General features: G+C 44.7%; 7 protein-coding genes, 1 long non-coding RNA gene, 1 other non-coding gene and 1 pseudogene across 23 annotated transcripts; 3 read left to right on the top strand and 7 right to left on the bottom strand.

Annotated features, from left to right (window-relative positions):
- Window positions 1–10,363: 10,363 nt before the first annotated feature.
- Window positions 10,364–23,539, bottom strand: PGF (placental growth factor). 2 transcript variants are annotated; one of them, XM_032180297.2, is made up of 7 exons: window positions 22,945–23,372; window positions 21,684–21,726; window positions 17,097–17,293; window positions 16,247–16,323; window positions 14,115–14,144; window positions 13,949–14,011; window positions 10,374–10,476 (listed from the first exon to the last, which is right to left on the bottom strand). In XM_032180297.2, the coding sequence occupies exons 1-7, from the start codon at window positions 23,017–23,019 to the stop codon at window positions 10,449–10,451; spliced, it is 513 nt and encodes a 170-aa protein (XP_032036188.1). In that variant the 5' UTR covers window positions 23,020–23,372; the 3' UTR covers window positions 10,374–10,448. The 2 variants fall into 2 exon arrangements, with proteins under 2 accessions (XP_032036189.1, XP_032036188.1); XM_032180298.2 differs by lacking the exon at window positions 13,949–14,011 and having other exon boundaries at window positions 10,364–10,476; window positions 22,945–23,539.
- A 44,981-nt stretch (window positions 23,540–68,520) lies between these two features.
- On the bottom strand, window positions 68,521–69,080 carry LOC131381540 (uncharacterized). The gene is made up of 2 exons (XR_009210357.1): window positions 68,905–69,080; window positions 68,521–68,709 (listed from the first exon to the last, which is right to left on the bottom strand). It is a non-coding gene; the product is annotated as an uncharacterized LOC131381540 (long non-coding RNA).
- Window positions 69,081–69,219: 139 nt separating this feature from the next.
- On the top strand, window positions 69,220–75,905 carry EIF2B2 (eukaryotic translation initiation factor 2B subunit beta). Its single transcript, XM_032179826.2, has 8 exons — window positions 69,220–69,452; window positions 69,574–69,694; window positions 69,853–70,001; window positions 71,041–71,204; window positions 72,183–72,278; window positions 72,893–73,030; window positions 74,039–74,105; window positions 75,346–75,905. The coding sequence occupies exons 1-8, from the start codon at window positions 69,290–69,292 to the stop codon at window positions 75,501–75,503; spliced, it is 1,056 nt and encodes a 351-aa protein (XP_032035717.1). The 5' UTR covers window positions 69,220–69,289; the 3' UTR covers window positions 75,504–75,905.
- A 7,197-nt stretch (window positions 75,906–83,102) lies between these two features.
- MLH3 (mutL homolog 3) lies at window positions 83,103–118,224 on the bottom strand. Of its 6 annotated transcripts, none has more exons than XM_032179819.2 (13): window positions 117,959–118,224; window positions 112,916–116,258; window positions 108,564–108,662; window positions 107,799–107,884; window positions 106,125–106,229; window positions 104,593–104,665; window positions 99,652–99,723; window positions 98,291–98,402; window positions 96,764–96,923; window positions 89,288–89,311; window positions 89,107–89,185; window positions 85,152–85,303; window positions 83,103–83,518 (listed from the first exon to the last, which is right to left on the bottom strand). In XM_032179819.2, exons 2-13 carry the CDS (start codon window positions 116,193–116,195, stop codon window positions 83,399–83,401), a joined length of 4,362 nt encoding a protein of 1,453 aa, XP_032035710.1. In that variant the 5' UTR covers window positions 116,196–116,258; window positions 117,959–118,224; the 3' UTR covers window positions 83,103–83,398. The 6 variants fall into 6 exon arrangements, with proteins under 6 accessions (XP_032035710.1, XP_032035712.1, XP_032035713.1 ...); XM_032179821.2 differs by having other exon boundaries at window positions 117,994–118,224; XM_032179822.2 differs by lacking the exon at window positions 99,652–99,723.
- On the top strand, window positions 87,058–87,164 carry LOC116456373 (U6 spliceosomal RNA). The gene has a single exon (XR_004244615.1). It is a non-coding gene; the product is annotated as a U6 spliceosomal RNA (small nuclear RNA).
- A 1,858-nt stretch (window positions 118,225–120,082) lies between the features above and the next one.
- ACYP1 (acylphosphatase 1) lies at window positions 120,083–137,990 on the bottom strand. 6 transcript variants are annotated; one of them, XM_058429879.1, is made up of 3 exons: window positions 137,888–137,990; window positions 131,007–131,098; window positions 120,083–120,516 (listed from the first exon to the last, which is right to left on the bottom strand). In XM_058429879.1, exons 2-3 carry the CDS (start codon window positions 131,088–131,090, stop codon window positions 120,301–120,303), a joined length of 300 nt encoding a protein of 99 aa, XP_058285862.1. In that variant the 5' UTR covers window positions 131,091–131,098; window positions 137,888–137,990; the 3' UTR covers window positions 120,083–120,300. The 6 variants fall into 6 exon arrangements, with proteins under 6 accessions (XP_058285862.1, XP_032035709.1, XP_032035708.1 ...); XM_032179818.2 differs by lacking the exon at window positions 137,888–137,990 and adding an exon at window positions 136,708–136,892; XM_032179817.2 differs by lacking the exon at window positions 137,888–137,990 and adding an exon at window positions 131,551–131,591.
- On the top strand, window positions 136,938–145,791 carry ZC2HC1C (zinc finger C2HC-type containing 1C). Its single transcript, XM_058429877.1, is given in 5 exon segments — window positions 136,938–137,187; window positions 138,049–138,872; window positions 138,875–139,392; window positions 145,227–145,310; window positions 145,416–145,791. Coding segments are annotated over 4 exon segments (1,482 nt in total). The 5' UTR covers window positions 136,938–137,187; window positions 138,049–138,067; the 3' UTR covers window positions 145,491–145,791.
- Window positions 145,792–149,810: 4,019 nt separating this feature from the next.
- Window positions 149,811–195,473, bottom strand: NEK9 (NIMA related kinase 9). Of its 4 annotated transcripts, none has more exons than XM_032179810.2 (22): window positions 195,102–195,473; window positions 192,461–192,638; window positions 189,555–189,610; window positions 188,948–189,018; window positions 186,995–187,100; window positions 185,355–185,486; window positions 182,411–182,521; window positions 181,252–181,316; window positions 178,222–178,272; window positions 177,586–177,778; window positions 175,284–175,428; window positions 174,413–174,649; window positions 173,917–173,963; window positions 171,802–171,957; window positions 169,624–169,732; window positions 168,966–169,127; window positions 165,033–165,203; window positions 163,345–163,404; window positions 159,243–159,451; window positions 156,144–156,305; window positions 154,688–154,900; window positions 149,811–152,379 (listed from the first exon to the last, which is right to left on the bottom strand). In XM_032179810.2, the coding sequence occupies exons 1-22, from the start codon at window positions 195,318–195,320 to the stop codon at window positions 152,257–152,259; spliced, it is 2,976 nt and encodes a 991-aa protein (XP_032035701.1). In that variant the 5' UTR covers window positions 195,321–195,473; the 3' UTR covers window positions 149,811–152,256. The 4 variants fall into 4 exon arrangements, with proteins under 4 accessions (XP_032035701.1, XP_032035702.1, XP_032035703.1 ...); XM_032179811.2 differs by having other exon boundaries at window positions 174,449–174,649; XM_032179812.2 differs by lacking the exons at window positions 163,345–163,404; window positions 165,033–165,203.
- A 4,375-nt stretch (window positions 195,474–199,848) lies between these two features.
- On the bottom strand, window positions 199,849–245,517 carry TMED10 (transmembrane p24 trafficking protein 10). The gene is made up of 5 exons (XM_032179809.3): window positions 245,246–245,517; window positions 220,776–220,887; window positions 216,388–216,461; window positions 204,181–204,307; window positions 199,849–203,379 (listed from the first exon to the last, which is right to left on the bottom strand). The coding sequence occupies exons 1-5, from the start codon at window positions 245,468–245,470 to the stop codon at window positions 203,258–203,260; spliced, it is 660 nt and encodes a 219-aa protein (XP_032035700.1). The 5' UTR covers window positions 245,471–245,517; the 3' UTR covers window positions 199,849–203,257.
- A 19,924-nt stretch (window positions 245,518–265,441) lies between these two features.
- On the bottom strand, window positions 265,442–265,604 carry LOC116456479 (U4atac minor spliceosomal RNA; annotated as a pseudogene).
- Between the last annotated feature and the right edge of the window lie 16,154 nt (window positions 265,605–281,758).

Here is a 281,758-nt window from a genome sequence, read left to right as displayed (position 1 = left end):
TGATCCACCCGCCTCAGCCTCCGAAAGTACTGGGTTTACAGGTGTGAGCCACAGCGCCCAGCCTGTAAAACCTTGTTTTCTTTAAAAAAAAAAAAAATTATTGAATATATTTTTGGGATTATATACTTATTTTTCATAACATGTGAGGAGAGCTGTAAGGGAGTAGACAGAGTTTCCTAAGTCTCTAGTGGTGGACCAGACCCAGCGTGATGCGATGCGGAGGAGTGTTTGGGAGGATTTCCTGAGGAAGCACCTTTTAGCTGAGTTACAGATGATGTGTATCTGTTAGTCAACAGAGTTGAGGGATTGGCTGTGGGAGGGAGAAGGGATTTCCGGGTAGAGGAAACAGTGTGAGCAAAGGTCCTGAGGGGCACTACAGATTCCAGAAACTGAGAAATAGACAAGTGTGTTGGCCCTTAGAGAAAGAGGGGGCATGGCAAGAGACAGGGCTGCAAAGGAGGACAGGGATCAGACTTCATGGAATCTTCCAGGCTGAGGAAAGGACTGGGAGCGTATTCTAAGAGCCACATGTGCTGCTGAGTAAGATGAAAATGGAAAACGCTGATCGGCACCAGGGAGGGTCCCTAGAGTCACTTTAGCAGGGGCTGTGTTACAGTAGTGAGTGGAACTGCCAAGAAAGAGACTGAAAGTGTACACATCTCTTTCAAAACGTGTTGCTCTAAAGCACAAGACCGGGATAGAGAGGCAACTGGAGGGAGAATGGGTTTGATTTTTTTTGCTGCCATTCCTATTTCTGTGATGGGAAAAGCCTCTTCACACAGAGACACATCCACAAGGATGTTTATCACAGTATTATTTATTAAAACAACACCAAAAAAAGAGGACCTACATATCCAACAATAGACCCTTTAATCAAATTATGGGATCTCCAAATGATGCAATACAACTCAAGACTTAAAAATCATATTTTAGTAGAAGGGAAATACAACTCCGTATGAGACAGAGTTTTGCTCTTCTTGCCCAGGCTGGAGTGCAGTGGCGCGATTTCAGCTCACTGCAACCTCCGCCTCCCAGGTTCAAGCGATTCTCCTGCCTCAGCCTCCTGAGTAGCTGGGATTACAGGCACCTGTCACCACGCCCGGCTAATTTTTCTTTTTTTTTTTTTTTTTTTTTTTTTAGTAGAGATGGGGTCTCACCATGTTGGCCAGGCTGGTCTTGAACTCCTGACCTCAGGTGATCCACCCACCTCGGCCTCTCAAAGTGCTGGGATTACAGGCATGAGCCATCACAGCCGGCCAGTGTATCATATATTAAGTTTAGAAAGCAAGTTATAAAATAACAAATCTATTATGACCTCATTTTGGTATGGGGAGTTGAGTATATGTGACAGGGTGTCTCCTTCATCTCTTCCTTTCTTCCCTGTCTTCATCCCTGGTGGTAATGGTGGTAGTGGGGTCTTTGGATATAATGCACCATAATAAAAATTATGCCAAGAGATGTGATCCACTTTATCAAAAGGGAAATGTATTTGTTTTGTAGGTGCTCCACGTGGGGACACACGAGGGTCCACCACAATCTCCCAGGAGGGAGCTGGGTCCTGGGAGGAGGGCAGAGGGATCAGAGAGAGGGAGACCAGGGGGAGGAGTTTCTGGCCCCAATTTTGTACCAAAGCTGGAAAAAAACAAAGTGTTGCTTATTCTTTGGATTTTGGAAAATTTGTGATAGATTATAAGAAAGATTTTTTGGGGGGGTATTGAAGAAAGGTGTAACCACTCATTATCTGAAACAAGAGGCTGAATTTATTGCATGCTTAAGCAAGGGACAGCTGTACTTGCAAGGCACAGCGTCTCTAAGCAAAGCAGAGAGTTAATCCCATATAGGTTTTGGGAAGTGTGGGGTTCAAGGATGGGTCAACGTGTGCTGGTTGATCTTTGGCACAGTCACTGGCATGCGGCTGTTGCCGACTGGTTATTTTCAGAAGCGCGGGGCTAGTCCTGATTGAGTGCATAGTTTCAGCAGCACAGTTACTGAAACACATGGCCATATAAACCAGGTTTATAATTGGTTCTAAGAGTCACTTGATATCATAGCTACATACCAATTAGTCTTTTCCTAAGAGGGTGGGCATGTTTTATTCTAGGGGGAAGAAGAGGAAGGGCAGATAGCTCTACACACACACAAAGAGGAAGGTCTCAGTAAAGCAGCCTGTGTGTCTTCTCCGCTGCTGCAGCTCATCTTGACTGGCCAGGGCTGGTTCCTAAGAAGGATCCCAGGCACCCAGAGCCTCCTGGGTTTGGATGTGAGAGGAAAATCCTGTGACCTCCTTTGCCTCTCCCATGTCTGGAGAGAAGCTGTATTTCCAGCTAATCCAGGAGCGACAGCTCCAGGGTGCACCCCAGGTTCTGACATGGGGACCTGCAGGACCCCCCGGGTTGGACCCTGATGTGCCTGGCACCCCTTGTGAACCCAAAACCTCAACTTTAGCTTCTCTGCACAGCAGCCGTGGCCAGCTGTCAGCCGCCACCTCCTCCGAGAGGCTGGAATTCCTCGGGCAGATTTCTCACCCTCCCAGGACTTCCAGCGTGTCTGGCAAGTGAGACGGCTTCTCAGGCCCCAGGAGAGGCTTGTGGCAGAGAGGGCTTTGAAAGGGAGAGGAGGAGAGAGGGTATCGCTATTCCAGCCTAAGCCTCAGGCCCCCGCTGTGGACGTCAGGTGGCCCATGTCTGGAAACACCCAGCGCTGTGGCCCACGTGGTGACTCTTGGGTGGCCCAGGCTGGGTGTGCGGGGGCAGGGCCTCAGAGAAGAGAGAAGGAGAAGGGGAAGACCGAGGGCTGGGGGTGGCAGTGGAGAGGCCACTGAGGACAGGGAGTGGAACAACCTTGCAGAGAGTGGTGCAGGGAGAAGTTACTAGAATGGCAGCACCCTCTCCCGCCACCCAGGCGACACCTCTCTGGTGGGAACCCACCTCTGCGAGGGAGCCCTCAACTTCCTCCCCGCCTGACCTGCCTGCTTGAGGGTTTCCACGGTCACAAAGTTACCTCAGGGACTAGAAAAGAACCATCTTTTCGGCCTGGAGCCTCTGAGGTGGGGCCTCCTCGGCCTCACTCACAGCCAAGGTCAGGGGGAAGGAGAGCGCCCCAGGCTTCCCTCAGGAAAAGGAAGGGTCCGGCTTCTTTAGGGAAACAGCTGCTGGGATCTGGTGCTGACAGACGGCCATCTTTCCATACCAAGGCTCTGGCCTGTCACCACCCTGTCTGGAGCCTCGAGTTCCCACCAGAGTTTTCAGAGGGGCCTCTTCTGCCGACCCACCCAATCCACCTGCAGATGGTCTGGCCTGCCTCTCAGACTGGGAGCGGACCCAGCTCACTTCCCTACCGCCCCACTCCCCTTCTCGCTCTCCATCCTCAGGAGGAGGTGAGATGGTGAGGGGCAGTGAGCACAGGCTTCGGATTCAATTCCATGTCAGTCACTTATGGTACAGTTTTAAATTCTGACTCACTTAACTTACATGGCTTTGGACCAGCCTGGGCCTCAGCTCCTTCATTTATAAGATGAGGAGGTGGAAATGGATTATTTGTAAACTTTCTTTCAGCCCTAAATTCCATGATCATATCATATTATTGTTTAATTTCTAATTTTTTTTTTAGAGACAGGGTCTCACTCTGTTGCCCAGGCTGGAGTGCAGTGACATGATCATAGCTCTCTGCAGCCTCAAACTCCTGGGATCAAGCAATCCTCCTGCCTCAGTCTCCCAAGTAGCTGGGACTACAGGTGTGCACCACCATACCTGGCTAATTTTTTTTTTTAATTTTAATTTAAGATGGCATCTCACTCTGTCACCCAAGCCGGAGTGTAGTGGCGCGATCTCAGCTCAGTGCAACCTCCACCTCCCAGGCTCAAGAGATTCTCCAGCCTCAGCCTCCTGAGGAGCTGGGACTACAGGCCTGCGCCACCACACCCGGCTAATTTTTGTATTTCTTGTAGAGACGGGATTTCACCATATTGCCCAGGCCGGTCTCAAACACCTGGGCTCAAGTGATTCACCTGCCTCAGCCTCCCAAAGTGCGGGGATTACAGGTGTGAGCCACCCTGCTCAGCCATAATTTTAAATTTTTTTGTGAAGACCTCAATTGATTGCCAAAGCAATCCTCTCGCTTTGGCCTCCCAAAGTGTTGAGATTACAGGCGTGAGCCACTGTGCCCGGCCACATTATTGTTTAAAAAACATGCCTCTTGCAGCCTAGCACACCCCTAACTCCCCAACATGGCACCCGGGGCCCAGCCTGCCTCCCAGCCTTAGCCATCATCCTCTGCTTTACCTGCCTTAAGCATCAGCCAAACTGAACCGCTGGAGAGTCCCTGTACAGGTAGGGGTTTTGCCAGCTCTGGGGTCTTTGTTAACAGGTTGTCTCCACCTAGAATGGCTTCCCCAGACCCAAATCTTGCTTACTCTTCAAGTCACAGCTCAAATGCCACCAGCTTTGCAAAGCCAGTTCTGATTTTCCCCAGCTGCAGGTCATCTCAGGTGTCTTTAGCAGTGCTTCAGCTGCATTCGTTTAGCTACATGGCCTGCTTTCCTTCTATTCTAATCACCTGTGTATATCCAATTCTGCTGACGAACTTTTTAAGGTCAGCGACAATGTCTTATTTCTCTCTGCGTAACCCTAGCTAATCGAGGTGCTCCCCTGGGTTCAGTCTCTGCCTAGTGTCTCACTGAGTGGGCATCTCTCAAAGAACATTCGGGCCTGCAATGTTAGGGAGCATGACAGTGCTTCCTCAAAGCCCTTCTTCCACTCCCCAAACTGTCTTATATCAATAGAGACTCCACAGCAAAACCCCAAACTCCTTCTCTAGTCCCAGCCCCGAGGCCTTTTCTTTCCCTCTGCCTCCCTGCTTGCTTTCTCTTTCCTAGCTGTTAGGTAGACCAGCTTAGCCTCTCCAGCTATGATCTCTCTCCTTATTCTCCTTATTTATTGCAGAATAGAATTTTCTTTAGTAGATAGGGAAGATTTTTGCTTGCTAATATACTTTGCCTTGTCATACATGTATCTACTACAAAATACCTAGGCCTTGTAGACTCAAAAAATGCTCATGAGTGAATAAATGATCAGGGTTACCAGCCCACATGCATAATTAAGACCAAACAATCTACTTCTCTCTGTCCTCGTTACTTCTCCCTAGACCAAACCACCATAACTGGTTGCCTGGCTTCTCCACGGCCTTCAAAGTGGTATTTGTACTCTGAGTTTTACACTCCTAGAGACCATTTTCCACATAGTGGGCAGAGTGATTGTTCAAAAATGTACCTAATGGCCAGGTGTGGTGGCTCATACCTATAATCCCAACACTTTGGGAGGCTGAGGTGGGCGGATCACTTGAGGTCAGGAGTTCGAGATCAGCCTGGCCAACATGGCAAAACCCTGACTCTAATAAAAATACAAAAATTAGCTGGGTGTGGTGGTGTGCATCTGTAGTCCTAGCTACTCAGGAGGCTGAGGCATGAGAATCGCTTGAACCCAGCAGGTGGAGGTTGCAGCGAGCGGAGATTGTGCCACTGCACTCTAGCGTGGGTGACAGTGAGACCCTGTCTCAAAAAGAAAAAAATGTATCTAATGTCATTTAATTCCCCTGTTTGAAACTCTGTAGTGGTTTATCTCATATTATAATAACATTTGAACTCCTTACCCTGACTTGCAAAGCCCTTTATGTTCTGGCTCCTGGCTACTTCCAACATCACATCCCATATCCCCCCTCCCTGCCCATCATGCTCCAGCCACACTGGGGTTCCTTCCAGCACTTTCCACCAGCTGTGCCCTCTGGAGTGCTCTTATCCCTGATCTTTACATGACCAACTCCTTCTTGTCCTTCAAACTTTGCCATCAATGTCATCTCCACAGAGATACCATCCACGACCTCCTGGCCTAGAGTACCTTCCCCCCAACGCTGTCTCTTCACCTTTCCTTATTTTTGGTTCTGGTTTCCTATTGCTGAATAACAAACTACCTCAAAACAATTTGTTATTATAGTACTTTATGATTCTGTGTGTCAAGGAAATCAAATGGCACAGTGGATACAGCTTGTATTTGCTCTGTAAGATCTGGGGCATCTGCTAAGATAACTGTAATGGCTGGGGGTTGGAATAGCTTGGGGTTGGCTGAGTCTCTCTCTTTCTCTCTCTTTTTTTCCACATCTCTATATGGCCAGCTTGAGCTTCCTTCCAACATGGTGACTTCATGATAGCACAGGGTTCCAACAGACCAAGGTAGAAGCTGCCAGTCCTCTTGAAAGCTAGACTTGAAACAAGTATAGGGTGTGTTCTGCTATAGTCTACTGATCAACGCAGACCCAGGCCAATTCAGATTCAAAGAGAGGGAAGACACTTCACCTCCTAAGAGGAGGAATGTAAAATAATTCAAGAGTATCTCTAATATGAGAGAACACATTTTGGCAGCAAGACATTTTCTTATTAATGTATTTGTTTATATGGGTAACTTGCTTATTGAGCAAGTCTTTTTCCCCCTTCCATCATTGCTTCTAGATGAACTATGTTGGTTCTCCTTTTTCTGTCCCATAACAGTATCTTGGGCAGATCTTCTAGTGTTCCTGCTGCTTTAGCTTATTAAAGGCCCAGCCCCATCTAGGCTGGTCCATCTAACCAAGACTAACCATTTCCCTTCCCCAGGCAGGGTCTGGATTTGGCCCAGGGGAGTGGGGGAGGGGTGTAGTTTGCCCCTGTACCCCCACTCCTCTCTCTCTCTCCTCCTCCTTTTCTCTCCCCTTTTCTCTTCTTTCACACAGAGGGGGAGGGAGAGCTTTCAGGAAAGTCCCTGTCAGCTGTGGCCATTTCTTCTCTGGCTATGAATGTTCCTGGCATGATGGCATTCAGATGCTAACTCTCTTGTGGGTTCACCACAGGGCCACCCTGCACCACTGTTCCCTGATGTGAGAGGTCTCTTCAGCTCTGTATCTCTCACCCCACCATTCAGCCACTGCCCCAACCTCCACCCAACAGCCTACCAACTGTGGGTCTGCACAGCTGCAGGCCTCCCTCTTGGGGGGACATGGACAAGACAGCTCAAGGACATGCACCTTCCGCCATGTCCACCTGACCCATGGGCAACGACTGCTGGGTGCCCCAAGGAGTCCCTGCCCTCTCTGTCTCTGCCTCTTCAATCCTGCCCTCCCCCAACCTCCCTGTCCGGACAGCGCGTGGGCTGATCTCAACAGCAAATCCAGATCCAGGGAGAGGAGGGGAGGGAGTCAGCACCCCAGGACTCCAGTGACCCCAGTCTCCCTCTCTCTTCCTTCCCCTTTCCCGGTCTTCTGCTTATGGAGACTGAGGAAGGGGTGCTGGGAGATTTGGGGGCATAGCAGAATTGCTTTAACCATCTCTTAATAAATCCTGTAGGCAAATGGGCCTAGTCCCAAATGGTTCCTTTGTTTTAGAATATGGGGTACTCAAGGCCCTTTTTCCTTAGCTCTGAGTCCAGCCACCAATTCGAGCAGCAGAAAAGGCCCACCCAGTACCCTCTGGCACTAGAGCATGGGCTGTCTCTCCCCTCGCAGGTGTGGTCCATGAGAGCAGGGTCCTGTGTGTCTGTCCCCACTGGATCCTCAATGCCTAGTCAGTGTCTAGGACATAGAGTGCTCCACAAATAGATGACAAGCAAATCCCTCTAAGACCTAAGTGGCTGGAACGGCTGCCAATATAGTCAAGTGGGCCAGCTGGCTCCTTCCTACCCATTCCTGCTGCGAGGCTCCTGCTCACGGATGTGGAGTTTTGCTTCCAGCTTCCAGGAGCTTTTCTGGTTTCTGTCTTGCTCTCTACAGGGGTCATTGGCCTGGGTTGGGAGGCTGCCCGCCATGTGGGTGACCTTATAGAGCCAAAAGCCTTGAAGATGCTACCAGGCCTGGGTTGGGGTCCTCAGGGCTGAGCTAGAGGCCTGGCCAGTGGGAGGGGATGGGTGCTCTTCTCAGCTCACAGTGGGTCAAAGGCAATAGCTCAGAACAGCTGCAGCTAAAGAGAGGAGAGGCAGGAGAGGAAGTGCATTTCTTTGGCGAAGTATTGTCTCCTGAGGCTGACTCACACCCGTCTATGACCACAGCCAGAAGCACATTCTGACCAGCATGTCCTGCAGGGTCCCCAGGCCTCAGTGAACAGGGCACCAAGGACAGCTGCCTCAGCAGGGCCACCCCACTCCGCTGGACATCCCCAGCTCCCCTCAAAGCCCCAGGCAGGCCCTTGTCCCCCTGGGTCCCTGTGGGTTTCTCTTCAGCAGCCTCAAATGAGGAAGTGAGGCTGAGGAGAGAATGGGGGAACTTCTCTTCCCCCAATACATATAACAACATATAACATCAAAGATACACACACACACACACACACACACACACACACACCCCTTGCAGGTCAGAAGCAGAGGGGAGTTTGATAGTAAGTGGTTTGGATTAAAAAAAATAGGCCTGGCATGGTGGCTCATGCCTGTCATCCCAGCACTTTGGGAGGCTGAGGTGGGTGGATCACTTGAGGTCAGGAGTTCAAGACTAGCTTGGTCAACATGGTGAAACCCTGTCTCTACTAAAAATACAAAAATTAGCCGGGTGTGGTGGCGCACGCCTGTAATCCCAGCTACTCAGAAGGCTGAGGCAGGAGAATCGCTTGAACCTGGGAGGTGGAGGTTGCAGTGAGCCGAGATTGTGGCACTGCACTCCAGCCTGGGTGACAGAAGGTGACTCCGTCTCAAAAAAAAAACATAAAACAATAAAATAAAGATTTATTTTTTTCCTGCCAAAGCACTGAGGAGGAAGACAGAAGGAACTAGGGGGTAAAAGGCAGATAAATCTGGGCAGCATCTGCTGGTCCCTGCATCTGTCTGGCAGCCCGAGCAGGCTGTAGGTGCTGCCATTCAGTGCCTTGAGACCCAGCCCAGGAAGTCTCTCGGGAGGGCCGGAGGAGTTTGGGGGTCCTTGCGGCACAGGGCTGGGGCAGCCCTAAGCCCTGGGAGAGGAGGAGATTGTGCTCTTGATGCTGTTAAAAAGTGGCTGGGACCAGCCTCTCCTCAACTTTGGAACCAAAACTACATCTTGGGAGCTCCTCGTTAGGGGAGGAGCAACCCCAGGGTGCTGTAGGAGCAGGCTGGGCGACCTCCGGGGCAGCCTTGAAGTGGCCTCCATAGGAACAGTCTCCAGTGACCACCCAGGGCCACTGAGACTTGAGCCTGGGCCCCAGTAGAAATGTGTCAAAGCCAGAAGAGCCATCTAGCCAGGCCCCTCAGGTCAGAGATGAAACGTGAAGGCAGAGGGAAGCCCAGTGCCACTTGGTGAGTTAGAGACAAAGCCAGGCCTCTGACCCCCACTTCAGTGCTCTCGACTCTCCATCAGCCATTTCACCTTCTTGGGCCTAAGTGTCCTCAGCTGTCAAAAGGAGGAAGGAAGGAGCAAGCTAACATGTTGTCGTGAGCTGTGACATGCCCTCTCGTTGCCTGAGCGAGGTCTTTGAGATAAGGAAACTGAGGCTCGGAGAAGGTGCTGTGCTGTTCCTGTTACACCCCCATCCCTGGGTCTGTCTGGCTTCCGTTTCCAGCTGACGCTCACTGCCCCGGCAGACACACCCCCTAGATCAGCGTTTCCACACTAGAATACTTTATTCAAGAGAATCTGGCTTGGCAGTCAGATGGCCCTGCAGGGACAGCTTGTGGGGGTGCCAGGGCCCTCGGGGAACCTGCTCCCCTGCCATTGCCTTCAGCTGGGACACACAGGCTCCTCCCCTGGTGACCTCATCCCCACTGGCTGAGCTGTTTCTCATCCAGACAGCTGTTTGTCCAGCCCGGGGCCCACTCTGTGTGTCTCTTAGAGGGGGCAGGGTGGGGGTACCTTGGCCGGAAATAACAATGTCCCAGCACAAGCAGATGGCAAAGTGTGAGGGGAGATCACGGGGGACAAGGAGTGGCAAAAGCCCCCAGGCAACCACTGTTCTCCAGAGCTGAACGTTCTGATCTTCAGAAGAAGGTGGGGAAGTGGCTGGATCCCCTCCGCCGGCTGCCAGCCTTCCCACCAGCCAGGCCGTGGTGGCCCCAGCAGGATCCTCATCCCTACTTTGGACAGGAGCTCCGAAAGCGAGGGCTGCTTGTGTGTGCAGAGCCTGAGGCCCAAGAACAGGTAGCAGGGCCCCCTTCTTTCCTTCTCCAGGCCCCTGGAGACCTCCAGGGCCTCTGGGGCCTAGCTTGCCCCTCACGAGGCCACGTGTCTTGCTTCTTCCAAAGCGGAAGCTTCCAGGAGTCTGGCTGGCTTCTCTCTTTCTCTCACGTTGTTGAAGGCACTGAATTCCTGAGGGTCCTGTCCTTCCCTGCCCCTCGTCTTGGAGGGAGAGAGGCATTCAGCAGGGAAACAGTTCGCTAATAAATAGAGGGCAGGTACCAGCAGGAGTCACTGAGTGTGACGGTAATAAATACACGAGCCGGGTGCGGGGTCTCTCTCCTCCAAGGGGCTGGTTACCTCCGGGGAACAGGATCGCCGCACCTGCCAGAGACCAAGCACAGATGGGGCGGGTATCAGCACACTGTGGAGGGTGTGGTCTCCTCCTATGGAGGAGGGGGCAGGCCCAGAGGAGCTTGGGCAGGGAGCATGGGGAGGGCGCAGCGCTCCTGGGTCCCTGCTTGCCTCAAGCTGAGGAGAAGCTGGGAGCTACCCTTCACCAAACACTTACCCAGATGCCCAGCCCTGTGCCAAGCACTGTCTTCTTAACCCTCAACAACCTTCCATGAGGAAGGCACCCTGATTATTCTTGTGAAGATTAGGAAACTGAGGCCCAGAGAGGTGAAGAAGCTTGCCTGTGGTCACACGGCCAGTTGGTGACAGAGCCACATTTGAACTTAATCACACTCCATGCAATCATGCCTCTGATTACCCTAAGACAGCAGTCTCCAAACAGGGGAATGGGTACCGCTAGACGCACGTGAGGACTGAGTACCGATGGTTTTAAAGAAATCCATTTTCAGCCTCCAGGTCTACATTGCCTTAAAATTATTTTTGTGAGGCAGTGGCTGAGATCTGCTTCTCTGGCCACAACACATCTTGCTCATTCTAAATCCTCATAAAGTGCTTTGCTGCCAGGTAGAAGTATTCTGAGGACATGAAAAAAAGAACAATTTGAGATATTGATGTAGGTCTTGAGAAAGAAAATATGGCTAATGACTGGGTAACAAAGGCTTTCAACAAAACCGAAGAACAGCTTAACCAAATTGTCAGCCAGGATATCATGAGAAGTAATTTGTTCTTAGCAGAGCACCTTGAGATTTCTGGCAAATAACTTGGAAGGAAGGAGTTCAAGTAATTGAGTGACATCTAGTCTCATTTACTTATTTATGTGAACATGGTTTCTCAACCTTCTCATCAATAAAAAAATGATAAACAGGAATTAAATTAATGCAGAATCCTGTCTCAGTCTGGCAGGAAGTAACATTCATTAATGGATTCATTCACTAACTGAAACGAGGTAGCCACATCCATCTCGTTGAGATGCATTCTCAATCAAATTGATTGTATTTTTATATTGAACATTTATTAAAATAGGACGTATTTGTGCTGTTTTGACCAAATGGTGCTACTAAGAATTATTTTGATAATTTATTCCAGGAGAAAATTTAAATTAGGTTTATGCTCACAGGAAATTTAAAATAATTCAAACTCATATATCATTTTTTTGTGGCAGATAAATATGACAAGGTAATCAATAAAAGACTTCTGAAAATTAAAAGCCTAGTGTATAGGCTGAAATTCTTGGGGGTGGGGAGTGAAATGGAAATACAAGTTCCAAGAAAAAAGAAACAATGTAAATATATAATTATGAAAGGAAGTGTTCGTGTATTTTTTTTTTTTGCTTGTTAATTTTCTTTTCTTTTCTGTTTTTTTTTTTTTTTTTTTTTTTGAGATGGAGTCTTGCTCTGTCGCCCAGGCTGGAGTGCAGTGGCGCAATCTCGGCTCACTGCAAGCTCCACCTCCCGGGTTCATGCCATTCTCCTGCCTCAGCCTCCCGAGTAGCTGGGACTATAGGCACCCACCACCATGCCTGGCTAATTTTTTGTATTTTTAGTAGAGATGGGGTTTCACCATGTTAGCCAGGATGGTCTCGATCTCCTAACCTTGTGATCCGCCCGCCTAGGCCTCCGAAAGTGCTGGGATTACAGGCGTGAGCCACTGTGCCTGGCCTGCTTGTTCGTTTTCCTAAAAGTGGATGATGGTGAGTATAACATTAAAATGGCCTATTTAATAGGATACACCTGGAGAGTGTTCTGTAATAGCTTTGTATTAAAATATTAATAATATGTCAGAAATTGTATCCTTTGTAATGACTTACACTTTTTTTTTCTGAGACAGGTTCTTACTCTGTCACCCAGGCTGAAGTGCAGTGGATCTATCTCGGCTCACTGCAGCCTTGACCTCCCAGGCTCAGGTGATCATTCCACCTCAGCCTCCTGAGTAGTTGGGATTACAGGCACATGGCACCACGTCCAGCGAGTTTTTGTATGTTTTTTGTAGAGACAAGGTTTCACCATGTTGCCCAGGCTGGTCTTGAACTCCTGGCCTCAAGCAATCCACTTGCCTCGGCCTCCCAAAGTGCTAGAATTATAGGCATGAGGTACTGAGCCTGGCTTGACTCATAATTCTGATGAAAATGTTCAATGTCAACTTAAAAATGGGCAAGGGAGCACATGGGCTTTTGGAATTTTTTTTTTTTTTTTTTGACTGTCACCCAGGCTGGAGTGCAGTGGCATGATCTCGGCTCACTGCAACCTCCACCTCCCGGGTTCAAGCGATAGTCTTGCCTCAGCCTCTCAAGTAGCTGAGATTACAGGCATGCGCCAAGACGCCCAGCTAATTTTGTATTTTTAGTAGAGATGTGGTTTCACTGTGTTGGTCAGGCTGGTCTTGAACTCCTGACCTCAAGTGATCCACCCACCTCGGCCTCCCAAAGTGCTGGGATTACAGGCGTGAGCCACCGCGCCCGGCCACTTTTGAAATTCTTCAGGAGATTCCCGAGTGAAATGTCTGAAGACTGCTGCCTTGGGAACGGGAGCCACGGGACACTTTCTGCCTTGGGCTGCAGGCGGGTAATGCGGGCCTGGATGGACTTCCCTGCCAGCTTGTTCCCCAAATTGCCACGCGGGCCCAGAAAAGAGATGAGAGCATAAACCCCTAGGGGGCGCAGTCCCCAGGATCCCTGTCTTCATGGAGTGGGGCTCATGGGGTCAGGACTTGGGTCAACTCCACTCCACAGCACGAAATGACTTCCTGGAGTCATGTGCGTGGGGGAGGCTTAGCCCTTGAAGGAGAGCCACCTCTTCAGTGACTGACTGTGCATGTGAAATATTTTTTTTCTATTTACTCTCACAGATTTGGGTTTTCCCTTCTCTCATCCTTCTCTCCCAGCCACACTCAGGCCTGGGGCTCCATTCTGCTGCCCACCAGGTACGAAGTGGGTTAGAAGAAGCAAGGGGACCCACAGGCAAAAATACTCCTGGGAGCCAGTGGAGAGGGGCATATGTTCCCTGGGGCTACTAGGAAGTGGCCCCAGGTAACGTCTCAGCTGATGACAGACTTTTAATCACTAAAAGGTAAACACTAACGTGCAGCAATCCTGTTTGTTTGCTCACAGATGTACTTGACACACAGTAAGTGCTCAGTAAATGTTTGTAGAGTGACTGAATGTTTGCTGGACATCCTGCCCTTCATTCTACACAGAGAAAAGCTAGGCTGACAAAGGTGAAATGATTTGTTCAAGGTCAATGGAAACCTAGGGCTAAGCCGGGACAAAAATCAAGGTCCACTGATGTTTCCTGGGCCCTACAGTCTTGAGGAGGTGCGGCTCCCTGTTCTGCCCCCAAAACTGGCCTCAGTCCTGCCTCTCCCCCTCCCCAACCTAACCCTAGCGGCAGGGCGGGGCACCCCTCGGCCCAGCCTCCTCGCCATCCCTGGGACCCCGCACACTCACAGGTGGCAGTCTGTGGGTTTCTGCTTCTCTCTCCTCCTCTTCCCCCTGCCCTTGGGTCTCCTCCTGCAATAAGCCAAGCGTCAGGACAAGGTGGCTGGGGACCCCCATGCTAGGACAGAGGCTGGCAGGCCCGAGAATAGCCCCGAGCCCCAGCCAAACCACTTACCTTTCCGGCTTCATCTTCTCCCGCAGAGGCCTAGGGAAACAGACGGAGAGAGGGGCTGAGGAACGTTAGGAACGCAATAAGTGGGGCTCCCTGCCACCCGGACAGGTCCCCTCCGACATCCCCAGTCCTGGTCCTGCAGCCGACACTGAGGCCACTAGGGGGTAGCATGGAGCTGGCAAGGGAGAGGTGGCCAGAGCCTCAAGGCTTTGCTCCCACTCCAGGCTCCAGTGACCCCACCACGAGAGGGACAAATCAACCTCCTGGGGACCCCTGCCACCCGCTTCTGCACTTCTCAGCCTCTTGGCATCAAATCTGGCGTCGTTTCTGTCTGTTCTCTGCTGCTTTTTCTTTCTCACTTTCTTTGCTGCTTTTTTCCCTTCCTTCCAAGGTGAATTCTGGGAATTTCCTCAGGGACAGGAGATGATGGCCAGACAGTGGACTGACTGCCTGTCAGGGCACAGCCCCCACTCCATCCGGAACAACATGGGGAGTGAATGACGGGGTGGGAGGAAGGAAGGGAGCATCAGCCCTGAAGTCACCAGGCATGTCTGGGCTCTGCCTCCCAGGCTGTGGCTGTTGGCCCAGAAGCAAGAAGAAAGGTGTCCCTGTTGCCTGGCCCCTGGCAGGGGACAGGGCCTCAGTCTTCCCTGGGAACAGTGGGTAGAGACATGGGCCAGCATGGTAGCAGTCAGCTTTGGGGCCAGGACATGCTACCCTCAGCCGGTTCCTCCCTTGGGAGCCAGGGCAAGGTACCAGGGCATCTTGGGACTGTCTGGTTGTACCTCTCCATATTGGGCAAGTGACAGACACTCTTGGAATCTCAGTCTCTTCATCTGCCTGCCCCAAAAGAGTGGCTGTCAGGGCAAAGGGGATGTAGAAGATGACTCTGGGTCACCACCCAGCATTGCACCCAGGAGGGTTCATTACCGAGCTCTTGTTATATGGCTAAGCTCTGGCTTGGAGGGATGGGTGGAAACAAGTTGAGGCAGGGCCTCCAACACTCCAACTAAAGGGGCAACCATAGCCCTGCCCAGGAGGCAAGGCTAAGCCTGGGGGCTATTAGAAAAGTGGTCATGGCCGTGAGAGGTAGCCTGAAAAACAAAGGCTTACGAGTTAGGTCAGGGCTCAGAATCCCTCCTCCCACACTCACTAGCTGTGATAAATCATGAAACTGTATTGAGCCTTGATTTTCTCATCTGTAAAATGGGGATGACAATAGGGTCTACCTCCCAGGGTTGTTATGAGAGCAGGAAACTTGCTCACCACTGCATCCCATCTAGGACAATGCCTGGCATGCGGTAGGTGCTCAATAAATGTATGTGACTAAATGAGAAACATTCAAGTGCCTCCTGCGTGGCTAGGCACAGAATAGGCACACAATAAGTGGTAGTCTTCCCTCCTCCCGCCCCTGGCTAGGGCTCTGGACTTCTAGTCTGGTGCCTTCATCCATGGCCCAGTGGTACCAGGAGCAGCAGCTCAGCCCATTTCTCTCTTCCCTGAACCTGGTTGGCAGTGCCAGGCCTGTTGCTCCTGCTAACCAATGTTCCAAGTGCCCCCGGCACAGGCATCAAGACTGGTGGTGGTCAGAGGCTCTGCGGATTGGGAGGGGCTATAGCGGGGTGCTGCAACATCAAGGAAGCCACGGTGTCACTCTTCTTCTGCCCCTTTTCTCCTACCCGAGCTTGTCCTTCTTGCTGCTTCTCAGCCCGATTTGCCCGCTCCTGTGGGCGCGCAGCTTGGCCCAGAACGAAGTTCAGACTTGCAATGTCTTTGCCTCCAGGCACCTCTTTCAGAGGCCCGTGGCAGCTGCCTCCCATCCCAGAGAAGGGGAACGACACGCACCGAACCCCTGCGAGGCTGGGAGGGACCCACCCTCTCTCTTCCCTTGCGGTATCTCAACAGCTGTACCCCAGCTGCTGGGACCAGCTCCCTCGGCAAAACTGGCTCGTGGGGGGACAAAATGAATGGTAGCCACCCCTGGTCCTGCCCTCTTGGTCTCCCTCAGTCTGGAAAAAAGTGCAGCCCACAGCAGGGATGAGCAGCCTTTGCCTCTGCCCTGGGATCCATCTTTGCTGAGAATGCTAAGAGGACGGGGGCCTTTCCCTGCTACCCACCCCACCCTGGAGACCTACCGGCACTCGCAGAGAACGTGCTGAGAGAATGTCATCTCCACGTAGGAGGGCGGGTCCCCAGAGCGGATCTTTAGGAGCTGAAGGAAGAAAGAGGTGATGCCTGGATTGGGGAGTGGCCCATGAGTTTCCGGCACTCTTCTCTCTCTCCTTGTAAGGAGAACCCAACTCTGTTTCCTGCTAGCCTGTGGACTACAGGCCCTCACTCCACTCTGAAGGTGGGGCAAACAGCTCTCTCAGCTGCATGGGGATCTGAGGGATCCCCTGTCCCTCCCTACCCAGGGAGCACTAGCACAGCAATAGCGCAGGAAGAGGGCTCATGTTCTGGAGTCAGAGAGACCCCTGTTCAGATCTTGACTCTTTTAACTGCTGAACAAGTGAAATAACATCTCTGAACCTCGAGTTCCCCATCTGTGAAATGGGAATGACGCCAGCCTTGAAGGATTGAATGACACACCACTTGTGGCACGCCTAGGACAGTGCTTGGCATCACTCAGTAAGTGCTCAGTAAACCACTGCGTGTGTGACATGTAAGCTGCACTTGCTTGAAAAGGCACCAAATGCTTCTGGTGTCAACAGGGACTTTATACAAGCAGATTTCTTTCCAGCTTTAACTAGACACCCTGAGTCTTGGGATAGGACTCAGCGTGAGGCTAAGAAAGCTGGTGGGGGTGGAGATGAGTGGGCTCAGAGCCATCGGAGGGCTCAGGAAGGAGGGGCCCTGGGCTGGGGTGGTAGGAGCACTGGCCTGGGAGTCAGGCTCCAGCCCTGGGACCTGGGCCTATCTTCTTCCCTCTCCAGGTCTCTTCTAGTGGGCAGATTCGGTGGCCCCCTGGGCAGGGTGTGGACCTACCTGCATGGTGACATTGGCCGTCTCCACCGGCACACAGTGCAGGTTCTCATCGCCGCAGCAGCCGGTGCAGCGCGGCAGGGAGACACAGGATGGGCTGAATATGTGCTCTACCTCGCTGGGGTACTCGGACACGACGTCCACCAGCCTCTCCAGCGCCCGGCAGTAGCTGCGGCCCCACACTTCCTGGAAGGGCACCACTGCGAGGAGGCAAGGGGGCTGGGTCAGGCCAGCAGAGACCTGCCCCTTGAAGCCCTAAACCTGGCTCCCAAGGCCCTGCTGGCCTTCCAGGTTCAGCCCCCAGCCCCATCCGAGCTCCCTCAACTCTGAACTCCTAATGTGATCCCTCCGAAATGCCTGTGGGCCCCTTAGCTCATCTGCTGGATGGAAATCCCCATGGAACAGAATCTCTTGGGGTCCCAAGCTTTGCTCTGTCCTCAACTCAGGCAACCACGTCTGCCTTAGCTCCCTGGAGCTTTGAGGATTGTAGCCCAGGCAGCTGCCCGGGCCCTCTGGATCTTTCTCAAGCCTGACCCGGTGCTTCCTCCATCTTGGAGAACTTGCAGAAAACAGTCATTTCTGGAGTCATGCAGGGAGGGTGGGCCTTCCCTTATTCCTCTGCTCAAACACCTTCCACGGCTCCCTTATTTCCTGCCCCACTCTGTGCCAGCTCCTCTGCCTGGCAACCAAGACCACATCCAGCAATGTGGCCCGACCCTCCTCTCCGTTGAGTCCAACCAGCGCTCACACTGAGCCACGGCAGCACCACATTCACTCCCAGCTCTGGCTTGTGCACTCTGCAGCCCGTACAGCTGCTCTTCTTCCCCCTCCTCTCATTTCTATCCAAATAAAGCCCACCCACCATTTTCCATGACCTGCCTCCCCATCTCCTCTTTGAAGCCTTCCCCAGCAATTCCAGTGCACACAGATGAGCCTCCCTTGAGCACTGCTTGGCCTCTGGCCTCAAGGGGTTGCCTTATCTCCGGCACTGGTGGCTCTTATCTCCTTTACAACCAACCAACTCGAGGCTCCATGAGGGCAGAGATGGATGTACCCGTAAACACAGGCTAAGTCATTCCTGGTTGATTAGATGACATTTCACTGAGGGTCATCCGGGACATCCCTGACCCCACGATGTCCTGGCGATCGTGAATGGGATGTTTTGGGGGCTGATCTGGAATCCCTCAAAAGATGCTGCTCTTTCAGGGGAAGGCCTGGGACCAGGCCCCAGATAGAGGCTCACAGGGAGAGTGGCTAGAGTCAGACACCTGGCTTCCAGTCCCGGCCCTACACTGGCTGTGTGACCTTGGGGAGATCACTTAACCTTTCCGGGTAGATCAGTTTCCTCGGGTGGGAAAAAAGAAGGTTGGGAATAAATGGTTGCTAAGGTCTTTCCCTCTCTGACCAACCGCCTGTGAATCAGTGCCTGCAACCCAGCCCAGCCCAGAGACCATGGACAGAGAAACACCCCCAGGCCTGGGTCATCCTGCTCTGCATCTGATAGTCATCGTCAGCTAGTGGGGAAGAATGGGGAGCTGGGGGCCCTGCAGCCTCTGTCATGGAACAATGGCCTCTCCCAGCAGCCCCTCATTTCTTCCATGTCTCTGCCTAGGAGGCAGAAGGGGCCAAAGTCCATTCCACCGAGCCTATGAGGACATGAGCCTCCTGGTAATCTCGGAAGAAAAATAAACTTCAGTCCTAGCAGAGGCCCTCGGGAAAGGCTGCAAACTGGTGGAAAATACCCAGAGGCGGTATGTCCATGTGGAGCTGGCTAGGCAGTCATAGAGGCAATAAACAGTGTTATCTGCTTGTTTGCTGCTCCATTCTGCCATGCTCTGCTTAGAGGGCACTAGGGCTGGGCTAGGGGCTGGTGGTGGGGGGAATCCATAGGCCTACCCTGACTACCACTCCACGCCACTGGATACTGCCCTGGAACCCAGTGGGAAACAAGGCTTCTCTCTCCAAAGGCGCCCAAAGTGCAGGGAAGCCTGCCTTTGCAATCCAGGGTCAGAGAGCACCTCCCTATCACCAGCTCCTTGAGCTGTGTGTTCAGTTTAAAATCTTCATGAGCACTACGTGACTCTGAACGTTTAATCTCCACCTTGGAAAACATAAATAACAGCAGAGGAATAATGAGCTGCCAAAGCACCGCAGAAGATTCAGGTTCCTGCCCTGGGACCAGCTGTCAGCGAGGGGACAGCAACAGAGAAGGGGCACCCCAGCCCCCTCCCATCCTGCAAACAGACACCCACCCAGCTGGGCTGCGGGGCCATGGCCACCTTTGGCAGAACTGGCTGGTCCTCAGTGGCAGAAGAAGGGATTTCCTTTCCTCACCCCACATCCCACCATGCAGACTCCGGGTCCCTGAAACCCTGGAATCTGCCACTTTCCCGGCCCTGTGGCCGAACCACATTGGGGGAGGGCTGAGAAGGAGGTAGGCTGGAGCCTGGTGTACCTGGCAGCCACCAGGAAAGAGGGCAATTCATCCCTGAAGGCCCCGGAATGGGTGTGTGGGAGAAACAAAAGGGGCTGGGTGAGGGGCCGGGCTGAGGGAGTACAGTGACCGCTCCCAGATGTGGGCTGTGTCCCTCAGGAAAGACCTCTGCTCAGCTGTCCCCGAGAGCACTTCCACTGGCCCCAGACCTGCTCCAGGAGGGGGTGGAGGTGAGAGAAATGGGAAGCTGTGGCCCTCTCGGGCACTGCCAGGGCTGGGTGGTCCCCAGGGCTGCTCCTGAGGCCGAGAGTGGGCCCTCAGCTCTCTCGCCAGCCCTGTGAGTGAGCCTCCCACCTGCCTACCTACCACCTGGGATGGGGGAGACCCCAGGAGAGAAATGCTTAATCCTGAGAGCAAATTTCTGTGGAGGGCACTGGGGACGGGCCACAGGGCTAGGCAGAGCCACTGGCCACCAGCCCAAGCCCTCAAGTGTCCTCTCCATGGTCACTGGCAGGGCACACAGACAGCCTGCCACAAGGGACACCCTGCTCATGCCCACTCAGCCACGGAGCTATTGGGAGCACTCGGTTCTGCCAGATCCATGAGGAGTGTCAGAGGCTTGGGGCAACCCCCAGAGCCTCTCTGAGCCTCAGGGCCTGCATCCGTAAAAATGGAGTACAACACCTTCCTACTTCACAGCCTGTGGTCAAAGCAGAATGACAGAAAATGCCTAACACTGTTACCGTGAATAGTAATAGTAAAAATCAACGCCCATGGCTGGCCATGCTGTCTCTTGCTCTGGTGTTAACAGGTGGGGATGCCATTTTCAGATTTTGAGAGCTGGGGTGCAAAGCTCATTGTACTTCTCCTGGTCAGACTGCAGACTCCCTGATTGATAAGTGTGACAGGAGAGCTGACCTAATGAATCTACACTTCCAGGCCTCCCCACCTCAAATCCTGGGTGATATGTACACCCATTTCTCCTCCCTGGAGTCAGAGGACAAGTCCCTTTTTCAATCTCGGAAAAAGAAGAAACCATAGACATCACGTAGTCTAAGGCTCCCATTTTACAGATGAGAAAACTGAGGCTAAGGCATCTTTGGTAACTGTGGCCTGTGGCATCTTTGGTACCTGTGGCCTGTGGCATCTTTGGTACCTTTGGTACCTTTTACCTACACTAAAAGCACCAAAAAAGGCATAGTGTGGAGGTAGGGGATGGGTCCTTCCCCAAATCCCAAGGAGCATAATGTTGTGCTGGTTCCAAAGGCACAGCAAGGGAGGCATCCATGAAGTCAAGGGTAGCTACCTCCTCTACCTGCTCAGGGGTCTAGGGGCCTAAGCCTTAGGTGTCAGAGTATAGCCAGGCCTGGGAGAGGCGGGCTGCCAGGCAGGCAGGCCAGCAGAGGGTGTTCCCAGCATACAGATGGCTATCACGCGTGTGCGTGTGCATGTCCCTACATGCCCACTCTCCCATGGCGCAGGGGAAACCTCAGCGGTGGTGTGTGGCCACTTTGCACGTCTTGGAGAGGCAGGGAGGGAGGAGCGAGGTAGGGGGCCTGGCATGGGCCTCCTGCCTCTGCACGTATGTCTCTTTGGCAAATGTCTCGTTGCCCTTTGAAGATTCCCTCTCGATGCAACCAGGGCGGGGAGTGGAGGGGCCAGGGAGGGCACGACTCATGTTCTGTCTGTTTATAGTCAATGGAAAGGCATGGCCAGATCTCGGCAGTTCCACCAGGGCTGGGCTGCTGGGGAAGGCCCCTCACCCATTCCTGATCCTCTTGACTGCCCACTGCATTCAGCTCCCAGACCCCCATTCTGGCCCCTGGCACTCACTCCCCACCCTGTCCTCCAAGACCCCATCCATACCCTTAAATCATGCTGGGGAAGGGCTCTGAGCCAGATGGATGAACCCTGGCTATACTGGCCCCAGCCCCACTCTCCATGTGCTGGTGACTCCAGCCCACACCTCTCTAGTCTCTGGGTCACCATGAAGGGATCTCTTAGGCCCTGTCAAAGTCATCAGCCAGCATGTCTAGCTTGTTGGCTCTCCCCAACTTTTATCAACCTGCACCCACGCTTCATGCCACGCCTGGGCTTGAGAGAAAAGGAAGAGAGGGGCTTGGGGAGCATGCATACCCCCAGCCTGCCCAGCTTACCTTCCACCTCTGACGAGCCGTTCCCAGCAGACAAGGCCCACTGCTGTGGACAGAAAAGTGCAGAGATGAGTCGGGGATACCTTGGAGCTCTGCACTCTTGAGCCAAGTGTGATGGCAAGAAGGTAAGGGCCCCTCTGGGCTCCTTCCCACTTGCTGCACACACTCTGCCCTGTCTCAGAGCAGCCTGAGTACAACTAAAAACTCACCGGACCCTGGGTAGGTTAGGTCCCACCCCTCTCTGGCCTCAGTTTTCCTCATTTGGAAAAGGATGGGAGGCTAGAAACTTTTGGAGACCCTTGGCCTGCTGCATCCCAAAGATCTTCCAATCCTGCGGGTCTGCCTTCTACCCAGCCCCCAGGCCAACCCTGCTGGGCCCTGCACAGCCCGCCTTGGCTGGGTGCCAGAGCCCGGGGGAGGTGATCAGCTGGTGGGAGCTGAGGGGCTGAAGCGGGTGGCGCCATGAGCTGGTGCAGCCGGTAACGTTACACCTCTGGCCAGCCCTGCAGCAGGCAGGCGGGTGGCTGGGCTGCTCGGACTCCTCAGGGACTGCCCAGCCCACTCCTACTCTTGGGCTGGGGTTGGGGACTCCCAGGGCAGCGGGACAACGCAGTGGGAAGGCAGTTCATTGGCTTTGTCAGGATTTCACTGCCCAAGCTGGCTCCCAGCCAGACTCACCCGGCTCCTGGGAAAAGGGCCCTGCTCACTTCCCCAGGCCCTGCACTCAGGACCTCCGGCCACCCACCCAGGAGAAAAGGCACAGCAAGACCCCTTGTCTCGTCCCCAGCCCACCCAGGAGCCCATGGCTCAGTCCTGAGCCCTGGTGGGGGCAGGGCCCAGCCTCCCCACCATCAACTTCTTCAGCTGGCTCCTCCGCCACCCCCACCAGGCCAGGTCAGAGGTCCTGGGGACGCCTGGTTGGCCATGGGGCCTCGACCCTGACCACAGGGCCAGGGACCCGCCTGGAATTAGTGGACAGATGCTTTTAGCAAAGCCACCAGGGCTCCAGGGGCCAGACAGGAAACCTCCCTCCCTCCCTCCCTGTGGCTTCCCTGCCCCCCACCAAGACAGCCCCCAGGACGTGGGGGACAGCCAGCCTGAGGTCTCTTCCCAAACGAAAGAAGTCCAGCCTGGCCTTTAGGAAGTGTGTGGACATCCTTGGAGTTGCTGTTCCCTGGAGTGGGTCTGTGATTTCAGAGTCCCATGCTTCCAGTGCTGGGATGGGGAGGTCAGGGGAGCCGGGCTAGATGGGGGTAGCTCTTACCTGGGAGGGCACAGCAGGCAGCACCAGCCCGGCCAGGAGCTGCAGGAAGCAAGGGAACAGCCTCATGGCCCGCATCTTCTCAGACGTCCCGAGCCAGGGGGCTCTGAGGGAAAACCACCATGCTCATCCCCCGGGGAGCCCCTGGCACAGGAGGAGAAGAGCTGAGTTGGGGGCTGGACGCCCCCCTCACTGCTGCCCCGAGGCCCCGGCCGGTGGTTCGAGCATCTTCTGGAAGCCGTGCGGAGTCAGGAGCCCGTAGGTAAGGCTGTGGCTGGGGAACCCGACGAGGAGCGGCCCGGCGGGGAGGGCGCCGAGGGGCAGGCGGGTCCCGGGATGGTCCGTCGGGCGCCCAGTGCCACCCTAGGTCCTCCCGTAGCTGGGCGGCCGTCCGTCGATGCAGTTTCCTCCGCAGACAGCAGCTCCCTTCTGGGACTGCAGCCGGTCCGCGCCTGGGTTTCAGGGACTGAGCCGGGGCGGGGCTCCAGGCCGGCCCCGCCCACCGCAGACGAGGTTCCCGAGCCGAGTTCCCGGAGCGCCCGGCCAGCCCGCAGCGCCCGGCCAGCCCGCAGCGCTGGAGCCCGCAGTGCGTGCAAGGCGCGCTCGGCAGGTCCGGACGCCTCGCAGAGCCCAGCCCGCAGCTCCCCGGGCCGCGCCGCGCCCGCCCACAGGGCCCACAGCCCTGCTCCGGCTCTCGGGGCCGTCACCTGGGATGGGGGCATCCAGGAGTCCAGCGTCAGCCGTCAAGGCTCATGACCTAGCCGCCTCTGCAGGAAGGGCCGTCCCGGATCCCTGGGAAGGCAGCCATGCCCACACCCCTAGGGGGCCAAGGGATTCCTAGCCAGGTTGTATAGATGAAGAAACCGAGGCTCCGAGAGCACCCCTGCCTGTATATGTCGAATGGACATAGGCATTCTTGGAAAGTGTGTGTGTGTTGTGTGTGCGCGCATCTGTGTGTCCGAGGAACTGGCAGAGACAAAACCCAAGCCTACGTGACTCCAGAACTGTCTCTCACCCGACCTACCACCCTCTTAGCCAGGCACGGACACAGTGGGCCTCCCACAGGAAACCTCTCAGGGCACCTGGCTGGAGGATCAGGCCTGTTGCCTCCTTGGGAAGCAGTCTTCCCAGGCCCTCCTTGCGGGGCCAGCCCCCTGGGGTAGAGAGTGGCCTCACCCAGGCATCTCCTCCTGGTCCCTGGCCGAGGAGGAACCGTACGCTGCGCGGGGGTCTGTGTGCATCTGCGCGTGTGCATGGGCATTTCCGAGTCTGTGAATATCCACGTGTGCTGTGTGTCCGAGCCTCTGTGTGGTCTGACTACGTGTGACTACTGTACATCCAAATACGACTCTGTGTGGGGGTCAGGTCTCTCTGTATCTCTGTATGCTTGTGTGATTTGTTCGTGTCCGCTGTGTATCTGGGTGTGTTTGGAAGTGTCTGAATGTGTATCAGTGGGACTGTGAGTCTGCACGCCTGCCTGTCTCTGCTTGTGTATGTCTGTCTCTGTGGGTGAAGACTATGCCTCTCTCTGTGCATTTGTGTGTGCCCTCCCTTGGTTCTGGATCTTTCTTTACCACCACCCCTCTCACTGCCTTCTGTGTCCAGCTCCCAGGCTGCAGGAACCTGGCAGGATTGGGAGTCACGAGTTGGCTGGGCCTGGGGCTGGTGGGTGGCTGTGGGGGAGGAGCGAGGCCTGGGAAGTGGCCCCTACAGCTCACATTCCAGCCAGGAGCAGGGAGGCCAGGGCAGCCCCAGCTCTCACCCCAGTGACCTCTGCATCCACTGCCTGCCTGCCTGCCCACCCACGAGGGGCTGCCAGAGATGCAGCCTGCCTGCCTGGCCAGCCCTCAGCCTGGAGGTTCAGGAGGCGGGGGCCAGTCACCAGCCAGCTAAGCGGGGTCTGCAAGGAACATCCTGACAAGCTTCAAAGAAGCTTGGGGTTCTTGGGGTAGACAAACTCCTTCCTGGGCCCAGAGTCATTGTGGAGGGTCACTGTGCATGTGTGTGAGGGTGAGTAGGTGTGTGTTTGTGCATATCTGTATTGTATATGTTGCCCATAACATCTTTGCATACATACACGTGTGTTTGTGTGTGTCTTTAGTTTGGGTATGGGTTTGTGTATGTGGGCACAGGTGTGTATTGTGCACAAGTGTGTGTGCGTGTGCTTGAGTATCTTCATTGTATATGCTTATCTATAACTGAGTGTTTCTAGCACTTATGCATGGGATGTGTCTATTGTATATGAGTTTGTATTTTTTTTTTTTTCTGAGACAGAGTCTTGTTCTGTCACCTAGGCTGGTAGACAGTGGAGCAATCTCCGCTCACTGCAACATCTGCCTCATGGGTTCAAGTGATTCTTGTGCCTCAGCCTCCCAAGTAGCTGGGATTACAGGTGTACACCACCATGCCTGGCTAATTTTTGTATTTTTAGTAAAGACGGGTTTTTGTCATGTTGGCCAGACTGGTCGAGAACTCCTGGTCTCAAGTGATCCACCCACCTCAGCCTCCCAAAGTGCTGGGATTACAGGTGTGAGCCACCGCGCCCAGCCTGTATTCATTAATTTGTTTTTTTATTTGACACGTATTGCCTGAGCCCTACCATGCTCCAGGCACTGCTCTAGGTGCTAGGGATATGATATGGAGGGTCTCTCTAAGTTTACGTTCATGGAGTGGGGGGATGCCGATGGCTGGGGATGCCGAAGTTCTCTTTCCTGAGTGAACTCAACACCTTCGGCGAAGTCTGTGGTTCCCACAAGTGCACCTCAGTCCTTCATCACTAAATTGGGGACCATACCCTTCTAAACCCAGCTTCCTGGGTTGTGAGATGAATTAGCCTAGGGTAGGCTCAGTGGCAGAGACCAAGGAGACTCTAACATTTCCACGGATTGAATCGAAATTTGTTCTTGCTCACATCCAGTCCAGAGCAGCTGTGCTAGTAATTCTGCTCCCTTGGGTTTTTTTTAAATTTTTTAAATTTAAATTTTAATTTTCAGAAACGAGGCCTTGCTCTCTCTCCCAGGCTACAGTGCACTGGTGTGATCATAGCTCACTGCAGCCTCCAACTCCTGGGCTCAAGGGATCCTCCCGCCTCAGCCTCCAGAATAACTGGGACTACAGATGTGCGCTACCATGCCCAGTTAATTTAAAAACTTTTTTTTTTTTTTGGTAAAGACAGGTTCTTGCCATCTTGCTCAGGCTATGCTCCTTTGTACAGTGGCCCCACTATTGACCAGCCACATCGCCTCAAGTAGCTTCCTTTGTTTTCAGAGCCCCAGCTTCCTCCATCTGTAAGAGTGGGAATGATAACTGTACTTACCTCATAGGGTTGTGCGAGGACTGAGAAAGCACCTGTGGTGCAAAAAATGGTAGCAATTGAGCACGATTTCTAATTTAATTTTTGACTTGTATTAGAGAAATAAAAATACTACAGTTAGACCGGGTGCAGTGGCTCACTCCTGTAATCCCAGCACTTTGGGAGGCCAAGAAGGACAGATCACTTGAGGTTAGGAGTTTGAGACCAGCCTGGCAAACATGGTAAAACCCTGTCTCTAGTTAAAATACAAAAATTAACTGGACGTGGTGGGCGGCGCCTGTAATCCCAGCTACTTGGGAGGCTGAGGCAGGAGAATCGCTTGAACTCAGGAGGCAGAGGTTTCAGTGAGCCAAGATTGTGCCACTGCACTCCAGTCTGGGCGACAGAGTAGGACTCTGTCTCAAAAAAACAAACCAAAACAAACTAAAGTTACAGAGCAGAGTCCTGTAGCATGGACATGAGATAGAAAATAAAGAATCTTATGCTTCTGCCTGTGGCAGTGGAGAAAGAAAATGGAGTGATTTGCATAGGTGCACACAAACACTAATTCTCACCATCACAGTGCAGGCTCTCAATCCTCAACTGTCATTGAGGCCCTTGAAGTAGACCCAGGTGCTTAGGGGGTGGCAGTCAGTGCCCAGAACTCAACACTTAACTGTTTATCACCACAATCCCTTGCTGTTGTTTCAGGGAGAGAAGTAATATTTATTGAACATCTATTATATGCCAAACAGTGTGCTTGGTGCTCTAACCACCTTGACTCATTGAATTCTGATCACAATCTTGTAGTGGTAGGTTTTAATTATTTCCATTTTGAAGATGGAAAGATGGAGGCCCAGGGAGTTTATGTAATTTTCCAATAGTCGTTTAGCTACTTAAAAAGGAACAGTGATGGGGATTGAGCCGAGATCTTTCTCCAAAGGTCTTTCTTTTTTTTTTTTTTTTTTCAGAGTCACATTCTTTATTAGAAGTCCCCTCGAAGAACACTGGAAGACAATATATGATACAAAATAGTTTTTCAGGTAGAATACTATCCATCACCGACTATAGTAATTGCAAGAGATTTTATAAAGGTCCAAGGTGGAAATAAAGCACATGTTTTTCTGTAAATATATCAGCAACAGTCAACAAATATGATCCAGCATGCAAATTATAAAATGAAACTTCTCTCAACTCGTGGTCTGGAGAAAGGCCAATCTGCTCACGTGGGGCTACATCCCATATCCTCCAACGATTACTCCATTGCTGGAATTACCATCTTTTTCTTGGGGATGGTACTGTACGAGCATCTCTGGGGAAAGAGGCTTTACACACTTCTGTGTAAAGAAGAACCCCACACTGAAGGACCACACACCTGTGCCTCTTACTCCTACCTGCCAGTATTAAACCTCTCAGGAGCCACAACTGTGTAAGAACTAAATGGTTTGATATTATGAGCAAAGTTTGGTTTCCCTATCTCAAATTTCACACTTTTTCTATTTTTCATGCTAATAAATTTAGGGTAGGCAGTTTTAGGACCTACTGTCACATCTGACTCAAGCACGCTGCTCACTTTTTGCAGACCTGAATGCTGGAGAGGGACACTGAAAATCTCATTGTTTGATTCGTGTGACAACACTGTAAGGGTTTTCAGGTTTTCATGCTTATTATGGACACTTTCAAAACTTGTCAGTAACCCCAGGTCCGCCTGCAAATACTACTGTGTTATTTCACAAAGCAGATTTTTCTTTTTTTTTTTTTTTTAATTATACTTTAGGGTTTTAGGGTACATGTGCACAATGTGCAGGTTTGTTACATATGTATCCATGTGCCATGTTGATTTCCTGCACCCATTAACTCGCCATTTAGCATTAGGTGTATCTCCTAATGCTGTCCCTCCCCCCTCCCCCCACCCCACAACAGTCCCCGGAGTGTGATGTTCCACTTCCTGTGTCCATGAGTTCTCATTGTTCAATTCCCACCTATGAGTGAGAACATGCGGTGTTTGGTTTTTTGTCCTTGCGATAGTTTACTGAGAATGATGGTTTCCAGTTTCATCCATGTCCCTACAAAGGACATGAACTCATCCTTTTTTATGGCTGCATAGTATTCCATGGTGTATATGTGCCACATTTTCTTAATCCAGTCTATCGTTGTTGGACATTTGGGTTGGTTCCAACTCTTTGCTATTGTGAATAGTGCTGCAATAAACATACGTGTGCATGTGTCTTTATAGCAGCATGATTTATAGTCCTACCAACGGTCTTTCCAATGAACCTAAGCGCTAGCTCCCAACCTTACTGCAAGGATGTTGAAGGTGAGGGCTGATGTCTTGAGCCTTTTCTGGGTCTTCCCCGTGCTGGAGCAGAATGAATGCTTGACAAACTTGGGATGGTTGATGTGTGGAAGGAAGGAGCCCTGATCTCAGGAGCTGACTCTTACGTGGGGCGTCGGGCAGATACAGATAAACATGAGGGGCTGGCTGTAGAAACACTGGGCCACGACAACGAGTGGACCCTGAGCAGTCATTGCTTCCAGTCTGCAGGCCAGCCCCTGGCCCCCAAGGCATCCTGCAAACACAGTTTCCCATACTATTAGTCATGGTGTTAGCCTGAAACACCTGCCCCAACCCATCCCAGCTTGTAGGCTTTCAGCTTCCTGACTCATTTCCCCATTTTCTAGCCATTTTCCCATTTTCTAGCCTCTTTGTCGTCTTGGCCCTATGAACTTTTCCCCAGTGATGACTTGTCCTCTCTTAACGACAATTCAGCACCTGCCTCTGGAGAGGTGTCTCAAGTGGTCCTGGGTAAACACCCTCTGCTTCTGACCTCGTTCCTGAGTCCTGGACTTGGGTTTCTGAGAAGTGTAGCATCCAGGGATTAAAATCTTCCCCTTCCTGGCTGGTAGAAAGGGAAATAGTGGGCAGCTCTGGGCCAAGGGCCTTTTCACTTTATAGACTGAACCTGCATTATAGCCAGCAGCTACTCAAAGCTGCTAGCAAGCAGATGCTTGGTTGGCCTCCTCTGCCTTCTCGCCCTGCCTCCTGGGCTGCGATTTCCTGTGGACCCACCCCAGCCTCCATCCTGAGCTCTTCTTCTCTTTATGCACTTGTTCTAGGCAGGAGTCCATGGCTTCCCTGGCAACCAGCACTGGGTAAGACATCCCTGGTCCAGGTTCCCACAGTACCTTGAATTCCCCTCCGTCATGGCACCTGGCCTTCAGTATCACAATTGCCCAGTTGCTTATCTGTCTTGCCTAAAAGATGGTAAGATCTAAGAGGGCAGGTACTGTGTCTCTTGTTTACCCTTGTAGCCTCCACACCTTGCCCAGTGCCTGGGACATAGTAGGCCTTAATTGATATGTTTTGAGTTGGATCAATCCTCAGAGACTAGTCCTTCCCCAGATCTAAGAGGGCAGGTACTATGTCTCTTGTTCACCCTTGTAGCCTCCACACCTTGCTCAGTGCCTGGGACATAGTAGGCCTTAACTGATATGTTTTGAGTTGGATCAATCCTCAGAGACTAGTCCTTTCCCCAACTAGTCCTTGGGGAAAATGTCCCAAGTCTGGCCCTCCCTTACTCACGTGCCCTTCAGCTGTTCAGAGGTGCCCCCTCCTAGGCCCCATACTCAAGAACTTTCAACTTGGGTGGGCCCCTCTGATGGTGAGGGATGGGGAGTGTGGGAGAACCACCTCTTGTTACTGTGTAATCATGTGCTGGGTTGGTCACCACAGCCCCACCAGCCACCAGGGGACACGGCTTATGTCTCAGGCCAGAGCCCAGAACCCAGTGGGAGGCCTGGGGTGGGGCCCTGTTGGAAGGGGGCGGGGAGAAGAGCCCATGGGTGTCCAAGTGTTTCCAGGGGTGGGAAAGAAGATGGCATCTGCCACAAGAGCTGGGAACGAGGGAAGCCAGGCGAGGTGCCCACGGCCTTGTCCCAGGCTTCTGGGGCGACGTGTCATCACCAAAGGAATGGAAACCTGTACTTTGGGAACTTGGCAGCCAGGGCTGGGTTTTTCGTATTTTCTGTAATTATTTCCCTTTTGTTCTCCCTTAGTATTTAGTAAAGCCCTTTGTGAAAATGCCAGCTGGTCTCAGCTGTGCTAAGAGCGGTGACAAAGGGGGACTCTGTGCATGCTTGGCCCTAAGCTTTAGGGACCTGGCTTAATGGTGGCAGCAAAGTCAAGGACCATCAAGGACATAAGGAGGCTCTGGGAGCCACGTCCTACACTCATGTCCAGACAGCCTCCCGAACACTGAGTCTCCTCCCAGGCTCCTCCAGGACCCAGCTTCAATAGCCTGGGCTTTATTGAAACCTGGGGGGAGTTTGAGACCAGTCTGGACAACATAGTGAGACCCCATCTCTATGAGAAAAAAATAGCCAGGCATGGTGGCATATTCTTGTGGTCCCAGCTACTCAAGAGACTGAGGTAGGAGGATTGCCTGAGCCCAGGAGGTTGAGGCTGCGGTGAGCTGTGATAACACAACAACACTGCTCTCCAGCCTGGGCGACAGAGCGAGATCCTGTCTCCGGAAAACAAAAAACAAAAAGGAAAAAGAAAGAAAAAAAGAAAACTGGAGGACTGGAGTGCCAGCCATGGCTGATTTGAGAGAGGGTGTTTGTATCCCAGTGGTGTAGAAAGCTCTCCTGAAATCCAGAGGCTGGGCACCTGCTGTGTTCCAGGTACCCCATAGGGTGGCAATCACTCCCCAGCTGGGGATGGCTTGGTGAGCTGCTGTTCAGGAGTGAGGCCTCTGAGCTATCTTCGTTTTCTGCTCTTACAACACAGGGCCCTTTCTAAGCCTTGGACCCCTACCTGTCTGTTGCCCACCAGGGGTGGACACTCAGCCAGTCCCTTCCCACCTGCCTGGGACCCACCACATCCTTAGTTCCCGGGACTGTGCCCCTCTTCTCCTAAGCCCCTTTCCCATCCCCATTGCAGCTCTCAGCCGCTCTGGCGAGAGGGGCCCAGGGAGACCTTCTTCCTCAGGAACAATCACCCCTTTCTGTCTGTTGTGTAAGTGATATACGAGGAGAGGAAGCTATTTGTAACTAATTGGCTGTGATGAGGAATGGAGCCTTTGGAGAAATGGAGAGCCTGCGATCGCTCGGGGCGGTCCGGCTTCGGGTTGACAGCTGGGTGGTTCTCCTCAGACGGGGCAGTAGGTCACCCCTTCCTCTGCCCCCACTCCACTGGGGAGGCCTGGGAGATGCTGGCAGGTGGTAGCTCCTGCCGTTTGCACCTACTGTGTGCAGGCTCCCTGCTTAACATGCTCAATACTTGGAAATTTCTCAACCACCTTCAAGGGAAGTATTATTGTGCCCACATTTCAGCTGAGCAAATGGAGGTCGAGAGAGGTGAAGTCACTCATGCGAGGTCCTGGGTCCCGCAGCCCGCTAGTAACAGAAGCAAGAGAAATGGACAAGAATCAGCTGAGGCTGACCTAGGAGACAGTGTCGGGGAGGGATTAAGATCCTGCTTCTTACTGGCCGTGTGACTTTGGGCAAGTCTTTGCAGCTTCCTAACCCATCTCAGGGGCGGGCTGTGTGGCTTAAATAAGAAAGAGGAAGCCAATCATGCAGCATAGTACGTTGTAAATGCTTAACAACTCCAGTGATCTTATTTCCGGGAGAAAATGCATTTCCTCCAAGCTTCTAGCAGACCTCACCCTGGTCACCTGTCAGGAAAGCCATCCCAGAGCAGGAGAGTCTCTGGGTTATTTCTCGGCCCTCCAAGGGGAGGAGCCAACCTCCAAGACCCTCTTCTCCATAGAGAAGGATCTGGGGATAAGATGAGAGAGAAGAGGGCGCCCATGTCCGTGGGGCCTGTTCTCTGTGCCAGGCACATAAGGAGACAGAGGTGGTCCTAGTTCCTAGAAAACCACAGATAATTATGAATCAGCCTCTGATGAACACAACCAAGATACAAAGTGCTAAGGGAGCATAAACGGTGGGGAAGGTGATGCTAGGCTGCGTGTGCGCATGTGTGTATAAAGGTGGGGGATCAAAATAAATATTGGATCTCCCTGGCCTGGGAATCCTGACCATCCCTTCCCTTAGGGAAGGCATCCAAGCCCTGCTAGAAGATTCTGTGAAAAGGGAGAGGAGATGGGCCCCAGGACCAGGGCCTGAGGCTTCTTGGAGAAGGAGGTCTTAATGCCCCAGCATGTCTTCAAGGTGGCAGTGTGACTAAAGTCTTCTTCAGGGGACTTCCCCAAACAGGGGCGGGGGGTGGGGGAGGGAAGCAATGCCTGCTTTCTGGATGGTAACTGAAGGACTTCCCTGAGCGACTGTGGGAGGGGCTTGGGGTCCTCCCATGTCTCAGAGGCAGAGGAAGTGGCCCCTCACCCTCCGCATACTGTGTCCAAAGGCTGCAGAGTCGGGAGGCAGCCAGTCTGGCCCCGAAGGCTGTCACTCGGCATCCCGGAGCTGGCACTGGGGCGAAGGTCTGGAGTCTCCGCTTGGCAGGAGATTCAGTGCTCATCTTGATCCGGGGAGCCTGGGGGATGGCAAGGGGCTAATGTGCTTGTTGGGAGTGACACTGTTTCTGCTAGGGAGCAGGAGGTCAGTGGGGACAGTAGGGACTAAACTCATAATTGGAGCAGCATGGATCTGGGTGAGGACGCTGGGAGAGCTGGATCTGTTCCATTTTACTGTCATCCCTTGGAGCGTTACAGCTTGGTCAGTTGTCCTCTGTGCTTCAGAGAGAGGGAGGCCAGGGTGGGTGATTCCACAGGACCAGAGCACCTGCGTGGCAGGCTCTGATTTTATCCCTGACAAAGAGCAGAAGCTCCTGGCAGGGGTGGCCTGAGCTAAGGAGGAAGGAGACAAGAAACTGAGTGTTCTATGGGTTCTTCCTGCATTCAACCCTGTACGGTGCCAGCTCTGGCTCAGTGCTGGGGACACCAAGACAGTGACGGCTCTCGAGCAGCTTCCAGTCCAGGAGGAACAGCTTAACATTGGTTTAATACCAAGTCTGTGCAAAAAAGAGCTTCCAGGGACTCTGACGCAGACTTGTGGTTGCAGGCAGCTGAGCAGGTCTGCACGTTCCGGGTGGCCTGTCCTCTGCAGCACATTCAGGCGTGTGGAAGACAAGAGTGTTCGGGAGACTTCTGAGGAGGCCAACAGTGGGAGCAGGAAAGGGGTCAAGAGAGATGTGACCTGGAGAAAGTAATGCTTGTGTAGCATCTTACAGGACAGATTGAAGCTTATGAGGAATAGAAGGGCAGAAAGGGCATTATAGTCAAGGAGTGAAGCTGGACACAGTATGGGTTATTTGAGGAACATCTAGGAATCTGTTGGGGCTAGACTGTGTGCAGGGGAGGGGAAGGGCTATGCCTGGAGGTGAGGCTGGCTGGAGTCAGGTTGTGTAGAGCTTTGAAGACCAGACTGAGAGTTCACAGTTTATTCCAAGGGCTCCAGGGAGCCATCACAGGTTCTTGAGCAGGGGAGTGATATAGCCAGATGTGTGTTTTGGAGAAACAACTGAGGACAGGTGAAGGGTTTGTCCCAGAGGCAGGTTTGTACCAGAGGTTTGTACCCAGAGGCAGGTTAATCACTGCAAGATCTGTGGTTACTGCAGAGCTGAGTGGCCTGAATCAGGACAGTGACCGTGGGAGGAGAGGGATGGGACCCAGTGTCATCCTGATAAAATAATTTGTTTCTCAGCCTTCTTTGGAGCTGGCTGTGGCCTTGGAACTAAGTTTTGGCCAATCCCTGACCCCTTAGGGGTCTGGGTGTAAGCGAAAGTGTTAGGCTTGACTTTTGGGAAGTATCTTTAAAGGAAGGAGCGTGTTTCACTGCTTCCCTATCTGCCAGACATTGCCTGGAATTCAAACCTGATGGTAGGAGCTCTTGCAGTCATCCTGGGCCATGATAATTAGTTGCAAGGAAATTGGTGCCCTGAAAACTGTGTGGAACTGCCATACTGGCCCTGACCTGCTTACATCCAGAATTATTATGTGATGGAGAAATAAGCTTCTATCTTGTTTAAACTACTATTATTTTGGAGTTTTCTATTAAAATGTGCTGTTTCCCATTTTTGCCTTCTAAAGGTGAGAAAATTAGTCTCATGGTTCTATATGAGTGTCATAGAGAAAAGATTGCATTCTTCCATGGCTCCTCCTGGGAAGTGAGTCACATCATTTTCCTGGGAAGAACTGGGGCTCTCCCGTTCCCTCCCAGTGTGAAGCAGGAACGAGGAGGCCACAGCTAAGGATACAGATGTTGTGGTCCAGCTGAGCTAGACCAGCCTCCCCAGATGCATCCCTCCCTTCCAGCTCTCATCTCCCATGGAGCATAGGAAGGAAACTGTGTTGGGGGCAAGGGGTGCAGAGGGGAGCCAGATTAATTCCTCTTATGGTTGGCTCTCCAGGGGTGGAGGAGACAGAAAGTCTAGCAGAGATTTCAGCAGACAGACAGTGGACCTCCAGCTGGCCCCTCGGGCCTTGGACTCTTCTATGAGTCAAAGAACACTTGGCTGCTTCTCCAAAGATCCTCCTCTGCCTCCAGCTTCCTTCATCTGAAAGAGCAAGGCCTCGAGTCTATAGCCCAAGAGATCCTAAGGGGCAGTATTGGGCCCTACTTTGGGTGTAATGAGGTGGGGGTGGGAGGGCGTGGGGTGAGAATGGAGGTGGAGTTGGAAACTGACATCTGCGATTTTACTCTCTTACTTTCCAGCTCCAGCTTCAGGTCAGGAAAGCTCTGGGGAGTCCAGTTCTCCCAGATGATGAATTCAATGCTCCAGATGACATCATGCACCTGAATCATTTCCGTATCTTTCTTCCAGGAGCCTGCAGAATTCCCTGGAACCCATATTCACCAAGCACTTACTACGTGTCAGGGCTCGTGTATACATGTGTGATCTTATTCATTTCTCACAACGGGCTTGAGAGGTTGGCATTGGTCCCACTTTAGTGATGAGAATCATGAGCACAGAGAGGTTGGGTAACTTACCTCAGGTCACCCAGCCAATAGGTGGCTGAGCTGGAACTTGAACACTAGTTATATGATGCCAGACCATGCTTTTTGTATTAGACATTGCCGGGGTCCCGTGTTGGGGACCGCCTATGCTGAGGTCACAGGGGGCAGTATATTAGTCCATTTTCACACTGCTCTGAAGAAATATCCGAGACTGGGTAATTTATAAAGAAAAAGAGGTTTAATGGACTCAAGAGTTCCACATGGCTGGGGAGGCCTCACAATCATGGCAGAAGGGGAAGGAGGAGCAAAGTCACGTCTTACGTGGCAGCAGGCAAGAGAGCATGTGCAGGGGAATTGCCCCTTATAAAACCATCAGATACCGTGAGACTTACTCACTATCACGAGAACAGCACGGGAAAAACCCACCCCCATGATTCAATGACCTCTCACTGGGTCCCTCCCACAACACGTGGGGCTTATGGGGGCTACAATTCAAGATGAGATTTGGGTGGAGATATAGCCAAACCATATCAGGCAGTTTGCAGGTGATCCCACACTCAGATCAGATTGTAAAGGAGGGGCCCAATTCCCCCTTTCCAGGCCTCCTGCCTCTCATTTCCTCTCAGCACCTCCCTTTTTTCCTCATTTTTACTTCTGGTTGTCTGCACTGGAAAGATTTTCAGTGACAATAGATTTGTGATTCAACCAATAATAGTATTAATAATCCCTTATAAAGACGTATGATTTCAGACTCCTTTCATATACTTTGTGCTGGAAACACCACTGTGAGGCACATGATTGAGGAGATGGAGACTCAGAGAAGCTGAAGAACTTGTCCAGGCCCACACAGCTAGCAAGGTTAGGGGTCAGAACCAGAACTCAGGCTCCTGGTTCCTTATGCTGCATGGAGTCTGACTTCTGACCTCAGGCCTCTTAGCATTTTTTTTTTTTTTTTTGAGACAGAGTCTTGCTCTGTCACCCAGGCTGGAGTGCAGTGGCATGAGCTCAGCTCATTGCAGCCTCAAAATCCTGGGCTCAAGGAATCCTCCTGCCTCAGCCTCTCAAGTAGCCGAGACCACAGGGGTGCACCACCATGCCTGGCTAATTTTTTTATTTGTAGAGCTGAAGTCTTACCATGCTCCCCAGTCTGATCTTAAGCTCCTGGGCTCAAGCAATCTTCCTGATTCAGCTTCCCAGAGTCTTGGGATTACAGGTGTGAACCACCTTGCTCGGCCACTTAGCGCTTTTTGAATAACATCTACCTTGTTCTAGGCCCTGTGCTGGGTACTGGGAGAGATTCTGAGGCTTAAGACACACTCTCAGCTTTTGAGGAGCTGAAAATTCAGCAGTAAAAGAAAGAAAAGCCAAGGAATCACACAGAGACAGTAAAGCAGCAATTGGCAGAGGGCTCAGAAGAGTCCATTGGAGGTATCACTCCTCCTAGGGATGTCTGCGTCTCGCTGGAGACCAAAATTATCAATAATCATGTGCCACATTCATGCTGCTTGCCATATCCAAATACCATCTCTATTAGTCTGTTCTTGTGCTGCTGATAAAGACATACCCGAGACTAGGTCATTTATTAAGGAAAGAGGTTTAATGGACTCAGAGTTCCACATGGCTGGGGAGGTGTCACAATCATGATGGAAAACGAAGGAAGAGCAAAGGGACATCTTACATGACGGCAGGCAAGAGAAAGCTTGTGTAGGGGATCTCCCCTTTATAAAACCGTCAGTTCTCGTGAGATTCACTATCACGAGAACAGCATAGGAAAGATCTGTCCCCATGATTCGATTACTTCCCACTGAGTCCCTCCCATGACACGTGGGAATTACCAGAGCTACAATTCAAGATGAGATTTGGGTGGGGGCACAGCTGAACCGTATCACCATCTGTAGTATTACTTATTTACAGTAGTCCCCCTTATTTACCGAGGACATGTTCCAAGACCCCCCGTGGATGCCTGAAATCATGGATAGTACCAAACCCTATATAGTCTGTTTTTTTCCATAACTACATACCTGTGATAAAGTTTAATTTATAAATTAGGCACAGTAAGAGACTAACAACAATAAGTAATAATAAAATAGAACAGACCAGGCGCAGTGGTTCATGCCTGTAATCTCAGCACTTTGAGAGACTGAAGTGGGAGGATTGCTTGAGGCCAGGAGTTTGAGACCAGCCTGGGCAACATAGCAAGACCCCGTCTCTCTAAAAAAAAAAAAAAAAAAAAAAAGGGAAAAAAAAAAGACCAGGCGAGGTGGCTCAAGCCTGTAATCCCAGCACTTTGGGAGGCCAAGGTGGGTGGATCATCTAAGGTCAGGAGTTCGAGACCAGCCTGGCCAACCCAGGCCGACAGCCCTGTCTCTACTAAAAATACAAAAATTAGCAGAGTATGGTGGCGCACACCTGTAATTCCAGCTAGTCAGGAGGCTGAGGCAGGAGAATTGCTTAAACCCAGGAGGCAGAGGTTTCAGTGAGCCGAGATAGCACCACTGCACTCCAGCCTGGGCGACAGACAGAAACTCCATCTCAAAAAAAAAAAAAAAAAATAGAACAAGGATAACAATATATTGTAATGAAAGTTATGTGAATGTGGTCCATCTCTCTATTTCTCTTTCAAGATGTCTTACTGTACTGTACTACAGGTAATGGAAACCATGGAAAGTAAAACTGGATAAGGGGGACTACTGTATTTGTTGCTAATTGACTCTTTTTTACTTAAAAATATTTTTAAAGGAAACTTTGTATCACTACCTTAAATAGAAAGGTAACTATAAAAATCAATTAAATTATAGCTGGATTTGCTGGCAGAGAATCTAAGCCCAAGGCCCACTTTCTTTTTGTTTAAAAGGAAAATTAGCAAGTGTTAGTGAGGTGTTATAGACATATTACCTCCTAACCAAGGTTTTCTTTTGGCTCATTAAAAGTTTGGAAAGAGAACTGGAAATGGGACAGCTTTCTCACTCCATGATTCAATGTTATTAAAGGCTGTGTTTGAGTCCAGCTAAATTCATCTTAAACACGCCCCCAAAACATCTCATATGTTCATGCTTGAGATGAACCAGTGACATAGAAAAATAAACATTTTAAGCTCACGGTCTGGGTAGGGGTGACGTCTAGGGGAGCAGAACCTCAGCTGGTAAGCCACCGAGGGCAATAGGAAGGTTCCTGCCATCTCTCTGAAAAAGAACAAGAAGGATAGGGAGATTTTCAGCCTTGGCACATCCTTTTACAAGGTGCAGAGATTTTTTTTTTTTTTTTTTGGCAAAGTCTTGCTCTATCACCCAGGCTGGAGTGCAATGGCACAATCTTGGCTCACTGCAACCTCCGCCTCCTAGGTTCAAGCGATTCTCATGCCTCAGCTTCCCGAGTAGTTGGGATTACAGGTGCGTGCCACCACGCCTGGCTAATTTTTACATTTTTAGTAGAGACGGGGTTTTACCATGTTGGTCAGGCTGGTCTCGATCTCCTAACCTCATGATCCACCCTCCTCTGCCTCCCAAAGTGCTGGGGTTCCAAGACCCCCCGTGGATGCCTGAAATCATGGACAGTACCAAACCCTATATAGTCTGTGAGCCATACAGGCGTGAGCCACCGCGCCTGGGTGATTCTTTTTTTTTTTTTTTTCAGACAGGGTCTCACTCTACCACCCAGGCTGGAGTGCAGTGATATGATCTCGGCTGATTGCAGCCTCCGCCTCCCAGGTTCAAGTGATTCTCCTTCCTCAGCCTTCTGAGTAGCTGGGACTACAGATGTGTGCTACCATGCCCAGCTAATTTCTATATTTTTAGTAGAAACAGGGTTTCACTAAGTTGGCCAGACTGGTCTTGAACTCCTGACCTCAAGTGATCCGCCAGCCTCGGCTTCCCAAAGTGTTGGGATTACAGGCATGAGCCACTGCTTCTGGCCACATGCAGAAATTAAAAAAAAAAAATTGAGGCCAGGTGCGGTGGCTCACGCCTGTAATCCCAGCACTTCGGGAGGCTGAAGCAAGCGGATCACTTGAGGTCAGGAGTTTAAGATCAACCTGGGCAACATAGGGAGACCCCATCACTACCAAAAATACAAAAAATTAGCCGGGTGTGGTGGCGCGTGCCTGTGGTCCCAGCTACTCAGGAGGCTCAGTGAGAGGATAGCTTGAGCCCAGGAGGCGGAGGTTGCAGTGAGCTGAGATCACACCACTGCCCTACAGCCTGGGTGACAGAGTGAGACCCTGTCTCAAAAAAACCCCAACCAACCAACCAAACAAACAAACAAAAAGGCCATTTGAAGCTCACAGCCCTATGAAGCACACAAAATAGTACTTTCTGTTATGGCTGAGAAAGCTCAGCTGGTGAGGTTTTCAGGGACCACCCAAGGTCATCCAGCAGGTTATCCCACAAAATACTGAGCAAATGCTTGATGCCCCTCTCTGAAATCACATCATCCTCGAGCAGGAGCATGTAGTATCCACTTTGTAAGAGAAACCTGTCCCCCATTGAAGCAAAATCTGGACTTTTAGAGGTTGGTCCTAGAGAAGAACTTCTGCAGGAGCCATCCTGGGAATCTGATCTCTGCCATCAAAACCAGATTCACCTTCCCTTGGGGGGGTCTCTCTCTTTCTGACTCCTGCTGCTACCACCTCATTGGTCCCAGTGTTTACTCAAGGTAGGCAAGATCAGAGGGGAAACAAACGCCAAGGGGTTGGGAATGGGTCGGCATCTGGAGCCTGAGACAGCTGCCCTCCTGCGTCAAGGGCTGGGGGCCTCAGTTTCCATCCTGTGCCAGCCTCCATGTGGACAGCTCGGCTTATTGTCCACCACCTGGAAATTCCTCGAAGCTTCATGGTCCAGGTCAAGAGAATCCTGTTCCCAGACCTCTGCCCAGCCAGACCTTCCCAGCTCAGGGCTGACTCCTGCACCAAGTGACGCACTTTTCATAACTGGTCCACCAATGCCTCCCCTTCAAGTGAGAACTACCCTTTACATTCAGGAGTGTGGCCCCACAGTAAAAACACACTAACTTTGTCTTAATTAAATAATTAATATATATTCATTGTAGAAAATACAAATTAGCATAAATAATAAAACAAACATTATCCAATCTTATTACTCAGAGAAAACCCTTATTAATATTTTGTTATATCCTTGTGGATATTTTCTGTGCATGCATATATTTTTTTCCTTATAAAAATGGCATCATGGCAGGTGTGGTAGCTCACACCCGTAATCCCAGTACTTTAGGAAGTCAAAGTGGGAGGATTGCTTGAGGCTAGGAGTTCAAGACCAGTCTGGGCAACATAGCGAGACCCTCATCTCTACAAAAAAATTTAAAAATTAGTTAGTCATGGCAGTGCATGCCTGTTGTCCCAGCTACTAGGGAGGCTGAGGTAGGATGACCACTTAAGCCCAGGAGTTTGAGGCTGCAGTGAGCTTTGATCTCACCACTGCACTTCAGTCTGGGTGACAGAGTGAGACTCTGTCTCAAATAAATAAATAAATAAATAAACAAATAAAATGACATCTGTTTTGCAGCATGCTTTTCTTCATTTTATCATATTTTGGGAAGGCCTTTTCATATCAATGGTGAAAATTCTACAGCTTTGCTGCTCAAACTGTGGTCTGGGGACTAGCAGCATTGGCATCACCTGGGAGCTTGTTGAAATGCAGAACTTTAGGTCTCATCACAGAGCTATTGAATCAGAATCTGCATTTTAACAAGATTCCCAGGGAATTATTGTGCACATTGAAGTTTGAGAGTGCACTGTTTGGCATTCTTCTTAACACTTACGTATTGTTAAATACTTACCACTTCCCCAGGGGATACTTAAAACTGAATGGCTAAATTTTTTTTCTTTTCTTTCTTTCTCTCTTTCTTTCTTCTTTCTTTCTTTTGTTCTTTCCTTTCTTTCTTTTTTTTGAGACAGAGTCTGCTGCTGTCACCCAGGCTGGAGTGCAGTGCCACAATCTCGGCTCACTGCAACCTCCACCTCCCAGCTTCAAGCGATTCTCCTGCCTCAGCCTCCCGAGTAGCTGGGATTACAGGCACCTGCCACCACGCCCAGCTAATTTTTGCATTTTTAGTAGAGACAGGGTTTCACCATGTTGGCCAGGCTGGTCTCGAACTCCTGACCTCAAATGATCCACCTGCCTTGGCCTCCCAAAGTGCTGGGATTACAGGTGTGAGCCACTGCGCCTGGCTAAATTTTTCTTTTCAAACTCACCTATAATTGGGCATTTAGGGTTTACCTAATGTTTATCTCCATTATTAACAATGCTGTGATGGACATCTCTATATGTAGTTGCTGCTCATGTCCTTTAAATTCCTAGAAGTAGAATTTCTGGGTCAAAGGCTTTCGATACTTATTGTCAACTTGCTCTACAAAAAGATCATCCTAGTGTGCAGTCCTTCCTGCAACATCTAAGAGTAATGAGATCCCTACACCCTGACAGTCCCTGGTACTATCATTCTTTGACGTCTTTGCCCATGAGTTCCATGGAAGTCATGCCTCAGGGTTGGCTTTGGACATATTTCCTTTGCTATTGGCTGGTCCAGTTGAACATTTCTCTGTGTCAGTGTTGGCCATTTGCATTTCTTCTGGCTGTGTGCCTGCTGGGGTCTTTAATGCCTGAAGCCCACCAAGATAGTGGGAGATGTTGCCAGGGAGGGCTGCAGGGAGTGTGGCCCAAGCCCAGCCCTGACGCAGAGTCCTGCACATAGTGGTCGCTCATGTTGCTGCCTGGCTGAAGGTACAGCCAACTTGGGCCAAAACTCAGACCCAGCCTGACGGCTCTCTTGCGGTCCCAGCCTTGTGCTGTGTCCAGACCCCAGAGCAAGTGCCCAGCCAAGGTCTCGCCTCCTGGCCTGTGAGGCCTGGATGCCGGCTGCCACCCAGGATGGTGCTTGCAGGCTGGGCCAGGCACCCCATGATTCCCCAGGCAGCAGGCGGGTGGCCAGGTGTGCTGGGAGGAGCCAGCGGTGAGGACAATTCAGGGAAGTGACCCTGCCCAGTCCCCGAGCTCCTACCGCAGCAAGCATTGTGAGCCTCCCGCTGGCCACGGTGGCTGAAGCTGCTGACAGTGGCGGCAGGAAGTGGGGCGCTTACTCAGCCCAGGCTGCACGTGGCTGGGCCTGCTGCCTCCTTCCACCCAGCCTTCCTCCCAGACACAGCCTGCGCAGCCAGCAGCTGGCGGAAGGAAACAGGAGGGACCGCCCCCCACATCCCCTGCAAGGCTGTACCTGTGCCCTGCCGGCTCTGCCACCTGTTACTGACTGGGCATGAGGCCTGCCCCAGGGCCTCTGCGGCAGAGCGAGGAGTGGGGATGGGGTGTGGGGTGGGCAGGTGGGCTTGAGGTAGGATCTGCACTGACATCTACTGAACGTACCACCCTGAGGGTCTCACTCCACCCAATCCCCACAGCCCCGGGACTAAAAGTATTATTCACCTCCCTTTCACTAACAAGGAAATTAAGGCTCAGAAAACAGGAGTAATGATAGCTTAACCTAGAATTACTTCCAGGTGCCAGGAACTCTGCTGCACACTTCATATGTGTTCGGTTATTTAAGCCTCACAAGAAGAGTGGGTGCAATAGGAGCCCCTTTTTCCAGATGCAGAAAGCCAGGCATAGAGAGGTGGCAGCACACAGCCTATTAGGGGCAGACCTTAGTGTCTGGCCCCAAAGCTCACACCCTTAACTGCCTCCCGCACTAGCAGGTGACCTACAGCCTCAGGCCTGGATGACAGTGGCAGTGAGGAAGGGGAGGGGGCCAGCCCACTGCCCTCATTAGATTGTCTTGGCGCTGGCCACCTGTCCCCCACAGGAGCACCCAGGTTTCACCCCACTGTGTCGCCCAACCCTCGGCCTCTGTCTCCAGTCCTCTCCTGTGTCTCCTGCCCTCTGACCAGGCAGCCTTTGGGGACTGTCTCTCAGGTGCTTGTCTCGCTCCTCCTCTGGCTGTCCCTGTCCTGCTCTTTGACCCCTGACCCTGGGTTTCTCTGGCTCTTCTTTTTAGTAGGCAAAAGGGGGAAAGAAGGAATTTGCATGGAATGTGGCAAACATCCCGTCAGAGGGCATTTCTGGAGGTGCCTCTAATTATGGCCCCCAGTTGCTATGGGAAGCAGAAAAGCGTGTCCCAGCTGGGAGCGGTGTGGATAAAGGATAAAGCTGAGGGGAAGGGAGAGAGGAGCCTCTTCAGGAGCTGGAGGCCTGTGGGACTGGGGTCTGGAGGATGAGCGCTGCCTGCTGCCCAGAACAGGGAGGGTGGAGCAGCCCTGGGCCCCACACGCCTGGCCTCCTTCCACCTCCCACTGTGATGGTGGTGGCCCCAGGCTGCCCCTGGGCCTGTAGCAGCTGTTGCTGCTGATGCAAGCTGTTGGCTGCAGGAGGTGGGAGGGTGATGAGGAAGGAGGGAGTTGTTCTCAGGGTGAGGGTCTCTGCGTAAGCCTGTTGACAAGCTTTCAAGTCTGCAGGACAGGGCTCCCGGTTTCCAACCAGATTCACTTCTGCCCCAAGGCCAGGCCTCCGGAAGCCTTTTGCGATCAGGGTGGAGTCCAACCACCAGCTGTTATGGCAACCTGTATCTCTTCAGGGCTGCAGGGAGAGGCCTGGAGCCCACAGCCCAAGGGACCAGGGGCTCAGAAGTGAATGGCAATGGGCAAACCCATGGGTATGCCAGGAGGAACCCTACTGGGTAAGCCCCAGAGAGGGGCCCGTCTCTGGCCCAGCCGCTTCCTTCCAGTCCTTGCCTCTTCCCGGCAGTGTCTCCTGGGTCTGGCCTAACTAAGCTGGGCTTCGGCCAAGCTGGCTGGCCTCCAGGTGGATTTGGGACAGACAGCTGGGATGTGGTGTTTCCCGCTCTGAAGAGATAGAGGCTGGAGGGGGCCGTGATGGGGCTGGAGCCTGGAGTGCTGGGCCCTTGGCCACTTGACCACAGCAGGATGGTGGGGGTAGGGTGGGTGGGCTGGTGGGAATGTCTTTGGTGGAGGTTTCCCAGGGAGGGGAGGTGTCAAAGGAGTAGGGCCAGGTAGCTTCCCATACCTCCACATGTTCTCTATCTGGGTGGGGAAAAAAATGGCTGTTACCCCTGAGACCTAAGTGGGTCTCTCTGGTGGGTCAGCCAGCTGGCCTTGGCACCTGTCTTGTGTCCTCCCTAATGGCTCTCACTCACTCAGCTCCTCTCCTCCCTGGGTCAGGTCAGCCTGGCCCAGGGTAGCATCAGGCAATGTTCACTTGCTTTTTTTCACATGTCCTGGGGGACCGTCATAGCTGCCTGGACTCCTTGATTCTGGCACAGACACTGTGTTCAGCTCCTCAGGACAACCTGTGCTTGGCTCTACGGGGCACACATGAATGAAGACCACAGCCCTCCTTCCCACCACACATACACACAGCTGCCGGGTTCCATCGCCAGCTTTGGTCATCCTTCCTGTCCTTCCTTGTCTGGATGACTCCAATCCATCCTTTGAGGCCCATGTCAAATGGGGAGCTGTTCCTGCCCTTCCCACCTGCTCCAGGCAGAATCATCCATCTCCCCTCTGTGCTCCCTTAGACAAAGCACATAGGAGGCACTGAGTGAATGAAGCTTCCCAAAGGACCATTCGGATCCTTCCAGTCTCCTGCTTAGAAACGTTCCCTGGCCCCCATTGCAAAAAGCCCTTTTGCACTCTGGCTTCATCATCCCCTAGGCTGAGCCAGACAACCCTCTGCTCCAATAAAGTGGTCTCCTAGCTTTCCACCAAATTTGGCCTGAACCTTCCCCACTCCATCCCTTGCTCAGGCCACCCCTTGTCCTGGAATGCACTACCACCATGCTCACCTCTTGAAACTCCACTCTGCAAGGCCTGGTGTCTCTTGGTGTCCTGGGAGGCCAGTGGCTCCCAAAGGGCATGGGAGAGACCCCCACTTAGGGGCCTGGTGTTCTTCTTCCTTTCCTTCCCCTTGCTCCTCCTCTCTACGGACTTTTGAACAACTTCCAGGATACATTCCATAAATTTGAAGGAAGCAGTAACTAACAGCCTCCCATTAATGTTCCCGTGTGCGCACACATGGAGTGTGCCATTGTGTGTGGATGAATATATGTTCATATGAAGATATGAGCAAGCATGTACATGGAGATAGGACCTATGTGCAAAATGAGCATGCCTGTGCGTGTGTGAAAGTGGGCACGTGCATGTGCATGTGAACATTTTTGTGCAGGTGAGCCTGTGCAGACATGCCAAAATGTGTGCATGCATCGATGTGCATTGCGGGTGTATGCTTGTACATGCTGGTGAATCTCTATGTGCATGTGGGGTGTATGTGTTCTAGTGAGCTTCCTTTTGCCCAGCCCAGGGGTACTGGGGAAGGCCAAGGCCAGTCTGCCTTCCACACCTCGCCACCCTCAACCTCCAGGGAAGTGAGGAAGGCTTCACATTGCATCCTGACTTTTGACAGAGATAAATGAAATTCCTGTGAGGTTGCCAGGCTGCAGCAAAGAGCAGCTGTGAGTAGCAGGGGTCCAGCCCCAGAGTGGCCTGGCCCTTGGCCTCCAGCCCTTAGCACGCCGTGTCCCCCATCGAAGTGGTACCCAGGATGAGGAGGACTCAGGACAGGTTCAGCAAAGGGTAATGGCTCTGCCCTGGTCCCAAGGCAACAGGCTCCGTTTCTGGGCCTGCAAGTTTGTGCCTGGCGGTGGGGATGGTGGTGGGGCCAGAGTGCCTAGGAGCTGCCAGATTGAATGGTGCTCTGTCCTCTGGGGAGTGAACTTTGGAGGAACAAAGCAATAGGTTAATGGTGCAGGAGGATCCATTTATGTGAACCCACTTTAGATGGAACAAGGAAATACAGGTTTAAAGTGCAGCAAGGAAGGTTTAGCTAGACTTAAGGAAGGAGTCCTTCAGTGGCAAAGGCCACAAAATCTGTGTCCACAAAGATCCAGACAATCCTGTCCATATCCACCCATGGGACTGGTGGAGGTGGTCGGAGGCGGGAGACTGGCTGGGATGACCTTTAGAAGTGCTCCCTACCCACACAGTCCTGGCTCTGTCTCGGGGTCTCTGCAGCTCCGTGGGGACCCAGAGGGGAGTCTGGCGGGGAGGATTGGCCAGGCACACTTCTGGGCACTGCTCCCAAGCTCCTTCCCTTCTCTGCTTCCTCCAGAACCTTCTTATCCTCCATTTCCTGCTGCCCTCCTCTCACCTCCAAGTGGCTGCCCCAGCCGTGCCCCCAAAGTGGCTTCCTCACTCCCTCCCTGCGCTCCAGAGTTTGGGAAAGAAGCCACAAATTCCCCCAGCGGACCACCCCCAAAGGCCCAGCCCCGTCCCACCCACGAGAGGTGCTTAGAGGCCCAAATCGGGTGCGGCTGCGGGGAGGCGGGAGCCAGGGGCCTCGGTAGGCATCGTCCCTCCACCAGGGTGGTCTCGAGGAGACAAGGCCAACTGAACAGAGAGAGTGCGCCCTGCGGGCAGGGTCACAGGAGCCCTGAGGCCTCCCTCTGTCCGGGGCCTCCCTCTCTGGGGGGCTTTGGGGCCTCTGCTTACCCTCTCTGGTGGCTTCCTCTTGCTCTCTAGGGAGTGGCCTGTGGGGAGGACATGCAGAGGTGCTTGGGGAGGATGTGGAGGGAGAGAGGGTGCCCCCTGCACCCCTTGCTCCCCTCCTCCTCCTCCTCCAGGAGCCCCTGTGCCTTCCCTGGGAGGTCTGACCCAGGCGAGCCCAGGGATGAGGGGAGGCAGTCATTAATCACCGTTATTTATTATTTCTTATGTAACAGGGTGTTATGAAACATGCAACCCTGTACCAAGCACGACTGGGAATATGGGAAAGACAGTCCTTACCAGTAAGAGCTTCCTATGGGATGACCAGGTAGGTCCAGGAGCCACTGAGCAACCTGTGGACCAGCCTGGAATGTGGGGGGCAGGCCAGGCTGGGCTCTGGCTGGAGGTGGGATGGTCCTGCTGCAGCTGAAAAAAAGGAAAAAGGAGGGGAGTGGGCAGCGGCAACCTCAAGGTGGGAAGGGAGCTGGGTTTCCACCCCCACCACCCCCCCGCACCTCGCCAGGCCAGGCCCAGACCAGCTCTGGCTCTGGGGTGGCCTGGGTCACAGCTGGAGTTGTCACAATATTGACCCAGGAGGAGATAACATCCAAAGGGCTTGGAGTCCCAGTCGGACAAGGAGGGGGATGTCGCCGGAAAAGATCCCTGGCCCCCAGGGGGATCAAACTAAATGGGGCTTTAATAGGTCTCTTCCAGCTCAGATTTCATGGATAATTGGAAGCAGGTCTCCAGCCGGGCAGAGTGGGCGGCCCTAGTGGCCTGCCGGGCGGCCACCGCAGCCAGGAGACAAGCAGGGACAAGGCGAGGTGGGGGTGCCGCCTCCATGCCACCCCACTGTGGCCCAGTGGGCCTCTGGCCTCGCTGGGGCTTCTGGGCTCCCTTCTGTCTGTTCCAGCAGTGCTGCTGCTTTAACCCCCTCAGGGAAGGAGGTGGACGAGTGAGGAGACCTGAGTCAGTTAGCTCCGGGGAAGGAGAGCAGCCTGTCCCAGCTACACATGCCCGAGGCTCCTTCTGTCATTCAAATACACACAGTTAAAGCTGGGAACAACTCTGAAAAATAATGTCTTTATTTTTTTTCTTATCACAAAAGGGGTACATACTTGCTGAAACAAAATTCAAGGTTTTTAAGTAAAAAGTGAAAATTCTCTCCCCACCACACACCCATTACTCCTCTGTCCCTCTCTCACCACCCCAGACTCTGCGGGTAGCCTCTGACTGCAATTTATTGACTATCTTTCCAGAGAATCTCCAATGCCTTCTGAATTACATCCTGCTGCTTTCGCTCAGCAATGCATCATTGATATCCTTCCAAGACCAGTAATTAGGGTGTGGACATTCGTCACTCCCATTTTAAAGATGAGGAAACCGAGGCTCAGAGAAGTTTCGTGGCTGTCCTGGGCTGCACAGCCAGGCCTCGTGCTCATCCTACCACAGCTTTCAGCCTCTTCCCTGGGGGCGGGAGGATGTGCAGAGCAGAGGGCTAGAAAAGCCCTGAGGCGGGGGTGGTGGGTTGGGATGGGGGAGAGGGGCCGAAGAATAAGAAGGAAGCAGCAGCAGGCGAGGGAGGGTGTGAGGTCTCCTTGGAATGCGGGGTGCCCCTCCTCCCTGAAGGATCCAGGTTTTCCTCAGGCAGCGGAGCCTGGGTCCCTGGAGGCCTGGGCTGGGCAGAGCTGGGCAGCTGGCAGTGGAGGGGTTTTCAAGGCAAACCTGGCAAGAAGGCAAGACAGATTGCATTTCAGCCTGAACGTGCCTGGGATATGCACGTCTCCCCAGGCCTTAGGGGCATTTCTTGCCTAACACCACCAGTGGGAGCTGGCTCTGCCCCTGCCTACTGAGGCTGACAGCTGGGCCTGTGTGCTCCCTCCGCGGCTGCTGCCGTCTCTAGCGCCCTGGCCTCCAGCACATCCAGCAGTGGAGGGGATGCCCCTTATTCCAGCCACAGCCCAGAGCAGCCAAGAGCCAGCTCTTACTCACAGAGAGCCTGGGGCACTCCCTCAGGGAAGAGCCTGAGGGAAAAGCAGGTGGGGGGCCAATGTGGCCTGGGCCTCGGCCTGAAGTGTAAACAAGGAAGGCTCTGGAAAGCTCGTGACCCAGAGGCCTTCACGCCAGACACCTAGCCTTCCTCCTTCCTGCCTAGGACCTCCAAAGGAGGGACCCCGGGAAGCCAAGAGGACACGGAGGATGCGTGGGGAAGAAAATAGCCAGTATCCCTCCTGGGCGGACGTAAGCACACATCCCCAGGTGCATGCATGCACACACATGCTCATGCACACACATGCTCATGCACACAGGCACGAATGCAGGGGGGAGAACTCAGAAGTGTGGAACAGCTGCCCAGCAGAGAGGGCTGGAGGGATGCTCTTGGAGGGGCAGGGCCAGGGACCTGGTGGTCTTTGGAGAGCTCTTCACTCCTGAGATTGTAAAAAAATGCTCCCACAGGTACCACCCAGACCTTAGAGGGGGTCACAGAGATTCTCCCACAAGGCACTTAGGCCAATCAGGGAAGAGGACATCCATCCATTCTGTTTGCCAATATCCTTAGTAAACTTACTCTGTGCCAGGCTCCATGCTGGGAGTACAGAGGCCACCCGCAAGGCTTGACTAGTGCCAGGCACCAGTGGGAATGTGGGAAAGACGGTCCCTACTGGAAAAGCTCATCCTCCACATGGAGCTGGCTGGGCAGTTGCGGAGGGACTGCAGAGCAGGCTTTGGCCAAGCTTAGTCCTGGATGAAGACCCTGCACCCCCACCCCAGCTAGTGGCCAGCTTAAAAGGAGCCTGGAAAGGCTGATGTCTGCTCTCTGCCCACAACCCACCCCCATCCCCACAGTCCTGGCCTTGGCTGGGGCCCCAGGAAGGAAATCACTAAGGAGGATTGAGTGTCAATTCACAACCTAATCCCATCAGCGCACACAGCTACAGCACGGGCCGCCCCCTCCCCTACTCTGCAGACCCTGCCGGCTGCCGGCTGTCAGGCCCGGCCCCTGCCTGGCTGCGAGGCCAATTACTGCGGCCTTAATCACCACGGTGGCGGCGGCGGCGCGGCGTTAACAACTGTCTGCTCATCAGTCTCCTTCCTGGGGCGTCGTGGAGGGGATGACCCCATGCAGCTCTCCTCTAAGGAGCTTGAAACTGGATCCCAACAACAGCCCGATGGCCGCCGTCCAGGGAAACGCCTGGCTCCCTCCTGCTGCCTGCTGGTCTCCTGTGCGTTTGCCCAGCTCCTCCTGTCCTGGGGCTGAGAGCCTACGAGGACATGCCCGGGGACCCCGCATCCCCTGAGCGAGCACTAAAGCCATGTTTCCCTCTGGCCAGCACTGCCAACAACTGAGCCCGGGAAGGCCGACGCTCCCTGCCGGCCAGAGCAAATTGGGTGCCCGGATGTTGAGGTCTGGTTGGCATTTCCTGTGTTGGCTTTGGCTGGTGAGGCCAGGCCAGTGGGCTGCCCTCTTGACCTGAGCGGAGTCAGGCAGGCACGTCCCAGACTCTTGAGCCCACTGAGTTCTGCCCTGCACCCCACAGGGAGTCTTGTTCTGGAAAAAAGGTCTCCCTCCCCGCCTGGGTTCATGCTGAGCAGCCTTCCCTGCCTTGTAGGGTGCTCTGACAGCCTGAGGCCTGGCCGGCCCCCAACGTGGCTGCCTCCGCGCCTGCTCCTTGGGCTCAGGCGAATCTTGGTGCTTCCTGGATGTGGTGAGGCCCCTCTGCACATGGCCCTCAAGGCTGTGGTCCGGGAGAGGACTCCGAGCTCCTCGATCTGCTCCCACCTGTATGTGGAATAATTTCCCCAGCTCAAGGCCTGGATCTCTAGGAGCCTTCAGCACCGGGTTCCAGCTTGGAAGCCTGCAGGAACTCCCATTCCCCACCCCTGAAGGGCCAGCTTCACCTGAAGGCTTCAACGGTGCTGGCTCCAGTTTCTCAGCCTCCCCCCCGCCCCCCCCCCTTTTTTTTTTTTTTTGGCATTGGGTCTCTGGGACATCAGATTGTCCAAAACAAGACAACTTCATGATACTTGTTTTTCCAAAGAGCACAGTCTGTACACAATCAGGCTTTCTGTGTGCAGCGTGGATCCCGCTGCCCCTGCCCTAGTCGCCCCATTCCTGCCCTAGCCAGGTCCCTCTGGGACATGGAGTGTTCCTCATTCCCTGTGGCTAGAGGTCTCTGGCCTAGGGCTGAGCAAGGCTGGGCAGAGAGGGCAGAGCCGATCCCACCCCACAGACCATCACTGGCCCCCAGCGCTTCCTTTTCTTCTCCCAGACTTGGGATGCCAGGAGAGCCCCTGGGAGAAGCAGCAGGACGTGGGAACCACCTAGAGCACAAGCTCTGGAGTTAGACCTGATTATGAATCCCAGCTCTACTGCACACCAGCTGTGTGCCTTAAACACAGTACCAAATGGAACCCGGTCCCTTGCTCAGCAAAACGGAGATAATAAAGGTACTTGTAGCACAGGGTTTGTGTGAGGGGTCAGTGGGCCCGGCCTATAGTAAACCCTCAACAGCTGTCATTTACATAGCTACTCCTCTGCATGGGGCTGGCTGGGCAGCCACTCAGGGGTCTGCAGAGTGGACCTGGGCCAGCCTTAAGCCACACCTGGGATAGAGATGCTGTACCCCCACCCTACAAGTTGCTTCCTTGCCCCAGGCTGGCTCTCTCCTGAGCCACTCGGCTCCATGGCCATCAAGGATTTAAGACAGGGAGCTGCAGGGGGCACTGGAAGGAGATGGTTGGGTCCCTGAACCCCTGTTTGTAGAGCACTCCACCTTTCTCCAGGGAGAAATGAGGCACAGCATAGCACCCGAGGGCCAGGCCCATGGATGCTCAGAAATTTGCTGAATGTGTGGTGAGCAAAGGAAAAGGCTCCGGATTTCCTACCCTGCTCATGGAGGAGCAGTGGGCATGATTTTTCTGGAAAGTTTGGGGGGATATTTATCAAGAGACTGAGGAGTGTTTATCACTTTGATGAGCAATTTTCCTCCTGGGGTTCTCCCTTGGGAAATCACCTGAGCTGTCAGAAGTCAGGCAGAGCCACAGGAGGGCCCCCCAAAAATTTCTACCAAGATGTTTTTCTCGGGGCCATTTATAATAGCAAACAAACAAACCAAGCAGACAAAGAAAGTATCTCAGTATTTAAGAGTAGGATACTGGTGAAATATGTGCTATTCCATCTACGAGGAATGAAAAGGCAGCCCTAAAAATCATGTTTAGGGCCAGGCATGGTGGCTCACACCTGTAGACCCAGAACTTTGGGAGGCTAAAGAGGGTAGATCACTTAAGTCCAGGAGTTTGAGACCAGCCTGGGCAATGTGGCAAAACCCCGTCTCTATGAGAAATACAAAAAATTAGCTGGGTGCGGTGGCATGTACCTGTAGTCTCAGTTACCTGGGAGGCTGAGGTGGGAGGATCACCTGAGCTTGGGACGTCAAGGTTGCAGTAAGCTGTGATTATGCCACAATCATCCCAGCCTGGGTGATACCCTGTCTTAAAAAAAAAAAAAAAGAATCATGTTGAGAAAAAAATTTTAATGACATGGCAACAGCTGAGTTAAAAAAAAAATCAAGGTATTTAACATCTGACAAAGTATAATCTTGAAAAACAGGTTATGAATGGATAAACAAAATGTGACACACAACAGAATATTACTCAGCCTTTAAAAGGAAGGAAATTCTGACACATGCTGCAACATAGATGCACCTTGAAGCTAATATGCTCAGTGAAAGAAGCCAGACAGGAAAGGACAAATACTGTATGATCCACTCAGGCAAGGTACCTAGAGTTGCCAAATTTGGAGAGACGGAAAGTAGAAAAGTGGTTGCCAGGGGCTGGGGGGAGGTGGGAATGGGGAGTTAGTATTTCATGGGTACAGAGTTTGGGAAGATGAAAAGACCAGGAGCTGGCTGGTGATGATGGTTGTAAAACAGTGTGAATGTACGAATGCCACTGTACACACAATAATGGTTAAAATGGTAAATTTTAGGGCCGGGTGCGGTGGCTCATGCCTGTATTCCCAGCACTTTGGGAGGCCGAGGTGGGCAGATCAGAAGGTCAGGAGTTCGAGACCAGTCTGGCCAATATGGTGACACCCCATGTCTACTAAAAATACAAAGAAAATTAGCCGGGTGTGGTGGCACATGCCTGTAATCCCAGCTACTCGGGAGGCTGAGGCAAGAGAACTGCTTGAATCCGGGAGGTGGAGGTTGCAGTGAGCTGAGATCGCACCTCTGCCCTCCAGCCTGGGCAACTGAGCGAGATTCTGTCTCAAAAAAAAAAATAAATAAATAAAATTTTTAAAAAGGTACATTTTATGTTATGTCTATTTTACCACAACTTTAAAAATAGCCTATGGGGAAATATGTCAAGATGTTCATAATGAATATTTTTGAGTGAAGGGACTAGGGGTGATCTTGGTTTTATTCTTTTTAGTTTCCAGCGTTTTCCCCTTAGTAAATGAGATGTTTTGTTGTGTTTGTTGTTGGTTTTAAGGAAGCTTTCTCCAGCATCTCCCAGATGTGTGCGGGGGCTGGGCGAGCGGGGAGAGGCTGGGTCCAGCTGCAGTTAGAAACGAGGGAAGCCACAGTCATTTGGGGAGGGGTGGCTCAGACAGGGCTTGGGGCTCCTAGGCTCCCCTAAACTCTCTCAGCCCTACTGGCTGGCCTCCTTCTCTGCCTGCCCTCTACGCTTGGGCCTCACCCATGGGCCTCTCTCCCCAGGAACAGCTCCGTCACTAGCCTGAAGGGGCTGCCCCGGGCCTAGTGGGAATGTGGGCTCGGGGCTTTCTCAGACGGTCAGTGCCCGAGACGCCTTCCCGCTGCTGCTCCGCCCCATCCCAGCTGCAAAAACAACAGCCCATACCCAAAGCCCTGTTATTGCAGCCGAGAGTGGAGCCTCAGTGGACAGCGGAAGGAGTGGGGATGGGGCCGGCCAGCCCTAAATGGACCTGGGGCAGGGGCTCCTTGGGGAGGGATAGAGTCCCCTCCTGCTCCTCCTGGGGAAGCCTGGCTCTGAGGTGTGTGGGGGAAGGGGCTTGCAGGGGCCTGTGGGACTCGGGGACTGCGGGTCAACTCTGCCAGTGGCCTCCCTGTCTCCCTGGGGACTGTGGGAGGTGGGGGCAAGAGGGGGGAGGAAGTAAAGCCACTTGGGAACCCGCTGAGCCAAGCCGTGGGCAGGAGGCGGCACCAGCGTGGCTCCCGGGGGGGCCAGGGCCAAGGCTTTCCCACGGAGTGTGACTGGCCACCGGGCTCTGCAGAGCTGTCCACACCAGGCTGGGGCCTATGAGCCTTGGGAAGTTTCTGTGCTCTCTTCCCTTAGGGGATAGGGACTGGCGGCCCCATGTTCAGAACCCAGCAGGACTCTTCCTCTCCACTCCCCGGTGCCCTCAGGTGTGTGCCAGGCATCTTATCAAGGCTGGGACTCGGCTCTCAGAAGCCTGACGCCCAGCTTCCTCGGCACCCATTCCAGTTTCATCTGTCAGCTTCATACTCGGGGGCAGGGAGAGGGATGCAGAGCTTCTATCACCAAGGTCCTGAAGGCATCAGAGGCTGGTGGGAGCCTGGCCCCTGTCTGACCCCTCAAGGCCATTCCTCCCATTCTAACAAGAAGGATGTGGCCGTGGTGGAATTAGGAGGCACTTGGGCAGTCTCTGGAGACAGACACCCTGGGTTAGAACCTACACTTGGTCCCCATCAGTTGTGTGGGCACGCCACTCAACTTGAGCCTCAGCTTCCTCTGCTGTAAAATGAAGATGTTAACATTTACCGTACAGAGCCCTGGGAGGCTTCGAGGTGATTATAAAAAGTCTCTGGCACAATGCAGGTGCTTCATCAGTGCAGGCCACTGTGATTCTTCTTCCTCAAGCCCCAAGAAGGGAAATTAGCTGAGATTGGAAAGAATTTTCTGACCTCAGTTATCCCCACCTCCACATTCTGTGCAATGGAGAGAGCAGCTTCAGAAGTTTTGCCTTCTTGCCCGAAAATCCTGCTCAGAAACCAGTTAATCAACCTACCCTCTGAGGTTAGACAATGACTGTCTGTTAGGATATTCCTGGCCACGGCCATCAAACCAGGGACAGAAACTATTCCTGGGACAGAGTGGAGTCAGATGGGAGTGAGGGAGTGTTGAGCCTCTGGGGTCCGCTGCCTGCAGGTTGGTCGCCGAGGGCCATGTCTGCTCCAAGAGTGGCCGGAATCTGCTGGGACCTAGGACACAGGCATCTGGACTGGGCTGCACCACCATGCAAGGAGTCCTTGAAAGGGACGTTCTAAGGTAGTTAAAATAACTGGGGAGTCCTTGAAAGAGACGCGTTATCAAAATAAAAGTCGATATTATTTTTCTCTGAATTGTCCAGTCTGAAATTACAACCAGGTATACCGGAATCACCTTTTACGGAGAGTTCTAAAAATTCTCTCATGTAATGGGTATCCAGACCTGCTGCTTTAAAGATCAGTAGTAGGTCAGGTGCTGTGGCTCAGCCTGTAATCCCAGCACTTTGGGAGGCCAAGGCCAGTGGACCACCTGAGGCCGGGTGTTCAAGACCAGCCTGGCCAACATGGTGAAACCCCATCTCTACTAAAAATACAAAAATTAGCCAGGTGTGGTGGCCCACGCCTGTAATCCCAGCTACCCAGGAGGCTGAGGCACGAGAATCACTTGAACCCAGGAGGCAGAAGTTGCAGGGAGACAAGATCACGCCTCTGCACTCCAGCCTAGGTGACAGAATAAGATTCTGTTTCAAAAAAAAAAAAAAAGGCCAGTAGTAGTACATGTCTCTAAATGTTTGAGATCCTTAACATTTATCAAAGGTCCCTGTTACTAACATCTCCACTGACAGACAAGACTACGCAGCTTGTGAGGGGCAAACTCTAGGAGATGTGTGTGACTTTCAAACCCCAGCTTTTAAATGATTTAACATTCAGTGACTAAGAGAATAACTGCCTACTGGGGCTTGATCTCCACTTTTTTTTTTCTTTCAGAATCTCAGACTATATTGTTTTGTGTACCTAAATGATTGGACATTCTCACTTAGCAGAGGGACCTATCAATTGCAGAATAACTATCTGTTGACCAGAACCAACCCATCTCGTAGAGATAAGGAAAATGAAAGTCTCTAACCAAAAACCAAAATCCTCTAAAGTGTAAGCGATGATCTGTTTATTAGTATTGAGTTTCTCCTTGTACAGGGCCTGTTTCCAGTATGCAATGTTGGTGCTTGGTATAAAGGTGCATAATAAATATTTGTTACATGTTAAATATGTTGATCTATGAAGAGCAACAGTTAATACACAATCATACTAACAATAGGGTAAGACTGGTTTTTTTCTAATCACATACCCTGGGTTCCACTACCTGTGTCTGTCATTAGACTTTCCCTTCAAATTCCTAGCAATTGGCCTGGCGCAGTGGCTCATGCCTGTAATCTTAGCACTTTGGGAGGCCGAGGCGGGCGAACCACCTGAAGTCAGGAGTTCGAGAACAGCCTGGCCAACATGGTGAAACCCCATCCCTACCAAAAATACAAAAATTAGCCGAGCGTGGTGGCGCATGCCTGTAAATCCCAGGTAGTCAAGAGGCTGAGCCAGGAGAATCACTGGAACCCAGGAGGCAGAGGTTGCAGTGAGCTGAGATTGTACCACTTCACTCTAGCCTGGGTGACAAGAGCGAGACTCCTTCTCAAAAAAACCACAAAAAAACAAAACAATTCCTAGCAATTGACCATGATCAAGTGTCAGGGAAGCTCAAGAGCAGAGCCAGATGCCACAAAATATAAATCTGTACTTAGAGCAAGATTAGTTTCTTGTTTAGCAGAAGCAATCAAATAAAGCATTCCTCCCTTGACTGAAAATAGGCTTGGGCTCTTGGGAGGACACAAGAAGCTTAGGCAAGGCTCTAGCAACTCAAAAAGTTAAGCCAAAGGGGTATTTGTTGAGAAGTCCAAGGGTAGCTCTACCTTCAGGCATGGCTAAATCTAAGGGCCCACATCAACTCATCTCAAATCATCAGCTCATTTGTTCTTTCTCCCTCTGAGACTGGGCTCTACTTGCTTCTCATGGAGCAGCTGGCTGACTTTCTCCTACACTAGACAAGCTCTCCCCATGAGGCAGGAAAGGTAGCCACTGCCAGTCCAAAGCCAACCTCTTTACAGCAGATGAGGACAGAAACCTGCTTTCTTCCAGGGTCCATATAGCAAATCACAGGACTGAATGGCTTTGCATGACCAATCAGCGTGGAAGTTGGATGATGGACCAGTCCCAGGTGTGGGGGGCCAGGCCTGTGGTTAGGGGCCACTTGGGGCATGAGGAGGTGCTGGGATTGACAGTTCCACCCAAATCACATGAGATGAGGAAGGGCAGTTCCCAACAGAAAGCGGGTGCAGGGCAGACAAAAACAACAGGTGTCTACTACAATAGCACTTGTTCTCAGGTTGCATAGAGACATGACTTAACCACCAAAACAATCAGAGAAGGATAAAAACAGTAGTGCATTCACATGCCCAAGTGTTGAGTCAAAGGCCTTCAGGAAAAGGAAGTGATCCTATGGACTAAAGGAGATTCTTTAGAACAGGAGGATAAAGATACAAACATTTTAGTAAGCCTCCCTGCCCCCAGTTGAGAATCATCAAAATAATCACTGTATTCTCCAAATTAAGTCCAGGAAACTGTTATTTGATAATTATGCAGACAATCAGCCATAACGTTTGGAATTGGGACATTTCTGGAAAATCTGGAAGATTTGATCAACATAATATTTCTGGCTGAAAGAATGGACCTGATGGATTTCTTATGTTTCTTACAAATAGCTTTTATTTCTCATTATGAACGGCATATGTTAACTGTAGAAATTTTAGAAAACACAGAACAGTACACAAATAAAAATAAAAATCATTCTCGCATTTTATTAGAGTTGGATGTGACTGCAAGTGATGGAAACTGCAAGATAACTGTGGAAGTTAAACAAGACTGAAGTTTATTTAGCTCTCAGCTATATGAAGCCCAAAGGTAAATATTCCAGGCTGGTATGGGAGCTCCACTCCGCAGAGACCTCAGAGTGTGCAGGCTCCTTCTAGCTCACTCCTCTGCCATCCCTACAGTAGGACCTGTATCCTCATCACCTAAGCTGGCAGAGCGGAAATGCAGCAAGAAAGAGAAAGTGATGAAGAGGCCAAAGACCCATCCCAGCGATCTCCTAGGGAAGGTTCTCAGAAGCAGCAACAAAATATTAATACTTCCACACCTTCCCATTGGTAAGAACATAGTCACATGGCCACATCTACCTGTGAAGGAGACTGGGAAATGTAGTTTCTATTCTGGGTGGCTATTTGCCCAGCTAAAACTCTTATTATAGGAGGGGAGAGTGGCTTTGGGAGCAATTGTCTCTGATAAACCTGCAATCGTACTATCCAGAGATAGTCACTGTTAATGTCATGGTATATGTCATTATACACACTTCACACACACACACCTATATACATATATATGTAGGTGTAAGAATATGTGTATTGTGTATATTTTTATATATATATACATAATATATACAAATAACATATATTTTTAGAGTGAAATTGAGGTCCCACCAAATATACTATTTTTACATCCTGCTTTAAAAAAATTATAGACTTTAGGCCAGGCACGGTGGCTCATGCCTGTAATCCCAGCACTTTGGGAGGCCGAGGCGGGTGGATCACGAGGTCAGGAGTTCAAGACCAGCCTGGCCAAGATGGTGAAACCCCGTCTCTACTAAAAATACAAAAATTAGCCAGCCGTGGTGGCAAGCACCTGTAATCCCAGCTACTCGAGAAGCTGAGGCAGAGAAGTGCTTAAACCCAGGAGGCAGACGTTGCAGTGAGCCGAGATCGCACCACTGCACTCCAGCCTGAGTGACAGAGCAAGACTCCATCTTAAAAAATATGTATATAGAGAGAGACTTTAAACAGCCTCTTTCAAGATCTATTTTAGCATTGTGTCATTTAACAATTACAGCTAGAGTTATTTTAAAAATTCACTGGGCACAGTGGCTCATGCTTGTAATCCCAGTGCTTTGGGAGGCTGAGATGGGAGGATCTCTTGAAGCCAGGAGATCAAGACCAGCCTGGGGAACATAGCAAGATCCTGTCTGTACAAAAAAAAAAAAATTAGCCAGATGTGGGGGCCCACACCTGTAGCTGTAGTCCTCACTACTTGGGAGGCTGAAGGGGGAGGATCAATTTGAGGCTACAGTAAGCTATGATTGGACCCCTGTACTCCAGCCTGGACGACAGAGTAACCCTGTCTCTTAAAAAAAAATGACCAGCCCCCAAATGTAATGCTTTATAATTTTATAATTTTCTTTTAAATAGATGTTTTTATTTCATAAATCCTGGTTTTAATTTGTTTGTTTAAGTATTTATTTTGAAATAATTGTAGATTCACAGGAGGTTGCAAAGAAATGTATACCCTTCTCTCTCTTGCATCCTTCCCCCCGGACTACTCCAATGCTAACATTTTATACAACCACGACACAATGTCAAAACCAAGAAAATGATATTGGTACAATCCATAGAGCTTATTCAGATTTCACCAGTCATACATGCATTCTGTGTGTGTGTGTGTGTGTGTGTGTGTGTGTGTGTGTGTATGCACAATTTTATCACAGGTAGTCTTGCATAACCACCACTACAATCAAGAAACCCAAGTGTACTATTAATATCACAAGATTCCTAGTGTTACTCCTTTGTAGCCACACATCCCACCCATCTGTAACTCCTGGAAGCCACTAATCTATTCTTTATTTCTATAATTATGTTATTTCATGATTGTTACATAAGTAAAGTTATGCAGTATATATATATATATATATATTTTTTTTTTTTTTTGAGACAGGGTCTTGCTCTGTTACCCAGGCTGGAGTACAGTGGTGTGATCTCAGCTCACTGTGACCTCTGCCTCCCAAGTTCAAGCGATTCTTGTGCCTCAGCCTCCTGAGTAGCTGGGATTATAGTCATGTGCCACCATGCCTGGCTAATTTTTTTTTTTTTTTTTTTTGCATTTTTAGTAGAAACGGGGTTTCATCACGTTGCCCAGGCTGGTCTTCAACTCCTGGGCTCAAGTGATCTGCCTGTCCCAACATCCCAAAGTGCTGGGATTACAGGCGTGAGCCACCACTCTTGGCCTATACTTTTGAGATGGGTTTTTTCACTCAGCATAATTTCCTTGAGGTTAGTCTAAGTTGTTGGATGTATAGATATTTCATTCCTTTCTATTACCGAGCTATATTCCATGGTATGGATGTACAGTTTGTATAAACATTCACTAGTTGGAAGACATTGGGTAGTTTCCAGTTGTTGGCTATTATGAATAAAGCTGCCATGAACATTCACCTGCAAGTTCCTATGTGGACGTTCTTCATTTCTCTGGGATAAATCACTAAAAATACAATTGCTAGGTTGTATTATAAGTTCATTTTTAGTTTTGAAAGGGACTGCCCAACTATTTTCAAGAGTGATTGTGTGCAATCTGCCTTTTAAAACTGATAATACAGCTGGGCGTGGTGGCTCACACCTGTAATCCCAGCACTTTGGGAGGCCAAAGCAGGCAGATCACGAGGTCAAGAGATGGAGACCATCCTGGCCAACATGGCGAAACCTCATCTCTACGAAAAATACAAAAATCAGCTGGGCGTGGTGGTGCGCACCTGTAGTCCCAGCTACTTGGGAGGCTGAGGCAGGAGGATAGCTTGAACCCAGGAGGCAGAGGTTACAGTGAGCCTAGATTGCGCCATTGCACTCCAGCCTGGTGACAGAGCAAGAGTCCATCTCAAAAATAAATAAATAAAATAAAAATAGAAAATAAACAAAACTGACAATATGTTATCAACAGTTCTCCTTATTGTTAAGCATTTACCATATCAAAATTCCAAAAATTGATATTCCATTGTATGACTGTACTATAACATTGTTTGTTTTGAAAATAATTATAACAAATACACAATCATAATTTCCATTTCAGTTTTGAAGAATCACAAAGATACATGGAAACTATAAAGCACCTGCGGTACCTTTAAGCTTTCAAGTCTCAAAAACAAGAATTACTTTCAATAGAAAGTAGCTCATCTTCCGAGTTTAAGAGAATAAAGCTAATGCCATTTTAGCTCCAAATTTTAATCAGACGACTTTATATCAAGCTAATATAGCTCGCAAGAATGGTAACAGCCAGGTCGAAAGTACTTTTTGTACTATAATGTTCTAGACCAATCTCCTAATTTTTAATATTTAGGTTTATTTCTGATTTTTGTGTTAAAAATAATAAAGTGAAAAATATTACTGTGGGCTGGGCGCAGTGGCTCACGTCTGTAATCCCAGCACTTTAGGAGGCTGAGGTGGGTGGATCATTTGAGGTCAGGAGTTTGAGACCAGCCTGGCCAACATGGTGAAACCCCGTCTCTACTAAAAATACAAAAATTAGGCCGGGCGCGGTGGCTCACGCTTGTAATCCCAGCACTTTGGGAGGCCGAGGCGGGCGGATCACGAGGTCAGGAGATCGAGACCACGGTGAAACCCCGTTTCTACTAAAAAATACAAAAAATTAGCCGGGCTTGGTGGCGGGCGCCTGTAGTCCCAGCTACTCGGAGAGGCTGAGGCAGGAGAATGGCGTGAACCCGGGAGGCGGAGCTTGCAGTGAGCCGAGATTGAGCCACTGCACTCCAGCCTGGGTGACAGAGCAAGACTCCGTCTCAAAAATAAATAAATAAATAAATAAATAAATAAAAATACAAAAATTAGCTGGCCATACTGGCTCAGGCCGGTAATAGCAGCTAGGCAGGAGGCAGAGGCAGGAGAATCATTTGAACCCAGCAGGCGGAGGTTGCAGTGAGCCGAAATTGCACCATTGCATTCCAGCCTGGGTGACAAAACCAAAACTCTGTCTCGAAAAGAAAAGAAAAGAAAACAACAAAAATAAAAGAAAAATATTATTGTGGATAACTGTATGCCTATTTCTGATTATTTCCTTAGAATGCATTTCTAAACATGGATATGCTGGCTCAAAGGGTATAAATGAACATTTTAAAGTCTTTTGCTGTTTTCCCAACTAAAACAGCTACTAAAAGGTGCTTTAATTTGCACTCCCACAGGAATATATGAGAATTGGGACAAAATTTCTAAAAATACTAATATTGCAACATAAACGGCAGTCAAATGGTTGGTATCTTAAATCCAGTATATAAATAGATGTTACAAATCAACTAAAAACAGATAAATACCCAATATCAAGTTGCTTTGGACTGCAAGTGATAGAGAACGCCATTCAAAATTATATAAACAATAGAGAAATGTATCATTTTATATAATAAAGTCTAAAGGTAGGGCAACTTCTGGTTTTGATTTCATACAAATTTAAGAAAAGATACCACAGTACATAGACTAAAAGTGCAGGCCCTGAAGCCAGACTGTTGTGTTTACATTCCAGTTCTTCCACTTACTATGTGTGTAACATTGAGCAAGTTACCTACTTTTGCCTCAAGTTTCCCTTTTGAAAATGGTTACATTAAGAGCACCTATCTCAAGGTTTTTGTAAGAATGAAAACAGTTAATATATATAAAATGCCCATTAAGTGTTGATATTGTCAAGAGCCTAGGTCCTTTCTGTTTTTCTTTTCTTCTTTTTTGGTAAGGGGGAGGCAGGGCTCACTATGTTGCCCAGGCTGGTCTTGAACTTCTGGCCTCAAGCGATCCTCCCACTTCCGCCTCCCAAAGTGCTGAGATTCCATGTGTGAGCCACCACACCCAGCTTCTTTCTGTTTTTCTGTTCTCCCACCCTCAGCATGTTAACTTTATTCCCAAGTCTTGAGACCTCAGGTCACAAGATAGCTGCAGTATGTCCAGGCATCATATTCAAAAAGACCAGCAATAGAAGAGACTAAGTAGTCTTCTCTGCTTCCTTCTTAAGAGCAGGGAAATCTTTCCAGGTAATCTCAAACAGACCTGTTTCATATCCTGCTGGCTAGAAAATAGGTTACCCCACACCAATTTGTAAAAACAGGAGAATGGAATTACCATGATTGGTTTAGACCAATTAGGGTTTACCCATGAGTTACAGTCACCTTATCTGTAGACAGAAACCAAGCAAAATCAGTTCTGTTAACAAGGAAGAAGAAAGAAATGAATTTGGGTGGATGACCAAAATATCTGCCACACATTGCATTAGAAAAAGGGGCAAACCATATGACCAGAAATTCATAAGAGAAGAAATGCAAATGGTCAATAAATATATGAAAAAATGTTCATCTTGACTAATAAGCAAAGAATGTAAATTAAAAGGAGTTGTATTTTCACTATCAAGTTGGCAATGATGAAAAAGAATGATAATCATCTACAACAGCAACAAACATAGAAGGTGGCTAATAATAGCTCTTACATGAGATGTGCAGGGCTTACATGGAGAAAATTATAAAATTTTACTGAAAGATAGTAAAAACCTAAATAAATGGAAATATATACCATGTTCATGGAAAGACTTGGTATCTTATTGTCTTAAAGTTGTCAATTCTCTTCAAATTGATTAATAGATTTAGAGCAATTCCAACCAAAATATCAATAAAGTTTTTAATTTAAATATATTTTAGCAGTGCTGTTTCTAAAATATATATGGAAGTGGCTGAGCCACTAGCCCATGCCTGTAATCCAAGTACTTTGGGAGGCTGAGGCAGGATCACTTGAGGCCAGGAGTTCAAGACCAGCCCAGAAACATAGTGAAACCTTGCCTCTACAAAAAATAAAAAAATTAGCTGGGCATGGTGGCACACACCTAGGGTCCCAGCTACATGGGAGGCTGAGGCAGGAGGATTGCTTGAGCCCAGGAGGTCAAGGCTGCAGTGAGCCAAGATTGCACCATTGCATTCCAGCTTGAGCAACAGAATGAGACCCTGTCACTAGAAAATAAAATTAAATATTGGCCAGGCATGGTGGCTCACGCCTGTAATTCCAGCACTTTGGGAGGCAGGGGTGGGTGGATCACACCGAGATCGTGCCATTGCACTCTACCCTGGGCAAGAGAGTGGGACTCCATCTCAAAAAATAATAATAATAAAAAATAGGCCAGGCGCAGTGGCTCACACCTGTAATCCCAGCACTTTGGGAGGCCAAGGCGGGCAGATCATGAGGTCAGGAGATCAAGACCATCCTGGCCAACATGGTGAAACCCCATCTCTACTAAAAATACAAAAATTAGCTGGGCGTCATGGCACATGCCTGTAATCTCAGCTACTCGGGAGGCTGAGGCAGGAGAATTACTTGAACCAGGGAGTCGGAGGTTGCAGTGAGCCAAGATCACGCCACCGCGCTCCAGCCTGGTGACAGATCAAGACTCTGTCTCAAAAAATAAATAAATAAATACAATAATAATAATAATAATAATAAAATAAAATATAAAATAAAAATGCGAAGGCTCAAAACTAGTTAAGTAATTTTTAAAGAAAAGAATTAAGCAAGAAAAAATTTCTTACCAGAGATAAAAACTTTTCAATAAAACAATAGTTGCTGGGTGCAGTGGCTCATGCCTATAATCCCAACATTTTGGGAGGCCAAGGGGGGTGGATAGCTTGATCCCAGAAGTTCAAGACCAGCCTGGGCAACCTGGCAAAACCTAATCCCTACAAAAAATACAAAAGGCTTGTGTCTGTAAATCCCAGTTACTGGGGAGGCTGAGGTGGGAGGATCAATCACCTGAGTCTGGGAGGTCGAGGCTTCAGTGAGCTGTGATGGCGCCACTGCACTCCAGCCTGGGCAATAGAGTGAGGTCCTATCTTAAAAAAAAAAAAAAAAAGACAATTGTTAAGACAATATCATATTGATTCAGAAACAGGCAAATTCAGCAATGAAACCAAGTAGCCACCAAACAGACTCACACATTATAGAAACTTTACATATGACAGTGGTGACATTAAAAATCACTGGAGAAAGAATGGAAAAATAAAATTGGATTCACACCTCTCACCTTACATAAAAAGCAATTCCAAATTATATGTAATTCCAATTCCAATTATATGTAACGATAAATGTTTTAATAATCAGAAGAAAATATAGGAGATTATATTTATAATTGTGGATCAGGGAAGAATTTCTTCTGTTTTTTTTTTTTTTTTTTTTTTTTTTTTTTTTTTTTCAGATAGGGCCTCAATCTGCCACTCAGGCTGGAGTGCAGTAGTATGATCACGGCTCACTTCAGGCTTGACTTCCCAGGCTCAAGAGATCCTCCCACTTCAGCCTCCCAAGTAGCTGGGACCAGAGGTGTGAGCCACCATTCCTGGCTAATTAAAAAAAAATTTTTTTTTGTAGAGACAAGGTCTTGCTCTGTTACCCAGGTTGGTCTCAAGCTTTGGAGCTCAAGTGATCCTCCCACCTTAGCCTCCCAAAGTATTGGGATTACAGGCGTGAGCCACTGCACCTGGATGGATTTTAAATTTTTTTTATTTTTTTGAGTTGAAGTCTCACTCTGTTGCTTAGGCTGGATTGCAGTGGTGCTATCACAGCTCACTGCAACTTCAAACTCCTAGGCCCAAGCAAACCTCTCACCTCAGCCTCCCAAGTAGCTGGCACTACAGGCACATGCCACTGTACTTGGCTAATTTTAAAAATTTCTTGTAGAGATGGCGTCATGCTATTTTTCTCAGACTTGTCTAGAACTCCTCGCTTCAAGTGATCCTCCTACCTTGGCCTCCCAAATTGTTGGGATTATAGGTATGTAATCCCAACACCTGGCAAATCCACTGCACTTGGCTGAATTTCTGAAATAGGACAGAAAAGGCATTAAGTATAAAAGACAAGGTTGATACATTTTAACACATTAAAATCAAGAATTCTGTTCAAAGACATCTCAAAGTAAAGAAGACAAGCCATAATTGGGAGAAGACATTTATTTATATGATAAATAATTGAAAGAAGATTAGTATCTAGAATATAAAAAGAACTCTTACAAATCTACTTGGAAAAATTTTTAAGCCAAAAACACTAGGTAAAAGGCACAAACAAACAATTCACAAAAAACTCATGGCCAACAAACACATGAAAATATGAGCAGTAATCAGGAAAATGCAAATTAAGACGACAGTAAAATATCATTTTATACCTACCTGATCCCCAAATAATAAGATATTTGATAATATCACATGTCAGTAAGGATGTAGGTCAGCTGAAACTCTTTAAATATCGCTGGAGGGAGCATACATTAATTGAACCACTTTGTACAAATAGATCTATTTGTAAAGTTGAACATTCATATAGCCTCTGATCTAGCTGTTCCACTTATATAAGTGCCAAGACATACACAGGACTATTTATAGTTTATGTTCACCCACCCCCCTAAAAAGATTGGAAACAACCCAAATATCTGTTGAAAAAAAATGAATACATAAATTACGCTATAGTCACATGAAATATTAGTGCAAATAAGAGAACTACAAGTTCTCACCAGTACAAATTCACCAGTGCAAATAAGATAATTACAAGTACATGTAACAACATGGATAAATTTTATGAATGTCATATTGAGCAGAAAAAAGTGAAATATACCACATATTTCCTAAATTGTAAAATAACATAGAACATAAATTTTACCATCTTAACCTTTTTAAGTGTACAGTTTAGTGAAACTAAACTGGCATGAAGTACATTCACATTGTTGTGCAATATAAATGCACAACCATTATCCACCATCTATCTCTAGAACTCAACTTGCAAAACTAAAACTCTGTAGCCATTAAACAGTAACTCTCTCCCTCCCCTCAGACCCTGGCAACCACAGTTCTACTTTCTTTCTTTTCTTTATCTTTTTTGAGACAGGGTCTTGCCCTGCTGCCCAAGCTGGGGTGCAGTGGCAGGATCATAGCTCACTGCAGGATCATACATAGCTCACTGCAGCCTCAACCTCCCAGGCTCAAGAGATCCTTCCCCCTCAGCCTCCCAAATAGTTGGGACTACAGACATGCATCACCACACCTAGCTAATTTTTAAATTTTTTGTACAGATGGCAGTCTTGATATGTTGTCAGGGCTGGTTTCAACTCTTGGGCTCAAGCCATCCTCCCACCTTGTCCTCCCAAAGTGCTGGGATTCAGGTGTGAGCTACTGTGCCTGGCCAACACAGCTTTGCTTTCTATCTCTATTAATTCGAATATTTTAGTTTCAAAGTTTAGGTTCACATTCCTCAACCTGTTCGTCATCATGCTTTATAACTTGCATACACACACATATAAATTCTTTAGTATATACAAAATACTATATACCTTGTTTTTTTTTGTTGTTGTTGTTGTTTGTTTTTGAGACACAGTCTTGCTCTGTCACCCAGGCTGGAGTGCAGTGGCACAATCTCAGCTCACTGCAACCTCCACCTCCCAGGTTCAAGCTATTCTCTTGCTTCAGCCTCTCTAGTAGCTGGGACTACAGACATGTGCCACCACCCCCAGCTAATTTTTGTATTTTCAGTAGAGACAGAGTTTTGCCATGTTGGCCAGGCTGGTCCCAAACTCCTGACCTTCAGGTGATCTGCCCACCTTGGCCTCCCAAAATGCTGGGATTACAGGCATGAGCCACTATGCCTGGCCTATATACCTTATTTTTTAATGACTTGATATATGAAAAAATGACAATATCCAAAATTGGCTATAATATGGTAAATGCTAGCCAGCATGTAAATTGACACAATTTTAAAGACATTAAAAAATTAACACACAATTAGCCAGGCATGGTGGTGTGTGCCTGTAGTCCCAGCTACTCAAAAGGCTGAGGCGAGAGGATTATTTGAGCCAGGGGAGGTTAAGGCTGCAATGAGCAGTGAGCGTGCCACTGCACTCCAGCCTGGGCAACAGTGTGAGACCCTGTCTCAAAATAAACAAACAAATCAATAAATAAAAACTAACACACAGCAAAATTGACAAATATTTTATGGCTTTTTAGAGCAACTGTGTTTTCAACTTCAATTTCTGATGTTCATTGCTAGTACATAGAAATATAGTTTTTGTATCCTTGCTAAACTTATGTTCTAGGAGGTTTTGTTTTTGTTGCTGTTGACTCTAGGATCTTCTGTGTAGACTATCATATCTTCTGTGAACAGGGACAGTTTCTTTCCATTCTGTATGCTTTTTCTTTTTCTTGCCTTATTGCAAGGGCTAGGACTTCACGTATGATGTTAAATAGGAGTGGTGAAAGTAGACATCCTTGTCTTGTCTTGATCTTAGGGAGAAAGCAATCTTTTACTGTGAAGTATGATTTTAGGTGTAGGATTTTGTAGATACCCTTTATCAAGTTCGGGAAGTTCTCTTTTGTTCTAGTTTTCTGAGAGTTTGTGTCATGAATATTGAATTTTGTCAAATGTTTCTTCCTGCATCAATTGACATGATCATGTGGTTTTACTTCTCAGATTGTTAATATGGCGTATTACATTGATTTTTAAGTGTTTAATCAGCTTTGCATTCCAGGTTTATGTTTTACTTTGTAATTACATATTATTCTTTTTTTATGTATTGCAGGATTTGATGTGCTAATAATTTGTTGCAATTTTTGCTTCTATGTTCATGAGATATTAATCTGTAATTTTCTTTTCTTTGTACTACCTTTGGCTAACTTTGGTATTGACATAATCTTTTTGGAGGGCAATTTGTTAATTGTAACAAAAGTCTTTAAAATGTGCTCGCCTATGGATTCCACTTTGAAGAATTTATCTTAAGGAAATAGAGATTTCTATTACACACATACTTTGGGTTCAAGTAGACCTGGATTTAAGTATGAACCCAATCCTTTATTAACTGCTTAAATTCTGTGGGTCTGTTTTCCAATCTGTAAAATGGGGATAAGAGGACCTATTTCAGACCTTATTAACTGAGACAATTCACACACAGTGCCCAACATCCAGTAAGCTTTAAGTAAATGGTAACTCTTGGTATTATGTTATACTCTCTGGCCTCTCTGTAGGAGGAAAATTCTGTCCAAATCAGAGGATGTCATCTTTGCTTCTGTATTGGCTCCCACTTTGAATCTCCTTAATCTTCCTCATCTCTAATTTCGCTGTCTTCTATTAGACGTGTTAGGCCTTGAGAATACAAAAGCAACAAAAGATATCGTACTTGTTTTCTGAGAGATGAACCTCCTAGACCCAGGCGCAAACGGTACCAAGCAATGTAACAGAACAAACGACCCTGGACACGCGTTCAGAGCGTCAGTGTCAGCTGACACTCGGGAGTGACAGCTCGGGCGGTCACCGAGCTGGGAAGACAGGAGGGAGTACCGCAACTTCTTCAATGTAGCCTTAAGTCGCGGTGAGGGGCGCGTAGAGACTTGCTGCTCCCATAGCAACGGGACCAGCCACCCTCTACAGGCCGGACGGGTTACTTCCGTTCACCGTCGGCTGAGCCAAGAAAGGCCGCTTCCGATCCTCCAGCTCCCGAGGCGAGGGGGCGTGCGGACGCCCGGTTGTAACTGAACAACCCGAGTCCCACGTCTCTGATTGGCTCAGGCAGAGGAAGGGGGCGGGAGAGCGGCAACGAAGGGCGTGGCCTGCTTCCCCCCTCCCCTCACAGCGGAAGCCGACCTCGCCCGCCCCGGAAGTGCAAACTGTGCAGTCTGGCCGGTGTGGATTCCGCCGGTAAAGGCTGAAGGCAGCTACCTTAAAGATGCCGGGATCCGCAGCGAAGGGCTCGGAGTTGTCAGAGAGGATCGAGAGCTTCGTGGAGACCCTGAAGCGGGGTGGTGGGCCGCGCAGCTCCGAGGAAATGGCTCGGGAGACCCTGGGGCTGCTGCGCCAGATCATCACAGACCACCGCTGGAGCAACGCGGGTGAGGCCGGCCTGCCTCCGCCGGCGAACCTGGCCCCTGTCTGTTCCCGATCCCAAGGCTGAAAGTTTCCCAGGCCTCACTTCGCGTTGGCTCCTCTTATCCTCTCTCTTTTGGACTATAGGGGAGCTGATGGAGCTGATCCGCAGAGAGGGCAGGAGGATGACGGCCGCTCAGCCCTCCGAGACCACCGTGGGCAACATGGTGCGGAGAGTGCTCAAGATTATCAGGGAGGAGTATGGCAGGTCAGGCTCACGTCCTGGGCTCCGGGTTGGATCCAGTGACACTTTTTGCACGGGCCCCTCTCCCTGCTCGGAGACTTTATTGGAGCTGAACAGCCCTTGTTACCTGCCTGACCACTCCTCCTCCCCACCTCTCTCTTTGGGTCTTGTTGCCTCTATAGACTCCATGGACGCAGCGACGAGAGTGATCAGCAGGAGTCCCTGCACAAACTGTTGACATCCGGAGGCCTGAACGAGGATTTCAGCTTCCATTATGCCCAGCTCCAGTCCAACATCATTGAGGCGATTAGTGAGCTGCTAGTGGAGCTGGGTAAGAGGCCTGATCGCTGGGAAAATGGGACTGGTCACAGGCAAATAAGGGAACAGAAGCCCCTGAAGGTTGTTCATTAGCAGAGATGGGAGATTAGCCGTCTTCTGGTTCTCAGAGGTTTGTCCTCCTTCCTGATTAGGAAATGTTGCAGCAGGTGACAGGACCAAAGTAACCCTCTCTACTTTTCCTTACAGACCAACCCTTGATATCTGTGGAGTGGAACAGACTCTATTAGGACAGAGTTTTGTTTTCATTGTAAAGAAAGAAAATGAACTCCCTAGAGAACCAAGGTCGATAGACCTCCTTCACTGTCTCTGAATTTTTCTACAGACGTACACGTTCACCGTTTCTATCCACCTTGTCATTGCGGTCCAAGTGACTTGCAGATATTCATTATAATCGGAGGGTGAAGAAGCTGCTTCCAAATTCCTCCCCCATTTTTCTTCTCTGGCCAGTCTCTCTCACGTAGAAGTGTTGTGGCCACCTTTTGGAGGAAGAGTTCTTTTAGGCAGAAGTTCTGTTTACCCGATTCTCAGCACTTTAGGATTTCCCAGATTGCCATTCCTTGGCTGAATTCACTGTCTTCAAAATCAGTTGTAAGAAGCTCTGTAGTGACAGAGGTGGTTCATAGGTATGGGTACTTCTGAAAGAGGGCAGGCAGAAAATCCCAGAGGAGTGGGGCTTTTAAGAAATTGTGACATAGCTGGGCGTGGTGGCTCACACCTGTAATCCCACAACTTTGGGAGGCCAAGGTGAGTGGATTGCTTGAGACCAGGAGTTCAAAACCAGCCTGGGCAACATAGTGGGACCCTGTCGCTATTAAAAAAAAAAAAAAATTGTGACATTTCACTTTAAGCACATTAACCCTGTGGTACCAGGGTCTGCTAGGTGGGCAGTGCATGTGAAGGGCAGACTTCTTTTTCTGTACACGCATAATGTGTGTTTGTGATATAGCAGTTTCATATATATGTGTGTGTGTGTGTGTGTGTGTGTGTGTATATATATATTTTTTTTTTTTTTTCCAAAACGGTTCTTACAGAAGGGACAACGGAGAACATTGCAGCCCAGGCTCTGGAGCACATTCACTCCAATGAGGTGATCATGACCATTGGCTTCTCCCGAACAGTAGAGGCCTTCCTCAAAGAGGCTGCCCGAAAGAGGAAATTCCATGTCATTGTAGCAGAGTGTGCTCCTTTCTGCCAGGTAAGGAGACTGCTGGAGTTGCTACTAAGAAAAATGAAAAATGAAGAAGAAATAAACAAGGGATGGGTAGGGCCATTCCAACCTTGAATTTATAAGCAAGACGTTGAGACACTGAGAAGATAAAGTAAAACATTAAGGGAATTTTCAAGTTGTTCGTCCTGTGAACATTCATAAATAGTGGTTTAAGAAAGTTGGGGCTGGGAACGGTGGCTCATGCGTGTAATCCCAGCACTTTGGGAGGCTGGGCGGGTGGATTACCTGAGGTCAGGAGTTCGAGAGCAGCCTGGCCAACATGGCGAAACCCTGTCTCCACTAAAAATACAAAAATTAGCTGGGCGTGGTGGTACATGCCTGTAATCCCAGCTACTCTGGAGGGTGAGGCAGGAGAATTGCTTGAATCTGGAAGGCAGAGGTTGCAATGAGCCAAGATAGCGCCACTGCACTCCAGCCTGGACGACAGAGCAAGACTCTGTCTCAAAAAAAAAAAAAAAAAAAAAAAAAAGATGGTGAACTGCTGGGTTCAAGGAAAGATAGGTTGGTTCTTTTAGGAATCAAAGCAGGGTAAATTACCTTGGGGATGACTGATGCTTGGTCTGACCTCACTCGATCCTAAGTAAATAATAGGTCTCAAAAAGGAAATATGTAAGGATGCAGGATGTTTTAAAATAATGAGCCAGGAGCTATCTTGTCAGCAGTCATGATTATGTTATACATGCACGTTGTATTTCCAGTTTTATGGCTGCTCTGGTGCTGCTGTGGAGCATTAGACATTTATATTAGCTTCCCCTGGGCTTCCCTACAGCTTACCAGAGCTATGATAGTCTGAAAAATCAGTTGTCCAAAAAATGAGTTATCTATTGGAAATTATGTGCTGGATATGCCCATATCACACAATTCCCCAGATCCAGTTACGTTTGAGAGCACTTTTCACTGTTTCTCACTCTTTCTCTTAGAATCAGCCTTTCCCTCCCATTGCAGGGTCATGAAATGGCTGTGAATTTGTCCAAAGCAGGTATTGAGACAACTGTCATGACTGATGCTGCCATTTTTGCCGTTATGTCAAGAGTCAACAAGGTGGGTATATTTGGAGTTATGTTGAATTCATGAAGATTATGTTTCTAAAATATTGATTTTTATCTCCTCCTGTAATATCCATGGTGAGAGAAAAAAGTTTCTAGCACCTTTCAAAGTACATACTTAGGCCTTTTTAATCTATTAACTGAATTTGTTTTCCCTTTTTCTGCATCATTGTTCCTCTCTTGGAGTAGCCTCTAAATTTGGTTGAAGCATTGAAAAGAATGAAGTATTAAATAGAACTAAGGCAAGAGTGTCAGTTTCTAGGGATTGGCTACAGGGCTCCTGCTTTATGCTCAAAGAGCTTGGCAGTTGTGGATAGTGAATGAAAAAGATTCCTGGCTTCTCAGAAGGTATGGCATCTCAATTTCCAGAAAATACGGGACTGAGAGCAGTAGGTTTTACAGTTTCTTGTCCCATTTTACATTCATTCTTACCTTGGAAACCTACTTTTAAGCTAGAACTTGTACTGAGCCAGGGATCCCTTCCCCTCTACCAGTCTGTGACCCCTCGCAATACCAATTCTGAGGTCTGAGCATTTAGCTTTTTGTGGCTAGTGGCCCTTTTAAGGCTCCACCCCCAGGATGGCTCACATTTTTCGTCTTGTCCCAAAGGTGATCATTGGCACGAAGACCATCCTGGCCAATGGGGCCCTGAGAGCTGTGACAGGAACTCACACTCTGGCACTGGCAGCAAAACACCATTCCACCCCACTCATCGTCTGTGCACCTATGTTCAAACTTTCCCCACAGGTATGTGTGTCTGTCTCTAGCTAGAAGCCAGCAGAAAGAAGGAAGCCAAAGGGTAGGCTTGAACTCTGGGACTTCAACCAACTCACTCCAGGGCCTCCATTTATCTGCATTTACTCAATGGATTACACCCAGTGGAGGCTGGAACGAACCACAGAAGTCTTGATTCAGTAAAACAGTTGAGAGTTCTAAGCTGTCAGCTTTAGGAAGTCAAGATTGTAAGGACAATACGTAGTTGGGAAAGGTCCTTTGCTTACGATTGGCACCACTCCCTATCGCCTGACCATTTCTGAAAATGCTAAGCAGGTTGAAAGTAGGATCATAGAATCAGTTTTGTTATTGTTGCAGGGCCTGTCCTTTGTAACCTGAATACAAGCAGGGACTAAGTGAAGAGCCATTTCATCAGTGATAGAAGCTATTTGCTTTGAAAACATCAACCTATTTATAGGTCTCTATTTTTTAAATTGAGATGAAATTCACATAACATACAATTAACCATTTTAAAGTATACAATTTAGTGGTATCTAGTACATTCACAGCATTGTACAAACACCACTCTCTAGTTTCAAAACTTTTTCTCCACTCTAGAAAAACACCCTGTACCCATTAAGCAAACTCTCCCTATTTCTCCTTCTCCCCATCTCCTCTAATCTGCTCCTGTCTATATGGATTTGCCCATTTTGTATAAAAGGAATCATATAATATGTGACATGTTGTGCCTGACTTTTTTCACTTAGCATGATGTTTTCAAAGTTCCTCCATGTTGTAATGTCAGAATTTCCTTTCGAGGCTGAATAATATTCCATTATATGAACATACCACAATTTATTAATCCATTCATCTGTTTATGGGCATTTGGGTTGGTTCTACCTTTTGGCTTTTGTGAATAATGCTGCTATAAGCATCTGTGTATAAGTTTTCTGTGTGGACATATGTTTTCATTTCTCTAGGGTACATATCTAGGAGTGGAATTGCTGGGTCTCTACTTTTTAAAATTTTTTTCCTTTTTAGTTCCCCAATGAAGAAGACTCATTTCATAAGTTTGTGGCTCCTGAAGAAGTCCTGCCATTCACAGAAGGTACAGAAGTTGTGTGTGCATGCGTGCATGTGTTGTGTGTATTTGGGGTTTGTGCGTGCATGTGTTTTGGTCTTTTTGTTGTTTTGTTGGTCAATAGAACTGAATGCTGTCAGGTTGTGTTTTTTATCATACTTCTTGTGCGGACCGTTTTCTTTAGCAGCTCAAAGTGCTTGAGGACCTGATCAAGTCCATGTTAATTTGTTCTGAGACGAATATATTTTAGATTTATTGGGGCTATTGTGGGTTGGATCATCTAGCATTGTCTGGGTTTGGCTTTGCATGCTGTTTGAGATATAGACAACAACCAGTTGGGAAAATGTACCTGTTTTCCTGCTATAAGGAGCCATTTTGGTGAATTGACTCCCAAAGGAAGCAGGTTGTGAAATGTTCCTCCTTAGAAAACTCGCCTGTAGCCTGGATAGTCTCATGTGTTGGGGTTCTTTTCTCTGGCTTCTTTTGAAGGCAGCAGCTCAGCTCATTACGCCTGCAGCCTCATCAGCAAGGGTGGCCTTACACACCCTCTGAGAGCAATGCATAGTAGTTGGGGTCCTAGTTCCTCTTGGAAGTTGAATGACTTCATCCCTTTATTTAAATAAACATTCAATCTTCAAGAAATAGTTATTGAGCACCTACAATGTATCCAGCACTCTTCTAGGCACTGAAGATATAACAATGAATGAAAAAGATAAGGCCCTGTTCCCACACATTCTATTGTGGAAGACAGATGAGAAAGTATCAGGTCGTGGGATGCCTGGGGACAAGCAAGGCTGATGTGGTAGAACGTGGCTAGGGGCCTGAGATTGAGGAAGGGTCTTAATGAGATGACATTTCAGCTGAGTCCTGAATGAACAGAGTCCACCATATGAAGATCATAGAGTTTTCCATGAGCTGATGCAGGGGCTTCGCCAGTTAGAAAAGGATGGCCATACATGGCTAGACAGTAATGAGCAAGGGGGAGAGTGGTCCAAATTGTAATTCATGTGGTGTGGCAGGGAGGGCCCAGATCTTAAACTTGAATCCTGAGTTTGAATTTTATTCTAAGGGCTGTGCAGAGGCATGGGAGAGTTGTAAGCAGGGATTGCCATGATCTGAAGTCATCTCTTCTGGTTTGCATTTTTCCATAGCTTCCCATCCTTGGGGAGCTAATATGCCTGCATTCTCAAGCCTGGAAACTATAGGCTACTTAATTATGAGAGAGGGAGCCTCAGTTTTACCTTTAGTATGTGTGCTTGCCTTTCAGGGGACATTCTGGAAAAGGTCAGCGTGCATTGCCCTGTGTTTGACTACGTCCCCCCAGAGCTCATTACCCTCTTTATCTCCAACATTGGTGGGAATGCACCTTCCTACATCTACCGCCTGATGAGTGAACTCTACCATCCTGATGATCATGTTTTATGACCGACCACACGTGTCCTAAGCAGAGATTGCTTAGGCAGATACAGAATGAAAAGGAGACTTGAGTGTTGCTGCTGAAACACATCCTTGCAATGTGGGAGTGCACAGGAGTCCACCTAAAAAAAAATCCTTGATACTGTTGCCTGCCTTTTTAGTCACCCCGTAATAAGGGCACACATCCAGGACTGTGTTTTGCCTTTCAGATCTTAACAGAGCAGCAGGGCTTAACCTGTTGATTTTGGAGCCTCTTAGTGACCTGGTTGCGTCTGTGTCAGGAACTTAAACTTTCTGGTTCAGTAGTGTGTTAAACATAACACTGAATACCTTGCTGGGATACAGATTTTTGCTCAGAAATGGCTACGATACTTCTTCTAGGCTCTAGCAATAAAAGCCACTTGAAGGTTCCATAGCTGGTTTATTTATTGTCCTACTTTGACAGAACTGCTTGAAACAGTAGCAGCAGAGCCTTTTTTGTGTTTGCATAGAGGGCTGTAGTTAGCGGGAAAAGTGTACAACATGGAAGTACTGCCCAGATGCAGTGGCTCCCACTTGTAATCCTGGACTTTGGGAGGCTGAGGTGGGAGGCTTGTTTGAGGCCTGGAGTTTGAGATTAGCCTGGCAACACAGCAAGATCCTGTCTCTACAAAAAGATATTTTAAAAAATTAGCCAGACATGGTGGCACATGCCTGTGGCCTCGCTATGCTGGAGGCTGAGGTGGGAGGATCACTTGAGCCCATGAGTTCAAGGCTTCAGTGAGCTATGATTGTACCACTGCACTCCAGCCTGGATGATAGAGCAAGACCCTGTCTCTAAAAAAATAAAAAAACAGAAGTACAAATGAAAGTATAGTTTCCTTTACAATTCACTGCTCCTGGCCCCAAACAGCTTGTTCATAGGCTAAAACGGTAGTTCCAAAACCTCGCTGATCATCAGAATCACCTGAGAGTGATTCCAATCACTCACTCACACAGTCTTGGGTTTCATCTCAGTCCTACTGCATCTGATCTCAGGGTTACTACCTGGGAATCTGTTTAAAGCTTCCCAGAAAAGGATAGTCTCATGTAGTGTTTATAGGACTATAAATTAGTACAACCTTTTAGAGGGCAATTTGGAAGCTGTATTTCTAGAATTATTTGTACAAGCAAAAAGATTTATACAGAGTGTTCAGTGTAGTAGTTGTAATGTCATAGCCTAAGAGTCCAGCAATAGGAGAAAGGTTGAGTAAGTATTGACAGTTACACCATGGAACATTATACATGGCAATAGAAGTTTCAAAAGGATGGCTGGAGGGGCAGTGTCTGAATTGAAGACATTTGGGCTGGTTCACTGCATTTAATGTGAATTTGTTACCAATATTTAAAAATCTGGAGATTGCACATTTCAAAAATTCAGATTTCTTGCTTTTCTTGAAAACTCAATGGGCCAACATTTCCAGATGGCAGTAGTTAGTTTGTGGTTGGGTAACATCTGATGCCATTAGATGGAACATCTCCAGTTTTCTGCAGTTCCTACTGGATCCATTTAACTCATTTGTGTTATCTGCCTAACCCCTGTAAGCATTTGAGTTGTGATCCTGGTGTTAAAAGAATGGGACAGATTTGCAAGGAAGTCCACTTGATACTCTGTTAGTTAAAAACAAGCTGGGGAAAAAAACACAACAAGCTGCAGAGCAATATGCATAATACAGACTCATTCCCATAAAACAAAACAACACTGGCTGGGTGCAATGGCTCACGCCTATAATCCCAGCACTTTGGAAGGCCGAGGAGGGCAGATCACTTGAGGTCAGGAGTTTGAGACCAGCCTGGTCAAAATGGTGAAACTAAAATACTATAATAAAATAAAATTTTTAGTCTCCACTAAAAATACAAAAGTTAGCCAGGTGTGGTTGCGGGTACCTGTAGTCCCAGCTACTCGGGAGGCTGAACTCGGGAAGTGGAGGTTGCAGTGAGCAGTGCCATTGGGCCACTGCACTTTAGCCTGGGCAAGAGTGGGTGAGACTCTGTCTCACAAAAACAAAATTATATGTACACGCATAGGGAAACAGTATAGAAGTATAATACCAAGCACGGCAAGCAGAGGGACATCCTCTAATTTTGTTGACATGTTTATGCTTACATATTTTTTCCGGTTTTTAACCTAAAAAGTCTCCCAGGTGATCCAGATTTTCTGCCATGTTTAGGAACTAGCGGTCCAAAGCAGGGCCTCTTGTGCAGTGTCTGTGTGGGTGGAGGGAGCACTAAGAATCTGCATGTTTAACAAATAAACACCCTGTGGGCTTTGAACAGGTGATTTGAAACCACATTTTGGTTAACACTGGGCAGAGGTAGGTTCTGAGGGAAAGGTCTCTATTCTTTGATATCTCTGAGAGATCTTTGCCTTAGGTCTTCCAGAGAGGGGAAAAAAGTAAGACCTCAGAAAGTCGGTATTTTACACTGACCTAAAAGCTGTATGACTCAGAAGAGCCTGACTCACTCAGGCTCAGTCTTTTTCTACTATTTCTTAAAGCATCTAAGACCCCATGCTTTCTCAGTGAAGTGGCTTGTAGCTACCAATTACGAGCAATTGTCTCCTCCAAAGGCACCAATTCTAACAGCAATTCACTTGGGTACAATTGTGTGGTTTGGAGTAAGAGCAGCAGTGAGGCAAGGAACTTAAATCTGTTCCTGGCTCCAAAAATGCTTTATGATACTTGTCCTTTGTCCATCTTAGTCTCTGTGTCTAAAATTAGCACCAACATCCTTCCCAGGCATGACTGAGATAGATGAAGGTTATAAGGGTAGAAGCTCTCTTTCTGGTCAGCTCTTACAGTGCCTAGAACAGAACTGCAGGAATGCATACTTTTTAGAATCTTTATGACCCCAATTAAGTAAACCCTATTAAGGCTCATCTTCCTATTTCCCCTCTCTCTGTTTCTCTATCTGAGGAGGGGTAAGTATCAGAAAGAGAGAACCTGAACTGAACAGGAGGAAACAGAAGTTCCACGTCAACTCACTACCTGTCAGCCTTGGTATCAGGGGTGCCGACCTCCCACCCCTGCCTTGCTGGCAGAACCGAGAAACTCGGAAAAAACAAACAAACAAAAAAACAATTGTTGTAGCTTGGAGAGAATTAATAGAACTAGGATTCCATGGATGTGAAAGTCTTCCTGAATATGCTAAATAAACCAAGTTAGATAACAGTGCAGTTTGTAAAGACACTTTTTTCCCACGGTTTCTATCTTCCAGTTTGGGCAGAGGGCAGGAGAGGCACAATTCTTGGAACTTGAATAAGGAACAGAAATTCCTAATTTAGCCTCAGAAGAGACGTCTCTGAAAAATACTCTACCAGGAAAAACTGAAGTGTAAAATGATACCTCAAAGAAATCAATGCTGGAACCCATAGGATCATATGTTTCATGGATGTGCTTCAAAACTATTTCTCAAAGCAATCTGTTGCGTCAGTCTTTGGGCTAATGAAGGGTGCCAGTCACAGTTCCATCATGGAATGACTGGCATAGTCTGTAATGATCTGTAATACTACAACTATATCAGAACTGCTCTGCCATACAGATAGTACCAGATGGTGATGTGATTATTGTAAAGGCCTCATACTAGCCACCTGTCCTTGCAAAAACTCCCTTAGCAGACATGCACCTAGTTGACATGAAAGAACAATTTTGAAATGTGATTTGGAAGTGTTTTATATCTGGCCTACTTTGCTTTGAATTATTCTTTCATTCGCCAAAGAGCTCTTGCGAGGTACTGCACAATGGCTAGGCAATTATTATTATTAATGGTAAAAACTGCAATTACTTTTGCACCAACTTAATAATAACGAGCTAAAGTCTAAGCTTCCAGTCTCTCGGCATCCCTCACACGATGGAGGGCAGCGCTTGAGTCTAATCATGCTTGAGATGGTGATTGCCTGATATGCATATTAAATACTATGCTGAAGAGACGGATACTTTCAATAGTGATTTTTTCAAACATGTTACATTTAGAATTAAGACCTGCCTGGAAAATAAGCTACTTAGTGCTGAAGAAACAAACACTTCACAAGATTCCTAAGTCATCATTTATATGTAATATTCTTCCTACAACACTGGGTTTGGAAGGATAATAAATACATAAAAATAAAATTCTGCAGTTAACTAATATGAAAAAGAGGTAATGCAGTGTTGAATAATGAGAAACTGCTAATTGTGGTAGCTAACTGCAAGCCACTTTTTTTGGACTGCTCGGCCCATCGTGGGGCATTCCTTACTTTGGAAGTAGATAAGAGCAAGTTGGAAGGCCAGAGTCAGGCAAGGCTGGCCAAATCCCACTTCTGCAGGCTGCTGCCCAAATCATGCTGGCCGGATAAGATTCCCATATGCAGCACACTGCGATTCCCACATGCTTGGATCCGGTTGCCTGGACTATATCTGATGCTTCTGGGTAGCACTGAGTGCTCTGTAATGGGCCTGGGGTGAAAATGATCCAGGCGTTGGAAACATCCTAAGCCATGTGATAACCTCTTTTTTTCCTTTATATCCCCCACAAGTTCTGATACAATACATTTAGAAGGGAACTCACTAAAGATTTGCTGAATGAAGAAGAGAGGGATGGAAGGAAGAAGGAAGGAAGGGTTTATTTGGTGCAGATTCTTCAGCATTTTGTTTTCCCAGACTTCCTTCTTTTCCCCTCTTCTGGACCCAGCTTTTTGCCATCTCACCATTGACGAGCAGCTTCAGCTTAGAGGGTAAAGACAGGCATGATCGCAACTGGCCAGCATACTGGCCGGTTCTCTCTGTTAGCAGACTTTTGCAAAGTGTTTGGATGGAATGGGTGGCTGTTCAGGTGGAAAACAAGTCGTGGGGGTCAGGTTCTGGGTGCCTGAAACTGCTCTTCCTTCACTCCACTGTGCCATGACTGGCTCCCACCCGAAGCTTCAGCTCAGCTGGCTTGTCAGGGCTCGCTAGGAACTGCTGAGCTGCATCTGTCCTCACTTGGCATGGCTTCCTCAGCCCCCTGCACATCTCAAGAATGTGGCCTTGGGCCCCCTCCTGCTCTGACCGTTTTGCTTGCCTGGGTTTTTTCACTGTCTGCCATGCCCAGATCCCAGCTATTCATTTGTACCTGACCTCTGACTGCTAGAATCTCTCCATTCTTACATCTCATGTAGTTCCAGGTCCCCAGCCAGATTCTGGATATTACCCAAGCCCCCTCCCCATTCTCCAGCTTCATTCTAGCCTACACTTTATGCTTTGCCTTAAGCTTTTCTGATACTAGCTCCTATTGCCATCTCTAGTCTTAATTCTGATAGTGGGACTGCTAGTTCCTCTTCTTTCAATAATAAAGGGCTAGCTGTAACTAGCTGTGACTGTGATATCTAACGCCAGAGGAAGCTACTATATTCTATCATTAGTTTCCTTGTCTTTCTCAGTGACTCAAGTTAAGCCTCTTGAAGGTAGAGACAGCCATAGGAACCTTCACTTCTCAAAGTGTTGATTAATGTTACAGAAAAAGGAACTCTCAAGAATGGCTGCATTTCACATCTCATCTCTCAAGTTTTACTCTGAAGTTACTAAAGCCTTCAGCGACCAGAATCTAATAAAGGTGAATCACCAAGTTTATAAATGAATGAATTCCTAATAAATTAAAAACATAAGGGATAGCATATGGGTAATAATGGGAAGGACTGTGCAGTTTGAAGTCACTCAGACCTGGGTCTGAATTCTGGCTCTTACAGCTAAGCCTTCAGCAAACCAGTTAATAGCTCCGAGCTTCGAAGTTTTATTATACAAAGGCGACAACCAGGTTCCTAAGAGGAACCTTCATTTCCCACTTTGTAAAATGGTGATAAAGCTACCACCTTACCTCATGGACTGTCAAGAAATTAAAATAAGATAAAGTATGAGAAAAATTATTTTGTAAACCTTAAAGCACAATATAGGTATTAATGATTACTATTATAAATTACATGTATCTTTGTTCTTATGGCATCTGAGTTAAAAACAACATAAAACCCTAACAGGCGATAAAGGTAATCTATTAGATCTTTTTCTCTAATAGGTTGTTTTATGCTGAGGCATGCCCCCACACTTATAAATTATGGAAACAGAATAATTATCTCTTACATTGCTTGAGTCAGGCTAGTCAGGAAGGCTGGTTACATAATTTATGGAGGACTTTTTCTAATCCTCTGCTACTCTCAAGAAAACAGTAGTTGGGATTACATATAGCAAAACCTTCTGAAATCATAAGAGGCATTGAGACACTTTTTAAAATCCCTCAAATTGGTCTGACCTTAAAAGATTTTTACAACTCCCAGGACAGTTGGCCTCCGTGCAGCCCTTAAGCAGGGAGGCGGAGGCCCTGAGGCCACACTGCCACACTGGGCCTGGAGGCAGAGCCCCTGACAGCCTGGCAAATCCTCTGCAAACTCTCTCCTTTCTAAGGTCATGTCTTCCCATCTATAAAACATCCGTTTATATGTATTTAGAAGAATAAAAGCCATTTTTTAGACAGTAGGGCCTGTTCTTCAGGATTCCAATTACGTAAATCTACAAGGATCCCCTTGAAAACAAGTGAAGGTTTTCTCTGAACCTTCTCTGGGGCAGACGCTAATGAATGCAATACTTTCATTGCTCCTGTAAGATTCACTTCAAGGCTGCTGGCAAAGGCACTTTTCTTCCATGAGCACGAATTGGTTTCCTGTATTAAAAAATGAGGAAAATCATTCCATTGATATAAAAGCCACTTTGGGCAGGCTGGTCAGGAAATACAAAAGTAGAAATTCTCATTGCATCATCTTACTAATTGTATAGCACCCCAGTTGCAATAAACGTTACCAGCTGGCTTTTTGCATTTTTTTTTCTACTATGCAATTTTAGTCTATTGAGTCCTATTAACCACAAATCATGTGAAAAGGTACAGGAAAAATAGATTGAGAATGGCATAACAAGCATTTGCAGAACGATCAGTCCTGGTCCCAAGTGAAATTATAAGGGCAATAGATAGGCATAATGTAATAACACCAAGATACCATTTGAAAGGGACCCAAAGAACCCTTGTATCCTGAAAGAAAAAGTGTAAAGATATTTGGTTAGGATTGAACATATATATGCTGTGTTTTGATATGACAATTACTTTCACATAAAGAGATACTTTATAAAGTACCAAAAAAATCATATTTTAAAAAACAAGCTCATAGTATTTTCACCATTTTACTGGTTTGGGATATTGAACATCAGTCTCCGAGTTTTTAAAGAAAACAAAACAAAAAACTCGGAACAGGACTTTAAATTTTCTCTGTTCTATCCTTGTCCCTTTTATCAATAGTTTTTATCCCTAAAATAACTAAAGGCCTGATGAAAGACCCTAGAGAATGTTTTCACTGTAGTAGAGAAAGTCTTTAAGTCTGAGATGTAGCACATGAAGCAGCAGCACAGGGAAGTGAAGAAGACGGAAGGGAAAAGAGGGGACCAGTGGAGAAACCCTGGGGGCAGCCTGGGAAGGCAGACTACCCCTTGGACTTGAGCATCAGCTGAATTAGATACATGCAAATGTGAAGCTTGAAAAAAAACTGTACGAAAACAAAAATCACATCCTTCAAATAACAAACCAAGCAACCAATCAAACTGTCATTAAATTTTATCATTAAATAAGTAGCAAAAGGTAGATATTATATGGCAATCTTCTGTGTCCATGGATGCAAATGAATGAATTGTCTTTAGGCTTGAATATCATCTGGCTACTCAACTAGAGGAATCATCTGCTCAAGAAAGACTGATACAGAGAGCCCTGCTGTCTAAACTGCTCAGGGACACTGGGCTGATTCAATTAGGGCCGTGCTGGTACCTGCTGCTGCTGCTCTCTGCTCAGAGGCATACAGTGAACATCCCTTTGTTCCTTTTAGACCAGTGATTCTGTTCTCATGGTGGCTCACAGGGAGGCATGGATTGCTGCAGGCTCTGCCTTGTATCACACTCTGCTTTTCCAAAGAGACGCCAGGCCTGGGCCATTTTGCGAAGTTTAGCGAGATTGGGTTTAATCTATGGGAAGAAAGAATAACTTCAATTAGCAATATGAAAATGTAGGTAGCATACAGGCCGAGCGTGGTGACTCACACCTGTAATCCCAGCACTCTGGGAGGCCGAGGCAGGTGGATCACAAGGTCAGGAGTTTGAGACCAGCCTGGCCAATATGGTGAAACCCTGTCTCTACTAAAAATACAAAAAAAATTAGCCGGGGGTGGTGGTGCATGCCTATAATCCCAGCTACTCAGGAGGCTGAGGCAGGAGAATTGCTTGAACCTGGGAGGCGGAGGTTGTGGTGAGCCGAGATCGTGCCACTGCACTCCAGCCTGGGCGACAGAGTGAGACTCCGTCTCAAAAAAAAAAAAAAAAAAAGAAAATGTAGGTAGCATACAAATATTTCCAAAGTCTGGCTGTTATAATCTGTTTAGATTTCTAACTTCTGGATTCAATAGAGATTATAGATTGTTTTAAGGATCAAAGGGGACTGATAACTTTAAGTCTAGATTCCCAGCTCTTCAGCAATGGAGAAAAACTTTCTTCATATTTTTCTTTGTGAAACAAAGAGGTTTTAATGAAGTAAAATCAGCTAGTTGAGTCAGAAAACATTAGTACCTGAAAACTCCAGGCAAGAAAAGATTTTATATCCCTTAGCAAGGAAAAGTTAGCAAAAGAAAAGATTTTGGGCAGGGCGCGGTGGCTCATGCCTATAATCCCAGCACTTTGGGAGGCCAAGGTGGACAGATCACCTGAGGTTGGGAGTTCAAGACCAGCTTGACCAACGTGGAGAAACCCCGTCTCTACTAAAAATACAAAATTAGCCGGGCGTGGTGGTGCATGCCTGTAATCCCAGCTACTCAGGAGGCTGAGGCAGGAGAATTGCTTGAACCCGGGAGGCAGAGGTTGCGGTGAGCCAAGATCGCACCATTGCACTCCAGCCTGGGCAACAACAGCAAAACTCCGTCTCAAAAAACAAAAAAAGGGAAAGATTTTGGAAAGCAGCAACAGGGACATTCCTGTTATGTTCTCCATGTTCTCCTTCACTGAAGATTATAACAAGGACAGAAGTTCTTAATTTAAGCCATTCTGTGCCTTTACTGCATTATCCACATTGTAGTTTGCAGGTTGCTGGGTAATTAGGGCCAAAGCATAACGTAGAGATCCCCAAGCTTGGGTCCCTGTCTGATGATCCTCAAGCCATAACTCAAGATCCTTGGGGATGGCCAGCTACAGTCACAGATCACCGTTTCCAGCAGGTACTATCAAGAAACTGGAAGTTGAGGTTCTATATTGCCAACAGTGAATTTGCTGTGCTTCTACCAACTTTCAGTAGCTTCAGGAAGAACTGCATATTATGAAACCTAGAGCCAGCAGGCAATAGATATTCAGGATACGTTAAGTCTGTACGTGTGTTAAGTTTTAAAATACAAAGCCATTAGGTAGGTGACCTGACAGTTCAGTCTAAGCTCCATTTTGGATTTGAGCTGGAAAATGAAATGGGTGAGGCTTTATGTGAAACTTCCAATGCAGATTTTGCAAAACTCTCCTATTTTGGAAAGGATTAAGACAGACTACAGTTGTGTAGTAAAAGCCAGAAAAGAAAGAGAAGATAAATTTTGCTCCCTCCTGCTCCTGTTAGTCATTAATATACCTGTTTTTCCTGCTCCAAGTGGTCTATGTCAGCTAATGGCAGCATAGAAGGTCTCCCATGAGCACACTGGAATGGCAGCTGGCATGAGGACAGAGCTTCAATAAGACGGCAACTTTCCTGTAAGCTCAGGCCATCATTAAACTTAATGGCCCCTAAATGAAAGAGAGAAACAAGAAGGTTATAGTGTATATAGTGGGAAACCAATGCTGACCTTGGGTCACTGCCAAATATCTGGAAAAACTAACATGTTTCTTAGGCTTCTTTAATGAAGCTTTAATCCTGCTTGAAATTGGTGCTTATAGGCCGGGCACGGTGCCTCACGCCTGTAATCCCAGCACTTTGGGAGGCTGAGGCGGGCGGATCACGAGGTCAGGAGTTCAAGACCAGCCTGGCCAATATGGTGAAATCCCGCCTCTACTAAAAATACAAAAATTAGCCGGGTGTGGTGGCACACGCCTATAGTCCCAGCTACTTGGGAGGCTGAGGCAGAAGAATCACTGGAACCCAGGAGGCGGGGGTTGCAGTGAGCCGAGATCATGCCACTGCACTCCAGCCTGGGCAACAGAGTGAGACTCTGTTCTCAAAAAAAAAAAAGGAATAAATTAGTGCTTATGACCATGGATGAAACTAAGGCTTCAGGACTGACCTTCTGTCTCTCAGCTTTTTCTTATGGAGTATTTGTCTTTCTAATCTCTGTAGGAGGCATTCCTTAACTTGTTAGGATCTTGCTTTCAGAGTTTTTCTCCAAGAGGCAAGAGCAGTATTTTTGCCTACTCTTTATGTGTTTGTGAAGTTGGGGTTATCTTTTTCCATGGATCGTCCAACAGCAATCTCTGATTGTTTCCTTACAATGTTCATTTTATTTGCTTCTTTTTTTCTAATTTCCATAATAATCTTCCTAAACTCTCATATAGTTATAACCTGCCTTTATGCATAATTTACCCAGTCAACAAATATTTATTAAGTATATACTTTGTATTGGGAGCTTTGTCAGGCAGTTAATGAGACAGATAATTTCCATCCTCATGGCACTTATGGTCTAATAGGGGAGACAAACATGAAGCAGATAATTACACAATAATTTAAATGATAAATATAGGTGCTATAAAACACAGGATATGAATATATAATAGAAAGACTAAACCCAGTTTAGGAGCTTAAGGAAGGCTTTCCTGGCAAAGTAGTACTCAAGCTGAGACTTTAGGTTAAGAAAGACGTGGCTAATTGAAGAAGGAGAGAAAAGTGTTTCAGGTAGAGGAGAAGGCCAGTGCAGAGGCCCCGACGCTGACAGATGTTTAGCACACAGGAAGTAGAAGACCAGAAAAGCAGGCTGGGATGTAAAGAACAAGGTGGAGAGTGATATGACGTGACACTAGAGAGGCAGGCAGGGGCTGAATCACGAAGACCCTTGTGGGCCACAGTAAAAAATCACATTTCTATCCCAAGAGCAACGAGTCATCATTGACACATTTTAGTTAGAAGAACAACATGTGTGGAGGGATGTTTCAAAAAGATTCCTCTGGGTGCTGAGAGAAGAGTAGCTTGAAAGGGAGCCAGAGTGGATGTGAGGAACTAAGAGAACTCAACAGTGGCAAAAATGAGGGAGGAGCCAGACAGACTGAATCAGACGGATTGAAGATACATTTTGAAGGTGGCAATGATGACATTTGGTGATAGAGGAGTATAAGTCTGTTCTCACACTGCTATGAAGAAATGCCCGAGACTGGGTCATTTATAAAGTAAAGACCATTTAAATGACTCACAGTTCTGCATGGCTGGGGAGGCCTCAGAAAACTTATAATTATGGTGGAAGGCGAAGGAGAAGCAGGCACCTTCCTCACAGGGCCTCACCCTGCTCCCCATTTTCTATATTGTATCATATTACCCTGCTCAAGAACCCTCAATGGTGTTCGCTTTGGCAGCACATATAATAAAATTGGAGTGATACGGAGAAGATTAGCATGGTCCGTGCACAAAGACGACACGCAAATTCATGAAGCATTGCATCTTCATTATTATTATTATTATTTTGAGATGGAGTCTCACTCTGTCACCCAGGCTGGAGTGCAGTGGTGTGATCTTGGCTCACTGCAACCTCCACTTCCTGGTTTCAAGTGATTCTCCTGCCTCAGCCTCCTGAGTAGCTGGGATTACAGGTGCCCGCCACCATGCCTGGCTAATTTTTATGTTTTTAGTAGAGATGGGGTTTCACCATGTTGGCCAGGCTGGTCTCGAACTCCTGACCTCAGGTGATCCATCCGCCTTGGTCTCCCAAAGTGCTGGGATTACAGGCGTGAGCAACCGCGCCTGGGCGCATTCCATCTTTTTACAAAAACCCTAGAAGAAAACCTCAGAAATACCATTCTGGACATAGGCCTTAGCAAAAATTTCCTGGTAAAGACTCTAAAAGCAACTGCAATAAAACGAAAATTGACAAGTGAGACTTAATTAAACTAAAGAGCTTCTCCACAGCAAAAGAAACTATCATCAGAATAACGGACAACTTACAGAATGGGAGAAAATATTTGCAAACTGCATCCAACAGAGGTCTAATATCCAGAATCTATATAAGGAACTAATATCCAGAATTTATAAGGAACTTAAATAAATTAATAAGCAAAACCCAAAAAACCCTATTAAAAAATGGGCAAAGGACATGAACACACACTTCTCAAAAGAAGACATACACATGGCCAACAAGCATATAAAAAATGTCCAACGTCACTAATCATTACAGAAATGCAAATCAAAATCACAGTGAGATACCATCTCACACCAGTCAGAATGGCTAGTATTAAAAAGTTAAAAAATAACAGATGCTGGGGAGGCTGCAAAGAAAACAGAACACTTATACACTGCTGGTGGGAAATATAAATTAGTTCAGCCACTGTGGAAAACAGTTTAGAGATTTCTTAAAGAACTTAAAGCAAAACTACCATTCAACCCAGTAATCCCATTACTGGGAATATGCCCAAAGAAACAGAAATCATTCTACCATAAAGACACATGCATGTGTTATGCTCACTGCAGCACTATTTACAACAGCAAAGACATGGAATCAACCTCAATGCTTATCAATGGTGGACTGGATAAAGCAAATGTGGTACATATACACCATGGAATACTATGTAGCCATAAAAAAGAACGAGATCATGTCCTTTGCAAAAACATAGACAGAGCTGGAGGCCATTATCCTAAGTGAATTAGAAAACCAAATATTGCATGTTCTTACTTAAAAGTGGGAGCCAAACATTGAATATACACAGAAACAAAGAAGGGGTAACAGACACCTGGGCCTACTTGAGGGTGGAGGGTGGGAGGTGGGTGAGGATCAAAACTATCTATTGGGTACTATGCTCATTACCTGGGTGACAAAATAATCTGTACACCAAACCCCTGCGACATGCAACTCACCCATGTTACAAAGTGCACATGTACCCCCTGAACCTAAAATGAAAGTTGGAAAGATAAAAAAAAGAACCCTTGCTAATTCGAATGTCTTCTGTATCACATCCAAAGGTTTTGCTGTGACCTTCTAGGTTTCTGTTCTCTTACCTGCCTAGTTTCTTGATACTCTTTGCTGCTTCTCATATAACTAACTTGTTTCTGTTCTGCCTCTCTGCACAGGCTGTTTACTCTCCCTATAGTGAATTCCCCCTTCCATGCTATGAACCTGTGTCCACCAGCTCATTCAAAATTCAACTCAAAATTGTATCTCCTCTAGGAGTTATTCCTCCACTCATATAGGTCAGGCGGCACTATAGTCAAATATTTGTGTTGGGATTTTGTTTTTGTAAAAGTGATTTTTAAAAATGTATATTCAGTTTCTTGATCTAAATTGTATTCTCCAAGAGTCAAGTAGTAAACGTGCCCTCTGTCTCTTTCATAATCCCGGCAGCCCTGCCAGGGCTCTGCATGCAGAGGCGTTTGATCACTGCTATGTTGAAGGGCTTACCATGGCAGGCTTGGGATGCCAACACCTTCTGGACAGTCAGTGGCAATGTCCCTTGGATGCCTCCTGTGGTCTGGAGTAGCTAATGCATAAACACGTTATTAACAGGAAAAGAAAATGGAACAACGAAGCCTTTTATGTGTGGTGCTTCTGTGTGAAACCCCAAAATAAAGGAAAAGCTTACCTCCACTTGTTCTCGGATAAATTCCTACAAAGTAAAAGGAAAATCGGCTTTAATCTACTGTTATGTTTTACTTGCCCTTTCATAGTTTACAAAATATCTCAATTTTCTTCTTTAAATCATGCCTGCTGAAGGAAAGAGTTCCAGCAATACAGCACTTGGGTACAAATTTATTTGTTGTAAGGCACTTTGAATATGAAAAAACTAAGCAACTGAATAGAACTCTTATTGACACAGAATATATTTAGCTACTGAGACTTCCTCCAGAGATAGCTTCTCAGCTAATGAGGTTATGTAGCTGGTGAGAGTAGCCTTGATGATTCAACCAATTCAAAACATCAGGAAGGCTTCTCACTAAAAGGCTGTCTGTTTGTGTGTGTAATCTTAGCCAGAACAAGTGTAATATTACACACAAACTGAGAATACACAACAACCATCAACACAACCACTGCTCAGTATAACACTTGCTTAAATATCATAAACATAAGTAAACAGTCACTTTAGTTCCCACGGGCTTTTTGGGACAATTCCCTTCAGGTCAGAAAGTTTATTTTCTGAGGCCCTTTGTTGAGAAACTTCTCCTCCCTTGCATGTCTCTGTCCCTGGGGTAACCTTTTCAATAGTTATATCCCTGTGGATATTAATATTTACAAAAGAACTTTAAAGAAATTTAAAGCAGACACTATTTCATGCTACCAATTTGTTTAACCTCTGGAGGTAAAAAGAAAAAAACCTGTTGCACATTTAATGATTTCTTTATAAGAAAATCATTTCTTTACTCCTGGAAAAGGCTATGTGTAAATCTGCTCCTAAGATTACAACATGGTACGTTTTCTTTTAAAACCAGACTCAGGAAATTCTCTTCCCTCCTTCATCTAACTGTGCCTATAAATGAGCACAGTTACCAAGAGCTAGGTAGTAGATACTATATTACATATAATTTAAAAATCACATGTTTTCCCAAACAAACCTAAACAGAAAGATGGTCTCATAAGACTCAATCCACTAAGAAAGCTTAGTGTGGATGGAGAGCAAACATTCTTGTGTTTGTATATCTGGGACGGTAAAACATCTGTTTGTAAGCTTAGTGAAGGGGTGATGGGTCTCATCTCCGTCCATTTTGTATTCCAATGGTCTGTTTAATGCTGGATAATTTAATATTTTTATTTTATTTTATTTTTATTTATTTATTTAGTTAGTTAGTTACTTATTTTGAGATGGAATTTCACTCTTGTTGCCCAGGCTGGAGTGCAATGGTACGATCTTGGCTCACTGCAACCTCTGCCTTCTGGGTTCAAGCGATTCTCCTGCCTCAGCCTTCTGAGTAGCTGGGATTACAATCATGCACCACCACACCCGGCTAATTTTGTATCTTTAGTAGAGACAGGGTTTCTCCATGTTGGTCAGGCTGGTCTCGAACTCCCGACCTCAGATGATCCGCCTGCCTCGGCCTCCCAAAGTGCTGGGATTACAGTTGTGAGCCACTGCACCTGGCCTTATTTATTTATTATTTTTAATTTTTTGAGACGGAGTCTCGTTGTTGCCCAGGCTGGAGTGCGATGGCGCGATCTCGGCTCACTGCAGCCTCCACCTCCTCAACAGGCTGGAAGATAGAGCTTTATAGAAGGATGTATTAATGATCTTTCAACTGCTAGGATTCAAGTAGCTACCTCCTCAAAACACCAAAACTGTTCCAGCTTCTTCCAGAATCACACAAAATCTCTCCTGATCAGCCTGACATAGGATAATCAAGATTTTCTGAAACCAGAAGTTTGTTTCCATTTGAAGCAAACTCCTTAACAGTAGTCTTTGAAGTTCCTTCAGGAAAAGTTTTTCTTATAATTTTCTGGTTACATATTTAGGGATTTAATTACAATAAAAGACTCTAACAGATCCTATCTTTTGTATTTAGGACGATTTGGAGCAGGGGTCTTAGAGAAAGTATGTCTGTGGGGAGGAAAGAGCTTTGCTGGAAGCAGAGGAAAGTCTGTCTGATCCAAAGGCAATTCTGGAAAGGGCAAAGCCAAGATGATCCAAGAGCTGACTGACAGCTGCTCTTCCTCTTGAATGTTTCCCCCTTGGCCTGCAAACGTGCTTAGGTCTTTTTTTGTCTTAAAGCAAACAAACACCTTTCCTCAGCCTTGAATCCCACCCCACACTTCCCAACCACCTCTAACCGTTAGCTCTCACCCCATCTCTTTTTCTGTGTGCAGCCAAAGTTCTTGAAAGATTTGTCTACTTAGCTTCACTTCCTCCCGCTTCACGCGCTCCTGACTCACTACACTCTATCTTCTGCCCCACCTCATCCCCAGGAAATTATTCCACAAGACAACTAATGTCCTCATGACAGTCAAGTCCAACGTTTCAGGCTCTACTTCATAGCCATTATTGACCATTGCCTCCTTGCTTAAAACTTTCTTTAGTTTTGGCAGTATTACTTTTTCCTGGTTTTCCTCCTCCCTCTCTAACCAAGTATTTTCAGCCATCCTTAGAATTTCCTCTTTTCAGCAGAGCTTTCCAGACCTTTGCCAAAGCATATGGACCCTGGATACTGATGTTCCACAGGCTCCACTCTTTTCTCTCTTCCTTTTCACTCTCCATATTCTCCCTGGACAACCTCGCTTCCTCAAGGCCCTTCTCCAGCTTCTGATACTATCAATATATATATACTGTTAACTCTCAGATAGATATGTACAGCCCAGATTTCTTTTCCAAGTACCAGATGTTTTAAGTCTGCCTATCCGCTGGGCATTCCACCTGAAGGCGCATTCACTGTGTCTAAACCCAGCTTCACGATGGGACTCCTAGGCAGGTTTGTTCCTCCTCATCTGTGTTCCTTCTCTGTCAGTGGCACCACCATCCTTCCAGCCACCCATGCTACAACCCTCAGAATCACTGTTGCTTTTGTTTTCTCCTTTATTCCTTTCACATTTTATTGCTCACCAAGTCCTCTTGCTTCTGCCTCCCAAATTCCGTCTCAAATATGTCACTCCTCTCTACTCCCTCTGCTACTGACTCAGTCCAATCGTCATCTTCTCTTACCTGAACCACTGCAATAACCCCTCAGCTGCTCTCCCTGACTCAAATCTTCCCTTATCAATCTATCCCCCAATTTATCTACTATATCTATCCTCTAATTTTAGATTTTACTATTTTAGATATGACTAAAGCACTTCAGACTTCTAGACGAGGCGGATGTGGATTTGCCTGTGCTCCAAATAAAGAAAGCTAGCGATAAAAGAGTAGGAACAATCATGAAAAAAGCAGGACACCATGAAAAAGGAAGAGTGAGATTTGGGGGAAAAAAACACAACTTCTGGAAATAAAAAATATAGTCATTGAAATTAAAAATTTAGTCACTGAAATAAAAAACTCAGTGGATAAGCTAAACACATAATTAAACAGAAGATGAAGAGATACTTTAGTTCACTGGAAGATAAGTGAGGAGATTTCACAGAATGTATCACAGAGAGAGAAAGCAATGGGAAATATGGAAGAGAGTTGAAGAGGCATGCAGAGTAGAAAGATAAGGCCCAGTAGATATCTGACAAAATTTCCAAGAGATAAGAGAGAGAATGGGAAAGAAATGTTTGAGGTGATAATGACTGCATACTTTCCAAACTGAAGAAGCATAGTGAATCTCCAGAAGGAAATGAAAATAAATCCATACACAGATACATCAAAGGGAAATTGCAGAATACCAAAGACAAAGTGAAGCATCGTAAAAGCAACCAGAGGGAAAATCAGATTACCTACAGAGTAATAATTGGATTGACAAAGGACTTCAATGGCCAAAACAGAAAGTCAGGCTGGGTGCGGTGGCTCACACCTGTAATCCCAGCACTTTGGGAGGCCACGGCAGGCGGATCACCTGAGGTCAGGAGTTTGAGACCAGCCTGGCCAACATGGTGAAACCCCATCTCTACTAAAGATACAAAAATTAGCTGGGTGTGGTGGTGGGCACCTGTAATCCCAGCTACTTTGTAGGCTTAGGCAGGAGAATCGCTTGAACCTGGGAGGCGGAGGTTGCAGTGAGCTGAGATCACCCCATTGCACTCCAGCCTGGGTAACAGAGTGAGACTCTGTCTCAAAAAATAAAACAAAATAAAATAAAATAAATAAAATAGAAAGTCAAAAGTAGTGAAATATTTTCAAAATGTGGGGGGATAACTGGCAATGTGAAATTCTGTTTTTAGCTAGATAATCATGCAAGTATGAAGGCAAAATAAAGATACTTTAAAAGACAGCTTATCATTCATGGACTTTTTTTTTTTTTTTGAGACAGGGTTTCACTCTTGTCACCCAGGCTGGAGTGCAATGGCGTGATCTCAGCTCATTGCAACCTCCGCCTCCCGGGTTCAAGCGATTCTCTTGCCTCAGCCTCCCAAATAGCTGGAATTACAAGCACCTGCCACCACACCCAGCTAATTTTTGTATTTTTGGTAGAGACAGGGTTTCACCACGTTGGCCAGGCTGGTCTCAAACTCCTGACCTCAGATGATCTGCCCACCTTGGCATCCCAAAGTGCTGGGATTACAGGCGTGAGCCACCATGCCTGGCCCACAGACTCTTACTAAAATAACTTCTATTTATTTTTATATATTTGTATTTTTTGTCTCAAGATCTGTTTGTGGATAAAAGATCTTGTAAGACATTTACTTCAGTAAAAAAAAAAAAAAAAAAAACAGAACACAAAAGAACAGAATAAGTAGGATGCAAGAGGCAATGGTGAACAAAGACTCTAGTGAACACTTTTTTTAATCTAAATAAAGATTGACTATAAAATAAATGACCACCAGGGGATTAAAAATAAGGTGGAATTAAAGTACTAGACGGCAACACGGAAGATGGGAGGAGGGTGATGGGAGATGAACGATTTGTAAGATTTTGGTACAGTTAGGAAGAGGATAGAGAAATGAATTACTTTTAAACATTGATAAGTATGCATGCTAAAAGTTAAGGCTAATCTCTAAAAGGATATAAATGGAATATATAACTTCTAAACGAGCAGAGCAAAAAAAAAGGAAACACAGAAAACTGTAATAGAAAACAGGAAAGGAGAGGAAAAAGACAACAAAGACAAAATAAATGATATTTGTTATAAAAAAAGAAACATATAAATAATCAAAGTAAAAAGTAATAGTTCTCTCTAATACCTCTAATGCCACATCCCAGTAGTAGCTTTCCAAACCTTTACCAAAACATATATGTAAAGTAATCATATTTGGAATGCAATCTAAAATGGACCTTACTCTCCTGCTTAAAATTTTTCACTGGCTGCCTATAGGATAAAATGCAAACTACTTAGTAGAATATGCTAAATTATTTTATGATTTGACCTTGACAACCCATCTAGCCAACTCCCATCCAGTCAAAGATCCAAGTATAACTTCTGATTTTCCCCCCAATTTTTTTTTTTTTTGAGACAGAGTCTCACTGTGTCGCCCAGGCTGGAGTGCAGTGCAGTGATCTTGGATCACTGCAACCTCTGCCTCCCGGGTTCAAGCAATTCTCATGCCTCAGCCTCCCAAGTAGCTGGGATTACAGGCACATACCATCATGCCTGGCTAATTTTTTTATTTTTAGTAGAGACGGGGGTCTCATCATGTTGGCCAGGCTGGTCTCGAACTCCTGACCTCAAATGATCTGTCCACCTTGGCCTCCCAAAATGCTGGGATTACAGGCGTGAGCCACTGTGCCTGGCCTCATTTCCCCAAATCTTAACTACCAATAGCCTACCGTTGATCGGAAGCGTTACCAATAATATAAACAGTTGATTAACACATATTTTGTGTGTTGTATATATTACACACTGTATTCTTACAATTAAGTAAGCTAGAGAAAAGAAAATGTTGGCCAGGCGTAGTGGCTCATGCCTGTAATCCCAGCACTTTGGGAGGCCAAGGCAGGTGGATCATTTGAGGTCAGGAGTTCAAGACATGCTTGGCCAACATGGTGAGACCCCATCTCTACTAAAAATACAAAAATTAGCCAGGGCGTGGTGGTGTGCACCTGTAATCCCAGCTACCTGGAAGGCTGAGGTAGGAGAATCGCTTTAACCCGGGAGGTGGAGGATGCAGTGAGCCAAGATTGTGCCATTGCACTGCAGCCTGGGCATCACAAAAAAAAAAAAAAGAAAAAAAAAGAAAAACAAAATGTTAAGAAAATTGTAAGAAACAGAAAATATATTTATTATTCATTAGGTGGAAATGAATCATCATAAAGGTCTTTACCCTCATCATTTTCACATTGAATAGGCTAAGGAAGAGGAAGAAGAGGAAAGGTTGGTCTTGCTGTCTCAGGAGTGGCAGAAAATCTGCATCTAAGTGTACCCGTGCAGTTCAGACCCAAGTTGTCCAAGGGTCAACTGTAGATCTTACTTTGAGCCATATCTATTGATAGTTCCCTAAACATACGATGTGTCTCAAGTCTCCGATATGTATTCCTCTGTCTAGAATGCCCTTCTCCCCTCTTCTGTACTCAGCGCTTTCCCACTATTCTTTTTTCTTTTTTTTTTGAGACAGAGTTTCACTCTTGTTGCCCAGGCTGGAGTACAATGGTGCAATCTTGGCTCAACGCAACCTCCGCCTTCCAGGTTCAAGCCATTCTCCTGCCTCAGCCTCCTGAGTAGCTGGGATTATAGGCATGTACCACCACGCCCAGCTAATTTTCTATTTTTAGTAGAGATGGGGTTTCTCCATGCTTGTCAGGCTGGTCTCGAACTCCCAACCTCAGGTGAATCATCCACCATGGCCTCCCAAAGTGCTGGGATTACAGGTGTGAGCCACCGCACCCGGCCTAGTTTCCCACTATTCTATAAGACTTTTCTGGCTGTGTGCAGTGGCTCATGCCTGTAATGCCAGGGGTTTGGGAAGCCAATGCAGGGGGATTGCTTGAGGCCAGAAGTTCAGGACCAGCCTGGGCAACATAGTGAGACCCCCATCTCTACCAAAAAAAAAAGGAAAAAATTAGCCAGGCATGGTGGTGCGTGCCTGTAGTTGGAGTTACTTGGGAGGCTGAGGCAGGAAGATTGCTTGTGCCCAGGAGATCAAGGCTACAGTGAGCTATGATTGAACCACTGCACTCCAGCTTGGGCAACAGAGTGAGACCTTGTCTCTCAAAAGTAAAAACTTTTCTTAAGAAAACAGCTTTTCTGTGACATTTTCATTGACTTCACCTCCCCAGGCACAGAAGTCATTCTGTGTTTCCATAACACATCTTGGTGCATTCTAGACTCTTAGTTTTCATTACTGTTATCATATTGGGAAGAAAGCAAAACACATACCTCTACTAGCCAAAGTTTAAATGCCCTTCTTCCTTATTTTGAGCTAATTCATCTCTGAATTTCTAGCTCCTGGCACACAGCAGGTAAATACCATGAATACTTGTTGAAGAAAAGATGAATTCAGAGAATCTACAGAAAAAATATGAGGTTACCATCACTCAGCAATTTCTTTAACATCTGCAGCTGTGTCTTACCTCCACAATACTCTTGGTCACAGTAGATCTTCCTCTCCGAAGTTCATTGGCTTCTCTTTCCACAAAACAGAGTGGTACTTTTCCCACAAGGACCAGAGAATCACTAGTGTCTGGAAATACAAATTCAAGGCCCAGATCTTCCAGATTTTTGTGGTAACACCTAAAGAGATAACCTCAAATGTAAAAAAAAAAAAAGAGTGCTACTTCATTTGCACTTCAGTACTGGTTCCAAATACTACTTAATAGTTTTTCAAAAGCTGCCACAGAGCTTAACAACTGTATTGTTTTTCTCATACTTATGTGTGGGTGTTTGGGATTTTTTATTATCAAATTTCCTTTTTGAATTATAGTAACCTTTATTGTTTTTCTCTTTTCCATTGGGAATCAATCTGTGTATAAGTCTTGTTTCTAAGTGTGTTTTCTTCATTGAGGAACTGCTAACTTCTGGCTGCTGGCACTTAATGGAGTCTGGCATGAAGAAAAGGTCTGAGAGTGATTTGAATCAGCAGTAAAGCAGGGAGGTAATTAACAGCCCAAGGAATTGAGAAGTCCTGACTAACGGGATGTAAGTAAATAGATTTGCCTCTAATATAAATTATGTCATAGGGAAAAAAGATTTACTGGCAGTATCATATTCCCAAACCTGAAACATACTGGGAGAAATTTCTCTTTTTCATTTTCAATAATTTGTGTTGCCTAGAAGAGGAAAAATGTCCTATCTTGTGACTCACTATATGATTTGCCCCTTCCTTACATCCCAATGTTTTACTTTCTTCCCATTATGATTACGGTAATGAAAACTAAGAGTCTAGAATGCACCAAAGCAAAGCAGAATGGGACCAATTACTGCAGAAACTTTGCTTTCACAAAGCACGGCATAAACACAGACTCTTCCAAGAAATGAGAAGAGTGTTCTAAGCCAACTGCTGGAAAAAATTATCAGGGAAACTCTATCCTATACTCATCAGCTGGGATACAGTGGAAAGAATAGGCTGGGTGCAGTGGCTCACGCCTGTAATCCCAGCACTTTGGGAGGCCAAAGTGGGAGGATCGCTTGAGCCTAGGAGTTCAGACCAGCCTGGGTAACATGGCGAAAGCCCATCTCTACCAAAAAATTACAAAAATTAGTCCAGCATGGTGGTGCTCACCTGTAGTTCCAGCTACTTGGGAGGCTCAAGTGGGAGGACTGCTTGAGCCTGGAAGGTGGAGGTTGCAGTGAGCAGAGATTGTGCCACTGCACTCCAGCCTGGACAACAGAGTGAGACCATGTCTCAAAAAATAAATATTTGAATGGATGATTGGATGCAGAAAAAAATATATTTTAAAAAAGGAAACAAACAGCCTGTGGAGTCAGATGACCTGCCTTTGAGTGCCTGCTCCACTACTTAATAACTGCTATGACCTTAGAAAAGTCTTGTAACCTCTCTTGGTCTCATCTGAGAAATGGAACAATAGTTATGCTTATTCCTCACAGAATTATTGTGAGAACTGATACCATCAACATCACATTCTCATGGTGGTACTGACCATAAGAGTCTCCTTTGTTCCTCTGTCACTGTTATCTCTAGTGGAGGAATTAGAGTAGAAGACAGTAATTTTTTCCGACCAGAGCCTTGTGCCTGTTGCTTCTCGTAGGAATCTATTGGCAGAAAGATGAATGGGTTAAGAGTAGGAAGGGAAGTCTTCTAGATTCAGATAAAAATAAAGCACAGCCTTGAGATAATCATTCTAATGCAAAGCAGAATGTTTAATGTTCAGTTTTAGATTTTGGATTTCCATTTTTAAAGTCAAACTAATAAATATTCAGCCTATTAACAATTTTGGTAGTACTTTTCAAAATAAGAAATATAAGACTTGCATTTTACATTCAGATGAACAAGGCAATGTTCCTGTAGTTAATAAATGTTGTTTTGATGACAGAGGTGAATAATGTGCATTACCAGGAACATACGTGGGTTTACCACAGAGTCTTATGGCTCCAGAAGGCTTCCCTTTCCTTAAGCAGGGGCTCCCAGTCTCTGGAGAGAATGAGTACTATTCTCAAATGGTGCAGGGCCTGTAGAGGTAAGTTTTTCTAACACTGTTTTTACTATATCTTTCCCAACTCTTAGGCCGTCATTTTATAAGGAAAAGTGAAAACAGTAGTAATATCATTGCCATTCTAGTCCATGAAGCACTCCTTAGGTCCTTGCCTAACTCTTTGACATTACTCATTGGCCACAGGAGTAAAGACTTTCCTGGTATTTTACCACTTGGCAAACATACTACCTCATGATGAGGAAAAGGGCAGCAAAAAAAAAAAAGAAAAAAAAATTAAAAAGCATATATTGCTTTGGAAAAATAGATTTAAAAACCAGAGATATTGGTTGTCTCTGGGGAGAGAAACTAGAAAGGGTGGGGACAAGGATAGAAAGGACACTTTATTATATTCCCTCTTGTGCCTTTCAGAATTGGATCTATTTGATTATGCTGCATATTCAAAAGCAAACTAAATTTTAAAATCAAAACAGCATACTGGGCCTTCTGAGCTGCCACTGGTCTCTGCCTGATGGAGTGTGGGAAGGCATGCCAAGATCACCGGGCATACAGAGGGGCAGATCTTTGTGCTGGATGTCAGAGTAAGCAGCTATCCTCAGATACCTCTGGGTTGTTCATAACATCTGGCAAATATGCCTCTGACCACATAAATAAGACCCACATCTTTCAATTAGTGAACTGCCACATTCTTTCAGTTATAACACAGGCCAAACTGGAGGACTTTAGTTTAATTTTTGAACATACAGTACAAAGTGTGCTTTCTCACAACAGTTGCAGTTAGAAAAGCTCTTTGAGGTGTACTGATTCTGCTGGGAGTCTCAAATTTTTTCTGGCTGCAAACAGATCCTTACCAATGATAAGCTGCTCCAGACGTATACGCTCATGGGCAGCATGCTGATCCACCAGCACAAGCAGGTTCCCACCTAGATGAGCAAGGATTGTGAACTTTCAGATTCTCAGAGCAAGATGACAAACCATCATGTGTGTTGAGGAGGCAGAAGGCTTAATTCAAACTATCTAACAACAGCATAAGACAAAACATTCTGAGTATTAACAATTGTACCTTTTATTTCCTAAAACATGAAATCATAGGGAGAATGATAGCAAACTTATCCCATAAGTTTGGATCCCAGATCCAATTCTGAAAGGCACAAAAGGGAATATAATAAAGTCTCCTTTATACCCTTGCCTCCACCCCTTCTAGTTTCTCTCCCCAGAGATTACCAGTATTACTAATTTTTATCCTAGTTTATTATTTTCCCCATAATTTCATTTTTTAGGAAACAAAAGGTAAACTAAGAAACTCTTTAGTTCACCAGTATCTCATTTAGAAAACAGAGTCAGGGCTGGGTGCGGTGTCTCACGCCTGTAATCCCAGCACATTGGGAGGCCGAGGAGGGCGGATCACGAGGTCAAGAGATCGAGACCATCCTGGCCAACGTGGTGAAACCCTGTCTCTACTAAAAATACAAAAATTAGCTGGGCGTGGTGGCACGCGCCTGTAGTCCCAGCTACTTGGGAGGCTGAAGCAGGAGAATCGCTTGAACCTAGGAGGCGGAGGTTGCAGTGAGCCGAGATTGCGCCACTGCACTCTAGCCTGGCGACAGAGTGAGACTCCATCTTAAAAAAAAAAAAAAAGTCAAAGTGGCATTTCCTCAAGTTTGAAGCTTGAATATATAATTCTTATGTTTAAATACTGATTTTGCCTTATTAATTCAACTTTAATATGATAAAGAATCATTAAACAACACATTGTTATAATCAGGTAACCTTGGTGTACAAGCTACTTGGAAACCCACAAAGAATGTACTTCCAGTGCACTTTAGATCACAAGCCGGTGAACGTTTTCTGAAGGGCCAGATCATAAATATTTTAGGCTTCTTGGGCCACATGATTTCTGTCATGACTACTCAACAATTCTTTTTGAGCCAAAGCAGCCATAGACAATATGTGAATATTGTAGCTGTGTTCCAATAAAACTTTATTTATGGACACTGAAATACTAATTTCTTATAATTGTAATGTGTCAAGAAATAGTCTTCTTTTTTTTTTCCCAACCATTAAAAAATGTAAAAACCATTCTCGTCTTCCTGGCTGTATAGAAAGAGGTGATGCCCAGATTCCCCTCGGGATGTGTTTGTCCTGCGTTAGACTTGGGCTTCTCAAACGTTCATACCACATACCACCTGGGGATCTTATTAAAACGCAGCTTCTGGCTGGGCCTGTGGCTCATGCCTGTAATCTCAACACTTTGGGAAGCTGAGGAGGGCAGATCACTTGAGGTCAGGAATTCAAGATCAGCTGACCAACATGGTGAAACCCTGTCTCTACTAAAAATACAAAAATTAGCCGGGCGTGGTGGTAGGTGCCTGTAGTCCCAGCTACTTGGGAGGCTGAGGCAGAAGAATTCTTTGAACTCGGGAGGGGGAGACTGCAGTGAGCCAAGATTGCACCACTGCAATGCCACCTGGGCGACAGAGCAAGACTCCATCTCAAAAAAAAAAAAAAAAAAAAAGTAAAGAAAAAAAGAGAAATTTCAACAGATCCATTTTGCTTCTTTCGACATCTGCAGATTTTGTAGTTACACCCATCTTGAGTATCATTAGTAGAGATTCTGACATCTCAAAAGCAACAAAGAATTCCAGATAATGAAAACTTAAAAAAAAAAAAAAACTGGCCGGGCGCGGTGGCTCACGCCTGTAATCCCAGCACTTTGGGAGGCCGAGGCAGGCGAATCACCTGAGATCGGGAGTTCGAGACCAGCCTGGCCAACATGGAGAAACCCCATCTCTACTAAAAATACAAAATTAGCTGGGCGTGGGTGGCGGGTGCCTGTAATTCCAGCTACTTGGGAGGCTGAGGCGGGGGAACCGCTTGAACCCAGGAGGTGGCGGTTGCAGTGAGCCGAGATTGCACCATTGCACTCCAGCCTGGGCAACAAGAGTGAAACTTCGTCTCAAAAACAACAATAACAACAACAAAAAAAACTATTACTTTTCTAGAAATAGTAAAACTATAGGAATTTGATCTTCACAAATTCTATATTCATGATAATTCTGACAACTTTAGGTTAATTTGCCTTTGATCTACTATGACATTTACTAAACAAGGTAAAGGGAATATTTTGAAACACATAGAGAATAAATGCCCTAAAACTGTAGAAGCACTTGCCTGCAGGTACTATCAAGCTGGGGCCAGCCCTCCACTGCTGCTCAGGGCTCAGCCACTCAGGCCTTTTCAGGGACTTTATCCCATCAGGCATCCCTTGTAAATGTGCTCAAGATTCTCCCATTAAAAAAAAAAAAAAAAGGTCCTCTGTCACCCTCACCCTCTGTAGTCCCTCTTCCATGTCACGGGCACATTTCTGAGTATCTCCTTGCAGTCTCCATTAGCACTATCAGCATCTCGTCCTGTCTATTCTCTGAAACAGCTCTCACTTGCTAAAATCCCTGATCTCTACTGTCACAAAATCAGATGGTCCTCATCTTACTTAATGTCTTGGCAGCGTTTGGCATGACATCTTGGTTTTCCAACATAACATTCTTCTGTTTTCTTCCTATTTCTCTAGCTGTTCCTTCACCGTCTCTTTTGCTGGTTCATCCTCTTCTACCGAGCTCTTAAGTGCTAGAATTATTCTAGATTCAAGACCTCTCCTCACTCTTCTTTTTTCTAGGTGATAACATTTATATCCAGGGTTTCAGTGACCACTTTTCTGCATCTGATGGCTCAAATTTGTACCTCCACGTCAGAACACTTCTCTAGGCCACACTTGTAATATCCAACCACATTCTTGACATCTTTTTTTTTTTTTTTTGACAGAGTTTCACTCTGTCGCCCAGCCTGGAGTGCAGTGGCGCGATCTTGGCACACTGCAACATCTGCCTCCCAGGTTCAAGCAATTCTCTGCCTCAGCCTCCCGAGTAGCTGGGATTACAGGCATCTGCCACCATGTCCAGCTAATTTTTGTATTTTTAGTAGAGACTGGGTTTCACCATGTTGGCCAGGATGGTCTCGATCTCTTGACCTCGTGATCCGCCTGCCTCAGCCTCCCAAAGTGCTGGGATTACAGGCGTGAGCCACCGCGCCCAGCCACCTTGACACCTCTTCTGGAGCATTTCAAAGACTGAACTCATGATTTTCATCCTCTCTGCTCTGCCTGCAACACGGGTCCTGTAACATCATCAACTCAGCCATGGAGGCCAACCAGAAGTCATCTTTTACATACCTTCCCCATATCCAATCCATCATCAAGCCCTGCTGACTCTATCTCCTAAATATCTTTCCAATACATTCACTGCTCTCTAGTCCACCCTGGTCCCATCTAACCACGTCTCAGATATTGCAATATTCTTTTAACGGTCACTCTACAGTTAACTGGAACTCCACCTCTACTCCTACTCCATTCTCCACACTGCAACCAGAGCAATCTTTTTAAAATGCAAATGTGATGTGACATGTACCACCCCCAAAACAACATCAAAATACAAATGATAAAAAAAGAAAAAAAAAAAAGCTTTCAATGGTTTCCAATGGTGTTGGGACAAAGCAAAGCTTGTAGCTGGCATTTAAGATCTGACTCCTACCTACTTCTCTAGCCTCATCTCCAGTTCCCTTTGCCCTGTTTCCACTCACTGAGGAGAATAAATCACAAATTGCCTATGTTGTTCCCTCCTTTCTTTACTTAGTTAACTCATATTCATATTCAGACCTCATTTTACCAAGAAGCACTTCCCTGAGCTCCCTGATGAAATCAAATCTCCCAGTACAGGTTCTTAGAGCATCTTGTATCTCCTTCTCCATTACAAAGGCTAGAATTAAAATTTTATGTTTGTGTAATTATTTTTTTCTCTCACATATATATCTTTTCTCATTATTGTATCCCTAGGGCCTGGTACAGTCAGTCCCTGGCATACAATGGGCACTCAATTAATACTTGTTGAATGAGTTAATATATTTACAAACTATTATTGTTTCATTAGAGCAGGTCACCAAGAGATTCTTTACAAATATTGACAAACCTAGCAGAGTTCATTATATACACCTCCTATTATTATAAAGGGAAAACATGAAAATATTATTAAAAAGTCAAACGATAGAAAATATTTAAAAGAATAAAAGATGGGCCAGGCATGGTGGCTCACACCTATAATCCCAGCTCTTAGAGAGGCAGAGGTGGAAGGATAGCTTAAGCCCAGGAGTTCGAGACCTACCTGGGCAATATAGCAAGACCCCATTCTCCACAAAAAGGAAAAAAAAAAAAGACAAAAAGAGTAAAAGTTGAAATACCTCCTTTGCACACCCTCATTTTCACTCCCAAAGTAAATACTCTTGATAGTTTAATGTGCATCCTGAGTGTATGTATGTGTATGAACATAAAACTACATGTCTGTCACCCAGGCTGGAGTGTAATAGAGCAATCTCGGCTCACTGTATCCTCTGCCTCCCAAGTTCAAGCGATTCTTGTGCCTTAGCCTCCTGAGTAGCTGGGACTACAGGTGCACACCACCATGCCCAGCTAATTTTTGTATTTTTAGTAGAGATGGGGTTTTTCCGTGTTGCTCAGGCTGGTCCTGAACTCCTGGCCTTAAGCCATCACCTGCCTCACCTCCCAAAGTGTTGGGATTACAGATGTGAGCCACCGCACCCAGCCTTCATAATATTCTTAGTTTTAGATTGGCTTTCCCTAATCCATCCAAATGATTGAAACTGTATTATACACCAAAAAAAAATCATTAAAAAAAGGTTACAAGAAGACCAGCTGGTTAGTCACTCAGGCTAAACTCCATTCTTACCTGCCTCGCCATTCTCTTCAGTCTTAGTGCTCATCAAACAGGCAATAAACTTGTTATCCACTTGCTGGAGAACCTGTCAGACATTCAAAGAAGTGGTACAACACTAAATAAAAATTAACAAAGGCTTATCTGCATAGAAAGATACAGAACTGTATTTTATTTAGAGTTGTTTGCCTTATCACACTCCTTTCTTTGAGACTGGGTAAGGTTGTGATGAACCAGAAAAAGTCACTAGGAAGGATGAAAGAATGGGCAAGTGGAGTGATCAGAAGATGTAAGGGGAGGGAGGCGACAGGGGAAGACAGACTCCCACGTCTCAGAGTGGTGTGCTAGCAATATTTTAGGGAAGGCCTGAGATGTTCCCAATAGAGTGACTCTTGAGAATAGGTAATGTGACCAGAGATTGCTAACATACAGGCTGAAATAAATTTTAAAAATTTATACGAAAGCAAGGAAAACTATTTTGGAGGAACTAGTCTATTTATTTTTATTTATTTATTTATTTTTAATTTTTTTTTTTTTGAGATGGAGTCTCACTTTGTCACCCAGGCTGGAGTGCAATGGCGTGATCTCAGCTCACTGCAAGCTCCACCTCCTGGGTTCACGCCATTCTCCTGCCTACCGAGTAGCTGGGACTACAGGCGCCAGCCACCACGCTCAGCTAATTTTTTGTATTTTTAGTAGAGACGGGGTTTCACCGTGTTAGCCAGGATGGTCTCAAACTCCTGACCTCATGATCCACCCACCTCGGCCTCCCAAAGTGCTGGGATTACAGGCGTGAGCCACCACACCCGGCCGCTAGTCTATTAAAGAAGTAAGTTAAAAGCCACTGGTGGCTTTATACCTTGGTGGTTCCTCTCTGTCTGGGTACATGAGGCTCCCCAATACCCCCGAGCCTATACCACTACCCCAGGGTCTATTTCCGGATCAACTGCTTGCCTGCTGTGGTACCAGGTCAATGCCAGGTTAGGAGTTTACCTAAATCTGTTAGCCTCCTAATTTGTTTCCATACTGAAAACAAAGGAAATAAGACAGCCATGGTGGTAAACACAAGGCAAAATAGAAAAGCAGATCAGACAAAGAGTCCCTTTGTCTGGGACTTTCCCAAACCTGTGTAGGCTCACACAATAGAAGGTAATTTCTAAAAGGGCACTGTTGCACACTTAAGGACAAGGTCACTAAAGGACTTTATTGATTTATAAATTATTGCCAAATATAAAGTCAATATATAATCTTCTGCAGGAGAACCTTGAGAATCCTTGAAACTATCAGCCTGAATCCATAATTCATTCCCTCCAAACCTACTTACACTACTAAAGACATTTCTTTCATTGTAATTATAATTAATCCCTTGCTTTTTCTTCTGATGACAAAAGTTCTAGTAAGAACACACACACACACACACACACACACACACACACACACACACACGTGCCTTGACCAAGGTGGTCTATATCATTAAATAAATCAAATTTTAGAAGAGTTAGGCCTTATATATATATATTTATGAAATTTTGAAGTCAATCTTTTACCTGCATTGAATGAATCATTTCTTTGGTGAAACGATAGGGATACAAGATGTTGTGAATTTTAACTGCTAAGCTCTCAGCCTGGCCACTGCTTACATCAACAGCAACCTAGAAAGACTCAGCAAAATATAATTGAAATTTTAATTTTTGTGTCAGCAGAACCGTTTTACCAAAGATATCAGAGTGCTTTAAAAGCATTCATTTTTATTTAGCCTACTAGAGGTGGGTTTAATTCAGGGAATTTATAGAAATTCAAAAGAATCGGCCGGGTGCAGTGGCTCACACCTGTAATCTCAGCACTTCGGGAGGCCAAGGCGGGCGGATCACGAGGTCAGGAGTTTGAGACCAGCCTGGCTAACACAGTGAAACCCCATCTCTGGTAAAAAATACAAAAAATTAGCCGGGCGTGGTGGCGGGTGCCTTTAGTCCCAGCTACTCGGGAGGCTGAGGCAGGAGAATGGTGTGAACCCGGGAGGCGGAGCTTGCAGTGAGCTGAGATCGCACCACTGCACTCCAGCCTGGGCGACACAGCAAGACTCTGTCGCAAAAAAAAAAATTCAAAAGAATCTATGAATAATGAGTCTTACATAAAAATTTTTGCTTATAAACAAAATTACTGACAAAACAAAAATATTGTTTCACAACAACAATTTGTCTATGTTCCATGATCAAGTCCTCAAATGATATCTTGAGAAAAGAATTGGTAAACAAATGCTCATCTATTATACACCCTGTTTATAACATGCACAGTACATTCTGTGAAAATACACTGAGGAGAGAACATCCATGCAGGGCCAATGAGGAACTGTTCCTCCAGTAGAAGATGTGTGGCTTTATCTAATGATAACAATTTTATTATTACCACCCTGAATACTGTGCCAAAGCTACAAGTCAGGGTTTCTGAGAGTGGTAAACACATTCACTGTTCTCACATTGATTATACGTGTTTGATCCAAAATGCCTGAGCTCCCAAAATGCTATAAATTTCATTTCTCCTCTCTACATTAAACAGTAATTTCCAAATAAATTATTTGGAAATATGCCCAGTTTCCAATCATAATTACAAATTAGTATAGTCTTGCATGTCCATACCCAGCTTAAATAAAATTCAAATTTTATTTTTAGCTTATTTACTTATTTTTTAAGAGATGGAGTCTCACTATGTTGCCCAGGCTATAGTGCAGTGGCCAGTCACAGGCGCAATCAGCACACTATATAGCCTTGAACTCCTGGCCTCAAGTGATCCTCCCACCTCAGCCTCCTGAGTAGCTGAGACTATAAGTGCATGCCACTGTACCCATCTTGAAACTCAAAGTTTAAAATAACAGGCAAAGAAAGGCCGGGCGTGATGGCTCACGCCTGTAATCCCAGGACTTTGGGAGGCTGAGATGGGCAGATCACCTGAGGTTGGGAGTTAGAGACCAGCCTGACCAACATGGAGAAACCCCATCTCTACTAAAAATACAAAATTCGTTGGGCACGGTGGCAGGTGCCTGTAATCCCAGCTACCTGAGAGACTGAGGCAGGAGAATCGCTTGAACCTGGGAAGAGGAGGTTACATGAGCCGAGATCATGCCATTGCATTTCAGTCTGGGCAACAAGAGCAAAACTCCATCTCAAAATTAAAAAAATAAGAAGAAGAAAAAAAAAGGCAAAGAAAAACTGCTACAGACCCACCTCTGGATAACGGGCAAATACTGGATTGTCCCATTCTGAGAACAAAGACTGAAGCGATTCGCTACTAACAGTATCATCCACAGTATCTAGGGCAAAACGGAACAGGTAAAGTTGGCATCCAGAACCACAGGGAAAGGAGGGAATGGCATTTCCTGTTTGGTGAGCCGTAGCCTCAAGACCAAAGGTCACATACATTGTTTCTATGTTCTACAAATGTTCAGTGTTTGCTGTATCTCTAAATTATTTTGATCGATTACTTTTTAAACTAGAGTTGGTGACTGTGTCTTCTGGCATTACAGCTTTTCTCCAAACTGTTTACAAGAAATATTTTGGAATACTGACAGAGAAGCTATGGCTCAAATTTATAGCCTTACTGCCTTTAAGTAAAATATACCTTATCTGTTTTTAAACATACACACAAAATTGATGCCTGTAGCTTTTTTTGAAGAGTTTTGCTTACATAAAACTACAGCAACTTGGAGTGCAAGTCCAGCCTTTTTAAAAATAAGAAACATGTTCCCTAATCACAAGACACCACAGACTATGCATAATCAGCAAATAGTGACCTCAAGTCTGGAAAAGTAATTTCTGATCTAAATGCATGCACTGAATTAATTAGTTCCGCTGTTAAAAAGGGCCATGGGGAATTCCTGATTCCAGTACAGCACAGCTGGCACTGATCAAGCTTAATGCAAGCCTGCTTTGTTTTTTGAGTTAGGTGGTACGATGTGTACTGGGTGCCCCAGCAGTCTCTGCCACCCCTACCTCTGTTATCCTGTCTCATCACAGTCCTCTCTGCTCGAGCTCTCGGAAGGAAAGGAAGAACAAGGTCGCTTCTAAAAGGTTGACACCTGTACTGAGACCCTAAATATAGGAAAGAAAAACCTGGAAATGTGAACTTAAAATACAAGTAAACTCTTTAAAAATTTAATCACATAAAACCTCTTTCTGCACAAACTGAGTCAAGATATAAAGCAGACTACTAAACACTAGATTGAGAATCAGAAATCCTTTAATGAAATTATGCTGTCAATATAGGACTCTACATCAATGCTTAGTTCCATTATCTATTCACACCAGACAGAATGAAGACCTAGAATAGGTCACTGTGATTCTCACTGGGGGGCAATTTTGCATGAGGGGACATTGGCAATGTCTTGAGACGCTTTTTTTTTTTTTTTTTTTTTGAGACGGAGTCTCGCTCTGTCGCCCGGGCTGGAGTACAGTGGCGTGATCTCGGCTCACTGCAACTTCCGCCTCCCGGGTTCAAGCAATTCTCCTGCCTCAGCCTCCCGAGTAGCTGGGATTATAGGCATGTGTCACCATACCCGGATAATTTTTTTGTGTTTTTGGTAGAGATGGGGTTTCACCATATTGGCCGGGCTGGTCTCAAACTCTTGACCTTGTGATCCACCCGCCTCGGCCTCCCAAAGTGCTGGGATTACAGGCGTGAGCCACTGTGCCTGGCTTGAGACACTTTTCATTGTCACAACTTGAGTAAAGGGTTCTACGTTCTACTAGCATCTACCTGATAAAGGCTACGGATGCTGCTAAATATCCTACAATGCATAGGACAAACCTTACAACAAAAAATTATCCAGAGAAGCCCTGTGTTAGACATACAGCAGTACTTAATTGTCACCCATAACTTGGTGCAACCTTCACAAATCTCCAACTTATGTCTCTTATCTCCAATGTATGTCTCTATCCTAACATTTGTCTCATTATAATACAATTATGTTTAGATAGCTATCTTCCCTAATAGTACTGTGAACTCCTAAAAGCCAAAAAAATAGTACTGTGAACTCCTAACCTGCAATGTGACAGCACCTAGCACAGTGTGGATGATCAACAAATGTTGCATGAAAAAGTGAACAGGTAGACGAAAGGTTCTCAATTCAAACTCCAGAGTCTAGTAAGATCTGGCCCAAATGCTGTTCTTCTCCATGAAGGATAATAGATTTGAGTTTTAGAAACAATGCTGAATTTGACAGCTTTAGAACAGGAGGAAAACATGAGAGATAAATCTGTTGGACTAAACTTGGAGAGGTTAAGAATGATAAAATTAAGATAATGAAGTGAAATAAGGTTTATAACTACAATAGGAAGAACTGCATTAAATATATTTTAAAGAAAAAATTACCAAGGCTTGGGGACTTGACACTACTCCTCAAAATCACCTTTATAGATCCTCTCTTCTGTATATTAAAATTTATCTTTCAGGCCAGTGGCTCACGCCTGTAATCCCAGCACTTTGGGAGGCCGAGGCAGGCAGATCACCTGAGGTTGGGAGTTTGAGACCAGCCTGACCAACATGGAGAAATCCCGTCTCCACTAAAAATACATAATTAGCCAGGCGTGGTGGCACATGCCTGTAATCCCAGCTACTCAGGAGGCTGAGGCAGGAGAATCGCTTGAACTCAGAAGGCGGAGGTTGCAGTGAGCCGAGATCGCACCATTTCACTTTAGCCTGGGCAACAAGAGCGAAACTCCGTCTCAAAAAAAAAAATTATCTTTTAACAATTTATTTCATGTAACACTTTTATGTAAAGTTTGACAATGTCCTGATGTCATGATACATATCGGCCATTTCCAGAAAGGTAGCAGGGTACTGAGGAGCCATCTGTTCATGGAACTTCTTTCTATACCAAAAATATTTTTCATTAGGAAACTATCAGTTAACATGACCCTCAAAAGTTCATAAAAAAGTATGCTAATCCAGAATGTTAAGTAGGTTAAAGTGTTTTAAACATCTATATTCAAAAGGAAGAAATATTTATGTTGAATATGGCAGCTAAGATTTCCCCCTTTCTTTTAGCAACAGCTATCTCACGGTATAATGTAATCCAGTTATTTTTTGGCACCATATCAGAAGCAGTTGCATTTCAGGAAGATGACGCGTCAGTGCTGTGGATTTACCTCTGAAAAGCCTTCAATGTAAGTCAGGACATAAAACCACATAAATTGAAAAGCACATAAAGTGGCTTTAAGAGCAACTTGATAGTCTCAGGAACAACAGTGAAAGAAATGAGTTTTCTCCTAATGAATACTACAAAAGACTACGAAATACTACTGAAGTTACTACAGTGATTTTTTTTCACAAGGAAAAAACAGAAAAACACTGAAAAGTAAAGGTCTCATTTAACCTTAAAGAAATCACAGCTTCCTCCTAGAGATACTTATCGTCAGGAGAAATTAGAAATTGATTTATAACTACATTTATACATGTTCCATTCTTCTGCAGCATTCAAAATTTTAAATACGGATACAGATGTAATGTTTATCCTCCTAGTGCAAAGCCAAGATTATAGCCAGATGGAAATCAGCTTTATCACCTCCCAACATCTGGCTCTCAACACACTGCCAAAGCAGTATCACTTTAAATGTGGACTGAGAACCCAGAGTCCTAGTGCAGGCTCTAATGTAGCCCTGTGGTACGATCTAAAAGTTATACTGGCTGGGTGCGGTGGCTCACGCCTATAATCCCACCACTTTGGGAGGCCGAGGCAGGTGGACCACCTGAGGTCAGGAGTTCGAGACACGCCTGGCCAACATGGTGAAACCCCGTCTCTAAAAAAATACAAAAAATTAGCCGGGTGTGGTAGCAGGTGCCTGTAATCCCAGCTACTTGGGAGGCTGAGGCAGGAGGATCCCTTGAACCTGGGAGGCAGAGGTTGCAGTGAGCCGAGATCGTGCCACTACACTCCAGCCTGGGCAACAAGAGCGAAACTCCGTCTCAAATAAATAAATAAATAAATAAATAAATGCCATATGATTGTCTTCCTGAATAACAGCTACTTGTACCATAAACAGATCAAGGAGATTTTACCATATGCATTACAATAAAGTACATTTGAAAAGCATAGTCATGAAAGTATATACTTGACCTATATTTTGAAAATTCATGGACAAGTCCTACTTTCTAGAAAGAAAAAGCTCATAAATGTAGTACTGTACTAAGCCATAGAGTTTACTGGGAAACCTAGGATGATTACAGAATCATTCTGGCCCTTAACCTGGAAGCCACGCTTCCAGTAAAATACCATGCTGACACTGCAGGTGCCTTTAAAGACACATTTCTAGGAAAGTTGGGCATTTAACAGGAAGGGAAAACAAGGTAGGAAAGTACTGTGGATCTTCCCAACTATTAATAGTATCATTTTTATTAAAATTGGACAGTCTCATCCCCTTTTTTTGTTGTTGTTCTAGGTATATACCCATCACCCCCTTTCTTACACATACACACACCCATAGACAAATATACACACACTGACATCCTTTCACTGTACTTCTCCATTTAAATAGTGTTGGACCTAGAGGCTGTGCATGGGCTCACACCTATAATCCCAACACTCTGGGAGGCCAAGGCAGGTGGATCACTTGAGGCCAGGAGTTTGAGACCAGCCTGGCCAACATAGCGAAATCCTGTCTCTACTAAAAATAAAAAAATTGGTCGGGCGCGGTGGCTCAAGCCTGTAATCCCAGCACTTTGGGAGGCCGAGGCGGGCGGATCACAAGGTCAGGAGATCGAGACCATCCTGGTTAACACGGTGAAACCCCGTCTCTACTAAAAATACAAAAAATTAGCCGGGCGCAGTGGCGGGCGCCTGTAGTCCCAGCTACTTGGGCTGCTGAGGCAGGAGAATGGCATGAACCCAGGAGGCGGAGCTTGCAGTGAGCCGAGATTGCGCCACTGCACTGCGGGCTGGGCGAAAGAGCGAGACCCGGTCACACACACACACAAAAAAAGGCAAAAATAAAAAAATTTAGCTGGGCATGGTGGCATGCTCTTGTAATCCAAGCTACATGGGAGGCTGAGGCAGGAGAATTGCTTGAACCAGGGGGGTGGAGGTTGCAGTGAGCCGAGATCGCACCACTGCACTCCAGCCTGGGTGACAGAGCAAGACTCCGTCTCAAAAAAAAAAAAAAAAAAAAAAAAAATTAGTGTTGGACGTAGAGAATCTTCATATAGCATGAAAATACAACGCATGTTTTATAAGTGGTCTTCAAAATGTTCTATCTGTTGAGGTAATCTCTTTGGATAATGAAGATCTTACTCCTTGACCAGCATTCCCATCTTCAAAAGCATCTCATGCACATGAACACTACGTACTTACCATTCTCAAGTACAACATCCACAGCCACAGTTGTCAGGTCTTTAGTACACGCAGCCTGAATGTCCTCAGTTGGGGCAATGAATGTGCTGAGTCCAGTCATTTTGTTGACATAAACCATTCTTCCCAGGGCTACATCAAAATGCTGCTGCCAATCTGAACAACACGTGTTTGACTCTTCAGTTTCAGAACAAGCTCTCGCTTTAGATTCCTCACTTTGAAAACAAATTCCATTTTGGTCACCTGTGGCATCTTCTACCAGATTCATTAACATTCCACTGGGAGAGTCAGGACTTCCTGTCTGTTGTTCTGAAGCTCTGATAAAAACATGTGAATCTTTACCGGTAACTTTAGAATTATTATAGGGCAATACCAAAGGAGTTTCTGATATCACACGGTTCTCTGTTGTATTGCTGTTGGAATGTGTTTTACTGTTTTTATTAAAGGAATTATCCTGTATGGTAGAATCTGATGTTGGGATGACACCATTCTCTGTTTTTTCATGGTCGTTTTTAAATAACATACAAAAATCTTGTGTTAACACACTGTACAACTTGCTGTCTTTCCTACTGGAATCTGAATTTGGAAGTTCATTAAAATGACTCATCATCCCCATTGTTTGACTTTCTCTTTCAGAACCCTTCAGTCTGGATAATTTAGAGGCTAGTGATTCAGATGACTTCTCAAGGTCCAAAGGTTTTCTATTAAAGAGAGATGACTCCTTCAGGGTCATAGGGCTTTCTCTCAAACTAGGCATCTGTTGTTCTAAACAATCTTCATCCTTGGAGAACGGAAACTTCTCTGAGTCAAGGATGTGGCTTGCTGGTTGACAACTACTATCTGAATCACTATGCTTCATAGTAGTGATTTTACAAACATCAGAGTTGTCTAAGTGGTTCTTGTCCTTCAGTAGAATGTCAGGTTCAACTTGAGGACTGAGATTGGTAGTGACTCCATTAGTTTCCTCTACTTCTATATCCAGAGGATTTTCAATCTTCCCATATTGCCTCTTAAACTTCTCTAAAGATCCTAGCTGTGAACTCAACCTTAGCTTCTTACGGACGATTGGTTTGGAGGAGCCAATTAATTTATCTGTTTTCCTACTATTATTTGAAACGTGTCTATACCAGGGGAAAGAGGGGGATGTATCAGATAATATGCAACCTGTTTGTGATTTTTTGCTACCTTCCTGAAAAGTAGAAAACATTGTATAAGTTGCTGTAGGTTCATTCTCTAGCCCATAACTTATATTTGTTCTGCAATTTTTTTTGTTGGGCAATTGACCAGATTCTTTACTTAAAGTGCTGGCTAAATCTTTGATGTCTGGAGTTTCAACTGAATGACGTATTCTATTTCCAAATGTTTCTTGGGCACATGTGGGACCAGGTCTAACATAATTTTTAAATGAATGTTCTGTTTCAGTTGATTTAGTTTTCTCATTTTGTACTACATGAGTTATAAAGCCAGTGGAACATAATTTAACTCGTCCATAACTAAAAGCATTTCTTCTTCCACAATTGCTAGGTTCTTTTTTTTTCTCTTTCTCTGTCTGAGCACTATGTACTCCCAATAATGTTGTTGCAAAAGGCAGAGGCTGGCATCCCACTTCAGTAGCATCTTTAAATCTCTCTGGTTGATTCTGAATTCTATTATTTTTCAAGATGTTGGCAGCCATGCCATTAACAGTAGTACTTTCTTTCCATATTTCTAGATCCTCCCTACTCTCCTCAAAGTGACATGGTGTCTGAAAAGGGCTTAAAAACATTTCTAAACTGGTTCCACATGGATTTTCTAAAGAGCTATGTTCCAGGCAAGATTTTTTATGTTTCTCATTTTCTCCTGCTTCTGATGCTACAATTGTCTCTTGTTCTAACATCTTTGATTCTGAGCAAGAGCTGTCTTTGTTTTGTAAAGATGGCTCTGTCATTTTGCTATGGCCTGGACCACCTGATTCATAAATGTACAAAAATGCATCATTTGTATTTTTTCTGATAGCTTCTAAATCCCTAGAATTCTGTGTGTTTATGTTTTCTGCAGTAGTTTTTCTTTTCACAGCTTTTGACTGCAAATTAAACATCTCATAGGAATCTAAAATATTATTACATGCTTCCTGGAAACTGTTCCTCTCATCAGAAGTCACACGCTTCTGAAGAGTAGCATCAAATAAACTAAAACCATTATCTTCACTAAATTCCTTAATATCCTCACCTGATAATTCCACAAATAATTTTTCTTGCTTTAAAAACATTTTCACTCCTTCCTGAATGCAAAACAAGAGAGTGTCCCAGTTCTGAAACTCAATCAGAGTTTTGGCTGGCTCCATGCACACATCATACTCACAGAATTGGCACTGCACATTAATTACATATATGCCATAGAGTTCTGGGGTAGACCGGTGCCGAAGACTTGAATTCATTTGCCTACTGGTGGAACCATTCTTTGGCTTGCATATAATACTTTCTTTCCTTAATAAAAAGTCAATGAGTTTATGTAGCTTTGTCCTTAAAACTAGTCTTTTGTTCACAAACAAAAACTGCATATTCTTGTTGTAATGTGCTTCAGAGCTGATATAGCCACTAAGCTCAAACTCTTTATATTTAAAACTTATTTCTCTCAGCTTTTGAGACTTACCCAATCCATAAATTTGACAAAATCGGGAACATACGTCTTTGGTTTTAGGGAGCTGAAGAACCATGGAACCAGAAACATCATTTCTCAAGGAGAAAGAAATGGAAGGGTGCATGAGTGAGAGAGCTTCTATCCTCTGCCTAACCTTCTCAAACTCCAGTCTAGGGTCCATGCATTTCCTCCTTACAGGAAGCTGGTAAAATAGGTTATACACTGTTACAGTGGTCCCAGCGCTTGGTCTAGTCACATCAGCTTCACAAGATTTCAGGGCTTTTCCACTCTGAAACAGTTTCACAAAAGTTTTCATTGTCCTGTTTTTCTTGGACGAAATTTCCACAGCACTGGCCATGTCAGCAATATTTGCCAAGGCCTCTCCTCGGAAACCATAAAACCTTGGATTCTCCAAGTCCTGTACCGAGTGGCATTTACTGGTGAAATAACGATTTCCCACTTTCTCTACATCATCACTCCCCATCCCAAATCCATTGTCTATCACTTGAACTTGGAAGGTTTCCATATTCACCCTGACAGCCACACATTTTGCTTCAGCATCAATACTGTTGAGGGCAAGTTCCTCAACACATTGGCCCAAGGAGCTTATGGCCAAACCAGAACGCAATTTGGCTTGTACTTCAACTGACAAGCACTTGATCATGGTAGGTAGAAAGATGGTGAGAATGCCAGGCACTGGTTTCCTTCTTTGACTGGAAATAATTGCCTATAGGAGAAAAAAACCACACACACACATAATCAAAGCTTTAGCATTACACAGCATTATGAAGAAATAGCACTTGAGGTAAATGAAATCGCTCTTATTAAACCAAATTGTGAAACAAAGCAAAACAAAGTTATACCGCTGATCTCTAGGCACAGCTCATGCTTGGTGCAATGGATTAACATCCAAAAAGAATTCATAATTTCATAATTTTCAATGCTCCTTTCTAAATCCCACGTCCTAAAGTGAAATCATAATTACACTTGAAGTTGACCGATAAACACGGTATTCGAAATTCTAACCACTTCACCAAAAACAGATGCCTAAATTAAATACAGCTAAGGAACATTAGCTAGAAATTATTCATGACAAAAATGTCCAAGCTAGTTTCATAACATTTATACATTACACAATAACCATGACTTTTAGAAAAATACTTATAATGAATTGCTAAGACATTGTAATAAGGTGAAGCAACAGGAAGAAATTTTAAGAATCAAATTGTATCAAAGAGATTGGGGGCATTAAGAGATTACTATTATTATGGTTAAGTATAGGAGAGATTGGGGGCATTAAGAGATTATTATTATTATGGTTAAGTATAGTCACCTCAGGGAAAGAGGCTGGGAATGGGAAAAGATAAAGCAGGAAAATTCCTTTTCATATAAACCTTTCTTTGCCATTTGATTGTTAAATCCTGTTCATGTATTACTCTGATGTTTTTAGAAGGTCGTTATTATTCTTTTTTGAAACAGGGTCTCACTCTGTCACCCAGGCTGCAGTGCAATGACACAATCTCGGTTCACTGCAGCCTGCACCTCCTGGGCTCAAGCAATCCTCCAGCCTCAGCCTCCGGAGTAGCTGGGATTACAGGCGCTTGCCACCACGCCTGGCTAATTTTTGTCTTCTATGTAGAGATGGGGTGTCACCATATTAACCAGCCTGGTCTCGAACTCAACTCAAGTGATCCTCCCGCCTTGGCCTCCCAAAGTGCTGGGATTACAGGTGTGAACCACCGTGCCCGGCCAGAAGGTCATTATTAATATTCTTTTGGTCTTTACAGATGGGCATAAACTACCTTGGTAATAATAATGATGGCATGGGGCTGCCTGAACTTGATTTTAAGTTTTCCTGCAAGTAAAAACACAAAAACAAAAAACAACAAAAAAAAACAAACCCTAAGATTCTAGTGCCATTAAAGGTCTCCCCTTCTTCTTCATCAGTGAGAGCCGCGTGGGTGGGCCCCCTGCAGGCGGTGAGGCCGGTTTTCCAAACCCGGGAAAAATCAGGGCTCTTAACTGCAGAACTGCTGCCTTCTAAGCTAATGCACTAAGCAGCCGGCAGCAAGTGAGGGGTAAACGTTTAAAAAGTATTCCGATTAATGTAAACCCAACGATTTCCTGATGACGCCTCCCAGCGCCTGGGACTGACGGGACGCACGGGCCTGGATCCAGGTCCCAGGGGCCTGGGAGCGCCGAGCGGGCCGAGTCCGGGGCAGCACCGCCTTCCCGCCAGGCCCAGCCCCTCCCCTGCCAGCCCCGTCCTTGTCCCCAAACTGGGCCCGCCCGGCCGCCAGGCCGCCGGGCCTCCGGGGCCCTCGCGCATCCGGCTCCGAAAGCTGCGCGCAGCCATCATCAGGGCCCTTCTGGTGTTAGAAGAGACCCCGGCATCATCTTTTCGTCGCGTGCTTCCCCCAGAGTCACCTCGAGTCCCGCTTAACCAATTCTCAGACACCAACCGCCTCGGACGCCGACGCGCACACCTTGGATCTTGAGGCTTGTGCGTGCCCACGAGCATGCGCTTCGGAGGGGGCGCGCCAGGCCGCGACACACCAGTGCGCATGCGCACCAGGTTTTCCAGCCAAGGATCCGATCAGTGAACCGGTACCTACAGTCTCAATCCTTATTCCCTTTTGACATGGTGTGAAAGACTATGTCGTAACTTTTACATTTGTTTTTATGTTTTTTTTTTTCCCGTGTTTTCCCTTTCCTTTTTTTCTCATTTTCACCTTTGCTCTTAACTACCGTTTAATTCAATATATATTTTATGTGTTTGCTTATTGTCTTCTCTCCCTAGAATGTAAGCTATGTGAAGGTAAGGAGTTTATATATTTTGTTTACTGCTGTATCCCAGTTACCAAGAACAGTGCCTGGCCTGTGGTAGGCACCGAATGAATGAATAATTCCAGAGCCTTCCATCTTAGAATTATGGCATTTGGAGCTGGAAAAGGCTGAGAAACTGTCTAACTCAACTTTTTTTTTTTGAGACGGAGTTTCGCTCTTGTCGCTCAGGCTGGAGTTCAATGGCACGATCTCAGGTTACTGCAACCTCCACCTCCCGGGTTCAAGCGATTCTCCTGCCTCAGCCTCCCAAGTAGCAGGATTACAGGCATGCTCCACCTTTGTATTTTTAGTAGAGACAGGGGTTTCTCCATGTTGGTCAGGCTGGCCTCGAACTCCCGACCTCAGGTGATCTGCCTGCCTCGGCCTCCCAATGTTGGGATTACAGGCATGAGCCACCGCACCCGGCCTTTGCTCAACTCTTAATTTACAGATGACAACACCAAGACTCTCTTCACTGACTTGAATCCCCCCAGTGCCACCACAGCTTCTTTTATAACTAAAGGAGAGCAGAACTCTGAGAATGCTGTGAGAATAAAGTGTTTTGGAATTTTTTTTTTTTTTTTTGAGACGGAGTCTTGCTCTGTGCCCCAGGCTGGAGTGCAATGCCGCGATCTCAGCTCACTGCAAGCTCCGCCTCCCGGGTTCACGCCATTCTCCTGCCTCAGCCTCCCGAGTAGCTGGGACTACAGGCGCCCGCCACTGCGCCCGGCTAATTTTTTGTATTTTTAGTAGAGACGGGGTTTCACCGTGTTAGCCAGGATGGTCTTGATCTCCTGACCTCGTGATCCGCCCGCCTCGGCCTCCCAAAGTGCTGGGATTACAGGCTTGAGCCACCGCGCCCGGCCATTGTTTTGGAATTGTTAACCAGTCCTTAGTTTTTGCTTTCTATCTCATTTTCATTGACAATTTATTTAAAGTAGAATTTATAACAAATTTGTCAGACCTGGTAAGCATTTGATATATACTAGTTTAGTGACTAACCAAACCCAACCAACCAGTCTTCTAGGGCTGATTAAGCAAAATCCCGATAACTGTTTATGATTATTACTATAGCTAGGGCTGCCATAACAAAATACCTCAGACTGAGTAGCTTAAGCAGCAGAAGTTTATTTCCTCTCAGTTCTAGAGACTGGAAGTCTGAGATCAAGGTGTTGGCAGCAACGATTTCTTCTGAGGCCTCTCTCCTTGGCTTGTAGATGGCCATTTTCACAGGGTCTTTCATTTTTGCATACGTGTCTATATCCAGTAAGTTCTCTTATAAGAACACCAGTCAGGTTGGATTAGGGCCCACCCTCACAGCCTCATTTAATCTTAATCACCTCTTTAAAGGCCCTGTGTCCAAATACAGTCACTTTCTGAGGTACTGGGGACTGGGACTTTAACATACGAATTTGGTGGGACACAGTTCAGCCCATAACATAACTTTATGTGAATTCCTTACCCAGAGAAAAGAAACAACAGCAGAAGTAATTCATCCAAACATCAGGTGAACAGAGCTAACAAATTGAACTTGTGGTATTTGTTCTTATTAGGCATGGAATTTCTTGAAGAACATTTCATAGAAACCATTTAAAGAAATGACTCAGAGTAACACAACTGTTTTTCTTTCAGACCTCTTTAAATTACCTCAAAATCCTCTTCCTACAAATATTTACTGAATAAATAAATACCTCTTATTTCACCCAAAAGGAAGTTCACTGAAGATTTTTAAAAAGTACTCTAAGCAGAAGGTTCTAACGTTTTTATTGATTAGTGTACAGTTGTAATCCTTCCATCATACAGGTAATATATAATAACATTCAAAAATCTGACATTAAAATAACTTACTGACTAATGCTAATATTAACACACAATAGTTCTATCTCTATTAACAATAAAAACCAAACCACTGAGTTTATCTTAGAAAACTTAAATTCAGGCCATTATTTTACAATTTGGAAGTCTGAGTAATCCAACTTTAAGATGACTTTTTCATTGTTGAAGTTTGCTTTGTCGATGTGTGATTTGGGACTTCCTCTTGTTTCAAGCCATTCCTGCATATGACGCACCTTGGAGATGGGACCTTGCAATTGTCCTTGCACTGTGCCCCGGTCAGTGTTCTGGACCCAGCCTACCAATCCCAGCTTTTTACCCTCAGCCTAAGGGGGGTAAAAAGAGAGACAGATCCAGTGAGATTGAAGAAAACAAGGTAAGACTACAATCTGTTTCCAGAATCTTGGCCTAGAATCAAGCCACTGAAACTAATTTGATATTGCCCACAACAGTCAAAAGAAAGACAGCAAGAAGGATCTCATTGCTTATCTTCACATGAAGTACTGGCCACTTGACTGAATGTCTTTCTTCTACCCTATACAACTCAGGCACTAGAATTTTTCAGTGTGTAGTCAATTTGGTTAAGTATCAAAGACTTAAGTCCAAAACAGATGCTTTTGAAATGATCCCCTAAGGCTGATTGTTTTTAGAATACTGGACTGTATCTTGCTCATTTTCCTTTCCCCTAATCAAGAATCTGTTGGGTATGTTAAATGGAAAAAACATGAAGTTATCTGATCCTTCCCTTTGCCTTTAACCAGGACCACACCTAAACAAATCGAGATGAATTAGTGTTCATTATATCTTTAAAGATCATTAGAAAGTATTTCACAATTTCCTGGGCAACTCATCCCATTGTTCTTACTGTAGTGAAACTGTCTAACCCAACATCTTTATGTCGTAGCCAAAGCCCACTTTGTTATATTCCTAGAAAAGGAAAGCAGCTGGTGATCAGCCTCTCAACAGCAAACCATGAGACTACATAACTATCAGGTTTTCACTTGACTTTCTTCTCTTCTGTCTAAATAATCACAATGCCTTTAGGCTTATAAAAAGCATCTAATCATTACAGTGGCTTATCCTTTGTAATGTTCTTTCCTTTTATTAAACTGTGGCAAGACTGAATGTTTAGGAAAGGTAGCAATGTTTTGGAGGTAATTTTATTTTTGTATAAATCTATGATTAGAATATTAAGGCATTGTTAATTATCTAAATAGAAGATGTTGGATTACAAAAGAAAATGGGAGTTAACATGATTGCATGTCAAAATGTGGGAAATTGCTGGAGTTGGCCAAAGAAAACGTTATGCATAGCAACAAAATGTTTGATGAGGAATTTAAGTATCCATCAAATCAAAGACATGTTCAAAGCAAAGACATGTGTGCTTAATGAACAAAACAGACTCCAGCCAAATAAATAACCATTTGAGGGATACAAAGGAAATTAAGGAATGAAGAAAAATAGAAGATGCCTACCCAATGCACTGCTAAGTGCCAAAGAAGATACCATAAAAGAAGAATGCTGAGAATGAATTTTGAGTAAGAGTCCGCATCCGACTGACAGGGCAGTATAACAACTGCCCTCTTCTGCTTCAAATTAACCCAGGGGAGCTGACTATCTCCAGTTCTTAAGAGTTATCTTAGGCAGGGCACAGTGGCTCACGCCTGTAATCCCAGCACTTTGGGAGGCCGAGGCGGGTGGATCACGAGGTCAGGAGATCGAGACCATCCTGGCTAACACGGTGAAACGCCGTCTCTACTAAAAATACAAAAAATTAGCCGGGCGAGGTGGCAGGCGCCTGTAGTCCCAGCTACTCGGGAGGCTGAGGCAGGAGAATGGCGTGAACCCCGGGGGGCAGAGCCTGCAGTGAGCTGAGATCGCGCCACTGCACTCCAGCCTGGGTGAAAGAGTGAGACTCCGTCTCAAAAAAAAAAAAAAAAAAAGAGTTATCTTATATGGTAAATAGCTGTAAGAATGTGCAGTTTTAAACAGGAGGTTGTCACAGTCAAATAAATCTTTAAAAATTTGCAATGTGATTTATCTGAACTCTGTTTTTTTTGAGACAGAGTCTCGCTCTGTCGCCTAGGCTGGAGTGCAGTGGCGCGATCTCAGCTCACTGCAAGCTCCGCCTCCCAGGTTCACGCTATTCTCCTGCCTCAGCCTCCCCAGTAGCTGGGACCACAGGCGCCCGTAACCACTCCCGGCTAATTTTTTTTGTATTTTTAGTAGAGACAGGGTTTCACCGTGTTAGCCAGGATGGTCTCGATCTCCTGACCTCACGATCCGCCCGCCTCGGCCTCCCAAAGTGCTGGGATTACAGGCATGAGAGTTGAACAGAACACTCCAAAATTTGACCAGTGTTGCGAATGGGCGTTTCCTACTGGTTTCATTTACGTGCTCAACTCTGTTCTTATTTTTTTAATGATGACATAATGTTATTGACTCATGTTCAGTTTTGAATATCTATTGCACAAACAGGGTTTTTCTCCCCTAAGAAAATTCCAAAAAGTGAATTCTACCTCATAACCATATTTTTGCTTAAACAATCATCTGACAACATTTTAAGGAATGTAATCACCACCTCTAGTTGCAATCTAAAAAGAAACTCTTTTCAAATCAATAACTAAGATTTCCACCTTAGGATACTAGAAAAAGAAGAGCAGACTAAATTCAAAATGAGCAGAAAGAAGGAAATAAAGATTAGAGCAGAAATTAATGGAAAGCAGAAGAATAGAGAAAATCAATAAAACAAAAGTTGCCTCTTTGACAAGATCAACAAAATTGACAACCTTTAGCTAGACTGATAAAGAAAAAAGGATGAAAGCCTCAAATTACTAAAATCAGAAATAAAAGAGGAGACATTACCACCAACCTTACAAAGATAAAAAGGATATAAGGGAATTCTATGAACAATTATATGCCAAAAAATTAGATTAACTTGAATGAAAAGAAACCTAATACCTATAAAGACAAACAACCAAAACTGAATCAAGAAGAAATAGAAAGTCTGAATAGACCTATACCAAGAGATGGAATTTTTAATCAAAAAACTTCCCACAGATAAAAAGCCCAGGACTAGATGGCTTCATGGGTAAATTCTACCAAATGTTTAAAAAACAATCCTTTACCAACCCTTCACAAACTCTTCCAAAAAATAGAAGAAGATCCAAACCAAGAATTAAGGGTTAAAAATAAGAAGAGGAAACACTTCCCAACACATTCTATTAAGCCAGCATTATCCTCATACTAAAACTAAAGCTAAAAAATAAAAATGAAAAATAAGGAGAAAAAAAAAACCAATGTAAAAGAAGAAACAAAGAAACCCCCAAAAAACAAAGCTGTCACGAGAAAAAACAACCAAAAAATCATAGACCAATATCTCTTATGAACAGAGATGCAAAAATCCTCAGCAAAATACTAGCAAACCAAATCAGGCAACATAGAAAAAGAATTGTATACCATGACAAATTAGGATTTCTTTCAAGGTTGGTTCAATATACAAGAAGTAATCAATTTAATACACCATATTAATAAAACAAAAGCTATATGATCATCTCAATAGATGGCAAAAAAGCATTTGACAAAAACCAATACCTCTTTTATGATCAAAACACTCAACAAACTAGGAACAGAAGGAAACTTCCTCAACCTGATAAAGGGAATCTGTGAAAAACCCACTGCTAACATCATACTTAATGGTGAAAGATTGAAAACGTTCCCACTAAGATCAGGAACAAGACAAGGATGTCTGCTGTTACCACTCTACTCAATATTATACTTGAGGGTCTATCCACAGCAGGAAAAAGAAAAGGCATTTGGATTGGAAAGGAAAAAGCAAAACTACCTCTACCTGCAGATGACATATCTTGTATACAAAAAGTCCTAAGAACATACACAGGCACACACTAGCGCTAATTAACAGTCTCACAAAGTTGTAGGATATGAGATTGATATACAAAAATCAATTGTGGCCGGGCGCGGTGGCTCAAGCCTGTAATCCCAGCACTTTGGGAGGCCGAGGCGGGTGGATCACGAGGTCAGGAGATCGAGACCATCCTGGCTAACACGGTGAAACCCCGTCTCTACTAAAAAATACAAAAAAATTAGCCGGGCGTGTTGGTGGGCGCCTGTGGTCCCAGCTACTCGGGAGGCTGAGGCAGGAGAATGGCGTGAATCCAGGAGGTGGAGGTTGCGGTGAGCCGAGATCGCGCCACCGCACTCCAGCCTGGGGGACAGAGAAAGACTCCGTCTCAAAAAAAAAAAAAAAAAAAAAAAAAAATCAATTGTATTTCTATACACTATCAATGAAAAACTGAAAATGAAATTAGGAAACAATTCCATTTATAATAGCATCAAAAAGATAAAGTGTCTAGGAATAAATTTAACAAAAGAATTGCAAGACATATACGGAAAGCTACAAAACATTCTTGAAAGAAATTAAAGAGTATCTGAATAAATGGAAAGACATCCCTTATTGATGTATTGGAATACTTAATATTGTTAAGATCATATTACTACCCAATTGATCTACAGATTCAACTCAATCTCTATCAAAATCCCATTGCTTTTGCAGAAATTGAAAAATTGATACTAAAATTTACATGGAAACATAAGGGACCCAGGATAGCTAGAAATAATCTTGAAAAGGAAAAACGAAGTTGAAGGATTCACACTTCCCAATTTCAAAACTTACTACAAAGCCGCAGTAACTAAGACAGTGTGGTATTGGCATAAGGATAGTGGCTTAGACCATTTCGTGTTGCTATAAAGAACTACCTGAGGGCCAGGCGTGGTAGCTCACACCCGTAATCCCAGCACTTTGGGAGGCCGAGGTGGGGGGATCATGAGGTCAGGAGTTCGAGATCAGCCTGGCCAAGATGGTGAAACGCCGTCTATTAAAAATACAAAAATTAGCCAGGCGTGGTGGTGGGTGCCTGTAATCCCAGCTACTCAGGAGGCTGAGGCAGGAGAATTGCTTGACCAGGAAGTGGAGGTTGCAGTGAGCCGAGATGGCACTACTGCACTTTAGCCTGGGCAACAGAGCAAGACTCCGTCTCAAAAAAAAAAAAAAAAAAAAGAACTACCTGAGGCTGGGTAATTTATAAAGAAAAGAGGTTTATTTGGCTCATGATTCTGTAGATTGTATAAGCATGAGACTGTCACTGGCATCAGGTGAGGGCCTTAGGCTGTTTCCACTGTGAGGCAGGGGTGGGAAGAGGTAGGGTACCAGGCTCTTTTTAACAACCAGTTCTCACCAGGCTCGGTGGCTCATGCCTGTAATCCCAGCACTTTGGGAGGCCGAGGCGGGCGGATCACCTGAGATCAGGAGTTTGAGACCAGCCTGGCCAACACGGTGAAGCCCCGTCTCTACTAAAAATACAAAAATTAGCTGGGTGTGGTGGCGGGTACCTGTAATCCCAGCTACTTGGGAGGGTGAGTCAGGAGAATTGCTTGAACCCTGGAGGCGGAGGTTGCAGTGAGCCGAGATTGTGTCACTGCACTCTAGCCTGGGCGACAAGAACAAGACTCCGTTTCAAAATAAATAAATAAATAAAAATAACAACCTGCTCTCCAGGGAACTAATAGAGTAAGACTTCATTGACCCTCCCCCCCACCCAGGAAGAGCATTAATCTACTCATGAGGGACCTGGCCCCATGACTCAAACACCTCCCATTATGTCCCACCTTCAACACTGGGGATCAAATTTCAACATGAGATTTGAAGGGGACAAACATCTCAACTACAGCAGGCAGACATACAGATGAATGGAATAGTATTGAGAGTCCAGAAATAAACCCTTACATTTATGTTGATTTTTGAAAAGGGTGCTATGACAAATGAATGTGGGAAATAATACTTACTTCAACATATGGTGCTGGGACAACCGGAAATTCATATGCAAAAGAATAAAGCTGGATTTCCTACCTCACATCACATAAAAATTAACTCAAACTGGATCAAAGACCTCAGTTTAAGAGTGTAAACTACGAAACTTTGAAGAAAACATAGGCGGCTGGGTGCGGTGGCTTACGTTTGTAATCCCAGCACTTTGGGAGGCTGAGGCGGGCGGATCACGAGGTCAGGAGTTCGAGACCAGTCTGACCAACATGGCGAAACCCCGTCGCTACTAAAAATACAAAACCTAGCCGGGCGTGGTAGCGCACACCTGTAATCCCAGCTATTCAGGAGAATCGCTTGAACCCTGGAGGCAGAAGGTTGCAGTGAGCCAAGATCGAGATCGCGCCACTGCACAGAGCGAGACTCTGTCTAAAAAAAAAAGGAAAGAAAAAGAAAACATAGGCATGACAGCTGGGTGTGGTGGCTCACACCTATAATCCCAGCACTTTGGGAGGCTGAGGTGGGCAGATTGCTTGAGGTTAGGACCAGCCTGGGCAACATGGGGAAACCCAGTCGCTACAAAAAACAAAAACAAAACAAACAAAAAACATAGGCATGAACCTTCATGACCTTGGATTAGGAAGATTTCTCAGATATAACATTAAAAGTACAAGCAAAGAAAGAACAGATAAATTTTATTTGACTTCATCAAAAGTAAAAACTTTTGTACTTCACAGACACTATCAAGAAACTAAAAAGACAACCCACAGAATGGGAGAAATATTTGTATATCATACATCTGATAAGGGACTAGTATCCAGAATAAAAATAATTCTTACAACTCAAGAATAAGGAGGCAAATAACTAAAAATGGGCAAAAAGATTTGAATGGACATTTCTCCAAAGCAGACATAAACTATGCCAGTAAGCACATGAAAAGATGCTCAACATCATTAGTCATTAGGAAGGCAAATCAAAACCACACTGAAAGTATACACGTACAACAGGATATTATTCAGTCTTACAAAGAAAGGAAATTGTTTTTACTTTCATGATATAACACAGATGAACCTTGAGGATATTACGCTAAGTGAAATAAGCCAGCCACAAAAGGACAAATACTGTAAAATTCCACTTATATGAGGTAACTAGAGTAGTTGAATTAATAGAATGTAGATTTATGATTGTCAGGGGCATGGGGGAAGGAGAAAATGGGGAGTTAGTGTTTAATGAATACAGAGTTTCATTTTTGCAAGATGAAAAGCGTTCTGTAGATAAACAGAACAATGTGAATGTACTTAAGACCACTGAATTGTACATTTAAAAATGGTTAAAACAGTAATTTGTATGTTACATGTTTTCTACCACAATTTTAGAAGTGTGCTATATGGTTTCCAAATATTTTGGGATTTTCCAGTTATCTTTTTAATTTTTTTTATATGGTTTAGTTCCACTGTAGTTGGAGAACATTCCTTGTATGATTTAAATCCTTTTAAATTCATTAATACCTGAAAAACAAACAACCACAATGAGATATTACCTCATACCCACTAGGATGGCTAACATAAAAGACAGTAACCATTGTTGGCAAGGATGTGGACAAACTGGAATTCTCACACATTGGCAGTGAGAACATAAAATGGTATAGCTACTTTGGAGAAGTTTGGCAGTTCCTCAAAAAGTTAAATATAAAGTTACCATATGACCCAGCAATCTACTCCTAGGTATGTATATACTCAATGGAACTGAAAACGTTGTCTACATAAAAATATGTGCATATGTGTTCACAGCACTATTATTCATAATGGCCAAAAATCAGAAACCCAAATTTCCATCAATTGATGAATGGATAAATAAAATGTGGTATATCCATACAATGGGATATTATTCAGCCATAAAAAGGAATAGGATACTAATACATGCTACAGTGTAGATAAACCTTGAAAACAATATGTTAAGTGAAAGGAGCCAGTCACAAAAAAAGGCCACATTTGTATGATTCCATTTATATTAAATATCAAGAATAGGCCAAACATGGTGGCTCATGCGTGTATTCCCAGCACTTTGGGAGGCTGAGGTAGGTGGATCACCTGAGGTCAGGAGTTCAAGACCAGCCTGGCCAACATGGTGAAACCCTGTCTCTACTAAAAATACAAAAAGTAACTAGGTGTGGTGGTGCATACCTGTAATCCTGGCTACCTGGGATGCTGAGGGAGAAGAATCACTTGAACCCAGGAGGCAGAGGTTGCAGTGAGCCGAGATCACGCCACTGCACTCCAGCCTGGGTAACAGAGTGAGGCAGAGTTGAGACTGTCTCAGCAACAACAACAAAAATCTAGAATAGGCAAATTCATAGAGACAGAAAGTAGGTTAGTGGTTGCCAGGGGCTCAGGGGACGAGGAGTGAGTGCTAACCTAGGTAGGGGGTTTCTTTTTGGGATGATGAAAGTGTTCTGGAATTAGTGCAAAACTTTGTGAATATACTAAAAATCACCAAATTATACACTTTAGGAGGATGGGTTTCATGGGATGTAAATTATATTCCAAGTTTTTAAAAGTCCCTGAATTATTATTTGCCACTTCTCTAGAAATGAAGGAATTTAAATAAGAGGCTAGATAATATCAACAGCAAACAGATCGCAGCAAAACAACCGTTCAAATGAACGTATATATTTAAATGATTATAAATAGTAAAGAATAAGCTACAAGCCTAATTAAGAAAAAAAAGATGTCATTTTATATGCAGTTTTCCAATCAATATTTGTTTTTCTGCATTCTGTTATTCTCTCTTTAAACTGGGGAGAGGGGCAGAGAGAGAAAGATGGGCTATATATACCACTATCTGGCCCTTTTCCCTCAACAACTTTGACTAACCTTTGAAGCTGTTATCTCAATCACCTTAATTTACAGGAACTTACCTGCATAATTGGTAGCAAAGCTAATTGGAACACAGCTCTTGCTATGAGTTTCAGCATTCTGTTTTCAACAGTCATTTCCTATTTGAGTGTCAGATGGGAAGAAATGATTTTTGAATAATTAAAAAAAGAGGTATTGGCCGGGCACAGTGGCTCACGCCTGTAATCCCAACACTTTGGGAGGCCGAGGTGGGCGGATCACCTGAGGTTGGGAGTTCAAGACCAGCCTGACCAACACGGAGAAACCCTGTCTCTACTAAAAATACAAAATTAGCGGGGCATGGTGGCACATGCCTGTAATCTCAGCTACTTGGGAGGCTGAAGTAGGAGAAACGCTTGAACCTGGGAGGCGGAGGTTGCGGTGAGCTGAGATTGCACCATTGCACTCCAGCCTGGGCAACAAGAGTGAAACTCTGTCTCAAAAAAAAAAAAAAAAAAAAGAGAAAAGAAAAGAAAAAGAGGTATTGGCTGGGTATGGTCACTCATGCCTGTAATCCCAGCACACTGGGAGGCTGAGGCAGAGGGATCACTTGAGCCGGGGAGTTTGAGACCAGCCTGGGCAACATAGCTCTCTATTAAAAGAAAAAAAAAAAGCTGGGTGTGGCGGCATGCACCTGTGGTCCCAGCTGCTTAGGAGGCTGAGGAAGGAGGATCATTTGAGCCTGGGAGGTTAAGGCTGCAATGAGCTGTGACTGTGCCACCATGCTTCAGAAAAAAAAAGAAAAAGGAAAACAGGTATTGACAATTCACATTCATATTTCAAAGATTCCTTCCAGGTTAGAATTTGAATTTTAAGTACCACAGTCCCAGGAATGAGACACTTAAGAAGTTCTGCAGTCCTGGCCGGGCGCAGTGGCTCACACCTGTAATCCCAGCACTTGGGGAGGCTGAGGCAGATGGATCACGAGGCCAGGAGTTCAAGACCAGCCTGACCAAGATGGTGAAACCCCGTCTCTACTAAAAATACAAAAAAAAAAAAAAAAAAAAGTTCTGCAGTCCTAACTCATTATCTGTGGGATTAGAGACACACTGGGAAGGCAATAGCCAATACCTACAGAAGGCAGAGGGTAAATTGAGCTTGCATTTGTGTGTGCCTGTTGAGGGAAGATTAGCCACATTAAAGCAGAGGTAAGGCCGGGCGCGGTGGCTCACGCTTGTAATCCCAGCACTTTGGGAGGCCGAGGCGGGCGGATCACGAGGTCAAGAGATCGAGACCACGGTGAAACCCCGTCTCTAATAAAAATACAAAAAAAATTAGCCGGGCGTGATGGCGGGCCCCTGTAGTCCCAGCTACTCCGGAGGCTGAGGCAGGAGAATGGCGTGAACCCGGGAGGCAGAGGTTGCAGTGAGCCGAGATTGTGCCACTGCACTCCAGCCTGGGTGACAGAGCAAGACTCCGTCTCAAAAAAAAAAAAAAGCAGAGGTAGAGGCTGCCAACAGTTTGTCCATCCCCTCAAATACTCCTTTATTGCTCTAGGAAGAATACCAGGCTCCACATTCAGTGTTCCCATCACCTATTCTGGAATGGATAAAGAGTTTTTAATAAGAAAAACGTCAGCTGGAAAAGGTAAATGTTCTTTCAAAACTAAAAAAGAACAGAAAGGAATTAAGTGGAGAATTGAGGGAAGCTTGGAGAAAGAGGTCTGAAGAAAGTGCAGCAGCTGCAGAGGAAGCATTTATATATGTTATATACATGACATTAGGTCATCTAAATGCCATCTCTTCAATCTATGTTAGCCTTTCTATAAGAAATCTAACTTGGTTTGATGATGCCACAACAGCGAGAACTGGGGAAGCCCTCTATTTCCCTTGGAAGAGAGAAGCTCATTAATATGTGTGTCTAGATGCTCAGGCACCACTAATAGTAACAGCAGGATAATCTTCCATTTACACCATGTTTTACCGATTGCACAGCATTTTCATACTCATTGCTCTACAAACTACCTCTTTGCCATGCAGCTACCAAATAGCCAGAGGCTTCCAGTTCACATTTGTCAAGAACATGTCCCTTGTTCCTATGCCCACAACCTAGGTTACCACCCCAAAGCCTGCAGGCCACATACCTGAGTATGCTTGCGGAAAAACACCCCTTGCACCTTCCCAAAAATTTCATAATCCACTGATATCAGAGTGTTTCCTTCTGCCATGCTCAAACCTGTCAGAAACCAGGAAAGCAGAAGAGTGAAGGGCTATTATTCCAGGACCCGCAAGCCTGAGTCAGAAAGGGCCACACGCACCCCTGTCCATCCTTAACCACTGCGACTTCTCCCCGACCTCAAGGTCCTGGAAATGGAATCGTGAGTGGATGTGATAAGGTGTGTGTGAAGGAAGAACCAGACGTCGGGAGAGGGGGCTTCGGATAGCAGCTGCCCGCTGAAGCCTCTTCTGGGGAAATAACCTGCTGACCGATGACCTCCTTACATCCATGCCCGGTCCCGCTCCCTCACTACCAGAATTCCCTGCTACTAACACCCAGAATCCCCTGCTACTAACATTTTAGGGCTAATCGACCTGACAAGCACCCCCGGCGGCCCCTGGCGGCTCACCCTCCTTGTCTTCCCCACCGGCCGCCGGGATCACTCCGGGACCACCAAGCCAACGGCTCACCAAGGCGCGCAAACCTCCGCGCCCGGAAGTTTAGTGTGTAGCTGCTCCTTCGCTGTCTCTCATGATCATCACCTCCAGCTGACCAATCAGAGACGGCGCTTCGGCCCGGGCCCTCCCAGAAGGTGGGATTTCAGGACGCGGTTGTCCGGCAACCCAAAAGCTTTGGGTTGGGAATCTGTCCAGGAGCTCGGCTGGGCCTCCACAAACCTAGCCCTCATCCAATCTCAGTCAACAAGCGCACCCCTCTTCTCATTTTCTCATGGGGAGAAAGGCATAGACGAAGAAGTACATTGGGATACATTCAATCATTCAATTAAATACTGACTGACAGCTACTGTGTGCTAGGCACCTGTTCTGGGTGACCTGGCAAACATTAGTGAACAATGTTCTGAGGATCCCTGTCCTGAGGAGCTTAATTCTGGAGGTGAGAGACAAACAGTACACATTAAACATCATAAATAGCTTGTAATCTCAGCACTTTGGGATGCCGACACGGGCGAATCACTTGAGGTCAGGAGTTCGAGACCAGCCTGGCCAACATGGTGAAACCCCGTTTCTACCAAAAATACAAAAATTGGCCGGGCATGGTGGTGGGCGCCTGTAATCCCAGCTACTCGGGAGGCTGAGGCAGGAGAATCGCTTGAACCTGGGAGGTGGAGGCTGCAGTGAGCCGAGATTGCAACACCGCACTCCAGCCTGGGCAAAAGAGGGAGAATCTGTCTCAAATAAATAAACGAATAAATAAAATAAAAAATAAACATCATAAATATGTTGAGTAGGATACATTTAACCTTTCTGTCCTTTTTCATTCAGTTCTCCTTAAAGTTTGGGTCATAACTAATCTGGAATAGGGGATTACAGGGGCATAAGTGCACAGGAAGTCCCAATGGAGGTTATGTCTGCTTGTGGGCTTCTGGAAGCTACTCACCGGTCTCCTTTACTAAGAAAATGTCAAATAATGCTTGAACAAATAACCGACTAACTAAAATAAAGCAAGAGCACAAGCAAAATAACTCATGGCTCCAGAATTATGGTTGAATCAGTCAATCTAAGCCAAATGGCCAAACTACACGAATTTATTTTGGGAACAGGGAATTGTCAAAGGGGATGTAGATGAAGATGGTTAAAATTAGAGTTGATGTGTAAACATTTGAATCCAGCTACCCTTATGATTCATAATGTGTGTGAAGGAAAACTGTGGTGTTTATTGATCCTCTGTGGATTGACTGTATACATTACACCTCTTCATAACGTAAGACTCCTTATGTGAATATGCCAGGTTGGCAGACTTGACAATGAGATATGGGTTTGTGACAGTAGGCATGGAAATTCATCATTCTGCTAGTTCCCCGCTACAGAGTGAAGATCTATATCCTAGAGAATCATACAACCTTAGTGCTGAGAAGTGGGGGGTTGGTGGTGAACAAGCTGGATTGAATGTTGTACTTGGCAATATTTGAAAATAACTCTAAATAGAGTATCTCGCTAATGGTATTTCTTTCTCTAAAATTCATTTAAAAAATAGTTTCTCTATAGAATTCAAAACTTACTGAGTGTCTAATATGTATGGGGCACTCTAGGATATACAAAGATGAATGGTATATAATCTTTGCCCTCAAAGAGTTTTTAATTTAGTGTAGGGGCACAAATGCATGCAAATAATGACAATAAAATGTACGGCATGATAATTTAATTCCATGAAAATCCATTGAGAGCTCATCAGGAACCAGCCCTGTGCTATAACAAGGACAGAAAATATTACAAAGGAGCAAACAAATTAATTCTGATTGGGAAGACTGGGAAAGAGTTCTTGGAGGAAACAGCATTTAATCCAAGGTCACACAACTAGTAAGTGATGGAGCTGGGATTTGGTTCCAGAGTCAACTCCCATGAATGATATGCTCTACTAGCTCCCAGTATGTGGAGCTTACAGTAAGGTAGTACCATGGAGATGAAGAAGTACAAGTAGCCAGTTGTAGCTAGACCAGGGGTTTGCTACCCTGTTTGTGCATCAGGATCTTTGGGGAAGCTTTAAAAATGTTAATCCTCAGGCCTCACCCCTAGATATTGCTTTCCAAGTAGTCTTAACACACAGCCAGGGATGAGACTCACTGGGTTGAACTCTGGCTTATTAAGGGGAGGCAAAACTGAAAAGGTAGGCTGGACCTAATCTGGGAGGTAGAGATGTCATGCTAAATTATGCATTTCAACTTTATTCTATAGGTAAAGAAGAAGCTACAAGGGAGGGAAATGGTAGGATCAGAAGCATTTAGTAATTAGCTTGATTTAATCACTGCACAATGCATACATGTATCAAAACATCACTTTGTACACTGCAAATATAGATATAATTTTTACTTGTCAATTATATTTTAATAAAGCTGGGGGGGTGGAGAAATATTTAGACTGATTATTTTGGCTGCAGCATGAAGGATGGGTTTGAAGGGCAGATACTGAAGGCAAGAGCAGAAGTTAGGAGGGCTATGCCATCCCAAGGAGAAGTGAGGAAAAACTCACCTGGGGCAGCAGAAATGTAAAGGAAGAGTCATATATGAGAGACATTGCAGAAGTAAACTCAATAGGCTAGGCGTGATGGCTCACGTTTGTAATCCCAACACTTTGGGAGGCTAAGGTAGGTGGATCACCTGAGGTCAGGAGTTCGAGACCAGTGAAATCCCATCTCTACTAAAAATACAAAAATTAGTTGGGCGTGGTGGTGCGCACCTGTAGTCCCAGCTACTAGGGAGGCCAAGGCAGGAGGATTGCTTGAACCTGAGAGGCAGAGGTTGCAGTGAGCTGAGATCGTGCCACTCCACCCCCGCCTGGATGACAGAGCAAGACTGTCTCAAAGAAAAAAAGGAAGAAAACTCAATAAAACTTGTGATTAGCTAGAAGAGGCAACAAAGAGGGAAGCATGGAAGACTGATCAACTGTGAGCATGCAAGGGCACACTGGAGAGGCAGATTTGAGAATGCGAGAGGATCACAAGTTTATGTTGTCTTACAGAATTTGAGGTTCCTAAGGAACAATCTTGTGGAGGTGTCAAATGGGCAGTCCTGAAATTTGAGTCTGTAACGAATGAGAAAGACTAAAGCTAAGCTGGCTGTCATTTAAACACAGATGAAACCTGAAATTTCGGCATTTGGTTGAAATCATTAAAGAACAGAATGTCTGGAAATACATATATATGTAAGAAATAAGAGGGCTTCAGAAAACACTTAAATTTAGGGGGTAGATGGGGAAAAGATAAATGCCAGAGACTTGGAAGAAGATGGAGCAAGAACATGAAAGAAGAAACCAAGAGAGCACAGGAGAACTGAGAAGAGCGTTCTAAGTGGGTGGATAATCAATAATGTCACATGAGTAGGCTGAAAAAATGAAGCTTTTGTCTTTGGAAAGTCACTGGTAGCTTTGTAGTTAAATAAAGTGAAGAAAGTAGAAGCCAGGCCACAATGAACTGGACAATGACGGGGAGATGAGGATATGTGGGCAGCAATGTGGAGATTTCCATTAAGAAGTCTTGTGGAGAAGAGGAGAAATGAATGGGAACACAATATGAAAGTTAGGTCAAGGGAAGTAAGGTTTGTTTTGCAGGGGAAAGTTCAGTATATTTTAAAACCAAAGAGACGGAGTTTATGGAGAGGTATAACTTGAAGTTAACAAGATGCAGACAGGGTGCCGTGGCTCACGTCTATGATCTCAGTACTTTGTGAGACTGAGGCGGGAGGATCTCTTTTGACTCCAGGAGTTTGAGACCAGCCTGGGTAACAAAGGGAGACCCTGTCTCTACAGAAAAAAAAAAAAGTAAGCTGGGTGTGGGGGGCACACACCTGTAGTCCCAGCTACTCGGGAGGCTGAGGTGGGAAGATCGCTTGAGCTGTGGAAGTCGAGGCTGCAGTGAGCAGTGATTGTGCCACTGCACTCCAGCCTGGGCGACAGAGTGAGGCCCTGTCTCAAAAACAAACAAAGGCCAGGCCCGGTGGCTCATGCTTGTAATCCCAGCACTTTGGAAGGCCGAGACAGGCAGAACACCTGGGGTCAGGAGTTCAAGACCAGCCTGGCCAACATGGTGAAACTCCGTCTCTACTAAAAATACAAAAAATTAGCCAGGTGTAGTGGCAGACGCCTGTAATCTCAGCTACTCGGAAGGCTGAGGGAGGAGAATCACTTGAACCCAGGAGGCGGAGGTAGCAGTGAGCTGAGATTGCACCACTGCACTCCAGCCTGGGCAACAGGGTGAGATTCCGTCTCAAAAAACAAAAAACAAACAAAAAAACCCCCCAAAACCAACAAAACAGAAAACAAAACAAAACAAAAACGCAGGGATAAAGTGATGGAGTCAATTCCCGGAGAGTACTCAGAAGGACTAATTCAAGAGAACCCATGGAAAGTCGCCCTTCTTTCTCACAGAGGAGAGGGAAGGAGAGAGAGAGAGGAGAGAGGAGAGAGGGAGACAGAGACAGAGACAGAGGAGAGAGGGAGAGGAGGAAGAAAGAGACAGACATACAGAGAGAGAGAGAGAGAAAGAGAAAGCCGGTAAATTCTGCTGAGGGAAGCTGTGGGAGTTGATAATCGGGACCCTGAGTGGAGTGGGAAACGTCTGGAGCTGCATATATGGAGAGGCGGTAGAGTCAACTAGGGATGAAAACAAGGAATTAAAAAAAAAAAAAAAAGATTGATCTGGAGGGTCCACCAAGGAATTTCCTTGTAACGGGTAACAGCTGTAATATGACATGTTTAAGTATTAACACTGACGACTGCGAATACATTATTTTCCATGTGCATGAATTGAGTAGTTACAGGGAAAAAGCGAACTGCCTGTTCCAAACGGCTTACACTGATGAACTAAAGTGAAGAAGAAAAATAAACGTTCTTTTGATGTCAGCAAGTTAGAGTATCATTTACTGTTGAAACCAGGTTATACTGATTATTTTCGATCTGGTAGTTAACTTTATTATCATTACATTTGGCTGAGTCATTCCTGGGCCCTAAGTAGAGACGGCTAGAATTACGACGTGAGAGTAAAACATTATAATATCAAAATAATTAGATTGGCCACAAAAACTACCCTGGAAAGATACTGCGTAGCAAAAACGTTGGCAGCAAGTTCCAAAGCCTTGGCGAGGACAAGCAGAGAGTGCGCGCGTGCAGCCATACCTGGGGCCCGCCCAGCGCAGCCGAGCGCGCCGAGAAAGGCCAGCAGCAGCCCCGCTCCCGCCGGGCGGGCGGACGCCGGCATCCTGCGGCGGAAGCACGCGGAGGCACAGCCAGGGCCTCCGCCCTTTGCCAGAGAAGGGCACACCCCAAGGTCTGGGAGCGTCGTTCTCAGAAAAGTACAAGTTCTTCTTTGAAGGAGCCCCAGAAAAGCCTCTCCCCCCCTCCCCGGCTCCCCAAGGGCAGGGCTGGACCGAGCTGCAGAGTTGGCCGGAGACTGACTGGGTCAAGTGACCTTGGGCTGACCGCACCCCCACCCCAGGTCGCCCCGGGTCGCTGGTGCACTGCGCCTGCGCGCGTCTCCCCGAGGATTTCGCGGCGAGGGGCGGAGCTTGGCGCGCCAGTGACTCGGTCTCCAGGCACCGGGAATAACAGAAGCCAGCTGAGAGCGCCTGCGCGGCTGTCGGTTGAGGGGGAGGTCAGGTATGGAAAACTAGGCCCTGGGGTTTCCCTGAGCAGGAGCGGTGCCTGCGTGCCTCCGGTACGCAGAAGAGGGGGAGACTTGGGGTCAGCACCTCCACCTCCTAAGGGACCGAAGGGCAGGAGAGCGAGAGGACTTGTCCCCAGAGGTGGAGTCCGCAGTGGGGGCGCCCCAGTTGACCCTTCGGTACAGAACGTGACTTCAGCCTTAAGGATCTAAAACCGGCCGCGGTCAGGTCAGGTGGCCCTCAACGCTCAGGTTACAAAACTTTTACCGTCTGCGCCACGGGGACTCCTGGGATGAGGGTTTGACAACCAGGCACCTGCTCCAGGCCCTAGCAGCTTTTGTGCTCTTTGGAATCAAGCACAGTTCCAGCAGAAGGGAAGCCCTGAGAGTTCTTTGTGCCAGTCACTACCTCGGGGCCACAGCTTTCTCACCTGTAAAATGGTGAGGCTGGACTCGGAGGGAACCCTTCAGTTTACAGGTGAAGAAACGGGGGCCAGCAAGGGAGAAGTCGCTTGTCCTGTTACAGGCTTAGAAGCTGACTTTCAATCCGATGCTCTTTCCACCTACTATAGAGTATACTGTGCGTGGCAGAGGCTGGTGCTGGAGGGAAGGAAAGCTAGGTGGCAGGAACAGCTGTAGCACCTTCGTTTTTCTACCCTCAGGGCCTAGCACAGTGTCTTGTGCATAATCACTCACCAAATGGTTTTTGAAGGGAAGCTTTGGCAGATCCAGCACCACTGTCCCCAGAAAAGTTTAAGGAAATGTGGGCAGGGCAAATGTAGAAATAGTTTGCTTTAGCAGCCGAGAGTGAACCTCAGACAAACTCTTCCCGTGTATCTGGTTTAAATCTCTCCTAGGCGTCAGTCCAGGCCCTGAATGGCTGGTCTCCAGCGGTTGGCGTCACATCTGCCTGTGTGCGTTATGCTCCCACATAATACAACAGAAGCTCCAGGGCCCCACTCAGCCAAGCAAGACTCTTACGAACAAGGTGACTCTTCCTAGCAGTCCTTGAAGGGGCACCTGAGGAACAATTTCCAGAAGCAGCTTTTGAGCAACAAAGAGTTGACTCTGGATAAAGTCTATACTCACCCCAAATGGAACACCCACACAAAAGCCCGGAGCTACTCCTATCCCCACTGTACTGGAATCAGCCAGCAAGATCCAGAAAGTGATTCCCAGGGCCAAGGAAATGGTTTGTTTTACTCGTCAGGCCTTCAATCCTGGTATCCCAAAGCCAATAACCAGGACTTTATCCCCTTTACAAAGAAACGAGTTGGAGTGGACCGGGCGTACCCACTGAAACCCGTGGTCCACAGGAAGTCGTGCAGTACAGGTGAGGCTGGCACTGATGGGGACCATAATGTCTACCCAAGGCCCCCTGAGCCGAGAGAGTTTTCATCCAGGAACTTTGGTGTGAGGAACCAGGTCAACTTTTCTGTGGCTGGTACTGTTCTTGCTGCCATGCAGGCGGAGAAGGCCGTGGCAAACTTTGACAGGATGGAGTGGGTGCAGATCCGAAGACTAGAAGCTGCAGGGGAGAGCTTAGAGGAGGAAATCCGAAGAAAGCAGATTCTCCTGAGGGGAGAGCTGAAGAAGACAGAGGAGGAACTCAGAAGGATCCAGACGCAAAAGGAACAGGCCAAGGAAAATGAAAACAGAGAGCTACAGAAAATTATACTCCCCAAGGTAATAACAGCAACACCATGTACAAACCTATCTTCTCCCCAGAATTTGAGTTTGAGGAAGAATGTAGTAGACACAGGAGAGAGGATGAAACTTGGGGACGGTCTCAACAAAATTCAAGTCCATTCCAGCTCCCTGATTATAGAATCCAGAGGCTCAAAAGGGAAAGGCTGGTAGCAAGCAATAACAAAATTCGAGACCGAGTCTCAGAGCCGTCGATGGAGAAGTTCTCCCCGCCTTCAGAAACACCAGGTGGTGCTTTGCAGGGATCCGCCAGAAATTCCAGCCTGTCCATGGCACCATACTCCTCAGATTCCAGCGGCTCCATTGAAGAGCCACAGATGGGTGAGTGCAGCCACTGTTGGCGCAAATTCCTCTTGTTCAGGCTGGAGAGACACTCCAACATCTGCAGCAGGATACAGGGTTCCAAGAGGAAAGTGTTTGACTCTTCCAGGGCCCGGGCTAAGGGCACAGAACTAGAGCAGTACTTGAACTGGAAGGGGCCAGCTTCAGCCCAGGTAACAAGAGCCTTATGGATGTGACTTGGTGTGGCGATCATTGTAGGGGTCTGTTTTGTCATCATCAGTTTTCCTTAGGGAAAATTCATGTGTCATGTAGGAAGAATTGATGTCTAGAATTAACATTTCTTGATTACTACTGTATGCCAGCATTGTGATGGGAGCTTTTCATGTGATCCTCGCATTATCTCTCATTGTATCAGTTCAAAAATCAAGACTTGGACAGGCTAAGTAACTTGCTTGAGGTCACAAACAGCTTTAAGTCGCAGAGTCAGCATGTAAATCTTGGCTGGAATGACTAAAAAATCTAGACATAGAATCTGTGTCCTTTGGATTATAAAAGTAATAAAAGTTTACTGTAGAAAATTTAAGACACAAAAAATCTAAAGAAAAAAATGCAGCCTTTTGTCACCTGGAGAGAACTCCTCACTCTTTGCAATGTATTCTGCCACTTCCCAAGACTAGGATCTGTGACCATTCCTTTAACTATTTACTCTTTTAAGATTAGCTCAGTGGTGACATAGCTTCTTAGTAAATAGATGAAACACAATTAAGTTTGGAATTCTTTTTCTGCCATTTAGAATGTAAACACCTTGAAGGTAAAAAGGACTTTCTTTCTGGTTATCTTACAAACCATGCCCTTGCCAATTATTTCTCACTTTAGAAAAACCAGGTTGGAAAAAGTAAGGGTTTCGTGACACTTACATGATAAATTTAGGTGAACTTCATAGGCACATTTGGATATATCTGGAGAAGATTGTCTCATAAATGAATGACAAGTCAAGGTTGTGCCACTTGGTTTATAAAATGGTTATTTCTCAAGGCGTGGCATGCTGACAAACTTTATTTTAGTAGTTTTAGTGTTTAGTATTTTATTAGAAAAATTTATTAGTCATTTAGTATTATATTAGGAAAATATAGCAATATATTAAGCCCCTGATTTCCAGGGATCATGAATTTACAGACGAATATTAATTGTAAGGATAAAGTGAAAGTGCAGATGATTGAAGTTTGGGAAAGCGTAGATCATATGATCTCAGAGGCCCCATCTAGTTCTAATATTCCAGAAGAATAAGAGAGTGTCATTCTGCTTTCATTTCTTCCCAACCCTCCCTCCGCTGTGCTGGCACCTCTTGTCCATTGGCACTTTACGGTTTCTGTGTATTTGCTGGAGCCTTTAAAAACTCACGTTTATATGATGGTTGTTAGAAGAAATTGTTTACAATTAGAGTTCTTTCTTTCAGTACAGTTTGGGGAAATCACAAGGAAGTCCCATCCATGCTCAGAGATCATCTCCCTGAAATTGTTTCCAAAGAAGAAATCAACATTTTGCTCTTGCAGATAATAATATGATCGCCACTTACTGTTTTTTCCTGTTTTCTTTCAGTTCAACCCAATAATCCACTGGGAATTCACTCTGTGTCCCACTGTAGCGATTTATTTTTGGCCAGAGCCTAAAAGAATCTTGTGTTTCTTAAATTTGTAAATACAGTTACGGTGAAGCAAAATAATTAGGTTCCTGAGATCAGATGCTCCAGCTTTATGGCAACTAGTTTGGGGGAATGTGTCACATTGAGGAAACCAAGACAGAAGGGACCTAGACTAAGATGCACCCGCACCACCCTGGTAATGTCTCAAATCTTATTCCACAGTGCTGTGCCTTTGGAAGCTGAGTGGTTGTACCTTCCTGTCATTCCTCTAGAGTACTCAAGAACAGGTGATTTTCCTGGTATCCTTTAATCTTCACGTAACTTCCAGCAGATGTGCACCCCGTCTCTCTCCTGGACTGTAAGCATTTTTGAGGACAGGGAACATATTTTGTGCTTTGTGCTTAATAAGTGTTAACTGAATAGAGTTTCAGTACAATGAAGAATAAAATTATAGGAATTAGAGTATAAGAAGTAAATTACTAAAGTATCTCATATACTTGAGGAACTTTCCCCTGATCAAATTCTTTTTTTGAGACCAAGTCTCACTCTGTTGCCCAGACTGGAGTACAGTAGCGCGATCTCGGCTCACTGCAGCCTTCACCTACCAGGTTCAAGCAATTCTCTGCCTCAGTCTCCTGAGTAGCTGGGATTACAGGTGCCCGCCACCACACCCAGCTAGTTTTTGTATGTTTAGTAGAGATGGGGTTTCACCATCTTGCCCAGGCTGGTCTTGAACTTCTGACCTTGTGATCCACACACCTCGGCCTCCCAAAATGTTGGGATTACCTGCATGAGCCACCGTGCCCGGCCTTCGAATTCTTTTAAAGTTTCCTGGATACCATTGCTAATACTCTCTTGCCTTCTTGTCTGTTTCAGCAAGAGACTTTCCAGAAGGATCCTTTCTTTTCCTTTGATAGTATCTCTTCCTATTATTCATCATTAACAATGCCAGATCACCAAGAGCTAGTTGTCTTTTTTCTCTTTTAAAAATTTAATAGTGTTTGCATGCATTTAAAAAACATGTAGTACTGAGTGACCTATATATATATAGGAGCCCCTAATTCAGCCCCCGGAGGCAGCCTTCAGTTCTGTTAGATGGTTCTTCTGGTCTGCCTTTCCATATTTCTAAATAATATGCTTATTTTCTTGATTTATCAATTTTCTACATTACTTTTTTTTTTTTTTTTTGAGACAGAGTCTCTGTCGCCCAGGCTGGAGTGCAGTGGCTTAATCTTGGCTTACTGCAACCTCCACCTCCCATGTTCAAGCAATTATTGTGCCTCAGCCTCCTGAGTAGCTGGGATTACAGGCGAGTGCCACCACGCCCGGCTAATTTTTGTATTTTTAGTAAGACAGGGTTTCACCAAGTTGGCCAAGTTGGTCCTGAACTCCTAACCTCAAGTCATCTGCCCACCTTGGCCTCCCAGAGTGCTGGGATTACAGGCGTGAGCCACGGTGCCTGGTCTACCTGGTAACTTCTTATGGAAGCTGGGAGTGAAGTTCTCTTTCATATTCCCTCTCTCCTGTTCTCCTTCTCTTATCCTTCCACTGTAGTTGAATCACAATTTTTGGTTAAAAGAAGTTAGCTTTCACATTGTAATGATCATGTGAATTCTGTTCATTGAGTGAACAAATTCTGTCTCTGCCCACATGTACCTAAAGTTAATAATGGACGTATGTTTTCATTTCATTTTCTACATACCTGTCTTTTTTTCCCCCGCAATGATCCATCTGATATCAGACATCTGTTAATGTTTTTGTAATGCTCACTTCTCATAATCTATCAGTTTGATTTTTTAATTATGAAAACCTCCCTTCAGCCACTCTGATCCCTTCTGCTCCAACCTGGACTGGTTATTCTCTAGGCCTGGTGCAAACTCATTGTCTTGGGACTTCTCTTTGCTTCTCTTCTTTGTTGGGTCCCGTTTCCAGCATCCTGTGTCTTTTTTTTTTTTTTTTTTTTGAGACGGAGTCTCGCTCTGTCGCCCAGGCTGGAGTGCAGTGGCGCAATCTCGGCTCACTGCAAGCTCCGCCTCCCGGGTTCACGCCATTCTCCTGCCTCAGCCTCTCCGAGTAGCTAGGACTACAGGCGCCCGCCACCACGCCCGGCTAATTTTTTTTTTTTTTTGTATTTTTTAGTAGAGACGGGGTTTCACCGTGGTCTCAATCTCCTGACCTCGTGATCTGCCCGCCTCGGCCTTCCAAAGTGCTGAGATTACAAGCGTGAGCCACCGCGCCCGGCCGGCCGTGTCTTCCTTTTTCTTGCATTACTTCCTTTGCTGAAGCTAAGAAAGGTGAACAGCAGGTATATTGTCTTGGAATGAATGACACTATCTGTATAACAGGCTCCCATTTGATGATTTGGCTAGGTACAGAATTCTAGGAGGAAAATGATTATCTGTTAGAACTTTTAAGGTATTTCCCACTAGCTTTTAGCATCCAGTGTATTGTTGAGAAATCTAATGCCATTTTGATTCCTGTTCCATTACAAGAACTCTTTTTTTTTTTTTTAAAGGCTACGGGATTCTCTATTTATTTTGAAATTCTGAAACTTTACAATAATTGTGCTAGATACTTGGTAAGCCATTTCAATCTCAAAACGTGTGACCTTTAATTCTAGGAATGCTAATTGTTTTATTTCCTTAATAATTTTCTCCTCGCCAGGTGCTGTGGCTCACGCCTATAATCCCAGCACTTTGGGAGGCTGAGGCAGGTGGGTCACCTGATCTCAGGTGTTCAAGACCAGCCTGAACAATATGGTGAAACCCCATCTCTACTAAAAATACAAAAATTAGCCGGGCGTGGTGGTGCACACCCGTAGTCTCAGCTACTCGGGAGGCCAAGATAGGAGAATTGCTTGAATACAGGAGGCAGAGGTTGCAGTGAGCTAAGATTGCACCACTGCACTCCAGCCTGGGTGACACAGCAGGACTCCATCTCAAAAAACAACAACAACAACAACAAAACAAAACAATAATTTTCTCCTCGTGCTTTCTCTGTTCCTTCTGGAACTCTTACTGGTCACACGTTGGACTTCCAGGATTAACTTTCTAATTTTCTAATCTTTTCTTTTTACTTTCCATCTTGATCTTTTTTCCCACTCTGAGAAATTTTCTTGACATTAGTTTACAACATTTCTATTTAACTTTTTTTTTTTTTTTTTGAGACAGGGTCTTGCTCTGTTGCCCAGGCTGCAGTGCAGTGGCACAATCTTGGCTCACTGCAAGCTCTGCCTCCCGGGTTCAAGCAATTCTCCTGCCTCAGCCTCCTGAATAGCTGGGACTACAGGCGTGTGCCACCACGCCCAACTAATTTTGTGTATTTTGAGTAGAGATGGGATTTCACCGTGTTAGCCAGGATGGTCTTGATTTCCTGACCTTGTGATCTGCCCACGTTGGCCCCCCAAAGTGCTGGGATTACAGGCGTGAGCCATCACGCCCGGCTTCTATTTAATTTTTATTTTTAGCTATCAAAGTTTTAATTTATAATAGTTCTTTCTGGTTCTCTGGTTGTCTTTTTTCACAGTATACTCTTCTTGTTTTATGGACACAATCTCTTCTGATACTCATTTTGTTGTTATGGTCTCATGTTAAAAAAAAGTTTTCTTCTGCCACCTGCCTTGTTGCTGCTTCCTAGGTTTTTGTTTGTGGACTTTTTGGCTCTTTTTCTTGTTAGAGCTTTTAGCAAATATCTGATGATTCCTGGCTGTCCTTTCATATTTAAGCTTAAGTGGGGCTTACTGACTAAGGATCTTCATATTAAGGTTACCAAATAGTGAGTCTTTTAATTAGCGTTTCCCAAGGTCAGTATCTGAAGGCTTTTCTCTGGACTGCTGTGTGTATCCAGAGAACCCCTCTTTTTCCTATGAGGATGCCAATATGCTTGGTACTCTGGGGGCTGAGTGGGGGAAGGAGGCTGACAGTTCCATAATTTGGTATGTACACTTGTACTTAATCCCCATTTTCAGCCCCAAGATTAACCCAGTTTCACCTGTCTAGATTTCCTGAGTCAGAAATCTGTCTGGTTCAATTTCTCCAGAGAATAAATCCTTGCTCTTCTGTGAGTGTGCTTGGGTGTTGAACACTTGGAGGCATAAGGTGGGAGGAGCCGTGGGGTCCTACTTGTTTTCAGTCTTGTACCTCCTTACTTTCCACTATCTGGTACTTCCAAGCACTGAACCTCTCTGGGTTCTGTTGGGAAAGTGGCTTGCTTCTCAGCAGTACCTCCTTTGCAGGCCCTTGATTTGCCTCAACACTGGCAAGTCAGTTACCACTGTTGCTCCTTTCCTGTTCTCTTTGACCTTGCAGATTAGTACCCTTTTCATTTTCTTACTGTTATTCTAAAAGACACTCAGGAAGGAGATAGGTGCCAACTTGAATGATCAGTCTCCTTTTTACATTACAGGCTGAACCTCCTCAGAAGAGCAACTGGAGACAGAAGCATGAATCTTTTATCCATACGCTCCGCCAGGCTCGAGAGGTCCAGCAGGTAACTGCCAAAGGTGGAAACCGTTCACACTTGCCTTCCATCCTGCCTGCAGAAAACCCAGACTACATTCAGTGTCCTCACTGTAGCCACCACTTTGCTCCCAAGGTGGCTGAGCAACACATTCCCAAGTGTAAGACCATCAAGAACTGTCTTCCACCTCCAAGGAAGCATTATAGTTGAGCAGACAACAATGGAAACTTCGGGATAGTTCAGAAAGCTCTGCTTCTCTTCAGCAGTAAATGGGAGTAGAATTTGATGCAAAGCAGAAAGAAATCAAACAGCTCCCAGATCTGCCTGCAGAGCTAAAATCTGTGAGGAGAGAGCCACTGCTAAGCAGCAGGAGGCAAAAGGAAGCCCCAGCTTCCCACTAAATTACAACCTTGGGCTGGTATGCTTTATGTTATTGTCCTCAGAATTGATGGGTGAAGACACTGAAGAGTCGTGAGCAGGCTCCATTAAAGCTCTCTTCTTGCATGCCTGACTTGTGGTTTGTGCTAGTTAAGTGCCTGCATCTGGTTGTGCCTTCTTGTCACTGCATGTATGTTCAGAGTTCCTGTTAACTCTTGCTTTTGTAGAAGCTGGAGTTATTAGGATGTGTTGGTGTCAGAGGGGCATGATCACCCAGATGGTAACTCTTACAAAAGATAATACAATTTTGCTGTAAGGTATTATTAATGGAAATCTATCCTTGGTCTCCCTGGTGCATGATCCTGGCCAAAAACCAATACAAGTATGTAAGGTTAAGGCACCAGTGTCTCCTAAACCTTCCCTATGGTGTACTGTGTAATAAAGGAAAGATCTTTATGTACTTTACAGGGTAGGGATGGGTGTTGGGGGGGAAACACATTATACTTCTCTCTACTTGTTCTTTTCTAATGGGTTTCACATGTTAAGAAAGAAACCTCCATTTTAGCTGTTAGTAGCACTCTACTTTCAAATCGGTTTGGCTAAATGACTGTTTAGAGGCAGCAAAATCTACCATCAAAGTAAGCTGAGACAGGCTGGGCATGGTGGCTCATTCCTATAATCCCAGCACTTTGGGAGGCTGAAGTGGGAGGATTGCTTGAGGCCAGGAGTTCAAGAGCAGCCTCGACAACAAAGCAAGACCCCATCTCAAAACAAAACAAAGCTGGGACATTGCACAGTGTCACATGCCCTTGGCAATTATAGCATAGTCAACTTCTAATTCAGAGAGTAAACTTTGAAGGGAAAGGGATCAAATCTTTTTAATTTTCTCTGTGTAGAATATTGCCTAGAACAAGTTAGACTCTCAATTAATGAGGTCTGGAGATTTAAAATTAAACAAGAAGATGAGTGAGTCCTACACTAGTGAAATGAGAGAACTGATAAGTTAATGTCTGCCAGAGTATTATCAGTTCAGATAGGAGTGAAATTAGCACAACAGATAGAAATCCTAGGATTACTGTTCTGTATTACTCAAATTGTTAGTTTAAAATACTGGAGAAAAACTGCTCAATTTGAGCTAGTCAACAGGGCTAGACAGACAACAAAACCCTATTTTACTAAGTAACAAATGGCCACTCACTCTTGCTCCATTTCCACTGCACTCCAGCCTGGTGTCCTAGTGAGACTCCATCTCAAAAAAAAAAAAAAGGAAAAAAAAATTGGGCTAACAGATCAGACCAATTTGAAATGTGAGTTAAGGCTTTAGCAGTGAAGCTGCAGGACACAGGCTGGGAAAAAATCCTATATATTTAAATAGGAGCACATATTTCTTTGCACTCTTTTTAATTGTTCCAAAGGAAAGGAGGTATCACATAATAAAGCTTTATGGTTAGCCCCTTAAGGAAACCTCACACAGACATAATGGATATTTAACCTAATAGGTACATTCCCTAGGCAAGTTCAATGAAGTGTACACTTTAAGTGGGAATATAAACTAGTACATTGCAATAGATGGCAAGAATAAGCTGTGGCCAAGGTCACAAAATGGCAACATGTGGATTGCTCTGCTCCACACATGTTTTATTTGGCTGGCCTAGCATTCATAATTATGATCTGACATTTAAAAACTGGGATATGGAACATCTCTTGAAAAACTGGAAGTTCTAGAAACACTGGGCCAGCAACCCGCATGGCACAAATTGGGTGGGGTTTAGAATCAGATGCTCCTACAGATGGGAATGGTAGCACCAGACCACTGCACTCTCACCTGGCTTGCTTCACTTCTTTACCTTATCTGCATGGTACCACAGGCATCTGGATTCGGGATCCCTGGATGTTAGTAAGGTCATAGATCAGGGCCCTCCAGAGAGAACAAATTGTTGTTATACGTGGGGAGTGCTTTCTATAAAGGAAGCGTTATTTGCTCTCATTTTGCTAAAGAAATAAAACAATAGTCAATACCTTAGTGTTCCCTTTAATCTCTACATGTTTAGGCCTTGGTTATATTAGAAATATCTTTCAAGGCCGAGCATGGTGGCTCATGCCTGTAATCCCAGCACTTTGGGAGGCCGAGGTGGGCGGATCACAAAGTCAAGAGATCGAGACCATCCTGGCCAACATGGTGAAACCCTGTCTCTACTAAAAATACAAAAATTAGCTGGGTGTGGTGGCACACGCCTGTAGTCCCAACTACTTAGGAGGCTGAGGCAGGAGAATTGCTTGAACCCAGGAGGCAGAGGTTGCAGTGAGCTGAGATCGCGCCACTGCACTGCAGCCTGGTGACCTAGTGAGACTCCATCTCAAAAAAAAAAAAAAAGAAAAAAAAAAAAGAAATATCTTTCATCTGTTAAATTTATCTTGATCTGGTCTCTGGGAAGAGGTAAGAACCTTTTTTTAAAAAAATCTGAATTTCTTCCTGGATAGCTCAGAGGATGACAGTAAATAAATGCATGCTGCTTCTTAATGTCCGTATTTTATATAACTTTATCCAAGAAATGTTTAGTGCAAGTAAACATTATAAATTCTAAAGTTCATAAGGTTACACCACAGGAGAAATTTCATGGGGAAACTCACATGGAAACTCTTTTCATTAAAAATGTATGCAGATGTGCCGAGACAGTATTTCTTTTTTTTTTTTTTGAGACGGAGTCTTGCTCTGTCACCCAGGCTGGAGTGCAGTGGAGTGATCTTGGCCCACTGCAAGCTCCGCCTCCCGGGTTCATGCCATTCTCCTGCCTCGGCCTCCTGAGTAGCTGGGACTACAGGTGGCCACCACCACGCCTGGCTAATTTTTTGTATTTTTAGTAGAGACGGGGTTTCACTGTGTTAGCCAGGATGGTCTTGAACTCCCGACCTGCCCGCCTCAGCCTCCCAAAGTGCTGGGATGACAGGCGTGAGCCACCGCGCCTGGCCTACCAAGACAGTATTTTTTTTTTTTTTTTGAGATGGAGTCTCACTCTGTTGCCCAGGCTGGAGTGCGGTGGTGCAATCTCAGCTCACTGCAAACTCCGCCTCCTGGGTTCACGCCATTCTCCTGCCTCAGCCTCCCGAGTAGCTGGGACTACAGGCACCCACCACAACGCCCAGCTAATTTTTTTGTATTTTTAGTAGAGACGGGATTTCACCGTGTTAGCCAGGATGGTCTCGATCTCCTGACCTCGTGATCTGCCCGCCTCGGCCTCCCAAAGTGCTGGGATTACAGGCGTGAGCCACTGCATCCGGCCCGAGACAGTATTTCTTAACAGCAATGTATGTAATGCAGCACAGCACCTTCTGGCCAACGTTTGCTTTCATTATCAATTTATCACTCTCCACAGCTACATAGGAGGTAACAGAGATGTGACATAGTGGAGTTTTTCTCCCTAATGTTCATGATTCTGTGAGGTTTAATGATCAGCATGTTTATTTCCACAGTTGATCACTGAAACAATAAATGATTTTTGGCTTTGCAGCAGTTAGGAACATGTTTTATAGTCCTGATTACAGTCCACTCTGCCCTGACCACCATGGATACTTTTTTGGAGGTTTAGGGATTTCATCTGAACAAATTTATTTAAAATGCATTCTTGCCCCTGAATTGTTCTATTATGAATGTTTGTGAACATATGGCAAGTGAAATGCAAATTTTTAGTGTACTTTTGCTTTAAACTTCAGTGAAATGCTCAGCCAAGAGAAGTTGTAACTTGGCTGTGCTATGCCAGGGAGACCAAATTCAGTTCAGTCTCTTTGAGGGAAAAGTTTTACAAACCATAAACTGGCATTATCACTTGGAAAGGCCCCCACTGAGACTGAGGAGGTAGGTACAAGAAAGGATCATCCTTCTTTTAGTGGCTCATTTTTTCCCTCCCTCTGCACTTTCGGCACTTTTAGACGTTTTTGGGAAAAAAGCTGTAGCAGCAGAAATGATTCTGCTGGCAAGAATAAGAAACTGGAGAGAAGCAAAGAATATTTCTGTGCAAATGTCCCTTGCATTGTTTCTGTTCCAAGAACATTATTTATATAAAGACTCACAGAATCAAAGATTCATGGAAGCCTAGAATCTGGATGTTTTATCCCCAGAGACTAAGGTCCATGCACAGGCTTACTGAGGCACAGTACTGATTAAGAGCTTAAATGTTTATTTAAAACAAATGCCAAACCACTCCACTCTCAACCTTTCAAGCAACCTGGCTAACAATAAACTAGTTCTTCTGCAACAATGTTAGAGCAGAGGAGTAACTCAGGTTATACTGTAACTCAAAAGCAATACTACTAGAAAACTTAAAACACCTAGCACTACATAAAGAAAAAAAGCAGGACAAAATTTAAAGAGAATTAGCTACAGAAAACCATTCAAAGGCATTTCTACTGCCTCATCTTTTACTCCATCCCCCTTTGAACTGGTTTCTGTTTGCATACTTGTTTGGTGGGAAAAAGAAATCATATGGCTGTCCCAGGCACAATATGGGAAAGTGCAAACTGTCTCTAAGGCACAGAACTTAGATTCTCAGCCAGATTAATAGCAAATCTAGACTTCCCAAGGGAATATGCTAGAGAAAATGACCACAGCGTTCCACTGCTAGGGAAAGGCTCCCCTATGAACAAGACCAGGGCACTCACCCACCCCTGGCACTCACTTTCACCCCACCTTCTCAGCAACATGCTCATGTCCATCAGCTCCACGGCAGAAGCAATCCTCATGATGAACACCCAAATTGACTCGGCCTCTCAGGCCTGCTGAGATGATGAGCATGAGGATACAGGGACATGACAGGCCAATCGGTCCTTAAGAAAATCAAAGTTGCATTTACATGCTGAACCAAAACCCACTGTTACAGTTTATGGCAACCCCCGCAAGTCCCCAGAACTTGCAACTTTAATCAAAGTTTGGCTGCTTCCCTTATTTCAAGAAAAGGTTTCAGTGATTACATTAGTACTAATGTACTAGGCTTCCCAGAACTGAGAAAACAATGGGAACATCAAACCAAAGAAGATCCCATTGAACAGAGTTGCCTGTCCGCAGCAACGGGGTTCTCCCCGAGCATCAGCCTTTATGCCACCAGTTTTGGAGAAATGGCAAAATTTCCATTGCACAGGACCCTCCACAATGTTGAACAGATTATCAAACATTTTGATCTGGGGAAAATGAAACAAAATTAATTTAGCTGTTTGTAGGAAGGTGGGATGTGAGACTCATCAAAGGTAGGATGTGTGACACAAAATACCACAGGAACATTTTACAAGGCTAAGTGGAAACACAAAGCTCACATCCTTAAGGAAACCATCAAATACTTGCCTAGAACTTTCTATATGGAATTTTGTTCTTCTATGATACTATTTCTCTTTGGTAAAGCTAGCTTGTTTCTATCTATAAAGACACAATGAGTACAGGATTAGAAGTGACCTCTCAGCCAAATACCTTTTGCAAGTTCTACCTGTTCTGTTAGGCTTCAGGGACTCCCAGGGTTTGGTGCTGGCTTTGGGCCACTCAGGTAGGAAAAATGATACAGATTCATTTGTTATCATATGGCTTCATAAAACACCAAAAGGGGAAAAATACTGACTAGACATACAGAAAGAAAGTGGTTGGGGCTGCTGATATCAAGATCAGAACCCTAAGGGCCATGAAGGCAGAGGCTCAAGAAGTCTTTTCACGGGCAGAAGACTGAGAGCCCTCTAAGCCCTCTCTAAGATACCAACTAGAGGCAGCTAGAGGAGGACCTCTTCTCCTTCATGATTTTCTCTTAAGGCTATTCTGACCGCCCCATGGACTCAATTCTCTGAGACACCTCATCCCTCAGAGACACCTCATCCCCTCATCCAGTTAGGAAATCCCACCCTGCATTGGTCACAGCCTGAAACACCAGCTGTGTGATGAGGAGGGTCCTGCCCTTTCTCTACTCCTCACTGAAGAAATTTCAATCAACCCTCAGAGGAAAAGCAACCTAAGCCTACCTTTCCTCCTAAAGCATTTAGCTGCACAGAGTAACTGAACTTTCTCGAAACAAGCCCTAGATTGACTCCATCAGACATATTTTCCTGGACTCAGGGCTCCTGAGAGGGCTCAGATTACTTCACCACTCTGCAGAGGACACTGGGCGGGCCACACCTGACTCCAGCCCACTCCAACTTTACACTTTTCCCTCTCCCACCCAGAGGGGTAATGCCTGGTACTGGATTCCCAAGGCAGCTTCCAATCAATGGTGAAAATGATACATGGGATATAAGCTGCTACCAGCGCAATGAAGGTGAGCACTGTGTCTCCTCTTCAAAGGTGGGATCAACAGATGAGGTACAGAGCTGCTGTTGCTATGGCAGTCACTGATGACAAAGCCAGGGCCATGAGGGCCCTTCCATTCTCCAAAACAATAAAATCACTCCTAGATCCTATCTAAAAGGCAATGCCACTCTCCAAATGTACAAGGAAAGTGCTTCAGAGCCTCTGCCTTGCGCTCCTTTTCTGCAAGTGAACAAAGCCAGGAAAGCTGCTCTCTGCATTTGGTAAGTGTGCTGTGAAGTTCTTTGGGTCCTAGTTTCCTGGGGGCTCTATAGGCTCAGGAGACTAGAGGCTGGGTCGACAGGAGTCTGTTCCCAGGAGGCACCAGGAATCTGAATCTAAGTCAGGCTTTGGATCCATTTCCATCTCTTCCTTTGCTGTCTGAGTTCCTTTGGAATGCATCCCCACCTGTCCAGATAAAACACATTCCACATTAGCAACAGTGCCACCTAGTCACAGCAGTAGTTCAGTACTATTATTTTCAATGCCAACCTCTAAGGATTTGTAGCCACGATCTTGTGAGACGCTCATGGCACTATTTTAGATACAGTCCATACCTTTATATTTACTGCAGGTAGGGTGACCAACTATCCAGGTTTGTCCAGGACTGCGGGGTTTCCTGGGATGCAGAACTCTCAGTTTTAAAATGGAAAAAGTCCTGGGAAAACAGTCTTCTCCCTGCTATAGCTGCCAATCTTACCTTGTGTGTGTGTGTGTGTGTGTGTGTGTGTGTGTGTGTGTGTGTGTTTTTGAGACAGGGTCTTGCTCTGTTGCTTATGCCGAAGTGCAGTGGTGTGATCACAGATCACTGCAGCCTTGACCTCCCCAGATTCAGGTGATCCTCCCACCTCAGCCTCCTGAATAACTGGGACTATAGGCGTGTGCCATCATGCCCAGTTAGTTTTTATTTTTGGCAGAGATGGGGTTTCACCACGTTGCCCAGGCTGGTCCCGAACTCCTGGGCTTAAGCAATCTCCCAAAGTGCTGGGATTACAGGTGTGAGCCACCGTGCTCAGCCTGTATATTATTTTCTAAAGTAATTTCATAAACATTAGTTCATTTAATCCTCCAAAGTACAATACAAGGTGTCTATTATTTTCTTTCAGGTGAGAAACCAGGGCTCAGAGAAAACAAAGTAGCCCAAACACCTACAGCTGGCAAATGGCAAAGCCAAGGGCCTAACCCTATTTCTCTGCTTCTACTTCTCTCTGTATAAAATAATAGCATGGCTCTCAAAAAATAATGCAAGCAGCATCACCTTTGAAGTATTTTCACTAAAAATGTTTAATGTGAATCTAATCAAGCCTTAGGTTAAACTTCCAGTTTTCAGAAAAGACAGGGTGACAGAAAAACAAGTTAGACAACACCCTGAGAAAACAAGACAAATCTAGAATGTGGGACATTCTGTTGAACAACTGCCCTGGTTTCTTCAACAAGTCAATATCATAAAAGTATTTTGTAAAAAGGTGAAGCAGAGCATGGTGGAACATGCCTGGAGTTCCAGCTACTCAGGGGGCTGAGGTGAATCACTTGAGCCTGGGAAGTCAAGGCTGCAGTCATCCATGTTTGTGCCACTGCACTCCAGCCTTGGTGACAACGCAAGACCCTGTCTCAAAATAAATACATAAATAAGGCCTGGCGCAGTGGCTCACACCTGTAATCCTAGCACTCTGGGAGGCCGAGGCAGGTAGATCACGAGGTCGGGAGTTTGACACCAGCCTGGCCAATAGGGTGAAATCCCGTCTCTACTAAAAATACAAAAATTAGTTGGGTGTGGTGGTGAGCGTCTATAGTCCCAGCTACTCGGGAGGCTGAGGCAGAAGAATCGCTTGAACCCAGGAGGTGGAGGCTGCAGTAAGCCGAGATCACGCCACTGCACTCCAGCCTGGGCAACAGGGTGAGACTGTCTCAAAAAATAAACATAAAAATAAAAATAAAATAATTTAAAAAAGGTGATGGTGGTGGAGGGAACTGTTTTAGATGAAAAGAAATAAGAGACATAAATATAATGTGGGATTCTTGACTGGATTCTAGTCTGATAAAAAATGGTTATAAAGGACATTTTTGTGGGGAAAACTGGGAAAATTGGGGTATCAGCTGGATACTAGATGAGAATTGACAATAGTATTAATTTTTTTAGGTGTGGTTATAGTATTGTGGTTGTTCAGGAGAATGTCTGTATTTTCAGAGGTATGTAATTAAGTATCGTAAAAGAAGAAACATACACTAAGAAAAAGCTATGCAAGTGATGAAAATGATTCAATCTAGGTGCCTGAACAAGGCCCAAGGCTTCTGGGATTATAATTACAAAAATGGTATCATTAAAAACTAAGGATCGGCCAGGTGCGGTGGCTCACGCCTATAATCCCAGCACTTTGGGATCACGAGGTCAAGTGATCGAGACCATCCTGGCCAACATGGTGAAACCCCGTCTCTACTAAAAATACAAAAATTAGCCGGGCATGGTGGCACACACCTGTAGTCCCAGCTACTCGGGAGGCTGAGGCAGGAGAATTGCTTGAATCCGGGAGGTGGAGGTTGCAGTGAGCCAAGATTGTGCCACTGCACTCTGGCCTGGCAACAGAGCAAGACTCTGTCTCAAAAAAAAAAAAGTAAAGACCTGCAAAGGAACAAGTCTATTTCAGTACTTCGTGTCTTGTTTCTGTGATTCTTCAAAACAGGCTTAGAAATTGGATTATTCTTTTAATGCTCTCACCTGCTGCCCTCCTTCTAATTTCTTGTTCAACTTCTGCAGTTGGGTAAAAATCTGGAGGTTTTCTTGCTGTAGCTTCTGTTGTTCAGCCAGACACTTTAACACCAGACCCTGCAATCTCTCAACCTCCACCTGCAGAGAGCTGCACGCACACGCAGGAGGAGTCAGTGGTGTTCCCTTCTCAGCACAGGTTACTGCAGGATTCAGCCGAGGTGACTAGAGAGACAAGGAGATTGCAGGAGGTTCTGCCCAGGTGTCATAGCTCCTCAATCCAAACTTCCTCTAAGTGCAATCAGATTTTACTTTTAAATTAACAAGATAAATCATATATACACATGAATATATGAGAAACAGAAATGCTAGAATTATAACAGCGATGGGCACTGACATAATATGGAAAGTGAACTCTCTGCCTCAGTCCCCATTAGGCCAAGGTGGGAGACCAATCATCTATTTTGGAGGAGTTTGTGAAAAATTTTAAAGCACCTTGGTATCTTCTCGTTTAAAATGCTGAAGCAGGGAAAAGCAGGATTTGGTTTGGAACAAGTCTTTCAGATCACAGACCCAAAGGGTCAATATTCATGATATGCAGTGAATCACACTTTAGAAAAGATTTGAGAGGTGGTCAGTAAACAGGACCACCAACACAATTTAAGAAGGTGAACTGACAGAGAAATTAAAACATTCACCTTGAAGTTTCAAAGGTATTATTACCTCTTCTGGGAAGCTTTCTGATGATCCTAGTCTGGATTTTTCTCTTTTCTACTGTACTTTGTTTATAGGAGGGTTCAGCAAATAGCCCATGGGCCAATTCTGGCCCACTGCCTGTTTTTGTAAATACAATTTTATTGGAACACAAGGATGCCCATTCATTATGTATTACTCGAAGCTGCTTTTTGTGCTACAATGTCAGAGTCGAGTAGTTGCAAAAGAGGCTGTACACATTTCTGTTTAAAATGGTCTAAAATAATTACTATGTGGCCTTTAATAGGAAAAGTCTAAAATAATTATGTAGCCTTTTATAGAAAAGGTTTCATGACCTTGGCTCATAGTTTTATTGAGGTATTTACCACAATGTCATTTTTACCAAGGTTAGGTTGTACATGTGTTGCTTCCTCACTAGAGTACCAGTATTACTTCTTTCTTATATTTAGAGCCTCTAACCCACCCTGCTAGCGTCATGAAAAACTGAATTTGAATTTTGATATTTCTGAGGCAGAGGGAAAAGACAATCCTTTTAGAAAGGTGTTAGCCTGTCAGAAATGTGGAAGGGTAAATACGTTTCTGAGGTAACTCAGTTTAGTCTTGGGTTGAGGCTTTAAGTACTGCTGAATAGACAGTATAATGAGTTGATGCAGGGCAGCTGAAACCCAAAAGCTAGAGCGAGGCCAGAAGAACCAGGCAGAGCTTGCAGTGACTGTTTACCTAGTTGTGATTCAAAGGCAAAAAGCTCAGTTACCGAGGCTTCTACTTGGGGTTTGTGTTCCAAAGGAGCTTCAGAGGCCACTTTGAGTCCTTGCAGCTCTTCATAGGGCAGGGTATCTTTCTCAGATTCTGAAAACGCTGCACTGAGAGGAGATGGGCTGTCAGGCATGGGGATAAATTCTGCATTTTCCAGCTCCTATATATATGAGAAAGAATCTCATTAGTCTGTTTGCAGTATTTGCTTCCTCCCAAATTCCCTTCTCCTTTTTGCTATAGTTTTCCCTCTCTCAAGACATCAGCACCCTCTAGTGGGCAAGACAGTTGGTTAACAACATATCACAGCCTACCTGTGAACAAACTGCCACCCCTTCATCAGAGGAACAGTGATGCAAAGGCAAACTCAAAGAACACAGGCTGGAGTGTCTGGTGTGTCACTCCAACATGCTTATTCTACACAGGCTATTCAGTGAGCTGGGAACCTCCAAGGAAGTGTCAGTGAGGCTGGCTGCCACACTGCTGAAAGCTAAGGCTAAAGGTACAGACAGAACAGCAGGCTGCTTCCTCTGTTCACGCTCCTCAGATCACTAGCAAGTTTAGTCTTATTAGACAGGGAGCTTTAAATCTACAGATTTTTTTTTGAAACAGGGTCTTGCTCTGTTGCCCAGGCTGAAGTGCAGTGGCACAACCATGACTCACTGTAGTCTTGACCTTTGGGACTCAAATAATCCTTCCACATCAGCCTCCTGAGTAGCTAGGACCACAGGCATATGCCACCATGCCCGGCTAATTATTATTATTTTTTTTGAGACAGAATCTCACTCTGTCACCAGGCTGGAGTGCAGTGGCACAATCTCAGCTCACTGCAACCTTCACCTCCCAGGTTCAAGTGGTCCTCCTACCTCAGCCTTCCAAGTAGTTGGGATTACAAGTGTGTACCACCACAACTGGCTAATTTTTTGTATTTTTAGTAGAGACAGAGTTTCACCATGTTGGCCAGGCTGATCTCAAACTCCTGACCTCAAGTGATCTGCCTGCCTTGGCCTCCCAAAGTGCTGGGATTACAGGCTTGAGCCACCTCACCCAGCCTTATTTATTTATCTGTTTATTTTTTGAGATAGAGTCTCTGTTGCCCAGGCTGGACTGCAGTGGTGCGATCTCGGCTCACTGCAACCTTCACCTCCTGGGCTCAAGTGATTCTCCTGGCTCAGCCTCCCAGGTAGCTGGGATTACAGGTGCGTGCCACCATGCCCAGCTAATTTTTTTTTTTTTTTTTTTTTGAGATGGAGTCTCGCTGTGTCACCAGGCCAGAGTGCAGTGGCACAATCTCGGCTCACTGCAATCTCCACCTCCTGGGTTCAAGCGATTCTCCTGTCTCAGCCTCCTGAGCAGCTGGGATTACAGGCGTGCGCCACAACGCCTGGCTAATTTTTGTATTTTTAATAGAGATGGGGTTTCACCATGTTGGCCAGGATGGTCTTGATCTCTTGACCTTGTGATCCACCCGCCTCGGCCTCCCAAAGTGCTGGGATTACAGGCGTGAGTCACCTCGCCCGGCTAATTTTTGTATTTTTAGTAGAGATGGGGTTTCACCATGTTGGCCAGGATGGTCTTGATCTCGAACTTGTGATCTGCCCGCCTCGGCCTCCCAAAGTGCTGGGATTACAGGCGTGAGCCACCGTGCCTGGCCCTGGCCTTATTTTTTTTAAAATTTTTATAGAGATGGGGTCTCCCTATGTTGTCTAGGCTGGTCTCAAACTCCTGGGCTCAAGCAATCCTCCTGCCTTGGCCTCCCAAAGTGCTGGAATTACAGGTGGGAGCCATCATGGCCAGTCTTTTTTTTTTTTTGGTAAAAAATTTAAAATTTCACAAACCATAAATATTTACTGTAGGAAATGAGAAAATACAAATGGGCAAAGGAAACTAATAAAATTCACCAGCAATTCCATCACTTACAGACAACCACTTTATTTTTATTTTATTTTATTTTTTTTGAGACGGAGTCTGGCTCTGTTGCCCAGGCTGGAGTGCAGTGGCACGATCTCAGCTCACTGCAAGCTCCACCTCCCGGGTTCACGCCATTCTCCTGCCTCAGCCTCTCCGAGTAGCTGGGACTACAGGCGCCTGCCACCACGACCGGCTAACTTTTTGTATTTTTAGTAGAGATGGGGTTTCACCGTGGTCTCGATCTCCTGACCTCGTGATCTGCCCGCCTCGGCCTCCCAAAGTGCTGGGATTACAAGCGTGAGCCACCGCCCGGCCTGACAACCACTTTAAAAACTGTTAATACATAGTCTTGTTGACATTCTTTTGTGTATTACATATTTCCTAAAAGAATGAGATCATACAGATATATCATCCTCTTCTGCATAGCCATTATGTTGTGACTAACTTTCCATGAAAATAAATATACTTCAACATTCTTACTTTCTTTTTTTTTTTTTTTTGAACAGGGTTTCGCTTTGTCGCCCAGGCTGGATTGCAGTGGTGCAATCGTGGCACAGCTCGGCTCACTTCAGCCTCGACTTCCCAGGTTCAAGTGATCATCCTGCCTCAGCCTCCTGAGTAGCTGGGACTATAAGTGCACACTACTACACCTGGCTAATTTTTAAAATTTTTTATACAGACAAGGTCTTGCTGTGTTGCCCAAGCTGGTCTTGAGCTCCTAGGCTCAAGTGATCCTCCTGCCTCAGCCTCCCAAAGTGCTGGAATTGTAGGCATGAGCCACGGTGCCCAATCCAACATTTTTGCTTTCTGTATCTCAACTTTCATCAACCATTTTCCTATTGTAAGGCATTCCAATTGCTCCAATATTCCATTTCTGTAAATGACAGTATAAAATCTGTAAGCTTAATCTTTATATACATGTACTACAAAAACTGCCATCAAGGTAGGTTATAGTAACTTATAATACATTCACTTAAGTAACAAGCGTATGAGAACATTTTGTATCTTTTTGGAAAGAAAAAAGGATTAGTGATCAGGCAATTTCTTTCCAGGTAGAAATCAGAGGGCTGGATTCAGGATGCACAGCAGTTTACTAGGTACTTGGAAAACTAAGAGACCCTGACAGCTCTTTCTGGTTCCTGCAAAGGGCCAGATATTTTATCCAAGTTACTTCTTCCAAAGGAATTACCTTTCGAAGCCAGCCAGGACAGGAGCTGCTGGCCCCATTACTGTTCCCCATGGCCTCTGTGGGACTGATTAAACCTTCCATTCCTCGGTCTGCTTCCATTGTTCCTCGGAAGCCTCCACTTGGGTCAGGAGTTTCAGATTCCTGCTGACTGTCCTCTTCTTCACCACCGCCGCCCCCGCCGCCTCCTCCCGGGCTAGAGCTCTGAAACACTGAGAGATACACAGCACAGAAACAGACAGCTTTGCTATGCAGCAAGACAGATTTACCATCTGAAAACCCCACTTACCCTGGAAAGGTGCCTATAAGCTGCAAGAAGTGCAATGGCAACAGTGCAACTCAAATGTTAGGGACTAAATTTTTGGTTTTCATACAAACTATGTTTTGTAATTTTGTATAGTTGTATTTGTATATCAGGATGCTCATAATGATAATTCACTTGCATTTACCAACTTTATCTTATATCCATAGCAGGTTATCGATATTCTAAAAGCATTACCAAACAAACCCCCCAACCACAGCCCACCAAATCTAGCACCCATGCTTACTCTGCTTCTTTAAGAGTATATTCAGATTCCAGCATCCTCCACAGACACTTATCTTATATAAAAAGGTCTTTAATATTTGAGCCAAACTCCTCTTAAAGTTGCCAGATAAACTTACCATTAACTCCCTGTCCGGGGAAAATCTGAATGTTGAATTCTTCAACTTTTTTTTTTTTAATTTGAGACCGAGTCTAGCTTCCATTGCTCAGGCTGGAGTGCAGTGGCCCGATCTTGGCTCACTGCAACCTCTGCCTCCCAGGTTCAAGCAATTCTCCTGTCTCAGCCTCCTGAGTAGCTGGGATTACAGGCACACACCACCATGCCCAGCTAAGTTTTGTATTTTTAGTAGAGGCGGGGTTTCACTATGTTGGCCAGGCTGGTCTCGAACTCCTGACCTCAGGTGATCCACCTGCATTGGCCTCCCAAAGTGCTGGGATTACAGGCGTGAGCCACTGCACCCGGCGATTTTTTTTTTTGAGGCAAAGTTTCACTCTGTCATCCAGGCTGGAGTGCAGTGGCGTGATCTTGGCTCACTGCAACCTCCACCTCCTGGGTTCAAGTGATTCTCGTGCCTCAGCCTCCTGAGTAGCTGGGATTACAGGTGCCCGCCACCATGCCTGGCTAATTTTTGTATATTCAGTAAAGACAGTGTTTTGCCATGTTGGCCAGGCTGGCCTTGAACTCCTGACCTCAAGTGATCCACCCGCCTCGGCCTCCCAAAGTGCTGGGATTACAGGCGTCAGCCACCGCGCCCGGCCAATTCTTCAAAATTTAATGTGAACATTACATTCTCTGATGACTATCTGTATGAATTTTTATAATATAATGGCTGATTCTTTCATTTCATACAGCATATTCCAAGCAACCTTAATGAAGACTAGCTGATGTGTGGTCAGGAAATGAAACTGAATTTTAATATGGGCCAAAGAAAAATATAATTAAGAAGATTAATTTGTCAAAATTTAAAAAAATTGCCTGGTATTTTCTTTTTTTTTTTTTTTCTCTTACTCCTCAGAGATCCTTGTTCTCATGCCTGGTATTTTCTGAGGCTAAATGTAAAGAAGGGTTAATTATCACCTGCTGTGCTGGCCTGGGGACTAACTGGGTCATGCTGAGATCCTACGGAAGCAGAACTATATAGTTACCAAAGTGAGTTCTGAAGCTTACTTTTTTGTTTTAAATAGCTTTTTAAGATTATGCTGCATTTTAGATATACCAAAGACTATTTTAACATATGTGTAAATTTGCATGCCTAACAATAAACATAGGTCTATTTGCCACTAGAACTAGAACTGCACTATCCAATATGAGTTACTAGCCATATGTGCCTGCTTAAACTTAAAGAGAATTAAAAATTCAGTTCCTCAGTCACACGAGCCACTCTCTGGAGTGCTCAATAGCCACAGAAGGCTGGTAGCTACTATACTGAACAGCACAGATATGGAACATTTCCATCGTTGCAAAAAGATCTACTGGACACTGCTGAACTACAGCATTACCTATATCACTGTATTTGCCTTGTGAATTCCTTCCTTCTCTGGCCTCCTACCCAGATGAAACCATTCTGTTTAATTTTATATTTACCATTTCTTCTTAAAAACTTTATCGCCTTTATGCATCCTTAAATAATACATTACTATTTATTTTACTTTTATTTTTTTTGAGATAGAGTCTTGATCTTTTGCCAGGCTGGCGTACAGTGGCGCAATCGTGGCTCACTGCAACCCCTGCCTCCCAGGTTCAAGCGATTCCCCTGCCTCGGCCTCCAGAGTAGCTGGGACTACAGGTGTGCACCACCACGCCTGGCTAATTTTTTTTTGTATTTTAGTAGAGACAGGGTTTCATCATGTTGGCCAGGATAGTCTCAATCTCCTGACCTTGTGATCTGCCTGCCTTGGCCTCCCAAAGTGCTGGTATTACAGGCGTGAGCCACCACGCCCAGCCTATTTTACTTGTTTCTAAACTTTATAAAAAGGCATGTAGTCTGCTGCAACTTGCTTTTTACGGAAATATTTATGGAAACATTTGGAGATGTTCACTTTCACTCCAATGGATAGTCACAATGCATTTAATCAACAAATAGTTACTGAGCATTTACCACTTGCCAGGCACTGTTCTAGGGAAGTAGATAAAATTGATAAATAAAAAAGACAAAAATCTGTGCTCTTCCTCGAGTTTACATCTTCCCACCAAGGGACATTTGCTTTCAATTTTATGTTTTTCCTTTAAATACTGTCCTAGCAAAACAAAGTTGTAGTAGAACTGCTGTGCTTAGCGAAAGATCTTTAGTCAGTTTTGACAGATATTAATATACATAAACAGAAATGCCAAGCAATGGGCTACTTAACTATACATAATATGGCATAGTAAGTCGGTGTATATGTGTAAACTGAAGTTCAACAAGTCTAGATCATGTTTTCAGCTGTTTCTTTTTGGAGGTTTAATCTGTTTGATTGACTGATTGTTTATGTATTTATTCATTCATTCGAGATAGGGTCTTGCTATGTTGCCCAGGCCGGATTGCAGTGGCTATTCATAGGCATGATGATAGTGCACTGCAACCTTGAACTCCTGGCCTCAAGTAATCCTCCTGACTCAGCTTCCTGAGTACCTGGGACTAACGGCTGTGCCACTGTGCCCAGCTTTAATCTGCTTTTATTCTGGGTGTTTATGGGTTTTGATTCCAAACAATATCAGAATCTGGGCTGGGCATGGTGGCTCATGCCTGTAATCCCAGCACTTTAGGAGGCTGAGGTGGGCAGATCACTTGAGGCCAGGAGTTTGAGACCAGCCTGGCCAAACCTACTAAAAATACAAAAAATAGCTGAGTGTGGTGGTGCATGCCTGTAATCCCAGCTACTTGGGAGGCTGAGGAAGGTGAACCACTTGAACCTGGAAGGCAGAGGATGCAGTGAGCTGAGATTGCGCCATTGCACTCCAGCCTGGACAACAGAGCAAGACTGTGCCTCAAAAAAAAAAATAAATAAAACAAATCAGAATCCTGGTTCTGAGACACCAAAGACTACAGGGAATCTAGCAGGTAGAAAACCAAAAAGGAAAATAGATTCAATTTCCTGGCATGGTCCCCAGTAATAGAGAACCATGAAGACAGCAGTCAAAGGAAATCTATCAGAGATCTTTGGGATGATTCTCCTAACCACACTGAAAGTTTAGCCGAGTTTTATTTTGAGTGCCTGTTTTGGTGAACTATTTCTTTAGACTGGAATACCCCTGGGAATACCGTGGAAGTAAAGGACTCATTACCCCCTAGAATAGTAAGGAAAGGAATAATACATAAGTCATATTACAGTACTGGGCAAGCTACTTAATTACTTCCATATGCGTTGGAGGCAAAGATGATGTACTGTCTCTCTGACCACAATGTAAAAGTTATAACTTACTGCGAAACCAACCAAAATATGATCATCTCTCTTAACCACTGTATTCCTCACTTCCCAAAGACATTTCCCATTTTCCTTTGGGTTTTGGAGTCTACATGGAATCTAACCAAAAGACCCACACTTCAGAAAACCACTGGTACCTGAAACATTGGTACTTACCAGTTCCAATGGATAAGCCACTGCTATTGGAACGGATGGTCTTAGAATTCAATACTTTCTCTGAGAAAAAATATTTGGTAGGTAAGCACTGTATACAGATATAGGCAAGAAAAACGAGAGAAGACTAGGATAGGGAGATAATTGTTCTCCCTGACTCCAGATAACTTAGAACTATAACTTACAGTTTTAGAAATTAGTATCATAAGCTAAGCACTACTTGCTATTCTAACTATATTCACTATCTACATTAGCAACTGTCTGCCTTGGCTGGTCACTGGAATCACCTGGGAAGTTTTAGAAAGTAACCATGTGTTTGAGACCAGCCTAGGCAACATGGCAAAACCCAATCTCTAAAAAAAATACAAACCTAGCCAGGTGTGGTGGCACTGGCCTGTAGTCCCAGCTACTTGGGAGGCTCAGGTGAGAGGATCAATTGAGCCTGGGAGAGGGAAACTACAGTGAGCTGTGTTTGTGCCACTGCACTCTACTCTGGGTAAAAGAGTGAGACTCTGTCTCAAAATTTAAAAAAAGGAAGTAACATTGCATAGGTCCGTAGGTTCCACCCGAGAGATTCTGATTTAATTGGTCAGGGATAGGGTCTGGACAATGGTATTCTTAAAAGCTTCTTGGCCGGGTTCAGTGGCTCATGCCTGTAATATCAGCACTTTGGGAGGCCGAGGCGGGCAGATCATGAGGTCAGGAGTTCAAGACCAGCCTCGCTAATATGGTAAAACCTCATCTCTACTAAAAAATCCAAAAATTAGCCAGGTGTGGTGGTACACTCCTGTAGTCCCAGCTACTCGAGAGACTGAGGCAGGAGAATCGCTTGAACCTGGGAGGTTGCAGTGAGCCGAGATCGCACCACTGTGCTCCAGCCTGGGCAACACAGTGAGACTCCGTCTCAAAAAAAAAAAAAAAGCTTCTCAAGGATTCTAATGTGCTGCTAAGGTTGCAAACCACTGATCTAAAAGTAGACTTATAAACCCTTACACAGGCATTTATAAAGTAGTTCATAACAAATTAATCTTTATGCAGAAAGTGCTTATAATTTAAAGTTTCTTTTAAAGGATGTGCTGAATGTTTCTCATGAAAGCATGAGCACAGACAACAAATTAATTGGTGGATGATTAGAAGTAACAAATTCTAGGGCCAGGCATGGTGGCTCACGCCTGTAATCCCAGCACTTTGGGAGGCCGAGGCAGGTGGATCACCTGAGATCAGGAGTTCTAGACCAGCCTGATCAACGTGGTGGAACCCCGTCTCTACTAAAAATACAAAAATTAGTTGGGCGTGGTGGTAGGCGCCTATAGTCCAAGCTACTTGGGAGGCTGAGGCAAGAGAATTTGCTTGAACCCAGGAGGCGGAGGTTGCAGTGAGCTGAGATCACACCATGGCACTCCAGCCTGGGCGAAAAGAGTGAAACTCCATCTCAAAAAAACGACAAAAAAAACAACCAAAAAAATCAATTCTAAGGGGGGAGGCAGAGCCCAAAGTTACATTAAAAAATAATCAAGAGATGGCAGATGGTTCTGTTCTCACCACTAGGCATGGCATCCTTGACCATTACAAGACTTACAGAAATGGCTTCTTCAGGACATTTCTGTTTCCAACAATGTGACCAACAATACTCAGACGTGGGTCTATCCTCTGTCAAAGCCATCCCAACCCCAGCCATATGAAACTCTTACCAACAATGAGAATGGTATGCCAGCCACGGCAAGACAGGTCCGGGACATGATGCAGAGATCCAAAAATAGGCCGAGGCCATGAGGTACAGATATCAGAGCCATGTGGTCTCTCTGTGGGGGTCATTGCCAGGCGGCCATTACCACCATTGCCCCAGGCAAAAATGTGATTATCTAGGAAAAAAGTTAAACAGCAGACCATTTAACAGAACACTGGCTTCCCAACTTTCTGGGTTCCCCATCTTTATATCCTAGAGCTAGAAAGACTTCCCACTATGTACTAAACAAGGGAAAGCTGTTTATTCTCCTATATAAAGCCTAAACTCTTCCTGATTCCACTCGGGTAAAAATGCCCACTCTTCCTATCTGTTGCCATTCATTCATTCATTCATTCATTCATCCATTCATCCATTCATTCATCCATTCATCCATTCATTCACCTTTTTCTTCAACAACTTTTTATTGGTCATTCATTCAAATAGTGACTGAACATCTACTTCAAGACAGGTACTGCATGGGGTGATAGAGCAGTGAACAAAACCAAGTCCTTGCCCTGTGGAACTGACATTCTAGTAGGGGAGACTGATAATACATAAATACACACCTAACATTTAAGGTGGTGATAAATGCTATGAAGATAAATGGTGGAGAAAAATAAGTGGAAACAAAGAGTAACAGTGGGGTGGGATATTATTATTTTAGATAGGGTAGGTCAGAGGAGTTCTTTCTGACACTTGAACAGAGATCTACTGGAGTGAGGAAGAGTTTCCAGGCAGAGAGAACAGCAACAGCAAAAGTAATGTCAGTAGCACAAACAAGGAACAAGGAGACCCCTGCAGCTGGAACAAAGTAAAGGAAGGGACGGGTAACAGAAGGGGTCAGGAGGTGGCTGGGGTCCTGCTCACATAGGGCCAATCGGGCCACTGTGATGACTCTGGTTCTTACTGACTGATAGAGGAAACCAGTGGAGGTTTTGAGCAATAGGTATTTAAGAGAATCCCTCCGTCTACTGAGGAGAACTGATGGCAGGGGAGCAAGGATGGAAGCAGGGAGACCAGTTGTAGTGGAGATGGTGAGAAGTGGTTGGATTTATTCTGAAGATAACCAATATGGATGGGATGTGGAGTGTAGGATGAAGTTGCCATTTACTGAGACAGGAAGGCTGCAGGAGGTACAGGTCTGGGCAGAAAATCAGAAGTTTGATTTTGAGTATACTAAGTTTGTCTGAGATGCCTATAACTTCTTATCCAAATCAGGCTTTTTTTAAAAAATGAAACAGGGTGGCTATTAATCATTAAGCCAGGACAACAGGCATGAAGGCATGAATCAGGATTGGTCTAAGATAACTGGGTTATATGGCCCACCCTAAATTTAGACATCAAATTGAGGAGCTGTTGAATAAATTAGTCTGAAGGTCAAGGCTGGTGATATAAAGCAGTCAATGTATAGGGGGAATTTAAGGGAACGAGCTCACTTTGGAGAGACAAGTGAGCCTTGGAGCACTCCAGGACTTAGAAGACTAGGCTGCTGCTATTACAGCACCTAACACCTGCCTGTGCTAGTCCCCTACTCTACTAGAGTGTGAGCTCCTTGAAAGCAGGGGTTTTCTGAGACTCATTTCTGTATTCCTAGAGCCTAAAAGAGGACTTGGACATGAATGAGGCCATCAAGTACAGTTTAGAGGAGTATAGGAACATCAAGAGGTAATATGCCCAGCCACAGAATCCAAATTTACATTTCTCATTCTGAAGTTAAAGTCATGAGCTACACAGATCTATTCAAGAAACGTGAGCTCTCTGAAGCCCTGTCAGAAACTGCTACTGCATTTGCTGCACTAAATTTATCTTCAGTGACATCCTGACTCTGTCCTGTGTAACGTTTCCATTTATCCAAGTCTGACCTAAACAGTTTGCTCCTTAAAGTCCCTTATTTTGGGACAAGCAGAGAGAGTTAATGTGCTGTTCTGAATGCTGGTTTATTTAAATATGGTAACAGATCACCTCATTGACAATATCCCTGAGACCCCTCATGAGTACAGAACAGGCATGGACCAAAAGAAAACAAGCGTATCTCAGAGCACAAGCAACAACAAAAAAGTTGATGAGTCAAAAGATAAGAAGATGAAATATATTGGCTGGGCATGGTGGCACACGCCTGTAATTCCAGCTACTTGGGAGGCTGAGGCTGGAGAAGCACTTGAACCCGGGAGGTAGAGGCTGCACTGAGCCGAGATCACACCACCGTACTCCAGCCCGGGTGACACAGCGAGACTCTGTCTCAAGGAAAAAAAAAAAAAAAAAAAAGAGAAAATGAAATGTGAGTTGTTACCAGTCAAGTGAAAAAAGTGGCTACAAAAATTTAGAAGTTCAGATGATGACACAGGAAAAAGAAAAAAGAGGAAAAAGCAAGCAAAGAAGGAAGGGAATGTAGGATAGCAACAGCAGCAGTACAGAAGAGAAGGAGTGACCAGGCATGGTGGCTCACGCCTATAATCCCAGCACTTTCGGAGGCCAAGGCGGGTGGATCATCTCAGGTCAGGAGTTCAAGACCAGTCTGGCTAACATGGCAAAACCCCATCTCTACTAAAAATACAAAAATTAGCTGGCCATGGTGGCGAGTGCCTGTAATCCCAGCTACTCAGGAAGCTAAGGCAGGAGAATTGCTTGAACCTGGGAGGCAGTAGTTGCAGTGAGCTGAGATCACGCCACTGTACTCCAGCCTGGGTGACAACAGGGACACTGTGTCTCAAAAAAAAAAAAAAAGGAGTGAGGAACCAGACAATACTGCAGAAAGAAATAGCCACAGAGGACCAGGTGCAGTGGCTCACACCTGTAATCCCAGCACTCTGGCAGGCCGAGGTGGGCAGATCACGAGGTCAGGAGTTCGAGACCAGCCTGGCTAACATGGTGAAACCCTGTCTGTACTAAAAATACAAAAATTAGCTGGACGTGGTGGTTTGCACCTGTAATCCCAGCTACTCAGGAGGCTGAGGCACGAGAATCACTTGAACCCGGGGGGTGGAGGTTGCAGTGAGCCAAGATCGTGCCATTGCACTCCAGGCTGGGCAATAGAGCAAGACTCTATCTCAAAAAAAAAAAAAAAAAAAAAAAAAAAAGGCCAGGCACAATGGCTCACGCCTGTAATCTCAGCACTTTGGGAGGCCGAGGCAAGCGGATCACCTGAGGTTGGGAGTTCGAGACCAGCTGACCAACATAAAGAAACCCTGTCTCTACTAAAAATACAGAAATTAGCCAGGTGTGGTGGCACATGCCTGTAATCCTAGCTACTCGGGAGGCTGAGGCAGGAGAATTGCTTGAACCTGGGAGGCAGAGGCTGTGATGAGCTGAGATTGTGCCATTGCACTCCAGCCTGGGCAACAAGAGCGAAACTCTGTCTCAAAAAAAAAAAAAAAAAAAAATCGTCTCAGAGAAAAGAGAGGAGAAAAATCAATTAGACCAACTCAGAAATCTGAGAGATATATAATATAGAGGAAAGCTGCCCTTCAAACCTTAGCAGTCCCTATGGACATCACTGTAGTACAGTTGACCCCAGCCAACAGAGAAAATATGCTGTTCTCTCCAGCTACCCAATAAATGTTTATTGAAATCAATCAACAACATACTGAGCAAGTTATATAGAAGTACTTAATAATTCTTACAAAATTTTACCAAAAAAGTGAAAGCTGAAATGAAAAAAGGAGGAATGTAGAACATTAACCTATCATTATCTAGAAATCTGGCCTTTAAAAACAATCACTATGTTGAATACGTGAAAAGTTAATAAAGCTCAATATATATAACCGGCCACCAATTTAATACAAATAAAAAAGTACATCCACAATTCAGCTATACAAATAACCAGTCCATTTCTTTCCCAGCCAAGAACTGAAACACAGCCATGTGTCCAGAAAGCTTGAAATGATATGTACAGACTCACCATCAGTGGCAGCAATGGTAAACTCATCACCACAAGAGACCCTGATCACTTGCTTCCCACCTAGGGGTCCCCCCAACAGGTTGATTCCAAGACGCTTCTTGTAGTTCCCAACACCCAGCTGCCCACACTTGTTGCAGCCAAAGGTCAGCAGCCGGCCTCGCTCTGAGAAGCAAAAAGAAATAACAAGGCACAAATGAGTCCTGGAACCCAGGGAAGATGCAGCCAAGCAGACTTCATGGATTAGCTTCCGGTTGTTAGAATATACAAATACAATACATGATCCTGGACCTAGGACAACTACAGTATCTAGGTACTATAACTAATTAGATCCAGTCAGCGACTCGATATTGTATTCTCTCTCCAGCACTGTATTTTTAGTGAGAAAAATGAGTACTACCTTAGAATAAAGTACCTTATAAAAGGTGCTAATCAGACAACAGATGTCTGGAATCATAGGTGTGGTGTTCTCATAACAGGATGTATTTATTATGCATTTATAATAATTATCAATAAAAATATGTACCTGAATACATTAATGAGATAATACTAGATGTTCAGGGGAAATCAGGATGACATACATGTAAAGAAAACCTAATATCTGATAGAATAAAAGAGGCTCAGCTACTAAGGCATGTGATACAGTTGTAAATCAACTTACCATCAATAGCAGCTGTGTGAGTCTTGCCTGGGGCAATGGTACGGATCTTATAAAAGGACAACTGCTTGGCCAAGGTAAAGGACATTGTGTAGGGAACTTCATGGTATGCCTGAAACAAAATAAAACACAAAGCAGATGCATGAGGTAAGAAAATCAAGGGAAAATCAGGCTGAGAATGGAAAAAAGTCCTGGTGACCAAAAGGCCTTTCAAGTGAGTTATATTACTAAGAAGAGGGTGCCAGGTAGTTTTCCATCTCCAACAGAAAACAAGAGGAAATAAGCTCAATATGTAATCAGAGAATGCAGCACATGAGGCAGAACTTTCTGACAACCAAACTTTTAGATTCTGACTTAGGGTTTATAAAACTGAACTTTCCATCCCAGAAGGTATTTATATAAGGAGAGAATCGTTGACATTTACCTTGGTTATACACTCTGCATATCTAACAAGGGCAGGGCAAAGAATTAAAGTCCTGAGGACTGTCTCCAGCCCATAAAGGAATCAGTTTACTGTGATCTAATTTCATCTATAGGGTAGTGTTTCTCAACTTAATTAAAACCCATGTTCCCTTTGAATTAGTATTAAAAAAGAATCCTCTCATTTAAGTTTAAAATTTCAAAACAAATCCACTGCTATAATGAAAACATAAATCAAGTAATAGTAATTCTGAATATTTCTTTGTTTTTTTATTTTGTTTTGAGATGGAGTCTTGCTTTGTTGCCCAGGCTGGAGTGCAGTGGTGCAGTCTCAGCTCACTGCAAGCCCCGCCTCCCAGGTTCACGCCATTCTCCTGCCTCAGCCTCCCGAGTAGCTGGGACTACTGGTGCCCGCCACCATGCCTGGCTGGTTTTTTTTGTATTTTTAGTAGAGATGGGGTTTCACCGTGTTAGCCAGGATGGTCTTGATCTCCTGACCTTGTGATCCGCCCGCCTTGGCCTCCCAAAGTGCCGGGATTACAGGCGTGAGCCACCGTGCCCGGCAACTGAATATTTCTTTTCAAACTACAAAGATACTCTCTCCAACCTTGCCCTGAATTTGTACTCTCCTAATTGAAAATCACTACTTTAAGAGATTGCTTAAAAATTAATTCTTACCTTTTTCATTGAGTCAGAAAACTTCTGTCTCTTAATTTTATTCTTTGGAAAATGACAAAACTCATTATATTAACACAAAAAGGAAACTAAGACGCAGCCATAAAAAAGGATGAGTTCATGTCCTTTGTAGGGACATGGATGAAGCTGGAAACCATCATTCTGAGCAAACTATCGCAAGGACAAAAAATCAAACACCGCATGTTCTCACTCATAGGTGGGAATTGAACAATGAGAACACTTGGACATAGGAAGGGGAACATCACACACCGGGGCCTGTCATAGGGTGGGGGAAGCGGGGAGGGATAGCATTAGGAGATATACCTAATGTAAATGATAAGTTAATGGGTGCAGCACACCAACATGGCGCATGTATACATATGTAACAAACCTGCACTTTGTGCACATGTACCCTAGAACTTAAAGTATAATTAAAAAAAAAAAAAAAGGAAACTAAGACAATATCAGTGGTGAATTTGCTAACATTTTTGAAGACAGAATGGTAATTACATTCAATAAGCCTAAACAGGATCAGTGATTTGGGAGAAATAAATCTAAAAAACTCCAATCAATCAAAAAAACTCCAGGAAGGTGATGCATGGAAATATGTTTTTTTTATAACATTAATTTGCTTATTCCTATTTCAATAAGGTAAAAGCTGAATTTCATCACTTTATTCTTTGTAATCAATTTATTTGTTGAAGTATAACACACTGCAAAATAATCACACAGCTTGACACATTTTTCTATATACATATACTTGTAAAACCATTACAGATCAAGATATAGACCATTCCCATTACCCTAGGATCCCTTCCACCTCTTCTGTTAATACCCTTCCTTCCATAAGTAGCCACAGTTTTGATTTCTGCCAGTATAAGTTAATTTTGCCTGTTCTTAAATTTTACACAGATAGAGCTATACAGCATGTACTCTTTGTGGCTGGCTTCTTTTGCTGCATACAATGCCTATGAGACCATAACTAAAGTCAAATTCCATGGTCACTAACCAATAATGGCATCTCAAAGAAATTCCAACCTAGAGAAATTCTGATGATGTGGTTAGAACACCAATCAGGACACTCACTTCATGGTTGATAATTCCAGACATGCACTGATTCAGACCCAGCTTATTGAATTCATTGAGTCCACAGGCCAGCACTTTGCCTGACTGGGTCAACAGAAATGTTCCATCACAGCCACATTGAACTGCAACAATAATCAAGGCCTTGGGAACATCCACCTGCAAGAAAAAAAATCAGAAAAAGAAATCCCAAACACATAATTCGTATTAGAAAAAAAGCTCTCAAATTCTTTCAAAAGAGACATGCTGCATTTAGCAGAATGACTACAGGAAAGTGAGGACTGCTCTATTCTTTTCAGATTTGCCCAGTGTCTTAGAGACTATTTTTTCGTTTCTTTTTTTTTTTTGAGATAGAGTTTCCCTCTTTTGCCCAGGCTGGAGTGAAGTGGTGCGATCTTGGCTCACTGCAATCTCTACCTCCCAGGTTCAAGCAATTCTCCTGTCTTAGCCTCCCAAGTAGCTGGGATTACAGGTCCACGCCACCACACCCAGCTAATTTTTGTATTTTTATTAGAGATGGGGTTTCGCCATGTTGGCCAGGCTGGTCTCGAACTCCTGACCTCAGGTGATCTACCCACCTTGGCCTCCCAAAGTGCTGGGATTACAGGTGTGAGCCATCACGCCTGGCCGAGACTACTATTTTCTTTTCTTTTCTTTTCTTTTTTTTTGAGGTGGAGTCTTGCTCTGTCGCCCAGGCTGGAGTGCAGTGGTATGATCTCGGCACACTGCAACCTCTGCCTCCCAGGTTCAAAGTGATTCTCCTGCCTCAGCCTCTTGAGTAGCTGGGACTAAAGGCGTGTGCCACCATGCCCGGCTAATTTTTGTGTTTTTAGTAGAGACAGGGTTTCATCATGTTGGCCAGGCTGGTCTCGAACTCCTGACCTCAAGTGATTTGCCCGCTTGGCCTCCCAAAGTGCTGGGATTACAGGCATGAGCCATTGTGCCCGGCCAAGGCTACTATTGTCAACGAAGAGCTCAAGTTTTATAATATCAAGGAAAAGGTGACAGTTCCAGGTCAACTAAACAAGACAGCCCCCTCTGTTTGTCTTAGTAATAGGTCCTACTTAGGGTGACTTGTCAAAAAGTTGAGAAAGAAGCTTCAATTCATTGCTGATTTTGTCCTTTGAGATGGAAGGCTGCTTGACAGTTACAGAAATTCAACAGCCCTGTGGGGTCCCAATCTGGTCATTTTATAGGAGAGGTGACAGGGTACTGAGGTAGTATCTAGGACTTCCAAATGCTCATATCTTTTTACAGCTAACTAGACAGGACTGGAGAAGGTGGGGTGATGCATGTGTGGGGTCACAATGGATGTGTGTAAAACCTGAAACCTCAACCCTCAGTTTCTGCCACAGCCTTTCCAGGAGAAAAGCAACAGCTGGGAATCCCATTGAGGATGGTCCCTAGAAACGCATAATAATTTAATTTTTAAAACGTAAATAAAAACTGGTTTGGCTAAAAGTACCCAAGGAAAGAAAAAAGAAAAGAAAAGAAAAGAAAAAACCCAAAACAGTGGTAACAATAAATGGTATAGCTGATTTAGCCAACCCTCCAATGGGTAAGCCTGTGCCCTAGGGTAGGTGGGAGAGATGTGACAGTGCTTTTCCCCCAGCTGGTATCAGCCTCTATGAGCCTCTCACAGGGCCAGCTCTGGCAAGGCTGAGAGTAATTTGATAGTATGTTTCATGCAACATGACCGCTAAACAAAAACAACTATTAATATTTCATCTGGTGGTCAATTGTAGAAATAGGAGAGGAAAATGGCTGTGTTGGGTTAAGAGACAGTATACTGCTTTACAGTATCTTCTCGAGTTTTCCAGTGTATTTGTAGCTATATGTGACTTTTCTGCTGTACACGCTGATTTTAGCTGTCATCCCTGAGTAAGATGTGACTTCACAATGTCCACAGTCGCTGTACCCACTTTCTCAATTTTCTATGATTTGGTCAGATGGCAAGACCACAGGGTGCTAAATCAAGAATCCTAGATTGTCGGTCTCCCAAACAGGAAACACTTCGGAAATAAACACCTTGATTCAACAGAGCCAAGGAAAGAGGACATATTATTGGAGTCTGTGCGACTTAGATAGGTTTTAGAAATAAGTTGCTTCTGATTTTACCTTTTGTGGTGTATAATAATCCTCTTCTGAATCCAAACCCAGTCGTCCTGAAACACACATAAGAATGAAAATCATTATAATGAGGGCTTCCTTCCCAGTGAAGAGGTTCTGTAAGATTCTCTTTTGCCAGGTGCGGTGGCTCACGCCTATAATCGCAGCACTTTGGGAGGCCAAGGCGGGCGGATCATGTTCCAGACCAGCCTGGCCAATGTGGTGAAACCCCATCTCTACTAAAAATACAAAAAATTAGCTGGGTGTGATGGCGTGTGCCTGTAATCCCAGCTACTCGGGAGGCTGAGGCAGGAGAACCGCTTGAACTCAGGAGGTGGTGGTTGCAATGAGCCCAGATCGTGCCATTGCACTCCAGCCTGGGTGACAGAGAGAGACTCTTGTCTCGAGGAAAAAAAAAAAAAAAAGATTTACTGAATTAACACTTCTCATTTAGGGGCTGCATGATGTGTTTAGATGCATACAACTTTTAAGTCAGGTTGTATACCTGTGAAGAAGTGGACAGAGACAAGGCTACCCCTACCATATTCGCCACAGCCCCAAGAATAGACTTCCTTGTTTCGTGTCAGAACCACCACATGATTATCTCCACAGGAGACCTGCTCCACTGGATTGCTAAGGAAGAAGTTCAGCTGCATGGGTTCTAGCACTTCAGGGCCAGCAACTTTGTCCACCCCCATGCAGCCATAATAATCTGATCCAAAGGCATACAGCTGACCCTCATCTGCAAAAGAAAGGAAAACAGAATCCATCAAAGGACTGACTTATTTTATCTAATCAGAAAGTTGGGCAGGGCTGGAATGAGGACTACCCCAGCAAATGATCTCACATGAAATGATTACATCCAAGAAATTAAAAGGACAGACTGTGCAAGTCTAGAGTTCTATGTCAGAGAGTCATGTGTACTACTACTACTATATTAAACAATTTAAAAAGTGGTAGCACTATCACGTTAAAAGGACTTAAAATTTTAATGCGGCCATCTTTGTTATATAGATAAAAAATAAGTCCCAAGGAATCATTAAGTAATGACAAGACCAAAACTAAACTTAGGTCTTGATCCTAATTTTATGTTATCCATAGCCTGATAAGGTGGTAAGATTACTTTTCCTGCCAACCAGGAACACATTTTCTCCTCATCCCACCTCTTCTCTGTTACCCACCTGTCTTCTCCTTGCTCACCACCCCCTAATACTATAGCAAATTTGGTATGTTATTATTAATGAGTATATTTGCTCAAGGTCCTCTGGTTCTTTGTATACTGTCTTTTGTTTTAAAATCCCAACTAAGATTGCACAGCATTAAGCAAAATACCCCCACATTACATGCTCTTAAGACACTTTCTGCTGATGGCTTACCAGTCACACAGACAGTGAAATCATCACCACATGACACCTGATGGATAGCTTTGCCTTGCAACTTTTCCACATGCTTTGGCTGTCGATAGGAGGCTTTGTCTCCATGGCCCAGCTGACCATGGAGTTTAGTGCCTCCTTGCATGTTCTGTGAAATAAAGAGGTCTTATGACTTTTTTTTAAATTACATTTTATTAAACTTAAATTTTAAAAAGAGATAGGTTCTCGCTGTGTTGCCCAAGCTGGTCTTGAACTCCTGAGCTCAAGTGATCCTCCTGCCTTGGCTTCCCAAAGTGCTGGGATTGTAGACATGAACCACCATGCCCGGCTGAGAGGTCTTATGAAGTTTTAATTTTTCATGCCAAAAGCTGAGCTTTAATGGAACTTCATATGAAGAAAAACAGTAGAACAAAAGAGCTAGAAATTTAGAAATTAGAAAAAAATGGGCAAAGGGATTAAACATTTTAATAGCAAGTAGTATAAAGATCCTGCCAACACGTAAAGAAAACTTAAAAAGTATCCAGATTAATATCCATTAATCTAATCTTTGTCCTTCAAGTCTAAGGTAAACTATATATTTAATTACAGGTGATGGTGAAAAAAATTCTTTACAATATAGTCTAATTTTTTTTGCTTTCTACAGGAATATAGCTTCTTGAAAATCTGTACTAGAAGTTTCATAAATTTTGGTCACAGTTTCCCTGAAACATGGAAGAGTTATAAAGAATCTGGCTACAAAGAGGCTGCTATACAGCAATGAGACTAGTCCTTGATGACTTTTCAACTTTTTTTTTTTTTTTTGAGACGGAGTTTCGCTTTTGTCACCCAGGCTGGAGTGCAGTGGCTCGATCTCGGCTCACTGCAAGCTCTGCCTCCTGGGTTCAAGCGATTCTCCTGCCTCAGCCTCCCAAGTAGCAGGGATTACAGGCACCTGCCACCATGCCTGGCTAATTTTTTGTATGTTTAGTAGAGATGGGGTTTTGCCATGTTGGCCAGGCTGGTCTCGAACTCCTGACCTCAGGTGATCCACTCGCCTCGGCCTCCCAAAGTGTTGGGATTACAGGTGTGAGCCACCATGTCTGGCCTTTTCGACAGTTTTATAGAGAAAAATAATTCTATTAAATAATTCTATTAAATATATGTACATACACACACACACACATATATGTGTGTATATATATATATATATATATATTTTTTTTTTTTTTTTTGAGACAAGGTCTTGCTCTGTCACTCAGGCTGGAGTGCAATGGTGCAATCTTGGTTCACTACAATCTCCACTTCCCAGGCTCAAGTGATTCTCATGCCTCAGCCTCCTGAGTAGCTGGAATCACAGGCATGCGCCACCACTCTCAGCTAACTTTTGTATTTTTAGTAGAGACGGGGTTTTGTCATGTTTGCCAGGCTGGTCTCAAACTCCCGGCCTCAAACAATCCACTCGCCTTGGCCTCCCGAAGTGCTGGGACTTCAGTTGTGAGCCACTGCGCCCAGCCAATAAATGTTTAAGATACTAATTTCTCTCCAGCAGCCTGAAATGAGCCTGAAAAGGCATAGCAAGAGACAGGAGGAAAGCCAAGAGAACACGCTATCACAGAAGGCAAGTGAAGACAAAGCTTCAAGAAGGAGGGAGTGGTCAACTATTTCAAATGCTGCCGAGAGGTCAGGCTAGGTAAGGACTAAAAAGCATCTGTTTTATTTTAGCAATTTATGGGTCATTTTGTCAAGACTAGTTTCAACTGAGTGGCAGAGATGGAAGCTGCATTGTAGGTGAATGAAGAGAGAGTGGGAGATAAGGAAACAGCAAACACAGACAATTTGTTAAGGAAAGTGAGAGGGGAGAATCTAGAGGGCAACAAATTCTACACAAAATATACCTAGCCATCTTCAATCACTGCTGTGGGCTTCAGGGGTTTCCTGACATGATATAGTGCTTCCTTTGTTTACAAAGCTATTTCACAGATAATAGTTGCTCTGAACCTCATGGTAATGTAACAGAGTAATTGAGTGACTTGTCTGAAATCATCCAGCTGTAAATGGGAAAGCCCAGCCTCCTGAGTCTTTCAATTTTTCTCTCCCTCTCTCATTCATTCAAAAAACCTTTATAGGTGACCTAATACGTACCAGCCCTGGGCATACATCAGTGAACTAAACAGACAAAATCCCTGCTCTCATAAGAGCTTCCATTCCATCACCCCATGTTGCCACTCCCTTAGTATAGGTTCAACTAATAAAATGCTTAGACATCGTGGGCCCAGTAAACAATTAGGCTTACAGCACCGTTCCAAAATGCTTAGCGTTCACTTACCACCCAAGTGTACAGTTCCTTCTCCACTGTGACCACAGCAAAGTGGGTATTCCCTGCACACACCTGCCGGGCACTACAGCCACTCTTGATAACATCCAGTTTCTGAGGGGTGGATTTTCCACCACCCCAAACATAGACTTCACTGGTTCGTGATGTTACTACAGCAATGGGTGCTTCAGTCACAGTGCTTGACCTGCCAACAACCCCCAGAACAAAGGAACATTTAACATTAAAAACAGTATCAAAGAAAAATGCTTCCAGTCTGTTCCTTGAGAAGAACTGCCAATTATGGTATGAGAAAGTATGTTCTTTCTCGACAACTTATTTCAATGTGCTCTATCACAGCAGACTTTGCGATTCCTGCCTCAGGGCTTCATCACAGCTTGGCCAGATCAGATTCCAGTATGACCCATAACACCTACACTTTTCCACATTCATCATGGTAATGATGGCCACTTTAGTGTGAGGGTGAAATTATAGCTTTCTTCTTAGAAATGCCTGTATGACATTTAAGCAGATGCTGGCTCCTGAAAGGATGCCAAAGTATCCTGGGATCGAATAATGCCTACACTCAAGAAAGAACCCCCTGGTTGTAATTTTGGATATATTAGTTTTTAAGAGTCTCTTGAACATTACCTTGGTCTCTTTGTAGGTGCATTAAGCAGAGTGACTTTTTCCTCCATCTCTCTACCAAAAGAAAAGCAAAGATACATGAGTGAAATAATAGGTTTTTATATTGCAAAGGTGTCTGTTTAATACATTTCACAGATTTAATCCTCTTATAAACTGTATGCATCCTACAACATCACAATACTTTTAGCAAAGTACCTCAATACAACTCAAAATAGTTATATAGTCCTTTCATTAGACAATTCATTAAATACCCAAAGGCCAGCAGTTTGGGGCCATTTGCTTTCTATCTCTGAGAAATGGTCCAGGCTGGAACAGAGAGCCTTGAGAACCTCTGATGTACGTATTTAGTATCTGATGGACACCTTCATCTAGTCTGCCCACTGACTCCCAAACTCAGTATCTCCAAATATGAGCTTGTTAGCTTTTTCCCAAATGAACTTTTCTTTCTGACTTCTCTATTTCTGTAACTAGCCGCAACACCCTTCCCCAATTCTCCCAGTCAACTGGGCTTAAAACCTCAGTCATCTCTGATTCATCTCTCTCCCTTTCTTTAATATTCAGGTTCTACAGATTCTACCTATATAGTACTTTTTGTACTCACCTCTTCCTTTCCAGTCTCACCACCTTAGTTCTGGGTAGCTCTACTTCCCACCTGTACTGTGATAATACCTTCTAATCAGCCTCACTTACTACAGTCTTAATCATTTTACTATACTAATTTAACATAGATACTAATATTGCCAAATAACTCTTCCTTAGGTATGCCTCTCATCACATGAACTACCCTCTCGCAAACATCCACTATCTCCCGTCGGTGGATGTGATATCTACTCTATCTTTTGCACTACCTCTTGAATTAACCACGATTTTCTTGGCCTGGCATGCAAGATTTCCTACCTATTTTTCCAGACTGACTTCCTTTTGTTTGCACCCCATGTTCTAGCCCAGGGCTGTCATCCTACCTAAATCAATTATAGCTGAGCTCCTAGAGTAGTGCTCAGGCATCAGTACTTTTTGAAAGCTCCTGATATTTTGCATCAAAAATCCCAGGTCTAGAACCACTAATTTAGCCAAATAGAATTTTGTGTTTCCTGAATATTTTCCACAACTTCCTGTGTCTATGATTTTGCTTATGCTATATTCTCTGTCTGGAAAACTCTGTCTTATGTTTTCCATTGAAGTACAAAGTTCCAACAAAGTATTGCAGGTAAATCTATAATTATCTCAGTAAAAATTTCATGCCTACACTCAAAAAATAAGAGATTAAAATAGTGACTTAAAATAGTGATTATGCCGGGTGCAGTGGCTCATGCCTGTAATCCCAGCACTTTGGGAGGCCGATGCAGGCAGATCACCTGAGGTCAGGAGTTCGAGACCAGCCTGGCCAACATAGTAAAACTTCGTCTCTACTAAAAATACAAAAACTAGCCAGGCGTGGTGGCGCCTGCCTGTAGTCCCAGCTACCTGAGAGGCTGAGGTAGGAGAACTGCTTGAACCTAGCAGGCGGAGGTTGCAGTGAGCTGAGACTATGCCACTGCACTCCAGCCTGGGCAACAGAGTGAGACTCTCAAAAAGTAAATAAAATAAAATAAAATAAATAAAATAAAATAAAATAAAATAAATCATTATATTGCTGTGAAATAAGCCAGATAAAAATTTTAAAAATGCTTAACCAGACCAAAAGGGTGATACTGCTCGCACGTGCACAAAACATAATTGGAAGGTCATGGTGCTGTATCTGGAGTACTGTACATAATTTCAGGCACTAAAACTGGCTACAGACCAACTAGAGAAGAACCAGAAAAGATTAATTAAATGGCATAGTAGAATAAAAGTACTGATGAAACAACAAATATGGAATTAGGGATGTACAGAATGTATCCAAGAGCAAGACTTGAAAAGAGCATTGTACGTGAATATTTGGAAGACATAAAAACAAAAAACTGGTAGTGGAGGAAGAAGGGTAGCAAGGCAAAAATAGTGTAATAGGATGAAATACAGACTCAAACATTTAAGGAAGATAAACGTTTTAAATTAAGGTATGAAACCTCCTAGAGGAACCGAGGGATAAAGGATGTTCTTCCTATCTCTAAAGATATCTGACAGAATAAATCTCAGGAAATAACCTCTGAGGAGTCAATAAAAATCTACTTCAAATATGGGCAAAATGTACCTGAAGAGGATTCCTCCAACTCCAACCTACCACCTAAACAAATGCAGTGAAAAACAAAGGCTCAGGCCGGGCATAGTGTCTCATGCCTCTAACCCCAACATTTTGGGAGGCTGAGGCAGGAGGACTGCTTAGGCAACAGCTTTGAGACCAGCCTGGGCAACACAGTGAGACCCCGTCTCTATAAAAATAGAAAAATTAGCCAGGCATGATGGTGCACACCTGTAGTCCTAGCTACTTGGGAGGCTGAGGTGTGAGAATCACTTGCAGCAGGAGTTCAAGGCTGCAGTGAGCTAGGACTGTGCCACTGTACTCTAGCCTGGATGATAAAGTGAGACTCTGTCTCAGAAAACAAACAAAAAACAAAAAAACCAAAGGATCAGTCCAATTCACACTACAATTGATAAGCACCCTATGCCAGGCCCTGGGATGACCACTTTTTATGTGTTATCTTCTTTAATCCTGACCTCATCTGACTTTATAGAGGAGAAAGCTAAGAAATAAGGATGTTAAATAACTTGACAAAGATAATGACAAAATTCAGATACCAACAGAAGGATGTCTGAGTCCAGACACCCCTCTTCCTTACTACACTCTAATGCCTCAACTCTAAGGTTTAAAACCAATGGATCAGGAGTGAAGGGCTCTTGGGCCTCATCAGTACAAATTTAGAACAAAACAGCACAGGCTAAGGAGGCAAAAGTCAGAAGCTACCCCTAAGCAATAAAAGCAGGGATGTTGGTAGAAAATAGCACTATTGCAACCAAGTCAGGAAACACTACTCTTTCTTGTAGTACTCCGATCAAGCCTCTAAAAGTCAACTATCTCAGAAAAGACAATGGAGTGACTTCTTCATACTTTACCTCCTGCGTTTCCTGAGAAGAGGGCGATCTAGAAGTTCATCTGCAGTAGGTCTCTGCTCAGGATCCTAAAAAGTAAAAATAGGGTTAGTTTTCACTTAACGGAAATGGGCAACATGGGATCTAAAGAGGATAATTAGTCAAAGACCACTGCATTACCCTTTTGTTTTAGAAATAATTTCTTATGTGATACTCCATATTTTATGCTTCTCACCTCATTATAATCAACACTTGTACATGAAGGAGAATGTTTATAATCCATCTTCCTCACTTGTTCAATTAGGGCAGTGGCTCTCGAACCTCAATATATACAGAACAGAAGAATTACCTGAGGTGTTTGTTACAAATAAAGATTTCTGGGCTTTATCCACAGAGATTCTGATTGAGTTCGTCTGGGGTGGGGCCCAGGAATCTTCTTTTTACTTACAAAACTCCCCCACTCCCTGGTGATTCTGACTCCAGTGTTTCATGAAACATACTTTGAATAACACTAGAACTACACAGCAAGGGAACTATGAGATATGAGAAATACAGACATTCTGTATTAGAAATGGTAAATTATCTTTCATTGCAGTTTTATGAAATCTATATTCAGAAATTACTCTTGGTCATAAAAATGGAGCACAATTGGCCAGGTGCGGTGGCTCACGGTTGTAATCCCAGTACTTTGGGAGGCCGAGGCGGGCGGATCACGAGGTCAGGAGATCGAGACCACGGTGAAACCCCGTCTCTACTAAAAATACAAAAAAATTAGCCGGGCGTGGTGGCGGGCGCCTGTAGTCCCAGCTACTCGGAGAGGCTGAGGCAGGAGAATGGCGTGAACCCGGGAGGCGGAGCTTGCAGTGAGCCGAGATTGCGCCACTGCACTCCAGCCTGGGCAACAGAGCGAGACTCCGTCTCAAAAAAAAAAAAAATGGAGCACAATTTAGAAGGGAAATTCATTTCACAAACTAATACGTACAAAACAGAATAAAGTCAGAATTTGTTCACTGAAGCACACAACTATAATGAATTACCATACCTATTCTGGGTATAGCCACAAATACACTCTACCCTGGGGAAGTGCATGTGGTTTTGTATGGTTTATAGCTATGCCATATACCAAACACTGAGGCTGGAAGGGGAAATACGAAACTAAAGTGAATATTTAAGTCACACCTACCTGGTCGAGGCATGAATGAACCATTTGGATCAATTCCAAAGAGTACTGGCTAGAGTCAACTTCCATGGCCCGAATTCCTTGCACGATCTTCACACACAGGTTGAGCGGGTTCTATGAGAAAATGATGACTGCATTGTTCCTGGTTATATAAAGATGATGCTATACTGTACTGGTTGGGGCTCTCAGGTGTCTGTGACCATTATTTAAAGAATTGGCAATAGGTCTGACTTCTTGTTATAACTACTAGTATGCATCAACAAGAAATAGTTAGGGATGCACTGATGCTATCAGACAGAATGAAGCCAACTGGCCATACAATCTATAACTATGTGGCCAATAATATAATGCTTAGAGTATATTATAATCTGACCTTTCAACTGAATCCCAAGAAGAAGGAAAGCAAGATTAGCCATGCTTCTTGGCTTCATGCAGTTCCCTTGCCAACTAACTTGCCTCCTAATTTATATATCCTAATTGTGGCTGTACAGGCAATACTCTGCTGTGACAGACAAGGCAGTGAATAATAAGAAGATGATAACACTAACAATATTATGGTAATACCACCGCCACGTTATTGAGAGACTACTACAAACTAGACAGGCACATTACATATATGATATTTTTTAGCCTCACACCATTCAAGGAAATTATTATTATTATCAATTTATATATGAGAAAAATGGGGCTCAGAGATGTAAATAACTTGCCCAAAATCACATAGTAAAAATGGAGCTATAACTCCAACCAAAGCCTGACTCCAAGTCATATATATATATATATACACACACATATATACACATATATATGTATGTGTGTGTGTACATATATATACACACACACCTATACACACACACACACACACACACACACACATATATCTATTTCTTGAGACAGAGTCTCACTCTGTCACCCAGGCTGGAGTGCAGTGACACGATCTCTGCTCACTACAACCTCTGTCTCCTGGGTTCAAGTGATGCTTGTGCCCCAGCCTCCTGAGTAGCTGGGATTACAGGCATGCACCACCATGCCTGGCTAATTTTTGTATTTTTTAGTAGAGACAGGGTTTCACCATGTTGGCCAGGCTGGTCTCGAACTCCTGACCTCAGGTGATCCGCCCGCCTCAGCCTCCCAAAGTGCCGGGATTACAGGCATGAGTCACCGCGCCCAGCCTCTGACTCCAAGTCATTTTTCTTCCACCATACTATTTAAGAGAATTAGATGATATACTAGAACAACCTTCAGGATTTAGAAAAATGAATAGGTCTTATGAAAGGGCAATGAATTTGCATTATCTTACATTTGCATTTTTCATATACATTATGAGAGAATCTCTGTGTGGGGAATATATATTGTTACCATGTTATAGATAATAAAAAACAGAGGATCAAAGAGATGAAGTGATTTGCCTAAATTCTCACACCTGGTTGGTACAGGCAACTGGCTATGAATCCACTTTAACCCCTCAATGTGCTCCATGGACCAGCAGCATCAGCATCACCTGGGAGCTTGTTAGAAACACAATCAACCCTGCCCCCCAAAAAATCTGCATTTCAACAAGATGATTTTGTATGCATATTGAAGTTTGAGAAGCACTGCTTTATATCAGGTTGTACTTTAATTTACTTAAAAAAAGAAAAAAAGACTTAAAGGGATTCATTGTCCATAAAGCAATGACAATCTTTATTTTTTAACAGATAAACTTTTTTTTTCCTAGTTAATGAATATTTTTAACACCTACAATGTGTTAGGTATTGCAGAAAATAAAGCAAACATTTGGAAGGGTTTTAGACTACCTGGCAAAACCACAGCTATATAAAAAAAGTAAGTACAATAAAGTGATACTGGTGCTATGTCAGAAGTGTTTACAAGATAGAATAAAGGCACAAAGAAGTAACAATTAAGAAAAAGGCATAAATATGCTGGGCATGGGGGCTCACACCTGTAATCCTAGCACAGGCCAAGGCAGGAAGATCAGTTAAGGCCAGGATTTTGAAACCAGCCTGGGTAACATAGTGAGAACCCATCTCTACAAAAAATAGCCAGGTGTGGTGAGGCATGCCTGTAGTTCGAACTACTCAGGAGACTGAGGCAGGATGACCGCTGGAGCACAGGAGTTTGAGACTGCAGTGAGCTATGATCACGACACTGCACTCCAGGCCTGGGCAACAGAGTGAGACCCAAATAAAACAATTATTTTTTGTTCCTTTCCATTCTGTTCACTAGATTTGCATCCTTTTACACGTTCCTAAGAAAGTGATGCAGTCGTTGCATGATCATCTGGCTGCTGTTAATAATGTTCCAATTCCTACTGCTTGAAAAAGTGAACCATCATATTCCATTTTTTGCTTTTAAGAGATGAACTTTTTAATTTAATTTAATTTTCATTTTTTTTTTTGAGACAGGGTCTTGCTCTGTTGCCCAGGCTGGAGTATAGTGGTGTGATCTTGGCTTACTGCAGTCTCCACTTCCCGGGTTCAAGTGATCATTTCGACAGGGAATTCAAGTTGGAGATTTTTTTGAGACAGAGTCTTGCTCTGCTGCCCAGGCTGGAGTGCAGTGGCATGATCTTGGCTCACTGCAACCTCCACCTCCTGGGTTCAAGCAATTTTTGTGCCTCAGCCTCTCGAATAGCTGGGATTACAGGTGTGTGCCACCACACCCAGCTGAGTTTTGTATTTTTAATGGAGACAGGGTTTCACCATGTTGGCCAGGGTGACCTCAAGTGATCCACCCACCTTGGCCTCCCAAAATGCTGAGATTACCGGCGTGAGCCACTGCGCCTGGCTGGGTCTATAGCATTTTAGTAATAGATTACTAATCTTGTACCTGAATACAGGTTATTTTTGCCAGAAATCAGAAGCCTGGAAATAGAGTTGATCTGCTTAGTCAAGCTGTACCATTTGCAACCTGCTAAATGCAATATGGGGATAATATGCCAACTTACTGTAGCATCAAACGTCCTCTTTAAGGTAAGCAGTTCAAAAATGACGCAGCCTACTGCCCAGATATCAGACTTGAAATTGTACTTTACTCCTTGACAGAGCTCTGGAGACATGTAATATGGGGTTCCCACAAGCTGAGCAACAAAGAAACAATCAAAGAATAACTTCTTTTGTGAGGTAACTATGTTAACATTTCAACAGCTTAATTAAATTTCCTAGGAACTAGTCATAACAACCATAAAACATTCATCAGCAGATTCCAAAATGGTTTTTATGAGATGATGCCACTATGGAAAGAAATCTTATTCATATCAAACCTCTTGGGTCAATTATAAAGGGACAATCTCTGTGATAAAGGGACTGTGGTAACTTGAGGGGCTCAATAGCTCTGTGATTCCTAGATCACAGAGGCTTCAGGCATTCTGTGAAGACTGAATGACTTTACACATACTTAAAGACATACTTAGTAAAAGTTCACCAATGGGAAAAAAACCCAAACACTGGCAGTGGGGAGATGGTAACTGAATGAAGGAATTAGATGTTCTAACTAAAATACGCATAATGAAACTTTTAAAATGCCCAATTTGGCATCTGTTATACTAACACAGCTAGTGAATTTCCTTTGAATTTGAAAAAGATTTTCTGACTTCAAAAATAAATTTGGAAATAAAAATGTCCTAAGAAGTCATGCCTCTCCTAAGATGGGATATAATGAATGCCCTAGCAGCTCTAATAAAACTCACAGTCAGCTTTAATCAGCAAAGCAAAGCAAATTTCAGATGGCTTACATGGCTTTTATAAATTTTCGTATCATTCCTTCTTTGCATTTAACTAGCTAAAAAAAGTCAAGTCTTGGTTTTATCAGATTGTTCTTGATGAGAAAAATCCATATAAAGACATGATTGCTTCTTCAGAAGCTCACTTTGGCCTCCATCATAGAAACATCTGAGTCCCTGAAGCAGAGACTCCAAACCCTAAACATCTAAATTGCTTGCAGGCAAACCTTGACATTATTAAAAAAAAAAAAATTATTGGCCAAAATCAGTTTTCAATTTCTTTTAACGACAGAGCATTGCGAAACTAGAATAATAATAACTGGGTTTTATAATTCCTAAAAGGATAAGATTACTGTCCTAAAGATCAACTTATGTCTACTCTTTACCAATGATCTTTCTCAAAATCATGTGAGAGGGGACCCCTGTGCAGTTCAGACTGTGTATAATATTAAAGAATAGATTGTTCTCTGAGCATCAGCCTTCACTTGTAATATAGGGGTTCTCTTTGAACCAGAAGCATTCAAAGGAAAAACAAAGAGATGTCTAACACCTTGAGCTCAAACATTAAATAAGAGATAAAGTGAAATCTACTAAAGATCCTAACGTGGACAAAACAGTAAAGCATTTTGTTGCTTTTAGATAAGTCCCTAATCAGTGTTGGAAAAAGGCTATGAGGTCAGAGCTGTAACGTGGGCAATGACTTAAATGCCTGCTAGTGGGCCCAGGAAAAAGACTTCTGAAGACATGCATTAAAAGTATGGACAACTTGCAAGAATATTGAGAAAAGTATGCAAGATTTAGGGAGTATAGTTATATTTCACAGTGCTAGAAAAGAAAATAAAAATTAAGACAAGGGCAACACATACCGTCTCAGCCATGGAATACTCAGAATTAAGTTTCTTTGCTAGGCCATAATCTCCAAGTTTTATCAGGTTTGCCTTGGTCAGAAAAATATTTAATGTCTTTATATCTCTGAAAAAAAAAGATGCTGCAAATTAAGTTCACACAAATAATTGTTTTATTTCACCCCCTGTCTTGCCCAGGATTGTTACAGAATAAAAATGAGTGTGGGCCGGGTGCAGTGGCTCACATCTGTAATCTCAGCACTTTAGGAGGGCAAGGCAGGAGGATTGCTTGAGGCCAGGAGTTCTACACCAGCCTGGGCAACATAGTGAGATCCCATCTCTACAAAAAATAAATTAGTCAGGAGTGGTGGCATACACTTGTAGTCCTAGCTTCTCGGGAGGCTAAAGCACCTGAGAATCAGTTGAGCCCAGGAGGCTATGCAGTGAGTCATGATTGCACCACTACATTCCAGCCTGGGCAACAGGGTGAGACCCTGTCTCAAAAACTAAAACAAAATAAAACAAAAAATAAAACAAAAAAAGAGTGTTACCCACAGTGGTCATCACTTTCACATGCTATTTAACACTGAAACGGGGACTTTAAAGGAGTGAAGGCAGAGAATTAACTTCATCCTCTAGGGCTTCACAGCATAGAAATATCTCCCATACTACTGAAGCTATTAGGAAAAGTTAAGAGGGTCAGATGAGGAAAATGGTGCTCTAGGTAACCATAATTCCCATAAGATACCACACCTCTTCAACTATCAGTTATGCCTTGAATTAAGTGGTATCAAGGCAACTTTAACAAACTTGGTTGGTGTCAAAGTTTCAAATAATCTGTTAAGGCAAGAGAAGAGGCCTACATGTCCCTGCAACGATATGATTAGGCCATTTAGTCATCTAAATAAAATCACAGGCTATTTTTCTAAAGATGAATTGACCATATGTAAAACAAAATGAACTGTGCCTGGTTCACTATGGCTTCCTTTATTGAAAGATGTGAATAAACCAGAACAATATACTTTGTTATGTTTAAAAAGAAAATAACAACATGCAACAGAAGCCATTTAATAGCTATCAAGAAATATATGTTAACTGAATGAACAAACCAATAAAAAAAGAAATCTTAGTGTATTATAATTAATCTCTGGCACCAGTCAATGACTCACTTAAGAAGGGCATAATGATGTGAAAATGTTATTGAGATGCTTCTCTTCTATAGCTAGAAATGAATGGAAACGTGCTTGTTTTTAAAGATCTGGTAAATTTGTATAATTAATTGTACAGAGTGAAGAGGCTTTTATTTAAATCAAAAGAGCTTAATTATAGAATTAAAAAGAATTGCCAATTATTATTGCTGTGAATTCTTTTTTTTTTTTTTGAGACGGAGTCTCGCTCTGTCGCCCAGGCTGGAGTGCAGTGGTGCAATCTCGGCTCACTGCAAGCTCCGCCTCCCGGGTTCACGCCATTCTGCCTCAGCCTCTCCGAGTAGCTGGGACTACAGGTGCCCGCCACCACGCCCGGCTAATTTTTTGTATTTTTAGTAGAGACAGGGTTTCACCATAGTCTCGATCTCCTGACCTCGTGATCCGCCCGCCTCGGCCTCCCAAAGTGCTGGGATTACAAGCGTGAGCCACCGCGCCTGGCCTATTGCTGTGAATTCTTACCAAACACTACTTCTCGTGGTGTCCTTCTAGGCTTTACTGATGAATTAACAAACTGAACTCTAAAATGTTTGTCTGTAAAATGACTAAGTAGTACTTGGCTACTGAGGAGACTCTTCCTAGATCATAAACATGGTTTAACCTCAGGGAGTGAAAATAATATTCCTCATTACTTTCCTTTCCAAATGATATCAATGGAAAAACTCTTGGCTGCTTAACCAAGAAAATAAAAGTGTTGTTGGGGGGTTATCCAGGGTAGGGGCTGAATTGGTAGAGAAGAATCCATCCATAAATTTTTTTTACTTCTTACCTATGAAGGATTCCAGCTTTATGGATGCAGCTCACTGCTGAAACAATCTGAAATAGGTACCACACCACCATCTGCAGAGAAAAAATAAATATTTGGATTAGAAACAAAAAGCTCCATTTAAGTAAATACACACACACAAACAAACAAAACAAAGAAAGCTGCAAACAGAAGTTATAATTCAACATGACTTGACATCTCCTCCTTGCAGGTTGAGTAGGCAAAGAAAAGTGAAGGGGTAAAAAAACACAAAAAACAGGTTCCTCATAAAATAGTTCCAATGTCATTATAATATATAGTATGGTAAAGCAGACATGTGGAAAAACTCAGGAAGAATGCAAAGTTATAGAAAACTGGGCATACCAGTATGCAGTAATAGAATCAGGAAAGAAAGCCCACAGAGAATCATGATGTGGAGGTAAAACGTTTAGGAAGCAGCTATAGACAGCTTCCTTGTTAGAGGTTTCCTTTCTCATGAATATCAGAGCCTGGAAGGAGTCTGAACAAAAGGAAAAAAACACTCTTCATTATTGGAAGAGTAAATACAGAACTAGAATGCAAGAATTACAACACTACAATTCTAACTTCCTTCCATAGAAATATGAATTACCTCTTCCTCAAACAACTTGTCCTTCTGACGAAGGATTTTGTCATACAGGTTCCCTCCTGCAATTAAACAAGACACAGGTTTGAATTGTTTAATACAGATCAAAGCTTGGCTCTTGTAACAGGATTTTTTAGGTGACACAAGGAAATGAAGGATTCTGCTTTCTCTTCATAGGCAACTACTTCTTTTGACTTTTCACATGGGCACAAAACTCTTCCCATCTCTCAAGGACTGCATCAGAAATATTCTTCAAAGATCTCCCTCTCTAACACAAGAGGCTTAATTTAAAAAAAGGCATTTTTAGAAAAGATGTGAGTAAAGACCATTCTTGTTCCCAACAAGTGAAGTATATTCAAAATCAGATTTCTTTTCTAGAACTCTCCTTTAAGGACTCTACAATATTTTTTGTAACAACTCTCCCAGTTGTGACTACCATAACATTGGGATTAGGCTGGGCACATTGGCTCACGCCTATAATCCCAGCACTTTGGGAGGCTGAGATGGGCGAATCGTTTGGGTTCGGGAATTCAAGACCAGACTGGGCAACATGGCAAAACCCTGTCTCTAACAAAAATACAAAAAATTAGACGGCTGTTGGGGCACGTGCCTGTGGTCCCACCTAATCAGGAGGCTAAGGTGGGAGGATCGCCTGAGCCTGGGAGGCGGAGGTTGTAGTGAGCTGAGATCGCACCACTGCACTCCAGGCTGGGTGACAGTGAGAGTCTATCTCAGGAAAAAAAGAAAAAAATTGGATTACACCTGTGATGCAATGTTTTGTATTTATAGGGTATATATTGACAAATTTTCTACTTCACACCAAAAAATTTCCCAAAATTTAGAGTCTACCCCTAGACTGTTTCCTATCATTACTCTCTTTACTAATTCCTTTCTGTGGAATAAGTGTGAATTTACTTCTCTCTTTCCTTTACCAAGTAATACAGACTGCAAGTGATTATGGTTCATCTTACATCCCACCTGCAACTATAACTTACACTTTAGCCCTGGGTTTTTACAACTTCTTTTCCCCTGCAACTTAATAAGTCAGTTTCAATAAATGTATCATGTGTTCCAATTCTTCCTAATCACAAAAGAAGTTAACTACCTAGGGCTTCTGCTACTTGGAAAATTTTTAACAGAATCTTGTATATGGCATTGATCACCAATGATCATAATATACAAGAGTTTACACAAGAAAGTCATAAGTGACGAATATGCTGGGACCTCTTTAGCATGCAGTTCAGAAAAGCGCTTTGGAGGTTCTCTTGTGCAACAAGATGATTAACAGCTAATACAGTATGTAGCAAACACTTTCTACCTACCAAGCAGTATGCATGTAATACAACAATCCTAGAAAGTAGGTACTGTTATCAACAAACTTTTTTTTTTTTTGAGATGGAGTCTCGCTCTGTCACCAGGCTGCAGTGGCATGATCTCCACTTACTGCAACCTCCAACTCCCCGGTTCAAGTGATTCTCCTGCCTCAGCCTCCCGAGTAGCTGGGATTACAGGCACGCGCCACCATGCGCAGCTAATTTTTGTTATTTTTAGTGGAGACTGGGTTTCACCATGTTGGCCAGGATGGTCTCGATCTCCTGACCTTGTGATCCGCCCACCTCAGCCTCCCAAAGCATTGGGATTACAGGCGTGAGCCACCACGCCCAGCTTTTTTTTTTTTTTTTTTGAGACAGGGTCTGGCACCATCGCGCAGGCTGGAGTGCAGTGGTCTGAGCTCACTGCAACCTCTGCCTCCCAGTCTCAAGCTATCCTCCCTCCTCAGCCTCCCAAGTAGCTGTGACTACAGGTGCACACCACCCAGCTAATTTTTTTGTATTTTTGGTAGTGACAGGGTTTCACTATGTTGCCTAGGCTTTCCTCAAACTCCTATGCTCAAGTGATCTGCTTGTCTTGGCTTCCCAAAGTGCTGGGATTACAGGTGTGCACTGTCCCTGGCCAACAAACTCATTTTAAAATGAGGAAACTGCTGGGCGCAGTGGCTTAAGCCTGTAATCCCAGCACTTTGGGAGGCGGAGGTGGGCGGATCACCTAAGGTCAGGAGTTCAAGACCAGCCTGGCCAACGTGGCAAAACCCTGTCTCTACTAAAAATACAAAAATTAGCTGGGCATGGTGGCGCATGCCTGTAATCCCAGCTACTCGGGAGGCCGAGGCAGGAGAATCGCTTGAACCCATGAGGCAGAGGTTGTGGTGAGCCAAGATGGCGCCACTGCACTCCAGCCTGGGCAACAAGAGTAAAACTCCATCTCAAAAAAAAAATAATAATAATAATAAAAAAAATAAAATGAGGAAACTGAGGCACAGAGACGTTAAGTTTCTTGCCAAGGTTATAGAGCTAGAAAGTAGAGAAACTTGGTTTTAGAGTCTATTTTCTTAACAACTAGGCTATATTGCTATCTTAGAAGCAAAATGATCTGAAGAAATCAGGGACCAGATAAATAGGGCCATGCTTTACCATATATCACTTTCACTCAGTTATGATCTTTGGACCACTTTTCAATAGGATAGCTTTAGCTGAAGACGATATAAATAAATATCACCTATAAGATCTTATTAAATACTGTATCAAGTGCTGCCAAGCCACACTCTGGTTAATTAATGTCATTTCATAAAGAAAAACCTTGAAAAATAAATGTAAAATCCAACCAAAGAAAAGATAGTTTGAAAATGGAACTGTAATCACAAGAGAAAATTTGGGTATGCAGGGGAAAATCCCTCTCCTTATTTCGTACACCACTTCAAAAATTCTCCATGGCCTGAAAAGTTTCTCTTAAACTCTAGAAATTCATTTAAAGTTTTTATCACTGTATATGTCTCTTCTTATATTTTTCTCCTCAAGGTAATTATGAGTCTAAGAAAGTCTTGCTGGAGAAAGTCCCACTGAACTCTATCTTACCATTACAATATTCCAGCTCGATCAGCAGGGTGGTATTGTCCATGAAGTGATTGTAGTAGGCAATAATGTTGTCATGCTGCAGCAGTGCCAGAATAACAATCTCATTCAAGGCATCACGACGTTCCTTCTCAGACAGACGGGTCAAATCAACTTCCTTCCACACAACCAGTGAGTCATCCTAAACACAGTAACAGAGGTATCGTGCTTTTCCTCTTGCCTGGCAGCAAATGAATCCACACCTAGATCTGCAAGCCTAGAAGAAAACTTCCTAGAGGGGCAGAGACTGACTCCTCTTATTTTTTCCTTTTAACAGACTTTAAAGGTTATGTGTACAATTTAGCATTATAATTTATTGCAGGACAGGGGAAGTAAAGCATTAAGACGTTGTTGTCACACTTAATTTGCATGATGTCAGTTCCAGGTAAAAATATGGGCTGGGGATAGATCTCAAAAAGATTCTATTGAGGATACTATGACAGACTGCTAATCATGATGGTGATTATGGCAGGGCAAGAATACTGGAGAAGCAGAGAACTGGGGAGCAATTATCTATAGCTGGTCACAGCTTCTAAAATGAAAATACTAAACTTGCCTCTAGTTTTATAAATTTAGACTTCCTTACTGATTTTCACTTACCCTTTCTGGATAAGAATAAGTCATGCCCCCTTTTGCAACTCTATAATCTCCTCTCACACTTTTATGTATCCTGTAGCTCCTGATGTCTACTATCATTTTTTTTTTTTTTTTAGAGATAGGGTCTCACTCTGTTGCCCAAACTAGAGTGCAGTCATAGCTCATTTCAGCTTTGAACTCCTGGGCTGAAGCAATCCTCCCACCTCAGCTTCCCCAGTAGTTGGGACTACAGGCACGCACTGCCACACTCAGCTAAATTTTTTTTTTTTTTTTTTAAGAGATGGGGTATCACTGTGTTGCCCAGGCTGGTCTAGAACTCCTGGCCTCAAGCGACCCGACCACCTTGGCCTCCCAGGTGTTGGGATCAGGCATGAGCCACTGTGCCTGGCCTCATTCTTTGCTGACACTGCTTCCTAGCCCAGGAGCATCTCCACCTATGTAACCCTCCCCATCCTTTTGAATGCCTCTGCCAAGCCTTTACAATGTTTTTGAAAAGACTCTGATGAACCTTTTACTGTAACCATGTCTTTAATTTTTAGAACCCATACACTGAAATATTTGTCCATTCTTTTCATATCTCTACATATGCAACTTAATGCTATTTGTTTACTAACAATGGTCAACTTATTTTCCTACTGAAATATAAGCTTCTAGAGAAAACGAGTGCTTCTGAACTTTTGTAAATTCATAGATCTAATAAATATTTGGTGACAATGGACAACGCTATGCAATTTTTGGGAAGTGTAATCAAATTTAACTCAAAACAAACCCAGTAATAAAGTTCAACAGGATAATAATAAAAAGGCAATGGGCAAGATGTAAGACTTTAATTCTAGTCCAAGATTTACTTATAACTTAAGTGAGCAACTCACTTAAGTATACTGTTTTAGTTTCTCTAACTAAAATATAGAAATAACGATCCTTATCTCCTCTTTCTCATTGAGTGCAAAAAAGAAAACAGACTACTAAGAATAACTCTAACATCATATATTAACGTGGCATCAGTATAAAAAAGAACACTTAAAAATATTCTCTTGCAACCACTTTTCTCCATCTTTCAGCCTTAAAAGTATGCCGGCTTGGAACACACACCAGAACTGCAGATGGATTTCTGATGGATGAATCACCTTCAGCAACCCCAGCAAGTTCTCATTAAATGTTTACCCTAAAGTAAGATTTTATGATCAAATCCAATGTATCGTTAGTTTTTGGAAGTAGAATAATCACTGCAGGGTTTTACACTAGTATATATTAACTTGGGATTCCGTGATCCATGGATCTCTCCAAAGGATGTGCACATGTGCAAATGTGTTGATAGAGGGGGTAAGATTACTTTGCTTATGTTAGGTTCTCAAAGGGGTCCTTGTGCCCCCCAAATTAAGAATGGCTTAGAATATACCAACAAAGTATTTCCCATGCATAAACCCTGCAGGATAAACACTGATAAAGAACCAACACACAAAGATCTTCCCAATAAGCTTCAAGAAAAGCTTCCAACTGAGTGATCACTGCTGAACTTAAAGATAATGACAAAAATAACGGAGTTGCCACGGGTGTGGGGATTTTGAAGCTATGCCCCTCCTCCTCACCCCGACCTTGAAGAACTATATATACAGCATGAGAGGAAGGAAGTTTTGGCAATACCTCACATTCGTATACCACTTTAATTTACAGAACAAGAGCCTTCGTTTGATTCTCAAGATAATCTTAAAAAAAAAAAAAGAAAAGATGATTTCAGGGTATTATCAGTAAGCCCATTTTACAGATGGGGAAACTAAAGCTCAGAGACGGTTAGGTAACTTAGGTCCATCAAAAATGACTAGTCAAACCAATGATCTAGCCAATTTCTAGTGCCGGTGAGTGGGAAGAGTGGTGAAGACCCTAAGACATATACCCTGTGGGCGCCTAAAGCACTAAGCTCACGACGCTGGGAAAGCGGGGCCAAGAAGGAGGGACTCGGGGCGACCCGACAGCGCCAGACAGGGCGGCCGGTGCCGAGGGCCGCTACCTCGGTGCGGCGGTACAGCGTGGCTTCCCCGAAGGCGCCGCGGCCCAGGACGCGGATGGGGATGTAGTGCAGCTCCTCCTGCTCCGCCGCGCCGCCGCCGGCTCGCGGCCCCTGACTGGCGCTAGGCCCCGGACTCGAGTCCCCGCAACCCCCGGACTCGCTCCCAAAGTCCGAGTTGATGGAATCGCAGTGTCGCTCGTACTCGCCCAGCACCGACATGGCGGCGGCCGCGGGCCTTGGGGACCAGCCTGCGTATGCCCGGAGGCGCTGGCCGCGCTGCGTCCCGCTCGCTTCAGATGCCGGCCCGCGGATCCATCAGCCCAGCAACCCCGCGAAGCTCCATGGTGGCTCCTGCCCCCCGACCCGGAAACAGTTCTCTGTGTTTCCGGCCTGGCTGAGTTTCCTCCGCCTTTGCTTGCCCGCTTGGGTAGTCCAGCGGCCAAGGCTTCCCGCTTTCGGGGAAGGCCTGCAAAGTGAGGCCTCGGGCTGGGGTTGGCGGGCGCGTGGTGGGAACCGCGTGGAACCGAAGGGCTCCCACGGGAACAAGGGCTTCACTGACGGTACGGCCTCTCGGGTCTATTGACCCTCTTCTGCCTCCCCGGTCCAGACCCATACAACTTCGAGGTCCAGAGGTCGTCCAGTCTCATCTTGACGTCAGGTCTGTGACAAGAGGGTGATTGGGGAAGCATTCCCAGTGTACACATTCCCCATTCCAACGTTGGACAGCATTCTTTTTTAGAGAGATAGTATAGTAAAGATAATATGGCCGGGCAAGGTGGCTCACGCCTGTAATCTCAGCATGTTAGGAAGCCGAGGCGGGCGGATCACCTGAGGTGAGGCGTTTGAGACCAGCCTGGCCAACTGGTGAAACCCTGTCTCTATAAAAATACAAAAATTAGCCAGGCGTGGTGGCAGGCACCTGTAATCCCAGCTACTCGAGAGGCTGAGGCAGGTGAATCACTTGAACCCGGAAGGAGGAGGTTGCAGTGAGCCGAGATCGCGCCACTACACTCCAGCCTGGATGGCAGAGCGAGACTTCGTCTCAAAAAAAAAAAAAAAAAAAAAATATAGACAGCCTAAATGTCTGCCTCCTGTCATCTCGGTCCCTGGGCCGAGTTCTTCCTCCCAGGGTCATCCTAACTCCCTCCCTCTTCTACACAACTCCAAAAATATTTTAAGTAAACTCTCCTGACACTTTCTTTCCCCCCTGTCTCTTTTTCCGATACAATTTATTCTATGTGTTTTTCCAGATATTTGACCATATGATCTCATGAAACATTCTTTGAGCACTCGGTGCCACACACTGTTTGGGAACAGAAAATCTGCAATAACGTTCTCCCTACCGTCAAGTAGGAAAACAGCAATCCGGTGAACAATAGGTGTTCCATCAGTTATGTGACCTTGGGCAACTTCTCATCTCCAAGCTTGTTTTGTTGTGAGAATATGGTCTACATCACAGACATAACAGCTAACATTTATTGTTATGTTCTGGGTACTATGCTAAAGGTTTTTTACGTATTATCCCACATTATTATGTATTATCCTGTGTATTATGTATTATCCTAACATTCCGATTTTACAGAAACAGAGGTACCTAAGTAACCTGCTTAATGTGACAGACCTAGTAAGAGGGAGCTGGGAAGTTGAACCCAGAAATCTGAAAAAGCAGGATGTGATGGGGCTAAGAGAAAGCCATGTGCCTAGCCGGGCGTGGTGGCTCACACCTGTAATCCCAGCACTTTGGGAGGCCGAGGTGGGCCGATCACTTGAAGCCTGGAGTTCGAGTTCAGCCTGGCCAACATGGTGAAACCCCGTGTCCACTAAAAATACAAAAATTAGCCGGGTGTGCACACACCTGTAATCCCAGCTACTTGGGACGCTGAGGCACGAGAATTGCTTGAACTGGGGAGGCGGAGGTTGCAGTGAGCCAAGATCATGCCACTGCACTCGAGCCTGGGCAACAGAGTGAGAACCCGTCTCAAATAAATACATAAAAATAAATTGTGTCATATGGATTTGTGAAAAGTTCCTACTTTAAGAGAGCTTCCATGTAACAGAAAACCACCAGGCAATTAAAACAGTTTCTATTAGGGCCATTAAAGTGCAAGATTCTAGAGAGGCATTTATGAGTGGCATCTGTGCAAGCCAAACTTGCTGTGTGAGTGTAGGAATATACAAAATGTTAAGTCTAAACAAAGTAGAGAGATCATTCCAGGTAGAGGCCATTCCATCTACATCCTCCTATTAATTAGAAGGCACTTTGAAGATAGGTATTGCCTCTTGTTTATCTAGATAAACTCCAGAGTTTAGTTTGGCTTAAATCTGTTAATTCTATTAACTGTTAATTCTGTTGTTCTCGGTTAACTCTGTTAAACAGAAAAGATGCTCAATAAATTGTTTCTCAGTTGAATGGGAAAAAAACACTTAAAATTGGGAATGCTGACTTTCAAAGAGGCTGAATAGATTTCAGCCTAAGCTTAAAAATTCATTTTTTTCTGGCACCTTTGCAACAAGGAACTAGTTTTCTATAACTTGGTTGGCCTGAAACTGAATTGTTCTAATGATAATGCATAGATACTACAAGCCTAGAAGAAACATGTCCTATTACAGAGCAGAGACATTCCTGCTGAATTCTTCATTATATTGGATATAACTGAAACTAATTGTCTTACCTTTGAATATTTTTAAGTTCAAAAATAGTCAACATTTATTCTAATGGTATAACTTTTTTTTTTTTTTTTTGGAGACAGTCTCACTCTGTCACCCAGGCTGGAGTGCAGTGGCATGATCTCAGCTCACTGCAACCTCCACCTCCCAAGTTCAAGTGATTCTCATGCCTCAGTCTCCAGAGTAGTTGGGATTACAAGCATCTGCCACCATGCCCAGCTAATTTTTGTATTTATAGTAGAGAGGGTATTCTGCCATGTTGGCCAGGCTGGTCTCGAACTCCTGACCTCAAGTGATTGGCCTGCTAAAGTGTTGGGATTACAGGCGTGAGCCACTGCACCTGGCCAAGGTGTAAAATTTTAAAGTGCCTTTGGTTGAAACCAAACTATTTTCACATTTTACTTTAACAAGTGAATGGTTCGAATGCTATTTTGCAGAAGTTTCCAATTTGTGAATGGCAAATTCCCAGGGGCTGTAGAGTTACTGTCAAGATGAAAGAATCTACCAAAGACCAACCCAAGTTTATACCCTTCACTGTCTGCCACAGTAACCATTAGCTACATATAGCTACTGAACACTTGAATTGTGGCTAGTCTAATTTTAAGCTATAGATGTGGTATAGCTTGAAATGCACACTGGATTTTCAAGATTTTATATGAAAAATGGAATGCAAAACATCTTATTAACCATTTTTATATTAACTATATGTTGAAATAACATTTTGCGTATATGAGGTTAAATATACTACTAAAAATAATTTTTGGCTGGGCACGGTGGCTCATGCCTATAATCCCAGCACTTTGGGAGGCCAAGGTGAGCAGACCACAAGGTCAGGAGTTGGAGACCATCCTGGCCAACATGGTGAAAACCCAGTCTCTACTAAAAATACAAAAATTACCTGGGCGTGGTGGCGTGTGCCTGTAATCCCAGCTACTCGGGAGGCTGGAGAATCGGCAAATTTTACCTGTTTTTTTACTTCTTTAATGTGATACTAGAAAATTTAAAATTATACATGCAGCTCAACATTTTATGAGACATCACTGCAACAGACTGAATAAATGATTTATAAAGCATGTATTGGGCCAGGTGTGGTGGCTCACGCCTGTAATCCCAGCACTTTGGGAGGCTGAGGTGGGTGGATCATGAGGTTGGGAGTTCGAGACCAGCCTGGCCAACATGATGAAACTCCATCTCTACTAAAAATACAAAATTAGCTGGGCGTGCTGGCACATGCCTGTATTCCCAGCTACTCGGGAGGCTGAGGCAGGAGAATTGCTTGAACCTGAAGGCGGAGGTTGTGGTGAGCCGAGATCACGCCATTGTACTCCAGCCTGGGCAACAAGAGTGAAACTCCGTCTCAAAAAAAAAAAAAAAAAAAAGAAAAGAAAAAAAATTATACTCAAATAATGGGAACCACTACTTTACACATTATGGATTCATAATAAAATTTATTTGAGGGAGAATGGAGATAAGAGGATAAATAGGCCAGCCAGTGAGTGTGCAAAGCACTTCATATTGGCTTTTGGAAAGAAGCTTTGTGAAAAATGTTCAACTGTAAGTGAAAGGAGAGGAGAAAGACGTTTACCTCCTGGAGTGGGGTTTTGCATTGGATATGATAGGCCTAAAAAGTGAGTCCTGAGGGTTCATATATTGGGGGGGGTCTTTTAGGAATGAAAGGCAAGGGAGATGGCTCTCTGTAGGAGTGATTCTATGTAGTTGCAATTTTAATTGCAAAAACTGCAATTACTTTTGTGCGAACCTAATAGTAACAGTTTCCAAAAGACAAAAGATAAAGAGAATAAAATGCCTAGTTTACAGAACCATATTTGGTCTGAGGATGCATAATTAAGGATTCTTAATTTATATATATATATAAAATTTACATATATTACCTACAAAAAATATGATAATCTTTTACTAGCTCATATAAACTATCGATCTGCAGTAACTGAAGAATAACAATATGTTTTCTCTAATTCATCAGGTATAATTTGCCATAATTTAAAACAGAGAAATATGGAAGAATTATCACCAATCCAGACATAGAAGTACTCAAGAGTAACAGAACATACACCTAAAATGGTTTCTGCTAGCCTTTATTTGAGAAAATTTACACAAAAATCCCCAATCCAACATTTACAAGTGAATCTGTATAAATCCCATATGCCTCTTTCCCAAACAAACCGAGAAATGGCTTTATGACAGGGGTCCATGACAATGGTATAACAAGGCTTACTTAAACTGCATCATTCTCATTTATATTATACAGACCATTTTGGATAATATGCTCAAAAATGGAGGAAAGCACATAACACCCCTGATTTTAAAGCTTATTTGCTCTTGTATCAGTCTTTTGTCAAAGGCAAATACTTTTACTTTTTAGATAAAACCAAAGTGTAATATCAATTAACTTTTAAACCAAAAGCACAAAATGTCCCAGTTGATAGTTTTGGCATGAGTAAAGGGAAGGGACATGAAAGAATGTCAACTCCTACAAAGCTTAAGTTTGGGGTCACATTTGGGAACAAAAGCATCAACGAAATAAAATATTCTCTTCTCCTATCTTCTTGACATTTTGTCACATCAGAAGAACATAACTAACAGAGTAGCTTTCATTGCTCCTAAAAAGGGGAAAGGCACCAGTCAGAAATAGGAAAGAAAATCTTGTTAGGCTAACGGTACATGATAGAAATTTCACATTTAAAAGTTTAAAGATGGAGGCTGGGCGTGGTGGCTCACGCGTGTAATCCCAGCACTTTGGGAGGCTGAGGCAGGCAGATCACTTGAGGTCAGGAGTTCGAGACCAACCTGGCCGATATGGTGAAACTCTGCCTCTACTAAAAATACAAAAATTAGCCAGGCGTGGTGGTGTGCGCCTATATTCCTAGCTACTCAGGAGGCTGAGGCAGGAGAATTGCTTGAACCCAGGAGGTGAAGGTTGCAGCGAGCCGAGAGAGCGCCATTGCACTCCAGCCTGGGCGTTGCAGCAAGACTCCGTTCCCGAAAAAAAAAAAAAAAAGTTTAAGGATGTATCTTAACCCACATATTATTTTCTCTACTTGGATGCATCCTCTGTAACTTAGTATATGTAATACTATAGATAGACTTTCTCAACATTTGCTGCCTATGCTAAGGATCTGCAGCCAGGTTCTCAGAAGCAGTACCTACCAATTCTCAACAGCAGATGGCAATGTTGTACAAGTTAACGACAGAACTACTTTTATGCCACAGGAGAGGAAGACACAAGGAGTCAAAAGGGGGAAAAAAAAAAGTTTGGGTTCATAGTAGCAGGAACATTAACAGAATAGCCTGAGATTTTAACAGCATAACTCATTCCCTCTTCCACCTTTGTACTTTATCGAGGTCAACACATCAGGGTTCTCTAACAATTCCAGTATTCTGTTTCTTTACTGTAAGATACATGTAATTCTTGCCACTGTGATTAAACAAGCCCTGTAATAGCAGGGTTAAAAAGAGATTACAGAAAGGATAAACTCCTACCTACTTTCTTGGGAGATGTGGGAAAGATTTCAAGTCACAGCATTTTTCATAACTGTTTATAAACATGGTCATTTATATCCACATTATCTCTTATTTACATTAGTTTTGGCCCTTAGGCACCTCATACTCCCACAGTGATTATTGGCTTTGCTTCATAACATGTATTTTTAAGTATTTACTCTCTTAATGGCCCTCAATGTCTATTTTATACATCATATCTCTTAATTCTCTACATGGAACACTGAAGGACAGGAATTAAGTGACTGGCCATGCAAGAGTTGGAAATTTTACTTATTTTTGCTTGGTAGAAGTTATGTTAAAAATTCAAGCAACCACATATCTAACAGAGGAATTTTATCTAGGATATATAAAAAAACTCTCAAAACTCAATAGTAAAAAGAACAAATGACCTAAATAGAAAATAGACAAAAGACACGAACAGACATTTCACCAAAGAGGATATATAGATGGCAAATTAGCACACGAAAAGATACTCAACATCATTAGCCATTGGAAATGCAAATTAAAACCACATGTGGTATCATTACACACATCTATGTGAATGGTTAAGATAAAAAATAGTAGTAACACCAAACGCTGGCGAGGATGTGAAGAAACTGGATCAATCATACATTACTGTATGAATTGTATGAGTGGCTGTACGTAAAATGTACAGCCACTCTGGAAAAAGAGTAGGGTAGTTTCTTACAAAAATATACGTGTTCACCATACAACCCAACAGTTGCCCTTCTGAGCATTTATCCCAGAAAATGAAAATGTACGTTCACATAAAAACCTGTACATGAATGTTCACAGCAGCTTTATTAGGGCAAAAAACTGAAAACAACTCTTCTTATGTCCTTTAGTGGGTGAATGGTTAAGCAAACTGTGGTACATCCATACCATGGAATACTACTCAGCAATCAAAAGGAACTGCCCAGACTTCACCACGATGCAATATATGCATGTAAGAAATCTGTACTTATACCCCCTAAATATATAAAACATTTTTAAAAGAAAAAAAGGAAGAAACTATTCATACATGCAACAACTTGGATGGATTTCAAGGGAATTATGCTGAATGAAAAAAGATCAGCCTCATAAGATTACATTCTGTATGATTCCATTCATACAACATTCTTGCAATGACAAAATTACAGAGATGGAGGACAGAACAGTGGTAGCCACAGGTTGGGGTGAGGTTGTAAGAAAGGGATGTGGCTGTGGCTGTAAAAGGGCAGCGCAAGGGATCCATGTGACAGAACTGTTCTGTCTCTTGTGATGGTGGTCACATGAATCTACACGTGATAATATTGCATAGAATTAAATACACATACACGAAAAAAGTTCAAGCAGTTAAGCACAAATATTTTAATTGTCTAAAATGACATTTTCTTTTAAGAGTTATCTACAGTTCAAAGCTCACTTTTATGAGGTGTCACATCCATCACCATTTTAAGACATAAAATCATGAAAAGATATCACCAGAAGCTACGTAAACATTTCAGCTAAGGGTAAAGAGAAAGTGAAGGGTGTTTTCACAAGGAAATTGAAAGAGGGCAATCCAAGTGAAGTCAACATGGTCACACAAAAATCTTGGTAAAAGAACTAGAATGGAAGCCCAAGCTGCTGAGCAAGTGAGAGAAGAAAAGAAAGCATAGTCCAAACAGATCACACAAGGGAACCCAGGACAAATGCTGACTTTGGCATTATCTAGGTAACCCCTATTTTTTTGTCATAGGTGACTCTAATAATAGACCTATTGTTGCAAAACCAGTCAAAATCCTACCAAGTTAAAAAGAAGTCCCTCATTGACTTTTTGGGTGTAGGTGATACCCCATGTCCTCCCACACCAAAAGAGATCAGTTCTGGCAAGAAAGCTCCAACGTGCCTTGATGGTGCTGTTGGTAGGATGCCTTAGGCCAGGCACATCCCAGCGATGTTCTGCTGGCTGAGGTACAAGGTGGGAGGAGAATATGCCTCATTCATTACTCAATCAACTTCTTGGCCTTGAAGAAGCGTCGCAGGTAGAAGACCTGCCAGGTAGCTAGTCCAATGAGACAGAACATTGAAAAGATGCTGAAGTATAGGACCCGAGTGTTTGTTGACTCTAAGAAAAAAACAAAAGCATTGTAAACATAATGAAGTGAGCCTCCTCAGCTGGCTAAACAATGGCAGGGGAGGGGGGTAAAGGCAATTAATTAACTTCACTCTGTCCCTAGGTCTAAGAGTAGGATTTCAGATAATTTTTTTTTTTTTTAAAGTTCATTATCTTGGCTGGGCATGGTGTAATCCCATCCCTTTAGCAGCAACAACAGCGAAGCAAGCAATTTCCCCTCCATATACCCGTAATCCCAGCACTCTGGGAGGCTGAGGCAGGCAGATCATGAAGTCAGGAGATCGAGACCATCCTGGCTAACTCTGTCTCTACTAAAAATACGAAAAATTAGCCAGGCATGGTGGCATGCGCCTATAGTCCCAGCTACTTGGGAGGCTGAGGCAGGAGAATTGCTTGAACCCAGGAGGCGGAGGTTGCAGTGAGCCGAGATCGCACCACCGTACTCCAGCCTGAGTGACAGAGCGAGACTACATCTCAAAAATAAGTAAATAAAAATAAAAGTTCATTATCCTATATATAAATGTTGAAAATTACAAAGATTGGTGCCATCAGTTTGATATGGGTATAGACTAATTGAGGATGCTGTCACCTGCCTATCACATTAGGAGTTTCTACTCTCTTGAAAATCTAACAAGGCTCATTTACCTTTAGCAGCAACAACAGCGAAGCAAGCAATTTCCCCTCCATATACCCGCCTTGGCAAAACTGAGAAAAGGGTACACCAGAATTGAAAGTTTGGAGACTGTCTCATTTATGGGTCACTTAAGAAGTAAGAGTCGCCTTCCCCCTCACCGTTGGTATCACGCATCTCCTCTTCTCTCTTCTTCATGTAGGCAAAATCATTAACAATAGATTCTGAAAGGTCTTCTAGGCGTCGCAGCTCTACCTCTAATGGTTTGAGCTTCTCAACTTTTGCAATCTGGAAAAGAATAGAATATTTTCAGCTCTCTGAAAACATCGCTTCAGTCAAGAACATAAAGAAGGCAACAGAGGAGTCTTTTTTAAAGTTTCACCAGATTTAAATTCTCTCCTATCAATCATCCTAACATATTTTAAAATTTGGGCTTCTTTCTTTCCCCATAGACTATATCTTTGCATTTCAGACCTTTTTTGATACTTTAATTTTGAATAAAATCTCTTTAGAAGTAACATAATAACCGTAGGCTATGAAGTAAGATATACTATTGTCTCAAGATTTTTTACTTTTTTTTTGAGACAGGGTCTTACTCTGTTGCCCAGGCTGGAGTGCAGTGGCACAGTCTTGGCTCACTGCAGGCTCGACCTCCTGGGCTCAGGCAATCCTCTCGCCTCAGCATCCCAAGTAGCTGGGACCACAGTCATGCACCGCCACACCCAGCTAATTTTTATACTTTTTCTAGAGATGGGGTTTTGCCATGTTGCCCAGGCTGGTCTCGAACTCCTAAGCTCAAGCAATCTGTCTGCCTTGGCCCCGCAAAGTGTTGGGACTACAAGTGTGAGCCACCATGCCCAGCTGATTTTTGACTTTAGTAAAGCACTTTACTTTGCACTTCCACTCATGTCTAAGAAGTAAACTATTGTTAATACAATAAATGTGAGAGTCATATTAGGTCAAACCTGGTTTTAGAAGAAAAACCACTAAATTCATTAAACCTTTGACAGTACATAGGAATGTGAGCATATGTTATTATAGCATTAAAGTAATAATTCAAAATACACAATTAGAGAATTCTGGTTCATATAAATCCTACAACTTTAAGGTTTAGTATCAGAGCTCAGATGTGAGAAAACTGCACTGAATTTTTTATGTATTTTTTTCTTTTAGAATGACACAGCTAGTTATCAAAAGAAATCTACAAGGAATTCCCTGTATGCTGAGGAATAAAGGATGTGAGAAAGAAATTAACTGTCTTCTGCTCTCAAGTTAGACCCCTAAGAAAACTCTTGAGTATCTAATAACTAGAGGCATCTATCACACCAGCAAAGATGTCATTATTGTTTTTTTATCAGTCTTAGATTATGCTTTGCTTTAAAATGGGATACACCACCAGAGCTTTCCAGATCTTTTTTTTTTTGAGATGGAGTCTCGCTCTGTTGCCAGGCTAGAGTGCAGTGGTGTGATTTTGGCTCACTGCAACCTCCGCCTCCTGGGTTCAAGTGATTCTCCTGGGTTCAAGCCTCCTAAGTAGCTGGGACTACAGGCACGCACCACCACACCCAGCTAATTTTTCGTATTTTTAGTAGAGATGGGGTTTCACCATGTTGGCCAGGATGGTCTTGATCTCTTGACCTTGTGATCCACCTGCCTCGGCCTCCCAAAGTGCTGAGATTACAGGCGTGAGCCACCATGCCCGGCCAGCTTTCCAGATCTTAAAACTTTTACATACCAGTTGCTCTTAAAGTTTCCACATAGAGAATTATTTAATAATTCTGTTTCTGGCCGGGTGCGGTGGCTCACACCTGTAATCCCAGCACTTTGGGAGGCCGAGGCGGGCGGATCATGAGGTCAGGAGATTGAGACCATTCTGGCTAACAAGGTGAAACCCCGTCTACTAAAAATAAAAAACAATTAGCCGGGCGTGGTGGCGGGTGCCTGTAGTCCCAGCTACTCGGGAGGCTGAGGCAGGAGAATGGCGTGAACCCAGGAGGCAGAGCTTGCAGTGAGCTGAGATTGTGCCACTGCACTCCAGCCTGGGCAACAGAGTGAGACTCCATCTCAAAAAAAAAAAAAAAATTCTCTTTCTTTTTTTTTTTTTAGGATGGGAGTCTCACTCTGTTGCCCAGGCTGGAACAGTGGTATGATCTTGGCTCACTGCAACCTGTGCCTCCCACGTTCAAAAAAATCCTCCCACCTAAGCCTCCCGAGTAGCTGGGATTACAGGTGTGCACCACCACACCCGGCTAATTTTTATATGTTCAGTAGAGATGAGATTTCACCATGTTGGCCAGGCTGGTCTTGAACTCCTGACCTCAGGTCATCCATCCACCTCGACCTCCCAAAGTGCTGGGATTACAGGCGTGAGCCACTGCACCTGGCCTTAATAATTCTGTTTATATATCTGCTTCTTTACTCCCTATTTACTGTACATTCCCTATGGCCCACTTTTTTTTCTCTCCTTTGTTCAATTCATTGTCCTTGTTCTTTCTCTTTGTGAAATGTTAACAGCAGTTAACAAGGGATGAACAGGAGGCATTTATTTTATGTTTTCTTATTATATTCCTCACTAAATGTGTGATGAACAAAAGTTATTTAAAATAAAACAAACTGCTGTTAAGATTGGGATGTAAAAATTGAGTTTATATTTAAGGTCCATAAAAATATGGTGATAGACTTGCGATGATACACCTACGTTTTCTCTCACCAGATGCACATTTTCTTGCATTTGTAAAATGTTGGCTAGAGTTAACGGTGTGACTGGTAACTGCGGAACAGCTTCTGGGTGTAAGATTTAACCAATAGTTAATGCACAGAGCTAACTTTCCTAGGTGAATGGCCAAATGCCAGGTTTTGTCATTAACCCAGAATATATATCTGTTCATTAATCTCATATAGAGCTGCAGAACAAAAATTCCCCAAGAAAAATACAGGAGCTATACAAGCTGAAACTTAGTCTAACATCTTCCCTCCTGCTCTATACTTCCCCACTCAGAGCTTCCTAAATGAGACAGTATAAAGGAAATGGCATGATACTTCTTAGAGATAAATTATTTAAAGTTCCCTAAATAGAAACTTGCAAAAGAAACTGGAAGTGAAACTATGGCTGTGCCTCTGCCAGCTGAAAACGATATTAAAAAAAATTACTTTAAAGTCTATTGAATCCCACAGCCTCTGCTTTTTTTGTTGTTGTTGTTGTCGTTGTTAAAAGACAATAGTCCAGAGACCTAAAACCCGAAAAACAATGATCAATTAAACCTGGTACTGAAGATGGCATTTGTAGATTACAGCCCCCCACAAGCTGTTCCCAATCCCTTTCCAGTAATAAAACTTACTTTTTAGTGTACAACCAACACATAAATATATTCTTTTGCTAAAAATTTAAACTATCCAGAAGCAAACAGAATATAAACCAGAAGTCTACCTTCATGGTTCCTCAATTCCCACATTGCTTTCCAGAGGTGATGACGCTTATAAACTTGATGTATATCTTTCCACACCTTTTCTTCTGAGACACTATGCTTTTGTATGTAAATGTACACAGAAAAATATAACTTAAAATATATTTATAAATGGCATACTACACACATTGTTCTACAGCTTTTTTCCATTTAATAAGATCTCTCCAAAAATGTCAGTGCTTATCAATTCATCTTATTCTTCTTAACTGCTACATAGCATTCCACACAGCTAGTATTCCACATTGTTTAGTTAATCATTCAATCCCCAACCCGTTTTCTAGTACAGGTGCTACTTCAGACTCTACACCTCTATTCATAACCAAACAGTCAAATTCCTATCTTCAAAGTTGATTTTATTTCCTCAACAAAATCTCTGCTGAGGCCAAGCGTGGTGGCTCACACTTGTTATCCCAATACTTTGAGAGGCTGAGGCAGGAGGATCACTTGAGCCTGGGAGGTCAAGGCTGCAGTGAGCCAAGATCATGCCACTATACTCCATCCTGGGAGACAAACTGAGACTCCGACTCAAAAAAAAATCTATTGAATCCCATCTTTCTTCCAGAAAATTATTTTCAGACCTTCATTAGTGGGATGAAGGTCTCATTTTGGTCTCATTTCCTAAAAGCCATTTTTGCCTAATAATTATCTTCACTCATGATACTAATTTAAAATCTAGAAATCTTAAATCTCAAGAGACTAAAACAGTACTGAAATCTAGCTTGCCATTTCAAACACCTAGTACACCATGGATACTCAATAGTAAAATACAACAATCATGGATATATTTCTACGTTGAATCTAAACCTAGAAATCCAAATAATATTTGAAGGAAATCAAAGAACAAAAATCTTTTCAAACCACCAAAATCTGACGGACTTAACAATTAAATGCTATTAAGGAAAGTAATTCCGCCTTCCTCCATGTGAGAACACAGTGGGAAGGCAGTATGCACTCAGAAGAGGGCCCTCACCAGAACCTGATCACACTGGCACCCTGACCTTGAACTTCCTAGACTCCAGAACTATGAGAAATAAATTTCTGTTGTATTCTTTTTGAGATGGAGTCTTGCTCCGTCACCCAGATTCTCCTGCCTCAGCCTCCCAAGTAGCTGGGATTACAGGCACCTGCCACCACGCCCAGCTAATTTTTGTATTTTTAGTAGAGACAGGGTTTCACCATGTTGGTCAGGCTGGTCTCGAACTCCTGACCTCATGATCTGCCCTCCTCGGCCTCCCAAAGTGCTGGGATTACAGGCGTGAGCCACTGCACCTGGCCTGTTTATTTTTACGAAAGAAAAAAATTAGCCAGGTGTGGTGGCTCATGCCTGTAATCCCAGCACTTTGGGAGGCTGAGGCGGATGGATCACTTGAGACCAGGAGTTTGAGACCAGCCTGGCCAACATGGTGAAACTCTGTCTTTATTAAAATTACAAAAATTAGCTGGGCGTGGTGGCGCATGCCTGTAGTCCCAGCTACTCAGGAGGCTGAGGCACGAGAATCCTTTGAACCTGGGAGGCAGAGGTTGCAGTAAGCTGAGATGGCACCGCTGCACTCCAGCCTGGGCTGGGTGGACTCTGTCTCAAAAAAAATAAATAAATAGATAAAGAAGAAGAAGTAGTAGTCAGTGGTTAAAAACAAACAAACAAACAAACAAAAAACTTTCACTGCAGGCTGGGCACAGTGGCTCATGCCAGTAATACCAGCACTTTGGGAAGCCAAGGCAGGTGGATTCCTTGAGACCAGGCTGGGCAACACAGCAAGACCCCATCTCTATTACAAAGTCGTAATAATAATAAAGAAAAAAACTTTATTGCAAGAATATATAACAATAGACTTTTATTACCAGCTTAAAACAAATATAAAAAGTTTCTTGATTTTTTTTAAACATTTTAAGGCCTTAACGTTTTTTTCTGAGTTCTTATTATGTGCAAGGTACCAAGGTAAGTTATGATCTTAAGCTCTCACAGCTTATATAGTAAGTTACAACCATAATATATGGCTTTATGTAGTAACTTCTATAACAAAGATACACATTAAAAACAGAGTTCTAGTTGGGAGGACAAAGTGAAGCTTAACAGGAAGTGGGTGAGCTGGGTCTCACAAGTTGGGCGGGACTTTTGAGAGGGCACTCAAGGCTGAGGGGAACCTGTAAACCAAAACACAGAGGGAGTAAAGTGCAGGCATGTTTAGCAACTATGAATAGTCCAGACATAAGTCGTCTGGTGTGCTAGAAACTAGACTATAGGGTATGTGTGCATGTACACACATAACTGCCACACACTTGTGCTTGGGGAGGGTAGGGGATAATAGCAAATAAAAGGCTCAAAAGTTAGGCTGAGACGAAATTGGGGAAGGGGATGAAAAAGGTAGTATAATGAATCAGAGTCATTCATATATGCTCACAATGTGGTATATTTTGTAATCTCATTTAATCCTCATAACCCTATAAGGTGAATATTTTTATCCTTAAATTTTGCAGATAAGGAAACTAAGGCTCTGAGGTATTAAATAACTTGCCCAAAGTATCACAGCTTGGTGCAGTTGGCATTAGAATCCAAGTCTATGTGAGTTTATTCTGTAAGTACTAGAAATTTAATAAAGAAAACCAGATGAGTATACTAAGATTTTCCTGAATCAAAGGTGAAATGAACAAGCTATATTAGGCCACAAGGATCTATATAAGTTGTCCTGTTTGCTTGACTAATAAAGTTTGACTAATAAACTTCCTGGGTTTCCCATTGCTATTATTTTTGCAGGGCAACAGAGTAAAATTTTAAAAGAAATCATGGTAAGTATTCTCAAGAAGACGCTCTTTACTTGCTCAGGACTAAGCATTCAATAAATAGCATTGAGACTTTATATCACAGTACAAAAAGCTAAAAAAGAAATCCTCAATATCAAAATTCCCACTTTCTGTTGTTCTGCTCTTGTAAACAGTTGATTGAACTGTTCAAAGTATCTGTAAAAATGCCAAATTATACATGTTTCATGAAGGCAGGCTGGTATTCTATTCTACTTTCCTTCATCGCTGGAAGCATGAGGTATGTTTTGCCAAGTCTGTAAGACAATGTGCACCACAGGTTCTCCAATAGGGGGTGACATTCCCCTGGCAAGCTGCATGTAGTTGTTAAATAATCAAAGGATGTTATAGCTACAAGGTACTTCATTTTGCAGTGAGTCCCTCATTTTTCAAATGGGAAAACTAAAGATTCCATAAAGTTACTCAGCCCTTTGGGTATCCAACCAAAATTAACAGTACCATGGTCTCTTAACTCCCTGCCCAGGGTGATCACAGCATTTAAACTGCCGAACTCTGCTGTAAAATTCGAGAACAGAATCCCTGACTTCCAGAAGCATTTATGCTCTCTGTACCCAAATCTAACCTATCTTTCAAGCCTCCTTGAAAGCCTCCTTCAACCACTCCTGTCCACACTGTCTTCCCTGAAGCCCTAAAACACTTAATGTGTCACACAGTTAACACTCAATCATATATTGTCATATTCACAAATTGTTTTATTTTTATCCTATCCCTCCACACTAGTTTGGCTCCTGAACTCAAGGAAATTAAAATGATTTATAGTTTATATAGTCTTAAAGACCTGATACATAGTAAACACTTGTAATTGACCTGTTCTGCCCACTCTATGCCTTCTTCAAAGAAGCCAACTTTCTCAAAGTAGCTAAGTGCTGCTGGTCCCCTGAAGCAAGTGTTCTTGTATACTAAAAGCACTCTGCATTGATTTTTTTTTTTTTTTTGAGATAGAGTTTTGCTTTGTCACCCATGCTGGAGTGCAGTGGCACGATCTTGGCTCACTGCAACCTCCACCTCCCAGGTTCAAACGATTCTCCTGCCTCAGCTTCCCGAGTAGCTGGGATTACAGGCGCCTGCCATCACACCCAGCTAATTTTTGTATTTTTAGTAGAGACGGGATTTCACCATGTTGGCCAGGTTGGTCTTGCACTCCTGACCTCAGGTGATCCACCTGCCTCAGCCTTCCAAAGTGCTGGGATTACAGGTGTGAGCCAGCGTGCCCGGCCTGCATCTATTTTCATGAGGCCCGCCGCCTAGGAGAAAGCCTTCTCTACCACCGTATCTATTAACATCATTCTTACTGGTCATGGTAGGTACCGTTTGGAAAAGCTACAAGTTACAAAGCCTTTTCCTGTATAACACCTCCAAAATACCAGTAAAATTAAACTCTTCTAAAACCATATCCAAATCTTCCATTATAATGAAGATTTGAATCTAAAGAGTTTACAGAGTTATACGTAACTGTACCAAGAAAAGGTATTAATTCTCTGAAAAAGCTGCTTCTTAAGACAGAGGTGTTAATCTAACCTCTAGGGAATCTCTAAATTCTTTTCCTTGGTGGAGCATCAAGATCCAAGAGAGAAGCTTCTTGTGACAAGACAAATTCAGTCAGTTTGCTGCCTCCATGCCTCCCACCACAGCCCCCACCAACTCCAGGAGCACAGCAATAAATGTGAAGACCATCTAGTCTAACACAGCAAGATAAACATAACAGAGCTGGCACAGTGGCTCATGCCTGTAATCCCAGCATTTTGGGAGGCTGAGGTGGCCAGATCACTTGAGGTCAGGAGTTCGAGACCAGCCTGGCCTACATGGTGAAACCCTGTCTCTACTAAAAATACAAAAATTAGCTGGGTGTGGTGGTGCACACTTGTAATCCCAGCTACTCGAGAGGCTGAGGCAGGATAATTGTTTGAACCCGGGAGGCAGACGTTGCAGTGAGCTAAGATTGCACCACTGCACTACAGCCTGGACGACTGAGCGAGACTCTTGTCTCAAAAAAAAAAAAGGACTTTGGATCTAGTACATGGAATCAGAGTTCCTCCTTCCTGAGAGCACTCAGAGAAACAGAACTTTTGGAAAGTCTTCAGCTGTTGCTCCAACCAGAGCAGCTGTGTTTTTGGTATATATGTTGATAGCAAATGACAGACAAATAGAATTGCCTAGGCAAAACGGTATTTTACTCGTGGGACACACAGCCCAGGAGTTAGAAGATGTGTCAGATAGCTCCTTCTTTGTCGGACAGTAATTGCCTGCATTCTCCCAACTGCACAGACAGTAAGTCCCTACAAACAACTGCTCTAGTTCACAGATGACAAACTAAAAAGAAGTGGCTCGGTTCACATCCTCAATCTACAAAGATACACCCTCTGAAGGGCAGAAGCGAGACAGTGGTCAGAGGTTCATAAAATACAATACAGGAAATCAAAATCAAAAGTGCTTTATTTCTGAGGACAGAGGCATTCTTTCTCTTTAAAGAATGCAAACAACAAGACTTAATGCTTCTTCACAGTATGACAAGCATTCTGTCTTCCAAATAATATCATCTTACATTTGTATTGTGTTACATATCAATTTCACATGGATTAACTAATAACAATTTAGGTAGGTAGTGTGGTACAATTACTATTCAATCTTACAGGACCATATGGGATTTCAGAATTATGAGTACACAGATATGAGGGAGAGATGTGTTGGACATGAAGAAAATTAAAGAAGTGTGCCACATTCCCGAATCTTAATACTGATGCCAAAGATTCCAAATCCTCTGGAGATAAAGCCTCTCCATTATCTCAAGGGCCTGAAATTAAATCGTTCAAGTGATTCTCTTGCTTCAGCCTCCCGAGTAGTTGGGACTACAGGTGCCCGCCACCATGCCCGGCTAATTTTTGTATTTTTAGTAGAGACGGGGGACGGGATTTTCGCCAGGCTGGTCTCCAACTCCTGACCTTGGGTGACCCACCCACCTTGGCCTCCCAAAGTGCTGGGATTACAGGTGTGAGCCACCGTGCCCTGCCAGCTAACAGCCATTTCTAAGCAAGGTTCAAGGGAGCCTTGCTGCAGAATGAAGAAAGGGCTGGTCTTTGGACTGTGTCATAGCCATTCCTCCTCTACATCAATCTGGTCTGCTGCTGGGGAGCAGGGGTGAATGGTAGGAGGGTGGGGAAAGATGTTAAAGAAAGTAGTGGGGAGGAGTTTCTTGGTTAAGAAGCAGAACCTTGGAGCTGTGTTGTAACTACATGTGTAAAGAAAGGCTTAGGACATGTCAGACATCTGAAGCAGGAAGCAGGCAAAGGAAACACCGTGGTTTTCTTTGGGTTAGGGATTCCCCTCTTGGGTTAAGCAAAAGGTCAGGAAAGATAAAGCCCCTTTCCTAATGTCTATAAAGTCCAAGGATGATGGAAATTCCAGGAGGTATAGGGGTTCTAAAATGCTATACGACAGCTGTGTCCAAAGCATTCTTTATATAAACCCACAATAATGTCACCTTTGAGGGGAACTAGCTATGTTTACTGTCTAATAGGGCATTGATGTGTTGTTATTTAATAAATACCCTTGGGCTGGGCGCAGTGGCTCACGCCTGTAATCTGCCAGCACTTTGGGAGGCCGAGACAGGCAGATCACAAGGTCAGGAGATCGAGACCATCCTGGCTAACATGGGGAAACCCCGTCTCTACTAAAAATACAAAAAATTAGCTGGGCGTGGTGATGGGCGCCTGTAGTCTCAGCTACTCGGGAGGCTGAGGCAGGAGAATGGTATGAACCCAGGAGGTGGAGCTTGCAGTGAGCCAAGATCCCGCCACTGCACTCCAGCCTGGGCAACAGAGTGAGACTCCATCTCAATAAATAAATAAATAAATAAATAAATACCCTTAATGACAGCCATCATGTTGGAGAAAAAGATTACAATAGGTAAAATTCCACAAAGTACAAATTCAACTGAGAATGGTCCACAGTTTGGGAACAGAAGCAGTAACCACAAACTGGAAATCATTACCTATTCTTCCACCTTATAATAATGACAACATTTTCCCTAGTGTTTTATATCTTATAAAAGCACTTTAACATAATCTTTTTTTTTTTTTTTTTGAGACAGAGTCTTGCTCTGTTGCCTAGGCTGGAGTGCAGTGGCGTGATCTTGGCTCACTGCAAGCTCCGTCTCCCAGGTTCATGCCATTCTACTGCCTCAGCCTCCCGAGCAGCCGGGACCACAGGCGCCCACCACCACGCCCAGCTAATTTTTTGTATTTTTAGTAGAGGTGGGGCTTCACCATGTTAGCCAGGATGGTCTCGATCTTCTGACCTTGTGATCTGCCTGCCTCGGCCTCCCAAAGTGCTGGGATTACAAGCGTGAGCCACCATGCCCGGCCTACATAATCTTATTTAAATATAATTAGATTCTCCTGAATCATGAAGATTTAAAAAAATTTTTCAATTTACTCTTAAGTTCATCAAATAAAGAGGTTTTCTTGTTTTATTTATTTAAATTAAACTAGCCTGGAAACAGAAACAAAAAATTGAAAAGTCTCTACGGGAAACTGTCTCCCATTCACAACTGTATCACTTGCTCCTATTTACTGCCTCTAAATAATGCTACCTAGTTTCATTCAATTGAAGATTTGAACAAGGAAAGAGCTGCAATTGTTGTACTACTTCCTGTTGCAGAATTAACCAGTCATTTCCAATCTTCTTCCATTTTAAGATATTTCCTGTCCAAAGTCCTGTCCAAAGAGAGAGCAAATTCTGTTCCACTATTCCTAGACAATTTTCCTAAATCACTTAAACCAATTTTCCTTCATTTACTTAGTTTGCATTCTTCAAGAGCCCATTCTATTTCCTGTACCCCACTCCTCCTTCATGCCCTTACGTACTGTTTTGCTGGGTAAAAATACTCTTATCTTTCTGTAAAGATCAATTCTCTAGTCTTAAATAGTTCTTGTGGTTTTTCAAAGGTGCCCTTCGTTTGAATAACCCTTTTTGTGCTGCCCCCAAAGTCTCGCAGAGATGAAAAAGGCTGTTGTCCTTCTCCTTATTCTGTGCACACCTCCATCTCCCTGTCACCCAAATAAATGTCAGTTTTTATTACTCTATAATAAATCCTATCAGCATCAAATTTCTATTATCACCATTCCTAGTCTCTTGCAGTTTTTTCCTCCATCCTGCCCTCTTCCTTGAAAGTTTGAAATTATTTTAACTAAAAACTATCTTTGACTATTGTTATTTCCCAAAGACAAAACAGTTGTTCAAGACTAAACAGCACTGAATCCATGCCCTAGATATAGATAGATAGATAGACAGACAGACAGACAGACAGATAGATATAGATATAGATATATACAACTGTTGGTCTTGGGGGAAAAGTCTTAGGAATAAAAAACAAATCACTTTTCTTAACCTTAGGCATTAACAAATAACTGAATTCCAGCTTTAAAAAATTTAAAATCTCTCTCTCTACACACACACACACAAACACACACACACACACACACACACACGGTTTCTGCCTCAAGAGAACTAATGCCATATACTTCAGTGTTTTATCAAACCAACATTCTGTGGGACAGTTAGTTCAGTCTTTGGCTGACAGCACAGCCAGAATTATTCTTCAAGGCTGTTTTTTTTTTTTTTTTTTTTTTGAGATGGAGCCTTGCCCTGTCACCCAGGCTGGAGTGCAGTGGTGTGATCTCGGCTCACTGCAGCCTCTGCCTCCCAGGTTCCAGCAATTCTCCTGCCTCAGCCTCCCGAGTAGACTAGCTGGGATTACAGGCACACGCCACCACGCCTGGCTAATTTTTGTATTTTTAGTAGAGACGTGGTTTCACCATGTTGACCTGGCTGGGCTCGAACTCCTGACCTCAGGTGATCCACCCGCCTTGGCCTCCCAAAGTGCTGGGATTACAGGAGTGAGCCACCGCGCCCGGCCAAGGCTGTTAATACAACTTTTTGTATCAATAAGATCATGGCTGGCTGTCACAAGACTGCTAAGAAAGCACAGCCTTTTGGGCAAAGCACAGCCTGTTGGCCTGCCGAGGTCACAGAAACCTCACAGCATAGCACACTGCTGCCTCCTCTGGCTGTTACAGCAGGACATACCTCTTCATAATTTTTTGCCTCCACTCCATGCTTCATGTCTAGGATCACGAGTTGGTCAGGTATCCGCCCTGTTCCTGAGAAAGAAATCAAAGGAATCATTGTGTGGAATACTTAAAATTCCGGGAAATTACCCCCCCCCCGCCCGCCCGCCCTCCCTCTCCAGAACCCCTACTCTCTCAATAGAGGGAAACAGCCACAACTCCTCCCCCTGCTCAGTTGCAGAAAATTCCTGGCTCTGGCTAAAATCACAAACATTCCAGACAAAGCCTCTATCTGTGTGGGGTGCCGGAAAGCAACAAGAACATGCTGCTGGCAAACATCTCTGAGCAGGCAAGGACACAAGATACTGCAACTGGTACTACAGAGGAACAGAACAGAAGGGAAACCACACAGGCTTATTGAATTGGGAAATAAAACTCAAAAATCAAAACAGTGTGAAATTGAGTGGCATATAAATTAAGAGATAGTGGGCAACAGCTTCGGCTGAAAATGTGTATTTCCACATCTGAAAAGGCTGCCCTGTCAAATTTTGAGGGAAGGCCACGATGAATTAGGATTATTGGGTATGTGCTAAGCTTGGATTTACTTAACATAAGTCTGAGTACTGAAAAGAACATAAGTTTTATCTAATATTCCACTTTAATTCAAACATTTTGATCAATGTATGGCCTATTTCAGTAGGAGTACAATGTTATAGAGCTATTCCCACTAAGACCTTAAAAGAGTTAAAACAGCTCAAGGAAAAAAAAACTTTAAGCGTTCAAATCTCAGGGATGCTTCTTATAATAGAGTTCATGTTAGAAGAGTCAATCTGATTCAGCTGGATCAAAGAGGCATTCTAATCTTAAATCATCAAGTAGGAGAAAGGAAAAGACCCAAAGAGCCCCAGAAAACTGTTCAGCCCCAATCCCCTGGAATTCACCTAGTTATAAGATTTACAACTGCCTGCGTGAAATTAGAAGTTCTGGGAAACAGTGCCACTGAAGCGTTGGGGTTCCTGAAACCATAAGCCACACTGAACGGTACTGTACCCTCTGATGTCTGAGAGACACTGGAAGTTTTCTGAAATGAACTGAAGTCAATTCAATAACTACTCATTGAAAACTCACTAAGTACTAAAACTGTGCTGGAGATTTTAAAGAGATGTGCTACGGCTTAAATGTGCCCCTCTCAAAGTTCATGTGTTGGAAACTTAATCCCCAATGCAAGAGTGCTGAGAGGTAGAACCTTTAATTTTATTTATTTATTTAATTAAAAAAAATTCGGAGACAGGTTCTTACTCTGTCTTCCAAGCTGGAGTGCAATGGCATACACCATCATGGCTCACTGTAGCCTCGAACTCCTGGGCTCAAGCGATCCTCCCACTTCAGCCTCTCAAGTAGCTGGGACTACAGGCGTGAGCCACCACACCCAGGTAATTTTTGTATTTTTTGTAGAGACAGGGTCTTGCTATACTGTCCAAGCTGATCTGGAACTCCTGGGCTCAAGCGATCCCCCTGCCTCAGCCTCCTAAAGTGCTGGGATTACAGGCATGAGCCACTGTGCCCGGCCGAGTAGGACCTTTAAGAATTGATTAGGTCATGGGGCTCTGCCCTCATCAATAGATTTAATGTCATTATCATAGAAGCAGGTTTGTTATAAAAGTGAGTTCAGCCCCTTCTTGCTCTCCTGTGCATTCTCTTGCCATGTGATACCTTCTGCCATGTTATTGTGACACAGCAAAAAGGCGCTCACCAGATCTGGCCCCTTGATCTTGGACTTTCCAGACTCCAGAACCACGAACCAAATAAATTTCTACTGTTTATAAATTACCCACTCTGCGATGTTCTGTTATAGCAGCACAAAATGGACTAAGCCAGGATACAATCCCTGCCTTCAAATAATTCAATTGGGATCTAAGACATATACACAAAACAACTATGGTGAAAATGCAAAGCACTGTAAAATTTTAAGCCAAAGGAACTGGTTGAGACAATTCCAATACGGAGCAAAGGGGAGAGGAAAGAAGACAGTAGTTGTGGACAGACTTCACTAAAAAGGGAACACCTAAAGGCAGGACTTAGGCAAAGTACTCTAGGCAGATGGCAAAGCATGAGCAAAGGCTCAGATATTAAAATCGGAGTATGGCATGTTTGAAAGACAGTAAACAACTTCTTTTGGGATGGGTGCGGTGGCTTATGCCTGTAATCCCAGCACTTTGGGAGGCCAAGGCAGGTGGATCTCTTGAGGTTCGAGTTCGAGAACAGCTTGGCCAACATGACAAAACCCGTCTCTACTAAAAATACACAAATTAGCCAGGCTCAGTGGTGCGTGCCTGTAGTTCCAGCTACTCCAGAGGCTGAGGCATGAGAATCGCTTGAACCCAGGAAAGTTGCAGTGAGCCAAGGTCGCGCCACTGCACTCCAGCCTGGGTGACAGAGCAAGACTCTTGTTTCACAAAAAAAAAAAAAAAAAAAAAAAAAAGAACTTCTTTTGAATGGACTGGAAAGATTAACTTGAAAGCAACAGAAATATAAATAAGATTGCATAGGGTAAGACTGAAAACAAAGTAAGACAAGTCACATGTGTCTTCTGAGCATGAAAACAAACAAGTCTTCAAACAAAACAAAACAAAATGTGGCACCCAGAATGTTCTGTTCTCCCAAATCCAATGTGTAATCCTGATTACGACATTGTCCATGGAAGATGTAAAGCAAGTTTTTGCTTTTCCTTCCTCATTGAAAAAGTTGTGAAACTTAAGCAGTTCACAGCCCCACCTGGTCCAAATGATCAGGATATCTTCTTTCTTAGAGTCTTCCAACTACCTCCCTGCTTGTCACAGCACAGTACAGTCATGCACTGCATGAAGACAGTTCAGTTGAGGACGGACTGCATATATGAAGGTGGTCCCATAAGATTATTATAATACTGTATTTTTACTGTATCTTTTCTATGTTTAGATACACAAATAGCATTGTGTTCCAACTGCCTACAGTATTCAGTACAGTCACATGCTTTACAGGTTTGTAGCCTAGGAGCAGTAACAGGCTATATACCATATAGCCAAGGTGGGTAGTAGGCTATACCATCTAGGTTTGTGTAAGTACACTTGATATTTGCACAACAAAATCACCTAACTACCACTTCTCAGAATGGTCGAGTCCAGACTATACAATCTCTTGCATAGAACTGTCAGCCTATCCTCTTAGCCGACATCATAGCCCTAAAGAGTCTCCTTTGTAAAAAGACCCTTTGTAATTTTTCTCTCTGCATTTGCCTGGCAAACAGACATCCTTTTTGTTTGTTTTGAGACAGAGTCTCGCTCTGTCACCCAGGCTGCAGTGCAGTGGTACAATCTTGGCTCACTGCAATCTCTGCCTCCTGGGTTCAAACAATTCTCCTGCCTCAGCCTCCCGAGTAGCTGGGATTACAGGCATTTGCCACCACCACATCTGGCTAATTTTTGTATTTTTAGTAGAGATGGGGTTTTGCCATGTTGGCCAGGCTGGTCTCGAACTCCTGGCCTCAGGTGATCCGCCTGCCTCGGCCTCCCAACTGCTGGGATTACAGGCGTGAGTCACTTCGTCTGGTCAGTTTTTTTTGTTGTTTATTTTTTTGAGACGGAGTCTCACTCTGTCACCCAGGCTGGAGTGTAGTGACACAATCTTGCTCACTGCAACCTCTACCTCCTGGGTTTAAGTGATTCTCCTGCGTCAGCCTCCCGAGTAGCTAGGGTTACAGGCACGAGCCACCACGCCCAGCTAATTTTGTATTTTTAGTAGAGACAGGGTTTCACCATGTTGGCCAGGCTGGTCTCAAACTCCTAACCTTCAGTGATCTGCCCGTCTTGGCCTCCCAAAGTTCTGGGATTACAGGCATGACCCACCATGCCCAGCCTTTTTTTTAAAACTTCACTTTGTTAGAGCAGTTTTAGGTTCACAACAAAACTGGGAGGTAGGCACAAAGATTCCCATATCCCCCTTCCCCTTACATATGCATAGCCTCCCCTATTATCACCATTTCCCACCAGAGTGGTACATTTGTTACAAATGATGAAACTACACGGACACATCACTATCCACCAAAGTCCATAGTTTGCATTAGGATTCACTCTTTGTGTACATTCCAAATGTAATGTTCGGACAACCATATAATGACATGTATCCACTATTACAGTATCATACAGAATATTTTTACTGCCCTAAAAATTCTCTCTGTTCCACCTATTCAATCTTTTATTCCATGTAGTTGACCTTTTAAAAGGTGCTCCAAAGACTACAAGGTAACAGGTCTCCAAATCAGAATAAATAAAGAATACAAATGAAACTAGATATTAAGTGCTGACTGTATTAAGGAGCACTAGAGTTGGCGAAGATTCTTAATCCAGAGAAACACTCTTGATTACTCACCCTTGCTCTCAAAACACACTTCAAACATGTCATAATCTTCAGTGGTAAAGGCAAATTTCCCCTTGGTTGCATCCTCTTTGGAGTAGAGAATATGGCCAGCAGAATCTGTGATCTAAAATAAGAAAAGTAGTAAGAATAGGCAGCAAATAACACTTAGGAAAAGAACTTACAGAAACTGGGAAGATAGAGACACTATCTATGAAAGACAATTGATAGTTCTCATTATGATGACTATGTTCCAACCATCCCCAAAGACAAAAACTGGATTAGAAGATTAAATCCAAATACAGCAAATTTCATTCATTCAAATAGCCTAATCACATTGTGGGCTAAAATCTGTTGCTGCTATAGGATATCTTATCATACCAAAAAGTTAATCTAGCGAATGCTCCAAGTTACATACATTGGATTTACTGGCAAAAACTCACTAGTATCATTCCGCATAGACGAACATGTCACAAAAATGAAAGTAGACAATTATCAAAAGATTATACAAGAGGGATAAAGATATATAAAAACACATTTATTCTATAAAACAAATTTGATAGGGAAGGGGTGTGGGTGGAGAATAAAATTACGACACACAATACAAGGACAGCAGGAAAAAAAGCATACGTAGAGAAGACAATCCAGGAGATGTATTCCTGCAAATTTCATGTTAATTATCTCAACGGCCAGGTAGAGTGGGAACAAAACACAGGAAACAAACAAGAAGTTTCTGGCCAGGCATGGTGGCTCACTCCTGATATCCCAAACTTTGGAACGCCAAGGCAGGAGGATCACTTGAGCTCAAGAGTTCAAGACCTGGCCAGGCGCGGTGGCTCACGCCTGTAATCCCAGCACTTTGGGAAGCCGAGGCGGACGGATCACGAGGTCAAGAGATCGAGACCATCCTGGCCAACCAACATGGAGAAACCTCGTCTCTACTAAAAATACCAAAATTAGCTGGGCGCAGTGGCATATGCCTGTAGTCCCAGCTACTTGGGATGCTGAAGCAGGAGAATTGCTTGAACCCAGGAGGCGGAGGTTGCAGTGAGCCAAGATTGCGCCACTGCACTCCAGCCCAGATGACAGAGTGAGATTCCGTCTCAAAAAAAAAAAAAAAAAGAGTTCAAGACCAATATGGCAAAACCCCATCTCTACAAAAAATACAAAAATTAGCCAGGCATGGTGGTGCGCACCTACAGTCCCAGGTACTGGGAAGCTTGCTCTGTCACTGCAGCCTGGGTGACAGAGCAAGACTCTGTCTCAAAAAAACAAAAACAAAAAAAAAAGGGAAATTTATCCTAAAAAAAAAAAAAGATATCCTTGGCTTCCATAAATGATTATTCCTTTCTTCTAGGTCCTTAGCTTTAGTTCTTCAGACTTAAGCTGCTCTATTACCAAAGAATGGCCTATCAGCACAGAAGAAAGGGCATATACTGGTAAGTAAACAGCCACATACAAAGCAAGGGAATTCCATGGTAATTTAACAGCCTGGATCTCAGCCTTCATTTCTAGAGCACGTGGCTGTCTTAGTAGAAAGCACATTTCATCACTTAAGACTGGAAGCTACTTTGCAATGTGGAACACAAAAGTAGTGGCTTAATTACATTAAACTGGATGTTCTAATGCTATTTGTTAAAACATAATTCTTTTAAGGGGAAATTTTAAGCAGGAAAATTAAGTAGCACACATTTAAGCTTATATATTTAAAAGTACTTTATAACAGTAGTTATTTCTGAGGGGTGAGACTTTCTCTTTATATTTTTAATTTTTTTTCCTTTTTTTTTTTTTTTTTTGAAATGGAGTCTCACTCTGTTGCCCAGGCTGGAGTGTGGTGGTGCAATCTCGGCTCTCTGCAACCTCCGCCTCCCGGGTTCACGCCATTCTCCTGCCTCAGCCTCCCGAGTAGCTGGGACTACAGGCACCCACCACCATGCCCAGCTAATTTTTTTGTATTTTTAGTAGAGACAGGGTTTCCCTGTGTTGGCCAGGATGGTCTCCATCTCCTGACCTCATGATCCAACTCGCCTCGGCTTCCCAAAGTGCTGAGGTTACAGGCATGAGCCACCACGCCCGGCCTTTTTTTCCATTTTTAAAAATGACATGTAGCTGGGCGTGGTAGCTCATCCAGGTGCAGTGGCTCATGCCTGTAATCCCAGCACTTGGGGAGGCAGAGGCAGGTGGATCACCTGAGGTCAGGAGTTTGAGACCAGCCTGGCCAACATGGTGAAACTCCGTCTCTACTAAAAATACAAAAAAAAATTAGCCAGGCATGGTATTGGGCGCCTGTAATCCCAGCTACTTTGGAGGCCGAGGCAGGATAATTGCTTGAACCCGGGAGGCGGAAGTTGTGGTGAGCCGAGACTGTGCCACTGCACTCCAGCCTGGGCAACACAGCGAGATTCTGTCTCAAAAAAAAAAAAAAAAAAAAAAGGCATGTATTACTGGATCACTTATATTCAAAAATAATAATAAAGCTATTTTATTTTGGAAAAAATTGATAATAACTAAAGAAAAGTTATCACTACTAGATAAATTTGAAATGACAGATTAACTAAAAAAAGTTTTATGGCACATCTTCTAAATTCCCTAATAAACAGTAGTATTAGTCAACCGTCTTCTGCCATCCAGCACCATTTGCTAATATGTCAAACTTTTATTTTTATTATTTATTTATTTATTTTTGAGACAGAGTCTCACTCTGTCACCCAGGCTGGAATGCAGTGATCCGATCTCGGCTCACTGCAACCTCCGCCTCCCAGGTTCAAGCAACTCTCCTGCCTCAGCCTCCCGGGTGGCTGGGATTACAGGCGCATGCCACCACACCCAGCTAATTTTTTGTATTTTTAGTAGAGACGGGGTTTCACCGTGTTAGCCAGGATAGTCTTGATCTCCTGATCTTGTGATCCACCTGCCTTGGCCTCTGAAAGTGCTGGGATTACAAGTGTAAGCCATCTCACCTGGCCCTTTTTTTTTTTTTTTTTTTTTTTGAGACGGAGTCTTGCTGTTTCACTCAGGCTACAGCGCAGTGGTGCAATCTCGGCTCACTGCACTGCAACCTCCGCCTTCCAGATTCAAGTGATTCTCCTGCCTCAGCCTTCCAAGTAGCTGGGACTACAGGCATGCGCCCCTAAGCCTAGCTAATTTTTATGTTTTTAGTAGAGATGGGGTTTCACCATGTTGGCCAGACTGGTCTCCAACTCCTGACCTCAAGTGATCCACCTGCCTTGGCTTTCCCAAACTGCTGGGATTACAGGTGTGAGCCACCACGCCCGGCCTAATTTGTCAAACATTTAAGATACCTAGACCTGTGCTGGTCACTGGGACACAAGTATGAGTAAGACAGTTCCTGTCTTCAAAGGGCTTATGAGTCTAAATGAGGAGAGGAGGGTGATAAGAAATGAGATGCCTTCATAGTGGTTTTGGTTTGCATTTCCCTGATGGTTAGTGATACTGGGGAACTTTTAATGTATTTGTTAGACATTTGTATGGGGTGATAAAATATGTTAATTAGCTTGATTGTGGTATTCACTTCACAATGTATATGTATACCAAAACATCACATTATGTATCTTGAATATAAACAATTTTTATTTGCCAATTATACCTCAATAAAGCTAAGAGAGAGAGACAGCACTTCACTGCCATGTGCAAGGCATGCTACCAGAGGTATGCACAAATGCCATGGGATTATGGAGGGTCAGGGAGTGTATCTAGGAGTGGGTAACACATGAGCTGAGTCCTAAAGGATGAATTTCAATCAAGGGAAAGAGGGTAAAGACATTCAGGGTAGAAGAGACAGCAAATATGAAGGCCTGGGTCCAGAAAAACATAAAACAAAAATATGGCATTATCATATTACTAATAGCTAGTATTTACTGAATACTTACTAAGTGTCAAATACTGTGTTGCTGCTTTATAAGTATTTTAAATTTAATCCTCACTATAACCCTACTGGCAAGAATTATTTTCCCGGTGTTCCATGGGAGGAAACTGAGGCCCGGAGAGGTTAAGTGCCTGGAGAGGTACTGGCCCGATCATGTAGAACTAGAATAGCATGCTAAGGAGTTTAAGCTTCATTTAGTACAAAGTGGAAGGGCAATAAGGAATTTGAAACAGAATGATGTGAGTCAATGACAATTCAGAAAGATGAAGCTACCAGTACTATGAAGACAGACTAGAGAAAGACAACCCTAGAGATAAGGAGGTGGGTTGGGACACTATTTCAGTACTCCAGGTAAGAAAGGAGAAGGCCTTCAGTATAGAGAGAATGAGACAGATTTTATTTAATTAAAATAATTTTAAATTTTATTTAATTTTATTAAGGTTTATTAAATTATATTTGATTAAATAATTTAATTTAAAAAAGTTTAGTAACCCATGAACTGAAGAGTTTGAGGGATTTTAAGGAGGTAGAGTCTACAGGCCAAAACCAAAAAGTAAGTGCCCACAGAGATCAAGGGAGAAACATACTGAGTCTACTGGACCAGCACAAGCCATACATAGCAAACTAGAAAAGATGGCCTGTGTCACAGGAAACGCCAATGACTGCCATGGCACTCCAGGTTTTCAGATCATCCAGTTTTTCAAGAGAAGGTAGACATTTTAACTTTCATTTGAAGTCTCCTAATTTTTAAATCTTTACAACCAATCCCAACATTTGAAAAACTATCTCAGGCCGGGTGTGGTGGCTCACACCTGTAATCCCAGCACTTTGGGAGGCCGAGGTGGGTGGATCATGAGGTCAAGAGATGGAGACCATCCTATCCTGTCTCTACTAAAAATACAAAAATTAGCTGGGCATGGTGATGCACGCCTGTAGTCCCAGCTACTTGGGAGGCTGAGGCAGGAGAATCGTTTGAAACCAGGGTGAGAGAGATCGCGCCACTGCATTCCAGCCTGGTGACAGAGCAAGACTCCGTCTCAAAAAAAAAAAAAAAAAAACAGAAAAGAAAAACTATCTCAAGGAAAAACAAAACATGTCTATAGAACCAAGTTCTTCTGGGCCAACAATTTTGCCCTCTCTACAGGACAGAAAGAAAGCTGACTAACATCACACAGAATGACTGCTGAGTAGCACTGAGATCTCAGCTAAGATAATGAACCACACATTTCTAGCGGTACAACCTAGCAGCCAGGATGCAGAAGCAAAGAAAAGGCACATGCATGAACTGATCGGAGCTTGGGGTTCTGCAACTGAGTGGTTTGGAAAGATAAAAGGATTAAAGAATCATGCTATATACTTTACAAACATAAAGAATCATGCTATATACTTTACAAACATAATCTTTAATCAACAACTCCATGGAAACTGGTCTTGTTATCCCTATTTTACTGATGAGGAAACTTAGTAACTTGTCCATTATAGCAGTTAATAAATAAATTGTGTTGGCCAGGTGCAGTGGCTCACACTTGTAATACCAGCACTCTGGGAAGCCAAGTGGGAGGATCACTTGAGCCCAGGAATTTGAGACCAGCCTGGGCAATATAGTGGGATCCCATCTCTACAAAAAATAAAATTAGCTGGGTGTGGTTGACATGCACCTGTGGTCCCAGCTACTCAGGAGGCTGAGATGGGAGGACTGCTTGATCCCATGAGGTCGAGGCTGCAGTGAGCTGTGATTGTGCCACTGCACTCCAGCGTGGGCAACAGAGTGAGAACATGTCTCAATAAATAGCCAGGTGCAGTGGCTCACACCTGTAATCCCAGCACTTTTGGGAGGCTGAGGCGGGTGGATCACCTGAGGTCAGGCGTTTCAGACCAGCCTGGCCAACATGGCAAAACCCCGTCTCTACTAAAAATACAAAAATTAGTTGGGCATGGTGGCAGGTGCCTGTAATCCCAGCTATTCAGGAGGCCGAGGCAGGAGAATTGCTTGAACCTGGGAGGCGGAGGTTGCAGTGAGCCGAGATCGCACCACTGCACTCCACCCTGAGTGACAAGAGCAAAACTCCATCTCAAAAAAAAAAAAGTAAAAATAAATAAAAATAAATAAACACTGTTACGTGGATATGAGAAACGTCTAAAACCCACTCTCTTTCCACATCCCATGCTGCCTTCCCCCAAAAGGAATGTCTGAATGAAGAGGAATGTACAGAGGCCAAGAAAGACTAATAGAATCTTTGCATCAGTGCAAATCAGAGTTGAGAGTCCTCTCAAGTGTTAACACAGCACTGATCAGTCTGCATTCTCCACCTTAGAGAGATCAGCAGGCAGCCACAAGGTGAGGACCTTGAAGTTAGCATCAGCAAACAATCAAGGGAAATTTAGCCTTGAAGATTCTTAAAGGTTTCTTGTGATAATTTTTCTGAATCATAAACTGAAAGAAGCAAAATAAAAAAGGACTACTTTATTTTTATTTTTGAGAGGGGGCCTCACTCTGTTGCCCAGGTTGGAGTGCAGCTGCACAATCACAGCCTACTGCAGCCTCAACCTTGTAGGCTCAAGCCATCCTTCTGCTTCAGTCTTCCACGTAGCTGGGACTACAGGTGTGCATCACTACACCCAACTAATTGTCTTATTTTTTGTAGAGACAGGGTCTCCCTATGTTGCCCAGGCTGGTCTCGAACCCTTGAGCTCAAGTGATCCTCCCACCTTGGCCTCCCAAATGCTGAAATTACAGGCATGAGCCACCGTGCCCAGCCAAAAAGTACTTCAGAGGGCTGGAGGCGGTGGCTCACGCCTGTAATCCCAGCACTTTGGGAGGCCGAGGCAGGCAGATCACCTGAGGTCGGGAGTTCGAGACCAGCCTGACCAACATGGAGAAACCCCATCTCTACTAAAAATACAAAATTAGCCAGGCATGGTGGCGCATGCCTGTAATCCCAGCTACTCGGGAGGCTGAGGCAGGAGAATTGCTTGAACCTGGGAGACGGAGGTTGTGGTGAGCCGCGATCGCGCCATTGCGCTCCAGCCTGGGCAACAAGAGTGAAATTCCGTCTCAAAATAAATAAATAAATAAATAAATAAGTACCTTAGAACCTTGGATACACACATGTAAGTCAAAAAGGTCTGAGAACTAACCAAATCACAAAGTAATGTATAGTCATCAGCGTGATGCCTCTCTTCCTTTCTTCAGAATCAGTTGACCCACAAAGATACTCACTTCCCCAAGATTCTCACTTTATAAAGCATAAAGACAAAATTTAAGAGCAAAGGAGAAGTTCAAAAAGGTAGACAGCAGGAATAACAGATTTTTCACATTCCAAGCCAATCCAGAAACCCTAATTTGGATTTGGACTTTTTTCCTATGAATAAAGTTGCAGACAACATAGAACTTGGGTAACATAACTTTCCAGATTTGCTCATTGCATTGGCTTAATTCTGAAGGAAGAAGGTTAAGAATTACAGGTTGCTGAAAATGTCTAAATGTAAGTGAAACTGGTAAAGGACAGCCTGGAATAAGCATCAAGGTGAAAGTACTGAAAAGAGTCATCACAGACTTCATCATCTCCATGCTAAGGCAAGGAAAGAGACTAAGTCATTGGCCTAGGACAAACAACTGAATTTAACAGTGCTTGCAGGATTTGCATACATTTGCCCAACCACCTTATTTCCTGGAAGAATAATCTCTTAATTTTCCTCCAAGATATGAACAGTGTCCTTCAAAAACTTTTTTTTCTTTTAATTTAAGGAGAGGAGTCTCTCTACATCATAAAGGAGCTTAAATGCAGGTCATAAAACTCTTAAGGCATTGCTAAAAGTACCTTACAAAATGAGTTAAGAAATCTGCTATGTTTTTCTGAAAGACTCCAGGAAAATCACATCTCTAACTGGTACTCCAAAGGGGTAAATACTATTTAAATTGTCCTCTACGACATTGTACTGAGGAACTGCAATCACAGAAGAAACATTTGCATTGTCTCTTCTATGACATCCGAAGATTATTAAAGACTCATTTTAAGGCAAAAACTGAAATTCATTTCAAGAGGCTGAAGGCAAAGGGTCCGCCACTGCAGCCTGCACCTTTTATCAACGTGAAATTTACCTCCCAGAAATAGTGTGTGATGATGCTGGAAGTTCCCCCAGGGTCTCCACATGTCTACACTCCCTATAACCTTCAGATGACACAACTACATGAGGTTATTTATCTGGATATTTGGAAATCCAGGCAGGCAACCTGACAACTGAACTTTCAGGTGGGGCTCACTCATATGGACTGTTTGAGCATTCTAAAACATCTCAGAATTTTTCTGAAAATCAGTAGGTTTCCTATCTAGTTCATATAACTTTGTAGTTATTTAGGAGCCAAGTCATCAGTCTTAAAGAAAAACAGAACAAAACAAAAATCATATCTCCCAACCCCAACATCATTACATAAACCAGGTGGCTAAAATTAGGGAATAGGAAACTGGGCCAAGCTCAATGACTAACCAGAGCCAGCAAAGTCTAATAGGCTAAAATGATAGCTTAATTTCCTTTCATTAAAATGTTCTAATTACAGATCACCTTAAAAGGTCATCTGGTTTCTCAAGAATTGAGAAGTTTTTTTTTTCTTCTTAAATTGTCCTAGAGAACCACCTTGGTGAATCAATAACTGCTACTTTTACCTACTATAATAGCAAGACCTTAAAAGGATTCTTTTCTTCCCTTTAAACAATAAATACTTATAATAGTAAACATAAAGTTCTTTAATTAAACAAAGGTAATACCAAGCTATAAAATTTGCCCATATGACATCAAGGAATAGGAAGTAATAAAGATTTGTTTCTAGATATCACCTTCTGAAGAAAAGCAAAACAAAGTTCACAACTTAAAAAGTAGGGGGGATGGGCACAGTGGCTCATGCCTGTAATCCCAGCACTTTGGGAGGCTAAGGTGGCGGGTCATTTGAGGTCAGGAGTTTGAGACCGGCCTGACCAACATGGCAAAACCCTGTCTCTGCTAAAAATAAAAAATTAGCCGGGCATGGTGGCAGGTGCATGTAATCCCAGCTGCTCAGGAGGCTGAGGCAGGAGAATCGCTTGAACCTGGGAGGCGGAGGTTGCAGTGACCCGAGATCATGCCACTGCATTCCAGCCTAGGCGACAAGCTAGACTCCATCTCAAAAAAAAAAAAAGAAGGAAAAAAAGTGTTAATTTTATATGCAGAGTAGGTGATGTCAAGAATATGTGAATACTCACACTGAGCCTGTGAGAAGTGCGAAAACAGGTAACTGGGAAGATAAACTCATTTAAAATTGGATTTTCTTGGACCATGCTAGACAGTGGCTGGAAACAGATTTTTGAGCAGGTCCTGCTACTGAAGCCTGCTCTCATTCCTTTACCAAACATTCAAAATAAAACTTCAAAAGGATCTATAAGTAGCTTAGGTCAATAAGGCAATTAGGAATAAAATGGAATAGAGTTCACCTGAGGGAAGAAAAAAGTCTTATCAAGAACCTGAACTGAGCAAATGATATCTGTATAATAAATTTGGTTCTAAGTTTTCTGGAAGCCAAAATTAAAAGACTAAAGAGACATCATTTGTTTTCTGATGAAAGCTCACAAATTTATCTAAGGGACAATTTTCCTGGAAGTAACCATGAACAACAATTTATCAGGAAGATCCTCGTAAAAGGACTGTAACTAACAGACTCTTCATTTTCAACCATGATCTTGCTAAAGATACAAGTACAGTTCAAATGAGTTCTTCTAGTGACCCTCCGTAACAATAAATGACCTGATCTAATGCAGAAGTGAGACCTGGTTCTCTGCCCTGCTCCTAAGTACTACATCCTAGCCCACCCCTGCTGCTCACAGAATTCCACCCTTACTCTAAAGTTGCAGGAAGGATGGGACTACTTTTGGCCACTTGCTAGCACAACTGCGTTTTAAAAAAAAAAAAAAAAAGGTTCCAGAAAAAGATGCCTTAAAAATAACACTATCCACCCAGATTTAATTCCCTTCTCCAATAAAGGCAACTAGGGCTCCTTGGAGAAATGATCCTAAGACTGAGGAAGGAAATGTACAAAATGAGCCTAGAGCATCTTATAGTGCCAGAAAGTAAGAAAGTGCTCAAAAACAAAAACCAGAGGTTGAGGGGGGCAGATCATTTAAGGTCAGGAGTTCAAGACCAGCCTGGCCAACATGGAGAAACCCCATCTCTACTAAAAATACAAAAATTAGCCAGGCATGGTGGCACCTACCTGTAATTGCAGCTACTTGGGAGGCTGAGGCATGACAATCACTTGAACCCAGGAGGCAGAGGTTGCAATGAGAGGAGATTATGCCACTGCACTCCAGCCTGGGTGACAGAGCAAGACTCTGTCTCAAAACAAACAAACAAAAATCAAAATCCAAAAAATACAAGAATGGGGGTATGTCAAAGGGACACAGGAGCCTAAAGAGCTCCCAATAGCTAAAGCTGTAACAATTAGGGCAACAAAATATAGTACTGGTTTATAATCCAAAGTACACAGTAAACATCCATGAATCTACACTTACATATAAATGATTGATTAAATAAATAAATAAGGAAGAGAGACAAATCTTCCGTGAAGATTCTCAAATAATTTAGGCACCCGTAAGGAGTGTGAAGCATAACTCCCCACTCCTTAAGTGTGGGCTACATAAAGTGACTTCCTTCTAAAGAACACAGAATAGAAAGGGGGAAAAAAGAGTAACTCTGTAGTGGACTGACCAAAACATCATTAAGGGGGATAAAAGGAAAGAAAAGAATATTGTATAGTGAAGAAACCTGACAAACACTAATTCATCCAAATGATCAAGGGCAGTATCAACGTGACAAATCATGTTGATATGATGTGATGAAAATGACACTTTACAAGTGAATCCTGGTTTTGACAAGAAAAAAAATGACATTTTATTTCTGTGGTCTTCCTCCCCAAAACCCATAACCTCAGCTTATCATGAGAAAAACATCTGACAAATGCCCAATAGAGGGCATCCTACAAAATACTTGGCCAGGGTCCTCAAAACTCACAAGGTCCGCCAGGCCCACTGGCTCACACCTTGTAATACCAGCACTTTAGGAGGCCGAAAGGGGAGGATCACTTGAGTCCAGGAATTTGAGACCAGCCTGGGCAACACAGGAAGACCCTGCCTCTACAAATAATTTAAAAAAAAAAAAATTAGTTGGGTGTGGTGGTGCATACCTGTGGTCCCAGCTACTCAGAAGCCTCAGGGAGGAGAATTGCCTGATCCCAGGTCAAGGCTGCAGTGAGTTGTGATCATGTCATTGCACTTCAGCCTGGGTCACAGAGCAAGACCCTGTCTCAAAACAAACACACAAACAAAAAACTCACAGGCCAGGAGCGGTGGCTCACGCCTGTAATCCCAGCACTTTGGGAGGCCCAGGCAGGCAGATCACTTGAGGTCAGGAGTTCGAGACCATCTTGGCTAACATGGTGAAACCCCGTCTCTACTAAATATACAAAAACTAGCCGGGCGTGGTGGCACGCGCCTGTAGTCCCAGCTACTCGGGCAGCTGAGGCAGGAGAATCCCTTGAACCCGGGAGGCAGAGGTTGCAGTGAGCCGAGATCTCTCCACTGCACTCCAGCCTGGGCAACAGAGCGAGCCTCCGTCTCAAAAAAAAAGAAAAGAACAGAACAGAAACAGGAATATCTAGCCTCTTTTCTCTCTGAGAGACCATACAACATAGTACTTTTAAGATGGAAGGTTCTAGAGTCAGACTTTCTGGTCCGTGCTCAAATCACAGGTGTGCCATTTACCAGCTGTAAACACTTGGGCATGTTCCTTAACTCCTCTACTTCATTTGTAAAATAAGGACAACAGTTGTACATACATCATAAGGTTATTGTGAGGATTTTGTTTTTTAGATAGGGTCTCACTGTGTTGCCCAGGCTGGTCATGTACTCCTGGGCTCAAGAGATCCTCTTGTGCCAGCCTCCTGAGTAGCTGAGATTACAAGGACACACCACCATGCCCAGCTACTGTGAGGATTAAATGTTATACAGGTAAACTGCCTGGAACAGTGTTTGTCACATAGCAGGCATTCAATAGGTGTTATATTATTGTTATAACTGTTTGTTGGTGATAACTCGGAACTCCATAAATATTTAGGTCATTAACCATATTTTCTTCTTTTTTTTTTGAGACAGAGTTTTGCTCTGTCGTAAAGGCTGGAGTGAAGTGGCACTATCTCGGCTCCCTGCAACTTCTGCCTCCCGGGTTCAAGCAATTCTCATGCCTCAGCCTCCAGAGTAGCTGGGACTACAGATGTGTGCCACCACGCTCGGCTTTTTTTTTTTTTTTTTTTGAGACGGAGACTCGCACTGTTGCTCAGGCTGGAGTGCAGTGGCACAATCTCAGCTCACTGCAACCTCCACCTCCTGGGTTCAAGCAATTCTCCTGCCTCAGCCTCCCCGAGTAGCTGGGACTACAGGTGCACGCCACCAGGCCTGGCTAATTTTTTATTTTTTAAGTAGAGACAGGGTTTCACCATGTTGGCCAGGCTGGTCCCAAACTCCTGACCTTGTGATCCGCCCGCCTCGGCCTCCCAAAGTGCTGGGATTACAGCGTGAGCCACTGCACCTGGCTCTATATATATATATATATATTTTTTTTTTTTTTTTTGTATTTTTAGAAGAGGCGGGGTTTTGTCATGTTGGCCAGGCTAGTCTCAAACTCCTGAGCTCAGGCAATCTGCCTGCCTCAGCCTCCCAAAGTGCTAGGATTATAGATGTAAGCCACCACGTCTGGCCCATTAACCATATCTTCTAACCTAACAGTACTAATGGATGGCAAACTAGATAAATTATGCTATGTTCACTAAATCCAGGGATGATTAGGGCCCAAATGGCTATTGCATGGAAACGGAGAGAAAGGGATAGTCAGGTACACTCTCAAGGAAGCAGCAGCAAGATTTAGAAAATGAAAGGATACAAAATGCCTAACAAAGCAGATGTTTGATCCTTTTAGCTGGTAAAAAGACAGTAAGGAATCCAAGATGATGCCAGCTTTTCCTGTATGTGGTTTTTAACTTCATAAGGAATAAACTACATGAAGAATCCAACATTAGATATGAGGGAAAGAGAGGATTGAGGTTGCATATATAATTATCTCTACTCTTCATAAGAATTCACAAGTGAATACTGAGCCAAAGGGTCTATTCCCCTAAGATATAAAAAAGCAGAAAGAACACCAACTCATTAAAGATGCTATGGCTTTAGATAGAAAAATATACCAGAAACATGTTCTTTTTCTTTCTTTCTTTTTTTTTAGACAGTCTCACACTGTTGCCCAGGCTGGAGTGCAGTGGCATGATCTTGGCTCACCACAACCTCCACCTCTCAGGTTCAAGCGATTCTCCTGCCTCAGCCTCCCGAGTAAGCTGGGAATACAGGCATACGCCACCATGCACAGCTAATCTTTGTATTTTTAGTAGAGACAGGGTTTCACCATGTTGGCCAGGCTGGTCTCGAACTCCTGACCTCATGATCCTCCCGCCTCGGCCTCCCAATGTGTTGGGATTACAGGCGTGAGCCACCGTGCCCAGCCTCAGAAACACTTTCAAAAGGGACCACTGTATCTCAAAAACGAAAAACATAAACTCTGATGGCTGAGGTGCTATATTTAATGGGCATAAAATGAATTTAAGCTGATCTTTTAAACAAAAGCATGTACAAAGTCTATCAAGTATATTCCTGAAATAAAAGGATCACATCTAGATTTTGCCCAGAACAAAGTCAAACTTAGCCCACAAGCAGCATTTGGCAACACTAAATTCTTTCAAATTTCTAGTACAGTTCACTGATAGTATAACATAGTACATAAGTATTGCTTAAGCTAAAATATGATCAAGGAGGCTAGAAGGCTTTCTCTAGAAGTGCTGAAAACCAGAAATAGCAAATTTCCAGGCACTGGCATGATAATGGATAGATGCTCTCTTCCTGCTTCTATCAGCATTTGCTACATTAACTTAACATAGGCAACACGTCATGCTTACTTGGGGGAGGGGTGGAGGGGGGAAGAAAAGGGGAGAAAGAGAGGGAGGAAAGGAGGGGAACGAGAACGAAAGACCCGTTGCTGCCCTAACAATACTACTGCGGGGGTGAAGCCAGATCAAATGTTTTTTTTCATACTGTTCCAAAGTTATTTACGGTAAAAACCTCCAGCGTGACCCTTTTATTATGGGCACAAACAAAGCCTTGTTCTTTCTTAACAACTATTCCCTTGATTTCCCACATTTTATGTTGAACAATGAGGTTGGGAGCACAGGATAAAGCAGATGACATCAACCTCCCTCAAGTTGGAGACTTGTTTGGGAGCCCAAGTTCGGGTCTATGGCCAGCTGGCTGATTTCACAGAGGGCTCTACTGTCCAGGCTGCCAGGCTCTATATGCATATGGGGGCAATGGCTCAGGATCAAACTACCAGTCAGCAATTCACACAAGAAACAGCATAGAAGTCACTGCACCCCTACTGGGTTACCTTTATATATTTGTTCCACTTTCCTAGAAACCAGACTCAGTCTTCAGAAGTCAGCATAAAGATATGGTGTAGCAATTTCAAACTGGAAGCAGCCCCCTTCTCTAGATCAGTTCAAAACAGGGAAGGCTGTAGACAACTGTTTACTGAATAAGAGAGATTTAAATGAAGCAATGTATCCTTTAACTTTTATGGAGAAGGAAGCACGAGGTCAAGTTATAATTAAAAGCTAGGAACTTTGTATATAATACAACAAGAAATTCGATTTATATTATTAAATGTTAATGTACCAATTAGCCTTCTGTACTGAACCATCTGTTTATTGACCTGTTTCTAACCCAGTGGACAACAGTCACATTAAATTCATGCTGAAGCGGGGAGGGATAGCATTAGGAGATATACCTAATGCTAAATGACGAGTTAATGGGTGCAGCACACCAACATGGCACATGTATACATATGTAACAAACCTGCATACTGTGCACATGTACCCTAAAACTTTAAGTATAATAATAATAAAAAAAAATTCACGTTGAAAGGGCCATATTTTTCCCTACAGAAAAAGTCTGGCGTAAGTAAGAGTTCATGGGATCGTTATTGATAAAAAGGATGGTTCATTTTGATGACTGAGCAACATGCATCCTATTCCTTTTTTTTTTTTTTTTTTTTTTTTGAGACGGAGTCTCACTCTGTTGCCCAGGCTAGAGTGCAGTGGCGTGATCTCAGCTCACTGCAACCTCCACCTCCCGGGTTCAAGCGATTCTCCTGCCTCAGCCTCCTGAGTAGCTGGGACTACAGGCGCACACCACCACACCTGGCTAATTTTTGTATTTTCAGTAGAGACAGGGTTTCACCATGTTGGCCAGGATGGCCTCATTCTCCTGACCTCGTGATCCACCCACCTCAGCTTCCCAAAGTGCTGGGATTACAGGCGTGAGCCACCATGCCCAGCCAAAGCATCCTATTCTTTCTTCTTGTCAGCACAGAACAGACCTCAGTACAGATACCAGTAATAAAAAAGCTGAAATACAGTAACTCCAAACAAAATAATCTGAAAACTATGGCATATATACCATCTTTTCCTTCCTTCCTCCCTCCCCTGCCTTTTCTCCCCTCTGCCTCTCTCTCTTTCTCCTCCGCACCCCCACCCCCACCACTGCCCTTCTGTCCTCCCTCCTCCCTCTCCTCTCTCTCATCATGCCTGGCCTATAGTATCTTTTCATATAGCTTTTGGTGAGGGAAAAAAGAAGTTATAAGCCAATAGTTTCCCAATTGCCAAGTTACTTCTTCATAATTTTTAGGCTTAAGTTATGGTAGGCCTGTGACTCAAGGCTGAACTCTTTAAGGGATCTGTTTGGCTTTCTTATCTATAAGCTAGTTGGGAAGGACAGAAATCATAACTTGGTATAAGATCCAAATTTTCAGCCAGGTGCGGGGGTTCATGCCTGTAATCTCAGCGCTTTGGGAGGTAGAGGTGGGAGGATCACTTGAGGCCAGGAGTTCGAGGTTGCAGCGAGCTATGATCATGCCATTGCACTCCAGCCAGAGCAAAATAATAATAAAAATATTACTCAAATTTCTGAGTCCCTACAACAGGCTTTTATTATGGACCTGAAGTAATGGAGGAAACTTCTATATTCACTGTAAATGATGAGTTGATACTTCCTGCTTCAATTATGTGCAGCAAAGTCTTTATACCTGACACTAGTTAGCTTGATTTGGCCTCACTTTATGAAATGAGTAGGGAAGTATGGAATAGACTCAGTTTGGAAATCTTAACACAAAATGCATCTCAATATAGGTCTGAAGTAGAAATATTTGCAGGAGAGGACCACCGATCATTTCAATCCATTTATCTCTCTCTGTTCAGAAAGGCCTCCCCTGACCACTCAAACACCCTTTAACCCATCAGTCACCCCCTACACCCTAGTGCCTGAACTTCCATTATAGTGCTTATCACTACCTGAAATTCTATTATTTTAACTTGTTTGTTGTCCTTGTTCCCCACGACAGCTTGAGGACCTTGTCCCCTGTTTATCCCCATATTCTCAGCCAGGTCTGACACATACTAAATATTATATAAATATTTGTTGAATGAATGAAAGAATCACAAACTACTCCTAATTCCTCTCATTAAAATACTCCATATCTAGTTATTTCAATGACATATAGCATGAGGGGCTCTGAGAAGCAATTCAATTTTCATTCAATACAGAGGAAAGAAAAGAGTACTAATATCTATGGAGCACCATAATGGGCCCTGCACAATAAAAACCTCACCCATCTCAATCAGTCCTAACAAGTTTATGAGCTCTACGATTCCCATATTACAGAAACAGGACCAGAGAAGAAGGGTTAAGTAATCCCTGCAAGACCCACATAAACTTTAAGTGGTGGAGCTGCTGGGATCTGAACCAAATCTATCTTCAGATCTAGTCTCTACTATACCACAAGGCTTCTCAAGAAGACTAAGATGTTTAACTCAGTTATACAACAATATATGTGTTAAACTAAAGACACGAAGATGAATAAGACATTAAAGAGTTCACAAAGTAAACACTACACTACATGAAAAGTGTCATGTAAAACAGGATGTAATGGTACTATAGTATCTTTTCATACAGCTTTTGGTGAGGGGTAAAAAAGAAGTTATAAGCCAATGGGGCATATAGGGGACACAGAAAGTCAAAGATTGATCCAGGTTAAGAGAACATTATATTCAAAGAACTGTAAGGTGTTCAGTATAGCTAGGGTCAGAGTGGGAGGAAGGAAATAAAGAGAATGGAAGAGGCAAAGATCAGAGATGAGGCAAGGACAGTGCTTGCTCATCTGTTCACTAATTCCTTAGGATGAGGTCCTACTATGTGCCAGGCCTTATTTTAGACAAGCATTGCAATGATGAATGAAACCTAGTCTCTATTCAAGCAGCTTATAGTTTATCCCAGGAGATGGGCAAATACACAACTGCAACACAGAGTGGTATATGATAACACAGGTGCATTCACTGGATACTAAGATGTTCCTAGACAGAAAGAAGGTGAATCAGTCAGATTAACCAAGGCACTATATTCACAGAGACCCTTATAAGAAAGACTGCCTCAGGCTGGGCACAGTGGCTCACGCCTATAATCCCAGCACTTTGGGAGACGGGCGGATCACCTGAGGTCGGGAGTTTGAGACCAACCTGGACAACATTGTGAAACCCCGTCTCTACTAAAAATACAAAAATTAGCTGGGAGTAGTGGTACACGCCTATAATCCCAGCTACTTGGGAGGCTGAGGCAGGAGAATTGCTTGAACCTGGGAGGCAGAGGTTGCAGCGAGCCAAGATCACGCCATTGCACTCCAGCCTGGGCAGAAAGAGCATAGCTCCATCTCAAAAAAAAGACTGCCTCATTCAGCACAACCACCAAATGTTAAGCTCAGCTGGCCAGGTTCTGCACCAGTCTCCAGTTCTCCTCCTACGTCAAATCAAACCACAGCTGCCTTAAAGCAGGGGTGGAAATATGACCAAAGACAAGACAATCCATTGGCTGATCTGAGACCTACAATGTGGCCTACTATATGAAAAGGAGCTCTGGCACTGAGGAGCTGCACTTCAGAAGCTAAAATGATGCATAGAGAGAATCCTTGAAGCAGTCGTCAAAATATAAGAAAAAGTGGAACGGCCGGGCACGGTGGCTCAAGCCTGTAATCCCAGCACTTTGGGAGGCCGAGGCAGGTGGATCACGAGGTCAGGAGATCGAGACCATCCTGGCTAACATGGTGAAACCCCGTCTCTACTAAAAATACAAAAAATTAGCCGGGCGTGGTGGCAGGCGCCTGTAGTCCCAGCTACTCGGGAGGCTGAGGCAGGAGAATGGCGTGAACCCCGGTGGGGCAGAGCCTGCAGTGAGCCAAGATAGCGTCACTGCACTCCAGCCTGGGCAACAGCGAGACTCCATCTCAACAAAAAAAGAAAAAGTGAAACTAAGTGAACGGACACTATGAAAAAGACTGAAAGCTGCTATGGGCTGCATCTGCTCACAAATGTGTTCTGTGGCTTGCATGGTATATTACATTTTCAAAAATGACACCTAGCTTGTGGTCTCCAAATACCAATCCCCACAAAAAGGAACTAGAATTCTTTAGAGAAACAGTTGTTCTGAGGTCAGAGGATAGACATATACAATATAAGCCTAGAACACTTTGTTGTGCCAGAAAACAAGGATGCTATCAAAACCCAACAGGATTATGTTGAAAAAATACAGGAGCCAATATGAAGGAACCAAAGGGACAAATTGGGCATAAAGAATGGAAACAACTGCCTAAAACACAATGATTCTAAAAGTTGAAACCAACAATTAAAAAGAGTTTAGTAAAATACTTAAAAAAAAACCCAAAAACTCTTGGATAACACTGAAAATGACAAGGGCAACAATTCCTTACTCTGACAATTATCAATTAGAATAAATAAATTCTGCATTTATCCTACCAACATGAATGATAAATTTTAGGATAATCAGATGATATTAATTCCTTAAGAATAATTTCAGCTAATAAATATGGAAGGAGTAACAGAATTAGAAAGTCATCATTTCACAACCTTAATGAAATAATAAATTCACACAGTAGTCATCAGCAGATTCCTAAGTGAAAGGTTAATGAGAAACTTTACAGTGAAGGCTTCGGGCTATTACCACCCGGGTAAAGAGAAAAATGCCTCCCCCACACAAAGATGTCCACATCCTAATCCCTAGAACCCATGAATGTGTTATCTTACATGGCAAAAGGGATTGTGCAGATGTGATTAAATCAGATTAAGGGTCTTGAGGTGGAGAAGATTATCACAAGGGTCCTTATAAGGGAACGAGGGAGGCAGATGAGTAAGAGAATGATATGAGATGATGATAGCCAGGCAGGGAGGGAGGAAGAGAGGGAGAAGGGTTGGTGAGGAACAAAGCAGAGGATGGAAAAGGGAAGGAGAGGGAGAGAGTTAAAGATACTATGCTACTGGCTTTAATTTTTTTTTTTTGAGACAGTCTCGCTCTGTCACCCAGGCTGGAGTGCCGTGGCACGATCTCAGCTCACTACAACCTCCGCCTCCCAGGTTCAAGAGATTCCCCCTGCCTCAGTCTCCTGAGTAGCTGGGACTACAGGTGTGCACCACCATGCCCAGCTAATTTTTGTATGTTTGGTGAAGACGGGATTTCACCACGTTGGCCTGTTGGCCAGGCTGGTCTCAAACTCCTAACCTTCAGTGATTTGCCCACCTTGGCCTCCCAAAGTGTTGGGATTACAGGCGAGAGCCACCGCATCCAGCCTGGCTTTAAAGATGGAGGAAGGAGATATGAGCCAAAGAACACAAATGGCTTCTAGAAGCTAGAAAGGGCAAGAAAACTGATCCCCACCCCACTCCCAAAAAGTCTCCAGAAGAAACGTGGCTCTGCCAAAACCTTGATTTTAGGACTTCTGACCTTCAGAACGATTAAGACAAATCCCTGATGTTTTAGGCCATAAATCTGTGGTAATTTGTTACAGCAGCAGCAGGACACTAAGACACACCTTAATCTACTTATCAATCTTAGCAGCAGCAATAAGGGGCACAAAAAGTACTGTGTGTTCCTGCAGTGACACCCTCGACAGAAAGATAAACCTGAATCTGGTTACATCCTTTTTTTTTTTTTTACACTTTAAGTTCTGGAGGGGTACATGTGCAGAACGTGCAGGTTTGTTACATAGGTATACATGTGCCATGGTGGTTTGCTGCACCTCTGCTTACATCTTTACAGCTGATTCCTTTTACAAAAAATATAGGGGAAGAACTGGTTAAAAGACACCTCTAGGAAGCAAATAGACAACTCCGAAATGCTGTACATTCTTTTAAGAGCAATTGACTCCAACAATTCAATTGCAAGGATAAAAAAGGAGGTGAGAGGAAGAGGAGACTGCTCTAGATTAGACACTTGAGAGAGACAACAAATTAGCTTTCAAAAGATATTTTTGAGGTAAGTGGGATCATACTATATGGACTGGGTATTAAGGAATCATTGTTCTTTTTTTTTTTTTTTTGGAGAGAGTCTCACTCTGTAGCCCAGGTAGGAGTGCAGTGGCACAATCTTAGCTCACTGCAACCTCCGCCTCCCAGGTTCAAGCGATTCTCCTGCCTCAGCCTAGAGTAGCTGGGATTACAGATGTGTGCCACCACGCCCAGCTAATTTTTTTTTTTTAATTTTTAGTAGAGACGGGGTTTCACCGTGTTGGTCAGGCTAGTCTCGAACTCCTGACCTCGTGATTTGCCCGCCTTGGCCTCCCAAAGTGCTGGGATTACAGGCGTGAGCCACCGTGCCTGGCCATCATTGTTCATTCTGTGAGGTGTGATTAGCCACGAATATTGTGGTTTATATTTTTAAAGAGATGCATGCTGAAGTAGGCAGGACTGAAATACATGACATCTGGGATTTACTTTAATACAATTTAGCATGAAATGATATGGCGGAAGCAGTTAAGATGACACGTGTGGAAAGATCCTGATAATTGCTGAATATGGGTAATGGGTAGAAAGGTGAACTCAATATACTATTCTCTATAACACTGAAAACAAATCAATGCCCAAACCAATCTGAATTGGCTGGTGAAATTTTTTTTTTTTAAATTTTTAGGGGGCCAAATCATTTTATTGAGGAAAATGGAGTGGCAGAGCAGTGGTGAGGACAATGAGATCCATGGCCCTCGGGTGGGCCGGGAGCTCCCAGGCTCTGCAGTGCTGAAACCTGGTTGATGAAATTTAAAAGTCTGGAGCTTTCACATCAAAATCTGGTGTTCCTATTTCATTTGAAAAATCAGATGTGGGCTGGGTGCAATGGCTCATTCCTGTAATCCGAGCACTTTGGGAGGCCGAGGTGGGCGGATCACTTGAGCCCAGGAGTTCAAGACCAGCCTGGGTAACATGGCGAAACTCCATTTCTACAAAAAAATATGAAAACTAGCCGGATACGGTGGCATGTGCCTGTAATCCCAGCTACTCAGGAGGCTGAGGTAGGAGGATCACCTGGGCCCTGAGGAGGTCAAGGCTACAGTGAGCCGTGATGGTGCCACTGGAGGGAGGGAGGGAGGGAGGAAGGAAGGAAGGAAGGAAGGTAGGGAAGGAAGAGGGGAGGGAAGGGGAGGGGAGGGTAAGGGAGGGGAGGGGAGGGGAAGGGAAAAATCAGATGTGGCAAAAGGGCCCACATGCTTGCATGGCAAGTCTCATCAAGAACTGAGTATTGGTCACCCCTAATTAACAGTTTCCACTATGTCCAATTATTCTCCCATTTATCATCACTGCTTTTTAAAAATACCTGGTCCAATTTATTCAACGATATTACCTATTTGGCATTTGGGTTTAGGACCCTTGTGGTTCTATTAAGCTGGTTAGTAGCAAAAGAACAGAGCAGACACAGGAGAGCAACTGATGGTAAAATGCTAGGGTGTATGCATAAAGTCCTGCTGGTTTATGTTTTGTTTTGTTTTGTTTTGAGACCGAGTCTTGTTCTGTTGCCCAGGCTGGAGTGCAGTGACATGGTCTCAGCTCACTGCAGCCACCGCCTCCCAGGTTCTAGTGATTCTCCTGCCTCTACCTCCCGGGTAGCTGGGATTATAGGCACATGCCACCATGCCCAGCTACTTTTTGTATTTTTAGTAGAGACCGGGTTTTACCATGTTGCTGAGGCTGGTCTTGAACTCCTGACCTCAGGTGATCCACTCGCCTCGGCCTCCCAAAGTGTTAGGGTTACAGGTGTGAGCCACCAAGCCCGGCCTAAAGTCCTGCTGTTGAGGTGCCTTCAGCAGCCCTAGATTCAATGTAATTCCCATAAGACCATGCTAAACTACGGTTCCTGTTATTTAGTACTTACTAGAAGCAAGGTAACATGCTTGGCATTCTAGAAAAGATGAACCTGAAAATAGTTCCTACCCTGAGGAGGATACTAACAGTCTAATAAGTAGGTCAAGGCATAAACAAAAACAGTTCAGAAAATAAGTGAGTTCAGGGTACCGTTCAGGGTGGCTCCATGTAGAATGCAAAGTGGGAAGTGACCACACATATAGCTCAGAAACAGATCATGAAGAGTACAACAAAGCATGTTGAGAAATTTAAACTATCAATAAGCAATAGTGAGCCACTGAAGGGCTTTAAAATATAAGAACAAATCAGACAGCAACACTGGAGATGAGAGCAAGGTCTCTTTCATTGCTGAAATTCCCTGAGTCCATGAACATCCTCTGAAGAGTTGGAAGCATGATCTCCCACCCCAGAAACACTATATCTAAGCTTCTAAAATCATGCCATCACTATTTTCCTGGGTTGAGAGAAGTCTGGTACCCAAAGAGAATAATAAAAGGAAGGGTTACAGATTAATTGCCCTGAAAATAGTTTATCTCTCCCAAATAAAGTGGAAATAAATTACATGTATTACCACACTACTGAGTTCCACTACTTTAACATAAGTTATGGTCTTATTATATCTGAAACCCTTTTAAAAAGTACAAACGAGGCCAGGCGCGGTGTCTTATGGCTGTAATCCCAGCACTTTGGGAGGCCGAGGCGGGCAGATCACGAGGTCAAGAGATCGAGACCATCCTGGCCAACATGGTGAACCGTCATCTCTACTAAAAATACAAAAATTAGCTGGGTGTGGTGGCGGGCGCCTGTAGTCCCAGCTACTCGGAAGGCTGAGGCAGGAGAATCACTTGAACCCGGGGGGCAGAGGCTGCAGTGAGCCGAGATCGCGCCACAGCACTCCAGCCTGGACGACAGAGCGAGACTCCGTCTCAAAAAAAAAAAGTAAAAATGTTTCTTACTATTTAGTATAACAAAAGCCCGACTGTGTTACAAAGGAAAAAAAAAAAAGACACTTTGCTTATTGTGAATGAATAAAATTACCTAAAATGCAACCAAATACTGACAGTTATCAAACTACACTAATGTCTCAAAGACCAGGCCAGGCTACTCTAAGCTACAAAATAGGACCAAACTGGTATTATGGCAGTAGTTGTCACCATCTAAGAGCATAGCTGGTATTTACATAAAAGTAGCCAAGTCCAGATTCTGGCATACCAAAGAAAAAGGACTAGAGACTGAGACCATTTTGTAACCAATAATCGACTTTAATCAATTACAGAAATTACAAATTTAAAACAAGGAAGGAATAACGTTGCAGCGCTTTTCCCTCAACATACTTAACTACCAAACTAAGTAAGAATCTATTCCATCGCAAGGACAGAAAACCAAACACCGCATGTTCTCACTCATAGGTGGGAATTGAACAATGAGAACACCTGGACACAGGGTGGGGAACATCACACACCAGGGCCTGTCGTGGGGTGGGGAGAGGGGGGAAGGATAGCATTAGGAGAAATACCTAATGTAAATGACGAGTTAATGGGTGCAGCACACCAACACGGCACATGTATACAAATGTAACAAACCTGCACGTTGTGCGCATGTACCCTAGAACTTAAAGTATAATAATAATAAAGAAAAAAAAAGAATCTATTCCATCTGTGACACTTACTAGTTTATCCTACCTCTGAGTCTGTTTCCTCATTTGTAAAATGGGGCTAACAGTACCTACCTACTTCATAGGGTAGTGCATGAACCAAATGGTAATATATGCAAAGTAGCACAGTAACTGACACAGCAGATGCTCAATAAATAACATTTTATTAATCACAGCTTTGTCTCCTTTACTTTCCCGCAGGTATCGCGGTATCTCATGATGCCAATCTCCATAAATATTCAACATCCCAACACTTATTTGGAGAACCAAATTACGGTTCAAGGTATCTGAGACCAAAACTGGTATAGGACGTTGACAATCGCCCCAGCTCAGGTGTCACCACATCCGCCAAAGCCTCGCGGCCCTTCTTGGGGTTCCCAGGCGTTGGTGCCCCGCCCAGCCCCGCTAAAGGCAACCAGCCGGGTGAGGGGGCGGGCTCCGCCGCACGTCTTTTGCGCTCCCGAGAGGCCAGAACAACTCCCAGGCCTCCGCCGGCCCGACTCCCCCGAACCCGAGCCTCCCCTCGCCTAAGCCTGCCGTCTTCCCTCCCGGCCCCACGTCGCCCAATGCCGCACCTTGAGGTGGCTGCGGAGGCCGCCAGCGCCCCCAGACTGGTCGGAGATCTCGTACGCGCCAGTCACTAGCAGGTCCTTGTGGATTTCCTCACGGAGGCACTTGCGAGAGTTAATGGGCAGGTGGAAGGAGATGGCGAGGACCAAGCTGGGGCCGAGCAGGAACAAAAGCAGCAACGCCAACGGAAAAGGGCCACGCCGGGCTGGTGGGCCAGACAAACCAGACATGGTGCTGGAGATTCGTTCACCACCCAAGGCCTCAACCGCGCCGGAACCGGGAGGACCCACGTGACTCACCTCTGACCTACGGATGCCGTCCGCGCCATTTTGGAGACTGGCAAATGGAGAAAGACTCTATAGCGAATCTTTTGAAAAGGGAAGAAAGGATAGGTACCATGTCAAAACCTCAAGTTTAAGCGGTTAGAGAAGTTTAGTAGATACTATTGCAAAAGTTGTATTTTTGTTGAAGTTAGTGACGACTGAGTCGGCCATGGCAAGTATGGGCAGCCCTGGAAGTAATTCTCCTTTAACTTCCCAAAGATGTACCCACGAGTTTAAAGGCGAGTGACACCATAGCAACCAAGCCCCAATAGGAAACAGCCACAAGGCCCTTCGCTGGGCCCGCCCACCGGCCGCCTAGACGCGCGGGCGGGGAATGAGCCAGTGTCTCCGGGGATGGGGCGGTTTGCAGGCACTCCCAAGCGCCTTTGACACCTTGATGACACCTGGGGCACTGAGACACTAGAGAGGAAAGATTTCAACTTGGCTATTAGAGAGTGTGGACCTTAGAGAAGAAGTTGTAGGGATCACCTGATGAATGTGGGCTGGGCAGACATCCAGTTCATGTCCCAGAGCAGGGTATTTGGGCTGGAGTAATTGTCTGGCTAACTGAATGTACATGGTATTATTATTATTATTATTATTGTTATTATTATTATTATTATTTTAGCAAGCACTGAATGCCTTCTAAGCTATATTCAAAACAAATTTGAATTTGGTATTTAAATTGAATAAAACAACACGTGTTGGTCCAGTCTCAGATGAACATAATTAAGGGGTTAGCAGATAAGCGTTGTCAGGGAAAGTGAGTATGTGTGTGTTTTAAGTTCACAAACACTTTGGGGATCAAATTAACTATTAATATTTGCAAATAGACAAGCAAATTGACATGGTAATAATTCATGCATTCATTCAATGGAGTACCTACTGTGTGCCAGACATTGTACTATGCATGTATGTCAACACGTTTATTGATTTAACAAACTATTACTGGGATGCTATCAAATATTCAGAGCTGAAGAATATATGAAAATAAACTGCCGGGCATGGTGGCTCACACCTGTAATCCCAGCACTTTGGGAGGCTGAGGCAGGTGGATCACGAGGTCAGGAGTTCAAGACCAGCCTGGCCAAGATGGTGAAACCCTGTCTCTACTAAAAATACAGAAAAATTAGCTGGGCGTGGTGGCGGGCGCCTGTAATCCCAGCCACTCAGGAGACTGAGGCAGAGAATTGCTTGAACCAGGGAGGCGGAGGTTGAAGTGAGCTGAGATGGCGCCACTGCACTCCAGCCTGGGCGACGGTGTGAGACTTGTCTCAAACAAGAAAGAAGGAAAGAAAGAAAATGGAATTGCTTCTTGGCCTTTTGGCTAAGATCAAGTGTAGAAAATAAACGTGGAAGATACAATAGCCCATGTTGGGAATCATTACCTACTTTGATTAACGTTTATTGAGCATCTTCAGAAATATCCAGAAGATGGACTGTCTGCCCTTAGTAATGTACATGATTGGTGTTTTTAAATTTTTTTTAAACTTAGTCCATTTAGTTATTTTCCTAGAAACGAAATCCCACAAACAAAACAAGAACAAACAAAGGAGCTGTAAAGCATTTAAAATTTTGACAAATGCCATACAATAATTATTTTATGAGGTGTCCACTTAGGAACATTTAGTTTGATTGTTGTATCACTGATCTAAGATAAGATTGCTAGTCCACACAGTACATCCTGATAATTTGCATTGGCCTTTTCCCTGCCAATGCAGGGAATCAGTATAAGCAGTTATCTAATTCATTGTCTACTTGCATTCCTGAGGCTCTGCTGACCAATAGCAAGAGATCTGCAACCCATGAAAAAACTGTGTATGTGTTTTCTTTAAATTTCCATCTTATATTTACATAATAGATAATGCAATTTAAAATATTTTCACATAATGACCTCCTTTGACATTGTCAAAAACTCTGTGAAATAGTCTGGACAATCTGTTCATTTTACAGATGAGGAAACTGAGGTTCTGAGAGGCCAAAGAATTACACCGTTAAAGAAAAAATACTTCATGACATTTGTTAAAGAACTGTAAAGCAGGCCAGAGGCCGTGACTCATGCCTGTAATCCTAGCACTTTGGGAGGCCGAGGCGGGCGGATCACTTGAGGTCAGGAGTTCGAAACCAGCCTGGCCAACATGATGAAATCTTGTCTCTACTAAAAATACAAAAAATTAGCCAGGCATGGTGATGGATGCCTGTAATCTCAGCTACTTGGGAGGCTAAGACAGGAGAATTGCTTGAACCCAGGAGGCAGAGGTTGCAGTGAGCCAAGATCACACCATTGCCCTCCAGCCTGGATGACAGAGCGAGACTCCTTCTCAAAAAACAAACAAACAAAAAAAAAACACATTGTAAAGCAAATCTTTATTCAAGGGGGACTGCCAAGATAAGTAATACAGGGGCCTACGACAATGGGGTTTTGTAGTAGGAGGGAGAGATCGGGCTCAATTCCAAAAACAAGGAAAAGTAGGGATTTACAGCCAAGAGTCAGGGTCAGCGGATGGAAAATTACTAAAAGGAAATATTGGAAGTAAGGGGAGATTCTGGCTAAACTAACTTAGCATGATTCTTCCTAAAATTGGACAATGTAGAGTCATGGAAGTCCGAAAGTCAGAGCCTGTTGAGAAGACAGATCAGAACAGCCTGGGTAGAGTTTGGTCAAGGAGAGAATCTTTGTCAGTGCCCCAAACCTCATAAACTTAAAAGTGACAAAAGCAGTCTGGGGGCATGAGCTATCCTCAGGAAGATGCTGTTATTCCTTATTTTAAAGATGAAGAAACTCAGATGCAGAGCAGTTACTTTTCTGTGTCACAGCTCTCAAGTCCTTTCTTTTCTTTTTTGAGATGGAGTCTGCCTCTGTTGCCCAGGCTAGAGTGCAGTGGTGCGATCTCAGCTCACCACAACCTATGCCTCCTGGGTTCAAGTGATTCTCCTGCCTCAGCCTCCTGAGTAGCTGGGATTACAGGCACTCACCACCATGCCCGGCTAATTTTTGTATTTTTAGAAGAGACGGGGTTTCACCATGTTGGTCAGGCTGGTCTTGAACTCCTGACCTTGCGATCTGACCACCTCAGCCCCCAAAGTGCTGGGATTACAGGTGTGAGCCACTGCGCCTGGCTTCCAGTCCTTTCTTGTCCTGTAGTGTCACTTATCCCCATCCTCCAACAACTCTTGTCTTTCTTCCCTCCTTTATGGTTTCCCCTTAGCACTCATTACTATCAAATAAAGCATATATTTTACTTATTTATTGTGTTTATTAGTCTGTCTCCCTAACTAGAATGTCTGTTTTGTGAGGGCAGGGATTTTTATCTATTTTTTCACTGTTTTATCTTCTGAACCTAAAACAGTGCCTAGCACTTAGGTACAATAAATAATGGTGCAATGAATTTAAGGCTGGTACCTTAGAAAGCGCAAGTGCAAATTTCTCCCATTATTCTTTAGCTGTTTTCACATAAATTTGTTTAATCCGTAATGTATCTAAAGCGTAGGTACAGTTTCAGCGTCACCAACAACATGTCTATCTTTTCTTTAAAAAAAAATGGAAAATACACTCTTGTTTCTATATAAGGACACAGAAAAACAAACAAACAAAAACACAATTCTCCTCTGTATGCTGTGGAATGGAACCAAGACTTTTAAACCTGCACCTGTGTTAAAGAAGTTACTGGCTGGGCGCAGTGGCTGACGCCTATAATCCCAGCACTTTGGGAGGCTGAGGCAGGCGGATCACGAGGTCAGGAGAGGAAGACCATCCTGGCCAACATGGTGAAACCCCGTCTCTACTAAAATACAAAAAATTAGCCCAGCATGGTGACACGTGCCTGTAGTCCTAGCTACTCGGGAGGCTGAGGCAGGGGAATTGCTTGAACCTGGGAGGTGGAGGTTGCAGTGAGCCGAGATTGCACCATGGCACTCCAGCCTGGCGAAAGAGTGAGACTCATCTCAAGAAAAAAAAAAAAAGTTACCATTGGGCCAGATGCGGTGGCTCACGCCTATAATCCCAACATTTTGGGAGGCTGAGGCAGGCAGATCACTTGAGGTCAGGAGTTCGAGACCAGCCTGGCCAACATGGTGAAACCCCATCTCAACTAGAAATACAAAAATTGGCCAGGTGTGGTGGCTCACGCCTGTATCCCAGCCACTTGGGAGGCTGTGGCACGAGATTCACTTGAACCCAGGAGGCAGAGGTTGCAGTGAACTGAGATTGCGCCACTGCACTCCAGCCTGGGCGACAGAGCGAGACTCCAACTCAAAAAAAAAAAAAAAATATACCGTTTTACATCTGCATGGTAGAAAGGCCTCATTTGGCTTGGAGAGCAAATGGAAAGTGTCCCATAACTACAGTAAATGCTTCTCTCTGGCTGGCAGTCCTCTGCCATCCTGTCATCCTGAAACTTCCCCAGCCAAATCCACCTAAGATTCCTGAGCCACTGGAGCCTCTGGAGGTGAAGAAATATCATGAAGACACCCCTTGCCAATCTATCCCTAAGCCATATGTTTCTCAACTTTTCCTTTGTGTAAGAGGGGGCATGTTTAAAATACACCTCACCCCCGATGGTGAATCAGAAGCTCTTACTAAAAACTTGCATTTGGGCTGGGCGCAGTGGCTCACGCTTATAATCCCAGCACTTCGGGAGGCTGAGGCAGGCAGATTGCTTGAGTCCAGGAGTTCCAGACCAGCCTGGGTGACATGGCAAAACCCCATCTCTACAAAAAATACCAATAATTAGCTGGACATGGTGGTGTACGCCTGTAGTCTCAGCTGCTCTGGAGGCTGAAGTGGAAGATTGCTTAAGCCCAGAAGGCAGAGGTTGCAGTGAGCCGAGATCACACCACTGCACTTCCAGCCTGGGTGACAGAGTGGGACCATGTCTCAAAAAAAAAAAAAAAAAAAGAAAAGAAAAAAGAAAAATCTGCATTTGTAACAAGCTTGCTTAGTGATTCTGTGGTTGGGAGTGCTTAGACCCTTTCCTGACACCTCTTTGCACCAGCCTAATCCTGCAGTGTGGCTTGAGACTCCCCAGCTCCATGTAAAAGCCATCAGGGATTCCTGACTTTGTTGTTCCTGCCTACTCATGTGTATAGCCCCACATGGAGTGTGTGTTTACATAGCTAAGACAAGATGGGTTCTGTGAGGATACAAAAGACCTCTTTGGAGAGCAATTTGGCAGTATTTGCCACATGCCATACTCTTTGACCCAGAGAGTGATTCCAAGGGCCTCTTTAATGGGTCTTCTAAATGTTGGAGTCCCCCAGGACCTGGTCCTGGAAACTTCTGCTGCATTCAAGGTGACATCATCCAATCCCATGACTTTATTTTTATATATTTTTTTATTTTTATTTTTTTGAGACAGGATTTCACTCTTGTTGCCCAGGCTGGAGTGCAATGGTGCAATCTCAGCTCACAGCAACCTCCGCCTCCAGGGTTCAAGCGATTTTCCTTCCTTAGCCTTCTGAGTAGCTGGGATTACATGCATGCACTACCACATCTGGCTAATTGTGTATTTCTAGTGGAGACGGGGTTACTCCATGTTGGTCAGGCTGGTCTCGAATTCCTGACCTCAGGTGATCTGCCCACCTCAGCCTCCCAAAGTGCTGGGATTACAGGTGTGAGCCACTGCGCCCGGCCTTAGATTTTTTATTTTTTTTTTTGAGATGGAATCGTGCTCTGTCCCCTGGCTGGAGTGCAGTGGCGCAATGTCAGCTTGCTGCAACCTCCACCTCTCGGATTCAAACACTTCTGCTGTTTCAGCCTCCCGAGTAGCTGGGACTTGGGACTACAGGCACATAACACCACGCCCAGCTAATTTTTGTATTTTTAGTAGAGATGGTGTTTCACCATATTGGTCAGGCTGGTCTCGAACTCCTGACCTCAGGTGATTCACCCTCCTTGGCCTCCCAAAGTGCTAGGATTACAGGCGTGAGCCACCACCCCTAGCCCAATCCCATGACTTTAAATGTATCTGTAGACTGATAATTCCCAAACATGGATCTCCTGACCTCTCCCATAAGCTCCAGAGTCTATATCGAGCCCCCTACTTGACATCTCCACTTGAAGGACTAATAGGCAATTCATACTTAACTCCTGATTTCTCTTCTCCCCTCTTCCCCCATCCCTGCTGCCAAATCTACTTCTTCTGCATCTCAGTAAATGGCACCACCTTCTGCCTAGTCAATGACACCATTCTTGTTTCCTCTTTAACTAACCTTCTCCCCAGACAGAGTCAGTTCATCAAGTCCCATCAGTTCTGGATTGGGTCCTAAAATGTATGCTGGTCAGTTTCTACTTCTCTGTAAGCTAGGGGTCCATAAACTGCTGCCTAGCTAGGCAGGCCAAATCTGGCATGCAACCTCCTGTTTTTTTATTGTGCAAGAGCTAAGAATGGCTTTTACATTTTTTGAGGACAGTTAAAAAAAAAAAGGAGGAGGAGAAAGAAGAGAAGAATGTGCGATAGAGAGCTCAAGTGACCTGCAAGCCTGAAATATTTGTTATCTGACCTTTTACAGAAAAATTTATTTCTGTCAGTTAAGCAAACAAGACAACAGCCTCCTTAATGGTTATCTCTGCTTTTATTATTGCCTGACAATAATCATACTCATTAATGTACCCAGAATGATTTTTTTTCTTTTTTTCTCTGATTTTTTTTTTTTTTAAGTAAAGCAGATCAACTAGATTAAAATCCAAACACCCAGCCACAGCCTGAAGGCTGAAGGCCACTGTGCTCTGGCTCATGCCTGCCTCTCTGTGATCATCCTACCCATTAATATCTTACCTGGCCTTCCAAACAGTTTAAGCCCCTAGCTGCATCAGAGCCTTGGACCTTGCTGCCTACCTGGAGCTCTCTTTCTCAGCTGTTGTCTCATAGACTCTGCTGACTGCTCCTCATCATTTAGGTCCCAACTGAATGTCCCCACCCCACATAAGTATCCCCGCCCTTGGGTTACTTTCTATCACGTTATCTGCTTTTATTATCTTTATTTTTCTCTCTTTTTTTTTTTTTTTTTTGAGATGGAGTCTCCCTCTGTTGCCCAAGCTAGAGTGCAGTGGTATGATCTCGGCTCTCTGCAACCTCCGCCTCCTGGGTTCAAACGATTCTCGTGCCACAGCCTTCCGAGTAGCTGGGAGTACAGGCACTTGCCACTGTGCCTGGATAATTTTTGTATTTTTAGTAGAGATGGGGTTTCACCACGTTGGCCAAGCTGGTCTTGAATTCCTGACCTCAAGTGATCTGCCTGCCTTGGCCTCCCAAAGTGCAGGAATTACAGGTGTGAGCCACCGCGCCCGGCTCTTTTTTTTTTTTTTTTTTTTTTTTTTTAAGAGACAGGGTCTTGCTCTGTAACCCAGGCTGGAGTGCAATGGCGCCATCATAGCTCAGTGCTGCCTCCATCTCCCTGGCTCAAGCGATTCTCCCACCTCAGCCTCCCCATTGCTGGGGACTACAGGCACATGTCACCACACCTGGCTAATTTTTTTTCTTTTAGTAGAGATGAGGTCTCACTATGTTGCCCAGGCTGGTCTCAGACTCCTGAGCTCCAGCCTCTGCCTCCCAAAGTGCTGGGATTACGGGTGTGAGCTACTGCACTCAGCCCTGGTTTTATTATCTACGTGGCTCTTGTCACTGTTTGAAAGTATCTTCTATACATCTTTCTTGTTTGTTATCACCCCACCCCACTGGAATTTAAGCTCAGAAGAGCAAGGGCTTTGATTTTTGCCTGATCTTTCCCTGAGATCAGGCACCATATCCTGTCCATAGTTGGTGCTCAACAAATACTTACTGAGTAAATGAAATACAACATAATATAAAGCTCCTAGCACGAGATGAACATAGAGCAGTTGCTCCATAAATGCTAGTTCCTCTATCTAGTAGGTACAATATTTTAATTGCCATTGTTTATACGGAGAAGCTGAGGTCTGAAACTGCTTAGTGACTTGCCTCAAGCCATACAATGAGTCAGTGTTAGAGCTGAAAATAGAAATGAGAGTTCCTAACTCCAGACCAATTTTTGTCATTACATTTGATAAAACTTGGTATTTATGATTTAGTTTCCACTCTACTAAGAAGTTTTAAATTCTTGGGCCATCTTTCTCTACTTTCACTTAGAGGCTAGTATAAGATCCACTAGCCTCTCCCAACTCATTTTACTTGAAAAAACAAGATTTTATTGGTCGGGTGTGGTGGCTCATGCCTGTAATCCCAGCACTTTGGGAGGCTGAGGCATGTGGATCACGTGAGATCAGGAGTTCCAGACCAGCCTGGCCAACATGGTGAAACCTCTCTCTACTAAAAATACAAAAAATTAGGCGTGGTGGCGGGAGCCTGTAATCTCAGGTACTTGGGAGGCCGAGGCAGGAGAATCGCTTGAACCCGGGAGGTGGAGGCTGCAGTGAGCCAAGACTGTGCCATTGCACTTCAGCCTGGGCAACAAGAGTGAAACCTGAAACTCCCTCTCAAAAAAAAGAAAAAAGAAAAGAAAAAATGAGATTTATTTTCTTTTCCAGATTCTCATGGTGTGGTGCTATATTTTTATCTGCCTAGGTGGGAAACATGAACCCCTATGGTATACATATGATTTTTCTCCCAAGTTTCTGGCTCATAACTCCCATAGCCCTTGTTACAGTTTTTGTTGTAATGTTGGGTGTGTCAGTCCTCAGAGGCAGGCCTCAGGTAATAGAATCTTGCTGACCTTCTTCTGCTCTCCTTTCACCTGTACCAAGGCAGGACTCTAATTTTCCCCCACCTTTCTGATTGTGGGTCCTAAGACTTTCCCCAGAGACGGTCCTTCCCTGTTCCCTGGGGGAAGGAATGTTGACATCATGAAGTTTCCGTAAAAGCCCAAGAGGACTGGTTTTGGGAGCTCCCAGGTAACTGAACACATGGAGGCTCCTGGAAGGCAGAGCACCCAGGGAGGGTGTAGAAGCTTCCTGTTCCTTCCCCTGTACCTCTTCCTACACATCTTTTATCTGTATCCTTTGTAATATCCTTTATAATAAGCCAAAAAACTTAAGTGTTTCCCTGAGTTCTATGAGCCTCTCCAGCAAATTAATCAAACTCAAAGAGGGAGTTGTGGGAACCCTACTTAAAGCCCATTGGTTAGAAGTTCCGAAGGCCTGGACTTTGGTTTTGTTGGGGGCGGAGTTGGGGGAAGTTTTGGGGACAGAGCCCTCATCCTGTAGGATCTGATGCTATCTCCAGGTAGATGGTGTTGCAGTTGAATCAGAGGATGCCCCGCTGCTTGGTATGTGAGGAAAAACTTTCATACAGTTGAACTCAAAAGTCTGCTTCTGGGCCAGGCACAGTGGCTCACGCCTGTAATCCTAGCACTCTGGAAGGCTGAGATGGGAGGATCACTTGAGGTCAGGAGTTCGAGACCAGCCTGGCCAACATGGCGAAACCTCTTCTCTACTAAAAATACAAAAATTAGCCAGGCATGGTGGTGGGTGCCTGTAATCCCAGCTACTCAGGAGGCTGAGGCAGGAGAATTGCTTGAACCTAGGGAGCGAAGGTTGCAGTGAGCCAAGATCATACCACTGTACTCCAAAAAAAAAAAAAAAAAAAAAAAAAAAAAGTCTTTTTCTGTGTTGATTTTTATGTTCCTGTGAGAGGAGAGGAAAAAAACAGTTTGAGAAAGTTTTTTTCAGAACAACCCCCACCAGCTTCTCGTGACAGTTATTGCCCTTTATCAATGTTTTCTACAGGATATTGTTGAGATAAACAATTAGAACCCTGTCTTAGATGCTATTATATAATCTGTAAGTCCGATTGCCAGGACCAAAGTTCTTCTAGTGATTGATATAAGTGGGCTGGATTTAACAACAGCAACAAAATTTATTAGGAAGAATTTTAGCGATGATGCAAGCAAAATTTATAAGATGTGTCTCAAAAGAACAAGTTCAGAAAATGTAAGAACCGTTACATGAACCATCACCGATCTACTCATATTCTTTGAAAATAAACCAAAGTTGAAAAGAACAAGACTAAAAGAAGAGAGGCATCTCCTCTGCCCCATAAGCATTACTTGCTTATGAAGAGCTTTGGCCCCAGGTCCTGGTGCAGAGAGATGAAGTCCTAGAGGCCAGGAAGACAATATCCCAAGAAAGGAATGAGGGAAAAAGAAATCCACTGAACTAGTCTGAGTGGAGGAACCAAGAGACAAAAAGAAAAATAGAATTGTAAAGATGAGACTCTATGGGAGAAAGAGGTGGGGTAAGGGAGGACCAGTGGGAACTGCGGGGGCCCTAGTTTACCTTATGTCTGTAGACCTACAAAGGAAGGGGAAAAAATATTGAGAAAGAAAGAAATGGGAAAGTTGCTCAGAGCTTTGAGAAATAGCTCCAGAGTTGAGGCCTCCAAAGGAAGATTAATGGAGAGTCAAAATGCATCCATCTCCAAACACTAGCTACATTCAGCACCTGGACACAGCTGTGTCTGAAGCCTGAGTACAAGAAGATTCTCAGAGGGCTTGGGATTACTTCAAAAGCGTTCTGAAACCTTAAAGTTCTGTGGTCTAGAGTGAAGAACTACACCGTTATAGATCTTCATTCCTGGCTCTGAGAAAGTTTTGGTTTTCCTCTCCAGGCCATTAAGTGGTCAGTATCTGGCATCCACCATCACTGGTTGGCTCTGAAATCTGCTGAAACTCATTATCCTTCAACAAAATCTCCATCCTGTGAGAGAGATGGACCATATAGATGGAAAAAGAGTACCAGCTGCAGGCATCTTGATATTGCCTGTATGACTGCATTCTTTTTTTTTTTTTTTTTTGAAATCGAGTTTCACTCTTTTTGCCACGCTGAAGTGCAGTGGCACAATCTGGCCTCACCGCGACTTCTGCCTCCCCAGTCCAAGCGATTCTCCTGCTTCAGCCTCCCGAGTAGCTGGGATTACAGGTGCCCGCCACCACACCCGGCTAATTTTTCGTATATTTAGTAGAGACGGGGTTTCACCATGTTGGCCAGGCTGGTCTCGAACTCCTGACCTTAGGTGATCCGCCCACCTCAGCCTCCTAAAGTGCTGGGATTACAGGTGCGAGCCACCGTGCCTGGCCTATATTCTTTTTATTATCTACTGGAATGAATAGTCTCTGAGTATCACCTGAGCACTTTTTAAAAACTACCAACTTAGATGAATGAAAACAAAACATCTGGGTATGGCACATGGAAATAGTATGTTTCAGTGGTTCCCTAACTTTGCTGCACATTGGAAATCACCTGGGGATCTTTAGAAACTACTGATGCTGGCTGGGCACGGTGGCTCATGCCTGTAATCCCAGCACTTTGTGAGGCCAAGGCGGGTGGATCATCTGAGGTCAGGAGTTCCAGACCAGCCTGGCCAACGTGGCGAAACTCCATCTGTACTGAAAATACAAAAATTAGTCAGGCGTGGTGGCATGCACCTGTGACCCTAGCTACTTGGGAGGCTAAGGCAGGAGAATAGCTTGAACCCAGAAGGTGGAGGTTGCAGTGAGCTGAGATTGTGCCACCATACTCCAGCCTGGGTGACAAAGCGAGGCCTTGTCTCAACAACAACAATAACAAAAAAAAAAACGCAGAAAATACCGATGCCTGTCTCCCATTCCCGGACATTCTGATGTAATTGATGTGGGATGTAACCTGGGCATCAATATTTTTTTAAAAACTCCCTTGTGACTCAGCGTACATCCATAGTTGAAAACCAATGCTCCAAAGTAATGCTTGCCCATTCCTATCTCAGCACCTAACCTTTCAATGCCTTTCATGTAGCATACTCTCAATAAATATTGCTCAGTTTGATTTACATTCCTGTTTCCCCTACTGAAGCACTGCCACCCTTTCACCTGGAACGCTATGTGAATTTGTCCTCTGGTAAGTAGAGTACCTGCAATACCAGCTTGAGGACAAGGTTCATTCCTCTGCTGGCCATGTGCTACCAGCTCAAGTTTTAGCAAAGAGGGAGGAATGGGAAGCTAGGAGGACTCAGACGAGGAGGAAGCTCTCTGCACAGGCACATGGGGGAGCCTTTTTCTTTTCCCTCACAGAAAGTCATCGTGGCACGTGGACAAAGGAAGTATTAATAACCTTTCTAAAGACACACTTCTCCAACATTTGGTGTTTCAAAACCGCAACCAGTGCTGTCAGTTCTACAGATGGCTAACTTCTGCATTTTGGATGACGGCTTCCAAAGATAGCTCAACTTGTATCCCTAAAGCAGAAGACACAACTATGGGGAAGAAGACCATCCTCGTTTCTAAGCCAGAGGTCAAAAGCCACTACCCACATGTTGGTCAGAGACAAGAAGACTGACCACCAAGCAAAGTCATTAGAGGCAATCAACTTTTTTTGGAGCAAAATTAAAATAACATTATTAATCATTATCACAACCAGACCTTAATGATACAGACTGGGCATCCCATAGGAATGTGCTCTGGACAGAGGCTTTGCCTTTGCCACCCACTTGCTGGGTGACCTTGGGCTGATAGTTACCCTTTCTAGGTGTTGACTTCCTCCTTTGTAAAATGTGAAGCCAGAAACTGAGAACAGAGCCTTTCTTTGACTTCTTCCAATCTGCATCCAAAGAGAAGTGAAGAAGTATCAAGTTCACAAGGACGATGATACTGCATCACTAATAGTTGTGCTTCACCATCCTCCTTTAGGGTCTGGGGTCCCAGCCAGGGATTTGGCAAGCACAGCTCAAGTGTCTGCAGGCTCTGACCTCCATGGGGCGAGTGTAGTCGCAAAGACCTCCCCAGAGCAGCTTTTGGGACTAGGATGAAAGACTGTGTTCATTTCCTCCCAAAGTGCCGGTTGCTGTAACAAATGAACACAGACTGGGTAGCTGAAAACAACAGAAAATATTTTCTTTCACAGATCCAGAAGCCAGAAGTCTGAAATCAAGGTGTTGGTATTACAGGGAGGTATTACAGGGAGTTTCAAGGCTGCTGCTCAGGCCCAGAGCTTTAGGAGGGCAGAAGGGTTTCAGGAGACTGGACTGGGAGCCCTCTGGCTCACTGCCCAGAACTATCTTTGGTCTGCTTGATGCATTCTGGTGCAGCACTCCTTAGCTGTCCCAGCCATGGCTCATGCAGGCCCAGGTGATGCTTGACCCACTAAAACATCTAAGAGGTAAACCTTGGCCAAGCACAGTGGCTCATGCCTGTAATCCCTGCATTTTGGGAGGCCAAGGCGGGTGGATCACCCGAGGTCAGAAGTTCGAGACTAGCCTGGCCAACATAGTGAAACCCCATCTCTACTAAAAACACACAAAAAATAGGTTGGGCGTGGTGGCTCAGGCCTGTAATCCCAGCACTTTGGGAGGCCAAGGCAGGTGGATCACCAGGTCACGAGATTGAGACCATCTTGGCCAACATGGTGAAACCTCATCTCTACTAAAAATACAAAAATTAGCTGGGCATGGTGGTAGCACACACCTGCAGTCCCAGCTACTCAGGAGGCTGAGGCAGGAGAATCACTTGAACCCAGGAGGCAGAGGTTGCAGTGAGCCGAGATTGCACCACTGCACTCCAGCCTGGTGACAAAGAAAGACTCCGTCTAAAAAAAAAAAAAAAATTAGCCAGGAGTGGTGGCGCGTGCCTATAGTTCCATCTACTCGGGAGGCTGAGGCAAGAGAATTGCTTGAACCTGGGAGGCAGAGGTTGCATATATTGCAGTGAGCCCATATTGCGCCATTGCACTCCAGCCTGGGCAACAAGAGTGAAAATCTGTCTTAAAAAAAAAATAGAAAAGAAAAACAAACAAAAAAAAACAGGCCGGGTGCAGTGGCTCATGCCTGTAATCGCTGCGGTTTGGGAGGCCGAGGCAGGCGGACCACAAGGTCAGGAGTTTGAGACCCACCTGGCCAACATGGTGAAACCCTGTCTCTACTAAAAATACAAAAATTAGCCAGGCATGGTGGTAAGTGCCTGTAGTCTCAGCTACTCGGGAGGCTGAGGCAGGAGAATCGCTTGAACCCAGGAGGCGGAGGTTGCAGTGAGCTGAGATTGCACCACTTCACGCAGCCTGGCAACAGAGTGAGACTCTGTCTCAAAACAAACAAACAAACAAACAAACAAACAAACAAACAGTGGTAAACCTTGGTGGTGTGTCCACATGGTGCTAATTCTGCAGCCATGCAGAATGCAAGAGCTGTAGGGGCATGGCTTCGTCTATAAAATTTCAAAGGATATCTTAGCCCGGGGGCCCAAGCAGAGAAGTATTGCAGGAGCACTGTAGAGACCTGTGTCCATTGAGAGGCTGCCTCCCTCTCACTCCCCTGTGTCTCTGTAGCTCCTTCTGGTGGGAGAACCTGAAGGTCTTGATGCCAGGGAGCTAGCAATCAGTCAACCCTCAGGATGTCCCTACTATCCCCCACTATATCCCAGGTCTCTTGGGCACCACAGTCCTTCCCTCAGCCCTATTAGGGCAGGCATCTCGCACTGCCCCACTCTGCTGCCCACCTCCCGCTCTCACCACCAGCCCAGGGCATGGGGTGTACCATCAGGCATACAGGCCTTATCACTGTGCAAACACTTCCTCTTTCCCCAGTGCTGGTTCTCACACAATTGGTAATCGGTGTAAACTTCCTCTGACAATTTACTGAGCAAACATTTACCATACAACTGCCCTGTGTAGGGTTCTGTGCTAATGCCCGTGGGGAATCCAAGCCTGGTCTCCACCTTGGGGCATCTTGAGTCTGGTAGAGATGAAGCACACGAGGCGTCTCAGATGCCGCGGGCCTTGTGGACCAGAGCACCGCGGACTAGAATCCCATTTCTGCTCTCTACTCCCTGTCTTGCCTTGGAGCAAGTGACATCCTTTCTGATCTTGAATTTCCTTAGCTGTGAAATGGGAGTAATGCTGCCTAGGTTTGTTGTGAGGACTAACTAAGATCCCTAGGGGGCCTGGCAGAGCACCTGAGATAAGGACATTCCATAGTCCCTGAGGTGCCACCTTTCAGATATGAATTGAGGGGTCCCTATATACTACAGGGTCAGCCAATCATCCAGTCAACAAGAACACATTCAAAACCGAAGTGTTGGGTAAGGGGGGAACACACATGAACATAACACACATAAACACAGGGTATAAACATAACCCTTTAGTTTAGCCGGAGTGGATGGTGGTGGGAGTTAGTGTTTTTTTAATTAAAAAAAAAATTTATAGGAATGAGGTCTCACTGTGTTGCCCAGGCTGGTCTCAAACTCCTGGACTCAAGCAATCCTCCCACCTTGGCCTCCCAAAGTGCTAGGAGGGGGTTAGTTTTAATATACCCATATGCAACAGCAAGAGATTATTATGGGATAAGTTTGTTTCCTAGGTAAATGCCTATCCTGTGGGCACAGCCTGTGAAGGAGAGATCTCTGCAGGCCTGCGGGAGTTGGGAAATTTCTGTGTTAAGGAGTCAGCATGCAAAATCAGAGCAAACGCAGGCAAAGCAGTCATCAGCATATCAAGGCACAGGGGAATGACAGCTTCCTTTCTTCACTCCTCCATCAAAACAGGTGACCTAAATGGACAACTTTTTTTTTTTTTTTTTTTTTAATGTGGTGACGGAGTCTTGCCCTGTCGCTCAGGCTGGAGTGCAGTGGCGTGATCCTGGCTCACTGCAACCTCTGCCTCCTGGGCTCAAGCAATTCTCCTGCCTCAGCCTCCCAAGTAGCCAGGACTACAGGTGCACACCACCACGCCTGGCTAATTTTTGTATTTTTAGTAGAGACGGGGTTTCACCATGTTGGCCAGACTGGTCTCGAACTCCTGACCTCAGGTGAGCCGCCTACCTCGGCCTCCCAAAATGCTGGGATTATAGGCGTGAGCCATGGCGCCCTGCTGACAGACAACCTTTAAACCTACACGTTTGGTTATTTCTGTATTTTAGGGTTGCTTCGCGCTCTGGCCTGGGTTTGAAGGAAACATGGGAGAGAAGAGGAGAAAAGGGCTGGAGGAGGCTTGGCCATGGTAGAAGGCATGGGGGGGTGTGTGAGGAGAAGGAAACACAGAGTGATGGGCCAGCAAGGAGTCACAGGGTTTGGGGATCTGGGACAGAGACCCTCCTGGCCTCCAATGGGGTAACACGGAAGAGAGGGGTGCTGATACTCCTGGTGTTGGAGGAAGATTCTGGGGAAAGACACCAAGAGGAAGCACAGGGCAGCTATGGATGCATCCATGGACTGAGCATGAGCTTTGGTGTGAGGCCAACCTCGGTTTCCATGGGGCCCTCAGCACTGACTGACTGTGTGACCTTGGTCAAGTTACTTTACCTCTTTGAACCTCAGTTCTCTAATCTCCAAGTGAGAATAACAACATCTGTTTCATAGCTCTTTTGCAAGGACTGTAAATTGTATAGCACAGAGCCTGCCAGAATGTAGGCGACCAAGTTTCCTTCCCCCCTCTCAAGCTTCCAGGAGTGCCCCAGAAATACAAGACTGGCTATATTTAGTGTCTGGCTCCCTCCCCCGACAACCCATGGTTAAATTAGAATGAAACTATTTATGCTAAAGTCTCTGAAGTTCTAAAATTCTCTGGCAATGTGAGTAGACTGGGTGGGAGAAGACAGCAATCCAACTCCTGGGGACATGGCGGCTGCTGCTGCGAGGCTGTACTCTCTGAGCAGCACACGCCAGTCTTCCTGGGTACCAGCCTGGCAGACGGCCAGGCAGCGGGGCAGACGGCATGCCCAGAAGCCTGGCAACTCCTCCCTTCCCCATTCATGTTCTCTGAGTCCGGGTTCCCTCAGTCCCCTTGGCCAAAGTTTGCCTTGGGTGATGGTAGGGGTGGAAGGAAAGGCTGGCCCTACAGGAGTGTGTGTGCAGGGAAGGTACCCCAGAGGCCGATTTCAGCCCATTCTAGGAAAGGGTGTTGTAGTAACAAATGTTTTATGCTGGAAAGGTGTCTGAGGCAGCAGCCAGAGCTTGGGCCCTGAAGAATTTACCCAGATACTATGGTTTTCCACCTGGACGCCCATAAAATATCCCAAGAGTTTTGTAAAAATACTGTTAGTCTGGTCCCCATCTATGAGATTCTGATTCCACTGGTTCACAGTGGCTGGAATTTTGTTACCAGTGCCCTAGGTGTCTGCATTGTGCAGAGGTGGATGAGGACCAGTGTTCCCAAGGCATTCCCATGTCTCTGGACCAGAGCTCCTCTGTGCTCCCTTCTATCTCCAAGTGTCTGCAAGTCTGGTACGATGTATGTGATGTAATCACTTGAACTTGCTTCCATCCTGGCCCCTTGCCATCTACCCTTTGAAACACAGCAACCAGAATGAGGCCTTTAAACATAAACCGGCTGGGCATGGTGGCTCATGCCTGTAATCCCAGCAGTTTGGGAGGCCGAGGCGGGCAGATCACTTGAGCCCAGGAGTTTGAGACCAGCCGGGCCAACATGATGAAACCCCATCTCTACTAAAAATACAAAAATTAGACATGTGGTCCCAGCTACTCAGGAGGCTGAGATGGGAGAATTGCTTGAACCTAGGACACAGAGGTTGCAGTAAGCCAAGATCATGCCACTGCATTCCAGCCTGGGTGACAGAGCGAGACTCCATCTCAAACAAAACAAAACACAACAATACAAAACAAAACAAAACAAAATAAAACATAAATCAGATCCCATCCCTTTCTCACTTCAGTATCTCCAGTATGTCCCATTTCAATCCCAACTCCTCACCAGGGGCAGTAGGATGCTCTGGGATCTGGCTCTTCCCCTACCTTCCTCTCAGCCCTGACACCACTAGAATCTTCCTTTTTCATTGTTGTTGTTGTTGATTCAGTGTTTTGTTCTTGTCGTCCAGCCTGCAGTGCAGTGGTGCGATCTTGGCTCACTGCAACCTCCACCTCCCAGGTTCAAGCAACCCTCCTGCTTCAGCCTCCCGAGTAGCTGGGATTACAGGCGCCTGCCACCACACCCGGCTAATGTTTGTTTGTTCGTGTTTGTTTGTTTTTTTGTTTTGTTTAGTTTTTGAGATAGAGTCTCGCTCTGTCGCCCAGGCTGGAGTGCAGTGGTGCGATCTCTGCTCACTGCAAGCTCCACCTTCCCAGTTCATGCCATTCTCCTGCCTCAACCTCCCGAGTAGCTGGGACTACAGGCACGCGTCACCACACCCGGCTAATTTTTGTATTTTTAGTAGAGATGCAGTTTCACCACATTGGACAGGCTGGTCTCAAACTCCTGACCTCGTGATCCACCTGCTTCTGCCTCCCAAAGTGCTGGGATTACAGGTGTGAGCCACCACACCCGGCAAATTTTTATATTTTTTAGTAGAGATGGGGTTTCACCATGTTGGCCAGGCTGGTCTTGAACTCCTGACCTCAGGTGATCCACCTGCCTTGGCCTCCCAAAGTGCTGGGATTATAGATGTGAGTCACTGCACCCAGCCACCACTAGCACCTTCCTGTTCCTCACACTCACCGAGCTGGTCCTGCCCTAGAGCCTTTGCACTTGCTGTGCCCTGTGGTTGGTACTCTTCCCCAGCCTGGTTCATAGCTGGCTCCTCCTCATCCTACAGGTCTCAGAGGTCCCCTCTTCAGAGAGCTTTCCCTCACCTGCCTAGTCCACGTGGCACTCCTTTTCCCTTCCTGTCCCTCCCTATCATTATCACCTACAATACTCCCCACTAGGAAGCAAGTTCCATGAGAACAGGGAACTTGTCTAACTGCTTTGTCACAGTGCCTGGCACAGATGAATTCTTAATAACTAGTTGTTGAACAAATAAGTGGAAATGGACATAGCATGCTTATGTATTAAATTATGTGTTTTCATGTATACAGACATATAGGTATACCTGCAGATAATGTGATTAGAGGTCTGGGGTAGAAATGGACAGATGGTGCCAGAGAAGAGGGCACCAAAGGAGAAGGGAAAGGAATATTGACTGAGCCTCGACTCAGTGCCAGGCACTATTCTAGAGTTTTTTATACATTTAATCTTCACAACAACCCATTGGGCACTGTAAACAAAATTCCAAGGATTCAAGCCACCATGGACCAAAGGAATCAGAATCTTGAGGATGGGGCCAGCATTACTGTCCTCTTTCTACAGGTTAAAAAAACTGAGACTTAGAGAGGGAAATAACTTGCCCGCAGTTAATCTACCAACAAGTGCCAGAGCAGGATATAAACCCGAGTTTATTGGACTCCAAGACAGTCTTGCTCATTGCATCATTCTTGAAGGAGAAATTACCTTACTCATTACCTCTCTCCATTATCAGGTAATAAAAAAACTCTGGTGAATGCGGCCCCAGATAGCAATGGCTAATTGGTGACTGGAGCTAATAACATTGGCCGAGCGAGCAGGGCAGATAAGGAAGGAAAAGAAAATCCACTAATAGTCTTGCCATCTATCTGGAAACAACCTTTTTTCTTAATTTTATTTGTGTTGTTACGAATTTGCACTCCTTTCCTTTTGCAGAATATATACATATATTCTACTTGATTTAAATTCCCAGGATACAACAACCCAGAGGGATTTGGCCTCATTAAGAGTCAGTGAGCTAGTTTGTTTGGGCCCTCTCTCTTAAACTTCCAAATCTAATTTCCAACCAAAGGAATAGAATATACTCTTTTTTTGGTTATTTATTTATTATTTTTTTGAGATGAAGTCTTGCCCTGTTGTCCAGGCTGGAATGCAGTGGCGTGATCTTGGCTCACTGCAACCTCTGCCTCCCAGGTTTAAGTGATTCTCTCACCTCAGCCTCCCAAGTAACTGGGATTACAGGCATGCACCACCACACCTGGCTAGTTTTTGTATTTTTAGTAGAGATGGGGTTTCACCGTGTTGGCCAGGCTGGTCTCAAACTCCTGACCTGAGGAGTTCCATCCACCTCGGCCTCCCAAAGTGCTGGGATTACAGGTGTGATCCACCGTGCCTGGCCTAGAATATACTCTTTAGAATACTCTTTTTAAAATACCTCCAGAACTTAGTTTATATCCAGGTTGTCTGTAATCCTAGTCTCTGGAAAGTACTTCTGTTTTTTATGTTTATTTTTGCTTTTTTTTTTTGTATGTGTTAGCAGTACTGCCCTCACTATGCGCTCATTGGACAGTAGCACAAACCCAAGAAAAGAATGGTGATTTGGCAATCATTTCTAAATAGCAGAACACCTTTTCTTATTTTAGAATATGTAGGGCCAGGCATGGTGCCTCACACCTATAATCCCAGCACTTTGGGAGGCTGAAGTGGGAGGATTGCTTGAGCCCAGGAGTTCAAGACCAGCCTGGGCAAGATAGCAAGACTACACATCTCTACAATAAATAAATAAATACATAAATAAAATGTCAGAGCTAGTTGTCAATTAAATCTGATCGAAACATATCATGCCATCTAGCACGGGACCTCAAGGCCTTATAGACATGAGTTATATATCCTCCTTGCTTATAAAATGCAGACTGTCTAATTGCTAGCTCACAGAAGATCATCACATAGGGGCTTAAAACTTAGTTGGGGCAGAGCCATCATGTGAGATATAAACAGAATGGGGAGAATCTGTAATATAGGGTGAGAACTTTGTAAGCTTCATTCTATGGACAACGGAGAACTATATCAGGGCTCTGCAGTTTCAGGAGATAAGAACCAATTCTGAGTTAACAGGAAAAAAAAAAGCCATCTGAAGGAAGGATATTGGGGAGTTTATAGAATTGAAGGAAAAACTGACCAGGCAAGAGGGGATCTCCTGGGGATTAACTCATGATTCAACTTCAAACTTCCCATCCCTGAATCCCTGTTCAAAATTCAAATTCCCAGGTGAGTCTGAATGGCTTAGCTTAGGTCATGTGCACCCTTCATGGGACCTGGGATTGGTTGACCTCCCGAATTCTCCACAACAGAGAAAAGGAGACAAATTCCAAAGGAACAGATGCTGGCCAGACAGATGAGACATATCTGCTCTAGTAGCCACTTGACATTGCTTTTTCTTTTTCTTTTTCCTTTTTTTTTTTTCTTTTTGAGATGGAGTCTTGCTCTGTCACCAGGCTGGAGTGCAGTGGTGCGATCATGGCTCACTGCAACCTCTGCCTCCTGGGTTCAAGCGATTCTCCTGCCTCAGCCTCCCAAGTAGCTGGGATTACAGGCTAATAGCTTTCTAAACATCTCCTGCCTCTCTCTGTCTCTGTCTGTCTCTCTCTTTTTTTTCTTTCTTTTTTTTTTTTTTTTTAGATGGAGTTTTGCTCTTGTCACCCAGACTGGAGTGCAATGACATGATCTCAGCTCACTGTGACTTCCACCTCCCGGGTTCAAGCGATTCTCCTGTCTCAGCTTCCCAAGTCGCTAGGACTACAGGCACATGCCACCACACCCAGCTAATTTTTGTATTTTTAGTAGAGACAGAGTTTCACCATGTTCGCCAGGATGGTCTCGATTTCTTGACCTCGTGTTCCGCCCGCCTCGGCCTCCCAGAGTGCTGGGATTACAGGCGTGAGCCACTGCGCCCGGCCAAAAGAAAAAAAGAGAAAGAGGCCAGGCATGGTGGCTCATGCCTGTAATCCCAGCATTTTGGGAGGCTGAGGGGGGCCAGATCAGTTGAGGTCAAGAGTTCGAAACCAGCTGGGCCAACATGGTGAAACCCCCTCTCTACTAAAGATACAAAAATTAGCTGGGCGTGGTGGCATGTGCCTGTAGTCCTAGCGACTTGGGAAGCTGAGACAGGAGAATCGCTTGAACCTGGGAGGTGGAAGTCACAGTGAGCTGAGATCATGTCATTGCACTCCAGTCTGGGTGACAAGAGCAAAACTCCATCAAAAAAAAAAAAAAAAAAAGAAAGAAAAAAAAGAGAGAGACAGACAGAGACAGAGAGAGGCAGGAGATGTGTTAGAAAGCTATTAGCCGTCAACCATTGTGGAAGGAATGAACCAGGCTGGGCTTGTGGACAATGGAACGAAGTAACCAGATATGAGGCACAAGGGCTCAAAAAGTAGTTTGCAAACTCGATTGAGCCATCTGGGGTAGTTGGGACCCCAGGAGTTCATCTCCAGCCTACACCAGAATCCTCTCTGGGTAGTGACTGGGAATCTACAATTTTAAAACACACAGCCATCCTCCATAGAAGACACTGGTCTGTGTAGATGGGCATTTGGAAACCACTGACCTATTAGACCCTTTTTTCTAAATGTCCTCTAGTCCAGTTTCTCATCTTATCTCTTTGCTCTTGCAGTTAAGCATTATCAAAGCTTAGCTTTTGAGTACTTGCAATTTGTACTCATTACATTTAGAGTCATATATCTGCAAGATCTCTTCTGAGGTCTTTGGAATGAAAACAAGAACAGAGAGGTATGTTGGCTCCTAATTGTCGCCTTATTTTGTTAGTGTGTCTGGGGCTTGTGGCTTTTGACAAGGACTCGAGAGATGACTTTGTCAGTTTTTCCTTTGAGGACAATAATCCCGAGTTTTATCCTCCCTTTCACTATAATAAGTCTCCATAACAAACACACCCAAGTCTGGTATTTCTGAACTTATGGCTCTGTGCTGAATACATGCTGTTCCTGGAGCCAGGCTCATTTTGCAGTTTCTCCTCCCAACTCCACCCTTTGGTCCTGCTGATGGGCTCATTCAGCCTTGGCATGTGATAAACCTCAGGTTCTGGGAGTTTTCTCTAGGACACTGAAGAACAGTATTGACTTTTCAGTAATTGCTGGAGTTTAAAAGGAATGGTGATCTTTGGGAGTGGGAGTGTGGTACAGGTGGGCGAACAGGACTCACAGTGCCAACTTGCTTCTCCCCATTCCTATAGTGAGGGGACTCGTAAGCATGAATAACTAGGAAAGGGTTTGCCGAACTTCAGTCGTTTGAATACCATCCTCCTGATTTTTGCCAAATCTTCATGTTATCCATCTGCTATTTATTTTATACTTTTCATTAATTAACATATTTTTGCTGGCATAGTCACTACCTACACTAGCCTTGCTGTAAACAATCATATTCGTGAAGTTGCTGATTCATGAAATTGGGTCTGGTATGCTACCTATAAATTTTTTCTAGTACACATTAAAATAAATATACACTTATTGAAATTGTGTAAATGTTCACTCACGTGCTAAAATCCTCCCATGTGCAACTAGAGGTACATGTATCTCAGTTTGGGAACACTAGCTTAGGAATGTCCATGAGCTAAGAGGCCAGTGATTCCAGACCCCCTAATTCATTGTAGTTTTGGTGCCAAATGTAAGAATTTTTTTGAGTCTATTTATTGAAAAGTTACCCTTTTGTATATATCCTGTTATTGCAGAAGTCAAGGTTCAGAGCCAGAAACAGAAGCTACCCAAGGTATTTTAAGCAAGAAGGAAATTAATAATTTTTTTTTTTTGAGATGGAGTCTTACTCTGTCATCCAGGCTGGAGTACAGTGGCATGATCTCGGCTTACTGCAACCTCCTCTTCCCAGGTTCAAGTGATTCTCCTGCCTCAACCTTTGGAGTAGCTGGGATTACAGGTGCTGCCACTATGCCCAGCTAATTTTTGTATTTTTCAGTAGAGACGGGGTGTCACTATGTTGGCGAGGCTGGTCTTGAACTCCTGACCTCAGATGATCCAACTGCTTCGGCCTCCCAAAGTGTTGGGATTACAGGCGTGAGCCACTGAACCCAGTGGGAAATTAATAATTTTATATTATCAGAAGGTTGGGAACTGAGCTCCCTCTTGGACTGAGTACCCGAGCACCCCAGAACTGACCTCCCAGGGGACCCATAACTCCTTCATAATCAGCAGGCTGCTAATGGGATGGCTCGGTTTAAGGTTTCACCACCACCACAGCTGTAATCCAGGGATTAGGTATCACCTCCACCTCCTCTGCCACAAGTTCCAGTAGATAGTCGTGGATCTGGAAATTACACACTGGACTGCTGCTGTGGATCCCCAGATCCCCTTGACATTGCTTGCAGCAGAACGTGGCCAAAGCAGGAAGAAAGGGGCCCATGATTCAACTTTCTTCTGCTTTTCAAATCTCCCATGAGTGCATCAAATTTGATGAAGCCTACTTGCATCATCCAGAACTCTAACTTGAGGGAGTCTGAGTTTGTAGCTGGAGAGCTTTTTTAACATAAGAAAGTCCAGTATGCTGGGCGTGGTGGCTCACCCCTGTAATCCCAGCTGCTTGGGAGGCTGAGGCAGGAGAATTGCTTGAACCCAGGAGGCAGAGGTTGCAATGAGCTGAGATCATGCCACTGTACTCCAGCCTGGGCGACAGAGTGAGACCACCATGTCTTAAAAAAAAAAAAAAAAAAAAAAGAAAGAAAAAAAGAAAGAAAGAAAAGAAGAGAAAGGTGAGAATGGATGCTGAGCGCCAATTAGTCATATTCATCAAATTGCCTATTAATGGCAGCTCTGCTGCTGATTCTCAGTGAACTAAGAAATCACTAAGCCAAAGGCAGGAAAAAAAGACCACGGAAACCCACCATTAATGCAGGTTCTTATGTTACCAAATAGTCGCTCTTATGTGAACTGGGGGAGTATGCATGTGTGTATGTGTGTAAAACCAGGTTTTGTGTAATCTGAAGGTACACACTTACAAACATACAGGTTAAGTCAATAAAAGTGACCTTGCTAGCACAAATTGACATGCCACACCAAAACCTCAATGGCTCCTCATTGCCTGCGGGAAGTAATAGCCTTGTATACTATACCTTTCACAAGTTCGCCCGTAGTTAACCTCTCATCCCTTAACACCTGGCATATTCTGTGACAGCCCTCCATTCTGGTTAAAGAGCTCCAGTGATTGGATAAGAAACAGCCAAACAGTCCCCGCTTCCTGCCTTCCTGATTAGTAGGGTTCTGCCTGGAAAGCCTTGTCCTCTTCCTATTGACTAACTTGAGTCAGTCTTTCTTCAAGGTCAATTTTGTGCGTTTTCCTCACTTCCTAAAGCAGGCCTTGTTCTCCCACTCTCTTCTCTCTGTATTCGTAAAAAACTCGTAGCTGGGCACAGTGGCTCATGTCTGTAATCCCAGCACTTTGACAGGCCAAGGTGGGAGAATCACTTGAGCCCAGGAGTTAGAGACCAGCCTGGGCAACATAGTGAGACATTGTCTCTACAAAAAATAAAAAAATTAGCTGGGCACAGAGGCGTGTTCCTGTAATTCCAGCTACTCGGGAGGCTGAGGCAGGAGAATCTCTTGAACCTGGGAGCCAGAGATTGCAGTGAGCTGAGATTGGGCCACTGCACTCCAGCCTGGCCAACAGAGAGAGACTCTCTCAAAAATAATAACAATAATAATAAAGCCCAGTAAAGGCTGAGTGCAGTGGCTCACACCTGTAATCCCAGCACTTTTGGAGGCCAAGGTGGGAGGATTGCTTGTGGAGTTTGACACCAGCCTGGGGAACATAGCAAGACCCCAGCTACTTGGGAGGCTGAGGTGGGAGGATCACTTGAGCCCAGGGGGTTGAAGCTGCAGGGAGCAGAATGGCGCCACTGCACTCCAGCCTGGGTGACAGAGCAAGACCCTGTTTCAAAAATAAGAACAAAACCAAAAAAATCCTCTTTTTCTCAGTTGGGATCTGGTTTCCACCCTCCTAGTCACCCTTTCAGGGCTTTGCTTCCCTGTAACCTGCTTGGGGAGGTGCTCCTCCCACCCCCATGTTCCTGTGTTACTGGGTACTTCCATTAATTCCATCCATAACAGGTGAAGGTGGAAGAAGGAAACCACCTTCACCTTCATTCCCATTGCAAGACGAAGGTGTGGGAGGAGGGTGGTCTTGCTTTAAGGAATTAATCTGGTAGATCCTTACAGGCAGTGACAGACAAAGCCTTAGCCAAATCATTGGAAGTGGAGACATTCTGCTGTGGAGGTGGAGAAAAGGGAATCCCTGTGCATAAGGAAAAAGGAGACACAAGGCTGGCTTTTGAGAAACAGGGACGAGGTAAAGCACTGAGAGAAGGGACATTGGAGGAGAGAGAGGGAAGAGAGCCAAGAAGGATGAAGGCCCTCTGAGGAGTGAGATGCTTGGTGCTATTTGGAAAGAGGATGGAGGGCATGGCTCAAACCCTCATTAAAGTCCACTGCTGCACCCACCAGTGCCACAGAGAGTGGGTTTTTGTGCTATGACTAGAAAGGAAGCTGGGCACGGTGGCTCAGGCCTGTAATCCCAGCACTTTGGGAGGCCGAGACAGGTGGATCACCAGGTCAGGAGTTCAAGACCAGCCTGGCCAAGATGGTGAAACCCCATCTCTACTAAAAATACAAAAAATTAGCCAGGCGTGGTGGTACGTGCCTGTACTCCCAGCTACTTGGGAAGCTGAGACAGAGAATTGCTTAAACCCGGGAGGCGGTGGTTGCAGTGAGCCAAGATTGCACCACTGCACTCCAGCCTGGGCAACAGAGTGAGACTCTGTCTCAATAAACAAACAAACAGACAAACAAATAAAACGAGAACAGGACTGAGCTCCAGATCTGGACTGTTGTGGGACATAACAGGGACCCTTCATGGGGACAGCAAGATTTGCAGCCTGACCTAATTCAGAGGAAGGAGGATCCTGACCTCCAAAATCACTATGACTATCAGAATATCCTAGGAGATCACAAAGTAACGGAGTGGGTGTGAGACCTTTTGCAAATGTGTGTACTCATACAGTGCAAAGGCACACCTCCCAGGGGGCCATGAGAATGCAGACCCCACTTCTATGCTCACAGAACTTTGGCTGCTACAAAGGCCTGCCAGTTAAAATTCTAAGCCTCTATTTTGATTCCTTGCTCTTGTAGGAGACAACATTTCTCAAATGATTCCCAAAAGATGTCCAAATCCCAGGAACCTCTGAATATTATGGGATTTCAGTCCCGTGATTGTGTTCTGTTTCAAGATAGGGAGATTATCCAGGTCTGCCTGGCCTAATCATGTGAGCCTTTGAGGGCAGAGAGCTGTCTCTGGATAGTAGCAGAGGAGAAAGTCAGAAATTCAAAGGACTATGCACTGTGGCTGACTTTGAAGATGGAGGGGGGAGTTTGAGAAGAACATGGGGGCATCTACTTACAGGGAGCAGATTCCAGATAGCAGCAAACAAGGGAACAAGGATCTCAGTCCTACAGCCATGAGGAATTGGATTTTGGCAACAACCTGAATGGGTTTAGAAGTAGGCTCTTCCCCAGCACCTCTAGATAAGAACCGAGCATGGTTGATATATTGACTTCAGCCGTGTGAAAACCTAAGCAGAGAGCTCAGCTGAGCCTGCTGGACTCTGTACCATGAATTCCACAGAACCATGAGCTAATAAATGGGTGTGTTTAAGCCACTAAGTTTGTGGTGACTTGTTACAGAGGAATAGAAAACTAATATACCTCTCATGCCCTGCCCAGTTTTGACCTCCTCAGCAGCACCTTCTAGCCCTAAGGGACTCTTTTTTTTTTTTTTTTTTTTTGGAGACAGAGTCTCACTGTTGCCCAGTCTGGAGTGCAGTGGTGCAATCTCAGCTCACTGCAACTTCTGCCTCCCATGTTCAAGCGATTCTCCTGCCCCAGCCTCCTGAGTAACTGGGATTACAGGCACGTGCCACCACGCCCAGCTAATTTTTTGTATTTTTAGTAGAGATGGGGTTTCATCACGTTGGTCAGGCTGGTCTCGAACTCCTGACCCCGTGATCCACCTGCCTCATCCTCCCAAAGTGCTGGGATTATAGGCGTGAGCCACCGTGCCCAGCCTTAATTTTTGTATTTTTAGTAGAGATGGGGTTTCATCATGTTGACCAGGCTGGTCCCGAATTCCTGACCTCAGGTAATTCACTCGCCTCTGCCTTCCAAAGTGCTGGGATTACAGGTGTGAGCCACAGCCATGTACTTTTTTATTATGGCATGCTTTAGCTAGGACCCCTTTGCTTAGCCTCTCAATATTTGACGTACTCCACTTACCCTATCTGATCCCAGGCTTGGCCTCCCTTGGACTCTTCTGCCCGGGGGGGATTCCTGAGCATTCCCGCAGGACCTCCGATGTATGTGTACCTCTTCCCTCCAGTTGTTATAGTATGTAGCAAACTTAGACTGATGTCCTGTGTATAATGGGTTTGTGACATTTGTTACCCATATCCCCATACCTATCATGGTGCTCAGCATATAGTAGATGCTCAATAATATGTGTTGATGATGCTGATGACTAGAGAGGGAAGAAAATCTCCAGATCATCCACCTCAAACATTCCCAGTGTTGGCGTTTGATGCTCTCACCGTGTTGAATTAATGTGCAATTTGCAGAAGCCACTGTGTTCTGCCTTGCCTCTGAGTTCCTCCATCCCTAACTTGCTTTTCTCCATCCTCACCCCCTGTGTCTTCCTCCTTCTTTCAACTGGCTAAATCTTCTTATTCTTCAGGTCTCAGCTAAATGTGACACTCTCTGAGAACCTTCTCTGGTCTCCCAGTTCAAGAGTAAGCCCTCTTTTGTTCCCTGGCAGTACCCCATCAACATAATTGTCTTTATAATTGTACCTGTTATTCTATATTCTAGACTATATGTCTAGAATAACAGAGAGATGTTTCCTTTTTTTTTTTTTTTTACTTTTGAAACTCCAGCACCTGACACAGAGTAGTTTCTCAATAAATATTTGTTGCATGGCCATGCTTTTTTTTTTTTTTTTTTTTTTTTGAGATGGAGTCTCACTCTGTCATCCAGGCTGGGGTGCAGTGGCACGATCTTGGCTCACCACAACCTCTGCCTCCTGGGTTCAAGTGATTCTCCTGCCTCAGCCTCCCGAGTAGCTGGGATTACAGGCATGCACTGCCACGCCTGGCTAATTTTGTATTTTTAGTACAGACAGGGTTTCTCCATGTTGATCAGGCTGGTCTTGAACTCCCGACCTCAGATGATCCACCTGCCTCTGCCTCCAAAGTGCTGGGATTACAGGCGTGAGCCACCGTGCCTGGTCATCGCCACGCTTCTTAATTACTTGGGTATCTTGTTAAAGTGCAGATTCCTTCTTGGATCTGGGTAGCACCTGAGCATCTGCATTTCTAAAAAGGTCCAGATGATGTTGATGCTGCTGGTTCAGGAGTCACACCTGGAGTAGCAAGGTAATTGGATACACACTCCCACCATTACCTCCATTACCTCACAGCGGTGAAAAGTTTGCATTTAAGAGAAGCTTAACAGGGTTTGGGGTGCAAATAATGGCCACTGGACAAAATCTCCCCCGTCATTGCTAAGGCAGCTGACTCATTTACAGAGGTGAAGCCAGTAACCTTGGCCTTATTAGTAACCGAGCTAACTGCCACAAATGAATAAATAACAACATTTGGCTAATTTGCATTTCAAAACGGTTTCCTTCCCTTGCTCACACTCTGGTGGAGATGCTAATGAACCATGAAATATCTAAAACATTGGCAGCAAGGAGGAAAAGAAGCAGCATTGACCCATGCCTGAAGAAAAATGATCTTCAAAAATCAAGAGCTATTAAATGCAATGTGGTATCCAGGGTTGGATCCTGGAACAGGGAAAAAAACATTAGAAGAAAAACCAGTGAAATCAGAATAAAGTTGGGAGTTTAGTTCCTAGTAATGTACCAGTGTGGGTTTCTGAGTTTTGACAAATGTACCATGGTAATGTAAGAATGCAGGAGAAACTGGATAAAGGGTATATGGGAACTCTCTGTGTTATCTTTGCAATTTCTCTATAAATCTAAAATTATTTCAAAATAAAAAATTTACTAGGTCGGGCCCAATGGCTCAAGCCTGTAATCCCAGCACTTAGGAAGGCTGAGGTGGGTGGATCACTTGAGGTCACGAGTTCAAGACCAGCCTGGCCAACATGGAGAAACTCCTTCTGTACTAAAAATACAAAAATTAGCTGGGTGTAGTGGCAGACACCTGTAGTCCCAGCTACTCAGGAGGCTGAGGCAGGAGAATCACTTGAACCCAGGAGGCAGAGGTTGCAGTAAGCCGAGATCATGCCATTGCACTCCAGCCTGGGGGACAGAGCAAGAATCTGTCTCAAAAAAAAGAAAAAAAAAAATTACTAAAAAAATTAAGAGGTAGATAGCTGTATAGATTTTCTTCATCTTGGATAATAGTATTCCATAAATATAAAACAAGTTTTTATAAATATAAAACAATTGCCATTGATTTAACAATAGGTTGGAAATGTGTATTCATGGAAAAGATTCTCTATCCAAACCTAGTAGCAATCAAGGAAGGGATCAGGTGGTGGCTTGTCCCAAGAATGTACCTGGCAATGTGGCATACCAGTGGCACCAACACTCCAGAAGTGCTTTGCCGTATATCATGAATTCCAAGATAGCCTGGCTGCCATTGGTTCCTGATTCCTATTTTTCTTTCTTGAGGATATCAGGAACTTCTTCCATGCTTGGAAGAAATGTCTTTGTATGTTTGTTTGTTTATGTAACAATATTATCTTAAACACTTGGTCATGGCATCACATTTTGCCTCAACTGTATTTCTCTGTATTCTTATATACTAGAGACATTAAGTCTGGTGAGACCATGGACTTGAACTTACCCATCATTGCATGTCCAGCACCTGACTCCAAATGAGGCTCATTACAGGTGCTTAAGAATTATTTGTGGGATGGATGAGTCAATGAGGTAAGTCAACATTTGAAGTAAATTCCTGCCTAAAAAGCATGCATTTTCCAATGATATTCATTATGCAAGTATACCCCTTTGATGGAACTTTTTCTTCAAATCTTGTAAAAAATTTACCAATAGGCCTTTTCCAGTTCCTTCCAGTGAATTCATAGAAAGTCGTGAAGACCTTGTTAACTCTTATAGAAACTACAAGCTTAACTAAAACAGTGCACAGTGGGTGTGCTCTGGTCTCAGGAGGCAGCTCCCCAGGACCTGCACTGCGGCTCAGAATCTGGGCCGGCCACAGAGGTATGGTCAGAGGCTGTGTGGTCAAAGGAGAGTCTACATCGTGTTTGTGGCAGGCATTTATTGCTTTGTCTGTCCTACAGTACCTGCTTTCTTGAGGAAGCTGCTCTTACCCCACTTCAATGTGGTGGGAAAGGAACTCTTAGTTCACGCGTCTCCCTGGTAGACCAGTGACCCCTGCCAGGCCAATCACAGCCTTCTCTGTGGTTTTAAAACTTGGAGCTAGAGGAGAAGGGCTTTTGCCTTTTACAGCATGGGATTGGGATGATGTGAGTCAAGGGCAGCTGTCAGCCACCTTCCCTGCCACGTGGAGAATATCTATAGGACAGAGGGGACTCAGCCAGGACATGGAAACAGAGAGAGGAAGAAATAACTAATATTCACGTTTGAGTGCCTGGATGCAATTGTACTTTAAACCAACTCAACCCCCTGGACTTCCCAATTATGACAGCCAACATGTGCCCTTTTTCTTTTCTTTCTTTTCTGTTTTTTGAGACATGGTCTGGCTCTGTCACCCAGGTTGGAGTGCAGTGGCACGATCTCGACTCACTGTAACCTCCGCCTCCTGGGTTCAAGGAATTCTCGTGCCTCAGCCTCCCTAGTAGCTGGGATTACAGGCATGCTCCACCACACCCTGCTAATTTTTTATTGTATTTTTAGTGGAGATGGGTTTTGCAATGTTGGCCAGGCTGGTCTCGAACTCCTGGCCTCAAGTGATCTGCCGGCCTCGGCCTCCCAAAATTCTGGGATTACAGGCATGAGCCACTGTGCCTGGCCTATGTGCCCTTTTTCTTAGGCTGATTTGAGTTTCTATCAGTTGCCATAGAGAGTTCTGACTGCTACTATAATCCCGGAGGAAAATGTGCAGTTTCTTTCTCATCCCTAATGGGAAATAGGATACGCACTTCCACGCACTTCCACGGTTACTTCACAGTGGCAAAACGTTTGCATTGCTCATCCGGGGAACCAGCAATGTGGGCCTCTGCTTGGACTTGGTGCTGTGACAGAGATAGCCAGCCGTCCACCCAAAATTCAAGCCCTTCCTACCATTGCATGTCATTGTCACTGGGGGTGGCACTTCACCACAGACTACATTCCCCATCTCCTCTTGCATTTAGGTGGGGATCCATGATTAGCTGTCACCAATGGAATATGAGTAGAAATGATGTGTATCACTTCCAAGAGGCAGTTAAAAACTAGGGATTCCTTTGCCACTCTCTCCTTTTTGCTCCCCACCAGCTGGATAAAGAAGATTCTGAGGTCCTGGAAGATGGCCGAGCCACAGGTGGAAAAAGGCTAGGACCAGGACAACTTACATTTGACTGTTATGTAAGTGAGAAACAAACTTTCATTATGTTAAGCTGCTGAAATGTTGGGAATTTTTTTTTTTTTTTTCAGATTATAGCTGTTGACTTCTAATATTATTTGATAGTTGAGGCTGCTACAATTACCTACTGCTCATGGATTCCATTACTGGACCAAGAAGCACACAAAGTAAGGGCAATTGCCCAAAGATCAGACCACTTAAGTTTGTCATGAGCCATATCTTCAAGTGAAGTCCTGCTCATTAAAGGAACAAAGATAATGTGCCGGCAACTTGACACAATAACTTAGTTCATACCACATTAACTGCCTTTTATTGTTTTTGCCATGCTGTAGTTAAGGCCAAAGTGGATATTATTGTGATTATCATTTTAACAATTATTTATTTGTTTATTTTTTGAGACAGGGTCTCACTCCCAGGCAGGAGTGCAGTGGCATGTTCTTGGCTCACTGCAACCTCCACCTCATGGGCTCAAGCAATTCTCTTGCCTCAGCCTCCCAGCAGCTGGGACTACAGGTGCATGCCACTGCACCCAGCTAATTTTTGTATTTCTTGTAGAGATTGGGTTTCACCATGTTGCCCAGGCTGGTCTCAAACTCCTGAGCTCAGGTGATCCACTCGCCTTGGCCTTCCAAAGTGCTGGGATTACAGGCATGAACCACCACACCTGGCCGATTATCATTTTTTTAGGGATGCATTTGTTATAGCAGCTAGCAGTACTCTGGCTAATACATTTCCAGTGCCCGGAGCTGGGTTGAGTTGAAGATTTTTGTAAGTAGAAGCATAAGCAAAGTTTAAACTCCATCTTGAGAGAGGCCAAGCGTCACAGCAAGAAGAGCTGAACTCTGTGGTCAAGTCCAAGGGATGATTTTCAAGGATGGAAACAAAAGAGAAAGTTGAAGGGTCAGCAACCAGGTGGGACCTGAAAGAAGTGGGGAGTGGGAAAAAAGATCAGGGACAGATATAAAGTGAGAGCAGACCAAGTGGAGGGGCCTGTGGTTTGGTTTTTGTGGCTGCCAGCAGCCCGGAGCATGGGTGCGTCTTCCTGGTTTGGCGGGGCAGGGTCAGGGTGGGCAGGAAGCACAGGTAACCTGGTGGTGGTGGTGGGAGGGAATGGTACCAGGTGTCGGTCCAGGAGGATGAGTTGAATCCACAAACAAGAAAGCAGTCATGACGTTGGAACCTCCAAGGCTTGGGAACATGTTGGGATGTAGGGCAGGAAATAGGTCAAGGCAAGTGGTTCAGAACTAATGACTGAGGTATTTTGGAAGCCTCATTCTCTGTGGAGTCTTGGGAATAGGCCTGGTAGATAAAGGAAAGGAAAGTAGAGAGCTAGGTGGGGCTGGAGCTCAGAGAGGCACCCAGGCCTCATCCAAAGGGGGTCTTGCTGCTCAGGTCCTGTCTATTGTTGCCACGTGAACCTGTAGCCCCCATGTCTTCAGATCTTTCGATTTTTCAAGAAAAGCAGGAAATCTGGATTTTTGTGTGTGAAATCTGATTTTTAAATGCTGGCAACTAATTCAAAATTAAAAAAAAAAAAAAAACATGTAGGCCAAACAAAACACACTTGCAGGCTGAATTGGTCCATCCAAGCTGCCAGTTTTTGGCTTCCAGCTTAGAGGAAATAGGCAGAACCAAAGGCATGTAAGAAACAAAAACAAAAACCATGCAAGCCGTTCAGTTTCCTCCGACTTCCAAGCACCACGAGGTACTACTGGAAAAAGAGCCTTGTGATAACTGCTAACTAAAACACAATACCTTGGGTCTTCAGAAAAGCCACAGGCCCTTGAAGTTGCCAGAGATATACCTTGCAGCTCCCCATGTCTGTTGCAGTTTCCTTAAAATTGGATCTCCAGCTTTGATGGAGTGAACTAATTTTCTTTAATCTTTCTATCAGGTGCATCAGTTTTGAGGTTTACTCTCTTTTCTGAAAGCCGTCAGCTCTATCTTGACCCCTGAGTTTCCAGTAAAAGCAATCGTTTGGGTGAAGGCAATGCAGAGAAAGAGCACTTGAGCCAAATAAGAGTTTGACTTAACTAAATTTTATGATAGGAAATGCTTCCAGGCCAAAAACCTCAAAAGCGATCAAAGGTTTTCAAAGACTGGATCCAGTGAGTTCAGTTTATTAACCCTGGCCTATGTCCGGGCCAAGGTCATGCCCAGAGGACGTGGCAAATGCAGGATCTGATTTTTTTTTAATGTGGTCTTTTAGAGGGTATGTATTGACATTCCTGGTTGCCCAACTTAGTATCTTAGTGTAAGGCTCTGCACATCCTAACGGTCCTGTTTGCCCAGGACTGAGATGTTTCCTGGGATGTGGGACTTGCAGTGCTAAAACTGGGACAATATCGGGCAAACTAGGATGGTTGGTCATCTTACACCCTAGAGGCCTTTTCTCAGTGTTCATGCTATGAAGCTTTGAAACCTTTTTATTGTCCCTTTAAAAAATAAAACCTAGCCGGGTGCAGTGGCTCGCACCTGTAGTCTCAGCACTTTGGGAGGCTGAGGCGGGAGGATCACAAGGTCAGGAGATGGAGACCATCCTGGCCAACATGGTGAAATCCCATCTCTATTAAAAATACAAAAATTAGCTGGTGTGGTGGTGGGCGCCTGTAATCCCAGCTACTCAGGAGGCTGAGGCAGGAGAATCACTTGAACCTGGGAGGTGGAGGTTGCAGTGAGCCAAGGTCGCACCACTGCACTCCAGCCTGGTGACAGAGCGAGACTCCGTCTAAAAATAAAAATAAAAAAACGCTAGCCTGGGCAACATAAAGAGACACCCATCTCCACAAAAAATTTAAAATTAGCTTGGTGTGGTGGTGCTTGCCTGTAGTCCCAGCCACTTGGGAGGCTGAGGTGGGAAGACCACTTGAGCCTGGGAGGTGGAGGCTGCAATGAGCCATTATTGTGCCACTGCACTCCAGTCTGGGGGACAGAGTGAAACCCTGTCTCAAAAACAAAACAACAACAAAAACAAAAATCCAACAAAGCTGGCATGGCGGCATATGTCTGGAATCTCAGCTACTTGGGAGGCTGAGGCAGGAGGATTATTTGAGCCCATGGGTTGAAGACCAGCCTGGTCAACATAAGGAGACCCTGTCTCATAAAATTAAAAAAAAAAAATTAAAACAGCAACAACAAAAAAGCAGAGCAAAACACACTTCACTCTAAACTGCATAGTGCTGAACTCTCCTGGCTTTCTTCCTATTTCTCCAGTTGTTCTTACTCATCTCCTTGGCTGCTTTCTTAGCCTCCTCCTACCTTTCATCTCTGAATTGCACCTCAAGGTTTAGCTGGTGGGCTTCTGTTCTATTTTCTGCCCTTCTCAGTGGACTCACCTTTATGTGGAAGACTTCCACATTTAGTTCTTGAGCTTATATTCTCACCTAAGATCCAACCCTTCAGCTCCAACAACTTCATAAACATTTTCCATTGGGATGCCCTGATCACCTCATGCCCTGAGTCATTGTCTTCCAGACCAATCCAGCTCCCACTCACTCACTTAGTGTCCTCTTCCATTAGAGGCAGTACCATTTTTTTCAAGCCTTCTGTCTCAAAATGCCATACTAATCCCAAATTAGCATCCACGTACTATGAGTGTATCCACAGCAACTACTACACTGCAGGGCACATCTGAAGGGCTCAGTGGAGGCTTGTCGAATCAAAGCAGCTCTTGGGAAGAGAGTCAAAGGAGGAGGACATGAAATAGCATTTTACGAGAGGCTCAAGATACCCAAGTAAATACCCAGGATTTGCAGGGAGAAGTAAAGCAAAGATCTGGCAAGTGTTATCACTGCAGCCATAGTTAATTCAAATGTTCACAGATGCAACTTCAACTATAGACATTTGACCGCCTGTTAGTTAAATGAACCAGAATGTTATTAAATTTTTACTTCACTATGTCTTGTGTTGATATAGTTTCAGGCAAGGTCAAGCTTCCAGACAATTACAAGGGTTAACATAACAAATACGGATCCTATTCTTTTGTTTTATTTGCCAGATTCCTGACAGAAGAGTCTATGTGTAATTACCAAGTGCTCAGAACCAGAGCAAAGCTAGTGGTCAGAATCCAGATTTTTCTCCTTCCATCCCCTATCATTTCCCATATGCTTTT

Source organism: Hylobates moloch, unplaced genomic scaffold (genome assembly GCF_009828535.3).
Source record: "Hylobates moloch isolate HMO894 unplaced genomic scaffold, HMol_V3 SCAFFOLD_16, whole genome shotgun sequence".
In the NCBI taxonomy this organism is placed as follows: domain Eukaryota; kingdom Metazoa; phylum Chordata; class Mammalia; order Primates; family Hylobatidae; genus Hylobates; species Hylobates moloch.
This window is presented reverse-complemented; position numbering and strand designations above follow the sequence as displayed.

Coding starts and splice junctions, on each gene's coding strand:
- NEK9 (XM_032179810.2), bottom strand. CDS start 195,320: ATGTCGGTGCTGGGCGAGTACGAGCGACACTGCGATTCCATCAACTCG. Junction 182,522..185,354: donor AGAGGACGTTTGATGCTACA/GTAAGTTGGCAT, acceptor ATTTTCTCATAG/AACCCGCTCAACCTGTGTGT. Junction 174,650..175,283: donor TTTCACTGTCTGTGTGACTG/GTAAGCCATCAG, acceptor TTTCTTTTGCAG/ATGAGGGTCAGCTGTATGCC.
- PGF (XM_032180297.2), bottom strand. CDS start 23,019: ATGCGGGCCATGAGGCTGTTCCCTTGCTTCCTGCAGCTCCTGGCCGGG. Junction 21,727..22,944: donor TGCCTGCTGTGCCCTCCCAG/GTAAGAGCTACC, acceptor TTCTGTCCACAG/CAGTGGGCCTTGTCTGCTGG. Junction 14,145..16,246: donor CACGTTCTCTGCGAGTGCCG/GTAGGTCTCCAG, acceptor CTGTTTCCCTAG/GCCTCTGCGGGAGAAGATGA.
- MLH3 (XM_032179819.2), bottom strand. CDS start 116,195: ATGATCAAGTGCTTGTCAGTTGAAGTACAAGCCAAATTGCGTTCTGGT. Junction 106,230..107,798: donor TATTTGCCCGTTATCCAGAG/GTGGGTCTGTAG, acceptor GAGTCTTTCTAG/GTTGCTGTTGATGTAAGCAG. Junction 96,924..98,290: donor GAACAAAGGAGACTCTTATG/GTCAGTACCACC, acceptor TTATCTCTTTAG/GTGTTACCACAAAAATCTGG.
- ACYP1 (XM_032179815.2), bottom strand. CDS start 131,370: ATGGATGTAAGGAGGTCATCGGTCAGCAGGTTATTTCCCCAGAAGAGG. Junction 131,099..131,180: donor GTGGTTAAGGATGGACAGGG/GTGCGTGTGGCC, acceptor GGTTTCTGACAG/GTTTGAGCATGGCAGAAGGA. Junction 120,517..131,006: donor TTTTCCGCAAGCATACTCAG/GTATGTGGCCTG, acceptor TACCCCCCTTAG/GCTGAGGGTAAAAAGCTGGG.
- TMED10 (XM_032179809.3), bottom strand. CDS start 245,470: ATGTCTGGTTTGTCTGGCCCACCAGCCCGGCGTGGCCCTTTTCCGTTG. Junction 220,888..245,245: donor GCCTCCGCAGCCACCTCAAG/GTGCGGCATTGG, acceptor TTCTTATTTTAG/ATCACAGATTCTGCTGGCCA. Junction 216,462..220,775: donor AGTGTGTTTTGAGAGCAAGG/GTGAGTAATCAA, acceptor TTTCTTTCTCAG/GAACAGGGCGGATACCTGAC.
- EIF2B2 (XM_032179826.2), top strand. CDS start 69,290: ATGCCGGGATCCGCAGCGAAGGGCTCGGAGTTGTCAGAGAGGATCGAG. Junction 69,453..69,573: donor CCACCGCTGGAGCAACGCGG/GTGAGGCCGGCC, acceptor TTTGGACTATAG/GGGAGCTGATGGAGCTGATC. Junction 74,106..75,345: donor AGTCCTGCCATTCACAGAAG/GTACAGAAGTTG, acceptor CTTGCCTTTCAG/GGGACATTCTGGAAAAGGTC.